The sequence below is a fragment of the Pseudorasbora parva genome, chromosome 9 (genome assembly GCF_024679245.1).
Source record: "Pseudorasbora parva isolate DD20220531a chromosome 9, ASM2467924v1, whole genome shotgun sequence".
Classification (NCBI taxonomy): domain Eukaryota; kingdom Metazoa; phylum Chordata; class Actinopteri; order Cypriniformes; family Gobionidae; genus Pseudorasbora; species Pseudorasbora parva.
This window is the reverse complement of record NC_090180.1, coordinates 2439847-2728204: the sequence shown is the minus strand read 5'-3', so window position 1 is coordinate 2728204 and position 288358 is coordinate 2439847. Positions and strand designations below refer to the sequence as shown.

General features: G+C 39.1%; 1 protein-coding gene across 2 annotated transcripts; it reads right to left on the bottom strand.

The window, feature by feature from the left end:
- Positions 1-62407: 62407 nt before the first annotated feature.
- Positions 62408-279802, bottom strand: brinp2 (bone morphogenetic protein/retinoic acid inducible neural-specific 2). Of its 2 annotated transcripts, none has more exons than XM_067453480.1 (8): positions 279178-279802; positions 214735-215055; positions 182698-182888; positions 179840-180021; positions 159962-160067; positions 148458-148694; positions 90245-90467; positions 62408-64877 (listed from the first exon to the last, which is right to left on the bottom strand). In XM_067453480.1, the coding sequence occupies exons 2-8, from the start codon at positions 215004-215006 to the stop codon at positions 63758-63760; spliced, it is 2331 nt and encodes a 776-aa protein (XP_067309581.1). In that variant the 5' UTR covers positions 215007-215055; positions 279178-279802; the 3' UTR covers positions 62408-63757. The 2 variants fall into 2 exon arrangements, with proteins under 2 accessions (XP_067309581.1, XP_067309583.1); XM_067453482.1 differs by having other exon boundaries at positions 279184-279802.
- Between the last annotated feature and the right edge of the window lie 8556 nt (positions 279803-288358).

The window sequence follows — 288358 nt, the reverse complement described above, 5'->3', positions numbered from 1 at the left end:
GACTTTCTTTATCAGCTGGTCCTGTTATGAATGAGACTTTGCAACCCGAGCTCTCTATTTTCCTTTTTTTTTTCATGCTCGAGGGAAAGATTAATTTAACCAGAGAGAGTGGCTAATGGATTTCAGATAGGAAATTATGCTTGAATCTGTATACACTGCGATTCTTATATTTACTGTACTGCATGGCTGACTTCAGCTTCTGAAATTGGCTGCCTCCAAGCAAGAGAAAATGACAAACAGAAAGAGTAAAAGAGAGAAATGTGGCAGCTGAGTTCTATGGTCCATGTCTGTTCTCTCTCTCTTGCCAAATATAACACCCGCGAATCCTGTAAATAATGACAAGCACCCACAAACAAAGTACACTGTAAAAAAATATTCAAAAATAAGTTACCTGGTTGCATTACAATTTTGAGTTCATTGAAATTAAAAATTTGAGTTTTTGAGAATTGACAACATTTATTAAAATATTATTAAAACACTGTATTTTTTTGTTGGTTTAAAGGTGCACTATGCAACTTTCCGTCCACTGGAGGGCGCCTATTCAAAACAAATGTGTAGTTTGATGACGCCAGGTGTGAGTGCAGTATTTTGGGACATGTGGTCTTCACCTCACAGCCGGCGGAAAATAGGACTCGGGCAGAAATCATGTTGATGGATGCGGTTATTAACGTTACTGTAGTGTAAAGCAGATCAGGACCGAGTGTTGAGGAGCTGAGCACGGCCGCTGGAGCGATTGTTACACAAACACACGGCTCACAAACACCGGGACTTTTATTATGACGGGACGGGACACAGTCACCGGGCGCCTGCACTGATCCGCTTTTTCCGGTCAGGTAAAGCAGCTCTCTTTATCATATTAGATACATTTAAGTGTGTTTACATTTAAGAAAAGCGCTTCTGCAGAATAAAACCGAGGGTAGCGCAGATATGACGCGATTGACAGGCGACTCTCTCAAACGCTATGCTGACACGTCCCGGTCCTCAGTTAAAATAGCAATTTTCTCACAATTTACAAATAGTTGGAAACATTTGGGATATTGTAGGTACTCAACTGAACAAAATATATAACACCGGCCTAGTGGTTTTTGGATATTTTACTGCAAAAATACTACACAGTGCACCTTTAACTTAAAAAAGTAAGTTACCTGGTTGCCTTAATTTTGAGTTTATTGAAATTAAAAATTTGAGTTTAATAAATATGAAGGAAATTGGTTTAATAAATATAAACTCAAAATAGTGTATCTGAACCACATAAAAAGTGTGATAAATCATGCAATTTGCCATGTTTCACTGCGTCATCACAAATAAAACACACACTTACCCAATATGCTTACAAAATCTTTTAATAATATTTGAATAAAAGCTGTCGATTCTCAAAAATGTTTATTTTATTAACTAAATTTTTTAATTTCAATGAACTAAAAATTTTAAGGCGATCAGGTAACTTTTTTTTTAATAACGGTGAAGATTTTGTAAGCATATTGGGTAATTGTGTGTGTTTTATTTCTAATGACGCAGTGAAACATGCCAAATTGTGCTTTTTCATGTTTTATCAAAAAAAAAAGTTATGTGGTTCAGATACAATAATGTTTTGAGTTTCTATTTATTAAACCAATTTCCTTCATTGTATCAACTAAATGTTTTTATTTCATTCAACTCAATTTTAAGGCAACCAGGTTACTTACTTTTTTAAGATAAACCAACAAAAAATGAGTGTTTTAATAATATTTTAGGAAATGTTGTCATTCTCAAAAACGTACATTTTTTATTTCAATGAACTCAAAATTTTAAGGCAACAGGTAACTTACTTTTTTAAAGTTAAACCAACTATATTGTTTTCCAGTGTATAGGCTAAAGTCAATGGAAAAACCGATGCTCTGGGAGTTTTCTTGGCTCTGGTGTGTGTTTACATGTGTTGTGCATCCTGTGGAAGCGCAGCGTCTTCATATGTCCCATCTGTCCCCAAACGGCCACCAGACCTCAGCAAGCTGTGCTCTCTGCTGGGTTTGCTCTGTGCCGTCTGCCCTGCAGTGACCTGTCTGTAGTTATCTCTCTATCCTCTTTATATACCCAATTAGAAACCAGGTTTATAAGTGTGAAAAGTGACAACATGTTCATCATATACATGTCACTGTAGCTGAAGTGGCGATGAGCCGTAACGGGGCTAAATCGAATACGCTGTGGCTCAGAGGAATAAGAGTGACAGGCCAAGAGTTTGATTTTTGATTTTAAAATAGACATCAAAACTGCATGTGGCTGCACTTTACTTTGATTTTGCTATAGAAAGCATTCAGATAAGCATTCACTTCTTTATTCCTGTTTATCTTTAGTTTAGATCTTAAAAAAAAAATCTCGATTTCTCTTGATTCATTTTTTAATTTATACTTTTATTCAGCAATGATGCAATACATTGATCAAAAGTGACAGTAAAGAATTTTACATGCTTACACTGAAAGTTTATCTCATTATATTATATTATATTATTTTATATTATATTATATTATATTATATTATATTATATTATATTATATTATATTAATTATATTATATTATATTATATTATATTATATTATATTTATAATAATTGTGGTGTATGTGGTTGCAATTTATTTTATGATTTTGCTAGAATAGAGAGCATTCAGATAAGCATTCACTTAGTTTTTTTCTTTATTCCAGTTTATCTTATTCTTTAATTTTAGTTTAGCTTTTTTTCTCAACTTCTTTTTTGATTTATATACCATTCAAAATTTTGGGTCTGTTAGATTTAGGTTTTGTAAGAAATTAACAAGTTTATTCAGAAACGATGCAATACATTAATCAAAAGTGACAGTAAAGATTTTTACATGTTTTTTTTTTACTTTCAGTTCATCCAAGAAAAACCTGCATAATGCATTCCACTGAAATATAAACCAGAGCTATTTTTCAACGTCGTAATAATCATAAATGTTTATTGAGCACCAAATCAGTATATTAGAATGATTTATGGAGGATCTTGTGACAAGATGGAGTAATAATGGCTACTGAAAATAGAAATATATAAATAATTGTTCGCCTTCACCTAGCGATGTGCAGACCGATCGGCGGCTGACTTGAAGCACTGCATGCCGGTTAGAAATGTTGTCCGACTTGAGGCAGTGCCGATGGCACGTGACTGTGACGTATGTACCGCGAGAGCGATTCGAGAGCAGCCGGCTGATCGAGCTCTGATGACGACACAGCTGATCCATGGTTGGCCGATTCACGGCATGACAGCGATCACGTGTGTTTTGTTTTTATTCTAAAACCTTATGCTAATGCTCACAAATCATTTATTTATAACAGTAAAACCTCTTTTCATGTAGTCGCGATGTTATATTGTCATGTTTATCAAACTAAAACTGATAAAAACCGTTGACAACACTTCATTGATAGTGTGGTTTATATGTTGAACTTTTTTCTTGTCCAAACAGACGCTTTATTAAGCAGTACCTCAGATATTGAATGCAAATGTCATTGAAACATCTGTGTGTGTGAGAAATATTGCATTCATGGGCGTCGGAACCATTGTGTGTGTGTGGGACAAGACCCACTCACTTTTTAAGACCAATGATATTGGACCCACTCACTTTTATCGTCTGTTTACCTTGGCTACCCCTTAACCGAGAAACTTATTAAGAAACGTATTATTAAACACATGTTAAACGCTTTATCTCCCCTGTTCTATTATATTCCGATCTGAAATGTGATGGGGAAAGGGAGTAGAGCGAGTGTGGCAAAAGGCGGATTCGAACCTCTGATCGTCAAAACTTGATGCCATGCGTCTCTAACCCTAGACTATAGACGCAGTAAATCATTCAGTGATGTCTGTAATTTTGTCTGGCCCAATCAATCGTTTAGTAAACAGCACTTTTTCTATCTGGACATGGAGCATAAAAAACATGCAACTTGTTCATTATCATTATCTGTATGATTTCTATGGCAGTTAATATTATAATAATATTGTCTTTTTATTAGACTATTGGCATTGACTGGTTTGAGGTCTTTTTTGGTATAGGAAAGGGATGGCCTCAAACGCACCATAATGCAGGAAATCACATCTATGAAATATTTTTTTTATGGGGGAGAACCCCCAGACCCCTTGCAAAACAATTTCCCCACTTATCATATTTTGCCTTAGCCGCTACTGACCCACCCACTTTTTGTTTGCTTCCGACGCCCATGATTGCATTTATTTAACTTCAGCTGTGATAAAGTTTGCAAACACAGCGCAAGCGACACCACGGGAAGCAGAAAGTGTCCGACTTCACGTCTCCGTTTGCAGCTCCTCCCCGCCTGCACGCGGCAACTCTCGCCGATCGCATCCATCCAGCCGCAGCCGATGTCGAACACACCTATTGTAATGGTTTTGGGTTTTGTCATGTGATTCCCATGCCCTCATGATATCTTGTGTCGTATTCTGTCATTGGTACATTGTTTGATCATTGTTCACTGGTGTGTTTTGTCCAGTCATTCGTCCTTGTGTATTTAAACCCTCATTTTGTCTGTTATTAATGTTGTAACCTGGTGTTGGCGAGTTTCATGTTTAGCCAAGTCCTTGTTTTATGTTTTATATTTTTGAATAAACTGCACTTGGCTTTGCAAGCTTGCCTCCAGTGGACCTTATCGTTACAAATATTTAATTGGTCTGGAAGTCATGAAACAACTTTTTTTTTCTGGAAATGTTACTTTTTATTTTAGTTTATTTCCTTTTAGTTTTCAAAAATAATAGCACTAACTGCAGCTCAACAAACATGAAGATAAATCGCATAATTTCAGATTTTAACCCATAATCGCACACCTCAGGTCTTAAGCGACCCCAAACATCCTTCACTACCCTCTTCCTCATCTATTTTTTTAAAGTTAGACTTCAACTTTCTTAGTTCCTCAATCAATCAAGAAAAACAATTATAAAAGAATGGCAGTTTTCCTATTCGTTTTTATAAAATGTGTGTAATAGTGCAACAGTAATTGTGAAGTAAGTGTGATCCAGTGTTATTCTAGCCCAGAAATCTAGACGCACCCTAACGGCAGCAAATCTAATCTGCCCGCGAGTGTCGTCTAGCAACTCTCAATTCCCTTCTGAGCTGTAAACGCCAAACTCTTGCCGGGCCAATCACATCACATGTATAGAGTCGGTGGGCGGGGCCATAATGACGATGGCTGAGTTGCGTTTGCGTGCTTCTAGTAAACACAGAAACTGGTGAACGACGGCGGTCTTTCGAATCAGCTTTGACCGCGACTCTGGAAGACTTGAGTTAAGCTTTTCTCTGAGAAAAGAACAAAGAACGGCACTGAAGTCATTCTTAAGAAGGGAAGATGTGTTCGGAGTTTAGCCGACCGGATATGTCAGCTCCGCTTCACCTTCGTTGCTCTGGTTGGTGTAGCGCTATCCAATCGCGTGCAGAGGGAGTTTGAAAGACAGCCGTTTATCCGCCCCTCAGATTGAGCTGCCAATGGTGAGTTTCCAGACCAAACATCTTGATGTGGGCTAGCATTATTCCTCAAGGTGGCGATGTCTTATACTCACTGATGAAGTGACGTTTCACTCATAGTCACAGCAGGCAGAAAACAAAAGAATAGGAAGAATCATCAGCAATCATCATTTGAGATGGCTCAGTGATCAAATATTTCTAAACGCTGTAAAATATTCCTGTCACTGATGGTGAATCTGATGAAGATGTCAGTGGTGCTGAAGATGATTATTTTGAGAATAAGTTTGAGATGGCGAATATGATCCAGATGCGAAATGCACTCTCGACAGGTAGCAATCCATCCGTGTTAGATAGAGATCCGGGTCACTAAAGACCCGAATATGTAATAATGATTAGTGGAACAATCATTCATTTAAGGGTTAAAAGAGCTGACAGAGTAATCCCACATCTTTAGGGTTTAGAAAATCCTAAAGCGCTATAGATTCATCAACTCAAGTGCAATTGTTGGCAAAAATGATTCATAGTGTTAGTTATCTGTGTGTGTATGTGTATGTGTGTGTGCTGGTTAGGTTAGGGGTTAGGGTGGGATGTAGCTACCCGTGAGTGTGTGAGAGTGTGTGTGTGTGTGCGTGTGTGTGTGTGTGTGTGTGTGTGTGTGTGTGTGTGGGCATGTTTTTGTGACATATGAGGACACAAATGTGTATAATGCCATGGGTATGACACAGGTATTACAGGAGAGGGTGAAATATTAGGACATTACCCATTTTTTTAATGCTTATAAATCATACAGTAGTTGTAGAGTAGTAGAGTAGAGTAGTTGTTTTTTAAAAGTAAAAGAACATAATGTTTCCTGTGATGGGTAGATTTATGGGTAGGAGCGGTGTGCGTGTGTGTGTGTGTGTGTGTGTGTGTGTGTGTGTGTGTGTGTGTGTGTGTGTGTGTGTGTGTGTGTGAGTGAGGTCATCAACACAGAGCAGTATTTAAGTACATCTGACATTGCAGTGCACATTAAGTGTAACAGAATGGCCTGCTTCCTCTGCTGGAGTAATTTAGTTTAATTCATTGCTTGAGGGGCTCTCTTACCCTCTTATTGACACACACTGTTTGTTCGCTGTGCTGAGCATGAGCATATGTTCTGAGTGGACACCAGAGAAAATGGATGGAGGACTGGCACAACCGCACGCCACATCTCCTCAAACTTATTAACGTAATGGCTAACCGTTCGTCTTTTTGAATACTCTTTCATTTAGCTCTGAAATGACCTTGAAGCATCTCCAAGCATACGAGAGCCTGATGCAATGAATGAAATAGGCTGTGTTGCAGAAACAGATTTCATTATCTTTCCAGCATTATGGAAATCGGAGTAAATAGCTGCCGGTGAGAAGGGTTGATGTTTTTTTAAATACTGTATATTTGTTGGTTTTTGAGGAAAAGACAAATTTAGTCACACGGCAAAAAACCTTGACCCTCAGGGCGATGAGGTTAAATCTGATTACGATCCTAAAATGTTAGTGTTATTAAAGGAAGGCATTCATGAGTTAAGGAGTTATTAAAAAATGATTGTAAAATAATGTATTATTAATTTATCTAATAAAGATGTCAAGGTGAAAAATAGAAAAATGTGTGCAATGTAATGGTGGATGATTTTCTCCAAACAGCCATGAATTCAATTAAACGCTTACATTTCATGATCTGTGAATTTTAGGGTGCGTTCACACTTGTCATGTTTGGTTCGATTAAAATGAACCCTGGTGTGATTTGCTTGGTTAGTGCGGTTCATTTGAACATATGTGAACGCTGCCATCCGAACCCTGGTGCGCACCAAACAAGCGGACCGAGACTGCTAAAAAGACGGGTCTCGGTCCGCTTCCAAAACGAACTCTGGTGCGGTTCGATTGATATATGAACGCAACACGGACCAAAGACATGTAAACGGACCAAAAACCGGACGTAATGTCACAAGATGAGACGCATAATGCAGCTCATTTGATGACGCGGAAAGATCGTTGTATCCAAAATGAGTAACTTTAACGTTAGAGGGCAAACGTAGAGCAACGAGGAAGAGCCTCATCAATATGTGGTCTGACGAGCATGTCTCGAAAATTAAAAGCAAACCTGGTTCTTCTCATCAAAGGACCTGTTGCCCATTTGATGGAACTGGAACGGCCGTCTCTTTACAACGGAGGAAATCCTGCTGCTGTTATGAATGTTTTGAACATTTTATGAGCTCTTCATGAGTTCTCAGCTGGTAAATAATGTCATATGTACACGCATAAAATGATGGCGTTTAATCAGCACACAGCGTTGTTTTGACTGTTCGGTAAGCGAGATACGTCATATAAGCCGACCAATGAGGTGGTGACCGTCTCCCTGTGCCTTTGGTTCAGTAACTTTAGGTTCGCTGTTATAAATGCCAGTGTGAACGCTTAGCGGACCAGGACCATATGTTTTGTTTTTTGGTCCGGACCAAATGAACCAAACTAACCGAACTACAAGTGTGAACGCACCCTTAATCAAAGTTCGAGTAAAATATATATATTTTTTAAAAGTTCACAAAAAAGAAAAAGCTTTTATACAGCAGTTGAATAAATGTAAAGTTAAATAAAGTGACATTATCCTAAGTTACATTGACTCTTTTTGCCTCAGCCAAACCCAATAAAAGCTAAAACAGAAATATTATTGCGTCTCCGAGCAACACACAGTAGGTGGTGTTTTGTTCCTGTTACGGCTGTAGGATTCGGCAGAGATGAGGAGATCCAGGACCTCCAAACAAAACAGGCTTTATTTAAATCAGATCAGAACATCAAACACCATAATATAACGTGAGACCGGACAAAGACAGAGGCTGCGTCCCAATTCGCCTACTTATACTACGTCCTAAATGTATGTACTCTTTTTGTGAAGAAAAAGTACATACTTATGAGTGTGTAGCAGAAGAGTATGCAAGCTTCGGGACTACTTCGCCATCTTTAACGGTCGTTAAGTTACGTCCCATCGCTGTTTAAACCGCCCTGTCAGTCATCGTCACAGTTAAAATCCTCCACATTCAGTTTAATCTCCTGCCGTATCGGAGAGAAATGTAGCCGCTCGTTGATCTGCCATTTGTGTGTCTTTAATGCAGAGACTCTCCTCATGTGTTTGCAGTTTAAATATAATGATGCATTTAAAAGTTAATGGCCAAACGTGTCATTACAAAAGTTCACAATGCTGCTGCATATATAATAATGTGGACAACACTGAATAAATATATTTTTGTCCGGTTAAATACTGATAATTGATCACTCAAGCCCCTTTATCTGAACCTCTCTACTTAACTGTAAGACTCGCACATCCGCAATGTTTGTAGTTTTTTAACGCTTTTTACCCACGTTTGTAGTTCTAATCGAATCCTCGTCCAACTCGCAATGGGTTGTGGGTAATATCATGTGCATCGATCCGCACTTCGAATTCTGACCGGAAAAAGTAAACCATCCGGGTATCTTTGGCATACTCTTTTCAACATACTACGATTTGGGACATACTAATTCTATTTTCTAAAACTTTTTAGTATGGATAGTATGCGAATTGGGATGCAGGGTGAGTGAACAAGAGGATCTTAAATACACATGCTGCGTCCCAATTCGCCTACTTATACTACGTCCTAAAAGTATGTACTCTTTTTGTGAAGAAAAAGTATATACTTTTGAGTGTGTAGCAGAAAAGTATGCAAGCTTCGGGACATACTACTTCGCCATCTTTAACGGACTCAGTCGATTAGTTACGTGCATCCAGTCACCGTTTCACTGCCCTGTCAATCATCGTCAGATTCGTCACAATTCAAATCCTCCACATTCAGTTTAATCTCCTGTCGTATCGGAGAGAAATGTAGCCGCTCGTTGATCTGCCATTTGTGGGTCTTTAATGCAGAGACTCTCCTCAAGTATTTACAGTTTAAATATAATGATGCATTTAAAAGTTAATGGCCAAACGAGTCATTTCAAAAGTTCTCAATGCTGCTGCGGGTGAAATATAATGTGACAACACTGAATAAATATATTTTTGTCAGGTTAAATATTGATAGTTGGGCACACAAACCCCGTTATCTAAACTTCTCTACTTAACCGTCGAACTAGCACCTCCGTCATGTTTGTAGTTTTTTAACGCTTTTTATCCGCGTTTGTAGTTCTAATCGAATCCTCGTCCAACTCGCAATGGGTTGTGGGCAATATCAGCCGTTAGAGTGCCCATCGATCCATACTGTGAATTCGGACCGGAAATAGTAAACCATCCGGGAATCTTTGGAATACTCTTTTCAACATACTACGATTTGGGACATACTAATTCTATTTTCGAATACTATTTAGGATGGATAGTATGCGAATTGGGACGCAGGGACACACTCATGACCAGACTAAACGAGGGGGACAGGTGACAACGATGACAATTAACTAAACACAGACTAATGGGACTAAACTAACGAGGGTAACTATGACAATGGAAAAGTGGCGGGAAACAGAACAAAGGAACATGTGACCAATGAAAACAAGAAGCACAGGGAGAAAAAACACAACTAAGTCAGCATTTTTGAACGAAATGGCTGAATGAATACACTTGTAAACTGCACTGTAAATCAAAAAACAAATTATATTGTAAAGTCTCAATATGCAATTTATGTCCTAAATATTCCTAATACTAACAAGTTTTCTGCAAGTTTATGTTTATATGCGTATGGCAGTTTGCTCTCTAGGGTAAAATCATGCTAATTTGTCTTTGTCGATGAAGAAGAAAACACCCATTGTTCTTAATAATGCAACTGTGCATATTACCAGAAAAAAGCACACTCTGTTTGAGCTTGAATTATTAGTTAGTTTTCATTAGCAGTGTACTACAGAATACCAGTCACTAGGGACTAGCAGAGATATAAGCATCATTGCGACACAAGCAATTTACATTTTTGACTGGACTATAGGGTGAATTCATGTACTGTCATAAATGAGACAATGTTCCCAATTGTTGACAAATTATTTTTGCGATCTATTCAAGCAACAAAATATGCATTTAAGTGTTGAAAATGTGTTCGTTTTTTTTCTTTCTTGAAACATTGTTTTGTTGTCCCACTTTATCAAATACGATTGAGAATGTGGGACAGCATGCTTTGGGTAATCTGGGACAGTCTTTAAATGGGAGACTATACATTTAGGGGCTTTATAAATCTAATGACAAGGGCAGAGATCTTATTACAGCTTAGGGGTAGACCACTGATATACATTAAAATTAACGGTAATATAATCCTAATATATGGCATATGAGAAATGGGTCTTAATGGAGGGGAGGTGCAAGGAGTGTTTGTTCAACAAGTAGCCTCATTTTTAATAGAAAGGAGAAATTAATAACTTGTTAATCAAATTGTAGCTTGCTGTTTCTTTAATTTGTTGATTTAAACAAAACAAGTATACAATTTAAATAGAGTTTTAAATGAATTAACACAGTTGATCGTTAATCCTGTATAGACATTTTTAATGAAAAAATACAAAAATACAACTAGCCTATATGTTTATGAATTAATGAAGATTATATGAATATCAAAATGCTTTTAAGAATGTGTGGTATTGTGTTTGGCCTACATAAAGTATGGTAAATAAAGAGGTTTTTTTAGGCCCAATACACATGTCCCAGATTACAAAGTGACCTGTCCGTCCACATGAGGAGAGTCTCTGCATTAAAGACACACACACACGGCAGATCAACGAGCGACTATATTTCTCTCCGATACGGCAGGAGATTAAACTGAATGTGGAGGATTTTAACTCTGACGATGATTGACAGGGCGGTTTAAACAGCGATGGGACATAACTTAACGACCGTTAAAGATGGCGAAGTAGTCCCGAAGCTTGCATACTCTTCTGCTACACACTCATAAGTATGTAATTTTCTTCACAAAAAGAGTACATACGTTTAGGACGTAGTATAAGTAGGCGAATTGGGACGCAGCCTCTGTCTTTGTCCGGTCTCACGTTATATTATGGTGTTTGATGTTCTGTTCTGATTTAAATAAAGCCTGTTCCCTTTCGGGGAACTCGAGCTGCGTCGAAACGCTGTGAGAACGCCTCTGCGTTAATGCGTCGTGAAGCGCCTGTAGAACCATTCCATCGGAAAAAAGATCGATCGTCGCCGACGTGATGACGTCGCCGACGTGATGACGTCATCAACCGGAGACTATAAAAGGTCCGCGATCACAAACAGGAACCAGCTTCTGTGCCTTCAGTAAGCGATCTGTGTGAACCTGTCTGTCTATTTGGTGTTTTTGTCTGTCTATTATCAGAGATTTTCCACCCTTTTGTTAAATATTTCATATATTAACAGAAAAAAGAGAAAATAAAATAGATAGAAATGGCGAGTGAAAGCAGCAATTTCAGAAAGTGTGTTCCTCCCTGCCCACGCTACATCACGGGCGGGGACACACATCTTCTCTGTGTTGCATGCTTGGGAGCGCAGCATGCCCAGGCAGCCCTCGAGGGGGCTGCTTGCGAGCACTGTGAGCGTATGCCACTGAGAACGCTGCGCTCCCGCCGGGCACTCTTCGAGGAGGGTGCCTCGGCTCGTGTTCCCCGCGGCTCTGGTCCCGCTGCTGCCGAGGCAGAGCGGTGGCTTCAGTCGTGGGGTTCACACATGGACTTTACAGAGGGGTTTGAGACGGGCCCAGCCTTATCTCAGCCCTCACCTGTATCGTCCAGTGTCTCGTCTCGGGGTTTGGAAGCCCGCTCTGCGGTCTCTTCCTCCCTGGGCGGGGCACGGGTGCTCCAACTATCCAGCTCTGAGGAGGTGGACGTTGAGAGCATCGCGACTGAAGACTCGCCACTTCAGTCAACCGCTAGTGAGTTGAGGTTCTCACGAGAGCTGTGGCCAGGTTAAATATAAAAATAAGAAATGACTGGCTGGCTGAAATATCTGAATCCCATCGAAATCAGAGAGAACGAAATTAGATGAGCGATTCCTGCCCTCTCGTGCAAAGCATCAACGTCCTGCCATTCTTCCCTGACCTGCACACCGAGGTGTCTAGGTCATGGAGGAAACAAGCGGTATCATATAGAGTGTTCAGCCCACTTACATCTGCATATAGTAATATATTTGGGCTGAGACACTATGGTTATGGGGCGATGCCGAAGATCGAAGAGACGCTTGCGAGCTATCTCTCGCCTTCAGCTGCATCGTCCCTGGCATTTCCCCTCCGAAGGAAATCGGTGCTTACCTCAGCACACGGTACCCGTCTTCCTTCGGTGCCCACAGGGGGCCGCGCTGCTAACCCCGCCGCAATGTCAGGGCGCAGAGGGTCTCCGCGGGCCACCTGAGGGTGGTCCGCCCCCTCCTCGGAGGGCATGCGAGCAGTCAGGTCAGGTGTTCCCTGCCGGTTCGCCGTTTCAGGGCACTGCACTCGCTGCTCAAATTACACCAGAGGCCAGCCTCGAGAGGCTGGTTCCCTTAGTTTCCCCTCCGTGGGAAGACGGTGCTTACCTCAGCATACGGTACCCGTCTTCCTTCGGTACCCTCAAGGGGCCGCGCTGCCAACCCCGCCGCAATGTCGGGGCGCAGAGGGTCTCCGCGGGCCACCTGAGGGTGGTCCGCCCCCTCCTCGGAGGGCAGGGGAAACAAAAGGACGCTGAGGGTAGTCCCCTCCGAAGGGAAACGGTGTTTACCTCTGCCTACGGTACCCGTTGTCCTGCAGCGCCCTCTGGGGGCCGCGCTGCCAACCCCGCCGCAAGGCCGGGGCGCAGACGGTCCCCGCGGGCCACTCGAGGGTGGTCCGCTCCCCCTTCGGGGGGCTCCCGAGCAGTCAAGTCAGTCGTTCCCTGCCGGTCCGCCGCTTCAGGGCACTGTGCTTGTTGCTCAAAATACACCAGAGGCCAGCCTCGAGAGGCTGGTTCCCTTAGTAGATTTTCTAGACGAGTGGAAACGTCTATCAAATATATCTCAGTGGGTCCTGCAGATAATAGAAAAGGGGTACGCCATTCAGTTCAGAAGTCGGCCACCTCCTTTCTGCGGTGTCCTACCTACAGAGGTGGGCCCGGAGCAGGCTCTGGTAATGGCACAGGAAGTAGAGACACTCCTGCAAAAAGGGGCTATAGAGAGGGTTCCCCCTCCCAGCAGGGAGTCTGGCTTTTACAGCCGTTACTTCATCGTGCCGAAGAAGGATGGGGGCTTACGCCCGATATTAGATCTGCGGCTATTGAATCGCTCGGTGGCCAAGCTCAAATTCAAGATGCTTACACTCAGACAGATTGTAGCGCAGGTCAAATCGGAGGATTGGTTTGTCACCATAGACCTCAAAGATGCGTATTTTCATGTCTCCATCCTTCCACATCACAGGAAGTTCCTGAGGTTTGCCTTCGGGGGAGAGGCATACCAATATCGTGTACTTCCCTTCGGTCTAGCACTGTCACCCCGCACGTTCACCAAGTGTGTGGATGCAGCTCTGGCGCCGCTGCGTCTACAGGGCATCCGCATACTGAACTATATCGACGACTGGCTGATTCTAGCGAATACAGAGCAGATGGCGGTTCAGCATCGAGATGCTGTTCTCGCCCATATGTCGAAGCTGGGGTTGAGGCTGAACGCCAAGAAGAGTGTGCTTTCTCCGGCTCAGAGAACCACTTTTCTAGGTGTGAACTGGGACTCGGTAATTATGCGGGCGCAATTATCGCCAACACGCATAGCATCGATCCTGGCAGCCGCCAAAGAACAGAAGCTAGGCCGAGCCGTCACTGTGAAACGGTTCCAGAAACTGTTAGGTCTCATGGCAGCAGCGTCCAACGTGATACCTTTTGGCCTACTGTACATGAGGCCACTGCAGTGGTGGCTCAAAACAAAAGGGTTCTCCCCGAGGGGAAATCCGCTCCGCACGATCAAAGTCACGCGGCGATGCCTACGTGCTCTGGTCATGTGGAAAAACCCGGGGTTTTTATCTCAGGGTCCCGTGTTGGGGGCTCATGTTCGTCGCGTAACGCTAACGACAGATGCCTCTCTCACGGGCTGGGGGGGCGACCATGAGTGGTCGCTCATCCCAGGGTCTATGGCAGGAACATCAGCGGCACTGGCACGTAAATCGGCTAGAGATGCTCGCAGTGTTTCTTGCATTGAAACAGTTCCTGCCCGACCTCAAGGGGCCACCATGTGCAGACAACACATCGGTGGTCGTCGATATAAATCACCAGGGGGGTCTGAGGTCCCGTCCGTTGGACAATTGGCACATCGGATCCTCCTGTGGGCCCAAGGGAAATTGCTGTCAGTCAGAGCAGTATATATCCCGGGGGTCCTGAATCAGGAAGCAGACAGCCTGTCGAGGCAGGGGCCGAGGCCCGGGGAATGGAGACTCCACCCAGAAGTGGTGGAGCTCCTATGGAAGGTATATGGGAGCTATTTGCTTCGGCGGAGAGTTCTCACTGCCCGCAGTGGTTTCTCTGACCCATCCAGCCCCGCTGGGGTTGGATGCCATGGTACAGGGGTGGCCGAGGCTACCTCTGTACGCCTTCCCCCCGATTGTCTTGCTTCCAGGAGTTCTGGACAGGGTACGCCGGGACGGGGCCCAGGTACTCCTAGTGGTTCCGTACTGGCCGACCCGAGTATGGTTTTCGGACCTGATATCTTTCCTGGAAGGCTCTCCGATGGAGATTCCGACCAGGAGGGATCTTCTCTCTCAGGCGGGCGGGAGATTCCTGCACCCACGCCCAGAGATGTGGAAACTGTGGGCCTGGCCTCTGAGGGGGCTAGGCTCATAGAGGAAGGTCTCTCGGCCGAGGTCGTAGAGACCATCCTTCACTCCAGAGCTCCGTCCACGAGGAAACTGTACGCTCTGAAAGGGAAACTTTTCTCAGCATGGTGCAGAGAACGCCAGTGGGACCCAGTTAACTGCCCGGTTGGTACAGTGCTGGAGTTTCTGCAGGCAAGGTTCTCGGCAGGGTTGACCCCCTCCACAATAGAGGCGTACGTGGCGGCCTTGGGTGCCGTCCACGTCCCTTTGGGTGGAGTGTCTTGGGAAGACACCCTCTGATTACACGTTTCCTCCGTGGCACTTTAAGGTTGAGGCCTGTTATGCACTCGAGGGTCCCAGCATGGGACTTAGCCTGTGTTTTCGGGGCTTGTCAAAAAGAAAGAAAACCTTTTGGCTATTTCATCTCTCAAAAGAATAAGAGATATTCAGTCCCTGTCTGTAGGGCCCTCATGTCTAGAGTTTGCGCCGGGGATTTCTCATCCCAGGCCGGGTTATGTCCCCAAGGTTCCTACGAGCCCACGGGGCCCCATTACTCTTCAAGCATTCTGTCCTCCTCCTTTCACGACGTCAGACCAGGAAGATTAATCTGCTGTGCCCTGTTAGAGCACTAGATACTATGTCCACAGAGCTGCTCTGTGGAGGAAAACTGATCAGCTGTTTGTCTATTTCGGGCCCCCTAAGAAGGGGCCCCAGTATCTAAGCAGAGGATGAGCAAGTGAGTGGTCGAGGCCATCTCACTTGCTTATGAGGCGGCCGGGCAGCAGTTTCCACTGGCTGTCCGGACGCATTCAACCAGGGGTATGGCTGCTTCTTAAGCACTTTTGTCGGGGGCTTCCCTCCACGATATTTGTAAACGCGGCCGGATGGTCGTCTCCTTTAACTTTCGTCAGGTTCTATGAACTAGACCTGGCATCTACAGTTGGGGCACAGGTACTCTCGTAACCGTGTGCGCTTCGGCTTCACACATACGAGACACTTGGTCCTATGGCGATGTGGGTATAAGCGTTCTCACAGCGTTTCGACGCAGCTCGAGTTCCCCGAAAGGGAACGTCTCAGGTTACGTATGTAACCCTAGTTCCCTGAGGGAACGAGACGCTGCGTCGCTCTGCCATACTCCCGGCGTGTCTGTGATCACTTACTTCAGGCTTTATCAGAAGCTAGTTCCTGTTTGTGATCGCGGACCTTTTATAGTCTCCGGTTGATGACGTCATCACGTCGGCGACGTCATCACGTCGGCGACGATCGATCTTTTTTCCGATGGAATGGTTCTACAGGCGCTTCACGACGCATTAACGCAGAGGCGTTCTCACAGCGTTTCGACGCAGCGTCTCGTTCCCTCAGGGAACTAGGGTTACATACGTAACCTGAGACGTTTTGTTTGGAGGTCCTGGATCTCCTCATCTCTGCCGAATCCTACAGCCGTAACAGGAACGAAACACCACCTACTGTGTGTTGCTGGAAATATTTCTGTTTTAGCTTTTATTTGTTTTGGCTGAGGCAAAAAGAGGCAATGTAACTTAGGATAATGTCCCTTAATTTAACTTTACATTTATTCAACTGCTGTATAAAGCTTTTTCTTTTTTGTGAACTTTAAAAAAAAAATATATATATATATATTTTACTCGAACTTTGATTAAGGGTGCGTTCACACTTGTAGTTCGGTTAGTTTAGTTCATTTGGTCCGGACCAAAAAACAAAACATATAGTCCTGGTCCGCTAAGCGTTCACACTGGCATTATTAACAGCGAACCTAAAGTTACCGAACCAAAGGCACAGGGAGACGCTCTCAACCTGATTGGTCGGCTTATATGACGTATCTCGCTTACCGAACAGTCAAAACAACGCTGTGTGCGGATTAAACGGCATCAATGTATGCGTGTACATGTGGCATTATTTACCAGCTGAGAACTCATGAAGAGCTCATAAAATGTTCAAAACATTCAAAACAGCAGCAGGATTTCCTCCGTTGTGCAGAAAAGAGACGGCCGTTCCAGTTCCATCAAATGGGCAACAGGTCCTTTGATGAGAAGAACCAGGTTTGCTTTTTGTGCTTTTTTCTATAATTTTCGAGACATGCTCGTCAGACCACATATCGATGAGGCACTTTACCTCCTCGTTGCTCTACGTTTGCCCTCTAATGTTAACGTTACTCATTTTGGATACACCGATCTTTCCGCGTCATCAAATCAGCTGACTATAACGGTGCGTTCACATTTCACACTAAGAGAAATCAACGATCTAGTTTTAAACATTTCTTTTTGGGAGAGCTTATGTCTTTTAGCTATTAAATCTATTAGTATTTTCCCATTTTTAAATGATCTTAACTGTAGCGCTTTGAGATTTGTTCCAAATGTAAAGTGCAATAGAAATAAAATGTGTTATTATTACTAAGAGAAATCAATGATCTAAATTAAATCACAACTAAAATGATGATCAGCTGTTAAGATACAAACGTTAAAAAAATTGAACAAAGTAACATAGAATTGGAGTCAGATCAAAAGTATTAATGGAGTCAGGTTAAAAATTCGATATGAATAAATTAAGTGCTTTTAAAAGATATGCTGATAAGTCTTACACGCAGAAGTCCTTCGACCAGGCCGTTAGATCCGTCTCTGGGCTAAAGGATGGACCTTACAGTATGTTTTAAATTCGAGACTATAGGCAAATCAGAGCCACTTCCTCTAGTAGGCTACAACAGACGGATGCAATAAAACATCAGGAGAGTGAACATGCCATGCTTTTTATGTGCAATCAGTTCCTTAAGTATTTTGTCACATGTCTTATTCCTCCCTGCGAGGAGAACCGTGTGCATACAGACTACACACACAGCATCCTGTTCACTGTTTGCTTGTCGATGCTGGTTAAATCAGACAGGGTGTTTTGGCTTGACCTTGGGTGTTTTATTCTCTACATCATCTGTGAATGCTCATTTCTTTCCTTCCCGCCGAAGGCTGCTTACTATTAACACCTCAAAGCAAGGGTTGCCAAGCTTGCCACATTCATTTGATGTATGGATGAGAAAGAGAGAGAGAGAACTGCGAGGCAATTTGATTTAAAGAGTCTTTTACTTTGACCAGACACAAAAAGGGCTTATGTTCTTGAAAAGGCCTGACAAAGCCCATAGTACTGTGAGATAATAAGGCGGATCAAGTCTGAAGATGTAAAGCACTGCAAAGTCATGCAATGAAATTAATCAAGCTGGAAATGTACGATACAATCTTAATTATAATTGCAGTGAAATTAGCTAAATCAATGGTTTGAATTGGATAATGTAAATAGATTGCCGGGCTTGTGCTTCCATGGTATGATTATTAGATATACACGATATTGCCAAAAGTTTTGGGACGTCTGCCTTTACATGCACATGGACTTTACTGCCATCCCATTCTTAATCCGTAGTGTTTAATATAGAGTCAGCCGTCCCTTTGCAGCTCTAACAGCTTCAGCTCTTCTGGGAAGGCTTTCCTCAAGGTTTAGGAGTGTGTTTATGGGGATTTTTGCCCATTCTTCTAGAAGCTCATTTGTGAGGTCAGGCACTGATGTTGGACGAGAAGGCCTGGCTCTCAGTCTCCGCTCTAATTCATCCCAAAGCTGCTCTATCGGGTTGAGCTCAGGACTCTGGGCAGGCCAGTCACATTCCTCCACACCAAACTCCTCATCCATGTCTTTATGGACCAACGCTTTGTGCACTGGAGCGCAGTCATGCTGGGACAGGAAGGGGCCGTCCACAAACTGATCCCACAAAGTTGGGAGCATGCTGAATCATTAATAGTTCCTTTCACTGGAACTTAGGGGCCAAGCCCAACCCCTGAAAAACATCCTAACCCCCTAATCCCCCCTCCACCAAACTTTACACTTGGCACAATGCAGTCGGGCAAGTCCCGTTCTCCTGGCAACCGCTAAACCCAGACTCTTCCATGTGATTGTCAGACTGAAGCGTGATTGGTCGCTCAGAGAACACGTCCCACTGCTCTCAAGAGTCCAGTTGCGGCTGCTTTACTCCACTCCACCCCACGCTTTGCAATGCTCTTGGTGATGTAAGGCTTGGATGAGCTGCTCGGCCATGGAAACCCATTCCATGAAGCTCTCTACGCTGTTCTTGAACTCATCTGAAGGCCACAGGAGTCTGGAGGTCTGGAGCTGTTGACTCTGCAGAAAGTTGGTGACATATTAAATCATATTTGCCTTGTCTGAAAAAGGCAAATACCAAATATATATATGTATATTTTTTTGAAAAAGAGGTCTGACCGGACCTTTGGTCATCAATGCACACAAATATTTATGGTCAGTTTCAGCTGTATTAAAGAATAATGAGATTTAAGCAGTACCATTAATAAAACTGTATTACTGGGTAACGAAAGCTTTGGTGGAAATCTGTTAGGGTTTCAGTCCTATTAAATTACATTCCAGAAAAAGGAATCTTTGCTCTAAACATGGAACAGTAGTTGGAGTGGAAATCCAATTATTTAGCTGATGTTCAATTTTAATATGTTATGGTCAATTATACAACTAATTAGAAAGCTAATCAGAACAGGCATTCTACACGTTCCAACTGCTTTATCATTCTGACTGACTTTCAATTGAATGGCCACGTTCATTTCTGCTCTGATTTTTCAATATTGAGAGATTAAATCTTGCAGCTGAAATTGTAGCTGTGTGAATTTGATGTAATTGCATTCAGTCCTGAATCCATACAATTTAGTACAAAGTTAGTACAATATTCATAATCCTATGAAATATGATATTTGGTTATATAGTCACACACTAGAAAGCTATTTAGAATGCTAAATAGAATTTAAAAGTTTGAGTAGCTTTATATATATATATATATATATATATATATATATATATATATATATATATATATATATATATATATATATATATATATATATATATATATATATATATATATATTAATAAATAAATCAATACTTTGGCATTTATAAGTGCCATTTGTATTGATACAAAACATATTTTAAATAACTGGTGTTCTTTTATCAATCTATTTATCAAAGAATTCTTAAAAACTGTATCACAACTGATATTAATAAATGTCTCTTGAGCAGCAAAATAATAATTTCATATTAAAATAATTTCTGAAGGATCATGTGACACTGAAAAAAAAGTAACTTTGCCATCACGTTAATGAATTACATTTAAAAATAGAGAACAGTTATTTTAAATTGTAATATTTCACATTTTTGCTGTTTTAAACGTTTTATTGAATAAATGCAGCCCTGGTGAACCAACATTAAATGCGTATAAGATGAATTGTATTTATCATGTGATTTTATAATGAGTTTTTACGTGCATATGATACGCATTGTCAACATATTGGGTAGGTTTAGTGGTGTGGGGTTTGTGCATATTACACGTTATAAAGTGATTTTCATATGCATGTGGAAACTGTGTAACATATGCACGTAAAAACTCATTTTGGTGTATAAATCGCATGATAAATACATTTCATGCTATAGATATACATTTTCAAGAGATCAGGTTTGGTGAGCATGAGCGAATAAGAGATAGCATATAAATCTACCAACCCCAAACCTTTGAACAGTATTCACAATTTGCTCAATGCAACTATACAAAATGCTTTAAATTTAGCTTGATTTACAAAAAGTTTACATGCACCAGTGTTTACGGATCTCTCTCTCTCTCTCTCTCTCTCTCTCTCTCTCTCTCTCTCTCTCTCTCTCTCTCTCTCTCTCTCTCTCTCTCTCTCTCTCTCTCTCTCTCTCTCTCTCTCTCTCTCTGAAGATAGAGCAGTATAATTGATTAGTGTACTCAGGCATATTTCTGTCCCATTTATGATTCTGTCATTGAGCTGAAATCACTGCAGGCTTAAACAGGTCCAACTGTACTGTGGTGCACTACGGGTGCTGCCACACTCTTTTGAAGAAAATGAAAAACTAATGTAGATGAGCATGAAAGAGAGAAGGAGGGTGATTTCCATGACCTTCCATGATACATGATGGTGACTAGGGAGGAATGGAGTGTGGAGCATGTGGTGTGTTAATGGAATATACTCAAATTCACAGGCAAATCTGTCATGCTTAGCCATGTCTTTAGCAATCTATTGTTATTCCGATAGGATTGGACAGTTCTGCACATAATCTACTGACGACGTGCAAATTAAAGAACACATACGCAGCCGGATCATTTCCATAATGACCAACACAATCAAAGTGCAGAGCAAATTAGCATCTGGTTTAAGACATGCTTTTTGGGGTGGTAAATAATGGCGTAAACACCAGTAAATTGAGGAGTAAACCTCAGTAAATCACCTTGCATGATTCATTTAAATACTCTCCTTACATAAATTTTCCGTCTTGCATATGCAATAAGATCAGCCGCCAAAATAACTGTCCATGCCTTTTCAGCACTAATTTATCACTGCGTGTCTTTAGTAAATCCTAGCAGTATTTTTTATGCCAAAAGAAGGTTTGAGTTGGCACAAGCTGTTCATAAATCGAGCCCTAGGTGCTTTCGAATACACTAAGTAATAGAAAATGCATCCATTATTCCCACTAGATCACTTTGCATGCACGCTTTTCTTCTTCCTAAATATTGATTCAGACTTGCTTATATGTGACTGTCTAATGAGAAAAATTCTGACTTCTGTAGAGTACGGTTCATTGGCATGTCGACTCATCTCTTGATTGTTATAAAAATGCAGAAAGCCCTTTCAATAGCTTTAGAAATAGAAACGTTGTCATTTATTCACCCTTGTGTTGTTTCAAACCCATGATTTTCTTTCTTCTGTGGTTTTGAAGAATATTCGAGCCACTCTCTGTGTTTGAATTAAAGTGCATCGGGACAGGGGGTGTCGAGCTACAAAAATAACGAAAAACACTGAAACTTTGCAGACTTAAGCACTTCCTATAAACTGCTTTCCAAATCATCTGAAGTCAATAACTGTGTGAAGAACAGAATGCATCTGACATCTGACATTTCCACACGCCAAGAGTGAATGGTGACAGAAAAATGTTTTTTTTTGGGATGATATATATGCTATAACATTTTCCCTTTTTACTCCATGGAAGAAAGTCATAAAGGTTTTAAAAGACATAGGGTGAGTAAATGACAGAAGTATAATTTTTTATATAAAGCTTTTCTTTTGAAGAACCTGCAATGAAACTTCAAGAACTGTTTTAATGTCCAAACAAGACCAACAGCCTGACACAGTAAGGCATTGCAAATGATGTTTCACTTTATTACTTTATAACTCTTAGCAGTAAACAAAGAGTCATATCGAACACAAGTTCAGTAGTACCGCAGGGCTCACTGCTAGGACCGCTGATTTTCACCCTGTACATGTTAACAATGGGGGATATCATTAGGAAGCATGGAGTTAGTTTGCACTGTTATGCTTATGATACTCAGCTATGTATTCCTTTGCTGCGTGATGAAACATACCAATTCATGTAAAATGTATACTAGTAATGTTTTTTGACTAAATTCTGAAAAAAACTGAGGTTTTAATTATTTGTCAAAAATGTCATATTCTATTCATCAAGGCCTCAACCATGTCAACATTGGGGGAAACCATTTATTTTTATTTTTATTTTTATAAAGCATAAAGAAACAGAACAGTGAACACAATTCTGTGTCTAATTCTAATGGGGAAATAATCCTAATGGGACTATTTTCAAACAGTATTTGCATTCATTTGTGTCAAATATATTGATTTAGTGATTATTCGCATTAGTAAATAAATACATATATCTTTGGTTGATATTTGAGTTCACCAGTGGTCTGGTTTAATACTTTTGAAAACTGCATCAAAGGTTCTGGGTTCGAATCCGCCCTCATCGTTTTTTTTTTCTGCATTGAAATCAAAGTTGTTTAATGTTTGTATATTAAGAGCAGGGACATGTTTATCAGAATCAGAATCAGAAAGAGCTTTATTGCCAAGTGTGCTTTAACACACACAAGGAATTTTTTTTGGTGCTGAAGCTTCCAGTGCACATAAACAATACAATACAACACGGTAATAAAAAATTCTAAGAATAAAAATATGAAGAAAAATATGAACAGTATAAGGTCACGGTTACATTTAGTCGGAAGACATAGATTATGAGCATTTACAGTATTTGGGTGGTAAGAATAAATCTAAATAATATAAGTAATCACCTGAGTTTAGGAGATATTGCACTAAAAAGTAGGAATAATTTATGTGCATTTTGTTTTGTGATTTCACCGGAAAACGTAAAAAAATAAAATAATATAAACATATGCAATGTCAGATGCAAAGATGTTAATTAATGCATTCATGAGCTCAAGGCTAGATTATTGTAATGCTCTACTGGGTGGTTGCCCTGCTCGCTTAATAAACAAACTCCAGCTGGTCTAAAATGAAGCAGCTCGAGTTAGGACTAGGAAGTAGTGAAGTTAATAAACGTAATTTTGGGAGGAGTACGCCCATCTAATCTTTCAGTTATAAAACCAGCAGCTTACCTCTTCCCCTTTTTAGTTCCTGAAGCATCCCTCCTCCTCCCCTGCTCCTCCTTTTGTACAATTTTGTACAGCACACTGGTGGTGGTTGAGGAGAGATCCCTGACACGAGTGTAAAGCGCTTTGGGTGTACAGTAGTACATATGAAAGCGCTATATAAATGATTCCTTCATTCATTCTTTTATTCATTCAATTTTGCCTGTTATAGGGGGGCAATCGGAGCTCGTTGAATATCCTCTCCGAGCCCCTCGCAGAGAGCAAGCCAAATCTATTTACCACTTTCACTAAGATTATATGGGCACAGAAACTCATGAATGATCATATTAGCCGGTTCTGTCCACACTGCTTTGGCTCCCTATTCAACATTGCAAAAATCATAATGATTCAAAATCCTGCTGATTACTTAAGCCGGATTTGGCTGTCTGAGACAAATTTTGCAAATCCTAAAAGATTCTTCTGATCCTAGGATAAAATCTGAAGTCATTGATCGTTAGTTTGACATGTTCACCGGCAGCCGATTAACGGCCGCTGCACGAACTAACGAAATTCTGTCAGCGTCAGAATCTTTGGCGCACAATCGTGCAGTGTGACTTCTCCTATGACGGACGTCAAATTATCTTCGTTTTTCAAGACAAACTATGACCAAAAGGAACGCTAGAGATTTCTTTATAGCCACCCTTTCAATCCCGTGTGTAATGCAGCTCACTGTCACCGAACGCCATTGATTTATGTGTTGTTTTATGTATTTTTGCGCAAGATGAGAAAGGGGGAGAATTGATTGTTTAATAGTCTTTAATATTCAGTTATTTAGAAATTTTATAAGAACAATTTAAATGATATTGTGGAGAAGAGTGAGCTTTAGCTTAAGCTGTGGACAAATACAACTAATGCCATAATGGCTTTGCTGAAGGAGCTTTTAATGCTTAGCATTTAAGATGTTAATGTGTGCTGTTGTTAGCTAAAAGTTTGTCAACTACACTGTAAAAAAAATCAGGTCTCCAATTGAACATTTTCAAGTGACTGATCACATTAACATTTTTCAGTTGCCCGAATTAAATTTCTGTGAATTAAAATGCATCAATTCACAGAATTTCAATTCGGCAGACTGAAAATTTTAGATGGTATCTGTCACTAGAAAATGTTCAATTGGAGCCATTATTATTTATTTTTTATAATGTAGCTATTAATATTTAAATATATGGAATTTAAGTGGATGAATAAATAAATGAAACTGAATGCCTGATTTATGTCAGGTTGCCATAAAAATGTGTCACTTAAAATGTATTCATTCCATGATGTTTAAGCTACACAAACAAATTATGTTTGTTTAACACAATTGATTCAAGTGGGACTAATGTGCACAATTAAATCATGTAAATCCAACACACTGTTTTTTCAGTGTATTTACCTATAGCATACCCTTCAGTGAATATACTTGTCTAAGAAAGTGCTTAATAAACTATAGGCTAAATATCAGTGACACTATGTTTACATTCTTCACCGACACAGACGGAAGTGAAACGACTATCAGTCAGAGCTCAGATTTAGGATGCAAAGAGACCGGGAGACTGAGAGAAAAAGAAAGAGTAATGGAAATGAGAGAGTGATGAAATGAGAAGAGAGCAGGTATGACAGATAATCTACTGCCCACCAACATGGTTTTAAAAACTATTTCTTTTTTTATCCTTCAATCATCTTAAAATGCACATACAGTGCCTTGCGAAAATATCCGGCCCCCTTGAACTTTGCGAGCTTTTGCCACATTTCAGGCTCCAAACCTAATGATATGAAACTGTAATTTTTTTGTAAAGAATCAACAACAAGTGGGACACAATCATGAAGTGGAACGAAATTTATTGGATATTTCAAACTTTTTTAACAAATCAAAAACTGAAAAATTGGTCGTGCAAAATTATTCAGCTCCCTTAAGTTAATAGTTTGTAGCGCCACCTTTTGCTGCGATTACAGCTGTAAGTCGCTTGGGGTGTGTCTCTATCAGTTTTGCACATCAAGAGACTGATTCATTCCTCCTTGCAGAACAGCTCGAGCTCATTGGGTTTGGTGAGGTTGGATGGAGAGCGTTTGTGAACAGCAGTTTTCAGTTCTTTCCACAGATCCTTGATTGGATTCAGGTCTGGACTTTGACTTGGCCATTCTAACACATGGATATGTTTATTTTTGAACCATTCCATTGTAGATTTTGGTTTATGTTTTGGATCGTTGTCTTGTTGGAGGACAAATCTCCGTCCCAGTCTGAGGTCTTTTGCAGACTCCATCAGGTGTTCTTCCAGAATGGTCCTGTATTTGGCTCAATCCATCTTCCCATCAATTTTAACCATCTTCCCTGTCCCTGCTGAAGAAAAGCAGCCCCACACCACGATGCTGCCGCCACCATGTTTGACAGTGGGGATGGTGTGTGTTCAGGGTGATGAGCTGTGTTGCTTTTACACCAAACATAACGTTTTGCATTGTTGCCAAAAAGTTCAATTTTGGTTTCATCTGACCAGAGGACCTTCTTCCACATGTTTGGTGTGTCTCCCAGGTGGCTTGTGGCAAACTTTAAACAACAATTTTTATGGATATCTTTAAGAAATGGCTTTCTTCTTGCCACTCTTCCAGAAAGGCCAGATGTGTGCAGTATACGACTGATTGTTGTGCTATGGACAGAGTCTCCCACCTCAGCTGTAGATGTCTGCAGGTCCTCCAGGGGGATAATGGGCCTCTTGGCTGATCTCTGATCAGTCTTCTCCTCGTATGAGCTGAAAGTTTAGAGGGACGGCCAGGTCTTGGTAGATTTGCAGTGGTCTGATACTCCTTCCATTTCAATAGTATCGCTTGCACAGCGCTCCTTGGGATGTTTAATGCTTGGGAAATCTTTTTGTATCCAAATCCGGCTTTAAACTTCTCCACAACAGTATCTCGGACCTGCCTGGTGTGTTCCTTGTTCTTCATGATGCTCTCTGCGCTTTAAACGGACCTCTGAGACCATCACAGTGTGGGTGCATTTATACGGAGACTTGATTACACACAGGCGGATTCTCTTCATCATCATTAGTCATTTAGGTCAACATCATTCAGAGACCCCTGAAAAAAAAGTGTGTTGGATTTACATTATTTAATTGTGAACATCGGTCCCACATGCTAAACAAACATAATTTAATCATGTAACTTCAACATTGTGGAATTAATACATTTTAAGTGACTCAATTAAGTCGTCACAAAGTTAATTTTATATGGCTCCCTGTCATGATTCAGACATTCAATATCATATATTCGTTCGTTCGTTCATTCATTCACTTCAGTTTCATATATTTTAATGTTACACATATACACAGATAGTTGACAAACATATAGCTAGCAAATAACAGACTTCCACATCTTAAGTGCTAAGCATTAAAAGCTTTTTCAGCTAGGCAGTTCTTGCTATTAGTCCACAGCTTAAGCAAAAGCTCCGCTCTTCTCCACAATGGTAACCCACTGTAATTTGAATTGTTCTAATAATTCCAACCCTAATTGAATATTAAACTCTATTAAACACAATCAAGTCTCCCCCTTTCTCATCTTGCTCAAAAATACATTAAAAAACACTTTTACATATAAAAAACAACATTACTCTTTCTTGATTTAGCCACATGCAAAGCATGCTGGGAACTAACAAGCCCCGCCCAGTTTCAGTTAATGCAACACAAATCATTCATGTTCAATTTAATTTGACTTATATTTAAGTGGATTGAACACAATTAAATTAAGTTAGGACAAAATGTATAGCAATTGTGTTGCTTTAGCTCATTTTATCAAAGCAATTTGAACAAGCATTACATTTTTTTCCCCAGTTGAAATAGCTAAAATTTGGAACCTCGCTGGTTGTAAACCCCCCCCCCCCCCCCCCCCAAAAAAAACAACAACAAAAAAAACAAAAACAAAACAAAACCTGTCTACCTATTGTTTTATTTCTGTTGTAGTTGTGTCTTCAGCCATTTTTTTTTAATTTTTGGACTTCCCATTTGAATATAAATTGTGAAAAACAAGCTTGTGTTCCATATTGTAGTGCTCAGCAGTTTTATCATAGTATCGTCATCATATCAGTGTAGACACATTGTGATACTTAGTGTATACTATCGATACTCAATATGTTGCCCACATGAATCAGTTTTCCACGTTGCAAGTACACAATTTGAGGTTGCCAAACTTCAACCACTGGATACATGCATAGATTAATTATTTTCAATAAGATCAATAGCATGCATTGATTATAATAAAATAAATATTGTGCATTTTGTATATTTACTTTAAAAGTGGAAATTCCTTCAAAATAATGATAATAAGTCATCACATTATTATGGAGGACCAAATTACTCAAAATTAAATAATTAAAGAATTCAATAAAACAGCAATTTAAATGTACCAGTTTATTCTGAAATAATTAAATAATTAATTAAATAATTAATTTAATTAATAATTTAATAATTTAATTAATTATATATGAATTAATTAAATAAATAAATGTATCTATTTATTATTTTGTAAAATGAAATGAAACACATGTATTGTTTAATATACTTCACAATGACCTCTTCCACACACACTATGTTTAAAAAATCTATTTTTTCATTATTAAATGTGCTTTTTCAAAAATCCATTTTTCATAATAATATGCTGCATTAACGAATGACGCCTATTGGACGAATCATGCATTTCCAAAGCACGATTTTCCCAAAGATTTTTTTTTCTTCATAATAATAGAGGACATTTCACAAATGCCAATCAACAGGCAGTAGGCGGGGCTTGGCGCTGATTGGATAATCCTTTCAGATTGATTACTTTTCTCTGTCTGGGTCTGGCAAGAGGAAATTGGGGAATTGATTGGAAATTAATCAAAAACATTGCCTTAAACACAGCCCCAGTTCTCATAGTTTTTCAGGTTTTTTAGAAAATTCAATAAATCAAAATACATTTTCAGTCACAAATAAGAAAAAATAAGCACTTGGTGTCCCGTGATGTCACCACACACAGATCGATCTGTCATGTCTGTCGACTCTTTAATTTCACCAATCAGCGCCAAGCACCGCCCACTGCCTGTTGATTGGCATTTGTGAAAAAATAGGCGTCATTCGTAGGCAGCATATTATAAAAAACAACTTTTTGAAAAAGCACATTTAATAATGAAAAATGAGTTTTAAACATAACAATACTCTGTGTGGAAGAGGTAATTGTGGAATATATTAAACAATAAATGTTGTGTTTTAATTTAATTTTACAAAATAAATGTAATTATTTATTGAATTATTTCATTTTGAGTAATCTGGTCCTCCATAATTTGCACTGCCATGTGATGCTGTGAAGGATCATTGTTGACACATTATTTTAAAACCTGCTCAGAGGAATAAGTGTTTGTTCAAACGTCAGACCAAGCACTGCCTTTGCTTGAGAGACACATTTTCCTTTGTTTAGTGACCAAAAGATCAAAAGATGTACAAACCAGGTTAGCTGGCATGGCTCATCTGGAAATGTGTTTGTTATGAATGAGTTCCTTTGTTCTGAATCAGGGAATGCTCTGTTCTGTTGCCATTTCTGACGTACTCCTTCAAATGCAAATGTGGTGTGTGTGCTGAAGAGCTGGTAATAGCGCAGCTGCATGAGTGGAGTTTGGGGCTGTTGTGTTGAGCGTGGATGGCGGCAGGTAACGGGATGTCAACCAATGCCTCAGTTGCTGAAAACTTCTGTTTGCTGCCTTGTCATAAGTCCCCAGGTTAATCAATAATTCACAGATTGACTTGTTCTGTGGCTGCCTGCCTTTCTCTCCTTTTTTTTTTTTTTTTGCCTCGTTCTCAGCTCCGCCAAATCAGTCATGGTGTGTTCATTTTGTTCTATCCAATTTCTCAATAAGAGGAAAACCCTGGATTGTGTTATTCATGAGGCATTATGTTTGTACCTATCTACATACAGATTGAATAATAGCCCATCTAAAGTTAGAGCTAACTGCCATTGAAGACATGACGGCGTGGTTTAGGGTGCTGTAAGGCAATCTGTTGAACACATCAACTTCCAGTCAGCCCCAAAGACAAGAGGCTTATTTGTAGTTTTACTACCTGTTGTTGACTATTGGCCTGACAATTTTTAGAAAGGAAAAGATTGAAAGTTGGTAATTGCAGTGATTTCCCATAATATGGAATTGATTCTTAAACATAAAATCATGTTCAACCCCCCCATCCATCTGTTTAATGCGAAACGATTCATTCGGTACTTCGATAAGTGGTTTAGCTTCAGGACCAAGATTTTACAGATGACATCTAATGGCGACCCAACACATTACTGAAAGCAATAACTTTGCTGTTCGGTTAGTGAGCCACATCTTGATTCCTTAACGACCATTACCAATTAATTCTGTAAACAATTTCTCAGACGGATTTAATCTGGCACTCTTGAGTTTGTGAGTGGATGGAAAGATTCATTAAAGGAACCATTTCTGTTACTTGTGAATTGGACTAAACTGAGTGTGTGTACATGCATGTTCTTAAGCCGATTATACCTAATAAACCAACAATGAACGCGGTCATGTAAACTCAGTGACCTGTTTTCTTTTACATTTACATTTATGCATTTAGCAGACGCTTTTATCCAAAGCGACTTACAACTCAGGAGTACAGGAAGCGATCCGTCAAGAAGAGGCAAAGAAAACGCAAAATGTGCCCTAAATACCAAGATTTGTGCACTACTCAGAGTAGCAAAAACCAGAAAAGGGAAGAAGAAAAGAGAAATAGAGGAGGAAGAGGTTTTCTTTTTCTTTTTCTCACAGAATTTCAATTCGGCAAACTGAAAAATTTAGATGTGTTTAATTTTTCAGTTGGAGCCATAATGTTTTTTTTTGTACAGTGTACCATGGAAAAAAAACCAAACACACACGATCTCCTTTCGATAAAATTAGTAAATATGGTTAGGTTAATTAGGTTAAAATCAGTCACGCAAACGTGTCGCGTTGAGTGTGTGAGTGGTGCTTCTGCGCAATAGACAAAGGACTTCTTTACTCATTTTGACTGTTTTTATGATGTTGAAAACTGTTTTCCCTTCATACGCCTCAACTGTGCTTTCAAACAAGCTGGAGTAGGTGAAATATAAGTGTGGGGAGGTAACCATAGCAACAGCTCCTTTATTTTTTCGTCTGTATCAGATACCTTGACAAAGCGTACTGTCATTATTGCACAGCATTATAGATTTACACTCAGAATATCAGACAAAACATTCACATTTTTAAAAGCTGAGCCTCTTGAAAATCATGAATTCACATACGCTCTATTGCATAGAATCCGCTTCATTATCTCAAAGCAAAAAAAAGAGGCCTTAATACACATAAGCGGAGTCCAAGTAATGTAACTTACAGAGCCTATAGTGTTGTGATCCCAGGCTTACATTAAAGAGAAGAATGCTCAGGAGGCAAGGGAGAGAGGAAATGGTGGCTAGATATCGTTCTCCTCACACTTCTGCCCTTTTCATCCTTTTAACTGCATCATTTCTCCACATGGGACTTGTCAATTTCCTCCAAGAATTATAATTGCTTTCCTTGCGGTTGTTCTGCAGCCTCATGGTATGTTATCACGGGCCGGAGCAGTAACGATGAGCGAGATTACTTTATTGATCTCCACGTCTTTGACAATTTTACCCCTCAGAATGCACAGTTAGCGGACTTCATGAGCCCTGCATGCACTCTAAAAAATTCTGGGTAAAAAACAACCCAATGTTGGGTCAAATATGGACCCAGCAATTAACTTTTAACCCAGCGATTGGGTTGTCTTAAGCAAATATTTAACCCAACCAACCCAATCACTGGGTTAAAACAACCCAATAGTCCATATTTGACCCAACATTGGGTTAAAACAACCCAACATTTTTAGGTTACCTTCCCATATCCGTTTTTCTAAACGTGATGCTCTTCTGTATTCAGAAAGAGAACTGAAAAAAAATCCTTCATGCAACCTCGACAAAGTAGGACACTTCCATAACTTATGGAAAAGTTTATGATGCTGAATATTACCCTTGGAATTTCACACCAAGCAAAGTATTGTGCATCTGAAAATACTAATATCAATTTTTAATGTTGATTTCATAACACCGTGTCTCAGAAAGATGTAGAATTCATGACTAAACATCTGCATCTCTAAGCTAAACAGATTGTGTACTTGTCAATCTTATATGCATTATTTTCTTTTGCTTGTAACGTGTCCTTAAAAGCCAAGTGTTTATAGATTAACTGTCGCTTTTCTTATGTAACTCTTAGGCTGCCCTCATTGCTGTCGGCTTATGTTTCCTCACAAATTGGAGTTTTACAAGAATCAACATTTTGAAACTAAAAGATGGCAGCACTTATTATTTCACATAGCTGACCACACACAATATGTGGATGTCATATCGATATTTTGTATAATTGGACTTAAAAAATAAATAAAAAAGCAGCAAAGATCTGGAATAAATGAGTCTACTTTCTGACTTGAGACAGTCGAGCTCTCATCATTTACGAGTTATACTGCTTGAAAAAAAAAAAACTGAGTAAACAGTTTCTGTACTTCAAATATAATCCATAGAAAAGATGGCTGTGGATGTGTTATCCTCCCTTTTTTTACATTCTCCTGAGCTCTGTTACCTCGACAACCAGGTCTCTGTAAAGCTTTGAGAGATTGCAGCATGATCCAATTAAGGTACATGTCCTCACACGCTGCACTGCAAACCATCTCTTGGGTCAATGATAATTACCCCGGGGGCGCTGCAACTCCAATAACCTTTTTCAGTCTTTACCAGGCAGACAGCAGCTTCCCCTTAGTAACTTCCTGTCAGCATGTGCTCTGGTGATCACCAGTACAAGGTGTTCTACTGGAAATGTTTATTGATGGAAACCCTGATGCACTAGCCTGGATGCCAGCCGAACTTAGCCACACCCACAACATTTTTAGGTTGGGCGGTTCGGTCTAGCCTCGATCCATAGAGAAGTTATTATCCCTGAACAAAAACTGACCAATGAAATCATCAGGGCGGGCTTTAGACGATGACGGACAGATGATCAACAGTAACGTAATCATCACGTCATCAAATGGGCTTGGATTATATTTGTTTGAATCCTAAACGGAGAGCTTGTTTGTATCTGCATCACCTTCACTATTTCTCTCAAAAATGATGGTCATGTTGGATAAGTACTCTGGGTATCATTCAATTATTAAATTTTTTTTACAACACCGGCTAAGATCGTTTATTTATCAACCCCCATCTATCCGTCATAAAAGTGCATCCATCTGTCATTAAAGTGCATCTATTCATCATTAAAGTGCATCCATTCATCATAAAAGTGCATCCATCCGTCATAAAAGTGCATCCATCCATCATAAAAGTGCATCCATCCATCATAAAAGTGCATCAATCCATCATAAAAGTGCATCAATCCATCATAAAAGTGCATCTGTCCGTCATAAAAGTGCATCAATCCGTCATAAAAGTGCATCTATCCATCATAAAAGTGCATCCATCCGTCATAAAAGTGCATCCGTCCGTCATAAAAGTGCATCTGTCCGTCATAAAAGTGCATCTATCCATCATAAAATTGCATCTATCCGTCATAAAAGTGCATCTATCCATCATAAAAGAGCATCTATCCATCATAAAAGTGCATCCATCCGTCATAAAAGTGCATCTGTCCGTCATAAAAGTGCATCTGTCCGTCATAAAAGTGCATCTGTCCGTCATAAAAGTGCATCTGTCCATCATAAAAGAGCATCTATCCATCATAAAAGTGCATCCGTCCGTCATAAAAGTGCATCTATCCATCATAAAAGTGCATCCATCCGTCATAAAAGTGCATCCGTCCGTCATAAAAGTGCATCCGTCCGTCATAAAAGTGCATCTATCCATCATAAAAGTGCATCTATCCGTCATAAAAGTGCATCTATCCATCATAAAAGTGCATCTGTCCGTCATAAAAGTGCATCTGCCTGTCATAAAAGTGCATCTGTCCATCATAAAAGTGCATCCGTCCATCATAAAAGTGCATCTATCCATCATAAAAGTGCATCCATCCGTCATAAAAGTGCATCCGTCCGTCATAAAAGTGCATCTGTCCATCATAAAAGTGCATCTATCCATCATAAAAGTGCATCTGTCCATCATAAAAGTGCATCCGTCCGTCATAAAAGTGCCTCTGTCCGTCATAAAAGTGCATCTGTCCATCATAAAAGTGCATCCGTCCGTCATAAAAGTGCATCTGTCCATCATAAAAGTGCATCTATCCGTCATAAAAGTGCATCTATCCATCATAAAAGTGCATCTATCCGTCATAAAAGTGCATCTATCCATCATAAAAGTGCATCTGTCCGTCATAAAAGTGCATCTGTCCGTCATAAAAGTGCATCTGTCCGTCATAAAAGTGCATCTATCCATCATAAAAGAGCATCTATCCATCATAAAAGTGCATCCGTCCATCATAAAAGTGCATCCGTCCGTCATAAAAGTGCATCCATCCATCATAAAAGTGCATCTGTCCGTCATAAAAGTGCATCTGTCCGTCATAAAAGTGCATCTATCCATCATAAAAGTGCATCTGTCCGTCATAAAAGTGCATCTGTCCGTCATAAAAGTGCATCTGTCCGTCATAAAAGTGCATCTGTCCGTCATAAAAGTGCATCTATCCATCATAAAAGTGCATCTGTCCGTCATAAAAGTGCATCTATCCGTTTTGAACTGTGAGAGGCAATACACTTTCTCTGTGTGAGTTGAATATGGACGGCGGTGTGGTGGAAATGGACATGATTGCTTGCTCTAACTCAAAATGCTCATGCAAACAATCGATAATTTTTTGTATTTTTTGTTTAGTTTTCATTTGGAGTTATTTTGTTCATGTTTACATGGCCGGTCCTTCAGCATTTCATTTTCATTTAACCCTTAGCTCTCTGCTGTATTTATTAACATGATTCTTAAGTGTTTTAGCTTTCAAATTATAATTTGTGAAAAAAAAGTAAAAAAGTAAATAAAAGTAAAAACACACCCTATATCTGTGATGCAAAGCTGGATATTAAGCACCACTCTAGTCTTCAGTGTCACATGCCTATTCTATATTTTACATTTTAATAATATTTTAACATGATAGTTCAGCTACCAAATTACCAATAGTAAATAACTAATCAATTAATATAAAGCACAGGTAATTCTTTGTGAAAGGTATAGCCTACCATAACCCCCCCCCCCCACACACACACACAAACACAGTATGTATACATACATTCACGACCCTCAATATCTCAATATCTATCTGTCTATCTGTCCGTCCGTCCGTCCGTCCGTCCGTCCGTCCGTCCGTCCGTCCGTCCGTCCGTCCGGGGAACTAAAGTGTCACTGTAGAAAATGGTGAAAGTGCAACTAAAAGAAACAGAAAAGGAGACAGTGTGCCATTACACGCTCTCGTGGCATTTTGAGCTGTGCTGCAGTCTTTCAGAGTCTCGAACCTTTACTCAGAAACAGCTGTAATGTTTTTTTCAATGCATCTAATGGTGTGTTTGTTATTTATTTTATTTTTACCATTGTGTAGGTTTCAGTGCGGATGGGATCAGGCCTGTGTCAGTGTTTGTGTGAGAGGTGAGGCTGTGTGGGAAGAGGTTGGTAGAACTAACTGTACTTGAATTGTAATGGCTTACAGCTCCCACATAATTACATTCTTCATCTGTAAAGACCCTAAAAGGCTTTATTGTCTTTCTGGCTGAGTCATGACCTTCCATTTGTGTTAATTTAAGCTATTTGTGTCTAGGAGAACAAATAGGAAGGTTAATTCAAAGGCAATTTTTAATAATGTATTATAAACAGCCTGCTCTACATAAGACTAATTAAGAAACACTGTCAATTTAATGCCCTCAAAGAATCCTTTTGCAATTTCATTTTCATCTTTTGAGTGCCATATTAGGATGATATGCACACCGTGCATCATATTCAGAATATGAAGTTTAATATTTCTGTTAAAGCTGCTGTCCATAACTTTTTGGGGTTATAAATTATACAAAATATATTTTTGAGCAAACCAGCCAGTGTTCAAAACTCTCTGCTTGATTTACGTAGCTCGATTTACAATAGTAAGCTTGTAATAATGTTTTTAATTCTAGTGGTACTGCTGGATTTAAGCGAGAAATTCAAGCATATGTTTGTGTCATTGTGTCACATCTGTACACATGAAGGAGTCCCGGTTTGCAGGTTATATTGCTCCATTTCCAATTCATCCGTTGTAAAATGCAAAAGTCTTCGGACTTCGGAGAGGCTACGGAAAGAAGAGACTTCAACCAGGGCCAATGCGAAAACAAGGATAAAAGTGCTTTTAAAGGTGGCGTAAACTCAGTGTTTTAAATTGGTATTTCAGCTTTCTTCCTGCTGGACAGGAAAGACATTTCAGTGGTTGAATTAGGCTATGTAACAGTAGCACACTTTTTGCATAATTTATTCCGTTACAAAGTTTTCTTAGTTGTACCTTTCTCGTTTTGCTATGTGTGTTATGGTAATTATTTTGTGCTAGCTTTGAGAGGAAGCAGATCACCTCTAACATTACTCCACATTGCACAGAAATGGAAACTGAACTACTGGTAGTTAGCCTGGATGCCAGCCGAACTTAGCCCCGCCCACAAATTTTTTAGGTCAGGCGGTTCGGTCTGGGCTCGATCCATAGAGGAGTAATTATCTCTGAACAGAAACTGAAACAGTAACGTAATCATCACGTCATCAAAGGGGCTTGGATTATATTTGTTCAAATCCTAAACGGAGAGCTTGTTCGTATCTGCATCACCTTCACTATTTCTCTCAGAAATGATGATCATGTTGGGTAAGTACTCTGTGTATCATTAAATTCTTTTATTTTTTTACAACACCAGCAACGATCGTTTATTCCAGCACGCGTGCAGACAGAGTTGTTTTTACAACAAAATTTTGTTATTTTGGCAAGGTATATCACATAATAGTCTCTTCAACCCGCAGACATAGAAAACAACCGGCGGAAAAACACGCGGACTTGGCAGCACAGTGCAGTTGAGTTCTGTTGACATTTAAAAATGCGTCGCTCCGTTGCTCTGATTGGTTGTTGGTCTGTCCAATTGAGGTCTTTCCTGGTTGGGTTGAAACGCCCCATAATCACAGCCCAATGGAGCAGTTTCAGACTCATATTCTGACTAGAATTTAGTAAGACCACGTCAGGCTAACTGGTAGCCCTAATGGACTTATGTAGTCACGCATTAACATTAACATTTTGAAAAAGTATAATTTGTGCGTTTTGACGTGATATGATAAACGATCGTTAGATTTAATCATCGCGATTTATTGTGATGCTTTTTCCCCCTTAGTTGGTCAGAACAAAAGTAGATGTTAGCTGCTTATGTGTTCACATGGCATTATTATATCGGTCATACTTTCAAACAATAGAGTTTTTGTTTCTAAATGACAGTATAAACATGGCAGCTGCACATTCTCCTCTAAACATTTGATTCCTCCGCGCTGTGCCGACCGAGGCACAATTCACGTAAAATCGAGTTGGTCAAACTCAATTTTATAAAATACAGTTTGTTATATTTTTTATATTATAACATTACTTTTTTAAACGTGTCATACTTTCATCATCATACACTATGTTTACAATGAAAATTTAAGAATAGGGTGATGTGACGCTTAACATTAGATGACTGAGTGCCCAACCCGATCACACATAAATGCGTATAAATAGTACAATGTCGTGGAATGTATACGCCAAAACTCATTTTGGCGTGCATATGATACGCTGTTTTTCACGTGCATATGAGACGCACTTTATGGCGTATATATGACACGCTCTTGGGTAGGTTTAGGGTGGTGGGGTGGGGTGGGGGGTTCGTATGTATAATACGCCATAAAATGCGTCTCATATGCACGCGAAAAACCGCGTGCCATAGACACGCCAAAATGAGTTTTGGCGTATACATTCCACGACATTGCACACTCGTACTATTTATACGCATTTTTGTGAGAATACCCTGGAGTGCCCACAGCCTCAGCACAGGCGCCACTCTTCAGCAAAATGGTAACCACAGAATTCAAAAACATTACAGAAACTCCTAAATGTCCAACATAACTGAACATTAAACACCAACATTAACTAACCACATCTTTCCCTTTACAGAAAACCATAAATTAACACTTTAATCCCTAAATTTACTCTCATAATTTAGTCCTTTGCAAAGCATGCTGGGAACTACAGATCCACTGCCATGTTAGTTATGTCAACACAAATATTTTATGTAGTTTTAACACAAAATAATTAGGTAAACTTCAGTTTTAAATATATTAGTTTGACTGAACACAATTAAATTACATTTTATTTATAATTAGATATGTTTAAGTAAAGTGAACATCATTTAAATGTTTTGTATCTATGAAGGGCCTGAACCATTTTTTTGAGTACATCAGTGGAAAGCTTATTTATTCAGCTTTCAGTTGATGCATACATCTCAATTGCCAAAAATGGACCCTTATGACTGGTTTTGTGGTCCAGGGTCACAAACAGGGTTTGATTATAAAGAAAGCTCTTAATAACAGACACAATGATTTTGGGCACAACAAGAAATATGATTTCCCATATCTCCGCAAAAATGTGAATGATTTGTTTGTTAAATACTTCACCTAGTGCTGTTTGCTTTGCCCTGTATATAATGTAACAGCCAAAGAAGTTGATTTGGCAGCAATACTGCATCTCTCTCTTGACAAATCTGGTACATCTCTCCATTCTCAGATATCCACCTCTCTGACCTCCCACACTGGCACCGCGCTTTACTTCCCTTCCATCTTTAATCTGATCTCCGGGGATTTCAGATTTCACACCGGCACACACCTGCCAGAAAATCCATGGCATCTCTTTTCTTTCACTTCTCTCCGTGTCTTAAACTGATATAGAGGCTAAAAAGAAAGAGAGCAGATATGATGGTGAAGCAGTCAAAGAGACTGGAGGCAGAAACCTGCTCTCACGTTAATTCATGACCGTATACAGCCTAGACCTGCATAAAACATTGAAAATTACGTTTTTTGAACTTATTCTAACTACAATTTTTGGTTTGTTTTGTAAGGTCGGTAACACTTTAGTATAGTGAACACATATCCACTATTAACTATGACTTTCGCCTCAATAAACTCCTAATTTACTGCTTATTAATAGTTAGTAAGGTAGTTTTTGTGGCGTTTAAGTTTAGGTATTGGGTCGGATTAAGGGATGTAGTATAAGGTCATGCAGAATAAGGCATTAATATGTGCTTTATAAGTGCTAATAAACAGACAATATCCTAGTAATATGCATGACAATAAGCAACTAGTTAATAACTGAACCTTAAAATAAAGTGTTACCGTAAGGTTTTATCCAGTTGGTAATCTCTCTTGTGAAAAAACAACAACATCCTCCATATTGCATGGTATACTGTATATATATATATATATATATATATATATATGTCGGTCCGTCCGTCCGTCCGTTTCTATTTATCAATCTATCATTCTATTTATCAATCTATCGTTCTATTTATCATTCCATCCATCCATCCATCTATCGTTCTATTTATCAATCTATCGTTCTATTTATCAACCTATCTATCAATCCATCCCTCCATCCATCCATCTATCTATCGTTCTATTTATCAATCTATCATTCTATTTATCAATCTATCGTTCTATTTATCAATCCATCCATCCATCCATCCATCCATCTGTCGTTCTATTTATCAATCTATCTATCAATCCATCCCTCCATCCATCCATCTACCTATCGTTCTATTTATCAATCTATCTATCAATCCATCCATCCATCCATCCATCCATCCATCTATCTATCGTTCTATTTATCAATCTATCTATCAATCCATCCATCCATCCATCCATCCATCCATCCATCCATCCATCCATCCATTGTTCTATCTATCCATCCATCCATCCATCCATCCATCCATCCATCCATCCATCCATCCATCCATCCATCCATCCATCCATCTATCATTCGATTTATCAATCTATCTATCCATCCTTCCATCCATCCATCCATCTATCTATCGTTCGATTTATCAATCTATCTATCAATCCATCCATCCATCCATCCATCCATCTATCTATCGTTCGATTTATCAATCTATCTATCAATCCATCCATCCATCCATCCATCCATCCATCCATCTATCTATCGTTCGATTTATCCATCCATCCATCCATCCATCCATCCATCCATCCATCCATCCATCCATCCATCCATCCATCCATCCATCCATCCATCCATCCATCCATCCATCCATCCATCCATCCATCCATATAATTTTTTGTGTGTGGCAATTTTATGTCTTGCTCATAAGTATAATGTGTTATATATTTGGGCATTTTTCAGATCGAAATGAAAATATTTTTAAAATTCATAGTCTGAAACAGTGTTCACTGTCAAAATCTTCACTCAATGCTGCTCTATGGGAACGTCGTTTAAACACGTCATCAATGAAATTGACCTGGAGGTCATCTATATCCTCGGTCGGTGACATCATCGGCACACCTGCTACACGAGGCTATAGAAGAGCTCCGGCTGAAGCCATCAGCTCTTTTTGTTTTCAGACCGACAACTTCTCTGAAAAATCTCTCTCTCTAAACCTTTCAGACTTGACTTGAGATCTTTGTTAGGAGCTAGTTTTCAATTCTCTCTTTCTCTGTTAAAAAACATCAATGAAAAGATTTAAAGTAAAAAAAAATCTATTAGTTGAAAATGAGTCTGCTGGGTAAATGCAGTGTGTTCTCCATGTTCTCTTACAAATGTCATAAGTCTAATTAACCTCAGGACTATTTCAACTAAAGTGCAAAATTAGTTATTTCAATTTAGCAGGCGCTCAGTATAACCAATTTAGTATACTAAGAGTTTAATTGTAGGTTATTTATATTAAGTACATATGTAAATGTATTTATTGTACACTTAGCATAAAATAAATGTATTGCAAACACATTTTTGGTATATTTAGTATATTTCACCAGGGAATGTGGCCACTAATATTGGTGCTGCTTTGTCATTTCAATCTGTGAAGTTCATAAATTCAGTGCACAGTGTTGATGCCGTCGTACTCTTTTAGTGCTTTCAGTGTGTGATGAATCTAATTGCTATTCAGGAGTCCAGTCTGATTTCATTTCTTGGGCACAGTGATGTTTGTTCCAGGATCAGAGGTCTACTTTAAAACAAGATTTACAAGCGTGTTATTAAATGATTGATCATATACATGCCCAAGGCTTTGCCACCGTGACTCCTGCTCATTTAGCAGCAACAGGTGCACATTAATTAATAATCTCACTAAATACTTGTGACTTCAGGCATATTAATTCACTTAGTTCATCGGGGCACGTTCAATTTTTCCCCCGCTTAAATGCCAGGGCTAGGTAAGAGATAGTTAGCCCAGGACTTTGGGAGAGTAAATGTATTTTATTTGCAGCTCTGGAGGCATTGTGTAGAGTTTTAACTGAGGAGAAGAGCATGGAAAACACAAAACGACAGGCCGGAAACAACACCATCCACTATAATCAAACCAACACTTGAACAAATGCCAGGAAGTGATTCTTGGTATTGAGTGCAAAAATATTGAACATTACTCAGTGGCTTTCTGCAGTTTGGCCAGTGTTTATGCTCTCAAAGACACTCACTGCGTCTGTCTTCATCTTGAGCTGCTCCTCGTCTTCTCTGAGGACCGTTGTGGGATTTGTAGCTCAGGAAACTCACACCCACAAACCAAATGTCATAAAGCAAACGTCCACAAGCTTTTAAAACACATCACACTGCCAAAAAAAATATAATAAAAAAAAAATGCTTTTCTTACTCAGTATTTTTGTCTTGTTTCTAGTCCAAACATCTAACAGTTCTTAAAACAAGAAGTATTTACTAGACAAGCGAAAGTAATAGTCTTGTTTTGGGAAAAATACCTCCAAATTAAGAGAGTTTTTGCTTAAAATAAGCTAAATAATCTGCCTGTGTGGTGAGTTATACGATCATGTATAACGTTAGTTAATTTATCAATGGAGCCTGCGATCTATGGTGTGTGCTTAAATACATTTCTTTAGCTGACCACTATAGGGGTCAGTTTGTTTATTGTAAAACCACCCAAACATAAACCAAGGGGACGTTCACACAAAGCGTGCTTCATACAGTGTATGGACATTACTTGGACACAGTCACCTCTGACAACAAATTACTCTAAATTGTAATGTAGAATCGTTCATCCTCTGTAAAACTTGTAAAAGTACTTTACAAATAAAAGGGAATTGAATAAATGTGATAAATCAATTGGGAAAGTAAAACATAGATCACCATATTATTCAAGCTTAACAATCCTCTCAGAAAGCTCCTAATTTCCACGAGTCTTGGCTTAAGAGCAATTCAGGACCGATCTGAGAGCAACTCTAGAGTCTATTATAAACCTTCGCTTTGAAATTACAGGTGTAATATATCCTGTTTTACCTGTTTATTTATTAATTTTTTGTTACCACGCTGTTAATGTTCTAGACCCAAATCATCACTGATGCACTCACTGTCAGGAAAAAAGGTACGTTGCTGTCACTGGGGCGGTACCCTAAGGTACAAAACCCAAAAGGTCCTAATATGCACCTTAAATGTACTACTATGCACTCTTTAAGTAAGGGATAATGTCCACCCAGCCGGTTGTTATCGCAGAATAAACCCGGACAGAGTGATCAGGACCCCGACACGAAGCGGAGGTATATCCCGCTTATTACACGTCTACTAGTCTCAAATAAATTTTACACAAAATATTGTCTTGAGATTAAATATTTTATTAGCTCTTCTGCAAAGCTTCCTGCAAAGATAAACAGTTCCAACCTGCTTTAAGCCTTTATCTATTGCTGCTAAATGTTGAAAATGAATGCTGAAAGGGTTAGTTCAGCCAAAAATGAAACCAAGCCTCTGATTTACTCACCCTCAAGTCATTATAGGTGTTTATGACATTCTTCTGTCAGACAAATACAATCAGAGTTATATTTAAAAAGTCCAGGCTAACGTTAATCCCAGCAGTAGCTGTAGTTGTGTCTGAAGTCCATTAAATGCAGCTGTCCGTCAAATAACGTGCTCCACACGACTCCGATGGGTTAATAGAGCCTTCTAATTCCAATCGATGCGTTTGTGTAAGAAAAATATCCATATTAAAAACTTTATAAAGGAAACCCGCCCTGAAGTCTTCCATTGTAGCCCACGGCTGTTTAAGCCACAAGATGGCGCCAGCGTTAAGCACAGAAGTAGAACCGGTCAAGATAACTTGTAGTACCCGGATGAGCGGGTGTTATCTGGAAATAACATACCGCTGGAATGCGCGATTGACCAATCAGAATCAAGTATTTCACAGAGCTGTGTAATAAGTACTGATATGTACATTTTAAGGTACTAGTATGTACCATTTAGGGCTAAGTAAGGTACAAATATATACCTTTTCACTTTTGTGAAAAGGAGAAGCGCGTCGGTCAGAGAAGGAGCTCGAATCGCAAGTAAGTCTATCTGAAATACTCTGTATTTGCTGTATTGCTTGGTGTATTAATTACTTGAAGGAAGATACATTTCGTTTCTGCACTTATTCTTTTTATTCATAACTTTGTTCCGGGAGCTACTCACAAATTGCACTTTAACCAGGGCAGTTTGAAGCGCGCTGTACGCAATCACCAGCCGTTATTAAATAATAATTGTTGGCTTTTAGCACAGGTAGTGGGTGATAGTTTGGTTTCGATTTGAGTCGTTGGCAGACCGTTGCGTTGATTAATCTTTGGGATAATTATAAGGGCGGACTGTATATTTAAAGCCGAGCAAGTTAGCCGAGCAAGTTTTGTACCTTAGGGTACCGCCCCGGTGACAGCACTGCACCTTTTTTTCTGAGAGTGTTGTTACATTACTTCCATTTTTGGTGCTATGTGTCTGAGATGTTAGCGTGTCTCTAATAAGATCGGTCACAAACATAATCCCTGCACAATCTAATGTTTTCTTATTAATTTATAATTATGAATTAATGTGTGCAACACATTTCATCCATTTTCTCCTCTGCTAAAGAAACTCTTTTGGACCTTAAGACCGCTTTTAACGGTTACGATGCTTTATGAATTACTTTCTTTACTAGAATTTATTTTAGTTTTTATGAGGAAATGCCCACCTTTCTAAGAATTTCCAGAGCATTTTGTCACTTGGAGCGACTCTTTGTATTAAGATTTTTCATGAATATGATTTTTCGGGCCTTGTGGTTTATCTTAGACTGCTGTCAAATTAAAATGGAAAACAAATCGAGACTTTTTTTTCATCCTGAGAAACATATCCCAGTAATATGTTTACAACACTACAATACGTTTCTTCTAGAGTTTTAGAAAACATCTCTACAACTTTGCTCAATTTTGACAACATGCAAAAGTCTTCAATCAGAATCGCTATTTAAACATAATTAATCTAAAATCTAAATATCTGAGTTGTAGCGATGGATATATTCATAGCTACTTTTATAGATTTTTTTAAACATTTATAATATGTTTTATTATATAATGTATATCTCTAGTCTCCTATAAAAAGGTTGTCCTTATAATAGGGATAACTTTTTCAAAGTTTTGTAGGAACATCTGATAAAAAAGAGGGATTAAACAAAACAAAGTTTCTGATGTTTCATACTTTGTGCAGTTGCCAGGTTGCCGAGTTTAGAAAAGCCTATTAGTTTACCAATAGAAGGGTTTGGTGTCTGCCTGTTTTCCAAACAATAAATGATCTAATAGATAATTGTCACTTTTTTGACAACAGTATATTTTATACCTCAGTTATCTTTTTTTATTTATTATTCATTGTGAGATTTTTAAACATTTATTAGCTCTTAAATGGGACCACATAAAGTAAAACATAAGTTTTCAGAAAAAATAACACAAACAAGTCTTTGATCCATTTCTTAAGCTCGGAGGAACAACCTAAGAACTTGAAGTTTTGATATGAGTGATTTGATTTTTTTGCACTGCTTTATTGGAGGAATCTAGCAGAGTGAATACGGTTGATCTTGTGGGGAAACTCTGTCAGTGTGTGTAGAAGTTCTTGTGTTGTGATCTGATCAGAGCGGCTGAAGTTGTTTTAATGGTGGCAGTGCCGCATTGCTGATTATTTTGGAAACTAGACACATGCCTAGAGAAAACTACCAACTTGTCAAAACTGTCTGAAGGTTATATTTTACGTGAGAAATGAGAAATGCTGATGGTATAATGACAGTTATCTCCGGTGCAATGTGAAGGAGAAATCACAATTATGCAATACACTTTCCACAATACTGTAAATGATTCCAGTGAACCAACAGCTCTCACTGACGGCTCTCGCACTGCTAGATGAGAGACTGTGCTGTGACTCTCTAGAAAGACTAACGTTTTGACTGTCGCCATTTATATCTTATTGAAAAGCCGTCCGTTCTAAAGGTTCAATCTGAATGATAGTTAGTGACCATTCATTTTAGCACATTCAATTTATCTTTCGATCATCTTTCAGCCCTGACCCACCAAGGCATGGACTCCACTAGACCCCTGAAAGTTTGCTGTGGTATCTGCCACCAAGATGTTAGCAACAGATCCTTTAAGTCCTGTAAGTTGCCTCCATGTATCGGACATGTTTGTTCAGCTCATCCCACAGATGCTCGATTGGATTGAGATCTGGGGAATCTGGAGGCCGAGTCGACGCCTCAAACTGGTCGTTGTGCTCCTCAAACCATTCCTGAAGCGTTTGTGCTTTGTGTCAGGAGCATTATCCTGCTGGAAGAGCCACAGCCACCAGAATACCGTTTCCATGAAAGGCTGAACATGGTCTCAGCAATGCTTAGGTAGGTGGAGCGTGTCAAAGTAACATCCGCATGGATGGAGGACCCAAGGTTTCCCAGCAGAACATTGGCCAAAGCATCACACTGCCTCCGCCGGCTCGCCTTCTTCCCATAGTGCATCCTGGGGCCATGTGTTCCCCAGGTAAGCCACACACACACACACACCCGGCCATCCACGTGATGTAGAAGAACACGTGATTCCTCAGACCAGGCCACCTTCTTCCATTGCTCTGTGGTCCAGTTCTGATGCTCACGTGCCACTGTTAACTTCTGGAGCCTTCGCTCCCCACGTGCATCGTTGAGCCTTGGCTGCCCATGATCCTGTGGCCGGTTCTCCACTGTTCCTTCCTTGGAGCACTTTTGATAGATACTGACCACTGCAGACCGGGAACAGCCCACAAGAGCTGCAGTTTTGGAGATGCTCTGACCCAGTCCTCTAGCCGTCACAATTTGGCCCTTGTCAAACTCACTCACATCCTTACGCTTGCCCATTTTTCCTGTAATCAGTGTTATTCAGTGTTATTCACTTTACCCGTCATACACTCTAAAAAATTCTGAGTAAAAAACAACCCAATGTTGGGTCACATATGGACTAAACCAGCTGTTGGGTTGTTTAAACCAAGCGATTGGGTTGCCTTAAGCAAATATTTAACCCAATTGGAGGATTAAAACAACCCAATTGCTGGTTTAGTCCACAAACAACCCAGCACTTTTTAAAGTGTAATGTTATGCCTGATCTATTATGCCTTATTGTTGTATATAGTAAAGATTATGTAGTACACTTTGCGTGTGACTTGACGAAAAGAGAAAAATTGTTGAACTTAAGTGTTATTTTATGTGTTTTGGGGCAAAATTAGATAAGGGGGAGACTTTATATTGTTTAACAGTGTTAAATGTTTAATTCTGTTGGAATAATTAGAACAATTTAAATTATACTGGGTTACCGGTGGAGAAGAGCGGAGCGATTGCTTAGGCTGTGGACTGAGACATCTCGTGGCATTAAAGAGCATTTCATACATAACACTGGATATGATCATTATGTGCTATTGCTGAATAACAGAAGGAAAGTTAGTGCAGTCTTATTAATCAGTCAAGTGACCACAAAAATATACAAAAACAACATAAACTTGTGATTGGACTAAAGAGGCAGGGTCTGAAGCCCCTCCTGTGCACACCACTGTTGTTAGGAAGCCGTATTAAAATCATTTTGAGACTGCTCAATTGAGTTACTTAAAAATTACTTCATTCCATGATGTTGAAGTTATGTGAACAAGTTTGTTTAACTTAATTGAATCATGTGGAACCGATGTACATGATTAAATCCAACACACCTTTTTTTTCAGTGTGTGACACTGAAGACTGGGGTAATGGCTAAAATGAATTGCTGATTTCTCAAATTCAGCTTTGCGGTCACAGGAATAAATTACATTTTAAAACATACTAAAATAGAAAAGAGATATAAGTAGCAGTTAGGATATATTTAACAATATCACTGTTTTTACTATTTGGTTGAATAAATGCTGTTGGTGAGCAAGAGACTTTTATATTCCCATTTTTCATGAACCCAGTATCTCCTCCTACATTGCTCCACTTGGATCATTGGTTATCTTCCATATGTGCTTGTGCCATTCTCATCTCCGCTGCAGATCATGCATCACACACACACGATCACGTATAACAGCACACACATGCCACCTCATCGCCTGGATTTGCATTCTGCGTGACACGATCCACTCGTTTCTGTTCGTCTTCCTCCTCTGGGATTTTGACAGTAGTGAAGTGGATCGGTTGCCGACTGCTCATTTTGGGTGTCCTTGGTTTCCTCCTGACAGTCTGGATTAGAGGAACCCTCTCATGTCAGCTCTGGAGGGAGAGACAGTCTTTGGACATCTTCAGGGACGCTTCATTCTGGGACAGACACACAGACCACCCTGCCCTTGACACGGACGTTTCTCTTCAGGCATGCATGAGGCTCACTGACAAAAGCAGGATTTGCTTTCAAACACTGCTGCTCATGTCCTTTATTTCCCTGCTTCTGGATCTTTCCTTATCATATGCTTCCTGGCATTATTCCAATCTCAGCTGGCCACTTAGTATAATGATCATATACTGTGTGTTAATAGGCCAGAGGAGAACTGGCACCCCGACTGAGTCTGGTTTCTCTAAGGTTTAATTTTTCTCCATCATGCCCTGATGGAGTTTCGGTTCCTTCGATCGCCTTTGGCTTGGCTTGCTCAGTTGGGGACACTAAAATTATGATCAAAGTTATTCAACTAAAAATACAAATAAAATTAATTAATTAGGTCTTATATAATTATATAAACAATAATACTGATCTACCAACATTGTTCGCTCTATAATAAATTAAAATAAGCTGATAACATCACTGTTTTCTCCAGAACGACTGTACAGCCAAATCTAATTTTGTTGCAATATTGTCCTGTTTGACACTGTGAAGCTGCTTTGACACAATCATGATTGTAAAAGCGCTATATAAATAAAGTTGATTGATTGATTGTTTGAGTTGGCCTTTTAGATAGGATGAGACCTTAGTTTGTTTGCTCTGGATGCAAAATTAGAAAGTTCAGGTGAAAGGTTAGACTTTATTTTTTATTTTTTATTTTTTTGCTATTTGTGCACTTTTATTTAATAACAATAATGATATACCTATTGTACTTTTTTTTTAACAATTTCAAATGCTGCAGTTTGAGGTTGAAAAAGGTCTGCAAAGTTACAAAGCACAAGGGGTTGTTCTCTATGTCAGTAAACACTGTTTGAGTTTATTCCGCAAACATGCACATCACAACATTCCTCTTGTAACTCTTTCCCTGCCAGTGTTTTTGCAAAAAGTTGCAAGCCAGTGGCAGCATTTTTGATCATTTTCGCAAAAGTTTCATGGCCCCCAGACTATTATGTTGTATGCATGAACATGCAATACATCAAAAAAGAGAAAAGTACAGACCCTCTGCTTTAAAAAATAAAATAATAATTCTAGCTTCATGCTTTCTGTTTTTATCAACACTCAAATGTGGGCAAGTTTATAAAAAAGCAACATGTCTACATCTAGATCAAAACAGATGGAGTAGATCGAGTCCCCCTAAGCTTCATAGTCCTATCGCGCTTGCTGGGTCGACATTTCACTCAGTGACATTGATCAGTTTTGATTTATATGCTGTTTAATGTTGATCGTTGTGCATTTTATATGCATCTGCTTTATATGCTGTCGCTTGTTTCTGCTTCTTTACCTGTGTTTTGATCAGGAGATTTAGTATTCTTTCAGAAGATGTGTAATGGCATACCCTGTTTAACAGTAATATTTCGCTAAAATCAATCAATTTAATGGCTACATGTGAATTTAGGCATTACAACTTTATAATGTACAGTATTGACATTTATATTGAAATATTAACTGGAGTGAGTGTTAGGTGATGGCAAATGTGAAAAAATAGAAATTAGGAATAAGAGCATGCACAATTTTATATATATTTATTATATTATATATTTTTATATATATTTATATACTTCAATTATCATTTGAGACTAGGGGTGTAAGAAAATATCGATACACGTGAATATCGCGATATTATGTTTGCTGATACTGTATCGATTCTCGCTGTATTGATATTTATATATTTATTTATTTATTTACATCCAAGATTCGTGGCTTTGTGTTCGGTTTAAACCACAGACTGTATAACACCCAACCGCTAGATGGCAGTGTTAGCTCAGAACGTATAACGGACGCGGAGCCGGAGAAGCGCAAGGTGAAAGTGCGTCACTAGTGTTTAGATTAGCAAACCCAGCTCTCAAGACGATAGCATTATTCCGCTCCTGCAGTATACAGAGCTGAAGTGTGGACTCATGTTGGCTTCAGCTATAAAGAAGCCACTAAGGAAATCGACAAGAATCATTTTGTTTGCAAAATAGGCCAAGTTATAATCTAATACTCGGGAAACACATTGAAACAGAGAGCTCGCTTAACATCCTGACGTCACCCGCGCTGCTGAGAAGTGTTTCGATAGAATGTCCTGCACGCTTTCCTCTCAGTAACAAAATAAACACACACCAAAACTGACAGCGGTGGCAGGAGAACGAAAGATAATAGCGATGTGGATATGATGACCAGCTCTGCAGTTCAGTACTTGAAATAGCACTTTATACAATAGACTGCTTTATAGAAAACAGCTTTAGGCCCCGATCACACAGAACGCGTTTTTCAGGTTCGAAAACGCGAGGCGCACAGTGCGCTTTAATGTTTCTAGGCAACCCCCGAATCACCTGTCAGTCAAATCAATGTAACGGTCAACACAACGGAAGGCCCGCCGCTTCATTCATTCGATTGGACAACAGAAAATAAGCGCGATGATGTTGCACGCTTTTCTGCTCAGAGTTGACTTTTTTTCAACTTCATGCGCTCGGAGCGCTCCTTCAAAAACGCGAGGCGCCCAGGGCGCATAAGCAGCGCGCATAACGCTCTCTGCCAAACGAAATCCATTCAAAAAAGGCGCCTCTCGCTGCAAAAACGCGTTCTGTGTGATCGGGGCTGCTGTGTTAAATATAAAACAAACAGTCATTCAGTCATGAAATGGACTGCACTTTCTGTTGTTAAATAGCCACTGCTATACTGTGAACCTTTAAAACATTTACACAAAGAATCCTGCAGTAACTTTACATTTCCCTCAACTTAGATTTTACATTGCATATGATTAGTGTTATAAATTATACTGTATTAATTAAATAAAATACTTTGTCTCGTGTTTTAGGCTTATGGTTGTGTTCTTTATTCTTTTAGATTATAAAAAACAAAAACACACAAAAACAAAATATCGCAATATATTGCCTCTCTTACAATATCGCAATATATTGCAATATATCGTATCGTAACCCCTGTATCGTGATACGTATTGTATCGCCAGAGTCTTGGCAATACACAGCCCTATTTGAGACCACATCACATTGATATTTCATTCAGAGATATTGGTTAAAAAAAATGATATATATCATGTATAGAATGAAATGACTCTAATCAATGTGGTACAGATATATTGTGCATATGAAACCTGTATCAGAAATTACATTTTTGGTAAGAGTAATATAACAATTTCTTTGGGAGCAACAGTGTGCTGACTTTCTGTATGTCGATAATTGTTAAATTGGTAACATTATTAGCATGCATATTACTTGTAAAGCACATATTATTGTTATTCTTCATGACCATATTCTACATCCCTTAAGCCAGGGTATTCTCACAAAAATGCGTATAAATAGTACGAGTGTGCAATGTCGTGGAATGTATACGCCAAAACTCATTTTGGCGTGTCTATGGCACGCTGTTTTTCGCGTGCATATGATACGCATTTTATGGCATATTATACATACGAACCCCCCACCCCACCACCCTAAACCTACCCAAGCGCGTGTCATATATACGCCATAAAGTGCGTATCATATGCACGCCAAAATGAGTTTTGGCGTATACATTCCACGACATTGCACACTCGTACTATTTATATGCATTTATGTGTGATCGGGTTGCTTAAGCCTACCCAGTGCCTAAACTTAAACCCTAAAAAAACTATTGTACTAACTATCAAAAAACGATTCGTTTTTTGAAGTAAAACTCGTAGTTAAAAGTGAATGTGTTTCTCATACTAAAGTGGTACCGGTAAACCTATACCATGAATATATAAGACTTCTCTGTGTATTTATTTTATTTATTGATGATTACAATTTCAAACTTCCCAATGTAGGGAGAAATTGTATATGTGAACCTGGAGCACAAAACCTTTCATAAGTTGCACAGGTATATTTGTGGTAATAACCAACAATACATTGTATAGACAAAGATAATATAAAAAAAAAAAAAAAAATGGCACCCTCAGATTGCAGATGTTCAAATAGTTGTATCTCGGCCAAATATTGTCCTATCATAAACAATCCGTAAGAAAATTGACCCTTATGACTGGTTTTGTGGCACAGATTCACACTATATTTAAAATATAGAAACAGAGTGCATCAAATTTTACTTTCAGTTCACCGTGATATTTATATTTTAAGGGCCAACATAAATTTTGCCATTGGCTGTTGTCAAGTTCAATTGCTTTCTGTTGGTTATGCACAATAATAACACAATCAAACTGTTGTATAGTTATCGTACATTGTAAAGTGTAGCATTTGTGATGCACATCAGCAAATCCAGCTCTTCTCTTTCCTAGCCCATCATTAAACATTGTATTGGATGTGTGAAAGACAACATATTTCAAGGCCAGACACACACGAGAGTTTCCCCCAATGCTTCTTTCACTGCTTTTCTGCACAGCTTCAAATGAGCCAGTGTCATTAAGGAGTTACTCGCTCTCTTTGTCAGCTCCACATTGCCTGGAGCGCAAAAGAAGAAGATCAAGAAAGACTGTTGAAAAAAAGTCCCTTTATTTCATTATTTTTGGTCGGGGATGCTTAGTTCTTGTACTTTCGACTGGCCTTAGGATTACATTAGACAGTTGTCTCCTAGTAGATCTTGCATAACTTTTATTATCAATGTAAAAGGAGACGAAGACAAGAACCTCAATTATAATACCAGGACAGCTTATCTCATTAAAGGGAGAGTTCATCCCAAAAAAATGAAGATAATTCTGTCTTCATTGGGTGTAACGGTACACAAAACTGATGGTTATTATACCTCAAAGTTTCTTAAAGATAATGCTGTAACTATATAGGGAGCCCTCACTCACACATTACTATAATATTAAAGGTTAACAACATAACCAAAACTATTATAGCCTAAATTCAGCTGCTATTTATATTAACACATTGTGTGCAAACATGTAAACTTCACATAAGGCAGTTTTTGCATTAACTTCTAAATCTAATCATATATATATATATATATATATATATTACTCCAATTCGTTGTTGAAATATAATCACTTATACTGGCTGTAATTTTCTAATATAAAATATTATTTCTAATATAAATATAAGGCTAATATAGTGAATATATAGGCTAATATTATGAATAAATTGGCTAATATAATGAATATATAGGCTAATATAGTGAATATATAGGCTAATATAATGAATATATAGGCTAATATAATGAATATATAGGCTAATATAGTGAATATATAGGCTAATATAGTGAATATATAGGCTAATATAGTGAATATATAGGCTAATATAGTGAATATATAGGCTAATATAGTGAATATATAGGCTAATATAGAGAATATATAGGCTAATATAGTGAATATATAGGCTAATATAGTGAATATATAGGCTAATATAGTGAATATATAGGCTAATATAGTGAATATATAGGCTAATATAATGAATATATAGGCTAATGTAGTGAATATATAGGCTAATATAATGAATATATAGGCTAATATAGTGAATATATAGGCTAATATAATGAATATATAGGCTAATATAGAGAATATATAGGCTAATATAGTGAATATATAGGCTAATATAGTGAATATATAGGCTAATATAGTGAATATATAGGCTAATATAGTGAATATATAGGCTAATATAATGAATATATAGGCTAATATAATGAATATATAGGCTAATATAGTGAATATATAGGCTAATATAGTGAATATATAGGCTAATATAATGAATATATAGGCTAATATAATGAATATATAGGCTAATATAGTGAATATATAGGCTAATATAATGAATATATAGGCTAATATAATGAATATATAGGCTCACATAGTGAATATATAGGCTAATGTAGTGAATAAATAGGCTAATATAGAGAATATATAGGCTAATATAGTGAATATATAGGCTAATATCGTGAATATATAGGCTAATATAATGAATATATAGGCTAATATAGTGAATATATAGGCTAATATAGAGAATATATAGGCTAATATAGTGAATATATAGGCTAATATAGTGAATATATAGGCTAATATAGTGAATATATAGGCTAATATAGTGAATATATAGGCTAATATAGTGAATATATAGGCTAATATAATGAATATATAGGCTAATGTAGTGAATATATAGGCTAATATAATGAATATATAGGCTAATATAGTGAATATATAGGCTAATATAATGAATATATAGGCTAATATAGAGAATATATAGGCTAATATAGTGAATATATAGGCTAATATAGTGAATATATAGGCTAATATAGTGAATATATAGGCTAATATAGTGAATATATAGGCTAATATAATGAATATATAGGCTAATATAATGAATATATAGGCTAATATAGTGAATATATAGGCTAATATAGTGAATATATAGGCTAATATAATGAATATATAGGCTAATATAATGAATATATAGGCTAATATAGTGAATATATAGGCTAATATAATGAATATATAGGCTAATATAATGAATATATAGGCTCACATAGTGAATATATAGGCTAATGTAGTGAATAAATAGGCTAATATAGTGAATATATAGGCTAATATAGTGAATATATAGGCTAATATCGTGAATATATAGGCTAATATAATGAATATATAGGCTAATATAGTGAATATATAGGCTAATATAGTGAATATATAGGCTAATATAGTGAATATATAGGCTAATATAGTGAATATATAGGCTAATATAGTGAATATATAGGCTAATATAGTGAATATATAGGCTAATATAGTGAATATATAGGCTAATATAGTGAATATATAGGCCAGGGCTATTCAAATCTTACCCTGGAGGGCCAATGCGGTGCAGAGTTTAGCTCCAACCCTAATCAAACACACCTGAACATGCTAATCAATGTCTTCAGGATCATTAGAAAATCACAGGTGGGTGTGTTTGATCAGGGTTGGAGCGAAACTCTGCACCGCATTGGCCCTCCAGGGTAAGATTTGAATAGCCCTGATATAGGCTAATATAGTGAATATATAGGCTAATATAGTGAATATATAGGCTAATATAGTGAATATATAGGCTAATGTAGTGAATATATAGGCTAATGTAGTGAATATATAGGCTAATATAGTGAATATATAGGCTAATATAGTGAATATATAGGCTAATATAGTGAATATATAGGCTAATATAGTGAATATATAGGCTAATATAGGTCATATATTCAGTGAAAGAGTTGATTCCTCTAGTGAACTCACAGCTGTGGAAACTGAAGGACTTCTGAGGTAAATGTGATGCTACAGGTCATTGTTCTCAAGCTGTTTTATTGACGTCTGTCCGCCGTTGAAACACTGATTGAGCGATTACACCACATATGATGCGTTTCAGTGAGTTGTGACGTATCCTCAACACACCTTCAGATGTTCATTCATGTTTATTCTCTGACTATGACGAGATGATCGCGCTCACTCACATATACAGTGATCAGTCACGCCACATTAAAGAACAGCAATGGTTTGGTACAAATACGTTTTACAACCCTATCATGTCGTTCCAAACCACTTTATTCTGTGGATAAAAAAAAAAGCCATACATTTTATGTTAAAACCAGATTTTAAGTTAAAAACAGATAAGGACAAATCTATTAGAACATTGTGATATTTCAGTGCCAGTAAAAGAGATTTTCTTCAAAATGACTCATTGATCTGGACTTTTACCCTCGGTGTCAGGTTTCTCCTCCTACTTTAAACCTCCCGTTGGACTGAGCAGCAAGTCACATCTTTATTCCTCAAGTGGGAAACGGATTTCAGCATTACAACCCACAGAGCGGTTTCTTTTGAAAAATAATTGCTATTCATTAAAGTGTCCTGTCAGATTCTCTTCTACCCGTCCTCTTTTCGTCTCCCTCACAGGATGTCCTTCAGGACTCCAGTTGCTGTCATTCTGTCAACCCCCGACCATCTTATCGATTCACACATCTCTGCAGAAGCTGAGGAAGCTGGCGTGCCAATTCCTCCTGTTCCTCTACCAGAGTCGACCTTTTCATTTCTTTAAATCCTCCGTTTTAGAGGGAACAAATAAACTAGGCAGGTGTATCCACCCTCAATGCCCATGGAAACCTGTCTTGTTAACTTTCTTCCTGTTCTCTGTTGTGCTAAACCGGTTTGTGGTGTGTCTTTATCTGCCTTTGAATCCTCAAACGTACACTGGAGGAGAATCGGGAAGAATTTATTTGCTCTGCGGTGTGGTGTGTTGAAGTCAGATTATATTTTGAACTCCCTGACTTGCTTATCTTCTTGGTTCCTCACAGGATTTCTGTTTGAGCAGGGACATATGGAGTCAGTATGAAGAAGTGACTGAGTTCAAAATGTACTCTCTCATAAACATACAGCCATACACAGCAGTTTTCGCCCCTTACATTTCATTTTCAGTTTGTAGTCCTAAAACCTGAAAGAGAATCATCATTGCTCCTGAGGATTAGCATTGGGAATATCTCAGAGTTCAATAGGATACTAAACAAATAATGTTAACTCAGCAGGGTTGTGCAAAATTCAGAACTGAAGAACTGGCTCCCTTTCAATTCATAACTTTGATTTCATGAGTGCAATTTGGTTTAAATCCGGAAGTTAAATTAAATGACCAAATTACATCGAATTTACTGAATTACATTTAGAAGAAATTTAACAAATAACAGCATTCTCGAAAATGAAATGTCAAAATTCAACCTCCAAACGTTTTATGAACATTCAAAGTTTGTCTTGGAAAAACCTTTTCAGGTCAATTATTTTTATTTTATAAAATTTTGAATTTTATGCTAAATATTTCCTTAAAGGTGCCATGTGTAAAAATATCCAAAAAATGACCTACACACATCAAAAGAATGAGCAGAAATAAGGGCGATGATGCCATTAATAAAATGTCAAGTTATAGTGCTGCAGAGATATTAACCTTAATTAGCAGTAGCATTACTAGCCCCGGCCCGACAGGAGTCGTAATACCAGTCTCGGCCATGGGAGGCGGTATGGGGGCAACATAACCACCAGCCGACCTGCGATACACGAATAACTCGCACGGCTTGTGGGCGTACTTGAACCTGATGTCAATCGTGTGGAAAGTACAGCCCACTACTTAATTTCAGTTCAGGGAAGAGAGAGGACGGATGGCCGAAACCCTTGGCCCCCTAAATGTATCTGATATGATAAAAATAGCTGCTTTACCTGACCAGAAAAAGCGGAAGTGTCCTGTCCCGTCATAATAAAAGTCCCGGTACTCGCGAGCCGTTTAGAATAGGTGCCCTCCAGTGGACGAAAAGTTGCATAGTGCACCTTTAAAATCAAATCGGAATAGCAATGCTGTTTCCTGTTTGCTATAGTGTAACATCAACCCAAGCTCATTGAAAAGCATTACTGTGATGATATTTATATTATGCTGCTTTGTGCATGTTTCATGGGACTTTCAAAAGTGAAATGTACAGTGAGTGGCGGTAAAGGCACGGTCAGTTTTATCCAAAATGAATGAATGTGAAAAGGCTTTATAAAATCATTTTACTGTACATATTGCTGCGGTTTGGAAAATAAATGTTGAGTGAGTGGTGCTAAAAGCAAATCTGTGCTAAAAGGTTAATGTGCTATCCATCCGATCACATATCACATTTAAAAAATAAGCTTTTTGACTTTCTCAGTTTGTGTAAATCCACTTAAGGTTCAGAGTATTTATTCCCCCCCACATTCATTTCACACGTATAGTTCACTTATGTGTTTTGATTCATTAATACAGTGTATACTTTTTTCTTGATTTACCCTGAAAGAATGGAAGTGAAATGTGACAGCATGCCCCATAGGTGAGGTAACATGACCGTATGACATAATTTTATCTTATGTAATAAAAAATATATATAAGATAAACTAAAACGGTAACACTTTATTATGGGGAACACATTCACTATTAACTATGACTTTTGCCTCAATAAACTCCTAATTTACTGCTTATTAATAGTTAGTAAGGTAGTTTTTGTAGCGGTTAAGTTTAGGTATTGGGTCGGATTAAGGGATGTAGAATAAGGTCATGCAGAATAAGGCATTAATATGTGCTTTATAAGTGCTAATAAACAGACAATATCCTAGTAATATGCATGATAATAAGCAACTAGTGAATAGTTAATAACTGAACCTTAAAATAAAGTGTTACTGAAATGTTTAAACCATGTGTGTTACAACTAACCCTGCTTTAGGTTTTGCCCCATCCACACCTGCTCCTCGCTGTCCTGTAGAAAATGTCCTCCAACTTGCCTCAACTCATCTGCCTAGAAGTTGTAAGATCTATCTTCAGGTGTGTTTAATTGGGGTTGGAGCTGAACTGTGCAGGATCAGGATTGGACACCCCTGGCATACACTGATCCCCACTCTAACAAAAGCAAGCATAATAAATACATTTATAAAACAATGCATTTGCTGAAGTAACCATGCCCCTGTAGCTTGTCTTTATAAGTCTGTGAGCTCTTTTGTATTTCACGGGACTCGTACCCGATCACTCTGCATCGATGCGCAATGTAGTACCAGGCGAGTTAACAAGCAAGTTTATTATGCCAGTCAAGCCATATTATGGAGCTATTTATGTGATGCCAACATGAATTAGTTTACAAATCATCCGTCATGGTAAAAGATTTCATAACTATTGTGAAAGGAATGATTGTAATGCCCCTGTAATCATAATTTGTCTGACAATGAATTCAAGTTATTGGTGTTTTACTGCCACTAGTAGTCTGCAGTGGAATAGTGTATAGGTACACTATATTCCCTAAAGGTTTGGGACACCTGCCTTTACATGCACATGAACTTTAATGATATCCCATTTGTAGTCTCTAGGGTTTAATGTGCAGTGGATATGAATTTTTGCCCATTCTTCTAGAAGCTCATCTGTGAGGTCAGGCACTGATGTTGGACGAGAAGGCCTGGCTCTCAGTCTCCACTCTAATTCATCCCAAAGCTGTTCTATCGGGTTGAGCTCAGGACTCTGTGCAGGCCAGTCAAGTTCCTCCACACCAAACTCGCTCATCTGTGTCTTTATGGGCCGATGCTTTGTGCACTGGAGCGCAGTCATGTTGGGACAGGAGGGCCGTCCCCAAACTGTTCCACAAAATTGGGAGCATGAATTTGTCCAAAATGTCTTGGTGAAGCATTAAGAGTTCCTTTCACTGGAACTAAGGGCCAAGCCCAACCCCTGAAAAACAACCCCACACCATAATCCACCCCTCCACAAACATTACATTTGGCACAATGCAGTCAGGCAAGTCCCGTTCTCCTGGCAATAGCTAATCCCAGACTCGTCATGGGATTGTCAGACTGAAGCGTGATTGGTCGCTCCAGAGAACACGTCTCACTGCTCTAGAGTCCAGTGGCGGCTGCTTTACTCCACTGCATCCCACGCTTTGCATTGCTCTTGGTGATGTAGGCTTGGATGAGCTGCTCGGCCATGGAAACCCATTCCATAAGCTCTCTACGCTGTTCTAGAGCTCATCTGAAGGCCACAGAAGTCTGGAGGTCTGGAGCTGTTGACTCTGCAGTAAGTTGATGATTCTGCGCACTGTGACCCTCAGCATGCGCTGGACCCTCTCTGGGATTTTACGTGGCCTATCATTTCGTGGCTGAGTTGCTGTTGTTCCAATCGCTTCCACTTTGTTATAATCCCACTAACAGTTGAAGGTGGAATATTTAGTAGTGAGGAAATGTCAGAATGGACTTATTGCACAGGTGTCAGGCCTATCACGGCCCCACGCTTGAGTTTCACTGAGCTCCTGAGAGCGACCCATTCTTTCACTAATGTGTGTAGAAGCGTCTGCAGGCCTAGAGCTTGATTTATACACCTGTGGCCATGAAGTGATCGAACACCTGAACTCAGGGATTTGAGGAGTGTGCCAATACTTTTTTTTCTTCTTTTTTTTTGTAACAAAAATGTAATGGAAGTATTTTTCTCCAGAGAGCCTGAATGCTGCATAATAGAGCGCATCCAATAAATTAAATCGGAATAAGGGACAACCCTCTGAACACAGACTTTACTTTAAATAAACTGCTATTCTAAAAACTATTAAAACTTTACTTTATCTCTATAAAAGTAAATGATGAGTTTGATTGGAAAAACAATGCACTCTGCAGGCTAAATTTGATATTTTAATGTTGTCTGTATAACAGATAATAGAGTAAGCTCTCATGGTAGAAAATAGATGGCACTTACCCAGTAAAGAATTATTAGAGACTCCATGATGGGGAAAAGAATGCTTCTTCCTTTTATTAATTCATATAAGAACATTTACATCTTGTTAAAACAGAGAGAGAGAGAGAGAGAGAGAGAGAGAGAGAGAGAGAGAGAGAGAGAGGAGAGAGAGAGAGAGAGAGAGAGAGAGAGAGAGAGAGAGAGAGAGAGAGAGAGAGAGAGAGAGAGAGAGAGAGAGAGAGAGAGAGAGAGAGAGAGAGAGAGAGAGAGAGAGAGAGAGAGAGAGAGAGAGAGAGAGAGAGAGATAGTTTTAAGAGTATATAGGTTATGTTTCATTTCACGGCCACATCACCCATATCTGACTCTGTACAGAATCACCTCTGCAATATTTCATGCTGGCACCCTCACGCTCGTAACTGAGCTATATTGTCTCTCATAGAAATGGATGCAGTAAAAACTATTTACATTCAGCACTTTGGTTCTGGACATTGTTACCACTCAAAAAAAAAGAAGAAAAAGAAAGAAAAGAAATGTCCCATATGTCCTACTATGGCAATGCATGGAGGCTGAAGGCAGGACCTTGGGCTGACCCCTCTGAGATTAAATCTTATTGAACATTACTCATAAATCGCTGGATGTACAAGCATAATGATTTCGCCACCACTGTTTATGAAATGGTAGAGATATAATTTCAGTCACTTGATGTTTACAGCATGGTAAAGCTGTCTGGGATGCTGTACAGATACATTTGTGTCTGACTACCTGCAGCACAGAAGTGGATTCGCATGACAACATTTTGTTTCAGAGCATGCTCAGTAAATTACTACAGGCTGAAAGTAATTAATGCAATGATTTCACTACAAATAATTTTTTTTTACCCCTTTCGTGCAGCATTAATGTGCACATTAGAAGATTTCCCCCCCGAAGAATGCTAATGAAGGCTGGTTTTCAAACGTTTTACTGAAAAACCTCACATTTTATTTATAAGTCACTGAAACGGCGTGCAGAGAAAGCCTGAAAGTAGGTCACGTTTTACATGTTTCTAGAAAAGCAGAATCTTGTGTATCTGAGAAGCAAAATCAGAATTAAACCCTTGGTGAATTTCCGAAGAAGAAGAAATGAAATAAACAAGGCTGCTTGTAAGTGTTACAGTAAAGAATCTGAGAGCTGTCTGGCCTGTTTTGAAGGTAAAGCTTCAAAAGAAGAGCATTGAGTGCAAGCTCACATCAAATGTGCTACAGAAAAACTTAAACACTGAAAACTGGAATCCAAAAGATGCCTGGATTAGACAAACAAGTACGTTCAATTTGAAACAAGAGTGTATTACAATACACACATTCAGTCGATGGTCGGAGCCGTGGTAAATAATTTTCATCTCATGCCTTTGCACAGAAAAATCTAATAGCTTTCTCAGTCAACTGTGCACATAAACAAGAATGAGACCACGATGGCTGGAGCTATTTTAATCAGAAATATATTAGATTGGAGGATAAAAAAACAAACAAACTCCAATCTCTAAACTCCAAGTACAAAATAGTGAGATATTAACCCAAGATTTATATCTCACATATCCATGAGATAAAAAGATGACACTATTTAATAACTTTTTATATCATAATTTTTTAAGCAATGCTTCAAATATGACTTTTTAACACTGATAATTGTACATATTAACTTTACATATACGCTACAGTTCAGAAGTTTGGGGTCATTTTTTTTTCTTTATTCAGCAAGTATGCTTTAATTTAATTGTGACAATAAAGACATTTACAATATTACAAAGTATTTCAGATAAATGCTGTTGACTCCTGAAAAAAAAATCATGGTTTCCACAAAATATTATTCAACATTGATAATAATAAGAAATGTTTCTTGCGCACCATATTAAAATGATCTCTGAAGGAACGTTTGACACTGAAGAGTAATGAAGCTGAAAATGTCATCACAGGAATAAATTACATTTTAAAATAGAAAACCATTATTTTTGAAATATTTTCTGTATTTTTGATCAAATAAATGCAGCCTTTTCCAACCCCACACTTTTGAACAGTAGTGTACGGTGTATATATATGTTTAGTTTATGACTTCATAAAAGTTATTATAAAGCGTTTCTCTAAAAACATTGTAAATTCAGACAGTTTAGACATAATAAATCAGGAAATATTCAGATTGTTTATGCCTTCTCAAGAGGGAGGCCATGTCAGTTCCCATAGGGCTGTTGTGATTGATTAGACGCCCTTCACTGTCTTGACAATTTGTTGAAGGGTGAAAACCGATTCCTCTCTTAGACATTAAGATAAGCAACTTATATTTACAGACTCAGTGATTTCCATCTTCTGAATTTAGCAAGAATTTTTCCCCCTTTTGCAGTTGAGTCGCATATATATTGAGACAGACTATGTGAAGGTCCTACATGACAACAGCATAAATTGCACTTTTTTTATTCGGTGTCTTTTACCTCACACTGTAAAAGTTGCTCCTCGTATATTGAGCGATCCATCTTATCTTGACAGAAAACTGATCGTTTTTTATGTTGATGCATACACGCAATTTTCACAGATATTTCCACACATTCCAGTTTTATACAAAATGCAGTAATAAATGCTCTGTGTTGTCAAAGGCTGTAATTCTGCGGCTGTTTGTGTTGACAACCCAAGCAACTTAATCAAGAACACTTAAGCAGTACATGTACGGTTATTAAATGCTGAGTGGAAATAATTGCCTCCAGATGTAGAGATACTAAAATGAATTAATGTCGTTTCAGCATATGTCTAATAGAAAAGCAGGTCGTAGAAAACAAAGCTATTGAATCAGCCAGATGATGTAAAGGTAACTCTGTATTTGCACATAGATGACACGTAATGCACTCCTCATATAATACGTCAATTAAAAATGGACATTTACAGATTAGAGGTCACTGAAATCAGAATTAAGCATATAGAGGAAAAAAGAAAGAGAAGAGCTTTTTTTCTGAAAGAGAGAGACACAAGTGTGCTTTGATATTAGAACAGAGACTTCATAAGGCAATTGTTTTGTGTTAAAGTGTGTTTTTTTAAGTTTTTTTTTTTTTTTTTGGTCTTTGCACTTTCAAAAAGTACAAATATGGGTGTTTATCAGTATATCTCCAATAATTAATGTGAAGCTTTTCACGTTTTGAATGAAATGAGCAGTATTTACTAAGCAGCCAACATTTTCCCCTCCCCTCAAAAAAATATTGTAAGCGTGTATCATAACCAAAAGGTTAAAAGAGATTCCAATAAACATTTAAAAAAAACCTGTAAAGAAATTTCACCATTGGGTTTTCTATCATGTTTACCTTTTGGTTTAGCAACATCTCTGCACTGAAAAATAAAAAAAAATCAGGTCTCCAATTGAAGATTTTCTAGTGACTGATCGCATCTAAATTTTCCATTTGGCCAAATTGAGTTTCTGTGAATTGATGCAATTTAATTCTAAGAAATTAAATTAGGCCACATTTTTTTTTATTTTTAGATGTAATCAATCGCTGGAAAATGTTCAATTGGAGACCTGCATTTTTTTTTTTTTTTACAGGGTGAATACAAATAAATTTATATCCAACATTCTGGCAATTCAGTCCCACATTAAATACAGATATACAGATCTCACAATACAGGATTTGCAACTCCAGATAAAATAGAAAAGCATAAATTTGAATCTTTGCTGATTGTTATAACCGTTGGACCACTGTGCTCCGATACTTTACACCGGAATAGACTTCGTATTGTCGATTCTTCTCCATCTCAAGAGATGACATCCGCAAAACTAGAGCACACTGAAACCATAGGTATGCATTCTGACTCGAAATCTTCTTTTTCATGGATCATGTAGGCAGTCCACTTAAGAAAACTCCCCATTGTCTCAAAAGGAGCCTTACTCAAAGACACTATGTAGGTTTGACTGTAGGCTAGATCCAACAAGGTTTTCCCAGCGAGGGAATATTCTGCCAACTTCCACACGGTAAGCTCCCGTATCAGCTACAATCAAAAAATCTGCTTCTTACAATTTCCGCCCAAAGGAAGAGGGTTCAAAGACAATCTTATCCACAAAACATTTACACATTACATTTCTTTTCCCGTTCTCTCTCTCTCACTCTCTCATCACATTTACAAATACATTCTCACTGGCAGGCCGAAATGGGCTCATTTGAGCTAGCTGCACAGCTGGCTGAGTTCTGGCTCGGTGGAGTTGGGGAGCTTGGCGTTAAAACTTTGGAGCGCTTCCCGAATTCGCACCACCTCGCTGGATGAAAGCTTGAGCCTGTGCCTCAGCAGGCAGGAGAAGAGGTCCAACGGCTGGGCTCCGGGCGGAGAAAGCCGGTTTATGCGGTCTCTCATCTCCAAAAGCATCAGGAACGCCGAATCTTGGGATCCCTGCGTGTACGGATAGTCCAACTGCAGGATCAGGTCTTTGATTCCTTCCGGATCAAAGTGCATGCTGTAGCCAAAGACCTTCAAACTGTTGATTTTCATGTAGCCCAAGTTGGCCGAGTGATCATCCAGGTCAAGCGGCTCGTAAAATAGAGTCTCGTTAACGGTGGGATCGTCAGTAATGACGCGACTGCGCAGGTAAATGTGGACTGTTTCGAAAAAGGACTTCCACTTGCTCCCAAGAGGGATGGTCCAGTTATAGCACTGGAGCGATGCATCCAATTTAGTTCTTTCCCAATCTGGGAACTCCTGCTGATTTACAGGCATAAACCAACTTTCAGAGTGGCTTCCCCCGAAAGGGTTGACATAGATAGCAGGCACGGGTTCCAGCGTGCTGTTCTTGGTGGAACAGATCTGGAAAGAGATCCCCATCAGCATATGGATGAGGTTGGACTTGTTCTTGTTGCTCTTGAGGGTGAGCAGCATACGCTTCCTCCAGGCTGGGTTAAACCAGCTGCCTAGACGCACGTCGTTGCTTATATAGATGGCATGGACCTCCATGCGGCTATCAAGCCTTTGGAGGAGATAACGCAGCTCTGCGTCCGGCATATCAAAGTCAAAGTTGATGTAATGATCCAGAGAGTTGGCGATGTTGGGCCGGCATAAGCCCAAATGGAGGATGCTGCCGGGGAGGCATGAGCCACAGCGGGTGATGTTATCCGGGGCGCAGGACGAGCATAGGGTTCCCTCATCCACTTTACATGGCACGGTGCCCTGGCAGACCGCGCGGGGCTCTGAGGCGCAGATGCATCCCTGCACTTCCTCGGAGAATGTGCCGTGCATGCCATGCTCGCTGCAGTACAACAGAGACTGGGCTTTGGTGAGCCAAAAACCCAGAGTCCTGCAACAGAGAATGTGTATGATTAGTTCCTGAAAGAATTACAGGGCTTTACATTGCAAAAAAAAAAAAAAAAACGCTCTTCTTACTCAGTAATTCAGTCTTGTTTCTAGTCTAAATATTTAACTCTTAAAATTAGAGGTGTGCCCGACTAAGGATTTAAACATTCGAATCAGAATTTTCGAATCTCTCTATGATCGACCGATAGTCGAATCATCTGTGTGTGTGTAAACCATAGACCGTGAAAAATAAACGGTATAAACGGGTTGGGAAGGGCAGGACACTAGTCAGCAGGAGGCTAAGACTATTTTTATTTTACTTTACACACGGCACACAGCCACCACTTTTAATAAAGGAATCAAAACTAGGCTACACTACACATTCACAAATGAACCGTTCTCTCAACCGTTCTCTTAAAACACAGAACATCACACAAATATCCACAACTTTCCCGAACTCTGACCTTTCCCATGATCGCTATGGCAACGTAGAACACGCCGGTAACGAACTTCCGGTTTACATTAGTCTGTACTGTTATCAGCTAAACGTTGGTTGTATTATGAGGATTCAGGAGTAGACTATTACAACAACGCTTCTGGCAAAATGATCACATGTCCCAGATGGTCGCATGGATCTGACTATCTTACAAGAACTTACTAATATCTGTAGCACTAAGCGGTTCATCTGAGTTATGCGGCGCAGACATTTTGCCACTGTGTGGTAGGCTTGGCTGTTCTTATGAACCACGCGAGAGTTACCTTCCGTCCATGCGGGACTGGTGTGAGCAACATAACTGTTGTGTGCGCTAAACTGGAACTGAGATACCGTCAACCGGAAGTATCGAGTGTCATGGCGACGCTCACTAACACTTGCAGGAAAGTTGTGGATATAAAAGAACATTTTGATAAATAAACCTAAAAAAAAAAAACCTGCCTAGAGAGGAAAAGAACACTTTGAGTGCGTTTATATGCACGTTCTTAGGCCGATTGTGCCTAAAGGGGGTCGCACACCGGACTGAAGCTCAGCGCCGTGTCTCAGGATCTCACACCAGGCAGACGTGAACATTATAAATTATACACGCGAGCTCAATTTTGAATCAACTTCTGACAGAAGAGCTGTACGATGAGTGTATCTTGTAGCACAGGGTGATATCAGTAAGTACATTCACGATTTGAGGGAAATATATGTTTAATCGCCGCGGACAGGTGTCGAATGCCGCCATCGATGTACATGTGTTCGAATTTTAAAAGCAGCGACACGTCTTTATAACACTAATATTGAGCACCCCCATATTGGCAAAATGATATGATCCTCGTTTCATAACACCCGCGAAAATTCAACCATGAGGTCAGTGCTCGAATCCGTTCATTCATGTCGATGCATCGAATCTTCGACTATTAGGGATCACCCCTACTTAAAATCAAGATGCATTTACTAGATAAGTAAGATATAAGATATTTGAAAAATCTAAATGAAGTGAGTTTTTGCTTTAAACAGGCAAAATGATCTGCCAATGGGGTGAGAAAAATAATCTTGTTTCTGATTGAAATGCTCGCTGCAGTATAACAGAGACTGGGCTTTGTTGAGCCGGAAACCCAGAGTCCTGCGAGAGAGAATGTGATAATTACAGACATCAGTCGTTCCTGAAAGAATGACAGGGTTTACACTGCTGAAAAATGCTCCTTACTTAGTAATTCTGTCTTGTTTCTGGTCTATATATCTAACAACTCTTAAAATCAAGATGCAATATCCTGATTAGCTTAATCACTCTGTCTCCTCTCCACCAATCAGCTGGTGTGTGGTGGGCGTTCTGGCGCAATATGGCTGCCGTCGCATCATCCAGGTGGATGAAGCACATTGGTGGTGGCTGCCCAGATAGCAAAATTGCTCTGGCCCAGATCCGGCCCACACTTTACACTTTCATCTGGCCCACTACCCGCGTGGAATGATGGCACTTGGGCGGTCCGCTCCCGTTTGCCAGATTTAGGCCGCAATCAAGCCATAGCAACGCCGCATGTCAGCCATGAACAAAACGCATGAAGCAGAACTGGCCCACATCTGGCCCAGATAGCAAAATTGCTCTGGCCCAGATCCGGCCCACACTTTACACTTTCATCTGGCCCACTACCCGCGTGGAATGATGGCACTTGGGCGGTCCGCTCCCGTTTGCCAGATTTAGGCCGCAATCAAGCCATAGCAACGCCGCATGTCAGCCATGAACAAAACACATGAAGCAGAACTGGCCCACATCTGGCCCGATAGCAAAATTGCTCTGGCCCAGATCCGGCCCACACTTTACACTTTCATCTGGCCCACTACCCGCGTGGAATGATGGCACTTGGGCGGTCCGCTCCCGTTTGTCAGATTTAGGCCGCAATCAAGCCATAGCAACGCCGCATGTCAGCCATGAACAAAACGCATGAAGCAGAACTGGCCCACATCTGGCCCAGATAGCAAAATTGCTCTGGCCCAGATCCGGCCCGCACTTTACACTTTCATCTGGCCCACTACCCGCGTGGAATGATGGCACTTGGGCGGTCCGCTCCCGTTTGTCAGATTTAGGCCACAATCAAGCCATAACAACGCCGCATGTCAGCCATGAACAAAACGCATGAAGCAGAACTGGCCCACATCTGGCCCAGATAGCAAAATTGCTCTGGCCCAGATCCGGCCCACACTTTACACTTTCATCTGGCCCACTACCCGCGTGGAATGATGGCACTTGGGCGGTCCGCTCCCATTTGCCAGATTTAGGCCGCAATCAAGCCATAGCAATGCCGCATGTCAGCCATGAACAAAACGCATGAAGCAGAACTGGCCCACATCTGGCCCAGATAGCAAAATTGCTCTGGCCCAGATCCGGCCCATACTTGACACTTTCATCTGGCCCACTACCCGCGTGGAATGATGGCACTTGGGCGGTCCACTCCCGTTTGTCAGATTTAGGCCACAATTAAGCCATAGCAACGCCGCATGTCAGCCATGAACAAAACGCATGAAGCAGAACTGGCCCACATCTGGCCCAGATAGCAAAATTGCTCTGGCCCAGATCCGGCCCACACTTGACACTTTCATCTGGCCCACTACCCGCGTGGAATGATGGCACTTGGGCGGTCCACTCCCGTTTGTCAGATTTAGGCCACAATCAAGCCATAGCAACGCCGCATGTCAGCCATGAACAAAACGCATGAAGCAGAACTGGCCCACATCTGGGCAACAGTTCATTTGAATTCTGGCCCAGATCCGGCCCAGATTTAATACCTTGCTTTGGCCCACATACCACGTGGAATGATGGCACTTGGGTGGTCCACTCCTGTTTGCCAGATCTAGGCCACAATCAAGCCATAGCAACGCCACATGTCAGCCATGAACAAAACGCATGAAGCAGAAATGGCCCACATCTGGGCAACAGTTTATTTTAATTCTGGCCCAGATCCGGCCCAGATGTAATACCTTGCTTTGGCCCACATACTGTGTGAAATGATGGCACTTGGGCGGTCCGCTCCTGTTTGCCAGATTTGGGCCACAATCAAGCCATAGCAATGCCACATATCAGCTATGAACAAAACGCATGAAGCAGAACTGGCCCACAACAGTTGCCCAGATGTGGGCCAGTTCTGCTTCATGTGTAGGTATTAGATCCGGCCCAGATCTAATACCTTGCTCTGGCCCACATACCACATGGAATAATAGCACTTGGGCGGTCCGCTCTTGTTTGCCAGATTTGGGCCACAATCAAGCCATAGCAATGCCACATGTCAACCATGAACAAAACACATGAAGCAGAAATGGCCCACATCTGGCTAACAGTTAAATTTAATTCTGGCCCAAGTCTGGCCCATATCTAATACCTTGCTCTGGCCCACATACCGTGTGAAATGATGGCACTTGAGTGGTCCACTTTTGTTTCCCAGATTTGGGCCACAATCAAGCAATAGCAATGCCACATGTCAGCCATGAACAAAACACATGAAGCAAAAATGGCCCACATATGGCTCACAGTTAAATTTAATTCTGGCCCAGGTCAGGCCCAGATCTAATACCTTGCTTTGGCCGATATAAACCAGAACTGACCCTAATGTGGGCCACAGTTGGTCTTTTACACAATCCTCATGTGGCCCACATGCTGTTTGCCAAATGTGGTCCACAATCAGGCCATTGCACAATTCAAGTTACCTTTCTTTGTTAATGCTTTATAAAGTTTCAAAGCAGATTTACAGGAATAAACATGAAAATAATTATTTAATTATTCAAACAGAGTTAAATTCTGCAGTAAAGCAGCCCTAAAAAGAAAATAGTGTCACAGCTGAAGTCAGGTCAGTGTTGATTCAGTTCTGTTCAATAACTGTGTAAGGTTCATCAATTATGAAATCAGTTCAATTTGCTATAAAGCAGCTTTGCAGAAAACATGATCCAGCGCAGTTCAGTTCTCCTCCAATAGCATCAGTGCAATTAAATCAATATTATTAGACATTAGACATACCATAGACATTTTGTAATTCTTGCTGCCAATGATACAAAAAAATTGTGCTTAGAAACAGTCTCTCTGACAGCGTGCACATGTCGTCAAATGAGGTGTCTTTCACTGCTTACTGCACTTTAGCAGTTTAAAATCCCTTGTTTTTTAACCATAATGCTTAAAAATGCAGGCAGATGATAAGATTTCATTACCACACAAGCAGAACAGCAACGTAACTACGAAAGAGATGATGGTCCAAAATCAGTAGCAGTTGATACATTTCTACCAGTTAATCATATCTACCAGTACACCCCTATTGTAGAATATTAAGCGTCCCAAACTAAGCAAGCCTAAGGCGACAGTGGCAAGGAACCCAAAATCCATCAGGTGACAGAAATGGAGAAGAAAAAACCCTTGGTAGAAACCAGGCTGAGTTGGGGGACCAGTTGTCTCTGGCCAACGAACATGGTGTGAATATGATTCAGGCTGCATTACAAGTCAGACTAGGGATTGCAATAATTCAGAATATTTCATCTAGATCCACCAGCTTGAAGATCAGGATACAACATGCCGACATGGAGTTGAAGCTGGCCTTAGGGGTCTGTGCAGAGGACAGAGGATCTGTGTTGATGGCTGTTAGCAAGTTCCTCACAGGGGATCCGTCTCTAGGAGTTGTCTAGTTGACATGTTATCTGTTGACATTTAGGGCTGCGTTGATGTCTAGGTGCAGGTCCACCATCTGATCTGGAATTGGAGCAGATCCAGCTGACAATGGTAACCTCGGGATAAGAATGAAAGATTGTTAGGAAAGAATACACCAAATAAAACCATTACTGTACCTTATTGCTGCCATATTTATATAAAAATGTGTATGTCACTTTTATGTATATAGATTATAACATCCTAAACACTAAAATTAGGGTTTTATTGACATGATTTATTATTTTGTGCAAAAAATACTGAAAATTTGGCTTCCCAAACGTTGATTTTAATCGTGTCTGGATTTACTTTCAGTGCAGAAACAACTGCTGATCCTTGTATCATTTGGTTAATTTCTACAATTCAGAAAGATCAAACAGATCTTAATATTAATCTGCACCAGCGACAATCAGGTCAGTTTTGGGAAAGATCTTGGGACATGTGGTCTTCACCTCACAGCCGGTAAGAAAAAAATCGGGATAGGACTCAGAAATCATGTTCATGGAAGTGATTATTAACGTTTAGGGGTGTAACGATACACTCGTGTCACGATTAAATATGTATCTCGATACTGAACTCCCGACACGATATGTATCCCGATACGATATGTATCCCGATAAGCTGAAATAAAGTTTTTATTTTTATTTTGTACTTTTTTATTGTTATTATATTATTATTTGTGTATTATTATCAGGACCCACAAATATTCCCCCATTGCATTATTATTAATTATATTTAACATTATGTTTTGTCATTGTATGATTCTATGTAATGAGATTATTAATGTAATAGTGTCACTGAAACTCAAAGTAAATTAAAAAACAAAAATCCCTCATGAATTACTCGCACTTTCAATGCAGGCAGCATTGCTCATGCTCGCTATGTCCTGCTGTTCCTGCTATTAATGCAGTATAAGAATGAACCATCAAAACTGCTTTGAATAATCATACTACTAAAACTAAATGTGATCTGGTGATTTAAATTATGTTTGCGCTTTCACTAAGGATTGCCGCTTTAAATGGTGTTTGCACTTTGACTTTGGAGGAGTGCCACTTTAAATAATGTTTGCGCTCTCACTTTGAAGAGGGTCATTCCAGCAGTGTATGCATTTCAGATGATCAATGCAATCAATCACAGTTCTAATCGCAAGAAAGTGTGTCAAAATGGCCGCTCTCAAACTGTAAATGTTTAGCTCATCCAAGAATTTTACCTCACTCTCATGTTGTTTTCGCACGTCACGCAATCATTTGAACGTCTGTGTTTACTACAGAATGTTCACTGTGTTAAAGCTACACTGTGTAACTTTTTTAGTTTATTCTTAGCTAAAAACACTTAGTTCTTTCAAAAATATGTGCTAATTAATGTATGTAATGTGATGTAATGCACTTCTTTCAAGTAATAAAGTATTCTCGTAAGTTTATAATATACCATTGAAAATACATACGGGTGAGGGGTTCGAATGCCGGTCGTCATGTTGCCCCTCCATCTTGAAAGTACATTAGCCAAAGAGGGACATACCCATAAATTCAAGCTTCGCCTTTCGCGTTTTAACACTCGATGGCACTCATGGACGAGGTTGAACTGGATGCCATGTTAATCTTGGACTAAATTGGCCACTGTAGGAGTTAAAACAAAATCGGAATTGAGAGGAACAGAAACTAATAATCACTGGTTGGTCAAATACCTTTTCACCACTAGATGGGGGAAATTATCACACAGTGTAGCTTTAAATATTTTCACCACATAAAGCCATTGTGTCTATTCAGAAGACTTGAAGATTTCAGAAGATTTGGATTAGACCACTTGATTACTTTATTTTTTGCATCGTTTAAGTTTGAGAGTAATGGACTTTAAAATGGGTTTCATAAAGAATATCTTCATTTGTGTTTGGAAGTTAAACGAAAAACAACATTATGGTGAGAATTATGACAGAATTTACATTTGAGGTACATTTGTAAATTTGTGTCTGGGTAAATTGTACCTTATAAATAGGCTTACTACAGCAAGTTGAGTCTTGGATAAAACAACTATATTGCAAATCATATCGTTTCCATCAACGATACATATAGTCACATTTTATTAATGCGATATAACAATTTATCATTACATCCCTATTAACGTTGCTGCAGTGTGAAGCAGAGCAGTAGCGAGTGTTGTGGAGCTAAACAAGGCTGCTGGAGTGATTGTTAATGAGATGAACAACACAAGCCTCACGAGCAGCGCGAAAAACTTTGATTATGCCATAGTCGCCGGCACTATTTCTGCTTTTCTGGTAATGAGTATGAGGTAACGCAGCTCTGTTTATCATATAACACATTTGAGTGAGTTTTAAATTATGTTATGACGTTACTCTGTGCGTTCACTCAGCGGCTGCTGTGACACTTGTTAACACTACAGTCGGAGTAAAGCGCATCAGCAGAATAAAACCAGAAACCGAGGGTTAAGAGATATGATGACATCGTTAGGCGACGCCCTCACACGTCCCGGTTCCTTGGTTAAAATAGCAATCTTCTCACGATTTACAAATAGTTGGAAACATTTGGGATATTGAAGGTTCTCAACTGAACAAAATATGTAGTATTGGCCTAGTGGTTTTGGGATATCTTACTGCAAATGTTACATAATGCTATTTTACAAATCTAGACGCACCCTAGCGGCAGCAAATCTAATTTGCCATGAGTTTAGTCTAGCAACTCTAAATACACTTCTGAGCTGTAAAAACCAAACTCTGGTCAGGCCAAACACATTGGCCCTCATTTATCAATCTTGCGTAGAAACTGGTGTATATGTTGGCGTAAGATTATGCTTACACTCCTCTCATCGCCTGATTTATGAAGCTGTGCGCACCTCTGCAATCCAGGTGTACGCAATACCTGCCCTTGATAAATGCGGCGGCTGAAAACGATCGTCATTAGAATAACACGCCCCTATATATTCAAGTCTCCGCCTCCCCCACGCCCTCATTTTACGCCATGGACAAACAGAAGACGGCAAAGAAGCGAAACTTCTCCGACGTGGAGATCGGGCGCGTCTCAATCATCTCACTAGTCAGGGCACTGATTAGGACATAAGTCAATGGGCTGACTCCCTGATCAGTGCTCTGACTACTGAACTAGTGAGATGATTGAGACGCGCCCATCGAGACCATCACCAGGGAAGTGGGAAAAAACCGAAATTGTTTTATTTGGGAGTTTAAAGAGTGGAATTAAAGGCACCTACAAAAACAAAATATGGACACAAATAACGAGTACTGTTATAGTGTGGAGGTTGAGAAGCGCACTCCAGCAGTTTAAAGCTGTTTGGATGATAAATTACCATCACTGCATTATTTTACAACACATTTTGAAAAAATTAGCATTTAATTTCGTATCACGGCAGATGTATTGGGGTGTACAATAGTGATGATGATGTGATGTGGAGTAAGATTCATTCACATTAATAATTACATGACGATTTGTAAGATTATTCTTATTATTATGATTATTATTCTTAATGACGCTTGTTATTCAGAAGAAGAGTGTCGTTTTTATTGATTTTATTATTAATTAAAAGAAGAAGGTCATTTTTATTATTTTGTCAGTCTGAATTATTTTAGTCCCAGTCCGTGCGCAGCTGCTGGGCCAGGCGCGGGCCTGAAACGTCAGATAAAGCGCACAGGCTCGCGACTGGAGGAATACATATGCCTACAAATCAAACGCTTTGGTACAGTCACACAAATTAACCATTGACGTTCATGTTACACAAAAATAAACACTGAATGTTGTTGTTGTGGTTTTTAACAGTGGGTCATATAGCATATCTTGCCAGTGCGTTTTGTGGTGTTAGGAATTGCTTTTCTGCGCATTTTCACGCTAACTCAAACGTGCGTACACCACCTCCTGAGCTGGCGTAGGATTTGAGCGTGCCGTACGCCAACGTCCATATTGATAAATCTCAAAGTCACCTTGGGTTTGGGTGTACGCAAGGTGTACGCTGGAAATTTGGTGTACGCACTTTTGATAAATGAGGGCCATTGTGTGTAGAGCCAGTGGGCGGGGCTTAACATAATGACAGCAGAGAAGGTTCCGAGAAGGTTGGTTGTAGCGCTATCCTATCGCGTGCAGAGGTAGTTTGAAAGACAACCGTTTATCCCGCCCCTCGGACTGAGCCCTGTCAATGGTGAGTTCCCAGAGCTAACTTCCTGATGTGGCTCTGGCTTGTCAGGCTAACTTAATGCAGTTTTAAGTGAACATTTGGGGAGCAGTTGGGGAAATGATGTCTAACATTATATTAGATCTGTGAATTAGGTCTTTATATTTATGTTAATGAAACAATAAAAGAAAAAAGGTAATCACTCACTGTTCTTAACTGAACTACATTTGTAGCTTTAATAATGATCAATTAATTTGTAACAAACACACTAAAGACTAAACATTGATTTTTATTTTATTTGATTATTTGTTTTTCTTCCCTAAAAAGTTTAGATAAGTAAAACACTACAATATCTATACAGCTCTGGGAGAAAAAAAAATTAAGAGACCACTGCAATTTTTTTCTTAAATCAGCATCTCTACAAGTATGGAAGCCTACAAGTATATTCTGGCTTTACTGGCATAGGGATACAGTGAGCGTTGGGTTGCTTCCATCCTTAAAATTTTAAAGACGGCGGTTCATAAGAACAAGGTCAAGCAGCAGACATTGGGGACAACAAAGTTACAGACTGGCAGAGGGCGAAAATAACTCTACACTGACTGGAATGACCACCAACTCATTCGAATGTCACTCAACAACCATAGGATGACCTACAAAAAGAATGGCAAAAGGCAGCTGGGGTGAAGTTCACGGCGAGGACAGTTCGAAACAGGCTCCCAGTGGACAGGGCTGAAGTTGTGGAAAGCTAGAAAAAAGCCCTTCATCAATGAGAAGCAAAGAAGAGCCAGGCTGAGGTTTGCAAGAGACCATAAGGATTGGACTGTATAGGACTGGAGTATGGTCATCTTCTCTGATGAGTCCAATTTTCAGCTTTGTCCAACACATGGTCTTCTGATGGTTAGACGGAGGCCTGGAGAGGCCTACAAGCCACAGTGTCTCACACCCACTGTGAAACTTGGTGGAGGATCGGTGATGATCTGGGAGTGCTTCAGCAATGCTTGAATTGGGCAGACTTGTCTTTGTGAAGGACGCATGAATTAAACCACGTACAAGGTTGTCCTACAGTCTAAAAAATGCTGGGTTAATAACAACCCAAGTTGGGTTGAAAATGGATAAACCCACACATTGAGTTGTTTGAAAAGGTCCATTCACTGGGTTCAAACAACCCAATTTCTGGGTTTGTCCATTTTCAACCCAACTTGGGTTGTTATTAACCCAGCGTGTTTAGAGTGTAGAAGAAAACATGCTTCCTTCTGCTCTGACAATGTTCCCCAACTCTGAGGACTAGTTTTTTTGCAGTGGTCTCTTAATTTTTTTCAGAGCTGTATATATATATATATATATATATATATATATATATATATATATATATATATATATATTAGGGATGCCACAATACTCAATATAATATTGAACCGTTAGGTACGCATTCATGGTTCAATATGGGCTGGTGAATTGTGTTTTTTTTCGGTTTTGCATTTAATTATTTATTTCCATTTCCCCCCGTTTGAAATATTCCCATAGACAGTAAAAGAAATGGACAGAGCTATCCCATTGACTTCAACGGCGGAAAAATGAGGCCAATCAGAGGCACTCACTTCCTGATGGCTGAGCGAACTGCGCCGGCTCAGACGGAGCTTGAGGACGTAGATGTGACGTGAGCCTCCTGTCTGACAGCTGTAGGTCTTCTAGTAGTTGTGGAAAGTGAAAGCTGAATCACATTGTTTAAATATTTTCTCCCATTGCTTTTGGTTCACTATGGGCTTCTCCCCATTCTTCTCCCTTGACTTTATCAGACTTTATGTCTCCACGTCCCCCCGACGGCCTCATAGACAGTAAAGATTGCCTGCGAGTGTCTCCTCAGGTCTATACGGTAATTTCTCAACTGTGCGACAGAGTCGCGTTGGTTATGACGCAATAGTTAGCCTATTTTTACAAAAACAGCTTCTGCGGGGCGATAGTGTGAGATACAAGGTAATGGAGCCTTTTATACATTGTCGAGTTTCTTTAGAAATAAACAATGGACAAATTGAGTCTTTAAACGCCTCTGATGTAAAGTTATTCACTGTCAAAGACGCAAAAATGAATGGGAGTCAATGGGATGCTAACAGCCGGTGATGGCTTGGTTAGCAATGGTCTGATCAAGTCAAGGGAGAAGAATGGGGAGAAGCCCATAGTGAGCCAAAAGCAACGGGAGAAAATGTTTAAACACCCTATGGGTGGAACGCTTTCCGAGCGTTAGATTACCCCCTTGAATATTCCTCTTTATTTATTCTGCTCTTTTTTTAATGGTTTGCCTGAGTCTATGCGCTGATTTGAGCAAATATCCAATCATATGCACTAAAGTTAAGGGTGTTTACCCGCATTTACGTTTATACTCTACATTTATTCATTCAATTTCATACTTAAATGCTACTGTACATCTCTGAGCTGCCACTGTAAATCTTTATATATATTTATTTTATTTAATACAATACACTGGGAATGTGTATACATTTTTTTTATGTAAAGTTTTAAGTTTAAGTAAGGGTTTTCAAGTCTTTTAAGTAAAATAAAGAAAGAGTATTGCAATAAAAACCATTTTCTCCTTTACTCTCCTTTATTACCTTTTTCTGTTCCTGTCACCTAAGAATAGAAGAGCAAAAAAAAAACCCGAACCGAACCGGAAAACCGTGGTTAAAAACCAAAGTAAGGTTATGTATTGAACCATGGACTAACTGTATTGTTGCATCCCTAAAATATATATATATATTAGGGCCGGGACTTTAACGCGTTAATTAAGATTAATTAATTACGTGACTTTAACGCGTTAATTAATTACGCAAAAAAATTAAAAATTTAACCGCATTTATTTTTGCACCGCGGAACGTTTTTCAATGAATCAGTTTCGACGGACCGATTATACTGGAACACCAACTAGCGCTCCGGAGTCAAGACAACAACAAACCATGGGTGCGTCTCAATCAGCTCCCTAGTTCAGTAGTCAGGGCACTGATCAGGGAGTCAGCCCATTGACTTATGTCTTGATCAGTGCCCTGACTAGTGAACTAGGGAGCTGATTGAGACGCAGGGCATGAGTGAACATGAACGAAGAAGCTGATGAGACCGCTTTGCTCGGCCCCGTGGATGGGAAATTTTGTTTTAAAAAACGAAAGAATGGAAGCGTCGTCAAGAGCAGGGTTGTGTGCAAGCTATACAACAAGGAATTTGCATATCACCGCAGTACATCGAGCCTCAAATATCACAAAAATGCTTTTGCTACACTTAATGGCAAACATTGCGCTGGTCTGCTGGACTGAAATAAATAAACAATATTTTGTTGATTAAGCTTATGTATTCAGTCATTATTCAATGGTATACTAAAAATACATGTGAAAAATTACTTCTCATTGTTCTCAGGTAAAATATTTATATGCGATTAAAATGCGATTAATTTAGATTAATTAATTACAAAGCCTCTAATTTTTAATCGAGTCCCGGCCCTAATATATATATATACAGTTTCTATTACTGTTTTTTATTGCATATTTCTTCAAATTTTTATTAACAAAGATGAAATAGATGAGATAGACCTAACAAGTGAAGTGAAGTGTACGTAGTCCCGGATTTACTCCAAATGATTACAAACAATTAGTAAAATAGACCGTGTAAATTACTTGCGTGTCCATTTTCGTTACTCCTTTTCTCTTCTCCCTCTGTCTCACTTGCAATTTGAAGCCATCTGTTGAAGTGGGATTCTACAGCTTACTCGCTTGCTCTGTGATCCGGTTGTTTCTGTAATACAAGTAATACAACTAGTTAGTGCAGTTTAATGTCAAATTTATACATAGATGAATTTCTTTATACATAGAATTTATACATAGATGAAATTATACATTATAATTATAACATTATAATTGGGAAAATACGTTGACCATACAGAACTGACTGCAGGTTGGTATACAGTGAGTGAAAGTGAAATCATGCTGGTCTATGCTTTTTTTTCAGCAGAAGACAATGTGATTTTCAGTTCGAAGGACTTCTTTGTAACGTTAGTGATGGGAAGATCAGATCATTTTACTGACTTGGATCTTTAAATCATTTAGCAATCACCTCAAGTAGCGCAAACTTTGATAACAACTTCATATTTAAAATAAATAATAAAATAATGATAATAAAAACTATACATATTGCAGGCAAAATAACAAATTATGAGAAACAGATGATTCATTTAGGTTATTCTGGTAACGTTAACGTTAGGCCTTGTTCATACGTTACTTTTGTCGCATAGACTAACGTTAGTACAGCAATGAAACAGACAGATATTAATATTTTATCACCATTTATTTAGCAGTTAGTAATTATCAAAAATCACGTGACAAATGTATGAAAGAGAGGTGAACTAACGATAATCAACTTGAATTGCTAACGTTATGTCACTTACAAAATCCTTCAGGCAATGGCAAAAGTTTTGAATTGACAAATTAACTAATGTTTGATAGCTAACAATTGTAGCTTTCATTAGCTAACGTTTTAATATCACATAACATGCAGTAAGTTACTCCAACTGAATATAACGAAGCAATATTTTTTTTATTAAATCTTACCTTAACTTTCTTTGCCGTTTTCCACCGTCAAATCTCCAAACAATTATCCTCCTCTGCAGCTCCGTCTTTTGGGCGCCTTTTCCGCGGCTATTTTTTAAATTTAAAGGGCCGGAAATAGGAACTCGAACCAGTTGATTTTAAATATATATATATATATTATTATTATTATTGTTTTGTATATATATATCAAAAATCTATTTTTATATATATATATATATATATATATATATATATATATATATATATATATATATATATATTCTAGCAAGGGATAAAAAATGTTTTTTGTAATGAAAGCATAACAAAAAAAAGGGTTGAAAAAAGTTGGCTTCAAAATAACAATAAAATGTTCTCATAGCAGGTTTTGCTAATTTGTCATTCATTTAGTCTACTCTTAAATGCATATCTCAATTAATATACTGACAGGTTATAGGACAGGACATATATGATACAGATAATATTAAATATTTAAGTCAATATTTAGCAAAAATGAAAGACAAATTGAGTATTTTATTTAAATAATTTAGAATGCAGGGTCACTTGAAGCGGTTTATAAGATGACACTGCCTTACAGTTCCATACATTTACAGGTGAATGTGATTTCAACAAGACTGTTTCTGGATATTTATAACATTGTTAATCCTGCATTCCAATCAACAAATCATATTTCAGTGACAAGCTTAAAGTTTATGTCAAGTTTATGTTTAAATGCAGGGTTTGGTGCTAGTTATTTACCTATCATTTCCCTCTTTGGTAGGGTTAGGTTAGGGTTAGGGGGTTAGGAATTGTGTTCCAGGATAAATATATACATATGTTGACCCAGGAATATGTCCTACTTAAAATCATGACAAAGATTTTCACATACAGCAACTCAAAATGTATCTCAGCCAAATATTCAAGTCAGGACCATTAAAAACAGTTCACAAATTTGACCTGTTGCAAACAATTCATAATCAGACACACACACGCACGCACGCACACACACACACACACACACACACACACACACACACACACACACACACACACACACACACACACACACACACACACACACACACACACACACACACATATTTTCAACCTACTGTAGCTGTCTGTGTGTATACACAGTATACACACAAACATGATTTTTATTCTGTAAAAACTGTATATTGTATCACCCTACACTAAACCTACCCCTAAAACTTCTACCCTTCACAGAGAAATCTAAACTTTTTTTTTTAAATTTCAAAAAGCATAATTTTTAATTTAGTTTTCTTCATAGAGACCAAAAACATCCCCACATGGACAAGGATTTCAAATATTGCCATTTTTGTGTCCCCATAACATAGGGTTTACCTAGACCACACACACACACACACATTGTTTTTTGTGTGAATTGTGGGGACTTTCCATAAGCGTAATGGATTTTACACTGTACATTCTATCCCCCTACACTGCCCCTACCACTAATCACAGGAAACATGCTGCAGTTTTACATTTTCAAAAAACATAGTATGTTTATGAATCCGTTTACATTGTGGGGACCGCTGGCTGGTGATCTCAGGTTTATATGACATTGTTTGGTCCCTACAATATAATATAAACAAGTACACACACACACACACACACACACACACACACACACACACACACACACACACACACACACACACACACACACACACACATTGCCCCTAAACCTACCCATCACAGGAAACATTCTGCATTTTTATTTTCTCAACAAAAAAAAACTCATCCTGTATGATTTATAAGCATTTTGAAAAATGGGGTCATGGGTAATGTCCTCATATTTCACCCTCTCCCACATGTGTCATACCCATGTCATAGTACACATTTAATCAGTGTCCTGATATTTAACAAAAACATGCCCACACACACACACACACACACACAGACACACACACAAAATTAAAGTTATGTACTTTTTTATCACAAGGCAGGCCAATCCACAACTGATATAGTCTTTTTGTCCAGATTAAACTGTACAATTAAGAGTTGCATCCTATCAAACATAGCCCAATTTCGTTACAAAGTATTATGCCATATTTTCAAATGTGGGCGTTTTTAGCTATACATCTAAATTAACTGTAATTATATTTATGGCATATTTTCCATGTCAGCTAGCCTAGAAATCTAGACACACCCTAGCGGCAGCAAATCTAATCTGCCACGAGTGTCGTCTAGCAACTCTCAATACCCTTCTGAGCTGTAAACGCCAAACTCTGGTCAGGCCAATCACATCGTGTATAGAGTTGGTGGGCGGGGCTTAAAATAATGACGCCAGAGTTGCGCTTGCGTGCTTCTAGTAAACAGAGAAGCTGGTGAACGGCGGTCTTTCGAATCAGCTTTGACCGCGACTCTGGAAGACTTGGAGTTAAGCTTTTCTCTGAGAAAAGAACAAAGAACAGCACTGAAGTCATTCTTAAGAAGGGAAGATGTGTTCTGAGTTTAGCCGACCGGATACGGTGAATGTTTAATCTATAAACAAGCTCTGCTTCACCTTCGTTGCTCTGGTTGGTTGTAGCGCTATCCTATCGCGTGCAGAGGGAGTTTGACAGACAGCCGTTTATCCGCCCCTCTGATTGAGCTGTCAATGATGAGTTTCCAGACCAAACATCTTGATGTGGGTCTGGCTTGTCAGGCTACATGTCAACTGTACTGTATATTTGGCAAACATGGCTGTAAATGTTATTAACTATTAACAGGCTTACACCCTGGTTAGCCAGTGCTGACTTTGCTGTACATTTACCAAATGTGGCCCAAATTTGGTGTAATGTATTCGGGCCATATTTGCTATGCCATGTCTGGGCCACTTTAGGTTCACATTCAGATTTGCCAGTGATTACTGTCCCTCACCTTTGCCAAAACTGCCCCAGTTATGTTTTAACATAATTGGGCCTCATTTGCTGCACTATTTATGGGCCAGTTTAGGTTTACAGCCTGGTTAGCCAGTGCTGACTTTGCCATATATTTGCCAAATGTGGCCTAAATTTGGTGTAATGTATTCTGGCCATATTTGCTAGGCCATGTCTGGGCCACTTTAGGGTCACAATCAGATTTACTGTCCCTATTGGCCAAAACTGGCCCAGATATTTTTTAATAAAACTGGGCCACATTTGCTGCATAATATGTGGGCCAGTTTAGGCTCACGCTCTGGTTAGCCAGTGCTGACTTTGGCGTACTTTTGCCAAATGTGGCCCAAAGTTGGTGTATTATGTGCAGGCCATATTTGCTATGCCATGTATGGGCCACTTTAGGTTCATATTCAGATTCACGAGGGATTACTGTCCCTCATCTTTGCCAAAACTGGCCTGGATATGTTTTTAAGAAAACTGGACCATATTTGCTGCATTATATGTGGGCCAGTTTAGGTTCAAACCCTGGTTAGCCAGTGCTGACTTTGCTGTACTTTTGCCAAATGTGGCCCAAATTTGGTGTAATGTATTCGGCCCATATTTGCTATGCCATGTGTGGCCCACTTTAGGTTCATATTCAGATTTGCAAGTGATTTCTGTCCCTCACCTTTGCCAAAACTGGCCCAGATATGTTTTAACATAATTGGGCCACATTTGCAGCACTTAATGTGGGCCAGTTTAGGTTCAAGCCCTGGTTAGCCAGTGTTGACTTTGCCATATATTTTCCAAATGTGGCCCAAATTTGGTGTAATGTATTCGGGCCATATTTGCTATGCCATGTCTGGGCCACTTTAGGTTCAAATTCAGATTCACCAGTAATTACTGTCCCTCACCTTTGCCAAAACTGGCCCAGATATGTTTTAACATAATTGGGCAACATTTGCAGCACTTAATGTGGGCCAGTTTAGGTTTACACCCTGGTTAGCCAGTGTTGACTTTGCCATATATTTTCCAAATCTGGCCCAAATTTGGTGTAATGTATTCGGCCCATATTTGCTATGCCATGTGTGGGCCACCATAGGTTCACATTCAAATTTGTTAGTGATTACTGTCCCTCATCTTCTCCAAAACTGGCCCAGATATGTTTTTAAGAAAACTGGGCCACATTTGCTGCATTATATGTGGGCCAGTTTAGGCTCACATCCTGGTTAGCCAGTGCTGACTTTTCTGTACTTTTGCCAAATGTGGCCCAAATTTGGTGTAATGTATTCGGGCCATATTTGCTATGCCATGTGTGGCCCGCTTTAGGTTCATATTCAGATTTGCGAGTGATTTCTATCCCTCACCTTTGCCAAAACTGGCCCAGATATGTTTTAACATAATTGGGCCACATTTGCAGCACTTAATGTGGGCCAGTTTAGGTTCAAGCCCTGGTTGGCCAGTGTTGACTTTGCCATATATTTTCCAAATGTGGCCCAAATTTGGTGTTATGTATTCGGGCCATATTTGCTATGCCATGTCTGGGCCACCATAGGTTCAAATTCAGATTCACCATTAATTACTGTCCCTCACCTTTGCCAAAACTGGCCCAGATATGTTTTAACATAATTGGGCCACATTTGCAGCACTTAATGTGGGCCAGTTTAGGTTCAAGCCCTGGTTGGCCAGTGTTGACTTTGCCATATATTTTCCAAATCTGGCCCAAATTTGGTGTAATGTATTCGGCCCATATTTGCTATGCCATGTCAGGGCCACCATAGGTTCACATTCAGATTTGTTAGTGATTACTGTCCCTCACCTTCTCCAAAACTGGCCCAGATATGTTTATAAGAAAACTGGGCCACATTTGCTGCATTATATGTGGGCCAGTTTAGGCTCACATCCTGGTTAGCCAGTGCTGATATTGCTGTACTTTTGCCAAATGTGGCCCAAATTTGGTGTAATGTAGTCAGGCCATATTTGCAATGCCATGTGTGGCCCACTTTAGGTTCATATTCAGATTTGCGAGTGATTTCTATCCCTCACCTTTGCCAAAACTGGCCCAGATATTTTTTTTAAGAAAACTGGGCCACATTTGCTGCATTATATGTGGGCCAGTTTAGGCTCACATCCTGGTTAGCCAGTGCTGACTTTGTTGTACTTTTGCCAAATGTGGCCCAAATTTGGTGTAATGTATTCTGGCCATATTTGCTATGCCATGTGTGGCCCACTTTAGGTTCATATTCAGATTTGCGAGTGATTTCTATCCCTCACCTTTGCCAAAACTGGCCCAGATATATTTTTAAGAAAACTGGGCCACATTTGCTGCATTATATGTGGGCCAGTTTAGGCTCACATCCTGGTTAGCCAGTGCTGACTTTGCTGTACTTTTGCCAAATGTGGCCCAAATTTGGTGTAATGTATTCTGGCCATATTTGCTATGCCATGTGTGGCCCACTTTAGGTTCATATTCAGATTTGCGAGGGATTTCTATCCCTCACCTTTACCAAAACTGGCCCAGATATGTTTTAACATAATTGGGCCACATTTGCAGCACTTAATGTGGGCCAGTTTAGGCTCACATCCTGGTTTGCCAGTGCTGACTTTGCTGTACTTTTGCCAAATGTGGCCCAAATTTGGTGTAATGTATTCGGCCCATATTTGCTATGCCATGTGTGGCCCACTTTAGGTTCATATTCAGATTTGCAAGTGATTACTATCCCTCACCTTTGCCAAAACTGGCCCAGATATGTTTTAACATAATTGGGCCACATTTGCAGCACTTAATGTGGGCCAGTTTAGGTTCAAGCCCTGGTTGGCCAGTGTTGACTTTGCCATATATTTTCCAAATGTGGCCCAAATTGGGTGTAATGTATTCGGGCCATATTTGCTATGCCATGTCTGGGCCACTTTAGGTTCAAATTCAGATTCACCAGTAATTACTGTCCCTCACCTTTGCCAAAATTGGCCCAGATATGTTTTAACATAATTGGGCCACATTTGCAGCACTTAATGTGGGCCAGTTTAGGTTTACACCCTGGTTAGCCAGTGTTGACTTTGCCATATATTTTCCAAATCTGGCCCAAATTTGGTGTAATGTATTCGGCCCATATTTGCTATGCCATGTCTGGGCCACCATAGGTTCACATTCAGATTTGTTAGTGATTACTGTCCCTCACCTTCTCCAAAACTGGCCCAGATATGTTTATAAGAAAACTGGGCCACATTTGCTGCATTATATGTGGGCCAGTTTAGGCTCACATCCTGGTTAGCCAGTGCTGACTTTGCTGTACTTTTGCCAAATGTGGCCCAAATTTGGTGTAATGTATTCGGCCCATATTTGCTATGCCATGTGTGGCCCACTTTAGGTTCATATTCAGATTTGCGAGTGATTTCTATCCCTCACCTTTGCCAAAACTGGCCCAGATATTTTTTAAGAAAACTGGTCCACATTTGTTGCATTATATGTGGGCCAGTTTAGGTTCACACCCTGGTTGGCCAGTGCTGACTTTGCCATAAATTTGCCAAATGTGGCCCAAATTTGGTGTAATGTGTTCGAGCCATATTTGCTATGCCATATGTGGCCCACTTTAGGTTCACATTCAGATTTGAAAGTGATTACTATCCCTCACCTTTGCCAAAACTGGCCCAGATAGGTTTTACCATAATCGGGCCTCATCTGCTGCACTCAATGTGGGCCAGTTTAGGTGTACACCCTGGTTAGCCACTGCTGGCTTTGCCATATATTTGCCAAATGTGGCCCAAATTTGATGTAATGTATTCGGGCCATATTTGCTATACCATGTGTGGGCCACCTTAGGTTCACATTCAGATTTGTTCATGATTACTGTCCCTCACCTTTGCCAAAACTGGCCCAGATATGTTTTAACATAATTGGGCCTCATTTGCTGCACTTAATGTGGGCCAGTTTAGGTTCACTCCCTGGTTACCCAGTGCTGACTTTGCCATATATTTTCCAAATGTGGCCCAAATTTGCTGTGATGTATTCGGCCCATATTTGCTCTGCCATGTGTGGGCCACAATAGGTTCACATTCAGATTCGTCAGTGATCAATGTCCCTCATCTTTGCCAAAACTGGGCCAGGTGTTTTTTACTTAATTGGGCCGCATTTGCTGCATTATATGTGGGCCAGTTTAGGTTTACACCCTGGTTAGCCAGTGCTGACTTTGCCATACATTTGCCAAATGTGGCCCAAATTTTGTATAATGTATCCAGGCCATATTTGCAAATTCCATGTGTGGCCCACTTTAGGTTCATATTCAGATTCGCCAGTGATTACTGTCCCTCACCTTTGCCAAAAATGGCCCAGATATGTTTTAACATAATTGGGCCTTATTTGCTGCACTATGTGTGGGCCAGTTTAGGCTCACACCCTGGTTAGCCAGTGCTGACTTTGCCATATATTTGCCAAATGTGGCCCAAATTTGATGTAAAGTATTCGGGCCTTATTTTCTTTGCCAAGTGTGGGCCACTTTAGGTTCACATTCAGATTTGCCAGTGATTACTGTCCCTCATATGTGCCAAAACTGGCCCAGATATGTTATAACATAACTGGGCCACATTTGCTGCAACATATGCGGGCCATATTTGGTTTACACCCAGATTAGTCATTGTCGGTTTTGCCAGATTTTTCCCATAGGTGGCCCACATTTGGTTTGTGATATTTGGGCCATATTCATTAATTATCATATGGGCCACTTTAGGCTCATATTCAGATTACACATTGCCATGAGTGCCGCATCTTTGCCTAAAAAGGCCCACATGTGATTTAAAATATTTGGGCCATATTTGCCATTTTACTTGTGGGCCACATCAGGCTCACATACATTTTATCCGGGCCATAAGAAGGCCTGCAGTGCCGCATCATTGCCTGAAGTGGCCCACATCCGCTTGCTATCTGGGTGAGGAGATCCCCCCTTCTACATGGAAAGCGCTTTGGGTGTCTAGAAAAGCGATATATAAATGTAATGAATTATTATTATTATTATTTACTATATAAGTAAAATGACACAAGATATTTGTTCTTGTTTTGTTGAAAATAAAATCATGAAGTTTTGGATTAAAACAGGCAAAATGATCTGCCAATGGGGTGAGAAAAATAATCTTGTTTCTGATTGAAATTGTGTTTCTTGTTTCGTCCCAAACAGAAATGATTTTTTATTCTTATTAAAGATTATTTTTCTCACCCCGTTTGCAGATAATTTTGCTTGTTTTAAGCAAAAACTTGATATTTTTTCCACCAGAAGACAAGAAAAAATATCGTATGTCATTTTACTCATCTAGTAAATGCATCTTGACTTAAGAATATTTGATATTTGGACTGAAAACAAGAAAAAAAATACTAACTAGGAAGAGCATTTTTTGCAGTGTATTATATGAAGATGAAATCGCTTTCGTCGACTTGAAAAATTGTTTAGCTAACGTTACAACTTGACATCAGCCTTATTTTCTTTGCGGTAAATGAGGCATTCATTTCCTCTTTCTGATTGATACGAATATTAATCGAGTGCTGATGGCATGTTCTTTGACAAATGGTAGTCGTTCTTAACCAGTGGAGGAAGTGAGTCTTAAAAGCCTTCGGGGATGTGTGTGAGGAGATTCTGCATTCTTTTCAGTCTCTTTTATCCAATTTAGCAAGAGACAAGTCACTTAAATAAATGCTCCAACTCCATGGGCTCTCCATTATCTTCCCACTCACTTCGCAACTGTTGACGCATATTTAATGCCACGCATGCATAAATAAAATGTCTCGCATCCCATGGCCTTTCTGTTGGCTGCCTCCCTGTGGGATTTCATTTCATCCTGCCTTCCTTTTGTCCTGGACTCATGAGTTTATTAATAATCTCATGAATCCACTAATGTAACGTATTCTTCTTGTTCATGAGAGCATTTGATATCAAGATGTAATTCAGGCAGTAAATAAACCACTGAGCAGTGCTCAAATATGTTGACTCAGAGAAATGCAAAAACCAAATTGTGTCTTGTTTCAAAGAAAAATAACCGTGTTTCTGTTTGGGACAAAAACAAGAAAAAAAGATTTCAATCAGAAACAAGTTTATTTTTCTCACCACATTGGCAGATAGTTTAGCTTGTTTTAAGCACTCACAATAAAATTATTTTATTTTCAAGAAAACAAGAAAAAAATATATTGTGCCATTATACTTAATACACATTAATTCAATATTGTTGAGATATTTTGACTGGAAAGACACAAATACTAAATAAAAAAATAAAACCTTTTTTTGCAGTGTGAATATTGGTTCAATAATAAAGTCCTGGTGGTGTCGTATGTGAATCTTCAATTTTAAAGTCTGAAGAAAATCTTCAGAAATCTCTGAAATCAGTCATATTCCTATGTTTTTTAAATTTTTTAATTCATTTAAAAAAAAATAATAAAAAAAGAACGGATATAAACTGAATATCTCATAAAACACATTTAATTTACTTATTTTACAAATGAATTCCTTATTGTGTTCATTTCAATTCAGATCTCATACTTGGCCAGACATGCACTGTAAAGAGTATTTCTACCTATAAATTCAGATTTAGTTGTAGTAACTTAATTCAGCCAGGGTTATGGAACATAAAACAAGGGGATTCTGTTTTTACTCAATTGACTTACATTGACCTAATATACAATTTCCAAAAGTCGTGACTAGTGTGAGCTACAGGACATCTGCTCTGAAGGACAGAAGAAGAAAAGGTTTGCGTTTGCCTGACCAATTTAGCTTCAATTGACATTATAATACACCCCCCCCCCCTCTCTCTCTCTCTCTCTCTCATATATATATAATATATTACTCTTGTACAGTTTAATTAAATAAAATTGAAAATAAAATACATAATTTAATTAAAATCAGCCAAAGAAACATAATTTAATCCAATTTTGGGGCAGTTGTGGCCTAATGGTTAGAGAGTCAGACTTGTAACCCAAAGGTTATGGGTTCGAGTCAAGGTTTGTCAGGAATTGTCGGTGGGAGAAGTGAATAATTGGCGCTCTCCTCCACCCTCAATACCACGACCGCTGGTCTGAGCTCAGTTCATGGCGTCTATTCGCTAACTGAACGAAATTATGTTTATTTATGAGGCTACTGTAAAATAATCAAAACGATATCGATGCCTGCCTCCACAGAGCCAGGTCTTACGTCACTGTATACGGCTCATCTTTTTCAGCAACGCTAGCGAGGCAGCGGGACACACACACACACACACACACACACACACACACACACACACACACACACACACACTGCAGGAATGTTTTGAGTTGCATCTGCGCTGCGCGGACCGATCCGTGTATGATATCAAAAGCATAAGGAGTCGTTTGTTCTCGCTGTACTTTGATGGCATACGGCGATCGACTGCACAGCGCCGATGCCTCTCGAACAAGCCTTCCATCTTACAATGGCGAATGTTGCGCTACTATTGATGCACATGGCTTTTTGATTCTACAACAGCATCAAAACACAGCAAATCCAACTCATTAGTGTAGCTCCCCATTATTGTAAAAATGACAGTCTCAAGTTTGTGTTCTTCTTGTTGGTCAGAGTTACCCCGCTCCCAGCCGCTGACGCAAGCGGTTCTTACTTCTAGCCCAGCAATGTTTCGGTGCTACTTAAGAACCACTTTTTCTGGTTCGGAGCTGGTGCTTTAGGCGTGGAAACACAAATAACATTTGAAACTAGGCTCTGGCTCCACACCAGCGCTGCCTCGGTGGAAAAGGGGTAAATGACCAACAAATAAGAATGACATTACAGAGGCTCACATTCAACATTTATAAGAATATCAAGCAATTATTTTGTACAGCAATCTATGGTAATAAAACATTTGTTTATGAAACTAATGAGCAAGATAAATGATAAAAATAAAAATAAAAAACTCTTATTTTATGTTCCACATAAACAAGAAAGAAAGACATAGAAGTTTGAAATGGCACATGGGTGAGTAAATGATGACAGAAGCTTCAGTTTCCGGATGAGCTTTCTAAAACCGTCGTGCGTCTCACGGGTATATCTGTGGCAATGGCCAACAATACATCGTAAGGATCAAAATTATTCATTTTTCATGGCAAAAATCTATAGGATATTAAGATCCACTTCTACGAAGATACTTTGTAAATTTCCTTCCATAAATATATATATAAAAAAGTATTATTAGTAGTAATATGCATTGCTAAGGACTTCATTTGGACAACTTTAAAGGAGATTTTCTCAAATATTTCAATTTTTTTTGCACCCTCAGATTCCAGATTTTCAAATATTGTAATATCATCCTATCCTAACAAACCAACCCAACCCAATCTCATGGCAATATGTACATATTTTACAAGGTGCCTAATTCGTACAAATTAGTACGTCCTCACTCATATGATTTTTTGCCGAATCGTACGTATTTGACGAATTTGTATGAATGATCTATACCTCAAACCCCGCACCTAAACACTGGAGTTTAGACAAAATGTATACATTTGTACAAAATGGTCGCGAGATAGCGTTGAACAAACCATACATCAATGGAAAGCTTATTTCCTCAGCTTTCACATGATGTATGAAATGAATTAACCTTATGACTAGTTTTGTGGTCCAGGGTCACATATGCTTTACAACAACAACAAAAGTTAATATGGCCTTGTACCTTTCTCTAGGCAGGCTGATCTTTGGCTGTGTAGGACAGCGCTTGCTGAGAGCGAAGAGTTTGCGCACGATCTTGATGGCTTTTCCCAGCACCACTTTAGTGCTCGCCTCCAGCAGACCATAACGCCTCTGCAGGACCACATCTGATGTCCAAAACTTTAAGACGGCAGATGTGTTTAAAAAATGATCTGTTGGCAATTTCTTGAGAAAGGCCTTGAACTCATCTGAAAAACAGAAGGAGAGCGAGATATGTTATTATGGTTATTATTACTATGAAACCTTGGCTAAGGTGAATAAACCATATTGAGCTGTTATGAGCTTCAAATCTAGAGAGATAAGGGAACACAAGATGGCTCATAATACGAATGCATGAGTTATCGAGCGACTCATTGTCGGTGTTGTAAGGAAAAAACAGACAAAAACATTAATCACTTGACTCACATATCAGCAAACTCTATAGCAGCACCATAAAGTGAGGTTTTATTAAAGCTTTTGACAATCTGCTGATTGATACTTGAAATAAGGATGAGCTAATATGTCTTCAGCACAGTTTAGTTGAAAAACTCATACTTCTTAACAGCATTACCCAACACCTTCCATTGCAAAATGTGGTACAAGCTGTAAACATTGAAACATTAAGGGAACCATCAAATCCGAGTTATCGAGAAATGTATTTGAGCCACTTAAAAAGACATCAGCATCCCTCAAAAACGGAGCGAAATGAAGACATTTTAGCAGCTCTGAGGAGTTTTCCATTGTAAATGCATGCAGAAAGAGCTCCATCGGTGTCACAGGGCATTACAATGCAATGATCCCGTGAGCACTGAACCCACACACACACACACACACACACACACACACACACACACACACACACACACACACACACACACACACACACACACGCTAAAGACTAAATCACAGAGATAACATTAGCATTGGCTTAGACTGTCAGTTAAGCTCAGTTTAAGCTCAGATTCCCCTTTTCTTCTTCTCGTCCTCTGTCATTTTGCTTATGCATGAGTGTCTGTTTGGCTCTGATGGCAGAAGAAAAGCCTGCAGTGACCAGTGTCACAACATAATAGTATTACAATTATCTGACAGTGGATAATCAGGTTGTTTGCTAATGTGATGTTGGTTATATAAGACTGATAATGCATCTTGAATTTCTAGCATGAAAGAATTTCCTCTGAATAGTTTTTGTATTCATACATCTGAACAGATGCTTTATGAATTGGATCTGCATTGCACTTGCTTTCATTATGTAATAACAAAAGCAAGCATTTAATATGTACATGTATATTCTAAATATAAGCCAACGGGGGCTGAGATCAGGATCAACCCAATAAAACCATAGAGGTCCGTTCTTTACCTGATCCTAATATAGCATCACTTTCCAGCACACCGGCATAAAATGTAGCCATACATGCAGCAGTGCTTTTATGAGATCTCTCTCTCTCTCTCTCTCTCTCTCTCTCTCTCTCTCTCTCTCTCTCTCTCTCTCTCTCTCTCTCTCTCTCTCTCTCTCTCTCTCTCTCTCTCTCTCTCTCTCTCTCTCTCTCTCTCTCTCTCTCTCTCTCGATTCTGCTGGAGATCTCATTATTCACAGCAGCACATTTACAATTTGAACTTTTCTTCCCTTTTCTGCCATATTCTGGCATTTATGACTTTATGTTCAGATTTATGGACTATTTAGCTCTTCCTAAAAATGTCAGATGGAATGATGAGGATATTTTCCTCAAAACACATTCTCATTTTGTACATTAGTGCTTCAAATTTCTATGAACAAGGAGAGATGGGATCTTACAGCACTTTACTGGACTCATGCTCATTATATAGTGGAGAGGAAAAAATAAAAAATAGAGACAATGTAGACTTTCACTGAAATACACTGGTACATGTGACCCTTCTCAAATGTGTCTGCATAGAGTTAGATTCCTTTAATGGAAATGGTGAGTTCATGGACGTCTTAGGATCATGGACGAGAAAAGGTTGACTCTTTGTCTTGGTTATTTCTCACATTGTATCCACTTAGTGTGGACTTTGTAACCACACAGAAGACTGAAGGAAAAGGTGTCAATGCTGTCTGCTGGGGTCAGTTGCATAAACTTAGTCATACTTTTTTCCCTTTTTTTCTATAAGACTGCAACTTTAGTTGTTATTATGAAGTCAGTAACACACAAAACATTAGATTGGTCGTATTTGATACAGAAAAGTAAGAAATGACCCCTTACTAACAGCTAGTTGGTCAAAGACCCTCAAGTCATCCTAGTCGTATATGACTTTCTTCTTTCTGATTAAAACAATCAGAGCTATATCAAAAAATGTCCTGGCTAATCCAGACTTTATAATGGGAGCCCAGAATTTGAAGCACATAAAAATGCATCTATCCATCATAAAAGTGCATCGTTCTGTCATAAAAGTGCATCTATCCATCATAAAAGAGCATTGTTCCGTCATAAAAGTGCATCTATCCATCATAAAAGTGCATATATCCATCATAAAAGTGCATCTATCCATCATAAAAGTGCATATATCCATCATAAAAGTGCATCTATTCATCATAAAAGTGCATCTATCCATCATAAAAGTGCATATATCCATCATAAAAGTGCATCTATCCATCATAAAAGTGCATCTATCCATCATAAAAGTGCATCTATCCATCATAAAAGTGCATATATCCATCATAAAAGTGCATCTGTCCATCATAAAAGTGCATCTATCCATCATAAAAGTGCATCTATCCATCATAAAAGTGCATATATCCATCATAAAAGTGCATCTATCCATCATAAAAGTGCATCTATCCATCATAAAAGTGCATCCATCCATCATAAAAGTGCATCGTTCTGTCATAAAAGTGCATCTATCTATCATAAAAGTGTATCGTTCCGTCATAAAAGTGCATCCATCCATCATAAAAGTGCATCGTTCTGTCATAAAAGTGCATCTATCTATCATAAAAGTGTATCGTTCCGTCATAAAAGTGCATCGTTCTGTCATAAAAGTGCATCGTTCTGTCATAAAAGTGCATCTATCTATCATAACAGTGTATCGTTCCGTCATAAAAGTGCATCTATCCATCATAAAAGTGCATCGTTCTGTCATAAAAGTGCATCTATCTATCATAACAGTGTATCGTTCCGTCATAAAAGTGCATCTATCCATCATTAAAGTGCATATATCCATCATAAAAGTGCATCTATCATCATAAAAGTGCATCGTTCCGTCATAAAAGTGCATCTATGCATAAAATATCTATATCCTGAAAATAACTCAGAATGAATGACATCAGACGTAAGCGTTTTAAACAGCGAGCGGTGCTACACTATCTTCGTAAGTTGAATACGGAGAAATTTGGAAATAATATTTCCAAATTGTGATTTTATGTCATCATAAATCACTACGGCACACCTACAATGTTTGTTTATTAAGTGCAAAAAGTTAGAAAAAGTGCTTCAAAAGAGGACCCTATAGCTGTCACACACTGAAGTTGACAAGACAATCAAACTACACAAAAAAAAAAAAAAAAAAAATGCTGGGTTGTTTTAACCCAATGTCAGGTCAACTATGGATGAACCCATACATGAATAAAAAATGTATTAAAAAAATGTAACGTAACTGCTGGGTTTGTCCATATTATATTAAGCATTGGGTTCAAAAGTCCAATTATCTGATAAATCTTAAAATGTGTTTGTCAAAACAACATTTATAAAAATAAATACAAATAAATAAATGTATATGTCACCTTAGACTCTAAAAATGCTGGGTTAAAAACAACCCAAGTTGGGTTGAAAATGGACAAACCCAGAAATTGGGTTGTTTGAACCCATTGAATGGACCCAATTTTTGGGTTATTTCATTTTCAACCCAACTTGGGTTGTTTTTAACCCAGCATTTTTTTAGAGTGTACCTTTCGGCTACATTTCTGCTGCTTTAATGTTTAATGGCACATTTCAGTGTGACAACTTGCCCCATTTGGCAAAGGGTGAAATGAACTGCATTGCAATAGTAAATTACTAATGTTCAACAGTTTTTTTGTAGCCAAGATTTTCCGGTATTTGACATAAACTGTGTGCGAGTTTTTTGTGCTTCTTTATTTTAGTGCCTCTCGAATGTGCTCTTTTGAGCATGAAGCTGCAGAGATCTGCCTTGTGTTGTGCGTTAGACAGCTGTCTAACCGAGCACCGCATCCCTGCAGGTACGGCCTGCGTTTGTAATTATAAGCAAACCATCAGTGCGTTGCAAACTATTCTCAAGTAGATGCACTGAGAAACTTTTGATATCAGGCAAAGCAGATGCAGGCGATATTGTTGAAATTACCTATTATAAAACGGCCTTATACGTCGGTTTTTTTCATCAGATGCAAATAGGGCTCACAAATGCGTTACAGCTGTAATGAACTGTTTTGCATCTAAATAGAAAGAAACACAATTATCAGCCCCAACTCCACAGAAGTTGCATTTAGTGCAAAGAAACACACAAGTCGCGTTGAATTTCTTCTACTAGTTCTCAGTCTTTTGAAATAGCTGTTTAAAAATAAATGAAACCGTTAAGTCAGGACAGAGAAGACAGATCAAGGATGTACCTTCTGCCCTTCTGCTTATTATTTCGTGTATTTTTCCCCTTCCTCAACGTAAAAGCAGGACACCTGTATAATATATTTAAATGAACATTTTCTGCTCTTCACGGGAGGAAGCGGTCTGGTTATCTGCACCGGACACCCTGCACAACACACAGTGCCGCATGGCCTCTATACGTCTTTAATATCTGCAGATATATATATTATATCCCAGAGGACAGGGCATAATTCACAGATTGATCAAAGCACAGGGAACGGCGGGGTGGCTGAATGAAGGCTCATCTGAAGGGTCCTGATTAGACATTTCTCGCAGCGTTAGAACGAAATTAAAGATATTCGCTCTGTTAATCAGTCAACCGGGCACATTTTTCCCCATGAACATTAATGCAGAATTGAGTTTTCCTTGTAATTTCGGAAGAAGACATTTGTGGCATGAACAACAGACTGGTTAAAAAGGAACCGAGATGGAGAGATACGCTGGCAATGAGACGATGACAGATTGTCACGGACTCACCGATTGACAAGCACATGCGTATGTGTTGTTACATTTCTAGGCATCAGCCCAAGCCTTTGAATCATCCTTCTTTACTGACAAACCAAAGTTGGGTTTGTACAATGATCAGGCATAACATTATGATCCTAATATTGTGTTGGTCCTCCTTTTGCTGCCAAAACAGTCCCGTCTGGGCATGGACTCCACTAGACCCCTGAAGGTGTGCTGTGGTATCTGGCACCAATATGTTAGCAGCAGATCCTTTAAGTCCAGTAAGTTGCGAGGTGGGGCCTCCATGGATCGGACTAGTGTATACAGCACATCTCCATGAAAGGCTGAACATGGTCTCAGCAATGCTTAGGTAGGTGGAGCGTGTCAAAGTAACATCCACATGGATGGAGGACCCAAGGTTTCCCAGCAGAACATTGGCCAAAGCATCACACTGCCTCCGCCGGCTCGCCTTCTTCCCATAGTGCATCCTGGGGCCATGTGTTCCCCAGGTAAGCCACACACACACACACACACACCCGGCCATCCACGTGATTCCTCAGACCAGGCCACATTCTTCCATTGCTCCGTGGTCCAGTTCTGATGCTCACGGGCCACTGTTGGTGCTTTCGGCGGGGTCAGGGGTCAAAGGTCACCCTGACTGGTCCATACGCCTCAAACTGAGCTGCTCTGTGTATTCTGACAGCTTTCTATCAGAACCAGCATTAACTTCTGGAGCAGTTTGAGCTCCAGTAGCTCGTCTGTTTGATCGGACCACACGGGCCAGCCTTCGCTCCCCACGTGCATCAATGAGCCTTGGCCGCCCAAGACTAGGGATGGGTACCGAAAACCGGTATTAAATGAGCCCCGGTCCTAAATTATGAAAGACCACAGTATCGATAAGCTCTGATGCTATCGGTTCTGCTGTCAGTACTGGAGCAATGACGAAAATACACCCTTTATATTTGCTTAATAGACATTATATTGCAAATTATATATTGCCAGCCGTTTCTGTAAGCAAGAATATTAAACCATGAGTTCTTTTTTTTTTCTAGTCTGATTGATGATGGCCAACAAAAGTTTAGTTGTTTTTACCCAGCGATTGGGTTGTCTTAGGCAAATATTTAACCCAACCACAGGATTAAAACAACCCAATTGCTGAGTTAGTCCATATTTGACCCAACATTGGGTTTAAACAACCCAGCATTTTTTAGAGTGTGGTTACACCTCAGGCCTGCGATATTAATCAAATTGTATTTAAAAAAATTGATTGCCAGGAATTATAAATAGATATGAGATAAACTATGTATATTATTAGACCTGCATTCAGTCTTAAAGGGGCAGCGTCTAATAAACTGTGACGATTGTGCCATTTAATGAGAATCAAACAACAAAAGGCAAAGAGAAAGATACTCGATAAATAGATATTTTACATTTTAAGATTATAAAGCAATGTTACACTCTAAAAAATGCTGGGTTGTTTTAACCCAATGTTGGGTCAAATATGGACTAACCCAGCAATTGGGTTGTTTTAACCCTGCGGTTGGGTTAAATATTTGCTTAAGACAACCCATTTGCTGGGTTAAAACAACCCAATTGCTGGGTTAGTCCATATTTAACCCAACATTGGGTTGTTTTTTACCCAGAATTTTTTAGAGTGTAATTATGTTCTTATTTTACTATTTTAAGAAGATTAAATATGTGTGCAACACACACTTCCTGTTTAGAGCACTAGTGTTACAATCCCCCCTTCTACTCTAGGGGCAGCAAAAGAGGGTAACTGCAGTCTCCAGGTCTCAGGGCAGATACAAAATATTTAATGACACCAGTTTCAAAATGACAAGATTTATTAATGAAACAGTGGGAATTAACGGTGCTTCGGGGGTGGGGAGGGGCAAAATAACAAACAAAACATTCTTTCTTATGGTCTTTTCACCCGATTGTGACAGCCTCAGTTTCTGTGTTATAGGTCACCTGTGTTCCACTTCTCTTGTCTTTATTCCATATGAAGATGATAGTGATGATGAGGAAGCAGCAGGAGACAAAGGCCATTGAATAACCTACTAGCTTAAAAAAAAAAACAAAAAAAACAAAAAAAAAAAAAAAACTGAATAATTCAATTAATTAAAACCAAAAAAACATCTACAACATGCTATAAGCTATAGTTATAATACATGAATTTCACATGTGTCCACATGTGGAAAACTACACATAACAATAGTTAAAGCTGTATTTGTGACGTGTTAACGTGATCCACATGTTTAAAAGCCATTACAACAATGGTAACGTGCCATATGTGCCATTTGTGCTACATTTCGTAGCAATATATGGTAACATGTTTTCCATGCAATGTTAGTTAGTAGAATGTCTAAAGTGAAAGTAAATACTAAAAGACTATTGTTTTGAAGCAATCTAAGTTTTAAAAGTTCATAACCTACTTGACATTTATTTTAATGACATATAAACAATTTGTGTGTGTGTATGTGTATATACATATACAGTATACACACACTGCAAATATAAATGTTTCACACGTGATTACATGGGAACTTCACGTGTAAATGTTCCAAAAGCACTTCCCAATCGAAAATTAGCGATTTTATAGGTCCTGAGTTACAGATTTCCTATTATTTCAGTAGAAATATTTTTATGTCTATTGAACGATCTGTTTTGCATTTATTCTTCACTGACAAATCATAGAAGTTGTGTAGAGTGAGGTGAAAATACTTGGTATTTACCTTTGATTTAATAATCATCTGTTTTGTGTCGTTATATTCAATCTCATTTTTGCCAGATTTTGGTTCAGGTTTGCACCAGCTCACACAATTGGGATGGATTTTTGTATCGCAGGTGTAGTTTCCGTTCCAAGTTGTCCCTCCACATGCAACATAATCCCCATCAATGAGAAATATACACAACCACACTACAGATGGAATAAAGCGAATCGTCCAATGAAGAATTTTTTCAGGCAGAGTTTTTTCTCTGTTGTCCTGTCCTGCAGCTGCTGCAGATGTTTCATCACTTTCCTTCTCTTCTAGAAATCTTGAAAATAGCATCATCATCGCCCCAGCAAATAAAGCAGGGACAATGCAGATGAGGGATACTATAGCTCGGTTCATCCAAACACTGCACGGGCACGCAAATTTCACACCCATAAACACCTGAAAACCCACTATCAAAAAGCTCAATGGAGCAGCACTCTTAAAAATAAATTTGGTTTTTTGTTTAATAACTTGAAGACATTTTCTGAGGTTTGAACACAGCACAATAAGTATCTTTGATGATCCTTTTGGTTGCTGCTGTTCTGCTCTATTAAATGTGATCTGGTCCACAGGATCCCCTGGAATGAACATAATATAATATGCATTATTTTGAGCACAGAATAACAAAACTGATATTACATTCTGAACAGTATAACCAATGCTTTTGCTGAATATTCCATCATTAAAATAATTATTCTGTTTTAGTAACAACACTTTCTCAGTCTTCATTGAACACTGAACGTTAAAATTAACACCAGTGAACATGAGAGCCATATCTAACTCATTATTGTATAAGTATTCATTGTACATTGTACATTTTTATACATGCTGAAATGTAAAAAATGAACAGCTGTATATATTTTAGATCCCTCAACCCTACATTTAAACCTAAACACTAAAATTGTAACATGCAGATTAATGACAAGAATTTGTGTGCACATAATATAATTAGGTCTATAGATATTTCTGAGCTGCTACTCATTTCTAACCCTAATCATGTGGCTCTAAACATTCATGAACAAAATTATTCCACCCCTAAAAGTCAAATTTTGCAGAATCGTTTATTCTTAATAACCTTCAATAAATGCTGCATGTAAGTGCTCAGAGATTTTTGTCACCTTTTGGTCAGACCTAAAAGGTTCATTTCTCAATAGGAAATGACTGAGGTGCCCTTCAGCAAAACATCAAACCCCCAATGATTCCCCGAACAATTCAGTGAATGGTATGTGTGTGTAACAGCACAAGCTAATTCAGTTTTATTTTAGCCCAAACTGTCTGCAGGGTCCTAGAGCACACAAGGCCTGAGTTACACAATTTCAAAAATGAAAAAATAAATAAAAATAATAATAATCAAAAAGCGCCTACTTTTTGGGGGGGTTATTACAGGTTAGACAAAACATTGCTAAAAGTCATAAACCTGTATGTATATGTTGTCTAGGACCAACCCTGCACAAATTAAAAATAAATAAATGAATGAAAGAATAAGTAAATAAACAAACAAACAAACAAACAAACAAATAAATAAATAAATATACTCATATGTAAATTAATAAAAACATAAATAGATAAATACATTTGATAAACTTGATAAAAATAAATGATTCATTTTTAATCAAATACAATTTTGTATTATCTTGTACAAAATTTTGTATTATCTTGTCTCCTATTACCTGCTTGGTCCTCCATAGTTTTATGTAACTTTAAAGGGTTTCCTGTAAAATGACACCAACATTTTGAACCTAGACCACTGTATGTGTGTATGGGAGGCTTTTCAATTTGGGTCGGACAAATCCAGGCGGAATTCCCAAAAAATGGTCCTGGAGTGTAAGAGGTTAATGGTTTGACAATAAAAATCATAATTTTAAATAATAAAAATATATTGTAAAAACAAAAATATTTAAAAAGTAAAGATTCTGAAAGCATTGAAGGAGACACCATAATAATTTCTTATACATTTACAATAGGGCCTTGTTTATAAAGCATTTCACCTGAACAAAGCTCGTTGATGGGTGCGCTCTTGCTCTTGCTCTGATTGATGTATTATACATTTACAATTTACAATTTATTGTGTGTTTAGCCCAAAGCATACATAAATACATAGAAGCCTTTTACCCCAGAGTGCCTTTATCCACATTGTACTCTCTTTTAATTGTATAAAATCCACCTTTACTTAAAATGTATAGCTTACATTAATTGATGGGATTCACCCAATGGATACTATAACTTAAACCAAGACTCTTTAGTGCCTTACCTTAACACAAACAGATCTCAGTCTTTCCTTTGTTTTGAGATTATTCCCAGCCAGGAGCTTTCTGTCGCAGCAGAGAAACTCACCCACCTCAACAATCACACAAGTTTATATACTGTAGGATAAAGCATGGTAAAAGTTAGCATACGTCACTGTTAATGTTTCGTTTTTTTCTCTGTTGCTAAGAAGATATAATTTTATAAAGGCTATAGTCAGCACATCTATTGCCTAAGTTCTTTTTCAAGTATAATAGCTAAATATAATGCAAACATATAGGTTGTGTAGTTTTCATTTCCCTTATCACATCCTGTTTATCAGAACCTCATTTCCATTTTCCCAAATGCACATTATGTTCTCTTTTCTCCACTGTATCATGTTTCATTTATCAATTATATAGTAACTGCTTATAATAAATCCATCATACAGGGAGTGCAGAATTATTAGGCAAGTTGTATTTTTGAGGATTAATTTTATTATTGAACAACAACCATGTTCTCAATGAACACAAACTCATTAAAATCAAAGCTGAATATTTAGCTTTAGTTTTTAGTTTTAGCTATTTTAGGGGGATATCTGTGTGTGCAGGTGACTATTACTGTGCATAATTATTAGGCAACTTAACAAAAAACAAATTTATACCCATTTCAATGATTTATTTTTACCAGTGAAACCAATATAACATCTCAACATTCACAAATATACATTTCTGACATTCAAAATCCAAACAAAAACAAATCAGTGACCAATATAGCCACCTTTCTTTGCAAGGACACTCAAAAGCCTGCCATCCATGGATTCTGTCAGAGTTTTGATCTGTTCACCATCAACATTGCGTGCAGCAGCAACCACAGCCTCCCAGACACTGTTCAGAGAGGTGTACTGTTTTCCCTCCTTGTAAATCGCACATTTGATGATGGACCACAGGTTCTCAATGGGGTTCAGATCAGGTGAACAAGGAGGCCATATCATTAGATTTTCTTCTTTTATACCCTTTCTTGCCAGCCACGCTGTGGAGTACTTGGACGCGTGTGATGGAGCATTGTCCTGCATGAAAATCATGTTTTTCTTGAAGGATGCAGACTTCTTCCTGTACCACTGCTTGAAGAAGGTGTCTTCCAGAAACTGGCAGTAGGACTGGGAGTTGAGCTTGACTCCATTCTCAACCCGAAAAGGCCCCACAAGCTCATCTTTGATGATACCAGCCCAAACCAGTACTCCACCTCCACCTTGCTGGCGTCTGAGTCGGACTGGAGCTCTCTGCCCTTTACCAATCCAGCCACCGGCCCATCCATCTGGCCCATCAAGACTCACTCATATTTCATCAGTCCATAAAACCTTAGAAAAATCAGTCTTGAGATATTTCTTGGCCCAGTCTTGACGTTTCAGCTTGTGTGTCTTGTTCAGTGGTGGTCGACTTTCTGCCTTTCTTACCTTGGCCATGTCTCTGAGTATTGCACACCTTGTGCTTTTGGGCACTCCAGTGATGTTGCAGCTCTGAAATATGGCCAAACTGGTGGCAAGTGGCATCTTGGCAGCTGCAAGCTTGACTTTTCTCGTTCACGGGCAGTTATTTTGCGCCTTGGTTTTTCCACACGCTTCTTGCGACCCTGTTGACTATTTTGAATGAAACGCTTGATTGTTCGATGATCGCGCTTCAGAAGCTTGGCTATTTTAAGACTGCTGCATCCCTCTGCAATATATCTCACTATTTTTGTCTTTTCTGAGCCTGTCAAGTCCTTCTTTTGACCCATTTTCCCAAAGGAAAGGAAGTTGCCTAATAATTATGCACACCTGATATAGGGTGTTGATGTCATTAGACCACACCCCTTCTCATTACAGAGATGCACATCACCTAATATGCTTAATTGGTAGTAGGCTTTCCAACCTATACAGCTTGGAGTAAGACAACATGCATAACGAGGATGATGTGGTCAAAATACTCATTTTCCTAATAATTCTGCACTCCCTGTATTTATATGATGCTGGACTCTCTGCAGGAGAAGTTCTCTGCATAGTTAGCCCCCTCCACAATAAAAAAAAAACTATTTATCAAAACTTAAACAGTGTCATAACTGTACGCGATGCCATAAGATTCCAGCAAAAAGCAGCTTGTTTGTCCACACCGGGCGTGACGCAACTACAAGATGCAACAAATCAATCAAAATCCCCAGCCAATCAGAACAGCGTGTGGGGGTGGACTCTAGCGGCAAGAGCACCAGAGATTAATCTTGACAGCACTCGCAAGGAAATGAATAACTACATATAAATATTATACAATTTAAACTACTAAAAATACATACTGAGTAACTAAAACAATCGTTGTCATAGAATTTACTTGTTTGTCCATGGTTTGAACGTTCTTGTTTCAATGCGTTTCATTTCAATATCTGAGGTGAATTATCCATTGCTGCTTTTAGTATGACAAAACTGGGAGCGCTAAATGATATTCAAAGTCACATTACACACTTATAACATTAAATAAAGCACATAAACACTACCTGAGATTAACATTGTCATGTTTTGTGTTGTTGTTCCAGCCGCGACGTCACACAAAAATAGAAACCATTTCTAAAATAGATTCATTGCGTGTCGGCATCGTGGCTGGTTAGGACAAAACTCTAATTAGCATGGAAAATATGCCTTTTAATGCTTGCCGCGGTGTTGCGTCACGTGTAGTTAGGACATGGTGTTAGACCAGGTTGCCAGCATGGGACTTGCTGACATGGCCAATGTATTTCAGGGCCTTTTTATGGCTCCTTTTGAGCTGATTGAAGAAGTTTCTCTCTCTTAAAGCTGTCTTTTTACTAGCTATATCGTCTCTAAAATGGATAGGAGTCATTCAAGCATTCAGTGGCAACCTCGTGCTTGGAATTTGCATCCGGTATGGTTAAGGCTTTCCTTCACCCTAGGCCGGGCTATATTTCTAAGGTTCCTAGTAATACTGTAAGACCAGTTATACTGCAGGCCTTTGTCCTCCTCCTTTTTGGTCATCAGACCAGGAAAGACTCAATCTGCTCTGCCCAGTTCGGGCTCTAGATGCTTATGTCCACAAAGCTGCCCTGTGGAGAAAGTTGGAACAATTGTTCACGAGTTCACACTTACAAATAAGTCAGATAGAATAAATGGTATGCGTATATGGCGTGCGGTCCAAGGAGAGTACTCTCCCCGCATCTCTGGTTAGGAAAGTATCCAGGTGAGTGTGAGGAAGACGGGGTGGTGGAGGGATGCTGAAAAACTGGCAAGAAACATTGGTGAGTTGACTGGGTTTTATGTGATCCTCCACTTGAGCAATTGGTAGACATGTTGATTACTGATTGCTGACAGCTGGTTGGAATGACATCATGATTGGATAGATCATTTGAACGTTCTCCTCCCGAACTTAGTTTTTATTGAAACATCATTTTGTGTGCTTTGGGTGACCCTTAAGGTGGTGCCCTGCATCTAAGCGGAGAATGAGCAAATGGGTGGTCGAGGCAATCTCACTTGCTTATGAGGCGGTCATCCTTCTCCTTTGAATTTATGAATTTATAAAAATGACCCGTTAAAAAGTGCATGAACCATTGATTCTCAATTCTGTGTCCTTCTGTGGATGATTCACATCCCATTTTCACAGATTCTGCAAGCGGTTCAGAAAATTATTTGTAGAATTTTTATTCACAGCGATGACGCAGTGTCTCAATCCCTATTCAGCGAACAAAAGTTACATATGTAACCGAGATGTTTTCATTTCCCTTCTCACATCCTCTTTATCAGAACCTCAAAACCTCAGAATATCCTTTCCACTTAAAATACTCAGAGGTACATAGCATTCTCTTACTCCACTGTATCATAAGTTAACACACACACACACACACACACACACACACACACACACACACACACACACACACACACACACACACACACACACACACACACACACACACACACACACACACACACACACACACACACACACACACACACACACACACATATGTTGGTCTATGTGGTTTACAGGGACTCTCCATAGGCGTAATGGTTTTTATACTGTACAAACCGTATTTTCTTTCCCCTTACACTGCCCCTGCCCCTAAACCTACCCATCACAGGAAACATTCTGCATTTTTACTTTCTCAAAAAAACTCCTTCTGTGTGATTTATAAGATGTTTTCCTCATGGGGACCTAAAAATGTCCCCACAAGGACAGGGATTTCGGATATTTCCATCTTTGTGGGGACATTTTGTCCCCATAATGTAGGGATTACCATTTCTCCAGAGCGACTGAACAGCCGAATCATGGCATATTGGCATGTGGCTGTCTTCAGGCCAGGACTATTTTAAAACGTAAAGTTTGGGGCAGATCAGACATTGTGTGCTTGAGTTACAACATCATCTTGTGTCATGGCAAAACATCCGACTTTGCCAGGCCACCACAGACACCACAGCGAAAACTAAAATCTTCACAATTTAACGTCGAAAAGGGCTTTAGATAGGCAGAGTTGATTAAAGTACAACGTCTGGAAATGGCAAAATGTGCAACAATTTTGCAAAGAGAATTCAAAATATCTCAATTCCTGTTGGTTTGTCAGATTTTGTGTATTCATCTGAGTATTAATGGGCACAAACCCACAGTAAGGTATGACAAACAATATTAACACTTTAGTTTAGGCTCCAATTCTCACTAGTAGCTTATTAGCATCCATATTTTTTATTCCATATTAGTTTATTAGCCTTATTCTGCAGGACCATATTGCACATCTCTTAATCATACCCAGGAATGTAGGCAGGGTTTAATAATCACTGAGATCCCATGGGTCTAAAATGTGAATTTACTTTTTTACGGTGTTAAAGAGTTGATTCTCATGCTAAACATGGCCACAGTTTCAAAAAACGAGTTGCACATATGACGGAGTAATTGCGCACATCAATCAGAGCAAGAGCAAGAGCGCACACATAAATGAGCTTTGTTCGGGTGACAAATGCTTCATAAACATGGCCCAGTTCAATGCTGGATTTGCAGATCTTTTGAAACTGAATCAAAAGTTATCCAGTGATAATGGTGGAGAGAGCAGGACACAACCTAACGCTTGGAAGTGAAATGTGACAACATGCCCCATAGGTGAGGTTCATTGTAACAGCAAATGAGAGCTAAAATATTATCTGATAAAGAATATCCAAAACAAAATATTTTGTCAATAAAATACAATTATTAACTTTTTGAAATAAAATAATGGCATTTTTTTATCATTAAAGATGCATACATTTTTGATTTTGAAAACAAGCACATCGCTAATACAGCTATACAGTTAAAAACAGAATAATAATGAATAATTTCTGAACATTGTCTCTCAGTCATTATTCACCCTTTTCTCATGGTTTCTCAATAGAATTAATAAAGTATAGAATTTTGGCGCTATTTTTTTTCTCTCTCTATTTTGATATGACAACTAGTAAATACACAAAGTTTCGTCATCCTGGCATGTGTGGAAAGTGTTAAACCATGTGTATTACAACTAATCCCGCATTACACTGTAAAAAATTATATGTTCAATAAGTTATGACAACATATGTTTTTACATTGTTTTAACTCATTAAAAAAAGTTAAGAAATGTTAAACTTGTTTTTATTAGTTATCCAAGATGTAACTCATTTTTTAAAGTCAGTTTAACATAATTTAAGTTCAGTCAGGACCACTTTGAGAATGAAATTTATTGACAATCTTTGATTTGGCGAAAGGCTTAGGCTCAGAGATGCTCGAGCTGCCATACTAGGCAGCTCAAGATACATCCTTGAGGCAGAATCCCCCAGCCTTCATAATAACCAAAGTTTCTTAGCATACATTACAGAAAATATAAATGGTAACAAGAGTTCTACACAGAATCCCATACTCGATAATGAAGATACTAGGAGGTGGAGGTGGGTGTAAATGTCTGTGCGACAGACTGAGGAACATGAGTTTGAATGAGCTTAAATACTATAAGTGATTAGAGTAGGTGGAGTAACAAATCAGCTGAGCGTCAGCTGATAACGTTTAGCGATCAGTGTTCTGCCTGAACTACGCTTGAATTCCATTCGTTCACTCAAGCTCCATTTGAAATAACTTAAACATACAAGTCGATTGTACTGCAAAAGTTCAAAATTAGCCTTTTTTTTACAATGTAGGCTGTGCCCCGCGCTCCCCTAATGTATAGTGTGTGTGTGTGTGTATGTGTGTGTGTGTGTGTGTGTGTGTGTGTGTGTGTGTGTGTGTGTGTGTGTGTGTGTGTGTGCTGTGATTCTTTTGCTCCTCCCACTGCACGCCTCCACGAGCTCGGCTGTTTTCAGAAAGAATCGGTTCAGTGTTTCTGTCTTTTATAAATATGATAAACTAAAGACTCTTGTGAGATATGAAGGATCAACACGACTCAACAGATACTCAAGATTAACATGAGACTGGCAGAAACTGTGTGTTATGAACCCTTTAAACTGCAACCCTTCTCATGTATGTACCATTGATGTGGCTTGTATGTTCATTGTTCTAAAAATATGTATTGTGTTTATTTTTAAATCAGTATGTCTTCATAATGTTTCAGGAGCTCAGGTTTTCACAGGGGCAGTTATATTGGTTTAATTTTGCACTTTCACTGTAACTAAAATGTAAAATTAGATGTCATATAGTCAGACTACAACTGACTAAAATGTATGATTATGACATTTACTTTGAAAGATGAAAACTATGACTAAAACTATGAAGAAACAACACTGTATATGTATAAAGACGTGCCATTGTGGGTGTATTCAATATATTTAAAAAAAAAACCTAGGATTTATTTTTTTTTATGCAACAAAGAAAAAGACGAGGAATGTGACATCTTTGTTTAAATCTTAAACAAGAAATGCAAGGCCAGGAGTGTGATTATAATGCGTAGATGGCAACCTGTTGAAAGAGTCTGTATAGCTTTTAGAATAAGAATGAACCGTCGCAGGAGCTTGTCTCTGATAAAATACTGTTTCCTCCACTCCTGCTGTCATCAGAGCTGCAAAGCAGTCGCTGAAATATGCTCTTCACTCCCTCTCTCGCTGTGGCTGAAACCCTGAGCCATAAATACAGAACCTTTAGCCTGTTTGTCTTGATGCTGTGCGCTGCGATCGCTGCTTATGGTACTCTGGTGGGTGCTTTCAGCAAGGCCAAGCTGTGTTGTTGAGGTCTCAGCCTCCAAAATCTCATAACGGAGATCAATCCTAAGTAAGACAGTCATTTTTGCCTATCACAGTCTGGAGAGGAGCATAAAACACTTGAAATGCTCGCTCGTATGTTGTAAAATATTGGCAGCGGGCATTGTGGCGCGACATAACGTAAATTTATAATTACGTCCACAGTCGCAAAATACACTCAAGAGAGAAAAAACTGTAGAAAAACACGTTGGTTTCACAGCAAAGTACTCAATTCCAGTAAACATATAAGCCAACACGGTCTCACTCCCAACTCGTCACATAGACTACATACTCGCTTATAATATCATATGGCTTAACCACTTGGTCCCGAGCTCACCAGTCATCTGTTAAGTCTATATAACTGGGCCTTGAAAATCTTGGACAAGAAGAGAATTAGGCATCATCATTGTCAAATTCTTGGCAAATATAAGATTTTAAGTTTTACTCATTTTATCTTCTTGCATTTTGTTAATTTGGTTTTCAAATGCCTGAATAATGCAGCTCCTTTACTCCTTTGCACAATAATAATAAGACAGCAAAGTGTTACAAGACCCATCACCCGATCAGTGTCAAATGCCAACACTACCATTTTAAACTAATAATAATAATAATAATAAAATCAATTTAAAAATCAAAAATTAAAAAATACATTTCTTTAATAATGTTAGTTAATGCTTTTTAAATCCCCACTATACGGACAAGTGTTGTAAATTATCTTCAGCTAAAAACACTATGATGCATACATCAGATGAACGTTCAAGTTTATCTATGTTTTTTGTATCTGTCCCTATCCAAATAAACTTAAATATATGGACGCTTGGTCAGGAGCACTCTGTGCCACATCTTAACTCACAGAATACCCCTTTAGCATAATTTTACGATGAGCAGGGTGCTTTATTCATTTCAATGAGAAACCTTTAGCGTCATACACAGACTCGTTGGGCATATCATCATAATGAAATTACACTCACCTGAAGGATTATTAGGAACACCTGTTCAATTTCTCATGAATGCAATTATCTAATCAGCCAATCACATGGCAGTTGCTTCAATGCATTTAGGGGTGTGGTCCTGGTCAAGACAATCTCCCGAACTCCAAACTGAATGTCAGAATGGGAAAGAAAGGTGATTTAAGCAGTTTTGAGCGTGGCATGGTTGTTGGTGCCAGACGGGCCGGTCTGAGTATTTCACAATCTGCTCAGTTACTGGGATTTTCACACACAACCATTTCTAGGGTTTACAAAGAATGGTGTGAAAAGGGAAGAACATCCAGTAGTCCTGTGGGAGAACGCACAACCTAGAGGCGGATGGGCTACAACAGCAGAAGACCCCACCGGGGACCACCCATCTCCACTACAAATAGGAAAAAGAGGTGACAATTTGCACAAGCTCACCAAAATTGGACAGTTGAAGACTGTTGCCTGGTCTGATGAGTCTCGATTTCTGTTGAGACATTCAGATGGTAGAGTCAGAATTTGGTGTAAACAGAATTAGAACATGGATCCATCATGCCTTGTTACCACTGTGCAGGCTGGTGGTGGTGGTGTAATGGTGTGGGGGATGTTTTCTTGGCACACTTTAGGCCCCTTAGTGCCAATCGGGCATCATTTAAATGCCACGGCCTACCTGAGCATTGTTTCTGACCATGTCCATCCATTTATGACCACCATGCACCCATCCTCTGATGGCTACTTCCAGCAGGATAATGCACCATGTCACAAAGCTTGAATCATTTCAGATTGGTTTCTTGGAATGGCCCCCAGATCTCAACCCAATAGAGCATCTTTGGGATGTGGTGGAATGGGAGCTTTGTGCCCTGGATGTGCATCCCACAAATCTCCATCAACTGCAAGATGCTCTCCTATCAATATCGGCCAACATTTCTAAAGAATGCTTTCAGCAGCTTGTTGAATCAATGCCATGTAGAATTAAGGCAGTTCTGAAGGCGAAAGGCGGTCAAACACAGTATCAGTATGGTGTTCCTAATAATCCTTTAGGTGAGTGTATATATTGGGTTATGATTTTGCCATTATGAGATATTGGAGTTTATTTTTATTTACATTTATTTTTATTTATGCTAGTTAGACATGTTTTAACATGTAACCCATCCATCCCTAAACCTACCAATTTGTATATGATATAAAACACAGAATATAACAGGCAGATGTGACTGCAGGCACAATTTATTCAAACAGTACAAATTATCCAAGTGTTCAGAGTTAAAACGATTGATTTGTGCAAAGAAAACCCCCAAAAACGCTCAGCGTCTCCATCCGCCGAAGATCATGCACACATCAAATTTTCAAAATTGCTGCGTTACGTCAGATTTCGTTGTGAAATTCCATTGGCTCTCGTATGTCTCGTGACCAATTCCGTCATGCTATCGTGTGTATCATTTTGAAAGAGTTCGTTCTCAGAGAGGCAGGATCATCATTTCAGCGATTAAAACATTGAGATCAACTCTGTGCTTTACATAAAGATATCGTATGACTTGGAATGCAACATGATATTACTTTTATACTGTTTTGGTCAGTTTTTGGAATAAATAACTCGCCTTCTTCCCATAGTGCATCCTGGGGCCATGTGTTCCCCAGGTAAGCCACACACACACACCCGGCCATCCACGTGATGTAAAATAAATCTTCTTCCATTGCACTGTGGTCCAGTTCTGATGCTTATGTGCCACTGTTAACTTCTGGAGCAGTTTGAGCTCCAGTAGCACGTCTGTTTGATCAGACCACACGGGCCAGCCTTCGCTCCCCACGTGCATCAATGAGCCTTGGCCGCCCATGACCCTGTGGCCGGTTCTCCACTGGTCCTTCCTTGGAGCACTTTTGATAGATACTGACCACTGCAGACCGGGAACAGCCCACAAGAGCTGCAGTTTTGGAGATGCTCTGACCCAGTCGTCTAGCCGTCACAATCTGGCCCTTGTCAAACTCGCTCAAATCCTTATGCTTGCCCATTTCTTCTGCTTCTAACACAACAACTTTAAGGACAAACTGTTCACTTTCTGCCTAATATATCCACAGGTGCCGTGATGAAGAGATCGGTGTATATTACAATGTAATTTATTCCTGTGATGGTAAAGCTGAATGTTCAGTATCATAACTCCAGTCACATGATCATAACAATTTGGCCCTTGACTGTACTTTATTGCCTGTTATGTTTTTTATATTGTTGAGAAGTGGGTAGGTTTAGGGTAGGAGTTGGGTTAGTTTCTCCAAAATATAAACATAGCTTACAAATATTCGTAAAATCAGGTCTACTTTTACAAATACAAAGAATTAAACTTGTCAAGCAATTTAAATGAACAGAGCACCCTGCTTGTTAAAAAAAATGACACTAAAGGGATACCCCGTGAGTTAAAATGTGACGCAGAGGGGGTCCTGACTAAGCGTCAGATATTTGATGAGTAGGGAGTGAGACTGTGTTGCATAAGCATGTCCTTTAATAGAGTCCATTTTAAAAGATTTATCTGCCATGCTATGAAAAGTGAGAGATTTCTAAAAGCAAGCATAACCATATTGCAGCCGTGGTATTCTTGGTTTAAGTAAAATGATTGTTTTAATCACCCCATGCTTCTAAGTTAGTAGAAATAATAGTGCTGCTTGTTTTTCTTAAAAGGCCATTACCATGTAGCATATCCGTCCATCATGTCATTATGAGTTTGAGGTGCACTGAGTCTGAACTTAAATAGGGCAGCAGGATGAATGAAGCCCTTAAAAACCTAAAGCAGGCATCGATGTGTGGCTGCAGCATATGCATCAACACCGAATGAAACGCTCACATCATGAGAGAGAGAGAGAGAGAGAGAGAGAGAGAGAGAGAGAGAGAGAGAGAGAGAGAGAGAGAGAGAGAGAGAGAGAGAGATTACAATGTGTGACTTCCTCGAAATATAAATGCTTGTGAGTTTGGAAACTAAAGTTAAGTGGCATTTTTTTCTCCTAGTCTGGAGGATACGTTTGCATGATTCGGTTTAGTTGCAAACTATTGAGGCTCAGCAGGACTCTGGCTGTACTTGGCATCCTCTACCAATTTAGTTACATGAAATAACATTATTTGGAGCTCTCCTACAGCACGGCAGGGAGACAAGTAAATAATCCCATTCCATTTTCTCAATTTTTACACAAATTGTAGTGTTATCTGCATTCATAAATCTCAACCATTGAACCCAGCAATTCTAACACGAGAAAAATCCACCACATATTATATATACACCAATCAGGTATAACATTATGACCTTATATTGTGTTGGTCCCCCTGATCTGTCGAGGCATGGTCTCCACTAGACCCCTGAAGGTATGCTGTGGTTTCTGGCACCAAGATGTTAGCAGCAGATCCTTTAAGTCCTTTAAGTTGTGAGGTGGAGCCTCCATGGATCGGACTTGTTTGTTCAGCACATCCCACAGATGCTCGATTGGATTGAGATCTGGGGAATTTGGAGGCCGAGTCGACGCCTCAAACTGGTTGTTGTGCTCCTCAAACCATTCCTGAAGCATTTGTGCTTTGTGTCAGGAGCATTATCCTGCTGGAAGAGCCACAGCCACCAGAATAACGTTTCCATGAAAGGCTGAACATGGTCTCAGCAATGCTTAGGTAGGTGCAGCGTGTCAAAGTAACATCCACATGGATGGAGGACCCAAGGTTTCCCAGCAGAACATTGGCCAAAGCATCACACTGCCTCCGCCGGCTCGCCTTCTTCCCATAGTGCATCCTGGGGCCATGTGTTCCCCAGGTAAGCCACACACACACACCCGGCCATCCACGTGATGTAAAAGAAATCTTCTTCCGTTGCTCCGTGGTCCAGGTCTGATGCTCACGTGCCACTGTTAACTTCTGGAGAAGTTTGAGCTCCAGTAGCTCGTCTGTTTGATCGGACCACACGGGCCAGCCTTCGCTCCCCACGTGCATCAATGAGCCTTGGCCGCCCATGACCCTGTGGCCGGTTCTCCACTGGTCCTTCCTTGGAGCACTTTTGATAGATACTGACCACTGCAGACCGGGAACAGCCCACAAGAGCTGCAGTTTTGGAGATGCTCTGACCCAGTCGTCTAGCCGTCACAATCTGGCCCTCGTCAAACTCGCTCAAATCCTTACGCTTGCCCATTTCTTCTGCTTCTAACACATCAACTTTGAGGACAAAATGTTCACTTGCTTAATTTTGTCTAGTTTATTTTGATGTTTAACCTTAAGGAGTGTACTTCCTGCTTCGCTACTGTTCGGACGCTCTTGCTTACTGCTCCGCGCTTTGCTCTATCGCTTCTATATTTTATCTCATAATTTTAACTTCAGCAAATCAACACAGCGCTCAAACAACAAAGCTTGACTTCAACGATAAAACTAGAAACTCTGTTGACTGGATTACTACAAAAAAGTGGAACATTTCATCTGACCAGCCTCTCGCTGCCATCAGCTTACATTCCGGAAGGGAAAACACAGCTGCCTACTATCGAAAGGATAAGAAAATGCCTCCTCTAGCTAAGGAATCTTCTTGCTGCACAAACTGCCACAGACTTTTACAAAGGATTGCAGTTCTTGAAACAAAGTTATTTGCGGAACCACCGAACCGGACGAATCACACAGCAGAGCTTCATCACGAACGCCCTCTGCACACAGCCGGTGAGTCCCATAAATTTAGTGCTACTCAACAGATAGAGAAACAAGAAACTGATCGACACACTAATCGATGGCACAAACAGGGGGCAAGACCCAAACGCACTCGAGACATCAGATTGTCACGAGCTTCATATATTGCTGCCGTTGCATGCTCTACCCCAGACACAAGGATTGCAAACTCTAGTTTCCGACCACCATCGATACATCTCGAAAACAGATTTGAAGTATTAATGAATGTGGGTGAGGAATCCCCAAACGTGATGAATATGAACGAACACAGATTGCATCAGCCCGCAGCTAACACTAATGCTAACAGGCACTCAAGGTCGAGCAGACAGCGGCCCTCAGCTCAGAGCACAGCCGAGCCAAGGACTCTGATAGTGGGTGACTCTACAGTCAGAAACATTAGCAGCAGAGATACAACTACATGCTGCCTTCCACAAGCAACCATTTCTGATGTAAACAGGGAAATTGAGAACATTTTGATGAAACATAAGACTGCAAATCAACTAATCATTCATGTGGGGAAGAACGATATTCAGAGAGAGCAGTCAGAACTCATGAAGTCGGACTTCAATGAACTTTTTGAAACACTTAGAAAACTGAAAGTTCAGCCGTTCATCAGTGGACCACTGCCAGCACGAGGAACAAATAGATTCTCACGGTTGCTTGGGCTTAATACATGGCTGCAAAAAACCTGTAACATGAATGGAGTGAATTTCATTGATAACTTCAATCTCTTCTGGAGTCAGAGACAACTGTTTACATCAAATGGCCACCACCCAAACAAACTTGGTGCAAGAGTGCTAAAGGACAATATTTATTTTTCCCTTCATCATCCTTCAGCTGTGTGTTTTAACCCACTCAACCTGATACAGAGTATGGATGACCACAGGAATTCATTTCAGCTCCTGAATGGACACTCGGCTGACACATCCCACAAGGACAATGAGAACTCCACACAGCCACAACAATTGCTCATGGACACACTCCCAGCTGAGCCCTGCCCACAGAGCTCACCACAGACTGACTGTGAAGGATTAGAACTGCTCCAAGATTCAGCACCCAAAGATGACTTTCTTGAAAATGGACAGCAAAGCCAGGACAACATACTTCAACTTCCGATAACACCAGAGCAACAGCCCCTCTCACCAGACATGTCATTCCTCTCTCCAGCATCCCCGCATCTGGGCTTCTCAGAGAAAATGGAGGAACTGATTTTTGTTGGAACTAGACTATCACACTCGATTGCTGCGAGCCCCCAGATATCAACCAAAAAGCGTCGAGCCCCACAACCACCAAAGCCTGTGGGCCCAGCTCCCCCTCCTCCTGTGAGATTTCTTCGGTCACAACGTCAGGGCCCACACCCGCCTCCATCTGTTGTAGGTGAACCAAAAACAACTGATTCCAGCTCTCAGTGATGTGTTTTGGGTCCCCGCTATGATAACAGTACCTTTATCAAATGTTTACAAAACAAGTGGGAACCCAGTGTGCCTGCCTCTTTCTCTATCTCTGTTCTGTTACGTGAAAGAAAGTCTAAGGCCTTGTCAGGCCGTTTAACAAACCAATATAATCTGCTGCCTGTTACCTGTCAAACTAAGACTAATGTGGGTGAAAAAATTAATACTGTTAAGTTAGCACTTTTAAACATCTGTTCACTTAAGAACAAATCATTCCTAGTCAGCGACTTAATAACCACAAACAATCTAGATTTTTTGCTTCTAAATGAAACGTGGTTAGAAGAAAACTGTAGTGCAACAGTCCTCAATGAAGCAGCCCCTCCTAACTTTACTTTTATGAGTGTTTGCAGAGCTGTTAGGAGAGGTGGGGGTGTTGCTGCTCTTTTTAAAGATGTCTTTCAATGTAAGCAAGTATCATTTGGTGACTATTTGTCTCTAGAATATCTGGGTATTGTGTTAAAAGGTTCTCCGCGCATCCTGCTTATCATTGTTTACAGGCCTCCAAAGTACTCTCCAGCCTTTATTGAGGAATTTACAGAACTGTTATCAATAATTTCCTCAGAGTTTGACTGTTTTGCTATTGCTGGGGATTTTAACATTCACATAGATAATATTGAATCCAGTACAACAAAAGAGCTCATGACTGTTCTTAACACTTTTGATTTGACACAGCATGTAAATGGACCCACACACAATCGTGGACACACCCTAGATTTACTTATCAGTAAGGGTCTAAACATTTCATCGATTGTTATTAAGGATGTGGCACTGTCTGATCATTTCTGTATTTTCTTTGACATATCAATCACTCCTGCCATTGAAGCTAGATCTGTCTCTGTCAAAAAGAGATGCTTAAATGAGAACACTAATGTGCTGTTTATGAAGGCTTTATCTCTAAAACCAAGCATATCTGCAGACTCTGTTGATTTTCTCCTTGACTCCCTTAACTCAAAAGTTAAGAGTGTAATTGATGATATTGCCCCTCTGAAAGTCAGGAAAAAGAGTGGCAAACAAAAGGCACCATGGAGAAACTCAACAGCAGTTCAAATAATGAAAAGACAATGCAGAAAATCTGAACGAAAGTGGCGGAAGACAAAACTTGTAGTCCATTATAACATCTATAAAGACAGCCTTCATGCTTTCAATGTTGAACTAGGCAAAGCTAGGCAGACCTTCTTCTCAAATATTATAAACAAACACATAAACAACACGCGCACTCTTTTTGCTACTGTAGACAGACTAACAAACCCCCCGAGTCACATTCCCAGAGAAATGCTCTCAGACAGCAAATGCAGTGAGTTTGCTTCCTTCTTCTCGGAGAAAATCAAAAATATCAGAAACGCGATCAGCACATCCTCTAGTTGCTCTGGGGTCAGTCAGATCAGACCAAACCCTCGGAAAATTACTATGTCTGATTTCAAAACAATTGACGGTAAAATTTTAGAAGACACAGTACAGCATCTTAAAACATCAAACTGTGCCCTAGACACACTCCCCACTTCTTTTTTCAAAAGTGTGTTTAACTGTTTGGAAGCAGATCTCCTAGAAGTGGTGAACTCCTCACTTCTCTACGGGACTTTTCCAACCGCCCTTAAAACTGCAATAGTTAAGCCTCTTCTGAAAAAGAGAAATCTAGATAACTCAATACTGAGCAACTACAGACCAATCTCAAATCTCCCCTTCATAGGCAAAATCATCGAAAAAGTTGTTTTAAATCAACTAAACAAATTCTTAAACTCAAACGGATTCTTTGACAATTTTCAATCTGGTTTCCGACCGCATCACAGCACAGAGACAGCGCTTGTAAAGATTATAAATGATATTCGCTTGAATACTGATACAGGCAAAACATCAATTCTGGTTCTACTCGATCTCAGTGCTGCATTCGACACTGTTGACCACACCATACTTCTAGACAGGCTGGAAAACTGGGTCGGGCTTTCTGGGATGGTCCTCAGATGGTTCAGATCATACTTAGAAGGGAGAGGTTATTATGTGAGTATAGGAGACCATAAGTCTGAGTGGACGTCCATGACATGCGGAGTCCCACAAGGGTCAATTCTAGCACCTCTCCTGTTTAACCTGTATATGCTGCCACTGAGCCAAATAATGAAAAAGAACAATATTGCTTACCACAGCTATGCTGACGACACCCAGCTCTACTTAGCACTATCACCTAATGACTACAGCCCCATTGACTCGCTGTGCAAATGCATTGATGAAGTTAACGACTGGATGTGCCAAAACTATCTTCAGTTAAACAAAGACAAAACCGAAATCATTACATTTGGAAACAAAGATGAAATTCTCAAGGTGAACGCGTATCTTGAGGCTAAAGGTCTGATAACAAAAAATCAAGTCAGGAATCTTGGTGTGATTTTGGAGTCAGACCTGAGTTTCAGTAGTCATGTCAAAGCAATAACTAAATCAGCATACTATCATCTGAAAAATATTGCAAGGATTAGATGCTTTGTCTCCAGGCAAGACTTAGAGAAACTGGTTCACGCTTTCATCACCAGTAGGGTGGACTATTGTAATGGACTTCTCACTGGCCTTCCCAAAAAGACCATTAGACAGCTGCAGCTCATACAGAACGCTGCTGCCAGGATTCTGAGCAGAACCAGAAAATATGACCATATCACACCAGTCCTCAGGTCTTTACACTGGCTTCCAGTTACATCTAGGATCGATTTTAAAGTACTATTACTTGTTTATAAATCACTCAATGAGCTAGGACCTCAATACATCGCAGATATGCTGATTAAATACAAACCCAACAGATCACTCAGATCAGCAGGATCAAGTCAGTTAGAAATACCAAGAGTTCACTCAAAGCAAGGAGAGTCTGCCTTTAGCTATTATGCCAGCCGTAGTTGGAACCGGCTTCCTGAACAGATCAGATGTGCTCCAACAGTAGCCACATTCAAATCCAGACTCAAAACACATCTTTTTAGCTGTGCATTTACTGAATGAGCTCTGAGCACTGTACGTCCGACTGATTGCACCTTATCTATGCATCATTTTTTAAATAATCTTTTCTGGTAAGAGACAAACTTAAAATTTGTGTTTAAAACTGTTTTAAATGGGGATTTTAATTTTGGAAAACGTGGGTTTGTGAAGTTTGGTTAAACTTTTGAGACAAATGTACAACCATAGTGAGAGCCTGACTCTGTGATCATTGTGATATTCTGAGAAAACTGAGGTTGTGGAACGCAATCAAGAAGTTTGGGATTAAGAATTTCGGGAGTAAATTCTAGTGGTTAAGAAATTTCTATGAGGGTTGAGACTATTCTAGTAGGGGAGGACTGATATTTGAAGATTAAACTTGGAATGAGTTTTTGAGAAATCAAGTCCGAGGAAGATACTAGGGGGTTAAGATATCCAAAAGAAATTGAAATCACATAGAGGGCGTTTGGAAAAGCGTCCGACCCTTCTGTCCTGGGTGAAGGATTAGATCTGTGAGAAGACGTTCTACAGATTAATAGCGTGCACGCGAAGGATCACACAGACAGACTGTCAATATGGGGAAATCACAAAGCAAGCTAGCGACTTATGATACGCCGGTATTCAAACAAATGAGAAAATTGTATGGCCAGAAATGTATGGGGGACATGAAACAATTAGTAAAGTATCATGAATTTCCAGTTAAACTTTTGAGACAAATGTACAACCATAGTGAGAGCCTGACTCTGTGATCATTGTGATATTCTGAGAAAACTGAGGTTGTGGAACGCAATCAAGAAGTTTGGGATTAAGAATTTCGGGAGTAAATTCTAGTGGTTAAGAAATTTCTATGAGGGTTGAGACTATTCTAGTAGGGGAGGACTGATATTTGAAGATTAAACTTGGAATGAGTTTTTGAGAAATCAAGTCCGAGGAAGATACTAGGGGGTTAAGATATCCAAAAGAAATTGAAATCACATAGAGGGCGTTTGGAAAAGCGTCCGACCCTTCTGTCCTGGGTGAAGGATTAGATCTGTGAGAAGACGTTCTACAGATTAATAGCGTGCACGCGAAGGATCACACAGACAGATAACTGTTTTAGTTTACCTGTTCTTTTTATCATCATTTTATTACTTTTAATTCTCTTTACATTGTATTCTTTTTCTTATGCATTTTTTAGCCCTATTTTAATTCCTTTCTATGTAAAGCACTTTGAATTGCCATTGTGTATGAAATGTGCTATATAAATAAACTTGCCTTGCCTTGCCTTGCCTAAGGTTTATTGACAGAAAATCAAGGTTTTATATATAAAAAAATCAATATATATATATTTTTTTTTCATTTCCCAAAATTTAGACTATTGTGAGATTGAGAATCAAAAAAAATTTAAAGTTAAGAACCTCCTTTCACTCAATTTGTTGAAAATAAATAAATAAATATGCAAAAATTTAGAAATGATTTGATTCTGTTAATTATTCCTGTTTGTAATTTTGTTTAAGAGGTTATTGCCAAATACTCATGCTCAAAAATGAAAAGCACTAATATAAATATATTTGTTTTCTCTCTCTTTTTGTCGGCTGTATGTGAGTAAAGCAGATCTCATTCATTCATTCACTCATAGAAAGTTATTCACTCCATCTCCCCTCTCAATACACCTCTGAATTTCATTATAGAATATTATTCTCGGCTTCCTCGCAAGGTCACTAGGATTAAAAAATACAACAACAAAAGCATTAGGTGGTCTGCAACTTATTTGAAGAAACTGTTTGAGGTTTCACTCATGCAGAGAGATGAATTAAAGTGAGAAGAGCAGCAATTTTCAAATAACTTATCACCTGAGGAAAATTATTCAAAGTCAGTGCCATATTGAACGAGATAACGTCACACATATATTCAATCTACCGTAATGAAATGTCATCTAATGGCCTTCAGATGGAAAGCATATACTATGGTATTGTGTGTTATTTTCTCCATGCATTGAGATTTTTACAGCTTTTTTGTTACCAATAGCTAAGGAAACATTTCAGTTTTATTATGCGTTTGTGTCAGACTGACACGTTTTTGAGGCTCAGGTCTGAATGTGAGTCTGCATGGCACTGAAGCTCAGTCTCCAGCCCACATTAGTGCTCTGACAGCAGGGGTGGCATCCCATGTTGAGAGGTCAGTTCAGTGATCCCTGATGCTTTCCAGGAACTCAACTCTGATGGATCTACTCACTCGGCACCTTTATACAAGAAAATACTAGCTTTCAGAGTTCGTCTAGAGTTTTTCTGACAAATAATTGCAGAGGAGTAGCCTGACATTGTCATACTCAGATCCTAGTCAGAATATAAGTCTGATTCTGGTCCATTGGACTGTGATTATGGGGCGTGTTTCAACCGAACTAGGAAAGACCTTAATTGGATAGAGCTACAACCAATCAGAGCAACGGAGCGACGCATATTTGTCAACAGAACTTGACTTCACACACGCTGGAAGAAGTAGAAAAAGATGAGTGTAAGCGATCTTTGCCGATGTTGTAAAAATAATTTACCAATACACAGATTACTTACAAACACGATCATAATTTCTGAGAGAAATAGTAAAGGTGAATGCATATATGAATAAGTTCTCTGTTTAGGATTAGAATTAATTCAACCCACGTTTTCTTTGGTCACCTGAATGCTGATCATCTGTCAATCATCGTATAAAGCCCGCCCTGATAATCTGATTGGTCTGAACAGCTCCTGTTTGAGATTAGTTACTGAACTCTGATGGATCTACTCACTCGGCCGGCATCTTTATACAAGAAAATCCTTGCTTTCAATGTTCGTCTAGAGTTTTTCTGACAAATAATTGCAGAGAAGTAGCCTGACGTTGTCATACTCAGATTCTGGTCAGAATATGAGTCTAATTGTGGTCCATTAAGGCTGTAATTATGGGATGTGTTTCAACCGAACTAGGAAAGACCTCAATTGGACCAATCAGAGCAATGGAGCGACGCATATGTAACAGAGGCCAGCTAGTAGTCGCTGTGCCAGTAAACCTCACTCCTCTGATCTCAAGAGACGCTCTAGTGACTGATGCTAGGGGTCGCAGCCTTTAGCCTCCTTGTTAGAGCGTCCGACTCTCATGCCGGCGGACCGGGGTTGGAGTCCCGGTCCAAACAAAAGGGGTTACACATAGTTGTCAACAGAACTCGACTGCACGCACGCTGGAAGAAGCAGACGAAGATACGTGTAAACAATCTTTGCCAGTGTTATAATAATAAAAAACACAGAGTACTTATCAACATGATCATAATTTCTGAGAGAAATAGTGAAGGTGAATGCAACAACAAGTTCTCCGTTTAGGATTAGAACAAATTCAACCCAAGCGTCTTGACGTCACGGTTGATCATCTTTGTATAAAGCCCAACCTGACACTTTGATTGGTCCAAACCGGAGCAAAGTTGCTCCACAACGGATCAAGTCCAGACCAAATTTCCCGAACTCAAATGTTGTAGGCGGCTTGCATCCAGGCTAGAGAAGTGACGTGAAAATATGTGTGCAATGTCGTGGAATGTATACGCCAAAACTCATTTTGATTCGCACTTTATGGCGTATTAAGTGGACGAACTACCCACCACACCACCCTAATCCTACCCAAGAGCATCATATACACGCCATAAAGTGTGTATCATATGAAAGACTGTGTAGCATATGCAAGCCAAAATGAGTTTTGGCATATACATTCCACGACATTGCACACTTGTATTATTTATATGCATTTACATGTGATTGGGTTGGTTTACTATGCATATTATATATTTACATGCTGTAAGCATGTGTAATTTTTCATGCATGATCTTCAGTTTTGATGGTAGATGCACACTAAGAATATGCAATCAGTCCAGATGGCTCTATGAATTGAACAGGTGTGGTTAAACGTTGCTTCCTTTACATTCGCAAAACAATGAACTGAAGCACATAAACACAGCTTCATTAAACCCTGTATCTCTGAGAATTATTCTCAGAAAAGAAGAAAAGGAAAATATTTCATTGCATGTGTATTTTTAGCGCCCCTGAGGTTACAATGTTCTTGCAAGTCTTTGAGTCAAAGACACAACTTATTTGCTCTGCTTTGTTGCACTGCTATTGCAGCTGAATGAATGCTGTCAAACCGTTTCTTCCACTTACTGAAACAATTAAGATCAAAAGAAAAAAGAAACAGAAAATAAATCATTCTGGCATGATGACCTCCAGATGAAAAGCAACATGAAATAATGCATCTATCATAAGAGGAGGTACGATTGCTAACAAATAATGCATACTCTCTAAAACTCAATTCAGTGGCTTAGTAAATATCACAGTCATAATTAACTTAATAACATCTCTGAATACCATTTACTTGATGGGTTGAGTTGAACTTACCAAAAAAAAAAAAAAAAAAATTGTGCAGTTATTTAAAAAAAAAAAAAAAAAAAAAAAAAACAATATACATATATATATATATATATATATATATATATATATATATATATATATATATATATATAATAATAAAATATATATATATATATATATATATACTTAAAGCTACACTGTGTAACTTTTTTAGTTTATTCTTAGCTAAAAACACTTAGTTCTTTCAAAAATATACGTGCTCATTAATGTATATTTACTTCTTTCAAGTAATAAAGTATCCTCGTAAGGTTATAATATGCCATTGAAATTACATACGGGTGAGGGGTTTGAATGCCGGTCGCCATGTTGCCCCTCCATCTTGAAAGTACAGCAGCCAAAGAGGGAATCAGGGAACCGTAAATTCAAGCTTCGCCTTTTGCTTTTTAAGTAAGGGATAATGTCCACCCAGCCGGTTGTTATCGCAGAATAAACCCCGAGGTATATTCTGCTTATTACACGGCTACTAGTCTCAAATAAATAATTTTTAGACACAAAATATTGTCTTGAGATTAAATATTTTATTAGCTCTTCCGCAAAGCTTCCGCAAAGAAAAAGAGTTCCAATCTGCTTTAAGCCTTTATCTATTGCTGCTAAATGTTGAGAATGAATGCTGAAAGGGTTAGTTCAGCCAAAAAATGAAACCAAGCCTCTGATTTACTCACCCTCAAGTCATTATAGGTGTTTATGACATTCTTCTGTCAGACAAATACAATCAGAGTTATATTTAAAAAGTCCAGGCTAACGTTAATCCCAGCAGCAGTTGTAGTTGTGTTTGAAGTCCATAAAAAATGCAGCTGTCCATCAAATAACATGCTCCACACGACTTTGTGTAAGAAAAATATCTATATTGTTACGAACCCCACTGAGAAGAATGCTCGTGAAAGGGGGTAAGCAACACAAAAGGACACGCGAAACAGAAAGTGCCATTGAAAATCATTTATTAATGACCATACGGCGCTCACGTGTCGAGTACTGAATGGTTTAGAAACAATATCCACTCAAACATAAACAAACAGACAAAACACTAACAAATATAATTAAAGGAAAACAAGACAAACGTCACAGCTGGTCAGCTACCACGATGTCAGAGTATACACAAAGCCCATGGGAACACAGGCTGTCCCCAACGATGTTTCATCGGGTGACGGGGTTCGGTCAGGCAGCCAGAATCACACAACAGCACGCACTCAGGTCTTCTCCCATCTCCTCTTTTTCTCCCCTCATATATCCGACTCCAAACCTCGTTAACAAACGAGCGACAGGTGTACAGGGGCGGAGTTCACCCTCAGAAGAAAATCAAACCACAATCAATAAACATACTGATAATAATATATAAAATATATTATCTAATGATTATTCATAATATTACTAATAAAGAATAATGATAATAGTAAATAATGATAAATAATGAAGAAGAATAAATGGGACCATAACACTTCCCCACCTAAAAACAGAACCAGGTCTCAATAAACTGGTTCTGACCAAAAGTTTAACCCCGTGACAAAGCATCGGCCACAATATTCTCAGATCCCTTCTTATGACGAATCTCTAGATTATACGGTTGTACCATTAACGCCCATCTCATCAAGCGTTGGTTGTGATTGTACATCTTACTCAAGAAAACCAACGGATTATGGTCCGTATAAACCATAACAGGAAATCTGCTGGCCCCCACGTAAACATCAAAATGTTGTAATGCCAGTAAAAGTGCTAAAGTTTCCTTCTCTATAGTTGAGTAATTTAGCTGATGACGATTGAATTTAACAGAAAAGTAGGATACTGGGTGAGCTATTCCATCAGCACCCTCTTGTAAGAGAACAGCTCCCGCTCCGACGGCGCTGGCGTCCACCTCCAGCTGGAACGTACCGGACACATCTGGAGCCGAAAGAACAGGGGCACTGCAAAGCAAAGACTTAGCAGACAAAAATGCCTGGTGACACTCATCAGTCCAGCTAAAAGCAACTTTAGGACTACACAATCTAGTCAATGGAGCCACAACACTCGAGAAATTTCTGCAAAAACACCGGTAGTATCCTACCATTCCAAGGAATCTGCGCAGCTCTCGCCTCGTAGTCGGAACCGGATACTCAAGAACCGCGACCACCTTACCATCCAGGGGTCGTACCTGCCCATTTCCGACCTGCTTCCCCAAATAGGTAACAGAAGCCTTAGCAAATTCACATTTTTTCAGGTTTAACGTGAGAGATGCAGCAGAAAGACGGCGAAACACATCATACAAACTCGATAGATGGTCAGCCCAGGTGGACGAATAGACGACTACGTCATCTAAATAGACATTACAATTAGGAACTTCGCCCAAAACCATGGACATCAAACGCTGAAACGTTGCAGGTGCGTTTCGCAGGCCAAAGGCCATACGCGTATATTGAAGAAAAGAATCAGGGGTGGCAAACGCAGAGATCTCGGAAGCACGCTTAGTTAAAGGCACCTGCCAATAGCCTTTGAGAAGGTCTAACTTTGTAATATATCTCGCCGTCCCAATGTTATCGATGCAATCATCGATACGCGGCAACGGAAAGGCATCAGGCATCGTGACCGCATTTACCTTCCTGAAATCAGTGCAGAAACGGAACGACCCGTCAGATTTTGGCACCAACACACAGGGTGAGCTCCAAGGGCTACTACTCGGTACCGCAAAACCATTCTGTAACAGATAAGTCACTTCACATTTCATTTCTTCTCTTTTACTTACTGGGCAACGATATGCATGTTGCTTAATGGGTAATGCGTTACCAACAATAATATCATGCGCAATAACAGAAGTACCCGGGGGGACATCATTGAACAACTCTACAAAACTATCCAACAATTCCGTTATGTCCTTCTGCTGTTCAACAGACAAGTACGATAATTGAGAAGGAAGGGTGGATAAAACTTCAGAGTTCTTCAAACAACCACCTCCTAAGACCTCCATGGATACCTCCAATCCATCATCCCCGTCATCCGTAGGCAAAGTACCAGTAAGCAACGACACGCTCTCCTTTGACTCGGTCGATAACTCCCCGGAGGAAACAATTCCCTCAGAAACATCACTGATTTCTTCCTGAACCTCAGCACGGGACAAATACGGCTTTAACATATTTACATGACATAGACGAGTTTTCCGCCTCCGTTCAGGAGTATGAATTACATAATTCGTCTCATTCACTTTGCTTTTAATCACGTAGGGACCTGAAAATCGCGCAGTGAACGTAGACCCCGGAATAGGAATTAATATCAAAACCTTCTCCCCGGGTAGAAACTCTCTCACCACTGCCTTCCGATCAAAACAGCGCTTCATTTTCGTCTGTGCATGAGCAAGAGCTCTTTTCGCCGCGGTACAAGCATTTCGTAAACGTTCCCGAGTACGAGAAACAAGATCAATCACACTCACCTTCTCAGAAGGACTCATGCAGAGAAGTTCCTCCTTCAACATTTTTAAAGGCCCACGAACTTCGTGTCCAAACACTAATTCTGAAGGGCTAAATCCCAACGAATCCTGTCGTGCCTCACGCACCGCAAATAAAACGAAAGGAACTCCCTCCTCCCACTCGCTCCCAGTCTCGATGCAGTATTTACGCAGACTCACTTTCAGCGTCTGATGCCAGCGTTCCAAAGCCCCTTGAGACTCAGGATGGTAGGCACTTGACACTACGTGAGACACTCCTAAAGCTTTTAACACATTACGAAAAATGCGAGATAAAAAATTTGACCCCTGGTCCGTTTGCACGACTCTTGGTAACCCAAAAGTCGTGAAAAACTTCGTAAGCACTTTTGTCACTGACTTAGCAGTGATACTCCTTAAAGGAATCGCTTCTGGAAATCGAGTAGCCACGCACATAATCGTCAATAAATATCTACAACCAGACTTAGCGCGGGGAAGAGGACCCACACAATCTACCAACACACGTTCAAACGGCTCTCCCACAGCGGGTATAGGGCAGAGAGGAGCAGGGGGCACCACCTGATTAGGCTTCCCCCCCACCTGACAAATATGGCACGTTTTACAATGTTTAGAGACATCACTCTTTAACCCCGGCCAAAAAAAATGACGAAGCACTCTGATATAGGTCTTGTTAATTCCAAGGTGTCCTGACCAAGGATGGTCGTGAGCTAAACTTAACACCGACTGTCGGAATTTCATGGGAACTACAACTTGATGCACCACACTCCAATTATCCCCGTGCTCATCACTCGGCACATTACGCCATTCCCGCATTAACACGGAGTCGTTCCAATAGAAATGTGAATTACGCAGCGGCAAGAACCCCTCCGCAGCACTAGCACGGCATTTCTGTAAGGTCGGATCCTTTCCCTGCTCCTCAATCAAGGCTTCGCGTGTAATAGCAGCATCAGCAACCACCTCCAAACCAACGGGTGAACTCGTCGCTTTAACCCCATCAAAAGACTCTGGAAATACATTGTTCCCAAAAATGTCTGAAAAAACAGAATCACTGAGGTTAGTATTCTCCAAAACGTCACGTTTAACTTGTGCTCGGGTCATAACCGCACTAACTGAAAATACATCTGGGAAAGTCTCAGCAAGTACATCAGACTGCATATCTCGACATGGAACCTCAGTTACTTTAGCGAACGGCATGACCTTACCACCGGCAATATCATTTCCCATTATAAAATCAATACCCTTCACAGGTAACGAGGGCCGAACTGCAACTTCAAAACATCCAGACGCTAATTCAGAAGTAACCCATATTCGATGAAGAGGAACGGTTACAAACCCCATTTCAATGCCCTGCACAATCGTGCCTGTTTCACATTTAGAAAACGCAGAAAAATCCAAAGTGTTTGAGAGAATAAAGGACTGAGACCCCCCAGTGTCACGCAAAATTCGTACTGGTCTTCGGCTTTCGACCCCATCACTCAAAGACACACATCCCTCAAACACGAAAGGCTGAAAACAAGGATCAAGAATAGAATTAGGGGACGATACGGTTTTCACCAAAACAGAACCTCGAGGTTGAACTGGCAAAACATCTCGCCTCTCATCTCGTCTCTCTTGTTTCCGCTTTAAACTATGACAGTCAGCCATCACATGTCCCATTTTTCGACAATATCTGCACTCTATCCCAGACTTCGGACTAGTAGGAACCCATTTACTTCTCGCCTCAACAACAGTCTCGTTTAGGACTGCACCTACAGCGTCATTTGAACGTTTACAAAACAAAGGTTTATGCATCAAGGCATATTCATCTGCTAACACAGCAGCTTGCTGCACCGTACTAACTTTCTGTTCATTTAAATACAGAGCAGTGCGCTCTGGAATGCAGTTCTTGAATTCCTCAATCAACATAAGCTCCCGCAAAGAATTATAATCCGCCACCTTACATGCCTTAACCCAACGATCAAACAAAATTCCTTTTTCACGAGCAAACTCGACATAAGTTTGGGACACTAATTTCTTCGTAGTACGAAAACGCTGTCGATAATGCTCGGGAACCAGCTCATACGCCCTCAAAATCGCCGCTTTCACCGCCTCATACCGGACACCTTCCTCTAATGAAAGAGAAGCGCACACTTCTTGTGCCTTACCCATTAATTTACACTGTAACATTAAGGCCCAAACTTCAGTTGGCCACCTTAAAGCACTCGCAATTCGTTCAAATGCTTGAAAATAAGCTTCAACTTCTTTCTCACGGAAAGGTGGGACCAGGGCAATATGTTTAGCCACGTCAAAATGTACGGCCGGCAGTACTACAGACTCGGTTGCATTTCCTGCTGAAACAGGGCCACCAGAAACAGTACTCGAATCTGATGGACCTGCCCCAACTTCAGAGCTATCACCCAAATTTACAGGTGTTTTAGAAATCGTTGGATTAGGTAGTTCTTGAGCAGCCTGCAATTCTACCTGCCGCAGACGCACTCTTGTATCAGCATCAATTCGGTACATTTCAAGCTGACGTTTTAAATCATCCTGTCTCGCCTGGGCTCGATCTTGAGTCTCTAATTGTAGACGAGCTAAACGAACTTTCAAGCGCAAATCTGAACGAACGTCAGGTGATGCTTCAGGTGAAAGAGAAATGGGTTCAAATTTAGGCAGAGAAAAGGGTGGACCTACCTCACCGCCCACAGTCACTGGAGTTACCTGGACACCGACCGGCACTCGTACAGCCGGACTTCCCGCTACACTTATCACTGGACCAGCTGCTTCCCTAGGAACAGCCTCCATCGCAGAGAAAAAACCCCTATCAATCAAAGCAGAAACAATACAAGCCTTTATGTCCGCTTTACGCTGTGTTCTTGAAACAGAAACCTCATAGTGCTGAGCGATCAGAACCAAATCATTTTTTTGACATGTCTCTAACCCCTCAACACTAGGGTGATCTATAAATTTGTTTAAGTCAAAAGCTGCCATATGGAAGCAAAAAAAACAACAGTGGAAACAAAGGAAAATCCACACACTCCGGACCTACCTACCTACCCAGAAATCTAACTCAGTCCTAACTAGTCTTCGGAGGGTACCGATTAAGAGATTACTCTCTCCCCCGGAATACCTCCAAACACAACAAACTAAAATAATAAAGAAAACAATAAACAGCAAGTCGTAGCCAGAACTGGCGCTAAGCACAGTCCTGTTGACTCACTCTAAATAACCGGAGTATGTGTAGGACAATCCTTCAATCCGGACCAAACAAATCAATTTAATTACCTACAACTAAACTCTCGAGACACAATTACTCATAATTAAACGATCCCGGACGAGCCCCCATTTATGTTACGAACCCCACTGAGAAGAATGCTCGTGAAAGGGGGTAAGCAACACAAAAGGACACGCGAAACAGAAAGTGCCATTGAAAATCATTTATTAATGACCATACGGCGCTCACGTGTCGAGTACTGAATGGTTTAGAAACAATATCCACTCAAACATAAACAAACAGACAAAACACTAACAAATATAATTAAAGGAAAACAAGACAAACGTCACAGCTGGTCAGCTACCACGATGTCAGAGTATACACAAAGCCCATGGGAACACAGGCTGTCCCCAACGATGTTTCATCGGGTGACGGGGTTCGGTCAGGCAGCCAGAATCACACAACAGCACGCACTCAGGTCTTCTCCCATCTCCTCTTTTTCTCCCCTCATATATCCGACTCCAAACCTCGTTAACAAACGAGCGACAGGTGTACAGGGGCGGAGTTCACCCTCAGAAGAAAATCAAACCACAATCAATAAACATACTGATAATAATATATAAAATATATTATCTAATGATTATTCATAATATTACTAATAAAGAATAATGATAATAGTAAATAATGATAAATAATGAAGAAGAATAAATGGGACCATAACAATATTTAAAACTTTATAAAGGAAACCTGCCTTGAAGTCTTCCATTGTAACCCACAGCGGTTTAAGCCACAAGATGGCGCCAGCGTTAAGCACAGAAGTAGTACCGGTCAAGATAACTCGCAGTACCCGGATGAGCGGGTGTTATCTGGAAATAACATACCGCTGTTTTGGCCACAATCCTACACACACTTCCTTTCTGGACGTTGCTCTGTCACGTTGAGTCGCTTCTCCCTCATTTATACCAGTCAATGATAATCCAGAGAAAGGGATGTGTGTCTATTAAACTCATCATCATGTTCATCATCATAGTGTGAATATAACTTCCAATTAGTCTGTCTTGCTTTTCTCCCTTTGTGAGATCTGAGTACGCAAACGACCTTGATTTCCCAGCTTTGCTAGAAAGATTTCCACACCTGTGAATGCTAATATCAGTGTTTTTTTTATTGATCAAAGCAAATATATAATTCAACAGAGCTGGGGAATACCTCATGAGCTCTTTTTATGCTGATGTACCAGCAATTACATGTAATATTTCAAGGCCAGTAAAGAGCTTATGGCAAACCATAAATTATAAATCACAGCCGGGGGGAAGTGAGGACACGGTTCAGGCCTTCTTCCTGGAGGAAGCATTTGTCGCCTTTAGCAACTTAAATTGTGTTTGTTGGCCTGTCATTTTCATTCTTTTCAGATGGAAAGAATATGCCATGCTATTGTGTGTGTCATTTTCTCCACTTTAAGGACGCCTTGAGATTAAAGTACCCCTACTATTCTATTTTAAAGTGTCCTAATTTTGTTTTTGGAGTTCTCCGACAACAGCTTTACTTGCATCAAAGGTCAAAAAACATAATTTCCTCATAATATACTTGCACATCACCACAATGTTCAATGATTCTCAATCGACTCGACGAATGAATGCTCTGCTCTGATTGGTCAGATGGCCCAGTCCTTTGGGATTGGTCTATTCACAAAAACTATTTTCGTCGCATTGTAAAATGATTGTCCAGCCGCTGTAGTGAGATGGGCTGTGTGTCGATGTGTTTAGGGCCTTTATGGGTCTTGTGAGTGGGAATGTACTGAATGCCAATGGAGGCCTATCTGAAGCCTTTCTCAGCTTTACACTAAAATATCTTCATTTGTGTTCTGAAGATGAACGAAGGTCTGACGGGTGTCCAACAACATGAGGGCGAGTAATTAATGAAATAATTTTCATTTTTGGGTGAACTAACCCTTTAAAATGTATTTATTCCATGATGTTGAAGTTATGTGAACAAATTGTTTGTTTAACGCAATTGATTCATGTGGGACCGATGTACTTAAATCATGTAAATGCAACACATTTTTTTCAGTGTATTCACAGGGGTTTCATAAAAAAAAAGTGTCGACTCTTACTTCTGATAGACAATAACTTTATATACGGTTCACTTTCAGATTTAAAACTACATAATACATGCTTTTCAAAAATCCATAATAGGGGCACTTTTAAGGCTTTTACAGCTTTTTTGTTACCAATAGCTAAGGAAACATTTCAGTTTTATTATGCGTTTGTGTCAGACTGACACGTTTTTGAGGCTCAGGTCTGAATGTGAGTCTGCATGGCACTGAAGCTCAGTCTCCAGCCCACATTAGTGCTCTGACAGCAGGGGTGGCATCCCATGTTGAGAGGTCAGTTCAGTCCTCAATCCACTCTTTGCCTTTTTCTTTAAAGTCTTCGGTGAATTGCAAGCCTGTTTAGTAGGCATTATAACTCCCTGCATGTGTTTCGTAGACCCTGTTATGTTTATTTACGTTCTTTTTTTGCATGTATTATGTATGGAACTCTTAGTTTAGTCACATTAAAGACTCTCTGACATGCAACTGAGCCCTAATCTTCGCCGTTCCTCAAGTCATTGCGCCAAGGTGACACCAAACTGTCATGCTGCAATGATATCCTATCCCGTTTTTCAGGGTTGACATTCATATTTTGCAGGGTTGACATTCATATTTTGCAACCTTCTTTAAAAAAGTAGAAAAACATCCTTTATGCGAGAGTTTGTGAGCATTGGCTTGTCAATGAAAGCCTGCCTGGCTGTCCATAGATTGCATGCTTTACACAAAGACTATGATCGTATCATGAGTGTGTTGGAAATAGCAGGCAACTTCTGTTTACTTTCCAGATTTATTATATTTCAGAGTGACTCACAATCACCCCACTGGTTTGGCTGCTGTCACAATTGTTGGATATTGGAAAGGCCAATATCTGACACATACAATTACAATTTTATTGAGTCCAAAGATATTGCCTATAGAGGATCACAAGGTGTGCTGAAGGATACAAAAAAAATCTCTAATATCTGCCGCTAGCCAATCTTATACTGATTTTATATATATATATATATATATATATATATATATATATATATATATATATATATATATATATATATATATATATATATATATATATATATATATATATATATATATATATATATATATGGTAACACTTTATTTTAAGGGTCCAGAATAATATATATGGTAATATATATGGTATATATATGGTAACACTTTATTTTAAGGGTCCAGAATAATGCACTAGTTAAGCATTAATTAATGGTTAACTTGTTCACAATTAAGCATTAGTTAAGCACAAACACACGTAATTAATGATTAATTTAACATTAATTATGCATTAGTTAAACTAGTAATTCATTATTTGTTTGTTCACAATTATGCACTAGTTAAGCATGGACACAATAGTAATTAATGATTAACTTAACATAATAGAAAGGGCATATTAGCCATTATTTACAACTTAATAAGCCATATATTATTTTTTTGTGGTAATGTAATTATATTTCTGTGCCATTCTGTTGAGTTAACTGAACAATAAGATAGTAGTTATGTTTAATTAATTACTGCTGATTTTGCCATTATAAATGGCTAAAAAAGTGTAATAAAGCAAATTTGACCCCTTATTCTAAAGTGAACGTTTTATCCTCATCAATTATGGCACTTATTGAGTGATATTTAAGTTTACTAACCAGAATAAGCCACTAATTAAGCCTAACTACAATTAATACTGTCCATTTGCAGTAGAATGCAGTCCATTTAATACAGTACTAATAAAGGCATATATATATATATATATATATATATATATATATATATATATATATATATATATATATATATATATATATATATATATATATAGTAATAAGCATCCCTGGCATACACTACAAATTTTAAACGGTTGTCAAATATGGGGGAAATTGAAAATCAGGCAGATGCTGACCCCATGTTACTTTCCAATAATGGGAAAGTTAATTTTCTTACAATGGTACAAACATTGACATTACATTGACCAATGCCAGAGTAATGACATAAATGGACTGTAAATATATGCAAACATTGATCGTGAAGCTTCCCATCCAAAACAAGAAAGAGAGAACAAAAGAAGAGAGGACACGATAAGTAGCTGTTGACTGAGTATCTCTGACATGAAAGAAAAGCTTATACCTCTCACCCACCATTAACCGCTCAATCTTTTCCTATTACTGCTGGAGTGCCTTTTGATTTTGATGTATTTATATAACATGCATCAAGGCCTATCCTCCAGTGATGAATGCAGATATCGATTGTGCCTCTCCGATGACTGCCTCAACCAATTTCATGGCAATTAGAACAATTAATCTGGACATGGCTAATTCTTACAACTCAGATGATTGTTGTTCACTGTGCGGAATTGAAATGCTTTCAAAACATCCTGTTGAACCATGACAATGGTACTGAGATTTAAAGGTCCCGTTCTTCGAGTGTTTTCGAAGCTTTGATTATGTATACAGTGTGCAATATAACATGAGTTCATGTTTCATGTGTAAAAAAACACAGTATTTTTCACACTATTTACTTATCTGTACAGCGCTGTTTCCTCTGTCCTATAAACGGCCTGATGATTTCCTTGTTCTATGAAGTCCCTCCTTCAGAAACACGTAACGAGTTCTGATTGGGCAGCGCTTCCCGTGTTGTGATTGGACAGCAGCTTAGCCCACTTTGCACAGAAAGGTCCTGCCTCTTACCATAACGGGGCGATGCAAGCGCTCAACGCGCGCTCTTCTCCACGTGGGAGAGCAACGAGTCCACGCCCCCTATTTTGCGTGTTCTTGTGGGCGGAGCTTTAGTCAACAAACGGTTCTAGTGACGTCATCACAGCAGGAAGTGCAGCGGTGTAGTCCAAACCGGCCGCTCGCTGTAGGCTTTGAAAGGGAACTTCTGTTAAATAAAATATCTCGCTTGGCATTGAACTTTGAGCTTTATAATTTTACAGGTATTATTTATGCTCTAACAGCAACATTACACACTAACTAAAGTTTGAAAGATGGGATCGCGAAGAACGGGACCTTTAATATGTGGAGGTATCACAGATGCCATATGTACTATTATGATAACCTAGAGCTGCTACAATATTATAATTTTCACACCAGTGAGGTATCCTTGCTCAAACTGGCTGTAGTGGAAATACTGGTTGGCTGTTAGATGGCGTGATGTTCTAACTTCTAGCATATAGTTGGTTTTCACTGTGCAGTAGCAAAGGTTGTATATATAGCAAGTGTAACACACAATAAGGCAGAATAATTCCTGCTTTCAAACTAATAAATGAGCGAGTTGGTAAATTACATCATGGTACACTATATTGGCTACAATACTATAAAAGTTTTGTATTTAGGAATTTCCATAAGATTCAAAAAGTATCTGGCTTTCAATGTGCTTGTTTTGGAAATGTATTATACGTGCCCCTGGAGCTCTTCAGCAGTCGTGCGTCTCACGGGTATATCTGTGGCGATAGCCAACAATACACTGTAAGGGTCAAAATTATAAATTTTTCAGGCTGAAAATCATTAGGATATAAAGATCATGTTCCATGAAGATATTTTGTAAATGTCCTACCCTAAATATATCAAAAAAGTATTATTAGTAGTAATATGCATGGCTAAGGACTTCATTTGGACAACTTTAAAGGCGATTTTTTTTTACACCCTCAGATTCCAGATGTTCAAAGTTGAAGCCAAATATGTAAAGGATAATCCACGGCTAGCCATGCATTAAAGGATTTTAATGCACGGCGTAGAGGCGAAGAACCGCCCGACGCGAAGCGGAGCATAGGTTGTGCATTAAAATAATTTAATGCATGGCTAGCCGTGGATTATCCCGCTTATACCATGGTTATTTGCCAAGTTAAAAACAAGTTAAAGCTGTAACTGATGTTTTTTTAAGAAAAGGGTTAAAAAGATGAGGGTTGTTTTCTTACGTCTCGTTCGTTCCAGCACACCGTCGCTTTGAATAAAGTAGAGCCATCGAAATGTTTTTATATGAACAAATTACCACATTTATTTAAATTCATTATTAAAAGAGAGAGACAGAGAACTAAAAGAGAGAGAGAGACAGAGAGAGAGAGAGAGAGAGAGATAGATGCATTCGCAATCTCTTCTTTATGTCAGTCTGAAGATCCCCTCGTTGCTTAAGCATATCGAACATAACCTAATGATTATTTAATGGATTTATTAAAATTATTTATGAATGACAGCCAACACTGCAGTGACAAGGCAATCTTTATTTGAACGAATCATCATTATGTAGCCTAGTGTGAAGCTTTCAGATGATGTACAATAAAAAATTACGCTTATGAGTGGTTTTGTTGTCCAGGGTCACAAATATCAAACTCTTCATAAAGGCGACTATAATCATTGCATTTAAAATTATTATTTTTAGTTATTAGAGTTTTATTTTTAATTCATGTAAAAAATGTTATGATATTCAATTTGCTGAGCAATTGATTAAGGAATTTAATTTACCCAATATAAAATGTGCAATTTGTACAGTATACCTCATAACACTATACTGTGGCAATCCTAATATTATTGCTGATATTAACTTGAAATCGAACAGCAAACAAAAAAAGTTTATACACAATTAAATTACAATGAAATGACCTCATCAAATATATATATGATTTTGCAATACGTTGTTACTTTTCTGGATATTGGACATAATATCCCATCAACATGGAATTATCCTTATATCAGTATTAAGATATTGGTGAACATAAAGTTTATGGATTTTATAAGCAGAATAGTAACATAATATTGTATTTCCTTAAAGATAAGATACATTTTAGGATAAATCAATCTATGACACCAGTCCTGCTCAAAATCTCTGTATCAGTGCCGTGGACTGTTTCGAAATTGTGTTGCGAATAGTGCACAGAATAGTAATGTCTTTTTAGCGGTGTGTGTGTGTGTGTGTGTGTGTGGTCGTTCCAAATGACATTATTTAGAGGTGCTCAGAGGGTGATCTCAGCGAGAAATGTGACCTGAATTGAAGCCCTTCTAACCCAACTCGAATTACCCCATGTGGATTTGATCCTTTCCCCTTTACTCGAGCCCATAGATCAGGCCTCGTACAAGATGAACAGCCATTGTCTCTCACATTTGTCAGCAGAAGGAGAGCTGGAAAGTGCTCAGGATACCTACAGGTCTAAGTGGCAGCAGTCAGAAAGTGACACCTAATGCCGTCGCTGATGACAATGACAGTATTTTTTCTCCGAGTCGAAAACTCATTTTGCACACACCGCACCGCACAAATCTATCCTCATTTTGCCTGGGCCACCTGCCAGATTTAATGACAGCTGCTTATCAAGGCAGAAAATATATGCAGTTGTGCAGAACAAGGTTTCCCAGCAGTCAGTGGGAGTGTCGTTATGCGATAAAGCTTCATCATGGTAGTCTTTATGTCAGTCTAAATGTAAGTAGGTTTGTTTACTGTAATATTTAAAGTGTAAAGTGCAGCTCATTTCATTATTGTAATGGAGTATATTTTTTTCTTGACATCTTGACTGTATGATTTCTTTGTTGAATTTGTCATATTCTTTCTCACCCTTTTATAACCTTGAGAATGTTTTGGTTTTCTTTTATATGTATTAACTCAATATTAAACTATGGTAACATTACTATGTTAGCTAACACCTTTTTCTTATCTAACATTTATGATAAATCCTATGAATCTCATCTAAAGTCTATTACAGACAGATTGGCAAGGTTGCACAATCAAAGTTCTCAAGTGTTGATGGACTGGCTTTGACTGTTCCAATATGGCGGATGGCTATAGCTGCCCATAGAAACAGATGCTAATGAGGCATCTATGTATGTTTGTACATCTATGGGTGTAATACTTCATGTTTACAAATGGCAAAAACTATGATGCTAAGTTTACAAAGCCATTAAAATAATCATTACCATTGGCATGAAATTAAATTTCAGTCTATTTTATAAATGCATGCTGTTGATCTTATTATTATTATTTTAATAATAATTAAATCTCATGATTTTCAACCAAAATCTGGTAAAATCTAATCTTTTAACTTAACATTAACTTAAACCCTGAGCCTTTCTTACAAGCAACTGCAAGTTCACATTAAGATCAGGTTTAACCCTACTAACTATTAAGGCTTCCCAATTAATCGCAATAAACCCAAAATTACGCTTAAACTAATTTGGCATAGTGCAATTATGAAATCGCGAAGGCTGTGATTATTCTTTGTGCGCAGCTTGTCAGTGAAGCACAGCTCTGTGATCAGTAAAAGCTACTTCATCTGAAAGCACTGCAAGTTTGAGTCACTTTTAATGTGTATTTCAAAAAGCAACGCATCAAACATATTTCTGAACATGAGAAGCATTTATGAACTTCTTTTCCAACAAAAGACAGCATTTAATAACATGTTTTTATCTCCAAACTCTCTTCATGACGGCAGCTGAGCATCCTTTATTATCATCAAAATACCCGTGAAGAACTCAGATAAACCATATATTGTCGTAGTCATGCATTTATTATTCATGTTTAATCAATCGAAGCTTTTCAGTTCTCTGTTTATTAAGCTACAGTGACAGTATGAGGGCATTAGGGATTTCCTGGAATTACTTGTTATATCGTATACTGTTTACTTAGTGTTATCGTATACTCATCATGTCATTGGGCATATTTGACTTTCAGATGGAGCAGCAATTACTACTGATCTCAGAGCTGTGCTTCACTGACACCAAATCTCAATAGATGTACAAAGTTGAAGCCAAATATGTAAAGGATAATCCACGGCTAGCCATGCATTAAAGGATTTTAATGCACGGCGTAGAGGCGAAGAACCGCCCGACGCGAAGCGGAGCATAGGTTGTGCATTAAAATCATTTAATGCATGGCTAGCCGTGGATTATCCCGCTTATACCATGGTTATTTGCCAAGTTAAAAACAAGTTAAAGCTGTAACTGATGCATTTTAAGAGATGGGTCAATCGACCAACCAATCAATCAATTACAGTTTTTTTCAATCCCTGACAAGCGCTTAGCTATACTTCAGATGATTTTTCTAAACTCTTAACTCAGACTCACACCTACAAAACACAGTTGGCCAAATGGATCATTTTCTTCTCAAAAGCACATTTTGTTAAATATATACTAACTCTTCATTTCAAAATACAACACATCTTTCTCTGCACACACTAACTTTACCGAAACACTGGAAATCTGACTCAAAATGAAATTTTATTATTCTGTCAAAGAATAACACTTCTTTTCACTTCACAAGGTACATGCAGTCAATCAAAGTATACCAGGTTTCAAAATACTGGCTTCTGTTAACATTGCAAAAATTGCATAGACTTTTATGTTTCAGTTTTACCAGTATTTGCATGAAAAACATGCAGTCCACATTTTTACACTACATTTCTTGGTTGGGAACTGTATGTCCACATGTACAGTAATGTTCAAATTCAAAAGCATTACAGAAAAAAACCTCTTTACTATTTACTACAGGAGGTAAAGTGGAAACACGTATGATAGAACAGAAAAAGTTTTACAGACATTCACTGTATCCAATCACTATGATCTTCAGGATTAGGCCACATGTTTTCATCAACATCACATCTGATTTTATCCAAGGGTTTTATGCACCTGGGATAAAACTGCTTGGTATGTCCACCCTTAGATCCTGCATCTCTCACTGGGCCTGCTCTTCTCCTCTGCCCTTTGCTCTTACTCTTCCTTGTCCAGACATTACAGTGTTTGTCTTTTTCTGTTTCTTTTTCCAAAAACATTACTCCTCAAAGTCCTCCTGTTACTGTATAAGTGTCAATGTAATATATAAAAAACCCTGTCACTGAGTCTAAGCCAGACTGGAATCAGCTGTGTGTCAGTTATTCAATTGTTTGTTTATTACCAGCTGATATATTGTTTTTTAACTGATATCTTTGGAGAAGCAGGGGTTTTTATACTGTATCTAAGGTTTGGAATATTGTTTTTGCTATTGTGGGATGTTGTGTGTTAAGTTAACATTCATAAATGCTACAAAAATAATCCATAATTTTGTTTGGAGGTAGCTTGTCTGCTAAGAAAATGTAAGAATTGTGGAAATGTGTTCACTCACTGCATATTGTGTGAAAACGACATGAAATGTGTGAATGGTATGGCCACAAAAGACTGATGCTGTGCTAATTGTGTTCAGAGTTTTGAAAATGTGACAACTGATTGGACAAACACGTGTTAGCGACTGAAAAAGACTGTAATCCAGGGAAAAAATGGAGGGAAAGTGAAGCCCTCATTGTTTTGTTTTTTTTATAGTATCAGGATATACAGTAGATTATTTGTTAAAAAGAGAAGAGAAAACGGTTCTTTGTGCAACTTTAAAAGGTTCTGCTATGGCACTAGGTTGTCAATTGTGTGTGTATGAGTGTGCGGGTGCTGTGTAAGAAAGTGTGTGAGTGGGTGTTGTTGCCAATGTGATATGGAGCTGTCCTACACGAACAGAAACTGACCGCACACCCACAAAGGCCTTTGGAAACATCTACAGCGTCCAACATTAGACCTTACTCAAGCTGATGTCCCTAAGTCGGGACGTTTCTGTCAGTCTGGGTCCCGAGGGAAGACACGAGGTCAGGAGAGCTCCGGACAGGAGCTTCAAACAATGCATTTCTTTGTCCATCCTCTTCCCTCGCCCAACAGCAACTTCCTGACAGCAACTTTCTGAAGTTTCTAGAAAGTCTTTGCAAAAGTTTCTGGACTTTTCTGAAATGCACAAGAGTGACTTTTCCTTTAATGCCACTGGTCGAGTGTATGTACTATAAGGGAGGACGTGTGTGTGTGTGTGTGTGTGTGTGTGTGTGTGTGTGTGTGTGTGTGTGTGTGTGTGTGTGTGTGTGTGTGTGTGTGTGTGTGTGTGAGAGAGAGAGAGAGAAAGAGAGAATGTGAGTGAGACAAATGCTGATATGTTATTTGTGCAGCCTTGAGCAGTGGAACGAATCCACAGTGAATGTATAATCACAGGGATTGAAGAATTCTCAGCGGTAGGAATATTACAAGACAAGCGTTACGTTATCATTCAAAAGATTATTATTATTCTTCATTTATTTTTTTACCTGCAAAAATGAGCGTCAAAAAATGAGATATGCATAGTAAACAGAAGATCAAATTATAAATAACATTTTACCAAAAGGCTATTAATGCAGCTATTTGCATGATTTTTGCAAGTCAAATGAAACTGCTTTTATTTACATGCATTCATTTTAAGGTAAAAATCCTGAAACACTGAAATGACATTTTGATGATAAAAAATAATCAACCTGCTATTCCGCTTTAGAAAACAAATGTCTTGACATCTCAAACATCCCATTAGAATATGAACTGTTAATGGCAACAGAAAAACATAAGTGAAGGACATGCTATGCATAATTCATTTACTAAATCCACAGCAATTATTCCCCCGAGCAACATGCAAATATTAAATAAGAAACTGGTATTTTCGGCATTTGCGAATATGCGATAAGTCGACCTACGCTGAGTTGTTTATGGGCATCTTTAGCGAAAGTGAAGCACTTGTGGGATTTGCTGGGGAGCAGTATCATGTTTATGACAGTAGTACAGTTTTGTATAATCCCTTCTTAGACTAACCAGAGCTGTTGCTGGGCGAATCCATTCGTTCTGCTAGCTGATTTAACCCAAAGTGAATGGACTCGTAAAATCTTGCACATGCTGGAGAACTCAGGATACGGCGTCCTTTAATCTTAAAAACAGCATCCCTACACATGTTAATCTACCTCTGGTTTACTCAGTTCATGAAGTAATGGGAAGCACGGTGGAGCCGTTTACAACCTGCATTAAGTTAATCAAATGTCAAATGGGAAATGTGTTTATTAAGTGTGCTACATTTGACATGTAATACATACAGTAAATCATATTTTAGCTCTTAGCTCTTTAGCTTTAGACTTATATTCGTGGAAATTGTGGAATGAAATATACATGAAGCCTTTTTAAATGTCGAGTGAGAAATCTTTTTGAGACAGAAGGATATATCAGAATATGTGTGCTGAGTGTAATCCTCTTTACACAACCTCTGGTTGTTAAGTGGGCGCCATTTATTGAACCAAAAAAAAATCAATTCACTGAAAAAAGACCTTCATTTGTTGTTTATTGCTATCTGTCACATTCAGACTCCAAAAGTGCCTTATCTAAGTACATATGCTGGGAGCTTTAACAACTAATTGAGCCCATAAATGGACAAAACCCCAGTGAAAATGTTCATTGGCAGACTCTGATGAGGATAAACATGTTGCCAGGTTGATTGTTGGTGGTACCATGTATCAAATAACATCATGTAACTTCGAGCCAGTTTTTAATTAACATAATGAAACAGTTCAGCTAATCAAGCTGTGAATTAAAGGATGAGGAACACAGTAGTTTAACACTGCCAGACCCTTTGACTTTTAAATACTGAATTTACTGTTGTAAACATGATCAATCACACAACTTTTAACCTTTTGCTCTAACTAAAAACGCGTAGTAGCCTATACTATTGACATAATACTGATCTTTTTTGAAGGTAGGCATTTTAATTAAGATTCAAAACCAATTTAAGTCATAAAGAAAAATTTGAAATTCTCTCAGAAATAAATACCACAGCAGGGAAGAAGAACTACCGCAGCGTCGGTTTCATGCCGACTTTAAAGGGATAGTTCACCCAAAAATAAAACCTGTCATCATTTACTCACCCTAAAGTTGTTCCAAACCTTCATTTCTTTCTTCTGCTCAACACAAGAGAAGATATTTTGAATAATACATAATACACAAACAGTTGACGGACTGACTTCCATACCATGAAAAAATACTCCAACTGTTTGGTTACAGACATTCTTCAAAATATCTTCTTTTGTTTTCAGCAGAAGAATGAAAAGATGCTTTGGAACTTGAGCGTGAGTCAATGATGAGAGATTTCATTTTTGGATGAACTTCCTCCTCTATCAATAAAACAACATTAATGAGCATTCCCTCTCTAAATGCTCATCAGGTCAGCCTAATGTAATGTAATATAGCAAGAATTATGATTGTTTCTCTAAAGTATGTAACGTAAACATGACAGTCCATCAATGTTTATCGAAATAATGCATTTCATTATGGATCACAAGCCCTTCAGGGATACTTGACGTGACAGATTAACCAAAGCATGCGTGATTAAATGTTGTGTATGTGCTTATTTATTATGTTCATTAAGTCTGTTTTGATTTTGCATGCTTTGATGTATATGCCTGACACAAATTAATATACAGCTGCTGCTGGGATATTTTTACCATTAAACAGTGCGCTACTATTGAAGCGGGAGTGTTATAGTATTTAGTTTGCAGTAGATGTAAATAAATGTAAACGAACAGAACTCGGGGATCATCTGCACACACAGGGATGAGCTACAATCATTTTGTGGTTTAGAAAGCCATCCTTTAAGAGATATCGCCTAAGAAAAGGTCAACGCATGGTGCTTTCGTACAAGTTGAACTAAGTGCACTGAGGCGCAGATTGTGAGGGAAGATCATTTCACATCCCCAAGTATCTCTGTTTGTATTGGTGTGTGTGGGCGGGATTATGTATATCTGTCCTTTTTTAAGATGCAGTGTAGGAGGCTGGAAGACCAAAGGAGATTTTCTTCTTTCTTTTGTTCTTCAATTTTTATGTTTATTTTTTATTATTATGGTTTGAGGGTTTGTTATTGTGTGTATTGAAACTCATACAGTTTAAGTGTCACTTAGAGGTCTAAATACTAGGGCTGTAGTCAAGTCCACAACAAATCCAAGACCAGTTCAAGACCAAAAGAGTCCAAAGAGGTTTGAGTCCAAGTCAAGACTGAGTCCAAAGAAGTTTGAGTCCAAGTCAAGACCGAGTCCAAAGAGGTTTGAGTCCAAGTCAAGACCGAGTCCAAAGAGGTTTGAGTCCAAGTCAAGACCGAGTCCAAAGAGGTTTGAGTCCAAGTCAAGACCGAGTCCAAAGAAGTTTGAGTCCAAGTCAAGACCGAGTCCAAAGAGGTTTGAGTCCAAGTCAAGACCGAGTCCAAAGAGGTTTGAGTCCAAGTCAAGACCGAGTCCAAAGAGGTTTGAGTCCAAGTCAACACCGAGTCCAAAGAGGTTTGAGTCCAAGTCAAGACCGAGTCCAAAGAGGTTTGAGTCCAAATCAAGAACGAGTCCAAAGAGGTTTGAGTCCAAATCAAGAACGAGTCCAAAGAGGTTTGAGTCCAAATCAAGAATGAGTCCAAAGAGGTTTGAGTCCAAATCGTTCAAGTCCAAAGAGGTTAGAGTCCAAGTCAAGAACGAGTCCAAAGAGGTTTGAGTCCAAGTCAACACCGAGTCCAAAGAGGTTTGAGTCCAAATCAAGAACGAGTCCAAAGAGGTTAGAGTCCAAATCAAGAACGAGTCCAAAGAGGTTTGAGTCCAAATCAAGAACGAGTCCAAAGAGGTTTGAGTCCAAATCAAGAACGAGTCCAAAGAGGTTTGAGTCCAAATCAAGAACGAGTCCAAAGAGGTTTGAGTCCAAATCAAGAACGAGTCCAAAGAGGTTTGAGTCCAAATCGTTCAAGTCTAAAGAGGTTAGAGTCCAAGTCAAGAACGAGTCCAAAGAGGTTTGAGTCCAAGTCAACACCGAGTCCAAAGAGGTTTGAGTCCAAGTCAAGACCGAGTCCAAAGAAGTTTGAGTCCAAGTCAAGACCGAGTCCAAAGAGGTTTGAGTCCAAGTCAAGACCGAGTCCAAAGAGGTTTGAGTCCAAGTCAAGACCGAGTCCAAAGAGGTTTGAGTCCAAGTCAACACCGAGTCCAAAGAGGTTTGAGTCCAAGTCAAGACCGAGTCCAAAGAGGTTTGAGTCCAAATCAAGAACGAGTCCAAAGAGGTTTGAGTCCAAATCAAGAACGAGTCCAAAGAGGTTTGAGTCCAAATCAAGAATGAGTCCAAAGAGGTTTGAGTCCAAATCGTTCAAGTCCAAAGAGGTTAGAGTCCAAGTCAAGAACGAGTCCAAAGAGGTTTGAGTCCAAGTCAACACCGAGTCCAAAGAGGTTTGAGTCCAAATCAAGAACGAGTCCAAAGAGGTTAGAGTCCAAATCAAGAACGAGTCCAAAGAGGTTTGAGTCCAAATCAAGAACGAGTCCAAAGAGGTTTGAGTCCAAATCAAGAACGAGTCCAAAGAGGTTTGAGTCCAAATCGTTCAAGTCTAAAGAGGTTAGAGTCCAAGTCAAGAACGAGTCCAAAGAGGTTTGAGTCCAAGTCAATACCGAGTCCAAAGAGGTTTGAGTCCAAATCAAGAACGAGTCCAAAGAGGTTTGAGTCCAAGTCAAGAACGAGTCCAAAGAGGTTTGAGTCCAAATCAAGATCGAGTCCAAAGAGGTTTGAGTCCAAATCAAGAACGAGTCCAAAGATGTTTGAGTCCAAGTCAAGACCGAGTCCAAAGAGGTTTGAGTCCAAATCAAGAACGAGTCCAAAGAGGTTTGAGTCCAAATCAAGAACGAGTCCAAAGAGGTTTGAGTCCAAATCAACACCGAGTCCAAAGAGGTTTGAGTCCAAGTCAAGATCGAGTCCAAAGAGGTTTGAGTCCAAATAATTTTTGTGATGCGAGAGACAGCATATCTTCTGTTCTAAGATAATCATTTTGCATTATATTTGTGATGATCCAAAAGCATGTGCAGAGTAACACTGGATCAAATTAGGCATTTTATTTTCTTTAGGTATAGCAATAGAAAGAAAAACGCCTTTTTGGAGCCACTATGCAAACTTGATATCATGATGACTGACTTAAGTTAAACTGTCATATGCTCTTGTTTTGGTGCAGTTTTCCCTGCCAATATTTTTAATATTCTTTATCAGGATCCTGCATGACAAATCAGTTTTCCATTCTAAATCTGAAGCAATGTTCTTTCTCGCTCCTGTCTGGCCACCTTATAAGAGCGGCTGGATAAATAAAACCCTTACGCTGTAGCTATGCTATGGTCAAAGAGCTCTTTTCCCAAGCCCAGCACTTCACCAGCTGAAAGGAGATATGCGTTCCTATGAGAGCAGCTCCACAGTTAAAGGGATTTGAGCTGCTTTCATTAATGCTCCATCACTGAGCAGGAGAAGCTTTTAGAGCCAGCTAAGGTTTATCTCTCTGATTGAATCATTCTTTGAATGTGGAAACACTCAGCTAGGAGAAAAACCTGAGGTGCCATCTTTCCATGTTTTTCTGACTTCGGCTTCTGTACCTTGGGTTTGCTCTCCTTCTTTCTCTCTCACACACACACACACACACACACACACACACACACACACACACACACACACACAATACCAGCATTATTCAAACCGAAGATGTCATCAGTCCGGTCTCGCAACCAGAGCAATAAAACAGACAAACCCTCCCTTTTGTTAGTTTAGGTTTCTACTCCAAGGTGCAAATAAATCATAGTCGGTGAACTTTAAAGAACTCTGAATTAAACCCAAATGTGGGTGCCATTTATCAAAGGAGTCCACAGTTCATTATTGACTTGCGGGCCCTTGCAGGGCTTTCAGAAACAACTTGACCAATAACACCGGTCTTTCAATAATACACCACATAGTGACTCTGAAAACTAAAAAGTACCTGCATGCTAAATATTAGATTGAGTTATTTTAATAACGAATATAACACAGGGACACGTTTAAAGCCAACATTTCTAAATTATATATAGAAATTCAGTCTTGCTCAAAAGTATATTTTTATTTAGTACTGTCCTGAATAAGATATTTTACATGAAAGATGTTTACATATAGACAAAAATAGCAGAATTTATAACAAGCTGCAGCTGCTGCTCTTCACCCGTTGACTGCTTGTCTGATATTCAATTAAGTAACAGTGACTTTTTAATATATTTGTTCTTTAGGGGTTGTTGTTATTTCTTGAACTTAACATTTAGCAGATGCTCTCTTAATCCAAACCCGCGTACAGTACACTAATTGCAGAGACAATCCCCTAGGTGCACCTTTAGGTTAAGTGCTTTGCCTTTGGACACAATGGTAACAGAGCAGGATTGTTTTCTCATTAACTCTCCCATTTCTTTGGACACCTGGGATTGTACCTCCAGCCCTTGTGTTTGAAGCACAGATCCTTCACCATTACGCCACTTCTACTGCATTACCCCGTGCATTATCAATGTAAGTGTAATTAAAAGATGCTTTGCTGGAGCTGTGCACTCAAAAAAATAAAATAAAAATAACCTGTTGAATGAACATAATTAAATAAAGGCAAACATTTCCACACAATTGAATTAAGCTTTTCCAACAAAATCGAATTGGTTTGAAATAATTTGTTGCAATCTTTTTGTATGAACTTAAATCATTTAGTTAAAACTACAAAAATCATGTCATTCCAACTAGATAAAGTAGGATAAAAAGGGGTAGACTTGATGACCATATTTAGTCTATGGGAACTGTGTCACATTCATTTATTGTCTTTATTTCTATAAAAACTATTAATCAACAACACTTGATCATTTGCTAATTGTAACACGCAAGTAATGACCAAGTAAAGCACTTCTCATCACTGGCATTAGCACAGTCACAGCTAATTGAGAACAGCACAAGCTCTACACTTCACCATAATGCTAACCTCAAAATATCAACACAACATTTAAATGTAAAATATAACATCAAACGTTAACAGGTCATTCCCTTCATTAAAAAAAAAAACACATCAAACAGCACTTAAGTTCAACATTTACTCTCCTGATCCATCCCTGCAAAGCATGCTGGGAACTAGAAATACACTGCCCAGTTCAGTCAGCGCAACATAAATGATTTGTGTAATCCCAACACAAATGGTTAAGGTTAACTTAACATTTTTTAAACTTTAGTTCAATTGGCCTCATTCATGAAACACGAGCAGAACAAATTTGTGTGTAAATCGTTCGTAAAGTAAATTTTCGGATTCACGAAAATGTTCGTATTTTCAAAATGTTAGTTGGTACGAAAGAAATGTACACCTGCTCCCAACCACGAGTAAATGGTGTGTAAAACATTTAACGATCTGTAATCTTCAAGAGTTGATTTGCCCCGTCTTTTTTGTTTTGTTTTGTTTGTACTGTTTAACGTTGGGCAATAGGCAGCGCTCGTCACTGTTCTTTTTTACCAGGCCGTCCAATCACAGTGGAGGAGGGGCGGGACAAACTACACCGACCAATCATCCCACTTGTACACCAGTCGAACGACAATAATAGAGAAGTTAATACTGTTTTTTTTTTGTTTACTGCATTTTTAAATTCAGTAATATTCTTCAAAATGAGATACTAGTATTACAATACTGCCATGGATATTCTGTATTATAGCTACCAAAGTATATCAGCTGGAAAAACACTGCCCTTGCAAAGCGCTTTCAAGCGCCACCAGCTGGCCGTTTTCAGAAGAGCAGCAGGTGTTTAGCTGGCTAAAACATGCTTTGGTGGACACACGGTAATTTAATATGTATCGCTAGTCATATGACCAATTAGTCTTCAACATTTATGCAAAATCCTGGAGCCAAACCTGAGAAAGAAGTCCAGAAGAGTCCACAGCGCTCCTGGTCACGTCATTTGCAGTTGTAACTCATGGGCGGGGAATATGCTAATTGTGAATAAGCGTGCACGCGCATCCTATTTACGCATGTTTGGAATTCACTAGCATACACACGTTTAACTAACGAATCCGTGGTGTACGAAGGGTTTGTGAATCTGGAGCAGAGTTTTCGTAAATGTCCATTTTACGTGCAAATTACTCAGAATTTGCTCATATATTTATGAAAGTTTCATGAATGAGGCCCAGTTAAAGGTGCACTATGCAGCTTTCCGTCCACTGGAGGGCGCCTATTCTAAACAAATGCCTAGTTTGATGACGCAACGTGTGAGTGCAGTATTTTGGGACTTGTGGTCTTCACCTCACAGCCGGTGGAAAATAGGACTCGGGCAGAAATCACGTTCATGCATGCGGTTATTAACGTTACTGTAGTGAAAAGCAGATCAGGACCGAGTGTTGAGGAGCTGAGCACGGCCGCTGGAGCGATTGTTAAACAAACACACGGCTCATGAACACCGGGACTTTTATTATGACGGGACGGGACACATTCGCCGGCCGCCTGCACTGATCCGCCCTTCCGGTTATGATTATGAGGTAATGCAGCTCTGTTTATCATATTAGATACATTTAAGTGTGTTTAAAATGATGCTATGACGTTACTCCGTGCGTTCACTTGTTCACACTGCTAAGAGTAAAGCGCTCCTGCCAAATAAAAGCCGAAACCGAGGGTAGCGCAGATATGACGCGATTAACAGGCGTCTCCCTCAGACGCTATGCTGAAACGTCCCGGTCCTCAGTTAAAATAGCAATTTTCTCACAATTTACAAATAGTTGGAAACTTCTGGGATATTGTAGGTACTCAACTGAACAAAATCTATAACACCGGCCTAGTGTTTTTTGGATATTTTACTGCAAAAATACTACATAGTGCACCTTTAACGTAATAAAATAGAGTAAAATGGCAATTAAGTAAAAAAAAACTAAATATTTATGTTGTTTCAGCTTAAATAAACTGAGCAAACAGCTAGAATCATGTTTTTTTGTGTGTGTGGTGCAGACTTTTTTCAGGTCTGATGTGCTTTTCGTAGTATATATGTGCAACTCTATCTATTTACACTGACTGCAGTGAACTCAAACACGGAAAGAGCTGCTGAGGGAATATGACAGCATATCAATCATTTGTCAAGGTTGAGATATACCAATAAGATATACCTGTCTTTTAAAACCTGAGAAGTTCCACTCTCCCATAATCCAGTGAAGTCGTGAAGTGTGTGTGGAAAGGTGTTGCAACCCATGACCATCAGCTTAACCTACCTGACTCCATGAAGTCGTTGTTGAGGTTGACCCAGGACTCTTTGCTCTTACGCAGACTCTCCTCCATAGCTTTAATGTCGGCAAAAGGGCAGTTACAATCAGGAAACTTTGCGGAGCAGCGACACCAGCAGTCATTGTTACGGCATAGCAGCTCGCCCTCTGAGTTACACGCCACGTAACTGAGCGCCGCCTCCACAAAACGATTCCGCAGAAACTCAGGAAGCACATCTTGCAGACCTGTGCGTGTGGGAAAAGAGAGAAATATCTGTTTACTGTCATTTTAGACAACTGAGCTGAACTGAAATTTGATTCCAAGACCAAATAAGATATTTTGTAAGCTACACAACACTGTTTTTTTGGCTGCTAGGTTGGTAAACAAGTTCAGAATGATGTTTGGCTTTGTTATAGTCTTGCACATTTGGCCAACATCTCAAATCACCACACACACACACACACACACACACACACACACACACACACACACACACACACACACACACACACACACGCACACGCACGCACACACACACACACACACACACACACACACACACACACACACACACACACACACACACACACACACAAATCAATCCCTGAGTTATATGACACCCCTATGAACCCACCCATCATCTGTCCTCTGGCTATCCGCTCATCTCTCCTCACCCCATTTGTCTTTCTGCCCACTTAACTCTTTAAGTAATATGTCTTCTTTTAACATATTCCCATATTTATACACTCTAAAAAATGCTGGGTTGTTTTAACCCAATGTTGGGTCAAATATGGACTAACCCAGCAATTGGGTTGTTTTAACCCAGCGATTGGTTTGTTTTAACCCTGCGGTTGGGTTAAATATTTGCTTATGACAACCCGATCGCTGGGTTAAAACAACCCAATCGCTGGGTTAAAACAACCCAATTGCTGGGTTAAAACAACCCAATTGCTGGGTTAGTCCATATTTGACCCAACATTGCGTTGTTTTTTACTCAGAATTTTGTAGAGTGTAACAATGCAATCCAGAAGCATGAGGTGGATCTCTGAAATGACAAGGCATTGAATAGTAAATGTGTATATTCCACTTCCAATCAATATTTTTCACTTTTCACTTTACCATATACCATCAACAAATAACTATATACATTATACACTGTCAGGCATAACATTATGACCGATGAAGTGAATAACACTGATGATCTCTTCATCACGGCTCCTGTTAGTGGGTGGGATATATTAGGCAGAAAGTGAACAGTTTGTCCTTAAAGTTGATGTGATAGAAGCAGGAAAAATGGGAAAGCGTAAGGATTTGAGCGAGTTTTGCCAAATTGTGACGGCTAGAGGACTGGGTCAGAGCATCTCCAAAACTGCAGCTCTTGTGGGCTGTTCCCGGTCTGCAGTGGTCAGTATCTATCAAAAGTGCTCCAAGGAAGGACCAGTGGAGAACCGGCCACAGGGTCATGGGCGGCCAAGGCTCATTGATGCACGTGGGGAGCGAAGGCTGGCCCGTGGGGTCCGATCAAACAGACTTAAGCTCAAGTTGTGTATGGGGCGGCATATCTAACAGTGGCACGTGAGCATCAGAACTGGACCACGGAGCAATGGAAGAAGGTGGCCTGGTCTGAGGAATCACGTGTTCTTTTACATCACGTGGATGGCCGGGTGTGTGTGTGTGGCTTACCTGGGGAACACATGGCCCCAGGATGCACTATGGGAAGAAGGCGAGCCGGCGGAGGCAGTGTGATGCTTTGGCCAATGTTCTGCTGGGAAACCTTGGGTCCTCCATCCATGTGGATGTTACTTTGACACGCTCCACCTACCTAAGCATTGCTGAGACCATGTTCAGCCTTTCATGGAAACGGTATTCTGGTAGCTGTGGCTCTTCCAGCAGGATAATGCTCCTGACACAAAGCACAAATGCTTCAGGAATGGTTTGAGGAGCACAACAACCAGTTTGAGGCGTCGACTCGGCCTCCAAATTCCCCAGATCTCAATCCAATCGAGCATCTGTGGGATGAGCTGAACAAACAAGTCCGATCCATGGAGGCAATTTACAGGACTTAAAGGATCTGCTGCTAACAGAATGGCGTCAGATACTACAGCACACCTTCAGGGGTCTAGTGGAGACCATGCCTCGACGGGTCAAAAGGGACCAACACAATATTAGGCCATAATATTATGTATGATCGGTGTATATAACAGCAAAGTATCCTCAGTCTCATATTTTTACATTGCTTCAAAATGAGTTTTTAGACATTACTCAACAGATCCACTGCATGTGTCATGAGGGTCACAGGTCCACAAAGGGGCAACTTTAATTCAAGCGATCTGAGTGGTCGGAAATTACAGACTAACTCACAGATCATCATTTCAAAGTTCTGGTTGCAGCGTAATTTTAAGTGCATTTTAATTAAAACATGAGTTTAATTATTAAACCAGATGTCCAGACTGGTTGTGAACATGATTATCACTTTCACTCACTCATAAAAATGACTTGTTGAATTTACTTAAAAATTATGTGGTAAGTGTTTGCACACAACTATATTGAGCAATTTTTGCAAATAACAATTTAGTTATAAGAACAAAAAAAATCAAGTATTCCTTTGAGTAAATACAAACCATTTGAATTTGTCACTGTTACATTTTATTTATATTTGCTCTTTACTTAATGATGTTATGTTACATTTATAAAAGTTCATTATGTAAGTTGAACACTATTATCAATTTAATTTGCCTTTAAAAAATGTAAATAACAACAAGCTTATTTTTTAAAAATAAAATGCAAAATTAACTAATTGAACAAACTAAATATATTTAATTGAGAGCAGGAATTCATCCAATGAATTTGCCCACAGCCTACACACAGACACACACACACACACACACACACACACACACACACACACACACACACACACACACACACACACACACACACACACACACACACACACACACACACACACACACGTTGGTTTTTGTGAATTGTGGGGAGGGTAATGGTTTTTATAGGCGTAATGGTTTTTATACTGTACAAACCGTATTTTTTATCCCCTTACACTGCCCCTTCCCCCAAAACCTACCCATCACACACACACTGCCCCTAAATCTACCCATCATACTTTCTCATAAAAACTCCTCCTGTGTGATTTATAAGCCTTTTGAAAAGTGGGGCCATGGGTAATGTCCTCATATGTCACCCTTTTCTGTAATTCCTGTGTCATACCCATGGCATTATACACATTTTTGTCCTGATATGTCACAAAAACAAACACACACACACACACACACACACACACACACACACACACACACACACACACACACACACACACACACACACACACACACACACACACACACACATTCTTCTGCATAATGCTAACCACAAAATTACAGAAACTCCTCAATCTCCAACATAACTGAACATTAAACACTAACATAAACTAATAACATCTTTCCCTTTACTGAAAAACACATTAAATATCACTTTAATCCAGACATTTAATCTCCTAGCGCAGTCTCTTGCAAAGCATGCTGGGAACTACAGATCCACTGCCCAGTTAGTTATGGCAGCACAAATATTTAATGTAGTTGTAACACAAATGATTTAAGTAAACTTCAGTTATAGGCTGATTGAACACATTTCAACACAACTTAATTTAATGATGTAAAGTAAACATAATTTAAATGTGTCTTATCTATGAAGTGCCTGAATCGAATATCTTAAATAATCTTTTTAAAACTTCTGCCTTCTCAGTTAAAATACAGCCCCAACGAAGGCAAATCTGTCAGTGTATTGTTTTACAGCCTTGATTTGCCTCAGCAATAACGGACAAGCTGAGTTGGGGAGCCGAGCGCATGTAAAGTGGGTCAGAGAGACAGGCAGCCTGACTGCTAACAGCGTCAGTGATGGGAGTCCTATTTGGGACGGAGAGGTCTGCTGTGTCAGCGCAGTAATGGGGTAATGGGATGAATAAAGACCAACAATCACCGTGGCAAGGTCATTGGGCTGTAAACCTCTGTCATGAACTGCAGACAGGGAATCAATGCGGCTATTGCCGAATTCTCCTGCCCGATTAGATATTTTGATAGCAGGCAATGGAAGAATTGACATTTGCCCAGGAAACTAATTATTGATTTTTTGAGCGATTTGGGACAAGCGGGAACACGATGGTACAATTGTAAACAGGGTCTGAGATTAATTGTTTGCCACACTTGCCAATGGCAGGCGCATTGAGGAAATTGCAGAATGCTATTTTTTCTTCTTTTTAAAGTAATTATATTATAATTATCTTATATGTGACCCTGGAGCTCTTCAGCAGTCCTGCGTCTCGCGGGTATTTCTGTGGCGATAGCCAACAATACACTGTATGAGACAAAATTATCCATATTTCTTTATGCCAGAAATCATTAGTATATTAAGATCATGTTCCATGAAGATATTTTGTACATTTCCTACCGTTAATATATCAAAAATGTATAATTATATGCATTGCTAAGGACTTCATTTGGACAACTTTAAAGGAGTTTTTCTTGATATTTAGATTTTTTTCCCCCTAACAAACCATACATCAATGGAAAGCTTATTTATTCAGCTTTCATACGATATACATTTCAACTTGTTTTCATCTCAAAATTATCCTTAGGAGTTATGACATGGTTTTGTGGTCCAAGGTCACATATAATGTAATATGTTCAATACCCACTACTATTACTGATACAGTAAAAACATGTACATTACAATTTATTATTTACGAGTACATTATTACAATTTTAAAATAACAGTTATCCATTTAAATTAATGGTAATTCCTTGGTATAGTGAACACATATTCACTATTAACTCTGACTTTTGCCTCAATAAACTCATAATTTACTGCTTATTAATAGTTAGTAAGGTAGTTTTTGTAGCGTTTAAGTTTAGGTATTGGGTCGGATTAAGGGATGTAGAATAAGCTCATGCAGGATAAGGCATTAATATGTGCTTTATAAGTGCTAATAAACAGACAATATCCTAGTAATATGCATGATAACTACAGTTTAGTTATTAACTATTAACTAGTTGCTTATTAGCATTAAAAAATAAAGTGTTACCAAATTTATTTTTAAAATGTAATTTATTCCTGTGATTTTTCAGCATCATTAATCCAGTCTTCAGATGATCCTTTAGAAATTATTCTAATATGCTGATTTAGTGCCCCCCAATAAGTAAGTAAATAAAAATAAAAAATAAATAAACAAACAAACAAACAAATTAAAAATAAATAAGTAAATAAATAAATAAATAAATAAATAAATAAATAAATAAATAAATAAATAAATAAATAAATAAATAAATATTATAATAAATATTTTGTATTATTATAAAACAGTTATAAAAGCATTTTGGTGCCACTTAATACTTTTGTAGAAACCCTAATGGTTTTTTTATTATATATACTTTTTTTTTTTAGGATTCCTCTGATGAATAGAAAGTTCAAAAGAAACAGAATTTATTTGAAATAATATATTTTTTGGGGGGTTGTTTGTAACAATGTAAACGTCTTTACTGTCACTTTTGAACAATTTAATGCATCTTTGCTGAATAAAGGCATTAATTTCTGTTCCTTAAAAAAAGAAGAGCACCCAGTTAGTTAATTCTGATCATTAATAACATGTCGAGAAATCAATGAAGATATGTTGGAGAGCAGAACTCCCCTCTTCATTTTGATAGATTTGATCTCCAGAGGCCTTCTCATCAATACTCACCTATGAATTACTTATGAAATCATTCAGTGCTGCATATATTACTCCACCAGCTTTTCTACCACGCACATAAAAAAGATTCAGATTTCACAGCCCAGCTGTGGGTGCTGAACACCTGCTAATTATATTATGTGAGAAAATGCTCTTCACAGCTTTACAGGTCTGACATCCTTCAAGAAAGAATCAATGCATTTTGGCTTCATTTTCAGCCTTTTTAAGTTCCTAGTGTGAATATTTATGATGTGTTCCTCAGTATTTATCCGTCAGATTGTGGAAAAACAAGAGACATAATTAGATGCAGTCTTCGTCTTGAGCTTTGGCTTCTGCTGGGTTCAGAGCCAACAGTGTGGGGAGCTTTACAAAAGAGACTGACTTGGATGGCTTTCCTACCGGAGACAGCTAAATAGCTGCTCTTGTGCCCCCTCCTCCAGAGTCTCAGCCTTTTTAAAAAGAACGAGAGGAACGCCAATTTCCCCAGTGGATTATTTCAGTCATCTATGGAAATGACAGCTTGATGTCCTAATTTGAAGGGGTCTAGGGGTCTGCTCTCTGAAAAGACGGCGCTTTGATTGAAAATATCCTGGGAAGCCCTCCCCAAAAAAGTAAATGAAAGAATGCAGAAAGTGACGCACACGAATAAAAGCTCTTCTCTCTGCAAATGAACATTGGGGGACCGATTTCTTTTATTATTTTTTTAAAGCATAAAGAAACAGAACAGTTAACTAAATAATAGTTGGACTAATCCTTTTGGTACTATTTGCAAATAATATTTGCATTAATTTGCATCAAATCAACTGTTAGTCTCGAGATTCGAACATTAGAAGATTTGTATTCCTTAGTGGTCTGGTGGTATAATTGTTGTAAACCGTGTCAAAGGTTAACGGTTTATTACAATCGTATTTAATGAATAACTTAATGTATATTAAGGGCATATTAGCCATTATTTACAAATTAATAATCATTTGTAACAAACAAAAATCGCATTAACGACCTTTAATGAGGATAAAACTTTCGGTAACACTTTATATTAAGGTTCAGTTATTAACTAGTTGCGAATTATCATGCATATTACTAGGATATTGTCTGTTTATTAGCACTTATAAAGCACGTATTAATGCCTTATTCTGCATGACCTTATTCTACATCCCTTAATCCGACCCAATACCTAAACTTAAATGCTACAAAAACTACCTTACTAACTATTAATAAGCAGTAAATTAGGAGTTTATTGAGGCGAAAGTCAGAGTTAATAGTGAATATGTGTTCCTCATACTCAAGTGTTACCAAACTTTCACTTTAGACCAGGGGTCAAATTGTATATTAGTCCTTTTTTCATTGCAGTTTAGCCTTAATTATTGTCTTATTCTGGTCAATAAACTTAAATATCACTCAATAAGTGCCATAATTAATGAGGATAAAACTTCTACTTTAGAATAGGGGGTAACATTGTCTTTATTACACTATTTTAGCCATTTATAACTGCAAAACCAACTTAATTACCAGATTATTGTTCAGTTAACCTAACAGAATGGCACAGAAATATAATTACAACACTACATAAAATCTAAAATTAAGTTTTACTGTACAATTATTGAATCATTAACTACTAGGTTAGTTTGTTTCTTTATAGCATAAATGTATATCTTTCAAATGTTTAATAATTTGTAAATAATGGCTAATATGCCCTTAAAATGTAAAGTTAATCATTAATTTGCTAGTGTGTTCATGCCTAACTTATAGCCTTAATTTTGAACAAGTTAATCATTAATTAATGCTTAATGAATGCATTATTCTGGACCCTTAAAGGGTAACTAAACCCTAAACCAACTTTTTTTAGTTAATGATCTGTAAGACTGGGGCTTTATTAATGCTGTTTATTGATTCGAGTAAATGTTTTGACATTTGGGTATAAAGTGTTTTAAACTCATAATATATGGTGTAAAAATGTCTTAGTGCTGCCCTCTTAAGGTTGAGCGGTGGCTACTGCAGTCGAATTTTCCTATTGGACGTTGTGGTGCTTCGTGACGTAGGATGGCAGTTCCAACGGCTCACTACCACGCCTCTGGCACGAGCTCACCACGCCCTAAGAAATGTTTTCCCGTGATCACATGAGAACGGCTTCAGTCCAGTATGAGCGCTCGTGTTACATGAAGTAGAAACATTATGAATGAAACTTTCTGGTCACTTGCTTTCAACATCCTAATGAAGAAAATACAGATAAATAATGCAGTTGTAAGTACATGTTAAGCTTTTCTTGTGATATTTTGCCGTACTCATACTTCAGACGCTTCCACGCTTCCAGACAAACCCTGATTTGTCCATTTCTAAATCATTTCTGAATTAGGGTGGACTTGTTACGGCCCTGCTCTCCAGCAGACTCCACCCCTCCATTTCCTTTCCTGAATACTCAGCAATAGATAAGCTTTGGAGCCGAACCCTATGGCTAACTCATTAAAGTAGTTACACGAATTTGGGCAGCAGGGAACTTGCTTCAGGAGATGGCAGTATTAAGTGGGTTGACAATTTAAATGTCAATGTCAAGAAGGCAGTGGGAATTGGCGCAGGCCACGTGTATAATTAGAAACGGCTAGCGGCTTACTTAAAACCTTCCATTTTGCTCCTCTCAGTCTGTTATTTCTTTCTTTCTCTTTCTTTCTGCCGCACAGACCACCTCTGACTTTCGGTGACACTGCCGTCACCAGAGTTTGAGTCGAATTACAGCGAGTGTAAATGCCTGTCTTCTGATGTCCCTTCACTTGCTTCTAAAGCATGGAAACCGTAGTATTAACAGGTGATGTGATCCCTGAAACAGGTCTGCCGTAGCCAGACTTTTGACTTGTTAGAAAGTTTGGACTGGCATCTTAGGGCCAGATTTACTGACAGCTTGCCCAATGCAAACACTCTTTTGGGGTTAAAAACCACAGTCAGGATTTAAAGGATGGGTGAAATGCTGTTTCATGCATACTGAGCGTTTTCCACTGTTAAAGACTTGGATTCTCATCCTAAACATAGACAAAGTTTTAAAAACTAATGTTGGACGTTTGATGGAGTATTTCTGTGTCAAAAATACTCCTTCCGGTTTCTCACAAGTTTCGGAGAGTTTTTTTAGAGTATGGCTCGGCTTGACGTTAATAGAGCGGAAGGTCCTTGTATGGGCCGTACGGGCTCTTCTCCCGGTAGGGTGCGCGCGCGCGTGACTAGAGCGAGAGAGGAAATGCACGCCCATACACACTCTCAGGTGCAGATCCAGTCGACCGTGAACACTTCTGCCGCGCCGCGCTCCACTTTATTCCTATGGGTGACGTCGAGCGACTTCAACGCTTCAGCACAGCATTCTGGGAAGGCAGCGCTGCATTTGAACCGATTTGAACGCAGAAATGACGGGAAGCTTCACAACATCGCTTCAGTCGCGTCTCAAAGTGGATCTCCACGGTCACCGCTGTCACAGGATTTCACCAAATCATACCAAAGAAGTGTGTTTTTGACGGAGCGGTCCCAGCGATAAAGGTTCGGTCCTGCTTTGGAAGCAGCCGGTGAGTAAATCAACTTCAAATGTCTCTGCTATTGGCTATCGTCGCATGAGTAAACATCAGTAAACGTCACGATCGCGTGCTTCGTCATTCAAATGCGCTAACGTTACTCCATTGTTGTTCTCTGTATAACGTTACACTAGTCTGACGTGCAAAACCGTTTTGCTTGCTACTGCTAAGGTTTAGTCTCATACAATAGTCCATAAACCGAATCATGTCCTCATAAACTGCGAGTAAAGACACACAAATGTTGACAGGCCACTAAATACAGTCCATACCACAGAGACGGACGTCCTGCTGCTGCTGTTTCTCCTGTTCAATTTATTTCAGCCTCCGGATCTGATTCTGGATCATATCTGTATTAGCTGAGATAGATGGGTTTCTCCACGCTTGAGGACGTCACCGCTTTGCGCGCTCGTCATTCTTTAGCTCCGCCCACTCGATACACCTCCAGGCACTCGTTTTTTTTTTCCGGAAAGACTCGGTACAGCCTATATTTCTTTTATAAATATAATAAAACTAAAGACTTTTCGGAGATATGAAGGATGCAATACTACTCTATAGGTACTCAAGATTGACATGAGATTGACTGAAACTGAGTGTTTCACCCCCCCTTTAATAAAGACTGGCAGTGATAAATTAGCACTGAAAAAGCATGGACACGGTTATTTTTTGCGGCTGATCTTATTGCATATGCATTTGTAGGAGTTTCCTTTCAGACGCAAAATGTATGTGAGGAGAGTAAATGAATTACAGAAGATGATTTACTGGTGTTTGCACCATTATTTAACCCCCAAAAAGCACGTCTTAAACCAGACGCTAATGGGTAAACTGTGCTGGTCATTATAAGAATGATCCGGCTGTGTTCATTAATGTGTGTGTCGTCAGTAGATCACACGCTGAACTCGCCGCTTTTATGGAATTACGCTGTCCTGCTAATTTGCCCTGTTTAGTAAGTCTGGCCTTAAATGTGCCAGTTAGAGTTAGCTTTTTATGTATCGTTTAAGGGTGGGTTATGTAAAATAGATTATAAATAATTAAATGTGACATGGCTGTTTGTGTATGTTGTACATCCATGGACTTTAAAGGGATAGTTCACTCAAAAATCACTCATATCTCTGTCATCATTTACTCACCCTCAAGTTGTTCCAAACCTGTATGAATTTATTTGCTGAACAAAAAGGAAGATGTTTGGAAGAATGTTTGTTGCCAGGCAGATCTCGGCCCCAAATGACTACATTAGGAGAAAAAGTACCACAGTAGTCAATGGGGTAAAGGTCTGCTTGGGTACAAACATTCTTCCAAATATCTTCCTTTGTGTTCAAATACATTTACACAACTTTGGAACAACATGAGGGTGAGTAAATTTCATTTTGACAGCTTTCCTTTTGGGTGAGCTATCCCTTTGAGATGGGAATTTCAGCCTAAAATGGATTTGTACTGATTATTTCACCAACATATCTTATAAGAGAAGTGTTTGTGGATATGAGGATTTACTGCTCCTGGTAAACAAAACTCTGCAATTATAGTGCTCACATCTTCCTCAAAAGCAAAAAAATAAATAATAAATAAATAAATAATACATTTCATTTAATCAGTTATTTCAATTCTGAATCAGGATCTAGGGCCATTAATCATGAATTCATTTGTAAGTTTGTCTACCGTGATTTTCTTAATTGCATTGGCAGTTAAAAAAACATTTAAGACCTCTATATCTTCAAATATATCTACACACACACACACACACACACACACACACACGCACGCACGCACGCACGCACGCACGCACGCACGCACGCACGCACACACACACACACACACACACACACACACACACACACACACACACACACACACACACACACACACACACACACACACACACACACACACACACACACACACACACACAGCCCCTAAACCTAACAGGACATAACAGGAAACATTCTGCAGTTTTACTTTCTAAAAAAAAAAACTCCTGTGTGATTTATAAGCCTTTTGAAATGTGGGGACATGGGTAATGTCCTCATATTTCACCCTCTCCTGTAATACTTGTGTCATACCCATGGCATTATACACATTTGTGTCCTCATGTCACAAAAACATGCCCACACACACACACACACAAAACAAAGCATCTTCTTGCTACACATCACCTGCTACACAATTGATACAAGTAAGAGCAGACGTGGCTGAGATGTTGTTCTCTAAAGGAGCACAGCAGCTGTCTTACCTTTCAGATGGATTTTATTTTCTGGGCTGTGCACTAAGACGGAGCTGACGGAATCCAGGCTGTCGTAGTTACTGCATCCAAGAGGCCCCGTTCGGGTCTCCGTTACCTAGGAAACAAGCAGATATTTTAATGCCTTATTATCGTGGAAATCATGCACCTGTTTGTTCCTCTTCAGAAGCCATAGAGTGCTGAGCATATGCAGTTGTCTAAAACAAACCAACACGCCTGTGCAATAAGCCAAAGTCAATATCTAAATGTCACCAAAGCCCATTTCAGCATGTCACCGCTCTCCAAAAATGCTCGCTTTGCAAAGCGCCATAGAAATAGTAAATTGACTCTAGTGTTAGGTCCCAATGCATTATTAATTTCAAATCTAGAAAGCAGTGAGCCATGTGCAGTGGCATAATTCTGTTAACAGATCCCAGTGTTAAATATAAGGAGACTTTTATGATTCTAAAATAAGGTGTCTGACCTGCCATTTCAGCTCGGACTTTTTATACTGAGGTTCACCAGCCATACCAGGACTTTATACTGAGGTTTACCAGCCAAACCAGGACTTTATACTGAGGTTTACCAGCCATACCAGGACTTTATACTGAGGTTTACCAGCCATACCAGGACTTTATACTGAGGTTTACCAGCCATACCAGGACTTTATACTGAGGTTTACCAGCCATACCAGGACTTTATACTGAGGTTTACCAGCCATACCGGGACTTTATACTGAGGTTTACCAGCCATACCAGGACTTTATACTGAGGTTTATCAGCCATACCAGGACTTTATACTGAGGTTTACCAGCCATACCAGGACTTTATACTGAGGTTTACCAGCCATACCGGGACTTTATACTGAGGTTTACCAGCCAAACCAGGACTTTATACTGAGGTTTACCAGCCATACCGGGACTTTATACTGAGGTTTACCAGCCATACCGGGACTTTATACTGAGGTTTACCAGCCATACCAGGACTTTATACTGAGGTTTACCAGCCATACCAGGACTTTATACTGAGGTTTACCAGCCATACCAGGACTTTATACTGAGGTTTACCAGCCATACCGGGACTTTATACTGAGGTTTACCAGCCATACCAGGACTTTATACTGAGGTTTACCAGCCATACCAGGACTTTATACTGAGGTTTACCAGCCATACCGGGACTTTATACTGAGGTTTACCAGCCATACCAGGACTTTATACTGAGGTTTATCAGCCATACCAGGACTTTATACTGAGGTTTACCAGCCATACCGGGACTTTATACTGAGGTTTACCAGCCATACCGGGACTTTATACTGAGGTTTACCAGCCATACCGGGACTTTATACTGAGGTTTACCAGCCATACCAGGACTTTATACTGAGGTTTACCAGCCATACCAGGACTTTATAATGAGGTTTACCAGCCATACCGGGACTTTATACTGAGGTTTACCAGCCATACCAGGACTTTATACTGAGGTTTACCAGCCATACCAGGACTTTATACTGAGGTTTATCAGCCATACCGGGACTTTATACTGAGGTTTATCAGCCATACCAGGACTTTATACTGAGGTTTACCAGCCATACCAGGACTTTATACTGAGGTTTATCAGCCATACCAGGACTTTATACTGAGGTTTACCAGCCATACCAGGACTTTATACTGAGGTTTACCAGCCATACCGGGACTTTATACTGAGGTTTACCAGCCAAACCAGGACTTTATACTGAGGTTTACCAGCCATACCGGGACTTTATACTGAGGTTTACCAGCCATACCGGGACTTTATACTGAGGTTTACCAGCCATACCAGGACTTTATACTGAGGTTTACCAGCCATACCAGGACTTTATACTGAGGTTTACCAGCCATACCAGGACTTTATACTGAGGTTTACCAGCCATACCGGGACTTTATACTGAGGTTTACCAGCCATACCAGGACTTTATACTGAGGTTTATCAGCCATACCAGGACTTTATACTGAGGTTTACCAGCCATACCGGGACTTTATACTGAGGTTTACCAGCCATACCGGGACTTTATACTGAGGTTTACCAGCCATACCGGGACTTTATACTGAGGTTTACCAGCCATACCGGGACTTTATACTGAGGTTTACCAGCCATACCAGGACTTTATACTGAGGTTTACCAGCCATACCAGGACTTTATACTGAGGTTTACCAGCCATACCAGGACTTTATACTGAGGTTTACCAGCCATACCGGGACTTTATACTGAGGTTTACCAGCCATACCGGGACTTTATACTGAGGTTTATCAGCCATACCAGGACTTTATACTGAGGTTTACCAGCCATACCAGGACTTTATACTGAGGTTTACCAGCCATACCAGGACTTTATACTGAGGTTTACCAGCCATACCAGGACTTTATACTGAGGTTTACCAGCCATACCAGGACTTTATACTGAGGTTTACCAGCCATACCGGGACTTTATACTGAGGTTTACCAGCCATACCAGGACTTTATACTGAGGTTTACCAGCCAAACCAGGACTTTATACTGAGGTTTACCAGCCAAACCAGGACTTTATACTGAGGTTTACCAGCCATACCAGGACTTTATACTGAGGTTTACCAGCCATACCGGGACTTTATACTGAGGTTTACCAGCCATACCGGGACTTTATACTGAGGTTTACCAGCCATACCGGGACTTTATACTGAGGTTTACCAGCCATACCGGGACTTTATACTGAGGTTTACCAGCCATACCGGGACTTTATACTGAGGTTTACCAGCCATACCGGGACTTTATACTGAGGTTTACCAGCCATACCAGGACTTTATACTGAGGTTTACCAGCCATACCAGGACTTTATACTGAGGTTTACCAGCCATACCAGGACTTTATACTGAGGTTTACCAGCCATACCAGGACTTTATACTGAGGTTTACCAGCCATACCAGGACTTTATACTGAGGTTTACCAGCCATACCAGGACTTTATACTGAGGTTTACCAGCCATACCGGGACTTTATACTGAGGTTTACCAGCCATACCAGGACTTTATACTGAGGTTTACCAGCCATACCGGGACTTTATACTGAGGTTTACCAGCCATACCAGGACTTTATAATGAGGTTTACCAGCCATACCAGGACTTTATAATGAGGTTTACCAGCCATACCAGGACTTTTTTTGTTTTGTTTTTTGAGTGCTGTCATGATGATCAATAATGAATTAGTAAATGAAATAAAGCACTATAAAATACACTATGATAAATACACCCAGGGCGGTCCTTGAGATCTTCTCAGTAGTAAATTTACAACAATTGTTTTTGAATAGTATAAAGTGCAAGATCACCAATATTTGACAAATATTATTTGATACTTATAAAGAACAGTGGAAATTAGAGATACTACGGAAGCCTAAATTAAGAAGTTATGTACAGTTTAAGGAACATTTCTTTACTGAATCTTATGTCAAATATAATTTGAAAAGAAGACGGAGGTCTCTGTGCTCAGCGTAGAGCTGGTGTGCTGCCCCTAGAGGTGGAATGGGGTGCTTTAAGGGACTCCCAGAGGAGGACAGGTTATGTTCTGTATGTGATTTATGTGTGGTGGAGGATGAATTTCATTTTATGTTTTATTGCCCACTGTATAATAATTTAAGATTTGGTTTGTATAATTTGATGCAACAGAAAAACCCAGATTTGTTTTGCTTGCCCGAAGGTGAAATTATGTTTTGGTTATTTGAAAATGAAATTTTTTGTATGGCAACCTTTGTTGAGAAGGCATGGACATTACGACAAAAGACTTCGTACCCTGACAGGAGGTAATTTAGTTGTGATTATGTCAGGACGTTGGGGCTTATTATATAGTTTTTTATTGTATGTATATAATTTTGATGGTCATCTTTCCAAATGATTGGATAGTGTCATATAAGTCCAGGTGGGCTGGGCACCATGAGTGCATGACACTTAAATAAAAAAAATATTCATTCATTCACAATATTCATATTCATACACTAAGCATTATAGCATCATCAATTAACAAATCAATGACTATCGTTCAAAACAAAAACAGTGTAGCCTATATATATATATATATACCAATATGTATTCAGACACCTTCAACATTTACTCACATTATCGCAGATTATTCGCTATAGTTTAGAAAACGGTAATAACAAATATGACAAGAACTCAATAGTTAATCTGAATAAACTCATCTTGATAATGTCGGATAACTTTGATAGAAAGGGATGTAATGGATTACATTCAATCAATCAGCTGTTAGATTTAAGATAACACCAGTTTAGCTCCAAGTGAAGGAATCATTTTGGGCCCAAATCTTTATCAATATATTACTGATAGTCACTGAATTTTTGGGTATAATATGTCACAGGGTAACACTTTAGTGTGGGGAACACATATTCACTATTAACTCTGACTTTTGCCTCAATAAACTCCTAATTTACTGCTTATTAATAGTTAGTAAGGTAGTTTTTGTAGCGTTTAAGTTTAGGTATTGGGTCGGATTAAGGGATGTAGAATAAGGTCATGCAGAATAAGGCATTAATATGTGCTTTATAAGTGCTAATAAACAGACAATATCCTAGTAATATGCATGATAATGAGGAACTAGTTAATAGTTAATAACTGAACCTTAAAATAAAGTGTTACCTGTCATGCTATTTTTTGCTCTCCTCACTTACAGAAATGAATATACAATATGTATAAATGAATATGTATGCCTTGATTTGTTTTTCCCCACTGGTGGCACACGACTGACTGTGATAATTGTTTGATTTAGTAAATGAGTCTGACGGGTAATTTCAACTCCATAATCACTTCAACACCATCTACTTTGCTTTTGTTTCAGTCAATTCGCTCAAAAGAAACTGTTTAAAACCTGACAGCTCACAAAAGCAGTAAATGTTGAGTATTGTCACAACATATTTATGGTTTCAAACATGTAAAACTGGCTGCTGTTACCTTGTTGAATTACAATTTGATGCTCTTCTTAAATTTTAGCAAAGCTAATAAATGAAGTGTGAAACATTGAAGCTCATGAAAATGATTGTGAGTGTGACAGGATATGGTATCATAACCTTATACTGAAAGGGATCTTTAATATTTGTATGTGTATACAGACACTATAGACTATGACTAGATGTCTTTTGTAAATAAAATATAAGCCAGCTTCATTTGTCTCTGTAAAATGCTCTGAAATATCTTGCAAATGTTTCACCAGCACAAACAGCTTTCTTCTATCAAATTTTGCCCCACTACTTTTGGAAGCTCATGGTGCCGCCTCTGCTTTGACAGCCGTTGTCATAAAAATTGTGATTTTACACATCATTGTCAGGTCTCTGTATCAAAATCAAATTCTGTGGCTAATACAACATTAATCCAACAGAAAATCCAATGGATTTGTGACCATGGCCTCAAAACGACAATCATTAGTTTGGATATTTCAGTTTGTTTGTATGTTCGTTCGTTGGATGGATGGAAAAAAAAGAACAATGGATGGATGGAACGTTGGATAGATAGCCTAGATGGATGGATGGATGGATGGATGGATGGATGGATGGATGGATGGATAGATAGATAGATAGATAGATAGATAGATAGATAGATAGATAGATAGATAGATAGATAGATAGATAGATAGATAGATAGATAGATAGATAGATAGATAGATCTGAAGTAACTCACCTTACACATATGGATGGATGGATGGATGGATGGATGGATGGATGGATGGATGGATGGATGGATAGATGGATGGATGGATGGACAGGGAGATAGATGGATGGACAGGGAGATAGATAGATAGATAGATAGATAGATAGATAGATAGATAGATAGATAGATAGATAGATAGATAGATAGATAGATAGATAGATGGATGGATGGATGGATGGATGGATGGATGGATGGATGGATGGATGGAGGGATGGATGGATGGATGGATGGATGGATAGATCTGATGTGTTTCTGAAGTAACTCACCTATCATTGATTAATGACGGCACATTTTTTCACATTAACTCTGTCACTAATTATTATCACATTAATTTTAACAAATGAATCTTCAAAACATATTTAAATGCAGTAATCTAACACTAGACACGTGTAAATGAGGTGGAGTGTGTATGAAGACGATGACAGTTTTAGTGAGAGCATAAACATTCATCATGTGCGCGTACAGATGCACGCTTTATCATTTATTTATGAACTTCTGTCTCTTTTGTGAAGTGTGCCCTCCTCCGCACTCGTCCCACATCTCATTAGATCACTTGTCATTTATGATTGCTTACTGCAGCTCAATGCTCTGATCCCCATAGGACTACAGGCTGTTTACCTCACACGTAATACCAGACGCTAATCCGCGTGACTGTCTTCACTAACCCGGCACTCTTTATGAGGAAAGGGCAGGTGTGGCCCAATGGTCAGAAAGTCAGACTCGTAACCTGAAGGTTGCAAGTTTGATTCTCAATAACGACAGCAGGAAATGACTGAGGTGTCTTTGCAGGGCCGTGCACAGACATTTTGAGTGGCAGTGGCCCAAACCAAAAAAGGGGCACTATAAGGGGATTGAGTATCATCTTAATATAGAGAATGAATAACAAACCTTTCACAATCATACTGTAAATACAATTGTTAGGTGCTAGAGCTAATTAAATTTATGTTCTTCTAATTATTCTTACAAAAAGTTGATTCTGGGCTACTTTGATCACTTTTCTATTTAATTTCTTTATTGGAGATTTAAGTAGCAAATGAGAATCACAAAAATTATTGAATATATTTTGAGACAAAGGTCTTGTTTATGATTTATGTAAATCATACGCAACAGTTTTTTAATAACAGAATATGTAAACTATGGTATTTGGGGTAAAAAGGCATATTTAACATGATAATAAACAGCTGACTTCCATTTGTTGACATGACATGGGTAAGATTCAGCTGGTAAATTTCTTAAGTTGGGTGTCCAATCTTAGAGGTAACATCATATTTATAATAAAAATATGATAATAATCATATAATACAAATATATTTGGTTTGTTACAACGATAAAACTTGATTAAATTACAATGGGATTTCATTCATTCAGTGTTTTCAGATTATATACATATTTGTCATTCTGAGTATATACATATGATATGACAAACATGGACATGTAGTATACTTCCTTTTATATTAATTTAGAAAAGATAAGAAATGAATGGTTGTTTGTCAAATGGTAGACATTTGAACTTGGAAATAAATGTAAAAGACTTTACAACAGTGTTAAATTAGATTTTCCGTGTATATTTCCACCATGTATATTTCCTTGTCCGCTGTAGAGTAATGCAGGGAGTCTTGTGAGAGGTTGTTAAGCCAGCCTATCAGAATTTAGCAGTCTCATCCCTGATTTGGCTGGAAATGAATTATGTCATATTATAACGTTGAGTTGTGTTGCTATGCTAAGTGAGCCGTGGAGCAGTCAATGCGGGTATCCGAGCGCAAGCAAACGAGACGTTGCACATGTGAAATATAACGTCAGCGCACATCCAAATAAGCTTATTTTAAATGCAAAATTGATTTTCGTTAACTCAAAATACTTTCTCATTTGCTAAATGAACATTTCTCCACAAAACTCAGTTCACGCGCGCGCGAAATGCCCTTTTGCGCGCTCAAAATATGATCTTGCGCACGCAGAATTGTGTCAGAATAGTAACCCCATACAAGAGGGGCACTTTAGCCGATGAGGGCATAGGGGCAGTGGCTCTAGCCACCGGGCCACCCCCCTGTGCACGGCCCTGTGTCTTTGAGCAAAGCACCAAACCCCAAATTGCTCTGTGTGTGTGTGTGTGTGTGTGTGTGTGTGTGTGTGTGTGTGTGTGTGTGTGTGTGTGTGTGTGTGTGTGTGATGGGTAGGTTTAGGGGTAGGGGCAGTGCAGGGGGATAATACAGTTTAAAATATAATATAATAAATATAAATACGGTTTGTACGCCTATGGAATGCCCCCACAACTCACAAAGACAAACGTGTGTGTGTGTGTGGGTGGGTGGGTGGGCATGTTTGTTTTTGTCAGAGGCAGACAGAGTACACAGCTTCATTACTTGAGTAAAAGTACAGTTACCCCTTGCAAAATTATTATTATCATTATTTTTGCCGTTTTGGAGATGCTCTTACTCAGTCGTCTAGCCATTACAATCTTGGGTAACACTTTGTAATAACTCATGCTATGAAGCATATATAAGCATTAGTAAATAGTTCATCATTTATAAAGCATTAATAGACATTAATAGGCAGTTTATAAATACAACTATAAATGCTTTATTTTTGATTTATAATTATATCTATGTGTTCAATAATTGTATTTTCATACTAAATAAATTTAGCTTTTCTAAATTAAGTATTAAATTATTTACAAACCCGTTATTTAGGAGTCAGTGTTTTATATGATATTTTAGAAAGTGTAAGTAAAGGGTTAATAAACTATTTAAATGTACATTTGTACCTCTTACTATTTAGACATATAATAAAAATTACTCAGTGTGTTAATACATGCTTTATTAACATGTGTTCCTACTGTAGTAGGAACAAAGGGTTAGTTTATTAACCCTTTACTTACACTTTCTAAATGATCATATGAACCACAGACGACAACTAAATAACTGCTCTGTAAATAATGTAATACTTAATTTAGGAATGATGAATTGATCATTTATAAAGTAGGAAAATACAATTATTAAACACATTATAGATATAATTATAAATCAAGAACAAAGCATTTATATCTGTATTTATAAGCTGCCTATTAATGTCTATTAATGCTTTATAAATGATGAATTATATACTATAATAATACTATTAATAATAATATAATAATAATAATAATAATAATAATAATAATAATAATAATAATATATAATACTATATACTAATGCAAACTCGCTCAAATCCTTACGCTTGGCCATTTTTCCTGCTTCTAACACATCAACTTTGAGGACAAAATGTTCACTTGCTGCCTAATTTATCCCACCCACTAATAATGTTATGCCTGATTGGTGTGTGTGTGTATATATATATATATATATATATATATATATATATATATATATATATATATATATATATATATATATATATATATATATATATATATATATATTAGGGGTGTAACGGTACGCGTATTCGTATTGAACCGTTCGGTACGAGGCTTTCGGTTCGGTACGCGGTACGCATTATGTACCGAACGGTTCTTGGACTAATTAATTAAATTTGGAAAATAAAAAAGTGTGTGAAATATAATAATATGCGTTCAACAAGGTAGCCCAATAACCAAAACGACGTAACAGCCAATGCCCCTGACACCGCCGAAGTGAAAGAAAAAAAAAACACCAAATATGTTTTAGGCTGCTCAGTCAGGTGCTCGCTTACTCAGTAGGCTACGCGCTGAATGCTCGTGGCAAAATGGCAATTGTGTTTAACAAACCAGAAATAGAAGATCCTCCAATAACCAACAGGTCTGGTGTTTGGGTGAACTTTGGATTCTTTGTTAGCTATGATGGTGTTGGCAAGAGTGATGGATTAAAAAAAACAACGGTATGTCGCATTTGCTGATGGTACAGCGGCGGGAATAATTAATGTCATGTCAATCATCTCATTTACGCCGACAACAAGACGATAAAAAGGAGAAACAGCCACAAACTATCCCCGCAGCATTTAGACAGACATTCCAACGTATTCAAATGGCAAAAGACGCGGCGAGTGGTCCATTTATAGCCGCGGATATGAGACCTGACGCCCGTTTCACACATACTCCGTCTGCATCGCGTGTGCGGTGCGTATTTTTTTCCGTACCCATGTTAACGGATCACAGCTTTCACACAGATGCTGTCCGTCAGTCCGTTCCAGGAGCGTTGCGTCTGCAGCAGTGCACGGATCGTTTTCGTACCGAGTCTATTTTTTGCTGCGCTGCGTTGCTGCATTAAAGTGGTAGAACATTGTTCGCATTAAAATAAACATGTACTGACGCGAAAATCTAGTAATTTCACCACAGATGCATATAATTTAAAATATACTCTTGTTTCAAAGTCAACACATGGCTTTTTTTTTCTCATGTAAAGCAACAAAATGACACCTTACCTGGCATTTAAGTAAAAAAAAAAAAGTGCCATAACGGAGAGCACTCGTACTTTCTTGAAGGTGAAAAGCAAAGTTCTTTTTGACCTGCAGGATTTCTTTTAAAAGTGTGTAAAAACGAAAGAAAAGACGAGAGTCGGCTGTTTTTGAATAGGCTATTGTAAGTTTCTAATTTAAAATGTTTGTGATTTAAGGCTATAAACTATGTTTAAATGTTTTGCCACTTGTATGAGCTAAATCTAAATATGAATAAATGAATTTAATAAAATGTTGTTTAAATGTAGTAGGCTACGTAACCTGACTTCTATTAAAGAGTAAACAAAGAGAATTGGAATTCTGACGAGGCATGTTCAGTAAAAACTTTTGGATTTTAAATAAAAAATGATGAATCAATGCTGTGTTTGTGGTATGCAACAGCGGATCAGTTGCGGACTGCAAACGCAGCATATGTGAAAGCAGGGTGTGGGGCTCCTGCAACGCAACACGCACCGCACACGCTAATGTAAAGAGCTAATGTCTTATTCCTGTAACTACATAGAAGATGGGTAAAGTATAGCTCCATCATTGTTCAATGTAAAAAAAAAAATCATACTTTGTTAGTTTTAATAAAAAAATAATAAAAAAAGGTAATTTATCTGCCATTTTCTTCTTTTTGCTGTAGGCCTATCTAAAACATACCGAACCGTACCGAACCGAACCGTGACACCAGTGTATCGTATCGAACCGAACCGTGAATTTTGTGAACCGTTACACCCCTAATATATATATATATATATATATATATATATATATATATATATATAGTTGTAGTCTGTGGTTCATATGATCATTTAGAAAGTGTAAGTAAAGGGTTAATAAACTAACCCTTTGTTCCTACTACAGTAGGAACACATGTTAATAAAGCATTTATTAAAACACTGAGTAACTATTATTATATGTCTAAATATATTATGCTGTACGAAAGTAGGTCACTGTGTATAAACAAATAGGATGAATAAACCAATACAGCCAGCTATTCCATCTTAAGCCTAACAAAATCTCTTGTTTACTTGTCATCCTGCTGTTTTTCCTCTCCAAAAGTTTTATCAGCAGCACTTAATATTGACATCTATTTAAGGAATGATATCATACCTGACAAAACAACCGGATAACACTGAAATCCCCCATTTTCCACCCTGCCTCCTCAGAGAGTGTCATGTGTTGTTGTTGATCTTATATTTACCGGAGCTGTGTTTCCGCAGCTTCCTCGGCATGCTTTTCTTAAGGGCATAACAAAGGAAATGATTTCCTGGGGTACAGTACTCTCCTCTCCATTTCTCTAACATCTCACATCATCCACGGGTCCTGAAAACTCCCACGGAGTGCAGCCTATTCTTTGTCAATTGAAATGCTGGAGGAATGCATATCAAGTTGACTCATTTGTCAAAAATGCCTCTGCCTCTGCCGTGCAAGGCAAAGTTGGCTAAAGACTGCAGATGCGCTCTGAAAGCAGTTTAGGAGTTCATGACATGTGACGGGAGTTTAAGTGCAGATTCTGAGCTTCATTGAATTTGACAGCTGATGTTGATTATACGGCGCTGTCAGGTCGCTTGACCAGTGCCAACTATCTAGAGGCGGCTCTTGACATAAATGGTGCAGGGTTCTGAGCTCCCTCCTTTATATACTGGTGCTCATTTACATTCTGCTCCTAAAGGGTTAGTTCACCCAAAAATGAACATTATTTCATTAATTACTCGCCCTCATGTCATTGGACAGCCGTCAGACCTTCGTTCATCTTCAGAACACAAATGAAGATATTTTAGTGTAAAGCTGAGAAAGGCTTCAGATAGGCCTCCATTGGCATTCAGTCCATTCCCACTCACAAGACCCATAAAGGCCCTAAACACATCGACACACAGCCCATCTCACTACAGCGGCTGGACTATCATTTTACAATGCGACGAAAATAGTTATTGTGCGTTCCGTCAGCTTTGTGAGCGAAATTGTATTGGCTTTTTAATGTCTCGTGACCGATTGCTTCATGCTAAAGAGTCGGTGTATCTTTTGAATGAGATTTGTGTGTGTGTGTGTGTGTGTGTGTGAGCCTGTTTATGTGGTTTATGAGGACACAAATTTGTATAACTACATGGGTATTACACTGGTATTACTCTATAAATGTGGTTTATGAGGACATATCAAATGTCCTCATAATTCAAACGGCCTTAAAAACATACTAAATGATGTTTTTTTGAGAAAGTAAAAATGCAGAATGTTTCCTGTGATGGGTAGGTTTAGGGGCAGGGGCAGTGTAAGGGGATAGAAAATACGGTTTGTGCAGTATAAAAACCATTACGCCTATGGAGAGTCCCTGTAAACCACATAGACCAACATGTGTGTGTGTGTGTGTGTGTGTGTGTGTGTGTGTGTGTGTGTGTGTGTGTTCACGAAGCGGCAGGATCCTCATTTTAGCGATAAAAACATTAACATCCACTCTTTTCTCCACATAAAGATTTCGTATGGCTTCAGAAGACTTGGAATGCAATATGAGTTAATACTTTTATACTGTTTTGGTCAGTTTTTGCAATAAATACCAGTGACTGTACTTTTATTTGGCTGTTGTGTGTTTTATATTGTTGAGAAGTGGGTAGGTTTAGGGTAGGAGAGGGGCTATTAGCTCTAAAATATAAAAGTAGCTTTGTAATATTCATAAAGTCATGTCTACTTTTACAAATGCAAAAAATTAAATGTGTGACCAAGCGGCAACCTCCCGCGATCTCTCTTGAAGCCAATATGGAAGTAATGTAAACTGCAGTTCATCGACTGGCCACTAGAGCGGCTCCAGAATGAGCAGAATCTCATTGAGCCCCATGTTGAAATTCCCAACTTTACAGCAGAAAAAAACATGTTTACAGCCTAGGACAAATTGTGGTTTTGGCCTATACGGCTAATTTTGATCTTCATGATGACTGTGAGGGGGGTGATTTTTTTTGTAACTCATTCATTTACGTTATATAAAGCCTTAAAGTTCTGTATAATTAAGGGCGTGGTTAATTTGAGTGACAGGCGGTTTAGCCATTTATCCGCCGTCTATAGTCATTGCGTCACCTAAGCTCCGCCCACGTCCCGCCTCTTTGCCCATTTTCTGTCATCCGGGAGTGACACGCGATGACTCGCTCACAAGATGGCGGCGCTCAGCTCGACCCTACTTTACACTTCAGAACGGCTTATCGAAATCCTATGGGTGACGTCACAGACACTACGGCCATATTTTTTTACAGTCTATGTGTGTGACGCATTGGGCAAACAGCTGAAATCAATGGAGTACCTGTGCGTCGAAAAAATTTGCTAAAGGGCATTAAAAAGTAACACTGAAGGGTTCAGACCAAGCGTTAATACCGATGAGTTGGGAGTGAGAGTGTGTTGGAATAGTGCAGGAAACACTGTCAGAGTATTTTAAAATGATGCAAGAAAGGTTAACAGAAGCAAGCGTGATTGTACGTTTTGCATTGATTCTGGTGCCTTTCATTTTCACTCCAGTACCCTTTGGACAAGTGAGACGTCCTTCCGTGTTTAAAGAAGTGTCACCTTTAATGACATGTACCTAGTCTTTTAACATTGGTCTTTACAATTATATGCTTCTCATGTACTCGGCCATATAGCTTTGGCGGTAACTCTGAGATCCGTGTCCTACACAGAGGTGACTGTTAATAGTATGTCATTATGACAAATGGTTATATTACAGAGAGAGGCGAGAGTCAAGTTGTAGATCTGGACCTAATGGAAAACTTTATGAAGTCACACGTAAATGTGCTGATATTGAATCTCCAAAGCGGTGTAAGTTTATCCGTTGAGAATTGTGTTGATCCGTGAAGACCAGCTAATCTCGGGATTGTTTGTTCCTGTAAAATCTGATCATCGCTAAACCTGGCTTTGGATCTGAGGCTATTTTTGGTCTTAAGTGGTATCTGATTACACCCAGGCAAAGTGATGTCCCCCAGAAGCTGCTTCCTGGTGTGCTTTTGCACTTTGTTTCTGAGCGGAGGGTGTAATTGATCATCCTTTATGGCATTATTGATGAGCCCGCTATAACCCACTTCTGCTGTGGTGCCCAATTCATCAGGCTGATTTGCACACAGGGTGCAGGAAGAAAGCCGTCAAAGGTGGGCCCTATAGCCCCGTAACGTCTCATTAGCTTCCCCAGACAAAAACCCCTTTGCAGGACGGACTGCTTCCTAAAGCGATGCTAGAAGGCTCTCTAAAAACAATCCACAGCAAAACAATTTCACAGATATGATTTGATGAGGTCTGTCTGTCACAAAGTGCCCTTTACTGTTGCCGATGCACTTCTCTCATGCACAGGCAGAATATTTTATAATATTTTTACAAAATGGTACATCCATGCTAATTTGAATAACGCGATGCATTTTGCAATCCCGACCACAGAGCTTCCCATCTCGTGCACATTTGCTGCAAATACATGCAGATGAGCGTGTAGGTCCGTGGTCATATTGAAATGAAATTGTACGTGCTGAATTGAACTTCTCCGCCGATGTTGTGTAGGGAAAGCTCAGGCTAATGAAAAGCATGTTGAAGAGAAAGTCATTATCTTCCCACAGAGTCATCGTTTCTGTTACTATTTCTTCTTGCTTTCATTTCAGACACTTTTATTTTTTTTTATGCTGAAACTCTTCACAGGATTGAATGCGCTGTGTAGAAAGGTTGGCTTTGACAGTGTTTGAAAATGGCGTATTTCATTTTAGTGTTGTGGTACTTCTTGTAGTCTCGGTCTAGATCAGAATTTCCACTAGCCAAGTTTGATTTTGATTTTTTTCAGTAAAAATAAGAGAAATTATGAGTGCCACTGAATGCATTTGATCATTTTATTAACATTGTTGGCATGAAAAACACATATAAAGAGGTAAATTAGAGTACTCAAGTAAATTACAGGGCTCAACATTAAGCCTTTTCATGTGTTTGTCCTTCGGACAAGTGAATGACAGACTCACTTTTCAGGGTAAAAATGTGCTTGTCCGGATTGTGTGTGTGTGTGTGTGTGTGTGTGTGTGTGTGTGGGCATGTTTTTGTGACATATGAGGACACAAATGTGTATAATGCCTTGGGTATGACACAGGTATTACAGGAGAGGGTGAAATATGAGGACATTACCCATGTCCCCACTTTTCAAAAAAAAGCCTTTTAAATCAAACAGGAGGAGTTTTTTTTAGAAAGTAAAAATGCAGAATGTTTCCTGTCATGGGTAGTTTTAGGGGCTGTGTGTGTGTGTGTGTGTGTGTGTGTGTGTGTGTGTGTGTGTGTGTGTGTGTGTGTGTGTGTGTGTGTGTGTGTGTGTGTGTGTGTGTGTGTGTGTGTTTGCGTGTGCGTGTGCGTGTGCGTGTGCGTGTGTCCGTGCATGCTTTCGTGCGTGCGTGTGTGGTAAATATGATTTATTCTGAAGCAATATTCTCACCAGTGTTCAATCAGCTTTAACATATTTTAAATCTGCATATTTGTTATATTTGTACCTTTTATGAAGGTATTTTTCCATAATCTTATTAAATATAGGCTATGCTTTAGCTTTCATTTGATTTTTTTTTTTTCATTTAATCTAGAAATTAAATTAGAATAAGGCACTATGGGGCTGTTACCAATCAAATAAAATTTATAAAACAACAACAACAACAACAACAACAACTGCATTGAATAATGTTTTACAATTGTTTTAAATATGTTTAAAAATACAAATAAGAAATGTTGGAAAGATGAAACTAAACCTCCAGTAGGTGGCAGCAGGCGATCGTCTTAATGAGTGAGTCATTGAGTCTTTAAACGATTCATTCAAACGGATGATTCATTCAATATTAATTCAGTATTAATTTAGAACCCTGAATAGTTCACTTCAAAATGAAAATGCCCTGCTATTTCACTCACCCCTCTCTCATCCAAGATGTTCATGTCTTTTTTTTTTTTTGTCGAAAAGAAATGAAGTTTTTTATAGAAAATATTCCAGGATTTTCCTCTTCATAATAGACTTCAATGGGAACCAACGATAAAGATAATTTACTCGTCCCCATCTCATCCAATATGTTCATGTCTTTCTTTCTTCAGTGGAAAAGAAATGAAGATTTTTGAGGAAAACATTCCAGGACTTTCTCTTCATAATGGCCTTCAATGGGAACCAACGGCTGAAGGTCCAAATCAATGAGGAAGAGCTTCAGAGACTCTGATGATCCCAGAGGAATAGAGTCTGATCCAGACAAACCATCAGACATTTACAACACAAATAAACATTTATACACTTTAACCTCAGATGCTCGACTTCGGCGTATGACATCATCACGTGGGAAAGGTCACATGACACAGGAGGAAGTGGCCCAGTGATAAAATGAACGTGCAAAGACTAAATCAAACACTCTTTACACAAATAAAGGTAAAACATTGATGACGGACGATTTTACAGTTGGAGGAGAACATGAGATGGAGTTTTTTTTGGCAGTGGGTCGGCACTTCCACCTGTGTCATGTGACCGTTCCGATGCGATGATGTCATCCCGATGATGTAGCTTTCCTGTAGCTCAACCAGTAGAGCATGGCGCTAGCAACGCCAAAGTCATGGGTTCGATTCCCAGAGAAAGCAAGAACTGACAAAAATGTAAAACGTCCTTAAAATGCAATGTAAGTCGCTTTGGATAAAAGCGTCTGCCAAATGCATAAATGAAAATGTAAAAATGTCCTACACCGTGAAGAAGAACAACACCGAAGTCGAGTGTTTGAGGTTAAAGTGTATAAATGTTTATTTGTGTTGTAAATGTCTGATGGTTAGTCTGGATCAGACTCTACTCCTCTGGGATCATCAGAGTCTCTGAAGCTCTTCCTCATTGATTTGGACCTTCAGCCGTTGGTTCCCATTGAAGGCCATTATGAGGAGGAAAATCCTGGAATGTTTTCCTCAAAAAACTTCATTTATTTTCAACTGAAGAAAGAACGACATGAACATATTAGATGAAATGGGGACGAGTAAATTATCAGGGCATTTTCATTTTGAATTGGGTCAGGTTTCAGGGATTGTAATATCACCAAAATTAATACAAAATATTCTCTTGCAAAAAAGTACTTGTATGAGATCTGGATTTTTATATTATAACGTGCTATAATTAAGCAATATCACAAAATCAGGAGAGCTGTTTTCATAAATTTGAGCATGACTGCAAACATGATATTGTAATTTTCTCTCAACATTATTTATGCATTTGTAATTTACCAATTCAGATGCATCTTCTGTACCACCACTGCAGTGCAAAGATGAATGCCATTGTTGATAATTTCATTTGATTAGTAACAGCTCTATGGATCTTTATGAATTTAAGGAGTGTTGTTCTGGTCTTGGTCTCGGATTAGGTGGTCTTTACTACAGCACTACTTCATTTTGACAGCGTTAGTGTGACTTACAAAACACGATCAGGAATATTGCATGATCAGCTTTTGCGACGTTGGCAAGTGTGCTTTGGATCAATTGAAGTGAAAATATGTTTATGTAATTAGTAAGTCGAATACTAAGCAAAAACATATTAACACAAACAAAGTTTGTCATAATTTCTTCCCTGCTTACTCTCTAAAGCAGTCTTGAGTACTTAAAAAAGGTGCTATATAAATACAAAAATATATTATGATCTTTTAGCAAGTGACAGCATCTCCAACCCCAATATAAATCTATATTTTCATGCAAGCAGGTGCTTATCTTGATTAAAAAGTCAATGATTTTTGTCTCAGTTCAGTAGCATAATGTCATGCAGATCTTCCTCTGAAGGAATCGTGATGTTGCAGTCACCAGTATTTCTACACCCACTCAGCAGCTGGGAGTTAGACCAAGGGCCACTTGACACATCATGGAAATTTCGTCGCTGCAAATGCAAGAACCTTAATTGCTAAAGAGTTACCATGGCAACAAACATACATTTCAAACCAGAGCTGGACAGTTACTAAGCTCATTTATTCGAGTACTGTACTTAAGTACACTTTTTGAGTATCTGTACTTTACTGGAGTATTATTTTTTCTGGAAACTTATGACTTTACCTTCACTACATTTGAAAGACAAATATCATACTTTTTACTCCACTACATTTCTATCAAGGTCGAAAGTCGTTTCTGTAGCAGCTCTGAAAGTCGGTGGATGATTTTTTCCTTCTTTAAAAGGTTTTGTTTTTGTTGCAGACAGTCTATCAGGAATCACTCTTATACAGCTTTTTTTGAGCACTGATCAGTTCATAGCAAAATGGAAGACGGTTCTTAGGCACAAGTGTGGCATAACCATCCTTTGAAAGTATGTTTCAGTAAAAAAAATCAAGGTTAGTTTAGTTGGCATATATTTGATGCATGTCTTATAAAATATAAAAAATATAAACGTCTGGGAAGAGAAGAGTAAAGCTGGGAGAATATCAGATGTGTATCAGTGTATTGGATCCGTGCATTCGGCCTTAAAGTGACAGCAGCTTTGTAACTTTTCTACAAGTATGTAAATGAGTTTAAGTTAGTCGTATGCTAGTATGTCAGATGGAGCATCACTGACTGGCTTAAACCATGATGGCATAATGTGCATTTATACAACTATAATACAATAATGCATTGGCATAAAAAAGGAAATTTACTTTTGATACTTAAGTACTTTTGAAAACAAATACTTCTGTACTTTTACTCCAGTAAAAATCAGTTTTTACAACTTTCACTTGTAACGGAGTAATATTTGACTAGTAGTACTTTTACTTTTACTCAAGTAATAAAGTTGTGTACTTTGTCCACCTCACCCATACAAATGACATTGATCATCAATAAGCAGCATGCAAAACTGAAAATGTTTTGCGTTCAAAGATTTATAGATCAATAGAAACTGTCTATCTTTCCTGTAGCTCAACCAGTAGAGCATGGCGCTAGCAACACTAAGGTCATGGGTTCGATTCCCAGGGAAAGCAATAATTGACAATAATATAAAAAAATGTGTATCTTGAATGCAATGTAAGTCGCTTTGGATAAAAGCGTCTGCCAAATACATACATGTAAATGTCTTGCATAGTCAGAGCTTCAGCACAAGACTGGACTCTTTTACTTTCATTGGTCCAGAAGGATGTTTTGTTTGACTGACATGTAACGCAATCAATTACAGTTTGTTTTGTTCGTGTCATGTTTAGGGGCGTCGATGGATGGGTTATCAATGTCTCTGCGATAACAGGCCGACGTGCATCTATAAATGATTCATTCAAGAATGCTGTGCCGGTTTACTGCAACAAGGGAGCCGCAATCTTCACATACTTTTGAAAAACCAGCGTTTAGTTGATCCTGTAAGCGCTTATTGTCACTGTTTTAAAACGACGGCGTTCTTCTTCCACGAGGGGTTTGGCGTCACGGCATTTTTTTCTAGTCAGATCTTTAAAGGTCTTGTGGACATCCTGTAGAATTCAACCAATCAGATGATGACTTCAAAACTCCTTATTAAAGGAGGTAAAATTACTCCTTCCTTATTACTTATTAAAAAAAGTGTAAATTTGGTAAATCTGTACCCAATTGGCCCCTGATAATTATTGCTAATTATAATTTCATCGTCGCTGCACTGTCGTCATCGTGAAAGGCCCTGATACGTTTCTGACGTGAAACGTGAAACGTTTCTGATTGGTGCCGCGATTTCAATGGATTGAAAATGGGTTTGAATGGGCTCTTTGCCAGACTACTTGCAGAGCAAATCTAAAATGGCCGGAAGTTGTCTGGGTTTTCCCAGGCAAGGATGGATTAAAAAGAAAGAAGCTGAGTCGTCTGTTACCTTGATGGCAGATGTAGCGATCTGCAGGTGGTGAAGTCTTCGCAGGGTGCTTTCTCTGTCTGTAAAATAAGACGCCGCCAACTGGTGCAAGACTTCTAAGGAGACCACAGAGCTGTTCCCGCTGCCCTCTGACTTTTTGCTCAGCTTCTGTTTGTCCAAGAAGATCGTGAGTGATTCCTCCCCTTAAGAAAGATACAGAAACCAAACCATGAGACCAAATATAAAAGTCTTCACTTTCCAAAGACAATGTTCAGCAAAGCAACAGTGAGTTCTGCTCTGAGCCTGACTGTACCATCATGTGTCTTTCGTACAGCTGTTTAACATGAACTGTGGATGAGTTTTTCAAGGCTTCATTAAATATGAATCACAGAAGTTAAGGCAGAGAAGCAATATGATTTGAAGGCAGGAAAAGGGCACTCACGAAATGGGGTTTATCCCAAAGGGAGGTTGTTATAGCCGTTTCTTCTGAAGATCAATTTTTTTTTTTTTTTTTTTTTTTTACACATAAAAGTTATTTTTGATCTGTGGCTAAGCCTGAAATCCAGATAAATATTCTTGGGCTGAGGAGCATCTCCTGTACCTGTATGTGTTTGAGCTTGAGTGGCGTTATTAGTTTCAGTCTGATTAGTATGCACGCAATCGCACCGTCCCCCATTTCCGTCGCTTTGAGTCGTTAATTACCAGCGTTCACTCTAGCTTTACCACTTCATTTGTCTCCCCTGTCGCTGAAGTTCTGCAGCTTCACTGCGTACATACGCCAATAAGTAACATCATAATTAGTGTCGGTAACGTGCAACATTTTGCAAGAGATGCATTGAAAGGTTTGAACCCACGACTGGGACATGCTGCCCTACTTATTATTTGGGTGCCAGAGGGAGAAGAGAAAATGAATGTCTGATAATAGCTAAACTTATGCCAAGGATGTAAGAAACTGTATGAATAGTAAATATATGCCTTTTATTTTTAAAGTATTTTTTTAAATGCCGGAAACTTTTCTTAAAGCCAATTGCCAACTCAAAACCTTCTTTTGCCGTTAAAAAAAAATACTCTCAGGATTTTCTAAAGACACACTGTGATAAATTAGTGCTGAAAAGGTGTGGACGGGTTATTTTTGCATTATTGCATTTGTAGGAGTTTCCCTTTCATACGCAAAACTTATGGGAGGAGAGTATTTAAGTTAATCACGCAAGGTGATTTACCGAGGGTTACGCTTGTCAGTTTGCGACATTATTTACCACCCAAAAAAACACATCTTAAGCCAGACGTTAGTTTGCGATGCTCTTTGTAGATTGCGTTGGTTTCCTCGGGATCTTAATCTGGGGAATTTTGGGAAACTATTCCAATATTTTGGGAAACTATTCCAATTTGAAAATTTAGCAGGAATTTATGGGAATAAATTGGAATATATATATATAACCTGCACTTCCGTTATCCACGTATTTATTTTTATAGTCTCCAGTTTACTTTATCTCACTTATTTTATTCCACATCTCTTATTTCTTTTACTTGATTTATTCATAATTCTACATATGTATATATATATCACCTTATCCTATTCCTATTTTATAATTTATTGTGCTTTTTTTGTTAATTGTTATTTGCTGTCAATGGACCTGTTTACATTTCACTGCCGGTTGTATTCTGTATAACTGTGTATGTGACAAATAAAACTCTTGAACTTGAACTTGAACTTGAACATATAAAATGTATACATAAATCAAAAATATAAAGGGCGCTTTTTTAACGATCTGGGATAAATGGCGGGATAAATGGCTCTTGATCTAAAATGGGTTGGTCTGAAGTAGCTTCATTATTCATAGGTGTGGTTTGGGCGTAACGTGAATAAACCAATCAGAGCGTCATCCAACATTCCCTTTAAAAGCAGCTGCGCAAGTTCCATTATGGATCGCTATTATTATGGCGTATTTACCAGACGCACGCCAGGAGCGGTTCACAGCCGAGGAGACTGATGTTCTTAAAGAGCAGTGAAAGACAGAGGAGTTGTGTTGTATGGGGATGGGAGAAACACACCCAAAATAGCGTCGGTTAAACAGTTTTTTCAGTTTTTCATTCGATTTTTTCCCTGGTTCTTGACGGACAAACCAATTTGTCAGATGTCCTTATATACAGATATGTCTGGCCACTATTGGGCAAACAGGTCTGATCCTTCATTACTACAATTAGCCTGAATAATTTGTAAGCTAGATTTATGCCTATTTTTTCACATCTTCGTGGCACACCACAATGATTTCCGTCATCTCATGTGTTAATATTTTTTTAGTGTAACAATTTATGATTTGCAAAAATAACTGTTGCATCTGTGTAGATTACATGAGCAAAGTGTCTGCGCGTTGTGCTATACATTATGGTCAAGCATGCACCCTTAAAATAGCAGAATGAACAACGCGCAACGCGCCGCTGACTTTAGACTAGGTGTTTTCTGGTCAGTGGCGCAACTGTTTAATGGAACAGCAAAATAGCTCCAGGGATTGTTTGCGCCGGAACACGCCTCCTTTTTTGCGCTGAACCGCCCAGGGAGCGCAAGTTCATTCTCTAGTTTAGCGACGTGCTTCTGTGGAGGGAAAAGCGCGCTTTGCACGGGGGCAAAATAGGAATGACACATGCGTCGGTGTACAAAGTCAATTGTGCTGGGTGCAAGATAGGGCCCAAAGTTTTTTTGGTCATAAGTAGATGTTATTTATTTTTTTCCTTGCAAATTAATATATTTTTCAGTAACTTACTTCTAATAAAGTAAATATGTACAAATAAAAATGTTGAAGGTGTTTGAATAAATTTGAGTATACTGTATACCAAAATCCCTTCAGATTTAACATATCTCACGTGTAATGTTGGCTTACCTCCCAATGTGGCTGATACCAAGAAATGAGTGCCATATTTCTTGATCAGATTTTCATGGATCTGCTGAAGGCTCGGTCTTCTCCCCAGAAGCCTGAGGTTGCGTAAAAACTCGGGTGCCAAAGGCAGAGGGGCTTTGAAGAAGTCTCTCTTCTCTGTCACCAAGCTGTTGACTTTCCAGTGACTAAACTCCCTGCAAGATACAACAAACACAGTTAAGCGCTTTAATGCACTTGGTAATTTTGTAGCCCATTTTTTCATCGGTCACTAGTAAATGTGTGTGTGCAAGAGAAAATGCTGATATGAGCAGAAAATAAAGCATGCATAAATATTGCACGGTGCTGAATATTGATGCGCCTCATCATAATGCGGGGCAAACATGAATCAGGTCCATAAACACAATAGAGAACATGACAGCTTTTGTAACTCTGGCATCATGTCTGCACATACATCTTCCGTATGTGCATTTTCTATAACCAATAACAATCCCAGGCACTGTTTTTCTGGGGCTATGTCCATAGAACAAAGCTTGCAGTTTCCGTGAAGATGCTACCCAAAGGAATGGTCTTTTGGGCTTAATGCGGTTCGTGAAAATCTCTAAGAGTTAATTAACGAAAGCAGTGGCTGTCCAAGCATAAGCTAATGATGATAGATGATCTTAATTAAAGGCCTTTAGCACCAGCTGATAGCACCTGGAACTCTGCTGGGGAGTGGGACACAATCACCCAAAACGCTCCGCTTTTTAATACTGTCTTACTAGTGGGCCATCGCACCCGGGTATCATTTCATAGGCTCGCTGTAATTTAACTTCTTACGTGCATTGTTTCTATTGTATCTGTCAGACAATTATAAGCAGTAACTTTAAAGCTTCAGGCGCAACCAGCTGAAAAGACTAAAGTCACTATGAAATCAAAAAAGGCTTTATTCCCCTTTTTTTTAAATGCATGATTGCAGTATTTATTATAAATAATTTATTCATGCTTGTTTAAATTCATGTGCCTTTGTAATCTTTAATCAAATAATCCCGTCCCTCTTGCAAAGACGTCTTTTCTCTGATGGCGTGTTTTCACAGCAATACCAAACCACAACGATCCAATCAATAAACAAACTCCCACTCTACATTTGTGCTTGTTCAAGAAGCCATTTCACTTGGATATACACTGATCAGGCATAACTTAATGACCTACTATTATGTTGATTCCCTTTTTGTTGCTAAATGGACTTGTTTGTTCTTTCCATAGTGCATCATGGTGCCATGTGTTCCCCAGGTAAGCGAGGCACACGCCATCCACGTGATGTAAAAGAACACGAGATTCCTCAGACCAGGCCACCTGCTTTCGGCGGGGTCAGGGGTCAGCATGGGCACCCTGACTGGTCAGCGGCTGTGCCGCCCCATACGCAACAAACTGAGCTGCTCTGTGTATTCTGACAGCTTTCTATCAGATCCAGCATTAACTTCTGGAGCAGTTTGAGCTCCAGTAGCTCGTCTGTTTGATCGGACCACACGGGCCAGCCTTCGCTCCCCACGTGCATCAATGAGCCTTGGCCGTCCATGACCCTGTGGCCGGTTCTCCACTGGTCCTTCCTTGGAGCACTTTTGATAGATACTGACCACTGCAGACCGGGAACAGCCCACAAGAGCTGCAGTTTTGGAGATGCTCTGATCCAGTCGTATAGCCGTCACAATCTGGCCCTTGTCAAACTCACTCAAATCCTTACACTGTAAAACAACAGCAGTTGGGTTGAAAATGGACAAACCCAGCAATTGAGTTGTGTTAGTCAAACATTTAATCCAACCACTGGGTTAAAACAACACATTCACAGTGTTAAATCAATCCAATTGCTTGGTTTGTCCATTTTTAACCCAACTTGGGTTGTTTTTAACCCAGCATTTTTTTTTAACCATTTTTCTGCTTCTAAGACATCAACTATGATGTTAACTTGCTGCCTAATATATCCCACCCACTAAAGGAGCCGTGATAGAGATAATCAGTGTTATTCACTTCACCTGTCATAATGTTATGCCTGATTGGTGTATGTTCACTCAGATATACATCAGAATAGGGACTATTGCAATTTCCGTTTAATGTCGACTTTTATTTTCAGCCTCCATCTGTACCGCACACGAAAGAGAGAACTGCTGATCTGCAACACTCGCTGTGGTGGATTAAAACTGGGTCTTCTGGCCCGTTTGTATGAGCCTGCCAATCAAGCCGAGGGCGGCAGGTGCGCTCTATGAAAATAGGTCTTCACCTCTCAAACTTTTCACTCATTAAAACAGACACACGCCTTTATCGGATGCATATAATGAATGCTCTGTCCTCTGCTCAACGTAAGACTGAATAGCAAAGTCATTGTTACTGCTTTAGAATTCCTCGATGGTGGTTAGTGCTATGCAGAGATTGGTGAATGAAGGAGGGGAAGACTGAATAGCAATTAGAGTCTCTTTCATTTCCCCTGTGAACCTGTGCTGGCGGTGCATTCTGCAGCCGTGATTGTGCTCAGCACAATAATAGTTGCCTTACAACACTTCTTCACTAATTTGAGACAGTTAAACATTTCCTCCAAAGGAACCTTAAGACATTTTCTAGAGCAAAAAATATAATGCTTGTCAAGGAAGCATTAGTGTGCTGTTTTAGAGTCTTAGAATATTTTTGTAGTAAATTGAGCAATGCTTAATGGGATAAAGTATTGAGTTGTGCACAGATGTTTTTGGTTTCAAAGTCAAGTAGCAGAGGCTCTGATTTTACACTGAAATTAGCATAACTCTTGATTACTCTCCAGGAGTCGCAGTGCTAAATTAGAGTGCTTTAATTAGATGTTTCTAGTTTGGTGCCTTTAGGTCCTCTAATAATACATTATAGAAAATACAAATTCCTGTAACTCCAGATGTTGAAATATCAAAGAAGGCCTTATTTAGACATACTCACAAATATCATGATAACATTTTAAAGGTTATTTCAATTGCTGCGTTATGTTTTTGGAAAAGGCAGGTTAACCCTTTATAGTGTTTGGGTCTGTTTCTTTTTATCAAAAGAAAAATGATACGATTAATTATTTTTTCAAACTGAGACTCATTGGCCTTGGCTCATTTTCTGTGAGGAATATATATCAGAAGACATTTTCAATGACCACACACTGTACACCCCTCTACACATTTATATTACACACAGGATGTTCGGGTCCACTGGACCTGGGGATCATAAAGTGTGGAAATTGTAGGTTCTGTGTACCTTTACTCTGTCCTCCTCCTGTCAGGGCCTGCTGTTAGTGTGTGTGTGTGTGTGTGTGTGTGTGTGTGTGTGTGTGTGTGTGTGTGTGTGAGCCTGTTTATGTGGTTTATGAGGACACAAATTTGTATAACTACATGGGCATTACACTGGTATTACACTATAAATGTGGTTTATGAGGACATATCAAATGTCCTCATAATTCAAATGGCCTTAAAAACATACTAAATTATGTTTTTTTGAGAAAGTAAAAATGCAGAATGTTTCCTGTGATGGGTAGGTTTAGGGGCAGGGGCAGTGTAAGGGGATAGAAAATACGGTTTGTGCAGTATAAAAACCATTACGCCTATGGAGAGTCCCTGTAAACCACATAGACCAACATGTGTGTGTGTGTGTGTGTGTGTGTGTGTGTGTGTGTGTGTGTGTGTGTGTGTGTGTGTGTGTGTGTGTGTGTGTGTGTGTGTGTGTGTGTGTGTGTGTGTGTGTGTTCATGTATATCGTTTATGAGGACACAAATGTGTATAATGACATGGGTATTACAAGTTTTCTCTGATTGGTGGGTTTATGGGTAGGGTTAGTGTAGGGGGATAGATGATACAGTTTGTACATTAGAAAAAACATTATGCCTATGGAAAGTAACCATATACCACATATCCGCGCGCGCGTTATGGGTGTGTGTGTGTGTGTGTGTGTGTGTGTGTGTGTGTGCGTGCGCGTGCGCGTGCGCGTGTGCGTGCATGAGTGTGTGCCTGCGTGCATGTGAGAGAGAGGTTGTGTGTTAGTGTGAGAGAGTGCTAGCCTGACAAGCCAGACCCACATCAAGATGTTTGGTCTGGAAACTCACCATTGTCAGCTCAATCTGAGGGGCGGATAAACGGCTGTCTGTCAAACTCCCTCTGCACGCGATAGGATAGCGCTACACCAACCAGAGCAACGAAGATGAAGCGGAGCTTGTTGATAGATTAAACATTCGCCGTATCCGGTCGGCTAAACTCAGAACACATCTTCCCTTCTTAAGAATGACTTCAGTGCCGTTCTTTGTTCTTTTCTCAGAGAAAAGCTTAACTCCAAGTCTTCCAGAGTCGCGGTCAAAGCTGATTCGACAGACCGCCGTTTGCCAGTTCCTGTGTTTACTAGAAACACAAGCACAACTCGGCCGTCATCATTATGGCCCCGCCCACCGACTCTATACACGACGTGATTGGCCCGGCAAGAGTTAGGCGAATACAGCTCAGAAGGGTATTGAGAGTTGCTAGACGACACTCGCGGGCAGATTAGATTTGCTGCCGCTAGGGTGCGTCTAGATCTCTAGGCTAAGAGAGTGCAAGAGTGAGTTTTGTTTCTACCCCTGCCGTTCCCACACGAGGCTGCAATTCTTAAATGTGATCTAACAAAGGTAAAGAGAGAATATTAACCATATATGCTGTTCATATTGCTTGTAATTGGGATGAAGTAAACATCTGTTGAGTATTTTAACATAACATTTTTGATTGAGTTAAATTAAAAACCCAAAAATGCAGCGGGTCCACCAGACCCACGAACACTCGCTGAGTAACAATAATATGAACACCACACAAGGGTTAAAGGGGGAGTAGGAAAAGGAATGATTCTAACTTGATGGTGGCAGATTTGAATTAATTTGTATGACTTGAGTCGTATATAAACTTGTGTTTGTACTTTTTGTCACCATCTGACAAAGGTGCCGTAGAGCACTTTTAAAGATATTGTGCAAAGTGGTTATTGTGTCGTAATTATAGGGGAACCACTTTTGGTGGTATATAGCACAATATCTTTAAAGGTGCTCAACAGCACCATTGTCAAATTATGCAATGTAGAACCATAACAGGTGCTATATCACATTTTATTTCTTCTTTAAGAAATGGTGCTAAACAACACCAACATTGTTTTTTTGGCTTGTAAAGAACCTTTAAAAAGGCTTAAAAGGTTCTTTGTACAGCAGTCGGGCAATATAACACATTAACCACCACAAAGAACCGCTGAAGAACCAAGATTTGGTGCTATACAGCACTTAAAGTGGTTCCCCATATGATTACGATCCAAAGAACCACTTTTCGTGCTATACAGCACCATTTATTTTTAAAGTGATCAGCCTAAACACCAGTGGCATAAGCAGATCCTATGAACATATACAAATTAGATTAACTGATTAAGGAGATTTCAAAGAATCGATTCGTTCACGTATCAGACTTTTCTTAAGAACATGCCAGTAAGAGATCAAGATTTTCAGTGAATAAAGACTTCACTTTCAGTCTGTTTCTTACACAAAGCTATCTAATGACTGAAGACGACTCATATATTTATGATAGTTTTATGGTGTCTTTGAAATATTGGAGATGCCAGTGCTCATTAACTTTTATTATATGAAAAGAGTTGCCAGGATATTCCCTTAAAGATTCTTATTTTGTGCTCCATAAAGAAAGAAAGTCATACTATTTAGAACAACACGGGGGAGTAAACAGTGACAGGATTTGATGGATTACACTTTTATAGCTTTTTAAAAGTTTTTTTATTGTTTGTTTGTTTTTTGCAGCAAACCCATTGAGTGTTTCCCTTTAAGAAGAGTGCACTACTTTATCTGCAGTGGACATTCCCTGGACATCATGTTCACTCTAATGGCCTTCACACTTCTCCTCAGTATGAAATCAGATCAGAACTGACATGAATTAGACTGGAGTGACAGACTATCAGGCTCTGAGCTTCTGAGAAATATTTGTTCCCAGTGCATCTTGGACTTTTGTCTATCTAAAATAAAACAGGAACTCCTTGTCAAGTAAAGTACTATAAGTATGATATATTGCCTCCCTTCTCTCCACCAGACCCTTTTTATAAAATGTCCAATTTTTCACTCTTGTCTCCTCAGAAAGTTGCTTTGCAGATTTACACAGATTTAGTCTTTGCTTGTTTTTTTCCTTACACTGTTAAAAATGTTTTGTCGGGTAACCTAAAATGTGACCCTGGACCACAAAACCAATCATAAATGAAACTGAGATACATCATTTGAAAGCTGAATAAATAAGCTTCCCATTGCTTTATGTTTTGTTAGGAAAATATTTGGCCGAGAATACAACTATTTGAAAATCTGGAATCAGAAAAAAATCTAAATATTGAGAAAATCTCCTGTAAAGTTGTCCAAATGAAGTCCTTAGCAATGCATATTACTACTAATAATACATTTTGGATATATTTATGGTAGGAAATTTACTAAATATCTTCATAGAACATGATCTTAATATCCTAATGATTTTTGGCATAAAAGAAAAATTGAACATTTTGATCCAAACAATGTATTATTGGCTATCGCCACAGATATACCCGTGAGATGCACGACTGGTTCTATGGTCCCGGGTCACACATGTGCTTCATGTGGTAACATCTAAATTAACCAGGGCCTCGTTCCCAAAAACGTTGTTATCGCTAAGTAGTTCTTAAAGGGTCATGAAACCCCCCTGCTGCAGCGGTGTTTTTTCACACCTTCGATTTGAAAAAGCTTGTTAAAAGGGGAGTGGTCGACTGTGAAAAGGTGGGATGGTATTGTGTGGAAAGAGGGAATGTTTGCATAAATAGGGGAGTGTCTGTCAGTAGGTGCATTAAGATTAGCGATACCAATAGCAGCAGTTACAGCGGTTCTGAGACATGTTCTTGGTTCACGTTGGCATAGTTTACCACAGAGAGATTAAATGAGGGATGAGTACAGCGAATGAGAGAGCTATGAGTGGCGTGCAGCAGAGATCGCAAATCATTCAGCTCTTCAAAGTTCAAACCAGCATAATTCAGTGAGAAATGAAAATAAATGTTATTCTGCATGACGAAATATTTTGCAAACGTGATAAAACTATATTTGTACAAATATGCACGCTGTTTGGCAAGATGAACAACGCGCCGACGTGATAAGAGAACGTGAACCACCCAACATGCGATGCGATAGAGATGTGTAATTCTAGATTGGGGTAAAAGCGAAGGGGTTTGAGGCTTCATAGTCTCGACCGCGCATCTGAAGCAGAGCGACGCGCGCTGGGTTGCCGTGACGATCCGCGCTGTCTATCACTCGGCAGCTAAATCTATATTTGTCCAAATATGCACACTGTTTCACTAAGAGCCCGAACACATGCGGTTTAGTGCATGGCTGTGACCACAAATAAAACGGAGAGGATGTGGCTTTTGTTCATTAGCCTACAGATTACAGATTGGTTATTTTGCACTCCTGACATAGATAGTCAACGCTTGCAGGTTCGGCGTGCGATTCCTCCGGTGAATTTTACTTTACCGAGCCTTTGTAGCAAAGGCTTCCACAGACGGCGCTGGTTACAGCTCGCTCGGCGCCCTTTACGTTATTTCGTATCAGCACAACGCCTAGCTTTCCTCCATGACTTTTCCGCACGCTGCTTCCAAAACTTCCCCACCATATCTCTACAATAATGATGGAAGACGAGCCTGACAGAAGTGACTGTCTCATGCATATTAACTAAATTATCTTGTATGCATACTACAGCGCAGGGATTGGACTGAATGAGCTTTATGTCATGAATATATATCGAGAATCGGTCGGAGCGGTCGACGTCAGCATGTGCCCAGCAGCCCATACTTGGGCCGAAAAGGCCGTGCCGACGTCAGCATTTGTGACGTTGCTCCGACTAAGCTTTTCAAACCGGAAGACAGAAATCGCTCTGAAAAATGCAAAAATAACTATTTTCACATATTCATACCTTTAATCAGTACCCTTAGTGTTTTCAATGATGTGCAGCCTATACATATCTTTTTACATCTCAAAAAAAGTGTTTTGGGGTTTCATGACCCTTTAACCTATTCCTTAACCTCTCTCTTAACCCTATGGCACGATTCCTGAAACGTTCGTACGCCAAGTATATCTTATGTAAGACACACTTTCGTAAGGTTGGTCTGGACCATTCGTAGCGCTCTCTTAAAGTTGTTTGAGCTCAAGACGCTAGTCGCCGCCACGGTGCAGCAGTCTTTAGAAATCAGCGCAGAACAGTACAAAATAAAAACAATGATTTTATGTTATGGACATTTTAAGACTTATAATAATATATGTTTCACTGTAAAACAGCCCATCTTAATAAAAGAAGTAATTTAACATAACTTAAACATCACAATAATTTGGAGTGACTAACCTAACTCAAAAATGAATTGATGAAATAATAACTTTCATATTATTAGATTTTTTTTTTTTTAAATGTATTTGGCTTTAATTCATTGCCTTCACACTCCGTATTACCACATGGGAATAGTATTACTAATACATTTAATTTTGTTTTGATTTTATGTGGGTCTTAAATATAATTGTGTTTTTATTTTATTATTTTGTCTTAATTTCATAGTGTTTCTAACAAACACTTTCTTTTAAAACTGTGTACATTGATGTTTTAACATTGATATGTTATTCAGCATCCCACTAAATAAATAGTTTAAGTTGTGTCAAACATGTGTGTTTATATTGTGTTAATGCCACTTAAATGGTTTAAGGCAATCGGTTTCCTCAAATGAATTGAGTAGTCACAACAAAGTTTGAAGTTGTAACAACTAATACATACTATTTTACTTTAGTGGAAATAAACTGAGTAAATTAAACTTAAGTGGTAACATTTATGTAAAGAAGAGGGATTTAAGTTAGTCTTACTTAAAACAGATAAACTAGATTAACACATTTTTAATAAGTTTGGAGAGATGCAACATTTGAGTCAAAAATACTTAATAGATTTAAGTTATACTAACTTAATTGAATTAGTACTAATAACTTTATTTACCTAAGTTATTTTAACAAGAAGTTACTGAGTTACTTGGACACAAATCAAATATTTGTTTATGCTTAAATTGTTTGAGTTAATAAACTTAAACGATTTAAGGCAATCGGTTTCCTCAAATGGTTTAAGTTGAACTAACTCATCAGGTTTTACAGTGTTGCAATGGATACAGGCCTATTTATGAAGTTGACTTTATTTGGTATCAGAACTAATATGGTGGTAATTAGGCTATTTTGTAATGTCATTAAAGCGTTTAAATTGGAAATCACTTTAGATAATTAACATCTGGCAAACAGTTTGGCTCTAAATGGCTAAGATCTATAAATGGGTAAGCATGGTGTCCAGTAAGCAACCAACTATGGCAGTGACACAACATATCCTTCTATAAAAACAAAGACGACGCCGGCCACGGAGACATTTAGTCCATGTCAATGTCTTTATTCGACAAAACTTAAGCCCTTTTGACATTTTGCCTGACATATTAAAAACATTTTGCCTCCCAAGTGTGTTGTCCATTTCATTTATTTGAACTCAAAATCAACGCAAAATAACACACAATGTGTTAAAATGACACATGATGTGTTAAGTAGTTTAACACAATACATTGTGTTACAGTTAACTCATCATTTGTTAGAGTGTACCATTAATATAAAACTGTATAAGTTCATTTTTAGAAGTCTTTAAACCCATGTCAACAACGGGATAAGGAGGGTGGATGATTAGCAAGGGATACCCGTCTACCCTTAACAACATATCGGGTGACAATTTTATAGCTTTAATATTCTATATATTACGGATAACTTAAACTATGTTGAAATAAATGTAACTGTAATAATTTGAGGAATGTTTCATTTGCATAGAACGTGTGGTCTTTCTTAAAGCCGTAATGCACCTTCGCGTGAAGTGGAAAATTGATCGATTCAGCCCCTTCACTTGGGACAGTCATTCTTAGAGGCAGCGTGTTAAGAAGCTTCCTAAGAGACACTTCGGGGAACATACTTAGGAACATAAACAACTTTGGTAAGATATATATTTTCGAGTCTTCTTAGCAGGCTAAGAGTGAGCGTTATCGGGAAACCGGGACCAGTTTTATTAAAATCTAAAATATTATCTAATAAGACTTATTCAATCTGACTACACTAGATTATACGAGTAAAAACCTTTAGGTCAGGTAGAAATAACTCCTTAAGCAAACAACAGCCAGTTTTCAGGTTTTCAGTGTTCTGGAGCCATTTTGAAGATAATAATAATTATAGCTCATAGACTTCTGTTTAAGCACAGTATACATCCAATGTGGTAAATGACAGAAGTAAACACAAGTATGTCCAAAGCTTGTCCCAATGATGTGTTCTGAAAAACCTGAAATGAAACGATGCCACGCTTTCAGCAGATGGCTATTGAATCACTCTAAACAGTTTGTTCACCTATTCAGCCAAAAGCTTAAAATGTCACAATCTGTCTAAACGTCCCATTCTGTCTTTGCTCTCCTTTTTATTTTCTTTTTAAACCCTCTATTTAATGCAAACCTTCAAAGGCTTCTGTTTAGTGAACTAAAACATTGGCACTTGCTGCTTTTTTTTTTTTTTTTTTTGAGGGCATAATCTAGAAAATAAGCTTAGGAACCCCTCCCACCAGCGGCTGCATTGTATTTGTGAAAGCAGCTTTAACTATAGATTTTTAAAGAAGGATTAGTTGCCAAAGTTAAGCAAATAAGAAATGACAAAGTCGTGCTTTCAGCAAAAACCAGAACTACACAATGCAAAAGCAAAATGAAACCGCTCAGCAAAAACTTTGCCCTGGCAAACATCAATATAGAGAGTGAAATTTGACTCAGAAGCTCAGACAATGTTTATCAAATGCTTCTGAAATATTCTTTGGTGAGTGATTGAAGTGGTAAATTGCATCAAGTCAACAGAACACAAAAGTGATTCTTTTCAAGCAGCTGTTTCGCCCGTTCTCCATTATAATTCCTTGCGAGCGTCTGCGAGGCTGCCATCCATTTGGCTTATTAATTCTATTTTGTGGACCAGTGTCACCTGCGTGATTCATCTCTTGTGTGTTCCCTATGAAAACATCTCATTTCATCTCACTTTCTTAGGGCTTACACACGTCCTTTGTGTTTGAGTTCGTTCGCAGACTCGTTGCCTTTGGAAACCAGCAGCTACCAGGTGACTGAATCCCAGCGGAGCGGCTCTATGGTCTACAGATAATAGCACGAATGGGAGCTAATACATCATCCCCAGGTTCCACATGGGAAGGGTAGTGCGTCATTGCTTTTCTACAGTCATAAATATGTGATAAAATAAAGCTTTACAATCTTAAAAAAATAAAGGTTCTTAAAGGACCTGTTCTTCGCGATCCCATCTTTCAAACTTTAGTTAGTGTGTAATGTTGCTGTTAGAGCATAAATAATACCTGTAAAATTATAAAGCTCAAAGTTCAATGCCAAGCGAGATATTTTATTTAACAGAAGTTCCCTTTCAAAGCCGACAGCGAGCGGCCGGTTTGGACTACACCGCTGCACTTCCTGCTGTGATGACGTCACTAGAACCGTTTTTTGACTAAAGCTCCGCCCACAAGAACATGCAAAATAGGGGGCGTGGTCTTGTTGCTCTCTCACGTGGAGAAGAGCGCATTGAGCGTGTGCATCGCCCCGTTATGGTAAGAGGCGGGACCTTTCCGGGCAAAGTGCGCTAAGCTGCTGTCCAATCACAACACGGGAAGCGCTGCCCAATCAGAACTCGTTACGTGTTTCTGAAGGAGGGACTTCATAGAACAAGGAAATCATCAGGCCGTTTATAGGACAGAGGAAACAGCGCTGTACAGATAAGTAGGGGGGAGAGCAGGGGCCAAAGTACCATTTTTCAGAAAAACGTAATTTTAAAAGAAAACATTTTAGACAGAGATATACATTTGCTATGGTCAATAGCTCACAAGTGTGGTCTATCAATAGCAGGTGGTATATTGTACAAATGCAGAACAACTACAGTATAATTTCACTTTAAACATAAGATACTCTTGTCTTTATTAAATATACCTGACTATGAGCTTGTTAATATGTAACTGCAAACATATTTTGTAGCTATTATCTTTGCAAAAAAACTATTAAATTACATTTTCATTTAAAATTTTAAGTTTAATCAAATGTTTCAAATATAACCTGACAATACAAACTTGTAGGTTTAGAATATTTTTTTTTGTGCAATGTCAATCTATTTGATATTTTTTTTCTTCAACAATATGAACAATATAAAAATTTAATTAGCATAATATGCATTATTTATATAGTCAGGAAAGGAAGTCCTGACATTTAAGCACGATTTACTTTCATACTGAAAAACTCTAAAAAGACAAACCTTCAGGATGTGTAACAGCAATAAATAATCTGAAGAGTGATCATTACTGTGACACATGAAACGAGAAACACAACTTGTAATTAGAAAAAAAAGTACAGCTTCAGTAATTTACTTTCCGTATTCGAAACTATATTTTGGACCGAACCGCAGGAAACGATGACGAAATCACATGATTTTTGGCAGATCCATCAAAGGTTGCGTGCTGAACGTGCTGTCATAGCTTGGAATGCAGATGTAGTCAGGGCTCTGAGAAAATCGCTTTGTTACTTTGGTCCCGTGTTACTTTCGCCCCGGTTCTCCCCTAAATTGTGTGAAAAATACTGTTTTTTTACACGCGAAACATGAACTCATGTTATATTACACACTGCAAACACAATCAAGGCTTCGAAAACACGCGAAAAACGGGACCTTTAAATGGTTCTTTGGCAGGGTGTGTGGTTTCATGAAGAACCTTTAATATCCAAAGAACCTTTCCATTGCACAAAAGGTTATTTGTAGTGCAGAAAGGTTTGTTAGACTATAAAATGGAACAATGGTTCTTTAAAGAACCTTTCACAAAATGGTTCTTTGGGGAACACTGTAAAAAAGGAAAACGGAAAATGTACTGGTAATTTTCTGCCACTACATTATCCATTAATTTTACAGACATTTCCGTTAACCCTTAAAACACAAACTAATGCAATGTGTAATTAAAAATACAGGTAAAAACAAAACAATACAGAAAATACCTTCATATTTATACAGTACACAGGCATCACTGGGAAACCCATTTTTGGTTCTTCCTGGCATCTTTATTTTTAAGGGTGTAGTAGTATTCCTTGGTCCAAATCTTTTAAAGGTAAACATTTTACACATAAATTAATAGTCCTGAAAATTATAAATAAATAAAGCATGAGACATTTTTAATAAATACAAATTAAAATAAATTATTTAAAATCGCAGTTATCCCATATTGCACGATTTTGCACGTGGAATAAATTATGTAACGAACAGGTTGAGTATTTTTTAGTGCACTGGGTATGATGAACTTAAAATCGGGATTAATGTTCACTGTACAAATGTAATATTGTGCATTAGTCAGTCATTTCACTCATAACCCATTAAGTCATGTAAATTAAAAAAACAAATCTACTTGAACCTGTCACATGCCTGTCCTGTTTTGTGTGCACATGTGGGTTTTGTCATGTCTACTGTCAACCCCGCCCTTCTTGTTATCTGATTATTGGTTAATTTGCCCCACCTGTTCCCTCTTGATTTCTTCCCCTTATAAGCTCCTTGTGTTTGTCAGTCTGTGTTGGATCCTTGTGTAATGTCTGCGTCTTCCGTCCTCACCGTGATTCTGTTGGTTTGTTTAAGTTTGTATTTATATTATTCTATTATGTGTTTTTCCCCCTTGTGGGTTGTTGTTTTGAGTTTATGTTTTATTTTATAATAAATGATCATTTTCTGCACTTGAGTCCTCGCACCATTTTCCTGTTTCCCTTGTCTGTGACGTGACAGAAGGATCCAACCATACTATGAGGACTCAGCAGAGAAGTTCTCCCTCGGTGCCAGTTCCGGGGGTCCTGAGTCCGGGAATCCCGAGTCCAGACATGGCCTGGAGGGCCGTAATGGGAGGGTTTGTGGTGGCAGTCCTGCATGCTTGGGAAAAGCACAGGGTGTCATCCACCACTCCGGTGGTCCCAGTTCCAGTGGATCGTGCGCCGGTGGTCCCTGTGCCGGTGGATCATGTTCCGGTGGTCCCTGTGCCGGTGGATCGTGCTCCGGTGGTCCCTGTGCCGGTGGATCGTGCTCCGGTGGTCCCTGTGCCGGTGGATCGTGTTCCGGTGGTCCCTGTGCCGGTGGATCGTGTTCCGGTGGTCCCTGTGCCGGTGGATCGTGTTCCGGTGGTCCCTGTGCCGGTGGATCGTGTTCCGGTGGTCCCTGTGCCGGTGGATCGTGTTCCGGTGGTCCCTGTGCCGGTGGATCGTGTTCCGGTGGTCCCTGTGCCGGTGGATCGTGTTCCGGTGGTCCCTGTGCCGGTGGATCGTGTTCCGGTGGTCCCTGTGCCGGTGGATCGTGTTCCGGTGGTCCCTGTGCCGGTGGACTCCGTTCCGGTGGTCCCGAGTCCGGAAACGGCCTGGAGGGCTGTGATGGGATGCTTTGTGGTGGCAGTCCTGCATGCGTGGAAGGAGCACAGGGCTTTATCCGAAGCCCCGGAGGCAGTTCCGGTGGTCCCAGTTCCGGTGGATCGTGTGCCGGTGGTCTCAGTTCCGGTGGATCGTATTCCGGTGGTCCCAGTGCCGGTGGACACTGCTGGACTGGAGAAGTTTCCCCAACGCCCTCCGTGCGCCGCTGAGGCGTCCTGCTCTCCGTGCGCCGCTGAGGCGTCCTGCTCTCCGTGCGCCGCTGAGGCGTCCTGCTCTCCGTGCGCCGCTGAGGCGTCCTGCTCTCCGTGCGCCGCTGAGGCGTCCTGCTCTCCGTGCGCCGCTGAGGCGTCCTGCTCTCCGTGCGCCGCTGAGGCGTCCTGCTCTCCGTGCGCCGCTGAGGCGTCCTGCTCTCCGTGCGCCGCTGAGGCGTCCTGCTCTCCGTGCGCCGCTGAGGCGTCCTGCTCTCCGTGCGCCGCTGAGGCGTCCTGCTCTCCGTGCGCCGCTGAGGCGTCCTGCTCTCCGTGCGCCGCTGAGGCGTCCTGCTCTCCGTGCGCCGCTGAGGCGTCCTGCTCTCCGTGCGACTCTGAGGCGTCCTGCTCTCACCGCGCCGCTGAGGCGTCCTGCTCTCACCGCACCTCCCTGGCGCTCCCTGCACTGACCGCACCACCCAGGAGTCCTGCTCTCACCGTGCCTCCCTGGCACCCTGCTCTACCCATGCCGCCCTGGCCGCCTGAACTCTGCGGGCCGCCCCGGCCACCTGAACTCGGTGGGCCTCCCGACTTCGGCGGGCCGCCCTGGTCATTCGAACTTTGTGTGCCACCATGGCCTCCTGAACTTTTTGTTTTCCTTGTCCCTCCCTTGTTTGCCCCTCCCTGGTCTGTTCCTTCCTTGTCTGTTTCCCCTGTCCCTCCCGTCCCACCCTGGTCTGTCCCGCCCTGGTCTGTCCCTCCCGTGCCCCCCTGGTCTGTCCCTCCCGTGCCCCCCTGGTCAGTCCCTCCCGTGCCCCCCTGGTCAGTCCCTCCCGTCCCGCCCTGGTCAGTCCCTCCCGTCCCGCCCTGGTCAGTCCCTCCCGTCCCGCCCTGGTCAGTCCCTCCCGTCCCGCCCTGGTCAGTCCCTCCCGTCCCGCCCTGGTCAGCCCCTCCCGTCCCGCCCTGGTCTGTTTCTCCCATCCCTGTCCCTAGTGGAGCGTCTGGTAGCCGCTCCTTAAGGAGGGGGTAATGTCACATGCCTGTCCTGTTTTGTGTGCACATGTGGGTTTTGTCATGTCTACTGTCAACCCCGCCCTTCTTGTTATCTGATTATTGGTTAATTTGCCCCACCTGTTCCCTCTTGATTTCTTCCCCTTATAAGCTCCTTGTGTTTGTCAGTCTGTGTTGGATCCTTGTGTAATGTCTGCGTCTTCCGTCCTCACCGTGATTCTGTTGGTTTGTTTAAGTTTGTATTTATATTATTCTATTATGTGTTTTTCCCCCTTGTGGGTTGTTGTTTTGAGTTTGTTTTATTTTATAATAAATGATCATTTTCTGCACTTGAGTCCTCGCACCATTTTCCTGTTTCCCTTGTCTGTGACGTGACAGAACCTAGATGAATAAATGCTGTATTGTTACTTCATGATACATAATGCATGAAATTATGTTAATGAGCTGAACATAACTGTCAAATATTATCATAAATGAATCATACTAATGCAAACGGGTAGTGTGGCATTCTGACTTCTGTAACTGAAAACTCTTACATTTCTGTGGTTATGAATTCAAAACATATAATCCAGAGCAACATAAGAACACAATTACAGCAAATTTGGGATAAGACGTCAGGCAATTCAAATGTAAGTTATGTACGTTAACTCTTGTAAAGAGGAACGTTAATTATGGGTCACTGAGAACAAAAATGATGCTTAAAATAGTTTATAGGCTCTAGTTTTCAAGATATGCTATTGGGTCAATATGCAGATAATAAACTAAGGGAAGGGTTTTAATTTAAACCAAAAACGATACGAATCATGCTGGTTCCAGAATCAAATCATGCTTTAATTAAGAGTCATCACTTTTAGCATTAATTTGAATAAAATTTTAAAAATATTTTGCTATGAATATTTTTCTATTCATCTATTTTCTTTTTATATTGCTTTAATGCATTACTATTTTAACATATCATATTTCTGTCCCATGCAGAGTGAATTCAGCACTTAAATGTAGATATTACAACCAAAACGTTGCTGTATTAAAACACTCGACTTGTGATATAAAGTAAGTTTGGAGTAAAAACATGGTTCTAATCTCATAAATTGTTGTGTATAGATGGTGTTGTAAATTAACATGCTAGCTAGCCCTAATATGCACCTGCCACTGAGCAAATACATTACTTTTATGAATAATTATGATTAGTAAAAGTCACTGAAATATTTCTATTTTCCAGAAGGGCATTTGATGTTTAGAAGGTTAAATGATAAGTTTGATCAAAGAAATGAGGTTTGAACAGATCAGTTTGAATAGTGAGGCATTAGTAATTACAATGAAGACAAAATAATAATAATAATTAAAGCCATAACCAGGCCAGAGAGGTGTGGATGTGTGCTGGGAGACTGAATGATGCAGTTTGGACCTCAATACAATAGAGACAGTACACTGAATGGATGCTTAGCCACTTAAACTCCGAGGACCTGTACAGGGTCGGGAATGACATCGTCATATACTTTCAACTATAAATGTCTGTGGAGAAGCTCGGACCCCATGTGTGGCTCCATTTGAAAGCGTAGAGTGTCTACTTTCTGGGATATGCATCACTTTGACATTTGTTTTAGACAAAGTAATGTATTTACACTAAATTACTCTGGTGTAATTTCTGCCTGGATTTGGCCGACCCAAATTGAAAAGCCTCCCATACACACATACAGTGGTCTAGGTTCAAAATGGAGTGTCATTTTACAGGAAACCTTTTAAAGTTACATAAAACACTGCTAAAAGTCATAAACATGTAAGTATATGTTGTCTAAGCTGTAATACCACTCCCACAAAAAAATAATAATAAAAAATAAAATAAAAAATTGGCACTTTTTGATTTTTTTTATATCAATTAATTTTTGAAAGTCTGTAACTCAGGCCCTGTGTGCTCTAGGACCCTGCAGACACTTTAGGCTGCTTCCAGCATGTATAATTAGTTTAATGACACTGGGATATTGCGTTTATATCACTGTATATGGTTCATTCCTTCAGACCCATTTGAATAAATCATGCACACAACATGACACAGACAAATTTATTTTTTCCACTATTTTCTGGAATTTAATGGAAGCAGCCCAAACTGTCTGCAGACTCCCCACCCCCCGATACGAGAGATTTATGTATTTTATTTCTGGAAAAAATCCTCCGATGATGCGTCATCTGAGAATGTTTTGGCCAGAGGCTAAAGACTACAGCCAGTAGAAGGGTCCAAGTAGTCTTTAGTGTCCAAGTCAAGTCTTTTTCAATTATTAGCAATATATTTCCCAGCTAGTTGTTTTTCGAACAACGTATTTAGAACCGCTTGCAGGGTTGGTGTTCTTAGAAAAGTTCTGTGGTATTCGCTACTGCTGCAGCACATCATTTTTGAAAGAATGAATAGTAAAAGCTGGTGTTTCGTGCTGTCATAATAAATAGAGAACGTAATCAGGAATACTGTGCCAAAAGACTTGCACTTTTTTGAAAAGTCTCCGTCTTCAAGTCCCTGTCCGGTCCAAGTCAAGTCTCAGGTCAGTTGTTTGCGAGTCAAAGTCAAGCCGCAATACTTTTTTTTTGCGACTTACGTGAGACTCGAGTTTCCATCTCTGGCAGGAGATATTTCCACAGGTTTTCAAACCTCACAAGGGGGATGGGATCTTACTCAAGCTTCTAAAGGCATGACCTGAAAACAGCTCAGCTCTTCGCTCTCGTGATGAATGTAATCTGACTCCTGCTGCGTTTGTGTCGTGACTCTCGCTTGGCTCACTCACATTATATTGAACAGACACGTTTTTAATTCTAGTGTCTGTTCTCTAACTGAACTAAGGCCCCATTTACACTGCATGGTTCAAGTGACCCAATTCCGATGATTCCCTCTCATGTGACACAGATCAGAAATGACATGTGAACGTGTAAGCAGGGAAAAAAACGCATGAATTCCGATATCCTCAGATCGGATTCAGGCCTCACTCATATGAGGTCAAATCAGATATTCCCCAGGAAATGACAGTTGTATGTCATCGAAAAAGGGACGGAGGCGAATGACGTCAACTCAGGTGGACACGAACTGCCATCAAGGGCCAGTGTTGCCAAGTCCATTTTTTTATACTTTTGGGCGGGTTTTGTCGTGAAAACCTGACAACCCTGTCAAGAGCGCTCCTCTTTTTCTCCGCCTTACGAGAGAAATGTTTTGCTGACCTTTAAAGATGTGTGGAACAGTGCAGACAGCAAAGCATTGTATAATCATTTCGTATGCGTCCTTTGCATATCGTGCCGTTTAACTTCATTTTCCGGTTAAGAACGTCTTGGGCTGTTTCGCCAGTATACAGTGTAAATGCAAATATCGGATACGGGTCGCTTTTAAAAGATTATGTAAGCAGGTCATCAAAAAAATATAGTCACCCAATCGGAATTGTGCATCAAGACCTGCAGTGTAAATGATTTGATCTTTTAGCATAAGCCAGCGGAGCAAGTGCATTCTGGGAGATGTTGTCTTTCATCCCCATGAGACAAAAATACATTTTCTGCCTTTTCTCAGTCTAGAAGGCACGCAATTTAAAAATAATTTCACATTTCTACTACATAAATGACCCAGTTTAAATACACATTCATCTTCCCAGCGCTGAAGTACCCCTTTAAACACTTCTGATTGGCCATGGCGTTCAAGAGATCAACAACTATGACTGTGATTAGCTACATTGCTTTAATGGTCATGTTTGAATTCAGCACATCAAATACACATAATAAACTGCACAGTTTATCTCTGAAGCAGCAACTTCTTAAACAAATTGTAGACCAGTGTTATATATTTATTTTCATTGAGCTCACAGAGGTTTTCATATTCAATCAATTCTGAATGTAAATGTCAGCTGAACAAAGACAACTAATGCAAGCGCACATCTCTTTCCACTCACAATGGAAAAAAATCCCCATCGGAGCTGGCAGTATGACTAAAGACCATAGAATTCACTCTGCCGGGGATCCTTTGGTGCATTGTTAACCCCCAGAGGGGAGCTGTGCCCAAGGAAGCAGTAAAAGGTACAGTGTCTGCTGGTGTTCTCCTCTTGATGTGCAACCTAGTTTCTCTTCTTGGAAATCCTGATCTGTTATCATATCAAAGGGTCAATGCAGTGACCAGCTGAAGTCCTATCTTTTTTTAGAGTGAGTTCAGTGATTCTGTTTACACAATGCATGTGAACTGTGAGGCACATACAGAAGACTCGCCTACACCCAAACACCCACACACACTCTTTGGCTTGCAGGACGGCCTTTCAAACAGCATTGGCAGAGGCTTGTCTCCCCCTCACTGAGTCCATCACAGATCTGTGGGCCTTTTTCTGCCCAGCTGCTGTAGGCATGCTGGTTTCTGAATTCGGCAAGCGGAGAGAGTTGGACAGAGTCGGCTGCGAGCCGGCGGGGGGCAAAGAAAGCCGGCAGAAAGGCCAAACTCCCCTAGCAGAGCTGAGGTCAACCACAGTAATGCACCAAACACACCTTTCCTTCCCTCTGTGCGTGTGTCTTTGACATAGTCTGGAATGAATGTGTAGCGATCGATATTTAAAATGCACTGTACTGAATGAATGATGTTAGCGGCATGCCGTGCGCATGTAATTAAAACTGGTCAACAGCTGAAAAATCACCACCTTGGTTGCGACTGATGTGTTGCACTTTCAGAAAAATAATGATGCTTTCAATGGCAAGGTCACAGGTTTGATTCCCCGGGGACCCGATAAAAGACGACCACATGGCGTAGTGTAGTGCAGGGGGAAAGTGTGTGTAGAAAAATGGTGAAATTATAATTACTAGCAATAAATGAAAGGTGCAGTGTGTAGTATTTATGATGATCTATTGGCAGAAATGCAATATAATATACATTTGCAGTACAGGCCAAAAGTTTGGACACATTACTATTTGTAATGTTTTTGAAATAAGTTTCTTCTGCTCATCAAGCCTGCATTTATTTGATCAAAAATACAGAAAAAAATGTAATATGGTGATATATTATTACAATTACACTTGATACTTTAAATGCTGATTTATTTCTGTGATGAGAGCTGAATGTTCAGGATGGTTCCTCCAGTCTTCAGTGATCATGATCCTTCAGAAATCATTCTCATTATGAGTGTTGGAAACAGTTCTGCTGCTTCATATTTTTTCATAACCTGTGATACTTTTTTATAATACTTTGATGAATAAAAAGAAAAGAAAAAAGAAGCAGATATTTTAAAAATAGAAATCTTTTGCAACAGCAATATACACTACAGGTCAGTCATTTGGGGTCAGACTTTTTTTCTTTCTTTTTTGGAATAAATCAATAATTTTATTCAGCAAGGATGTGTTAAATTGATAAAAAATTGATAGTAAAGGAGATTTATATTATTTGAAAATATGTTTTTATTTTGAATAAATGCAGTTCTTTTGAATCTTTTATTCATCAGATATATTAGTCAGCAGAACTGTCTCCAACACTCGTAATGAATCCTCATCTGAGAATGATTTCTGAAGGATCCTGATCACTGAAGACTGGAGGAACCATCCTGAACATTCAGCTCTGATCACAGAAATAAATCATCATTTAAAGTATAATACATTGAAAACCAAATATTTCATATTGTAATAATATATCACAATATATAACAAAAAAAACTGTATTTTTGATCAAATAAATGCAGGCTTGATGAGCAGAAGAAACTTCTTTCAAAAACATTACAAATAGTAATGTGTCCAAACTATTGGCCTGTACTGTACATATACATAACTATGTTTTCAGTGGTGTAAAAAGACTTTACATAATGAACCATTATGTTTTATTACCTTATAATGAACCGTTTCTATCGACACACCTCGAGTCACTTTACAGTGAAATCAACATTTTGCGCCGCCGTGTTTCTACGGTGGCCCTAAAGGGACAAACTTCTCTACAGAGCGCTAGTCACTCTCTGCTCTCTCCGACGACAACAATTTTTGTCCTGTGTCAGCCACCGTAGCTTCCCTATGTGCTTTGAAAGGGATGAGAGGGGTGATTGCAATTCACAACCTCACCACTAGATGCTGCTGAAACTTACACACTGCACCTTTAAAATAAATCATTTAATAAAGACAAATATTTATTGACAGCCATAATTGTACACTACTGATCAGTTTGGGTTGGTAAGATAAAAATAAACAAATATATATATATATATATATATATATATATATATATATATATATATATATATATATATATATATATATATATATATATATACTATATTATATATATATATATATATATATATATATATATATAAATTTTTTATATATATATATATATATATATATATATATATATATATATATATATATATTTTTTTTTTTTTTTTTTTTTTTTTGAAAGAAGTCTTATATTTGCCAAGGCTGCATTTATTTGATTCAAAATACAGCAAAACAGTGATATTGTGAAATATTATTACAAAAAAAAACATGTTCTATTTGAATTGGGGAGACTGGGTATGGTTGTAACACTTTTTGCTTCATCATCTGTAATCTTTGAGCTGGAGTGGATACAATTGTACACAAAGCACCCACTGTCGTTTGTGTACGACAAAAGGCACCAATTCAAACCTCTGCAAGATTATTACAGCCCTTGTAAGATGATGATACATGTTGTGCCTTTGTAACAATCTCCCCCACTTAAGGGTAGATAACAAACTGTAACAATTAGACAAAAGAAGAAAAACAGTGGCAACACCAGGCAATATGCTTTAAAAACCAAAAGAACAATGTCTAACCCCGGCTCAAATCCACTTACTGTTTGACTCAGGAGTGTGTGCATGTGTGTGTGTGTGTGTGTGTGTGTGTGTGTGTGTGTGTGTGTGTGTGTGTGTGTGTGTGTGTGTGTGTGTGTGTGTGTGTGTGTGTGTGTGTGTGTGTGTGTGTGTGTGTGTGTGTGTGTGTGTGTGTGTGTGAATTACTCTACATGTTATCTTTTCTTAATGAACACTTGACTCCAGTGTCCCTGTGTAAAGAACATAACACTCTAACATAAAACACTATTAATGTGTATGTGAGTTTGTGTCAGCATCAGAATCCCAATTCATGTTTTCTCCTGACGTCACACCCTTATAGGAACGGCCATCTGGAGGGCAAAACAAGGCTTTCTTCCATTGACCACCAGTCATTTTTACCAGGTTTGTGTAAGTACTAAATGTAGTAAGACTTCAGTACATGCCTTATAGATGAGGCATATACAGTATTTTGTACAGGCAAGCAGATGAACACAGAATATAAATACAAGGTTTGTCGTTAAGCGTTTTTCCCGTTGAAACCCATTATAAAAATGCATTGTGTTATGCATATTCTGGGCTCATCTGCTCACCTAATCTAGTATGCATCATTAAAAAGGTGTGCACTGAATTTATTATCACTGCTTTAATATATTAATGCACTTTAAGGATGGATCAGTTCACCCTCCGCCTGCTGCATGATCAGCCCTTTCTTCACATTATTAAATTGTTTTTGATTTCACAGTGTGTACATAAAATACTGTAAATGGAAGTACTGTACCCTTACTGTATAAAACATTCACAATAACTTACTGGCAGCAGTTAGCCAGTAAGTTACTGTAAATACAACTAAAATCACAGTATTTAATTGTTTTTGATTTCACAGTGTATACATAAAATATGATAAATGGAAGTACAGTACACTTACTGTAAAAAGTATTCACAGAAAACTTACTTGCTAATCGTTTCCAGTTAGTTACTGTAAATTTTACAGTACATTTTTACAGTGTACATATTTAATCTGTGTTTAAAACCAAGTGGTACTCGATTTAAAATAAAATCCAGATCAACAATTCCTTGATTAGCATTAAACTTTGCTTAATTATTGATGCACCCAAAGTGTTTTTATGTTTACATTTTTTTATGTTAAGCGTTTTACAAAGTTCCTGTTTTTAGTGATTGGAACACTTCAGCAGATGCTGTGCAGGGATCACAAGTGGCAAAAACTTGCATCTTGTTTATATATTTTAGTTCCCTTTATCGAGGGAACTCGCACTGCGTCATCGTAGATGACACATCGGGGAACGCCCTCGGCGTGACGCTGCTGAGTTCATATCAAAAAAGTCCAATCTTGATTGGTGTTGCGTAATGACGTAACGAGTGACGGCATACCCGGAGGTATAAAGGGACGCCGGCACAAGCAAACGCAGCTTCCTGCTTTCAGCGGTCGCGCTCTGTGTTCTGTCTGTCTATTTGGTGTTGTTTGTCCCGTAGGGCTTATTATATCATTAGATATGGCGAGCGAGCAGTTCAGACGGTGTGTGCCTCCCTGTCCGCGCTTTATTTCGGGCACGGACACACACCAGCTCTGTGTGCAGTGTCTCGGCATGCAGCACGCCCGGGCCGCTCTCGAGGGAGCGGCTTGCGGCGAATGTGATAAGCTGCCGCTGAGAGTACTGCGCTCGCGGCTGGCGGTCTTTGACGAGGCCGGTCAGCCTCGCGAGCCTCGCGGTTCTGGGCCCGCTGTTGCCGAGGCAGAGCGGCGCCGCAGGTCGTGGGGCTCGCAGCTGGATCTGTCAGCGGGATTAGGGAATGTTGAGGCATCTCTCTCTTCCTCTGACGATTCAGAGGATCTTCCGCCACGTGTGGAAGCCCGCGCTGCGGCTTCTTCCCGCGAGGCGGAGGATCAGGTGCTCATGCTGTCCGATTCTGAGGGATCGTTGACAATGAGCACCGAAGCAGGCGCAGTGGGGCAGTCGCCACCCCACTCGCAGGCTATGGAGGAGCTCGTGGAGGTCTTGACTCGCGCTGTGGCCAAGCTGAGCTTAGATTGGCCACAAGAGGAAGTGCACGTCCAGCCGCCAAGCAAGCTGGATGAGCACTTCTTCAAGCGTCGAGCCCAGCCTCCACGCTGGGGTCTGCCGTTTTTCCCCGACCTGCACAGTGAGCTGTGCAGGGCGTGGGAGAAACCCTTCTCAGCACGTTTGACTACGCCCCCTGCACTTCACTTCGCTAACGTGCTGGGAGCGTCTAAGAAGGGATATGTTGCGCTGCCGAGGGTAGAAGAGGCGCTCGCGGGCCACCTCTCTCCCGAGACAGCAGCTTCATTGAAGACCCCGGCATTGCCCTCGAAACCATGCCGAGAGACTTCGAAGCTGGTGGCGAGGGCATATAGTGCGGCTGGTCGCGCTGGTGGGTGCCTGCACACTCTTGCGGTTCTGCAGGCCTACCAAGCGGACTTGCTGAAGGAGCTCGATGAGGGCGAGGGTCCCTCTCCGGAGGATGTGACTGAGCTGAGGAAGGCAGCGGATTTGTCTCTTCGTGTCACCAAACAAGCGGCCCGTGATATCGGCCGCTCCATGGCGGGTTTGGTGTGCGCGGAGAGGCATCTCTGGCTGAACCTGTCGGGGATCAGGGAGAGAGACAGACACTTTCTCCTTGATTCCCCGGTTTCGCCTTCTGGCCTTTTCGGCGGCGCTGTGAGCACCGTCGTCGAGAGGTTTCAGGAGGTGAAAAAGCAGGCGGCCGCTCTCAGCCAGTTCATCCCTCGCCGCTGGGGCTCCTCCAGCAAGGCTGCCTCGAGCGGGCAGTCTCGGCCAGCAGAGGGCTCCTCGCACCGTGAGGTGCAGAAGCAGAGCGTCGCTTCTCGTGCCCCTCCTGAGGGAGCTTGGCAGAAGAAGCGACGCTCTCGCGGGAAGTCTTCGAAGCCGAAGACCGACCTGAGGGAGGTTATTCAGGCCAAGAAGGCTTCCAAGCGGTCCTAGCTGCGGCAGGACCGCTGAGAGCTGTCCCCCACGGGGCGGAGCGACCGAGGTCGTTCTCCCCCCGAGGCTCTCGGGAAATCGATGTTGTGCTCTCGCAGTCAAAAGGGCTCCGGACCACGTCGTTTCCCCATGTTCGCGCGCGGCTCTGGCCAGCACATATAAAATCTGCGGCAGAGCAGCGACTGCGTTCACACACCGAAAATCTGCCTCGATTAGTCCCTGCCGGTTATCCGCTTCAGGGGGTCGAGGCAGAGGTTCGGTTGATACCCCAGACCAGCCTCGAGAGGCTGGTCCCCTTATCAGAGTATCTCGGCGCATGGTCATGCCTTCCGAATATCTCTGTGTGGGCCCTGCGCACTGTAGAACGGGGATACAGACTGCAGTTCAGAGTTCCCCCCCCCGAAATTTGGGGGGATAGTCTGGACAGTGGTCGGTCCCGAGCAGGTGGGGGTAATGGGGCAGGAAGTACGCTCTCTGCTGGAAAAAGGGGCGATAGAAAGGGTCCCCCCACCAGAAAGGGAGGTCGGGTTCTACAGCCGGTACTTCATAGTCCCCAAGAAGGATGGGGGGTTGCGTCCAATATTAGATCTCAGGCTTCTGAATCGGTCTCTGAGGAGACACAGGTTCAGGATGCTAACCATTCCTGTTATCGTGAGTCAGATCCAGTTCGAGGACTGGTTCGTCACGATAGATCTAAAGGACGCTTACTTCCATATTTCCATCCTTCCCAGTCACAGGAAGTTCCTGAGGTTCGCTTTCGGGGGCGAAGCGTTCCAATATCGGGTCCTTCCCTTTGGCCTAGCCTTGTCACCTCGCACCTTCACGAAGTGCATGGATGCAGCCCTGGCTCCGCTAAGACTCCAGGGCATCCGGGTACTGAATTATATCGACGACTGGTTGATCATGGCCAGGTCGTACGATATGGCAGTTCAGCATCGAGATGCTGTTCTAGCACACATGAGGTGTTTGGGGTTGAGACTCAACGCGAAAAAGAGCACGTTGACGCCCTCCCAGAGAATTACGTTCCTGGGAATAGTGTGGGACTCGGTAACGATGCGGGCACACATGTCACCCGCACGTATCGAGACCATACGGGCGGAGGTCTCAAGTATAAGGTTGGGCCACAGCATCACTGTCAAACAGTTCCAGAGACTGGTGGGTCTCATGGCAGCAGCGTCCAGTGTGATTCCACTCGGCCTGCTCCACATGAGACCGCTACAGTGGTGGCTGAGAACCAAGGGGTTTTCTCCGAAGGGGAATCCCTTTCGTATGATCAGGGTAACGCGCAAATGCATTCGTTCCCTGGTTATATGGAAGAAACCTTGGTTTCTGTCCCTGGGGCTAGTATTGGGAGCATCGTGTTGCCGGAAAACCGTTTCAACAGATGCATCCCTTACTGGTTGGGGCGCGGTCATGGAAGGCCGAGGGGCGAGAGGTCCTTGGACAGCCCAGCATGCTTCATGGCACATCAACTGCCTAGAGATGCTGGCTGTCTGGAAAGCTCTGAGGAGTTTTCTCGAGGACCTTCGCGGCCACCATGTCCTGATACGATCCGACAACACTGCCGTGGTATCGTATCTAAATCATCAGGGGGGTCTGAGATCGCGCCCTCTGTACAGACTGGCGCATCAAGTCCTCCTGTGGTCCCACGGGAAACTGTCTTCTCTCAGGGCAGTTTATATCCCGGGGGACCAGAACCAGGGAGCAGACATCCTGTCGAGGCAGGGGCTGAGGCCCGGGGAGTGGCGTCTCCATCCAGAGGTGGTGGAGGCCATATGCGAGAGGTTCGGCCGAATGGAAGTGGATTTGTTTGCGTCTCGAGAGACGACCCACTGTCCACTTTGGTTCTCCCTCAGGCATCCGGCTCCGTTGGGCCTGGATGCCATGTCACAGGCGTGGCCGAGGCTGCGTCTGTACGCATTTCCCCCGATTGCTCTGCTCCCGGGAGTTCTGGAGCGGGTTCGCCGGGAAGGCATTCGCCTGCTTCTGATAGCACCCCGGTGGCCGACCAGGGTATGGTTCTCCGACATTATGGACCTGCTAGACGACCTTCCATGGCAGATTCCTCTGAGGAGGGATCTGTTGACTCAGGCGGGGGGCTCGATATTTCACCCCCAGCCAGAGTTATGGAACCTGTGGGCTTGGCCCCTGAGGGGGCAGAGCTCATAGAGGAAGGGCTGTCAGCAGGTGTCGTGGAGACTATACTCAGCTCCAGGGCTCCTTCCACCAGGAAGCTGTACAACTTGAAGTGGAGAGTGTTCTCCATATGGTGTAGAGACCGTGAAGTAGACCCAGTGAACTGCGCTGTGGCTTCAGTACTGGAGTTTCTGCAAGATCGGTTTTCCGCCGGGCTTACCCCGTCCACACTTAAGGTGTATGTGGCAGCGATAGGAGCTTTCCACGCACCATTAGGTGAAGGACCTCTGGGGAGGCACCATCTGGTTGTACGGTTCCTCCGAGGAGCGCGGAGGATGAGACCTGTGGCTCGTTCTAGGATCCCTGCGTGGGATCTGGCAGTGGTTCTCGAAGGGTTGGTTGAGGCCCCCTTCGAACCGCTGGAGTTGGCTGAGGCCAAGAACCTCACGCTTAAGGTAGCTTTTCTCTTAGCCATCACCTCTCTGAGGAGGGTGGGGGACCTTCAGGCATTGGCAGTAACACCCAATTGCTTGGAGTTTGCCCCAGGCAACGTGAAAGCTATCTTGCGGCCGACCCCGGGATACGTCCCCAAGGTACCGTCTAATGCGGTACGGTCGGTGGTTCTCCAGGCTTTTCATCCCCCGCCTCATGTGACGGCAGATGAGGGCAGGCTTCACCTCCTCTGCCCGGTGCGGGCATTGAGGATTTATTTGGAGAGGTCTGCCCAGTGGAGGAAGTCAGACCAGTTGTTAGTGTGCTTTGGTCCACCTAGGAAGGGGCTGCCTGCAGCGAAACAGACAATTAGTAACTGGATTGTCCAGGCAATAGCAACGGCCTATCAGGTGCGCAACTTGCCTTCACCTATAGCCGTGAGGGCTCATTCTACCAGGGGCATGGCCTCCTCGGTAGCCCTCCTTTCCGGAGCTTCTCTGCAAGAGATTTGCGAGGCGGCTGGGTGGGCCACACCGCATACCTTCGTGAGGTATTATAGTCTGCACCTCCCGGCGACGCCAGGCGCTAGGGTGCTCGCCCCCTGATTATGCACTCCGGTTCATGTCATGGGGTGCAAGATAGGCGAGGACTAGTGGGTACTCGTTCCCCGATGTGTCATCTACGATGACGCAGTGCGAGTTCCCTCGATAAAGGGAACGTCTCGGGTTATGAATATAACCCATGTTCCCTGAGAGGGAACGAGACACTGCGTCTCGTAGCCCCGCCTATCTACAGAGCGGCCCGCTTCATAGCAGTAAGCTGCGTTTGCTTGTGCCGGCGTCCCTTTATACCTCCGGGTATGCCGTCACTCGTTACGTCATTACGCAACACCAATCAAGATTGGACTTTTTTGATATGAACTCAGCAGCGTCACGCCGAGGGCGTTCCCCGATGTGTCATCTACGATGACGCAGTGTCTCGTTCCCTCTCAGGGAACATGGGTTATATTCATAACCCGAGACGTTTTTAAGATGGAAAACTGACAGGCTGCGCTGCAGTTCTGTGGCTGTTTTGCGCTCCAGGGGTCCAGGACAGTCACAAGACTGAAATCTATGAATGGTCACAAAGGAATGATGTTAACTCTAGACTGCATTCGGCACATTTTACCCACACGTCCTTTGGCTTTGAGTAGCCAAATTCCTCCACACAGACTGCCTGAGGTTCATGGGATCTGAGAGGAAGTGAGTAAAAAGTGAAATGATCATATGACTCCTAGCTTATCCCTGATTGTGAAATTGGTGGTTATAACATTATAACACTCCCCATATTACAACCATACCCAATCTCCCCTATATTTTGATTTGTAATTTATTTCTGTGATAGATAAGCTGATTTTTTGTCACTTTACCATATGGGTGCACTTATTAAGGCACGTGACTATTAACTAATTGATTAAGTAATATGGGTTTTGAATTAATTTTGAATTAGTTAATAGTCATGTGCCCCAACAAGTAAAGTCATAACATAATGACACCTTTATAAATCATTAGCTGATGATTAATTAAAGCAGACACTGGAAGCTGAAATGCATGGCTTTGACCCCTTGTGGTAATTAACACATTAATTTACATTATTAGTTAATATAATACGTTATTAAGGAATTAATACATTGACACATTTAACTAATAACAATTTAATGATTACTTAATCTGTTAATCATGATGAATCTTCATTAGCTGCTGATGCACTAATCATTAATAAAGGGGTTAGTTCACCATTAGTAATACATTAACTCATGATTATCTGTGCATTAATTAAGCATGAATTAATGCCTATTAGTGCACCCATAAAGTGTTACTGAATTATTTATTTTTTAGCAGCCTTTACTCCAGTCTTCAGTGTCACATGATCCTTCAGAAATTTCTAATATGTGTATTTGATGTGTAATAAATATTTCATAATTCTTGGATGAACATACAGGTCAAAAGAACAGCATTTATTAGTACTATTTTTAAAAAAAAATATTTTAAATATTTCTATTCTCATTTTTGAGCAATTTAATGCATCCTTGCTGAAGCAAAAGAAAAAGAAAAAAGAAAATGAAAATGTAGACCTATTGACCAAAACATACAATTGTACACCTTTATATTATGTTTATTTTTTACAGTATAAATATAGTAAATATATAGTTTTTTTTATTTTAGGAGAGGCCATCATCATTAATGAGTAGGTCAGTGTAGATGTAAAATGAACAGTGTGTTGGTTTTCGTGACTGCATGTGCTATAGCCCTTCTCTATCATCTGACTACTCTGTCCTCTCAACAATGATATCATGAGCTGCATCAGATCGAAGCCTCATCCCAACTGTTTTTTTAATTTATTTATTTTTCTGCTATGATGTTGTCAAGACTTCTCACTGTGCTTTTTTGACCCAGACTGACGGAAGTTCTGTGTCCATGCACACTATTGTGCAGAAAACTCCACTGATTGCCGTAGCATTCAAACACCTATCAGTCACAAGTTTTCCTAGTTTTATAACGTTTTCACCAACCACAAAGTGTGTCGTCAACACCATTTAACATGTTTTACCATAATCAACTTCTGCAGAAAATCTGCCTTTAAAATCTTTGTTTAAAGGGTTAGTTCAGCCAGAAATGAAATGTCTGTCATTAACTCCTCTCCCTAATGTCGTTCCACACCCGTAAGACCTCCATTCATCTTCACACACAGTTTAAGATATTTTAGATTTAGTCCGAGAGCGTATGCACACTATACTGTCCAGTTCCAGAAAGGGAATAAAAACATCATCAAAGTAGTCCATATGAGACATCAGTGGGTTAATTAGAGTCTCTTGAAGCATCCAAAATACATTTGGGTCCAAAAATAACAAAAACTACGACTTTATTCAGCATTGGCTTCTCTTCTGGGTTTGGTTTCAATCCTCAAATAAAGATTCAAACGGTCATGAAATATGACCTGTGGTAACTTGAGCAGATCTGGCAACCCAAAACGCTACTGACTTCGTGATTGGTCGATAGGTGGAGGGCGGAGCTTCAGGCCAAAACACATGACATCATCAACATCAGTTGAGGGCTGCAACAACAACTTTAAAATGACAATATCCTGGCCACACTACTGTCAGTGATAGAAGTGTTTGAAATTAACATGATTTCTTAATGTCTAGAGACCTATAAGGGCCATTTTATGGTTAATTGAAATACATTTCTTACACACAGTTCTTTTAAGTAAGGAATAATTGACGATTGGCCATTGAATTATTAGAAAAATAATGCACACTAAACATGGTGATGTGGTCGTGAAGAGTTGTGGCCGTTACACTTCAGGTGTGAATTATTTTTATAATAATTCAATGGTCCGGAGTCAATTATTCCACTTATACTACGGTTACCCCCCCTCAAGACATCGATTCGGTGATATATTTAAAGGGATTTGTCCGGTTTTTGTACTTGAATCGCTATTCTGATTAGGACTATTTCTTCCGCATCTCATCCAATGACTCTTTTATTAGTTCCCAAATGTCATTTTAAAGCTGGTAACTTAACGGAGGCTTGAGCCGTTGAAAGCATTCTACTCTATTGCGGTTATTAATGAAGTTATTGGAGAGAGAGAGAGAGAGAGAGAGAGAGAGAGAGAGAGAGAGAGAGAGAGAGAGAGAGAGAGAGAGAGAGAGAGAGAGAGAGAGAGAGAGAGAGAGAGAGAGAGAGAGAGTTAGGCTGCCTCTTTACGTCTCTAAACAGCGTTGTTATTTGCTCGCTAGTGAAAAAATGTCATGTGTAGCCTTTAAGTTGGTTTATGTTTTTATGCTAAGCCTATAATTTCTGTTATTACAGTTAACTTTGCGAAGTGATCTGGAACTGTAATGCGGTCAAGAGAGCGGTCTTGAACAACATTCGCTGTGCATTTCCCAGAAAATAATTGCACACCTCAGAATGTTCATCAGCCAATCAAATTCAAGCATGAAAGGCCCCATAGAATAACTATTAGTATATCCATCACAGCACAAACCTGTAGATTTTATAGCGTGTGGAGAAGCCTTGTTGGAAGCGTTCTTTAAACTCTGTGTATTCTGGACAGCGATGGAAGGGCCCTTTATCAGACAGGAGCCAGTCCAGCTGGCCGCTGCTCCGGCCGGAGATGGAAGAGAATGGTGAGGTCTTCGGGTCCAGACGCTCAGCCAGAGCCAGAATCCAGCTCAGCGGGCCCAAAGGAGCCCAATGCCACAGGAGCATCAAGAGGAACCATCTAACAGCCGCAGCTCTCTGCCAACACATCGCCATCCTGCCCCTGGGCACCTGGCACCAGCATTCTCCTGCCAATCCCTCTGACCTGAGCAGAACGGAAGAGAAGACCACGGTATCACTTTGATGATCAGCGTATATACATATACATATACATATCCATTACACAAATAATAACTGCAAGTAACACAACATGGCACTTTCAAGTATTAAAGGCATAGTTCACCCAAAAATTAGTATGTGAAGTTTATCTGCTGACCCCCAGTGCATCTGTATCCAACATGTAGGTGTGTTTGTTTCTTCAGCAGAACACAAATTTATATATATTTTTTTTAATTCCAACCATTGCAGTCTGCCAGTCATAATGCATGTGAATGGGTAACAATTCTATGAGAGTAAAAAAAAAACATGCTTAGACAATATGCACAAAAACCCTGCTGCTCCTGACGACACATTGATGTCTTAAGACACGAACCGATCGGTTTCTATGAGAAACACAACAGTATTTGTTTTTTTTGTTTTTTACCTCATATCAGACGAATCTCATCTAGTGTTATAACATCTGCTATAACCACGCCAGTTTGACCTGACTAGATGGAAGTTATAGCAGATGTTATAACACTAGATGAGATTCGTCTGGATATGAGGTACACAAAAATAATCTATAACTACTGTTGTGTTTCTCACAGAAACCGATCGGTTCGTGTCTTAAGACATCAATGTGTCGTCAGGAGCAGCAGGGTTTTTGTGCATATTGTCTAAGCATGTTTTTTTTTTTAACTCTTATTGAATTGTTACCCATTCACATGCATTATGACTGGCAGACTGCAACGGATGGAGTTAGAAATTAAATTTGTGTTCTCCTGAGGAAACAAACACACCTACATGTTGGATGGCCTGGGGGTCAGCAGATAAACATCACAGGCTCATTTTTAGGTGAACTATCCCTTTAAAATAGTATTTTCTTGAGAAAAAAAAATACTCCAGTGATCTTGATTTTATTTACAAACTTTTACAAAAATTTACAAATTTTTATAGTGTAGTGGGATATTTTATTTTCCATAAATCAGTATTTCATGTCTTCTGCTTTGTGTTTGACTTCTGATCTAGAGGTAATTTTATGATAATCGCTGTCTAACTGTACATATGCCATACAACTAGGGTTGGTTAACGTTCACATTTTAATGGGTACCTGAAATTCACCACCGGAACCCAACGGTACATTTTTTTCTGTACTTTGGAGATGTTTACCTCAATAACTGTACAGAAACTGTAAGTCATTTATAGAAGTGTTATTGACATTATGACAGAGCTGCCATCGCCTGTGATATTTGTTTGCTGTAATATTTATCTGATAATAGTAGACCACTAGCTACTTAATTCATTGAATTCATAAAAACAACCTCATATCCACATTTTATTTCTATGAAAAGACGTCCCACAAATTCTATGTTGTGTATTTTCTGGTAATCAAATTAAGACATAAAACATTTATTTAATTTATCTTTTAATTTATTTAAACAAACTTTTTGTCAAATAAAGTACTGCACACCTGAACTTTATAGTGTTCAAATTAAAACATGGAACACATTTTTTGATGTATTACTTTACAAAAAAAGTTTTGATAATGTATTATTATTAAATTAGTTTTAGTATTATTATTATATTGGGACATATCTAAATTCTACCATAGAGCAGTAATATATTTGTCAAGTTAAACCAAACGTTTATTTTGACGGGTTGCCGTGAAGAGTTTTGAGTTTCTGTGTGTTTATGGTATGACGGTAGTTTTCCTCAAATGAAACGGTAAAATGCTCATGAAGTGACTCTCAGGAGATGAAGTTCATCCGTTCATGTCGTCTGTGAGACGGCAAGCGCAATTCAGTGTGTGTGTGTGTGTGTGTGTGTGCGAGAGGGAGAGAGGTAAATTAAATTCCATTCATTCACACAAACAGGACATGCAGGTTCGTCTTTTTGCGGTTTAATATTCACAGACACTATATCACCAGATGCGTTCTCGGGTACAGAATTTTTTCACCATTTTATTTAATGTGAAACGGTACTTTGGTAGGTGCCCTTAAAAGTACAGAGTTCGATACCCAACCCTATATACAATTGACCCACAAATATTCCATTTTAAACTATTGTCTCCTCCGTGAAAAATGCAAGTTTGAAAATAATGTTTGACGTTTGACCAAGGGTCATTTATATCAATGAATTTGCATGGATTATGTAAAGTGCAGGTAGACATTGGCTTTGAGAGAGGCAATGCCTTCATGCATCCATGCATACGGTATAATATCAAACCATTAGTTCCATACAGGGGTTAGTTCCATTCCCTGGCATTCCTTTATAATCCTTCTTCAAAGCCGCGGAAATGAATTTTCTGAAGGACTGAATGCAGGTTTGGATTCCTAATGATGTATGAACTACCTTGGACATGTTCCTAACAGTAAAGGGCTGAATTGGTCATTTTATAAAAGGCAATTAGAGACGAGCAAATAGTATGAAACATAGAAAAGGTCTTGATGCAAGCAATAACCATATACTGTAATAAGTTCCATTTAGCCAGCATTCAGTTCCTTAAACTGGGAACGGCCGTCAGGTCACCCAGAGATGATTTCCTCATGTTTTTTCCTCCTATATTATTTTCGTATTTCCTCACTCAGTCGTGTTCTAATATACAAAATGTAATTATCCCTATTCCTTCTGCAAAATATATTTCTCCTACTCCTCAGCTTTTTTCTCCTCTCATCTCCTTTGTTTTACGACTATACAAACCTCTCATCGGCTCATCTTGATATCTAATTCTGTGCTATTGCATTTCCTCATTTGTTTTATGTCTTTCATCATTTTTGTTTTGTTTGTTCTTTCTTGCGATTAATCTCATTGCCTTTTTTCTGATTTAATTTTCTTCTTCATGGTTTTGTTATAAAGTGACCAACTCATGGTGCCGTTTCTGTAAGGGGAAAACACAGGTTATAGACAGTACGTTCGTATTTATTTATTTATTTATTTATTTATTTATTTATTTATTTATTTATTTATTTATTTATTTATTTATTTATTTATTTATTTATTTATTTATTTATTTATTTATTTTAGGGTGGTCAATAATTAGTAGTGGTATGATTCATTCAATTAATCACATATCTTGAATGGTTGGAGAATGCCTTATTACTGAATACATTTGTATTGTATTGTATTATATTTATTAATTATATTACATTAACATTAAGTTGATAATCCTTTGGACAGTGTATTAGAAGAGAGCAACAGAGTAAAATCTAATTTAGTCAAGATGTATAAGCCTACACTAAACTGTAAATGAACGGTTATAAAAATGGCAAATGCCAACCCAGGCAGGAAAATTTAAGAAACAACACATTTTTTAATAAATGAACAGTGCAAGCAATACCTGATGAACGGCGTTTGTACACAGAACGCATTCATCAATGCATGTATGTTTACCGCTCCCTGAGAGAGTTAAATGCCATGCTATTTGTCAAATTTAGAGTAACAATTTAAAATAGTCAAACTATGCTCTTTTATAATTCAATGCTTTGCTATTTTTTTAATGCAACTTCAAAAAAATGAAAATAAATACTCTTTGCACATAGTGACATATTGTGGGTAAAAACTGATGAAAGTGGTGAAAGTGCAGACTCAGAGGAAGACCGTGATGGTTTAGGGTGCCATTTGGGACAGGGCCAATATAAAGGGAGTGTTGACGATTAAGACCAGGTGCAGGAAATCCAGGGAGAGCGGGAAAGATGACGAGGAAGTGAGTTCAGGTGTGGGCCAGGGAGGGTCATGGGAAATGTAGTCCAGGACGGGCGTGACTTCCCTGACCGTTACATGCTACTATTGCCACAGCTAACAACAATTACATGCTTTTTGAGACATTTTAAGGAGCGACTGCAGATGGACGACGGTATGGTCAACCTTTCATTCTAAAACACAGTGACTGAGTCCTCTTTTGACATTTGCCTTTCAAATAAACCCAGGGTCTGAGTAGTGACACTTCAGACGGCTATTGCAATGCACAGTCTTATTGCTCTCTGTTCCCTCTGGAGCCTCTGCCTAATTATAAAATGCATAAAACATCGAAATGCCAGGAAGACAATGGAAGAAATACTGAATTTAGCTCTGACATTTTCATGCGCGTCTTGCATAATTTAGGTGTCTTTGTATTTACCCTTCCCGCTCGGAAGAGAAGCCAGCTACGGGTATCCAGAATTTAGCATAGGCTAATAGGGACACTGAGAACACAACACATGTCCACAACACTTGCATACAAGAGGATTCTGCGGAGCTAACTTGTTCTGAAATCAGCATTGCAAGGCCTGAGGTTTACCCGAAGGCTTTACAAACTCACGATCCAAATAGAGAGGCTTTAGATCTAATTGATCAAATAATGATTATGTAGTGGTTCTAAAACTAGCTCGAGGATATGCTGATACAGCAGCTCTTTGTGATTATGAGGGATAAACCAGCCCTGAGAAGAGTGAATTGCTCAAGGAGCATCTGTCTGTCTGAATTAACATGCTTTCATTTAGATGTTCGTAATTATGCACAGTGCAAACTCCTCCAGGAATGTTGTCTTTATATTATCACCTTCAGGCCTTCAAATGAACTTGTTTGTTCACTAGGCACGGTGGCTTGTGGTTTTCCAAAGTTACTAGCCAATCAGCATTTTTGGTGGCCACGAATGTGTTGTCGAGAAGTTTGTTGCTTTATGTAAAAGAAAAATCAAGTCTACATGAAATGTGTAACATGACAGGTCATCAAGAATGTCTCTTTAGTTCTGATAAGGTTGTGTGTAAAGCTCCTTAACTGAGACAGAAAAACACTAACAGTTGCTTGTCAGAATAAGATTTTGTGTAAATATAATTTATTCTCAAGTAATATTCTCATCAGTGTTCGATCAGCTATATTTAAATCTGGCATATTTTGTTTTTAAACCCATACAGTAGCCTATAGTAAAATACATATCCATATTTTCATGTGATCGGTTTATTTGGATCTTCTCCCTATCACTCTTAGAAGAAAAGGTTCTATCGGCGATACGTATTAGGAACCCCTAAAAGGTTCACTGCAAAAAATGCTTTTCTTACTTAGTATTTTTGTCGTGTTTCTAGTCCAAACATCCAAACAAATTCTTACAGTTTTTCTCAATTGTTTACACACAAATGCTGGTACTTGAGACACAATGAGCACAACATGTAACTCATTCACCCTGAACCAATTCTGCTAAACTACAAGCACAGTTCCTGCTTTACACTCAAATTGCAGCTCTAAAACACACTTTTTTTCAAAACACTACACACAATTCTCTGCTTTAGGCATAATTTTCATGCAGAAAATATCTTGTTTTCACAAGGAACACACTGCCATTCAGATCTGCACACTGACGGCAAACACCCGTCACACAGTTTTACAATCAGCAATCAGAGCTTTAGCATAAAAGGGCAACAGGGGGATGCAGCATAGGGATTTTAATTTATTTTTTTACTGTAACTGTATACAGTAAATTCTTCTGTTGTGTTGTATGTAGTGTATGTGCAGCTTTGTGTTGGTTGGGAATGGGATGTACACTGTGTACATTGTTTTTGCAGGAAAAATCAAATACAATTTTACGGTGTATTTGTGTGTTCTGAGTATGAAAACAATATTCTCAAATATATTTTACAACACACTTATGTTTGTACTGTCTGTAGTAAGTGTAACACTGAACCAAAAAAAGTCATTATGATGAATGGAGAAGTGTTTTCCATTGAGCGCATCAGTGTTCAGCTGGCTCTTAAGCCTAGTTCAGACTGCACGATTTTCAAACTCGTCGGGTCACTGCTCTATTCACACTGCATGACTATCTGGGGTATCATTCAGTCACTGCTGTGTTCACACTGCACGATGGTTTGACGACAGAGGAGTTCACACTGCATGACTGAACAAGAGGAAGAATCGCCGACAACTCTCTCTCTCTCCGGTGTGCAAACTACGTTTCCCAAACACACGTGCGATGCGACAAGTAAACAACGCGAGATCACACGTGCATCAGACCGGTGTTACGAGATTTTTGGTTTCTGAGATTTTCGGTTTCAGTGGGCGGAGCTTACATGAATATTCATGAGTTTCCCGCACATGCGCGTGAAACTGAGAATTTTAGCTTGCTCCTCCTTGTATCTCAGCAGATATAATCTATTGTTTCAAAAAAAGGTAAATCGTTTCAATGTCGCGCGAATTTATGCCTAAACTTCAATTGTTTATTGCGTTTACGAAATATTTATTAGTTAGCAAGTTTTGTGCAGTGGTAGTAGCTATACCTGAATAAAAGATTGCAGGCTTTAGGCAAACTTCAACTAGTCGTAGCATTTCGTTGTGATTTTCCTTTCTTTGTACCATGATGCTTTAAAACGGTATTTTAATAATTGTCATAATTTTTCATAAACCTGTATTTGTTTATGTGGACTAAAAAGTTAATCTATCCTGGTGTGATTTGTTCTTAAATTCTTGTTCATTTTTATTTATCAAATAACTTAAAACCACACACAAGAATGAATGTGTTGCTTTAATAGGTCTACAGAAGTACAATTTGAATTAAAAGTGTCATGAGAAAAGTCTGCCTGTTTTTCTTTAGGCTAATAATACTGTTCAAAGGTCTTTCTTTTTTTATGTTCACAAAGGCTGCATTTATCTGATTAATAAAATTAAAACATATTTTTACCAAATGTATTCTTTATATTTATTTTATTTTTTTATCTTGTAATGGCAGAGCTCCAGTCTTCAGTGTCACATGAGTCCTGACCCTTCAGAAATCATTCTAACATAGGGATTTTCTGCTCCAGAAACATGTATCACAGTTGAAAATGGTTGTGCTGCTTTTGCTGCTGTTTTCCGGATTCTTTATGAATAGGTAGTTTAGAAGAACATTTATTTGAAATAAAATAATTTGTAACATTTTGTCTTTACTGTCTTTTTGTTGTTGTTTACCAATAGAATCCATTCTTGCTGAATAAAAGTTAACATTTAAATCATAGTGATTCCAAACTTTTGCCTTGCAAATCTTAAGAGTGATTAAAAAAGTCAAGATGACAGAATGTCATAAATGTTTTAACATAGATTCAATAGTTTAAAGATGTTTCATTTTTCAAGATTTAAAGTCAAAAGTGTTTCTATGAAGCCCAATTAAGAACCTACATGTTTATGAAACACATCCGGTTTCACAGAAAAGTCTAGCTGTTTTAACTGAAAGCATATCTTTAAATATGTCAGTTCCATTGTTTTGTCTCAAGATGCACCCATTAATGTTTTTTTCTAAGGCATGTTTAATGTTAAATATTTTAAATATCCTCCTAATTTAACTAGGCCTAATTCTAGTTAATCTAAACCCTGTCTGTGAAACCAGGCCTTTATGACTTTATGACTGATAAATTAGTGTTTGTTGTGCATCAAAACAGATCAGCTATAAATGATCATCAATGTGTATCATCCAGGCAGTGCAACTGAAAGAAAGGTTCAATGAAATGGTCAAAGAAAGAGCAGATGACAGAGAGTAATATCAGTATAGGTTGCAAAATGTTTATTAGGCCACTGACATGGTTGTGGGTGTTATTTCAATCATTTGCAGAGGGATAACAGTTTTAAAGCTAACAGAAGTGTATAGCAATAAATAAAATGATAATCTGTTCATAAGCATATTATTTATCTGTTCTTCTATTGGAAATCGGATATGTGTTCTGGAATATTTGGTTTCACAGTGTAAGTGGAACCTTACACCGTGTCATAATTTTTATTTGTAAATTTATATTTGTTTGTAAAACAATTCATTTCAAACTTTAAAATGATTTTATTCATACATTTTTTAATTGGAAACATGAAAAAACAAAAACAAAAATCAGCAACATTTTTCAGCACTGTGACTAACCACACAGCAGACAGTTCACATTCAGAGAACATGAAGAATGTTCAATTGTTATGCTCATGAAAAGGGAAAGGTAACACATCATCAGTAGGCTATATGTTACAAAAATATAATGTCCACAGATACAATAAAACAGGTTTATTTCAGTTGTTACAGGCAGTTCATAATCTGATAAAAGACACCAGAGCACAAAGGAAAATAACAACGAAATGAAATTGCTAAATGTATTCGACTAGGCTGCTTGAAGTTTGCTTCTACCATTACACGTGAATTACTGCATTCATCAGGGACAATTGTAGCATAGGACAATTGCACAAAACGTGCGAATAATAATAATAAACTGTTCTGAAACGATAAATAGTTTAGCCATAATCTCGCGCCGAAATTATTTACCATTTTTGAGATAATCCATTAAACATGCTGAGTAACAAATGTGCGTGAACTAAAATTCTCAGTTTCACGTCCGGGAAACTCATGAATATTCATGTAGGCCCCGCCCACTGAAACCGAAAAGCTCAGAAACCGAAAATCTCGTAACACCGGAGTTCTCGCGCGAGACTTGGAATTGTTATTAAAAATGATAAACTGCACAAAGTTTGCTTCAAATTGTATGTGCGCTGATTTGTGGAGAAAAAGAAAAAAGATTATGGCGGAAGAAATTGTTGGAGAGACAGAGGGAGCCAGGATTGTGTTCTGCAAAGACAGTTTGAGGTAAATAAATAATTATTTAATGTGCTGCTGCTGTGGCTGGATGTGCAAATGTTTGGGCTTTGTTTCTGTTTGATAGAATTGTAAATATATCTATTAAAATACTGAAATTCTGCTTTATAACTCCTCCCTGAACGTCCTGCTGCCCTGTATCTCACTCTCCCATTGGCTTTCGGTGTAATTTTCAGTCAGAACGCTGTTCATACAGCAGGAGTTTGAATCGCCGACAGGTCCAGATATTTAGCATGCCAAATATCTCACCGGCGTCGGCGACTCGTCGGCGATTCTCTCTGATCACGTCTTTGATCATTCATACTGCGTGATTGTCACTCGCGTGCACGAGCACCGATTTGCCTGTGATCTCGGGCATTTGTCGGCGATTTCACAAAACCTGTCGGCGACTCAAAATCGGGGCAAAAATCGGGCAGTGTGAACTAGGCTTTATAAATGTCTATACTTACCTTATGATGGTTTGTGTGTCATTTGAAAACAAAACCCCATTTTGAGAAGAAATCGCATCGTTTTGAATGGAAAGTTCATTTTGCAGGAGAATTGAGGGGTTATGCCCATTGTGTGTGTGTGTGTGTGTGTGTGTGTGTGTGTGTGTGTGTGTGTGTGTGTGTGTGTGTTTTTGGATGTGTGTAGAGTTCTGAGAATATGAGGCATGCTTTCAGAAAATGTGTGTAAACAATTGAGGAAAAACTAAAACAATAAGTATTTACTAGACAAGCAAAAGTAATTGTTTTGTTTTGGGGGGAAAAAATAACTCAAAATGAAGAGAGCAAAATCTGCCAGTAAAATAATCTTAAACCAACAAAATTTTAACCCATTGGCAGATTATTTTGCTTATTTTTTAGCAAAAAAACTCTCTTCATTTTACATTTTTCCCCAAAACAAGACAATAATGTTTACTTGTCTAGTAAAAGTTTCTTAATGTAAGAATTTTTAGATATTTAGACTAGAAACAAAAAATTACTAAATAAGAAATGCATTTTTTTACAGTGACAAGAAAGAACCCCTTTGGCACTTAATAAGGGTTCTATATAGAGGTTCCAAATACATAGCACCGATAGAACCTTTTCTTCTAAGAGAACTGATCATATTTACACTCCTTTACACTCCATTTACACTCTGAACTTTACGATCCTCACTCACTGTCTCTCTTGTCTTACTACGTATACGTCTACAGACCACGGGAGCTAGAACTTTTAGCCATGCGGCTCCTCGCTCCTCGCCTGTGGAACTCTCTCACTCTCCATATCTGTAATATTGACAGTGTACATGCATTTAAATCTCGTCTTAAGACCTACCTTTTTACACAGGCTTTTTTAAATGTATTTGTGTTTTAAGCGTGCTGATTTATGTATTTATATTGTTATTGCTGGTTTACCTTAGCCTGGATGCCAGCCGAACTTAGCCACGCCCACAACATTTTTAGGTTGGGGGGTTCGGTCTGGACTCGATCCATAGAGGAGTAATTATCCCTGAACAGAAACTCACTAATGAAATCATCAGGGCGGGCTTTAGCTGATGACGGACAGATGATCAACAGTAACTGACCAATGAAATCATCAGGGCGGGCTTTAGCTGATGACGGACAGATGATCAACAGTAACTGACCAATGAAATCATCAGGGCGGGCTTTAGCCGATGACGGACAGATGATCAACAGTAACTGACCAATGAAATCATCAGGGCGAGCTTTAGCCGATGATGGACAGATGATCAACAGTAACTGACCAATGAAATCATCAGGGCGGGCTTTAGCCGATGACGGACAGATGATCAACAGTAACTGACCAATGAAATCATCAGGGCGAGCTTTAGCCGATGATGGACAGATGATCAACAGTAACTGACCAATGAGATCATCAGGGCGAGCTTTAGCCGATGACGGACAGATGATCAACAGTAACTGACCAATGAAATCATCAGGGCGGGCTTTAGCCGATGACGGACAGATGATCAACAGTAACTGACCAATGAAATCATCAGGGCGGGCTTTAGCTGATGACGGACAGATGATCAACAGTACCGTAATCATCACGTCATCAAAGGCGCTTGGATTATATTTGTTCGAATCCTAAACGGAGAGCTTGTTTGTATCTGCATCACCTTCACTATTTCTCTTAAAGATGATGGTCATGTTGGGTAAGTACTCTGTGTATCATTAAATTATTTTATTTTTTTACAAAACCGGCAAAGATCGTTTATTCCAGCGTGCGTGCAGACAGGGTTGCCAATTTTACACAAAACCCGCCAACTACTAGCCCTAACAAATGGAAAAATGGTGTTTGGGGGGTAAAATGTGTGTTATTTTGGCAAGGTTGCTGCTAAAATTTGCACTCATGGGTCTATATATCACATAATAGTCGCTTCTACAAGCGGACATAGAAAAAAACGCGGACTTGGCAAAACAGTGCAGTTGAGCTCTGTTGACATTTGACAATACTCGCTCCGCTGCTCTGATTGGTTGTAGGTCTGTCCAATCGAGGTCTTTCCTGGTTGGGTTGAAACGCCCCATAATCACAGCCCAATGGAGCATCAGACTCATATTCTGACTAGAATTAAGTAAGACTACGTGAGGCTAGGTTTACCTGTAAAGTGACCATGGGTGTTTTGAAAGGCGATGTTAAATAAAATTCATAATTATTATTGTAAATATTACAACTCTAAAAGGTGTGCATCATAACTGTCCCGTCAGTTTTATGAATGTATGTCATCCTCTTCAAATGCTATTGACTTCAAACTTTACAGACGGTCCCTAAATTCACGAATTTCAAATGTCAGGCCAACTTTACACCCATCACATCAGAGGTGCTGTGGTTCTGCTGTGATGTTTTTTGCTGCTGAAAGAGAAACAGTCGATCATTGAAGGATGAATGAATCTCTAAACACAGACACACACACACATCTCTGCTGTGTTTATGATGAGAGAGCAGATTTCACTGAGCAAGAGCCGCTCTGAGCAAAAGACGTCGCATTCATAAGCTCAGCAGAATCATGTGTGATTGGTTATAATGCGTTACGTGGTTTTAACAGATGCCTTTTGAGAAGACTACAATAAAATTCAACCTGCCAAAGTGGCTCGTGCGGGAGAGGCTGTTACACGCCACAGCTTAAATACACACGCATTTCATGCAAGTCCTGATCACGTTTGATCCACAAGAACCATAAATATGCACATGGATGTCTTTGACTGTTGTGTTTTTTTGGTTGTTGTCCCCATGCATGTTAAAATAGCTTAAAATGTCCGCTCCGTTTTGCTAGAACGCACTAATCTGTATTATGTCAATGCTTGATCAGGGTTAGGTGAAGCTTAATTATACAGCAGATTAGCCGACATGTCTTTTAGTCAGGTTGATTCTGAAAACATGGAGTTTTGCTCATCACTACTTTAATATTGTCTTAATAGGGCCGTTTATCACTCTTTGGCAGGTGGAGAGTCCAGCTGTATGGTATGAGTATATTATATATCTGCATAGAGAGCTCCATGAGATTTGCTATAGCTCTTCTGGAATATCATAATTGCTGTCATTTTGGCGGAGAATGTTCCTAACCATGTTTATAAAAGAGTCTGTGATTCATGCTGCGCACCTGCTAGTTTTTTGGTAACCTGCTATGCTTGTTCATCACACTTCATTATTTTGGAAGAATAACACACCTGCAGCTTCTGTTTTAATGTAATGTACTTTATGAACCCTCTCGGAAGCTCAGCTGAGGCTCATTTCTTTTATTTAGGAGAATAACGTGTGTAAAATGTGTTTAAAGTAGAACTAATGTGCCGATCTCATACTTAGGGTAGACTGAAATAGGAACCTCATTGTTTCCATCCCTGAGCTTGCTTTAACTTGACAAAGCCTCATTTGAAAGTTTTCAAAAAAGTTTAAAAGAGGTTGAAGATTTATTGGCTTTATATTTATTGTATTTATAGGCAGACAAAGAGAACAGTATCGCTCAGTGAAATCTGCTCTCTCATCATAAACACAGCAGAGGTGTGTGTGTGTGTGTGTGTGTGTGTGTGTAGAGATTCATTCATCTTTCAATGATCGACTGTTTCAGCAGCAAAAACATCACAGCAGAACCACAGCACATCTTGGGTGTAAAGTTGGCTTGACATTTGATATTTTGTGAATTTAGGGACCGTCTATAAAGTTACATTGATATACACCTAACGTCAATATCATTTGAAGAGGATGACTTACATTCATAAAACCGAATGTAAAGAGTCATCTAGGGGTCAGGTATGATGCACACCTTGCTTATTTTTGAACTATTGTGGAGTTAAGGGTAGGTATAATAAGCTTTAGCTTCAGCCTACACCTTTGGTCAATTAGATAGATAGATAGATAGATAGATAGATAGATAGATAGATAGATAGATAGATAGATAGATAGATAGATAGATAGATAGATAGATAGATAGATAGATAGATAGATAGATAGATAGATAGATAGATAGATAGATAGATAGAATTTTTTTTTTTTTTACGGTTATGTATGTGTGTGTGCATATACCCAAGTGTATGTCTGTACCTGTGTGACTCATGCTTTCCTGTGTAAAATGATTGCAACTGGAATTTAGCTTGTTGACCTAAAAATATATATTTATTTAAATCTATTATATATATATATATTTATGTAAATCTATTATATATCTATTTATGTAAATCTAGGCTTGCGTGCAGCTGGTAGGTCCAGATTAAATCATTCACAGCTGCACCAAACTGCTCTTGATTTAATAGCTCTCTACATGGAAGAGCTCTCAAATACTCAATATTTTCAAGTTACAATGTCTGAGCACAAGGAAGACCTGTTGCAGATTTAGTTTGGTTCTCATCCATTATTCAAAACGAAGCAGGGCCTGTTGTGCAGCTGTGGACTTTCACTGAGCCTGAGTGTGCAGATGAAGCATGTGCTCTGCTTTAGCCATACGGCTGCCTGTCCTATTAAACTCATGAGCATCACACTCCGCAATCCCACCACCTGCCTTAAGGCCCTTTCACACTGGACGCGATTTTGACGTGCGAATAATTCGCGCAATGGTTTTATTTTTTGACCAGCTGTTTGTGTAATGAGCACGGCGAGAAAAACACATTTATTTTTTCTGTTTCTATGTTTTATTTTTTACTCTACACTGTAAAAAAACATTTAGAAAAAAGTCACCTGGTTGCCTTAATTTTGAGTTCATTGAAATAAAATTTGAGTTAATACAATGCACATTTTTTGAGATACGACAACCTTTATTAAAATATTATTAAACGATTTTGTGAGAATATTGGGTAATTGTCTGTGTTTTATTTCTGATGACGGAGTGAAACATGCCAAATAGTGCTATTTTAATGATTTATCACATTGTTTATGTGGTTCAGATACAATAATATTTTGAGATTCTATTTATTAAACCAATTTCCTTCATTGTATCAACTTACATTTTTAATTTCAATAAACTCAACATTTTAAGGCAATCAGGTTACTTACTTTTTTAAGTTAAACCAACAAAAACATTTTTTTTTTTTTACAGCGTAGCGGCGACAAAAATGGCTTCAACCAATCACATACAAGGAAACAAAGGTGACGAAATGTCCAGTTGATGTCATGAGCTATTCAATTAACATTAACCTTTGCCAGGCATGCCATTTCTCATGAGATTACAACTGCACTGTTCAATTTTTTTTGTTGTTGTTGTTGGTTTAACTTAAAAAAGTAAGTCACCTGGTTGCCTAAAAATGTTGAGTTTATTGAAATAAAAAAATTTGAGTTGATACAATGAAGGAAATTTGTTTGCATCATCAAAAATAAAACACACACAATTACTCAATATGCTTACAAAATCTTTTAATAATATTTTAATAACTTTTTTCTAAATATTTTTGTACAGTGTGTAAGTACAGCTGCAGCATGACTTAACCTTTTATAAATTGTTGATTTTTTTCCTTTTCTAAACATTGTGTCCGGTTTCGGAAAGTGAACGTGTTGCCATCAGTAACGCTGCCTACGTCTGTGGCATTTAAATGTTTACATTGTGACTCAACTGGAAACATCTGCTTGGATCGATTGGTCCCTGAAGTGTGTGTTAGTCTCGTCGGATGTGCTGCTAACGCTGCCGTCTCGGGATGAGCTCCTCAAATTGTCCCACAGACTTTAGAAAGTAAGTGCAGAAGCGGCCATGATAAAGCCTTAGCTCCTGTACAAGATTAGCATCCTCCCCTTCAGACTCTGTTCTTTAAGACTGGGTGCACCCAAAACCTTCTTCTCGGTCCTTTAAATAAAATGAAAAGCTCGTCTTCACTGAATGATGAAGTGTCTGTGTTTTCTCAGCTGTCGCCGCGAAGGTCGCCTGAAACGTCGCAAATTCTTGTCGTGGCTGATGTGAATGGTTTTGACGCGAAAAATTCGTTTCGCTTTTCCATTCATTGGATGGAATTCCTGCTATCAATTAAATATTTTTAGTTTGTCCAATGAGTTAATTTTGCATTTTATTTAAAAAAAAATAAGCTTGTTGTTATTTAATTTTTAAAGGCAAATTAAATTGATAACAGAGTTCACCTTACATAATAAACTTTTATCAATTTAACATAACATCACAGTAAACGGCACATATAATATGTAACAGTGACAAATTCAAATGGTTTGTATTTACTCAAGAAATTGTGCCAGTTTTACTTAAAATAATAACTAAATTATTTGTATAAATTGCTCAATATAGTCGTGTGCAACCACTTACCACATATTTTTTAAGTAAACATGCCAGGATTTTCCTACCGCTGCTGCAAATGATTTTACTTCAGATGCTTTATTATACGAGAGGAAAATGCTCATTATACAACCATTGAAAAGCGTCAGGTTTGGTACGATTTTATAAATGGTCTCCTATGATTATCAATGCTGCATTATTTGATCCAAAAAATCCTGTCAGATTGAAATATTATAACTGATTTCTTATTGAATCTATTTAAAAATATAGTTGTTATTATTAATGATAAAATGTTTCACTGCTTAAAGGCTGAGTTTAACCCAAAATTAAAGCAATGTTTCATTAATTATATTAATTACTCACTCACTGATACAAATTATTCAGTGGTGAAGTAAATACTACAGAAAAAAAATACTGTCAATTCTAGACTGAAAAAAAAATCACGTCTCTAATTGAAGTTTTTTTAGTGACTGATCACATCTACATTTTTCATTTGACGAAATTTAATTAATGTGAATTAAATTGCATCAAGTCTGTCTGTCTGTCTGTCTGTCTGTCTGTCTGTCTGTCTGTCTGTCTGTCTGTCTGTCTATCTATCTATCTATCTATCTATCTATCTATCTATCTATCTATCTATCTATCTATCTATCTATCTATCTATCTATCTATCTATCTATCTATCTATCTGTCTATCTATCTATCTATCTATCTGTCTGTCTATCTGTCTATCTGTCTATCTGTCTATCTATCTATCTATCTATCTATCTATCTATCTATCTATCTATCTATCTATCTATCTATCTATCTATCTATCTATCTATCTATCTATCTATAAAAACAAAGTCAATTCTATAATAGATCACTCAATTCAAGCTTGTAGAAGCGTAAACATCCACGTTATATAATTAAGTAAAACTACCACTGGTGTTCCCATCATGCACTGGGCTTGAATAATTAAAAAGGTTGATTTTTCCGCTGTTTTCCAGCTGTATTTACTCTGATTTATAATTTATTTGTTGTTATGTTTAGTAACCTGACATTTTGCGACATTTGGAGTGAATTTTCTACTCAAAGTGATGCATTCATACTCAAAAAGTGAACTATTAGATGTTGATGTCTCTGTTTAGTGGCCACGTTATTTTATGTAGATATGGTGTGGACTCAATATCTATTGATATTTACATCGACGTTTCAAAGTAAAGCATACACTTTAAAAGCGTGGTTTAATTCGGTGTTAGATTGTTTGAGTAAAAAGCAAAGGAAACTTCAACTAGGTAGAACTTACTCGACAACCTTTTACAGGTCAAGTTAAACTTACTTAATTTCTTTAATTTGATTTAATATAGTTAAGAAGAGTTTACTTAATTCCATGCATGAATGGATTTTTTTTTTCTTTGTATTTTCCAAACCTGTAGGACATTCGTTTATCTTCATAACACAGACGAAGTCAGATCTGAAAATCTGAGAGTTGTGTTAAATAATGTTGCAAACCCCAGTAAATTGACGAGTGCAAACCTCAGTTAATAACCCTGCGTGATTCATTTAAATACTATCCTCATAAGTTTTGTTTGCATCTGAGAGGGAAACTCCTACAAATGCATATGCAATAAGATCAGGTTGCAAAAATAACCGTCCATGTCCTTTTACCTCTAATTTATCACTGCGCATCTTTAGTCGATCCTGACAGTAGTTTTTTAACACCAAAAGAAGGATTGCTGGAGCAAGCTGTTAGTAAATCTGGCCGTAAGTCTTCTGAAGTAGCCGTTGTATGGATGCTTTACTTCACCCATTCATTACCTATCATTCACCTGTGCTCATCACAGTCTGGTTTCACTCGCTCATTTATACTTTAAAGTTTTACTCTGGTAACCATAAGGACAGCAGTTTTTGACCAGAGGCCGTCTGACCCGTACTGCATTCCTGTTCATTCAAAAGATATAACAAAAGAGTGAGACCTTAGGGTGTTTAGCTCTTCCCACGATAAGAGCACACCTTTGAAACAAGAACGTCTCTATCTTGCAATTCTTGCATCACGGTTATTGCAGCCATCTTGTTTATTGCATTGGATCTGCCAGAATGTGAGTCTCATAGACAGAAAGCAACACACAAAAGAATAAGCGTGACACTTTTAATAAGGTCGTGCTCCGCAAACCTCCATGTGTGAATGTTTATGAACAATTTCAACCCGTGAAAATAATTTAACCGCATTTAATTCCACTGAAAAATATGCCCCAGGTGACCATTTTGTAAGATGGGAGATAAATAAATGAAAGGGTATAAATCCTAAAAAATGTTTAATTGAAACATGCAAGCGTGGAAAGTTAATCAGCGAAACAATTACGCTGGTGTGAAAGAGCATTAATGTGAAAGCAATTTCAACAATCAGCACAGAGGGGTCTTAAATATTTCACAGACAAGCCTTAATCTAGTCTCAGACTAAAATAAAGTACATGTTTGAGCCGTTTTAACTGACAGCAACTTACAATGATATATCTTAAAATATGTTTTGTCTCAAGATGCACGTTTATAAAAGCTACTTAACTGAACTAAGGCTTAATCTAAGCCTTGTCTGTGAAACCAGACCTTAGTGCATGTGTGTGTGATGGTCTAACTCATGCGCTAATATGTGTGTATTACATGCATGTCTGTGATTTTCAAATGCTGCGAGTTTCTTTTACAGCAGATGTTACAGCATTATGGCAAATTAATAAGTTGTACTGTCTGCAAAACGATAAGCATATGTTCTCCAAAGGCAACAGAGGGAACACATTCACACGAGGAGTCAAAGCAAACAGCTACAATCACTGGCATTTATTTCAGAATTAGGCACAATAACATATGGATAATTAAGACTCATCAATGCCTTATTCCGCATACCTGTGCTAGATTATTAAAAACAGTCATTTTTCTGCCTGAACCAGACTCGAGTTACACGATTTTATATTGTGCAAGATTTGCACACCCGTTGTTCAGTGATGTCTTAAAGGGATACTCCACCGCTTTATTCGTATTAAACTGTTATTCCCTTAACTAAAACGAGATGATACACCCCTCTCTCGTCTCAGTGTGTGCTCTTAATCTCTCTGACGTGCGGTGACGATCTGATAGCGTTTAGCTTAGCCCACTAAGCCCAGGTCATTCACTATGGAACCAAACAGAGATCAAGAAGCGACCAAACACCTCCACGTGTTCCCTATTTAAATACAGTTACACCAATAGCTGAACGATCAAGTATGGTGACATAAAATAAAACGTGACGCTTTTCTAAGCGGATTAAAAAGGAGATCTATAATATATGGCGGAATAGCACTTCTGAGAGTACTTTGACTCGGCACAGTAAAAAGTCCCGATTAAATAATCCTCCCTCACGTAGAGTCAAGAGGCATTTATTTGTCATTTGCATAGTTATAATAATAAATAATAATTCATTACATTTACATAGCGCTTTTCTAGACACCCAAAGCGCTTTACATATAGAAGGGGGGAATCTCCTCAACCACCACCAATGTGCAGCATCCACCTGGATAATGCGACGGCAGCCATTTTGCGCCAGAACGCTCACCACACACCAGCTGATTGGTGGAGAGGAGACCGAGTGATGAAGCCAATCAGGATATGGGGATTATTAGGAGGCCATGATGGACAGAGGCCAATGGGCAAATTTGGCCAGGATGCTGGGGTTACACCCCTACTCTTTATCGAAGGACATCCTGAGAGTCAGGACCTCGGTTTAACGTCTCATCCGAAGGACGGTGCTCATTGACAGTATAGTGTCCCCATCACTACACTGGGGTGTTAGGACCCACACAGACCACAGGGTGAGCGCCCCCTGCTGGCCTCACTAACACCTCTACCAGCAGCTCCTGGTTTTCCCATTTGGTCTCCCATCCAGGTACTGACCAGGCTCAGCCCTGCTTAGCTTCAGTGGGAAACCAGTCTTGGGCTGCTGGGTGATATGGCTGCTGGATATATAACACTGGGGAAAACTGGGCATTGAAATGCTTGTGACGAGGCTCAGACATACAGTGACAATAACAAGACATAAGACATAGTTTTCAATCACATATTTTTCAGTCTCGCCATCTCTCTCATATTTCCGTCAATAGGGGGAGACGTGAGGGAGGATTCAAATTTATATAAATAACATATATAAAGGGTGTACAAATAAGCTATACAATCAATAAATAAAGCTATAAAAAAATACTACATGTGAGCTTGAATGTTCAATTCTCATATCAACTGAACTAACTTCATAACTTTGACTTGCACTGACAAGATTTTTCTTAAAATTGTCCTCTTTTATAGACAGCTCTTTTCTTCACTGTAAAAAAGTTTACAGTTATTATGACAACATGTTTGACATTGTTTTAACTAATCAAAATAAGTTAAGAAATGTTAAAACTTAAATAAAATAAGTTATACAAGATGCAGCTAACTTTTTAAGTCAGTTGAAAGTTGAAATAACTTAAACATCCAAGTTGATTGTACTTAAAAATGTCAGGCTGTTTTTATTTTATTTATTTATTTATTTATTTATTTATTTATTTATTTATTTATTTATTTATTTATTTATTCATTTCATTTCATAGTGTTCATGCTGTGTAAATTTGTTTACATTCTTAATATTTTTCAATCACATAATATTCTGCAGAAGAGAGAAGTGAATCTTAGTTCCACTGATCAACAGCGTGGGATTGGCTGTTGACCGCTGATGTCACAGCGTGTGATTGGCTGTTGACTGCTGATGTCACAGTGTGTGATTGGCTGTTGACCGCTGATGTCACAGTGTGTGATTGGCTGTTGACTGCTGATGTCACAGCTTAACTCCGGATCAAAGCCTGAGTTGACAGAGAAAGCTGATGATCAGCATCATGGGACCAACAAAGGTTGGTTTGGTTTTGTCAACTCTAAACTAATCCTGTAACCCTGAGTTTGTTAAACTACCATCATGGTGCAGGCCCCCGGTGTAATCGCTTATACATCACACGTAAAAAACCCACCCACACACACACACACACCCGCACTTAAGATAATTACCCCAGCTGCTTATTAGATTAACACCGCTCCATAAAAACACATCTGCATATTGCTCTGATACTATTAGCTCTGTGTCTCATCCTTAAATTCATCCTGGCACACTTTCTGCCTGGTCCTCACAGAGTTTTCCGGAGTTTGTTGCCAGAGCCTGTGCAAACTCATTTGGTAATTGAGGGGAAAGTGTGTTCCCTGTGCAAACAGACCTCCCACACACCTATAAAACAATCTCGGTGCTAATGAGAGGATGAGCTTTAGAAAAACTGAACACACAGAGGACAACTCATCCTTCTGTACACACGCGACACATCCCAGCATTGTTGCCATGGTCACCTCATATGGGCAACCAATTACCACAAGTGCATGAATCAGGATACGCCACAGGTCCTCAAGCGTTTTCAGGAGCGACCACGAAAACATATGATCTAAGTCTTTTATCTCCACCTTATTAATATTTGCACCCAGGTTGGATGTTTCCTGAAAAACAGCGATAATAAACATCATCCTTGAAGAGAAACATATTTGTTTTTTTGTTAATTGAAAAGGCTGGCACGCAATTATGCCACAATGGTTCGGACTGCAAAACTCGTCTAATTTGAACGAAACCATGGCAACTGTGTCAATTAAAGTGGAAACGCATGAAAAACATGACACGCTCCAGACCAGTTTAAACAGAATCCGAAAGTCTGAGAAAACAGAAAATCTGAGATTTAAAATCTGATAAAAAAATGGAAATAAAGTTTGAGGAGCTGGTCTAAAAAAATATAATTTCTAAATTAACTGCTTTTAATTAAAACGCTGTATATTATTTAATATTGCTAATGCATATCATTATATATATATATATATATATATATATATATATATATATATATATATATAACAAATTTTATGGGTTACATCAGATATATCTTTGTAACAATTGCAGGTTACCACTGCAGCACAAAGGAACATTTAAACAAAAATGAATAAATAAAAATAAATACATATTCTTAACTATTTGTAAGCTTTTTCTGAGAACTGCTCTGTATAGAAGGGTTTTTTCAAGTCACAAATTTGCATTTAACGAATTTTAAAAAAGCCAAATAAAAGGGTTTCTTAGAATAGTGTTTGCAGCTTCTATGCAATGTGATGTCACCTTGCACAGGCCCCACCCACAACTGCTGAAGGACTCTTCCCTATTAGCATAGACCCCACCCACAACTGCTGAAGGACTCTGCCCTATTAGCATAGACCCCACCCACAACTGCTGAAGGACTCTGCCCTATTAGCATAGACCCCACCCACAACTGCTGAAGGACTCTGCCTTATTAGCATAGGCCACGCCCACAACTGCAGACGGACTCCGGCTTATTAGCATAGGCCACGCCCACAACTGCAGACGGACTCTGGCCTATTAGCATAGTGATATGGCTTTAAAACGCATGCAGATCCTAACTTTCATGATGATGGACAACTGCAATGTCAAATTAATGCAAAAAAGATGACAATCAAACCTGTACAGAGGTTTTTGTTAGTTTTGTCATCTGTGGCATGAGCTGTAAAGGCTCCACCCCCTTCTGGATTGGGGGTGGAGAGCAGCAGCTCATTTGCACTTAAAGATACATGCACAAAACATTTCTTTCCTTCCTTCCAAAAATGGCCATTTACAACATGGTATAATAAATGATCAATGGGGTGTTTTGAGCTGAAACTTCAGATATATTCTGGGGATGCCTGAGACTTATATTACATCTTGTAAAAAGGTGCATAATAGGTCCCTTTTAAGCAATGTTTATTTCCACATCCTCTAATCATAAATTCACAGTGGTGCCTCCGTGATGGAGCAATACTAAATTGTGTCCAGCCAACCATGTAATTGTAGCTGTTTATTAATTGTAACAAATGTAATTAGTATCTTAACACTCTCCAAACGATTCCTCTTTTTTTTCTGTTATGGGAACATGCAGGTTGGTTTATCACACCCAGATAACACAACCATAATTTAACCTAATGTGTTAGAAAGCTTTGCACATTTACATAACCACTGCTAAAAGAGTCTTTGTGTAGACAGTCAAAACATCAGTGTACTTGTTCTCTCAGTTCAAGCATAATGATCGTACTTTCAGCGTACTGTTATAAACTTGAATAGCTGAAATCAGCGCTTGTCTATTATGTAGAATACTGCTTTTTCTTTGAGTGGTCTCTATAGCATTTGAACTCTTGATACAGAAAGGGGAGGTAGAGAGAGGAAAGGATGAGAGGAAGGAGAGTGGATCGATGTGAAACGGTAATACAAACACACCCTCTGACCTTCAGCTATTCTGTTGACAGATACACAACGATATACACTACGCTTAAGTGTGTGAACACACTTTTTGTACAGCATTTCCCTTATGTATGTCATGCGTGTGCATGTGAATTATCTGTTATCTCGCTTGTGCTTGAGCCAGAGTACTTGGCCTGTGTGTAATGGACTCTGGCAGACACAGGGTGATTGTAAAGCTCCATATGCATGTGTGATAATGACTGAAGACAGATGCAGTGTGCAGAGACTGATCAGGGGCATCGGGGTCCCCAGATAATCAATAAATCTACCACAGAGCAGTAAGAGGTCCATTACCCTCCAGCAGCAGATAAAACCTCCCCTAAAGATTGTTCTGGAAAGGATTTGACCCGTGACCCTGTTTATTGGGCTTTCACTGATTGAATCAGAATCACTGAGGACTAAAAGCTCAAAGTGACTATACAAAACGATCGCTAACATGAATGTAAACTTGTGGTGTTTAGAAACCTGCCTAATATCAAAGTATACCACAGTGTAGTAAAACTATTAAGGATTTCCATTTAAATGCACACTGTGTATTTTCTTTTCGAAACATCAACAGTCCTTCTTCCAAAATGTGTTTATGTCTTACCCTGGTTCCAGGTAAGCCTGTTATAAGCAGTGGCGTAACTTTGTTTTAAAAAGTGGGTGGGACATAAATTGCGTATCGAATGCACGCGAGAAACTGCGTACTATATGCACGCCAAAGCTCATTTTGCCGTGTGAGGGGCGCTCTTACGTCAAAATGAGCTTTGGCGTGCATATGGTAGGCAGTTTTTCACGTGCATATGATACGCACTATATGGCAGGGGGTTGCAGAATTTTTTTTTTTATTAAGATGTCCGGAAATCAATTAAATAGTTCATTTATTGATATAGATCTCGTTTAATTATTGCATCTAAACACAATATAGCGTTGTGCAAAGAAATGTCACGTGAATAAAGGCAAATGGATTTGCACACTTTGCTTATAATCCCTGGTCTAGTCTGGTAAACTTGTCAGAAGTTCTCGTTCCTAATCTGCCCTCGTAGCCTATTTTTTTCTCTCATCAAAACCGAATATCATCAGTACATCAAGAGCAGGGACAGTTTGTGTGCATTTTGTTTCATGATCTGACTGGAACAAATAGAAAGTCTCTGCAACGGCGTTAAGCGTTAGATTAAAGCGCTCGTCTGTGTGAAGACTGCACGAGCCGCGAGAGAAATCTGCTCCACTGATAACAGCGGCAACGAGCACCTGATCGCCTCTTATTTAACAAACAAACAAAATGATACTCTTCTAGTTAACCAGAGATGTTTTGTTTGTATTAGTTAGGTTCATCCGTGAAGCAAGATGTTTTAAAAAAAAGTGGTGGGGACATGTCCCACCCGTCCCACCCGCAAATTACGCCTATGGTTATAAGTGTTAATATTTTAGACCTGACTGGATGTTCGCCGTGAAATTTTGTACATGCATCATGTCTGTAAATAGAGAAATGAGTGCGATAGTTGACATGAAGCAGCTAAATCTCAAACCTTATCTGTTTGTAAAAAATTACAAACAGAGGAGAGTCAAAAGATAACTCGACAAAGCTCGTAATAAAACAAGAATCAACATTGGTTTGGCTTTTGCAGACGGTGAGAAATCAGGGATTTGAAATGTTGTAAAAGTGACACGGAGATGGTGTTTTTATTATTCAGCAGGCAGGTTAGGTATTTTATTAAACAAATAAATTGATAAAAGTATGTAGCTCTCTAACAGAGTTCATTGTAAAACATTATCTATTGTGAAGGGTCATGTTGATCATCAGCACAATCACATAGAGCCCAAGCACTTCAAAATGCATGCAGGTTTGTTTTTTAACTGCTAGAGGGCGAAATGTTTTATAGTGTATCTTTAATCTAAAAGCTGCAGGATTTTTTTTTCTTTTCTTTTTTTTCTTCTTCAAATTTTTTTTAATTATAAGTGAAAATGCCTTATAGGAAATTGGTATCCAATTATGTTCAGCTCGGCTACTTGTACACGCATTAAAAGCACGCCATCCAGTCTGTGCTTAATTTAATTATACTTTATATAATTATATACTGTATATATTATGCTGTTTAACAATCAGTGGGATATTTTAGGAGATTATTGGTTCTAATTATGTCTCATCCTAACCCCACACGCAGTGTTGCTTTAGCTGTAAAACACATTTACAAGATAGTTAAGTAAAGCTTCTCTTTTAAAAAAGCAGTGACAAGCTACAAACAAAAATTAGATAACTACATTACATTTTAAAGGGGTCATATATTTTTAAGTACTGTTCAAATATTTGGTGGCAGCAAGATTTTTAAAAAGAAATGAGTACTTATATTCAGTGAAAATGTATTAAGTTGATCAAAAACTAACACTACAGACATTTATAATGTTACAGAGATTTCTATTTCGAATAAATGCAAATAACTACAACACTGATAATCATATTATCACATGGATACATTTCTAGAGCAGAAAATCAACATATGAGAATGATTTATGAATGATCATGTGATACTAAAGACGAGAAATGATGCTGAACATTTGGCTTTACCATCACAGGAAATGATTGCATTTAAAAATGTAGAAAATGTAAAAACATAAATTGTAATATTACTGTATCTACTGTATTTTCTAATACACATATATACATAAACATTATATATATATAAAAATGTCACACTGGTATATATATTCTGTATCAAATAAATAAATAACAGTTACTGTCACACTGGTGAAAAATGCTACTTTGTTACTGATACTACCTGACACTGCTTACATTGCACAGTTTTGGAAAAGTGGAATGTGATTGCATTTATGTAAATACTTTTTAGTAACATAATCAAATGAAATATAAATTCACTGTGCCGTTCTGATTTTTGGCAGTGATGCATTTGCTCGGGCCAGTGGGGTTTGATTCCAGCGTTTGCACTCAAACTTGTGCACCATCAATCATGCGTATTTGCATTTATTCATTTAGCAGACACTTTTATCCAAAGCGACTTGCAAATGAGAAATACAACAACAATTCATCCTAAGGAGACATTGACATTAGAAGTGCTGAAATACAAAGTTCCTACATTGCTCAGAGATGAAAGTGGGAAACGAGTGATGAATCAATCATATGGAGGAAATAACAGACGATACTCCCATGCCTATTCTGTTATCAAGTCTTATTGGCTAAGCGTTCCCTTTGCATGAATTAAGGTAACACCTGGGAAAGTATAAAATTATACTGATTTTACAAAGTATTATCAGCCTGGTCTCACTGTTAATACATATGTTTCATTAATACATAACATTTACAGGTACAAAACATACATTTGTGTATGTTTGGATAATGTACAATATAGACATAATGACATTTAAACTTAAAAATTATGTATTTACAGCTTAAAGACTTATAAAGTAAAAATGCCCTGTAATTTTATAGATACATTTTAAATCCATTAACCCTACCCCAAATTCATAGCTATTGTATAGAGAACATAAAAAATAATATATAATACGTTATTATTTATAAATAAACAGAATATACAGTAGTGCCACAGGCCACACTGAAGCAGTCATTTCTGCTAAAGGATTCCCCTCCAAGTATTGAGGGCAGAACTCAACAGAATTATTTGAAGGTTGACTTTTTTTGTATTAAAAGCACTTTTCTTTTATTGGTCGGATGATATATGCTAATTTTTTGAGATAGGAATTTTGGGTTTTCATGAGCTGTATGCCAAAATCATCAGTATTAAAACAATAAAAGACCTGCGATATTTCAGTTGGTGTGCAATGAATCTAAAATATACGAAAGTTTAATTTTTATCATTACATTATGGAAAATAATTAACTTTATCAGTCAATTTCAGTCTGCAGGCATCCATGTTCTTTGGTCATACATTTGGTCATATTTTGTAATCCTGCATCTGAGTCTAAATTGGGTTTTGGAAGTACATACAGAGATTTGCACACCTCTTTTAGTTTTAATATTCAGTTATATACCGTAAACTATTAACTTGGATTCATGAACAGAACATCTTTCCTGCTGTTAAAGCATCTGATCAAGTCGTCTCCTGATGTATGCGTTCTGAAGTTTGTGTCACCCTTTTATATTTTACTCTTGTTATGGTCCTTCAGGACATTAATCATGTCAAATGTGAGTTTACATGAGGAGCTTTAATAAGACCTGATGTTATTGTCCTAGCTTGAGTCTGTTGGCTGGCCTGAGGTAGTTGGCGCAGCTGCGCTACATGCCACCTTGCTTATCAGGAAATAAACCGCTAATGTAGGTAAGAGTCTGACTTTTATCAGCATAATATCAGTCCAGATTGCATTTTATTCTAGCTAATAAACCCTCCCAGTTTGACAGAAATGCACCATTTGACTGTCATGTACAGTGCCCAATTAGTTATTTTTTTTTGTATATATTTCATGTTTTGTCCATTCAAAAGTAATACATACTTATTTTGTGAGGCATAGCTCAGAAATTGATCTGAAGTTTACATTGTAGTAGAAAATGTCCAAGAATCGTTAAAGTTATGTATGTTTACCACAGACCTTACTTTACCTTAAAAAAACATAAAACCCCATAAGAAAATCTCAATGCAACCGGTGGCCAATTACTCTTCTGGGTTTTGACGTCATCCATGCACCACTCGATAAAGACACATTTATAGTGTTTAGTGTTAAAAATCATTTTCATTAATTAAAATAATACTGAACTAAAATCAAATTTGACAATATAAAAATAAAAGCTAAATCAAAATAGTAATACATATAACGCTAACTAAATAATACAAAATAACACTGATTATATTATAAATCATGTTATTTTCAAAATTATTTACGTATTTATGTATAAACTCTATTAGGTTCACACTTTTTGAATACTATTTAAAGGGGGGGGGGACACACTCAGTTTCAGTCAATCTCATGTCAATCTTGAGTACCTATAGAGTAGTATTGCATCCTTCATATCTCCGAAAAGTCTTTAGTTTTATTATATTTATAAAAGAAATATGGGCTGTACCGAGTCTTTCCGGAAAAAACGAGCACCTGGAGGCGTATCGTGTGGGCGGAGCTAAAGAATGACGAGCACACCCAAAGCGGTGACGTCCTCAAGCGTGGAGAAACCCATGGCTATCTCAGCTAATAGATATATGATCCAGAATCAGATCCGGAGGCTGAAATAAATTGAACAGGAGAAACAGCAGCAGCAGGACGGCCGTCTCTGTGGTATGGACTGTATTTAGTGGCCTGTCAACATTTGTGTGTGTTTACTCGCAGTTTATGAGGACATGATTCGGTTTATGGACTATTGTATGCGACTAAACCTTAGCAGTAGCAAGCAAAATGGTTTTGCACGTCAGACTAGTGTAACGTTATACAGAGAACAACAATGGAGTCCGTTAGCGCATTTGAATGACGAAGCACGCGATCGTGTCGTTTACTGATGTTTACTCACGCGACGATAGCCGACAGCACAGACATTTGAAGCAGTTTTACTCACCGGCTGCTTCCAAAGCAGGACCGAACCTTTATCGCTGGGACCGCTCCGTCAAAAACACACTTCTTTGGTATGATTTGGTGAAGTCCTGACAGCAGTGACCGTGGAGATCCACTTTGAGACGCGACTGAAGCGATGGTGTAAAGCTTCCCGTCATTTCTGCGTTCAAATCGGTTCAAATGCAGCGCTGCCTTCCCGGAATGCTGTGCTGAAGCGTTGAAGTCGCTCGACGTCACCCATAGGAATAAAGTGGAGCGCGGCACGACAGAAGTGTTCACGGACGACTGGATCTGCAGCTGAGAGTGTTTATGGGCGTGCATTTCCTCTCTCGCTCTAGTCACGCGCGCGCACCCTACCGGGAGAAGAGCCCGTACGGCCCATACAAGGACCTTCCGCTCTATTAACATCAAGTAGACCCATACTCTAAAAAAACTCTCCGAAACTTGTGAGAAACCGGAAGGAGTATTTTTGACACAGAAATACTCCATCAAACGTCCAACATTAGTTTTTGAAACTTTGTCTATGTTTAGGATGGGAATCCAAGTCTTTAACAGTGTAAAGCTCAGTATGCATGAAACAGCATTTCACCGCCCCTTCAACGTTTTTACTTTTTTAGATGTTTGATAATCTCAGTTCTAGTGTTTTCTCAGCTGGCGATCTCAGCCAATGCTTCCCCTCGCTGTGTCCATAGTCAAGGCAACTTTATTTATATAGCACATTTCATACACAATGGCAATACAAAGTGCTTTACATAAGCACTATTCGCACGGGATTAGTATGATCTAAGGACCTCTGTGATTTAGAAATTACTCCCACATCTGAGTTTTGTGGCCCATTCACACGGGATAAGCAAAGCCTGTGATTTTACTCAAATTTACTGACTCATCTCCCAGATATGATATCAAGACTTCATTATAGATATAGCTGTATGAAATCATAAACAGGCATCGATATCATTTTGATTATTTTATAGTAATAAATAAACAATTTCGTTCAGTTAGAGACCAGACGCCACAGCAGATTTCATTCATCACGAGTGAAAACCGACAATATACGGCGGAAGATTCAGTATCAAAATTTCAAAGTGCGCTTGTCATTGTACCATTCTGTTTTGTTTTTCATTAAGAATAGTATTGATGTTAATATTAAACACACCATTCAATCAGTTTACTCGCAAATTGATACTCATTCTAAAGTGAAAGTATAATCCGTGCGGGAATTCATAACGGTGTGCATTATGAATGCAGACTCCATTCTACATGAAAGATAAAGATAGAAATGCTCACAGAAAAAGAAAAAAAAAACCCTTGCAAAAATTATATACGATCCGCCTAATCCTGCCACAGAGATGTCAATTCACACGGGACTACTATTATCACAGGACCTCGGTATTCGGCGGTAGGTCATATGGTATAGTCATTTGCGTGGGAATTTTTACTTTACAAATTACAGACATGGCCGATTCGCACGGGATTGAGATCACAGACAGCCTCCACAATTATTACAAATCACCAGAGGTCCCAATAATACTTGTCCCGTGCGAATAGGGCTATAGAAATGAATGAAAATAGTGATAACATATGCATAAGAAAAAGAAAACAGTTGTGAAAGAGAACATAAAAAAATAAAAATAAAGATAAAATGTTGATAAATAGATCTGCCTGATTCTAAATTCGGGTACATCAATATGCATCCGAAGGTCAGTGGCTGGTCTGCGGTCGTCCCGGCGTGGACCAAGGAGTCGGTCTGCCAAGGCACAGCTCAGAGTAAATCACCGAATGTCATTCTGAGATCATTTGTTGGCACATCTGCTGCAGGGTGAAATACGTCTATCGAGCAAACTCTCATTGGCAATGCTGTGGGAATATGAAAGTTGGCTGAGTTTCGCACCGTCCGTATTACGTATTAAGTAAGTCGCCCTCAACCCTTTCCCGTGTCAGTTCTGCGGTGCGTTTCCATCAGAAGCAGCCTAAAGCCACTGTCATCATAAGTTCTCTCACCACAGATCTCATTTCTCACGCAACCGAGCACGGGGCGCACCGTGGGCTCAATGCGTAAGTCAAAAGTATGAAAGTCAGAGAAGATGATTGACAGGTTTAGATGGATCAGATAGATTAAACGGGTCAGTTTTGATCACTCTAAGCACAACATCCAATCTCCACTCATCCTTTCCGGTGAAATACCCATACACCCGTAGGGAAAAACTGGCAGTGGAAAGCTAATTCGTCTGGAGTTTGTGGCTACTACTGATATTTATGAGTGCTTGGAGATGGTGGACTTCCATCTCCCTCGCAGGCATGCTTGCGTTAAAAGTGAATGCGTCACGGAGAGGTTTATCAACAGTACTTTGCCTCTCAGATATCATCAGTTAATGTGTAAAGTGCATTAGGCTGTTAGAGTATGGGTGAACACATCTGCAAGGCTGGAAAGGCAGATTTATTCTACATTTGTTTTGTTTTTTCTAGTAGACCATGTGAATGCATTTGGCTAACTATCCTGGAACATAAAACAACAATTGTGCTGGCATTGAAAAATCGTTACGGTGACCATTGGGATAAAGTGGTTATTTGGCTTCTCCCTCTGTAATGGGTGGAGGGCGTAGCACTTTTGGCTTTCAGAGGGTTTATGGATAAATGTCTCTTCTGTTGCATGGGGGTCGTTTTATCAGGGTCAATGAACATTAATGACCGAAGGAGCTGTGAAGCATGCATCATGGAAATGCACTTTAGCGGCTAACACAGATTTCAATACGTGACAGATATTGGTGGCTGTAGATCAGAAAAGGGGAATGCGTTGTAGATCAAAAGAAATCCATTAATGTGGACATGTAGGCATGGTATGTGATGGGTTACAAATTAGGCCTTCAGGTTTCTCTCTTTTGGCCGCTAGAGTGCGCATTAAAATAATAGATGCTATACAAGTTAAGGGTAATCAATAGTACTTGTGGCATTGTTTTTGGGTTTAAGGCATTATGTTATAAAGTTGTAAAATTGGATCATAGAACTTTACACAGAAACCATTAGTAAGAAATTTGGGTAACACTTTACAATACGGCTGCACTAATAGGCATTAATTAATGCTTAATGCACAGATTATCATGAGTTAATGCACGACACATGAAGAACTAAACCATTTATTAATGATTACTGCATCAGCAACTAATGAAGATTTGACATGATTAATAGATTTAAATATATGATTTGTTATTAATTAAATGTGTCATCATGTATTAATTCTTTAATAACATAGTAACTAATAATGTAAATGAATGTGTTAATTACCACAAGGGGTCAAAGCCATGCATTTCAACTTCCAGTCGTCTGCTTTACTTAATCATTAGCTAATGATTTACATTCATAATTGCTGCTGATTGGGCTTAGCTTGTATCAAACCCAGAATATTCTCTTAAACAATTGAACATGAACGATCATAGAAATATACTGGGCTTTATGCACAACCTGTGTTGGTTAGTGTTTGCTGTTTTCTGAATCCATGCATGTCTAGGGTGCCTTCTAACTGATAATTCACAGGCCTGGAAACCTTTTAACTGGAATATTACGATGTTGGATCAATACTTGTGCATTGTTATAGTGCATCGGTCCAGAGGGACTCCAGCCAGTCCACAGGATCCACAAACAGCTCCTCATGCCAAGACCGTCCCATTGTGTCTGAAACCCTTAAAGGCTTTCATCAGCGCAAAACGGCCTTGAAGAGAGAGTTCACCCAAAAGAGGTTCATTTATTCATCCTCTAGTCATTTCAAACCAAACTGTCCTCAAAAAAGAAAAAGAAAAAACACTCTATAGGTCGTTTTTCAAGCACCTTATTACGACCGTTATTTACGTTTTACTCATGCGCCCTCTAGCTGGCGTAAAAATAATGACAGTGTTGCGTTACGTCTGACGTCATGAACAGTCGTTACCAATCAAAATGCGAGTTCGTTTACATGCAATGGGCCTCGTTCATGAAACACGAGCAGAACGAATTTGTGTAAATCGTTCGTAAAGCCACTCTGACGTAAATTTTCGGATTCACGAAAATGTTCGTATTTTCAAAATGTTAGTTGGTACAAAAGAAATGTACACCTGCTCCCTACCACGAGTAAATGGTGCGTAAAACATTTGAACGATCTGTGATCTAATTTAGGCAAACTGATGAGATTGTATTTTGATGCACTATGTAGGGCAGGCCTACCATAATAATACTTCAAGAGTTGATTTGCCCCGTCTTTTTTGTTTTGTTTTGTTTGTACTGTTTAACGTTGGGCAATAGTCATGGCTCGCCACTGTTCTTTTTTACCAGGCCGTCCAATCACAGTGGAGGAGGGGCGGGACAAAAACTACACCGACCAATCATCCCACTTGTACACCAACCAAACAACAATAATAGAGAAGTTAATACTGCTTTTTACTACATTTCTAAATTCAGTAATTTTCTTCAAAATGAGATAGTAACACATACTGCCATGGATATTCTGTATTATAGCTACCAAAGTATATCAGCTGGACAAACGCTGCCCTTGCAAAGCGCTTTCAAGCGCCACCAGCTGGCTGTTTTCAGAAGAGCAGCAGGTGTTTAGCAGGCTAAAACATGCTTTGGTGGACACACGATAATTTAATATTTATTGCTAGTCATATGACCAATTAGTCTTCAACATTTATGCAAAATCCTGGATCCAAACCTGAGAAAAAAGTCCAGAAGAGTCCACAGCGCTCCTGGTCACGTCATTTGCAGTTGTAACTCATGGGCGGGGAATATGCAAATTATGAATAAGCGTGCACGCGCATCCTATTTACGCATGTTTGGAATTCACTAGCATACACACGTTTAACTAACGAATCAGTGGTGTACGAAGGGTTTGTGAATCTGGAGCAGAGTTTTCGTAAATGTCCATTTTACGTGCAAATTACTCAGAATTTGCTCATATATTTATGAAAGTTTCATGAATGAGGCCCATTGTGTGGACTTTTTACCACCATTTGTGATATATATTTTTGGTAAATGGATTTTTTTTTACATTTACAACTACACCCACCCCATCCCTAAACCTACCCAGTGATTTATAGTCACACACACTTTATGAGCACGTGTTTCCTGGGATCGATCTCACGATCGTATGATCACATGTGGTTGTTGTTGTGTAGTGCAATGCTTTACCAACTGAGCTCTGCAAAACCTGAAATATTACGCAGATAAAAGGGAAAAATGCTAAAAATGAAAGTGTCCTGCTGTCAATAGAGGCACAACTTTAGTAAACGCTCCTGTGGGTCGCATTTCAAAGAAGTGACTTGTTTTAATGTTGTTTCAAACCCATATGCTGTTGTTTTTATTTTATTTATTAGAGCTCCCTATATTTATTTTGCAGATCTCCTACAATAGGCTTACATGGTTAAAATACTTACATTTTCTCACAATATACATTGCAGCATCACTTGATTTCTCAGTGTCTGAAATGGTTCAATAAATAATTCGGTCTCTCTAAAACCCCGTGTATTTCAACCCCGGTTGAAGTTTAACATTTCTTAACTTATTTTGATGATTTACAACAATGTAAAAACATATGTTGTCATAACTTATTGAACATCTAATTTTTTACAGTGCATTGATACGAACAATAATGATGGCATTGGTTTTACCGTATCAATTCAAGCTCTATTTCTTTGGAAACGACTACAAAGTGCATTTGCTTTTGTAGTGTAGAAAACAGCGACTTCTCAACACGTTGACCAATCCGAACCAATCTTTTCCGAAGACTAGAATTACTGACGACTTTATTTTCGGAGACTCAACATTGAAAGTTTGCATATATTTCACATTTACAAACAACTATATTACACATTAATGGTAATATCCCATGCATAATATATGAAACGCAGGGGTTTTCAATACAACATTAATTCATATTGACCATGTCAAGCTCCAAAAATACAGAAAAAAAGCACAACAGTACCATTAATGTAGTGCACATACTCCAAGTCTTCTGAATTCATGAGTATTCGTGTGATGAACAGACTGACATCTCTATTACGGAATCATAAGTCATAAGGGACTACTGCCTTTTTAGTTCATTTTTGAGCCTGACAGATGTGAGCGCTGCTGTTTTAAGGGAAAAAAAAAAATAGCTAATGTTCTCTTTGTGTTCATTCGCATTAAGAACTGCATGTGTATGAAGGTAATAACAGATTTTATTTAATAAATGTCTTTTGTAGTCGTGTTTAGAGGGTTGTCTTTTTAGGTTTTTTCTCCTCCAGTTTGCTGATCAAGTAACACTTAATTACACCCACCAATCGGTGTTATTTTCACTGCCTCCTCCCCAATGATTAGTTCTCTAGACAGGCGCTAGACTCATCAGAGCTTTGTTTCTACGCTCTCTGTTTGCTCGGCATGCAAAAAACAGCGAAGAGGTCCCTGCATGCGAAGGCGAAAGCGGCATGCAATGATGTTTGAGGGGGTGGAAGAGCACTCGGCTGAATGTGGACCATTTCCCAGCTCATACTGGCAGTTCTCACATCACTAGTCCTCAAAAGATAATGACATCCAGCCCATTTTGCATATTGGCTGCTGGCTTTCATGGCTTCATACATCATAAGCCACTTTACCCTCTGTCCCCATGGGCCACCATTGATAACAGCTTGAAAAATTAACTTAAAAAAAGAGAAACACATGAATGTCTGTACCATAAAGCAGCCAAATCCACAGTTTCTGACTATTTTGGATACGGACTGGAGGTGGATACTTTATAGATCATACTAAAGGTGGATTAATGGACTTAGATGGTTGTAAGATTCATACTTCATAATGTGTGTGTGGGGGGGGGTAGATAGATGGATAGATAGATAGTGTCTAGATGGATGGATGGTGTGTGTTTGGATGGATGGATGGATGGATAGTGTGTGTTTGGATGGATGGATGGATGGATGGATGGATAGCGTGTGTGGTTGGATGGATGGATAGTGTATGGATGGATGGATGGATAGTGTGTGTTTGCATGGATGGATGCATAGTGTGTGTTTGGATAGATGGATTGATGGATAGTGTGTGTTTGGATGGATGGTGTGTGTTTGGATGGATGGTGTGTGTTTGGATGGATGGTGTGTGTTTGGATGGATGGATGGATGGATGGATGGATGGATGGTGTGTGTTTGGATGGATGGTGTGTGTTTGGATGGATGGATGGATGGATGGTGTGTGTGTGTTTGGATGGATGGCGTGTGTTTGGATGGTGTGTGTTTGGATGGATGGATGGATGGATGGATGGATGGATGGATGGATGGAAGGTGTGTGTTTGGATGGATGGATGGATGGATGGATGGATGGATGGATGGATGGAAGGTGTGTGTTTGGATGGATGGATGGATGGATGGATGGATGGATAGCGTGTGTTTGGATGGATGGATGGATGGATGGATGGATGGATGGATGGAAGGTGTGTGTTTGGATGGATGGATGGATGGATGGATGGATAGTGTGTGTTTGGATGGATGGATGGATGGTGTGTGTTTGGATGGATGGATGGATGGATGGATGGATGGATGGATGGATGGATGGATAGCGTGTGTTTGGATGGATGGATGGATGGATGGATGGATAGCGTGTGTTTGGATGGATGGATGGATGGATGGATGGATGGATGGATGGATGGATGGATAGTGTGTGTTTGGATGGATGGATGGATGGTGTGTGTTTGGATGGATGGATGGATGGATGGATGGATGGATGGATGGATGGATGGATGGATAGCGTGTGTTTGGATGGATGGATGGATGGATGGATGGATAGCGTGTGTTTGGATGGATGGATGGATGGATGGATGGATGGATGGATGGATGGATAGTGTGTGTTTGGATGGATGGATGGATAGTGTGTGTTTGGATGGATGGGAAGGTAGGTGTGTGTGCGTGTGTGCGTGTGCGCGTGTGTGTGAATATAAATTAATCACATCCAAAAGCCTTCGGTTTTGATATGATATTTTTAATTTTTTTTTTAATGGTAACATATCATCAGGTGCATTAAAAAGTAATGAAATCTGTTTGTATATATATTTAATTCATATTTCAAGGCAGGAGAAGTCAGACAGAAAACAGTGTTTTGGTGTTCACTTGTCACTGCATTTGTGAAAATATAATTATATTCTCTTTGGGATTTCAAGACTGAATGCTTCACAAAGCTAATATGGATGAAATGTCAAGTTGCTAAGGGAAACAATCAAACTAGACATTCTGTTGTGAAAGGAAGAAAACATCGGAAAGAGTTTCCATCTGGAACAATCCAGAGCGGTGCGGTGCGGTGCCAAAGGCTCATGGTAGTTGATTTTGTCCCGTAGTTAAGGTGGGCATTTACCCTAATATAGGCGAGCCATTAGGGACCCATTTCAACCCTGCTGACACAGCCTAACCCACTGAAGTAGTTCCTGACTTGCAGTATGAAGTAGTGCTGCCATTACTGTATAATGCATTATGCCTGTAATGGTTTGTTGTGAGGATATAATGTGAGCTCTGCTATTTTTATTTGTGAAGTTTTCAAATGATTTGGGAATTCAGATTCAGATTGTATATGTGATAATTCTGATAAGACATAAACCAAGCATTAGTTCTGAATGCATTTTTTTTAAAAACCTGATCTGCAAATGTATTATACGTGCCCCTGGAGCTCTTCAGCAGTCGTGCGTCTCACGGGTATATCTGTGGCGATAGCCAACAATACACTGTATGGATCAAAATGATCTATTTTTCTTTTATGCCAAAAATCATTAGGATATTAGGATTACGATTAGGGCTGCACGTTTTCAAGTTTTTCTCTAACCGTTAACCGAGGCCCTTAGCGGTTAATACTCGGTTAACCATAGTGTGCGTCAGACTCAGGGTTATTATTTTTAGTTTATTAATTTGACGACCGCCATCTCCGTAGTGAACGCGCCTATAGAGAGAAATGCACATCATGGATTACCTAATCAGAGAGTAGCCTATTTCTTTTCGGCGAATGCGGGCGCCTGCATGATTAGGGCATGTAGTAAAATATGCAGCCGAGAATGATTCACACAGCGTTTGACTCGCGCGCCTGAGCCTCTCCCGGCAGAGAGTTCAAGCATCTGTGGACTCGTTCCTTCAGCTCTGGCCATCTTGCTTTCAGTCCGCGATTAGCTTTTTTTGTTTTCTTCATTACAGTTAAAGTAACGTCTGCTTTTTGCTAGTCCCTCACAAGTTTCTCACTTCAAACTTTCTTTCTTCTGATCCGTTCAGAGCTCCCGCTCTGCTTCTGCCCTAATGCGACTTATAGTCCAGTGTGACTTATGTTATTTTCCTCTTCATGACGCATATTTTGACTGATGCGACTCATACTCCGGAGCGACTTATAGCCTGAAAAATACGGTAAGCACTGCATTGCAATACTTACATTTTGCCCCGTCACTCTCAATTTTAAAGTGCTCTCGCTCTACTTTTCTTTGACCGCTTCATGTTAGAAAGCTGGTCATGACTTCTTCTTGTGGATATTACAAATGTCTGGGAGCGCTCTGGCGGTCTCTAGTGGTGCAAAAATATATTACAACTAAATTCAAAGCACGTCAAAGCAAAATGTTTCACTCGGTTACACAATTTCTAAGGACATCATTTGGACAACTTTAAAGTAGACCATAAATCAACGGAAAGCTTATTTATTCAGATTTTAGATGATGTGTAAATCTCAATTTATAAATGTTTACCGTTATGACTGTTTTTTTCGTGGTTCAGGGTCACATATTAGCATTTATTTTTTAGCAAGCAGGAGGAAATTAGTTTATTTCATGCTGTTTTATGTTGTTAAAAAACCATGAATTGGTAAATTATCTATAATATTGTAAAATGTGTTTATTCATTTGCATAATCCTAATCTTGTTTGTGTTGAGAGAACACTCAGAAAGTCTACTGACACCCTCTTTAGTGCATTCAGTTCACACTTGGTGGACCGACTGCCACACACACACACACACACACACACACACACACACACACACACACACACACACACACACACTTCATCGTCTCTGCCCAGTGTGCCATGGGGCCTTGTATAGTTCTGACAGACGGCATGCCAAAGCCTGAGCTAAGCCAAGGCTAGCAGATGCTAACTGGATGAGCACAACTGAACACAAGTCAAATCCAGACTCCCTATGAGTGTCTCTCTCCTATTTTTCTAAATATCCAAGTTACCATATCACAGTCATTATCCAACACATTCTCATGAAATGCGTATATATGCACGAATTGTATTTATCATGCGATTTATAATGTTTTAAGTACATATGGCAAAGCAAGACAAGTTTATTTGTATAGCACATTACTTACCCAATGGCAATTCAAAGTGCTTTACATAGAAATTAATTAGAATAGTAATAACATATAAATGAGAAAAAAGAATACCATCTGTAAGATTTAAAAATAAAAACAAGGATAATTAAAACAGTACACACACATTAATGAACACAGACACAGCCGGATCATTCCCATAATGACCAGCGCAATCTACCGTAGGCATCTGGTATAAGACGTGCTTTTTGACGTGCAAATGCAAACACCAGTAAACTGAAGAGGGCAAACCATAGTAAATCACATTGTGTGATTCATTTAAATACTCTCCGTACATAAATACTGCGTCTGAAAGGGAAACTCCTAAAAATTAATTTAATACGATCAGCCGCAAAAATAACTCTATGCATGCCTTTTCAGTGCTAATTTTGTAAATCCTGACGCCAGATGTTTTTTAACGATAAAAGAGGGTTTGTGCTCCCGCAAGCCCAATAAACATGCACTGTAACCCCGGATAAGTTGGCAAAACTCAATAAAATGTAAAAAAACTAAACTGGTTTTGTGGTCCAGGGTCACATATTTTTCTAAATTAGCATATATATATATATATATATATATATATATATATATATATATATATATATATATATATATATATATATATATATATATATATATATATAATATAATGCTAATTTAGAAAAATAAATAAATATATAACATGTATGTACACAATAAGTGCATTGTATCTAATATTTATTAAAATGTTAGTACACAGTAGTTAAGGCCACCTAATATAAAGCATCTCACGGACATCCTGTAGAATTCAACCAATCAGATGATGACTTCGAAACTCCTGAAGTGTTTCCAGAAAAGTGTGCAACGAGCGTGACGAGGCTGAGACTATAGCCCTACTGAAACCAATGCATATTATTGAGCATTAGTGTTTATAGCGTAGCCCTATGTCTTTTTAAAATCATGCACAGAAATGCAATGCACAAGGATGCAAATGTCTACACAGTCTTGTTTAGCAAATTGCTGCAGGAGACTTTGTGGCCGGCGAGTGAATTTATACCCGGTAAATGGTGGATTGAAGTTGGGGTCTTTAATTATGTGTGGCGGAAGAGCATGTTCAGCAGTCGGGGTGAGAGAATCGACTAAAGTGCACATGGGGAAGGGGAAGAATAATGCTGCTGACAGTGTGCCCTGGAGCAATGGAGAAGTCCATACCTCAATACTGGCCTTCTGCATCATTCTGCCCCACCTCGGCCTGTGTTCAACCTACTGACAGCTTTACACAACTGGGCTTATGGGACAACCAGCTATACGGACGCATACGAAGAGCAGGCAGGCTATTTTTATACACCATAAGGCTGGTTATAATGGGGGGTGTTGCTTTAAACCAGATAAACAGAAAATCTCAGTGGAGACTGCAAAGTGTTTGTGCAGCCGTGCTGTCTGTGGAGAGAAGGGGAAGAAATGATAGTTTTTCTCAAATGTCAAATAGAAAATAAAGATAACAACCTGCTAAGCAATTTCTGCACTATTTGATGCAACGGCTGGTATATATATATTTTTTTTTCCCTCAGTGATTTCCATTTCAGTCAGAATTGAGTACTAGAGGGCTTGCCCTGCTTGAGAGAGAGCGAGAGAGCGATAGACAGAAGCCCCTTTCACACTGCGATTCCGGCAAACACACGGATAATGCGACCCGGCATTTGTTCCCGGGCCGCTAGATTTGGTCCATTCTCACTGCCAGCGAAATACCGTAATATGTGCGCTTTCACACACAACCCGTAACGGTCCCGGGTCGAGTTGACACGTGACATCCGGATGTGACGTATAACAGCGAGCGATCTCCGCTTCAGCGCGGATAGTAAGGAGCTCCGTGGTCTCGACTTGTGTCCAGTTTGCGCTCATTTCTGCTTGTTTAATTTTAGTTTCTTTTGTATACGAACACTCTCTGCGTTTAAAACACCGACGAGCTCTTCTGGCACTGCAGGGTTGTATTACTGAAAAAACAAGCTCTAGGAGTCGCACGATAACTACGTACACGTTGCGGCATTAGTTTCGGCTTTTGTTCACACAGCGCTCGTCCCGGATCGAACTCCGCAATGTTACTAGAGCCCCGACCCGGGTCGAATTCGGTAATCAATTCCGGGACGTGGCAGAGAGAGCGCGAGAGAGAGAGCGAGAGATTTTGAGATTTTACAAATACTTTATTAAAACTGTTATAAAAAACAAACCTCAATCATATTAAATTAACACACACTGTTGGAAATTTAAAAAAAAATATTCTCTACAACAGAGCAGAGCACATCTTTATGACACCATATATTGGAAAATGTTCCTAAATCGTTCATCAAACTATAATAACTAAAATCTATTCTTAAACGAGCTTTCAACATTTTGTCAAATCCAAAAACAGCATCATCATCTGTAGAACCACCAACCTTATTTCGTCTACTCTTATTTACTGAATGAGCACTGAGCCACTGTATGTCCGACTGATTGCACCCTATCTTATCTCTTTATTCTTTTTATAATTGTTTTAGTTTACCTTTGTTCTTATCTCTGGTTATTGTTTATTTTATATGTTCTTTTGAGTTGAATATGACGAGTGAAAACTGGGTTTGATGGAAATAGTAAGTTTGACAATAAGGTTTGAGTATGTGTAAATCTGTGGAGGGTATGATGAGTGAGTAAGGGTTTTAACAAGAAGGTTCCTGAGTAAAAATCAGGGAAGGGTGATCAAAATAGATGTTATGAACGTGCTTGAGAAGGAAATGAATGAGAGGTGCTCTAATAAAGATGGTACATGTGTGTAGGCTGTAAACTGAAGAATGTTTATTTTTATATCAGACCATTATTGTGGATCTGACCATTTTATTTTATTTTATTTTATTTTATCTTATTTATTTATTTTTTATTTTATTTTATTTTTTTATTATTATTATTATTTTAATTACTATATCTTTACGACTGTTTTAACTATGCTTGTTTTTAATTCTTTATTAGTCCATATGGTATTCTTTTTTTTTCTCATGCATTTGTTACCACTATTTTAATTAATTTCTATGTAAAGCACTTTGAATTGCCATTGGGTATGAAATGTGCTATACAAATAAACTTGCCTTGCCTTGCCTTGCCTATACACAGCCATCTTTGCTCTTCCCAATATGAAGTTAGAGTTGACACTGCTCCCTCTTTTTTTGGGAATACAGGTGACACTTTATTTTAAGGTTCAGTTATTAACTATTAACTAGTTGATTATGATCATGCATATAACTAGGATATTGTCTGTTTATTAGCACTTATAAAGCACATATTAATGCCTTATTCTGCATGACCTTATTCTACATCCCTTAATCCGACCCAATACCTAAACTTAAATGCTACAAAAACTAACTTACTAACTATTAATAAGCAGTAAATTAGGAGTTTATTGAGGCAGAAGTCGGAGTTAATAGTGAATATGTGTTCCCCACACTAAAGTGTTACCGGAATACCTATAACCCAAAATAAACAAATGTTTGGAAAAAACTACACCAAACAATTTAAAAAGGTTTTCCAACATAGAGAACGAGAGAAACTGTCTCGCGAAGAGTACAAAAAGGCCAGTCATGATTAACATCAGTTTGAGAGAGAGAGAGAGAGAGAGAGAGAGAGAGAGAGAGAGAGAGAGAGAGAGAGAGAGAGAGAGAGAGCGAGCGAGAGAGAGAGGGAGAGATGAGAGCGGGCTCATAGGGATTGAATATTGCTTGCTCAGAGTCGGTTCTACAAGCTTCCCAGTTCTCTAACCTTTTGTCTCAACATCACAGGATCGTCTAGCATTCCTCCTGTGCTTTCTATCTCCGCATGCACGAGGTTTCCTGACGCCGTCAGCGCCGATGTGTCTGCCTTGACCCTCTTGACCTCTCCTCTCCTCTCATTAGCATACTTTGTTCATCGCAGTCGCTGTTTTGGCTTCTCTCCGTCATGCTCTCTTTCACACTCACACACAGAAATATTCCTAAAAAGCTACGTCATACGTATTCTTTGTACGATCTGAATGAAAATGTAGACTGTCTCTGACCTTTCTCTTTGCTTATCTCACATAATGTCATGACCTTTCCAAAGACTGTCTTTAAAATTTCATACTGCGTTGTCATTCAAGTCCACGGCATGCAGATACCGAGCAGTCTTTGGAATAAATGCACTATTAATGTAAGTATGGAGATGCTTTCCATTTAGAAAGCATTTAGAAGCTTATTCTCAGTGCATTCATGTGGCTATAAACTATAGCAGCTACAGCATTTTATTGAACTAATCTTTGCAATTATATTTTAAAAAACAAAAATGGTATCTATCCAATGTTTGTTCAACATGGCTACTTTAACACACTTCTGAGCATATATTGTTATATAACTACACTCTAAAAAATGCTGGGTTGTTTTAACCCAAGGTTGGGTCAAATATGGACTAACCCAGCAATTGGGTTGTTTTAACCCAGTGATTGGGTTGTTTTAATCCCATGGTTGGGTTAAATATAGTCTAAGACAACTCAACTGCTGGGTTAGTCCATATTTGACCCAACATTTGGGTTGTTTTTTACTCAGAATTTTTTTAGAGTGTATATAAAGCTTTAAAAAGTTTTCAATATTTATAATAATATTATTATATTTTTATTTTTTTGAGCAGCAAGTCATCATCATCATAATGAAATCGTAATACACCCCCAAAAAAATGCTGGGTTAAAAAACAATTCAAGTTGGGTTAAAAATGGACAAACCCAACAATTGGGTTATTTTAAGCAAACATGTAATCCAACCACTGGGTTAAAACAACCCAATTGCTGGGTTTGTCCATTTTCAACCAAACATTTTTTAAGAGTGTAGCTGCTGAAAATTCAGCCTTACACAACATGAATACATTGCACTTTAAAATATATTACATTTAAAAATTTTCTGGGATATAATATTTCACAATATTACAGTTTTTACAGTTTTTGATCAAATTAATACAGTGAATATTTTGTTCAATATATATAATATAAACAATATTTAATTTAATATATAAATATAAACAAAACATCTATAGGATATGTAATGAAAATAAAATATTTATCAGCTATTAAATGAATCAATTATAAATTAATATAAAATATTTATTTTATATTTGTTATGTCTAAATCACTGTATGAAACCTGATTTATAACTCTTTTTTTTTTTTTTACATGTTAAAATAATTGTAAAAAAAAAAAACAAATAAAATCTAGTTTATATTTTAGCTGCTTAGTCCAATTTGTTCATTTCAATTTTCATTGCTTTTAATGTATTTATTTTAATTATGTTTCATATTAGTACATTACCTTACCTTAAGGTACTACTATTAACCTTTTAGGGTTAAATAAAAAGGTACAAAGATGTCCTTTTAGCGGTACTGCCCCAGTGATCTCTTAAAATGGGGGAGACCGGGGTGGAGCGGGGTAACGCTGTAAGTTTGACAGATCAGAGAAGAGCTGTGGCAACATCATTAATATCACACAGTCCCATCTTCTCTTTAAACTCACAGGACAAACTAGATGTGATTGTGAGCAAATTTGTAGATTTTATTACTAAAAAAGGGATTTTCAGGTAAGAAAGATATTGTTTTTTTTTTTGCCTAATAATCACTGAATTAAAGGTACAATTATTTAACTTACATGACCTGAAGTAGCTATTTCTCTAGTTTAATTTGATGCTTTGTATTTATGCTAACTTCAAACCCACATGCTAGAACAGTTGGCTAAGTTATGGCTGTTAGGGGTGGGGATAGTTGTAACAGTTTATTAAAAAATGTGTCGTATACTGCTTTAATTATACTCACAAGTTTTTGTTGTGCACATTATTTGAATGTATGCATATCTTGATGTTTACATCCAGTTTTTTTGTTGTTGTTGTTTTTTACAATATATCAAAATTTACATAAAAATATGTGGATCACGGAAACATAGTGACTGAACCCTTATGTGACAGGAAAGCACACACACACACACACACACTCACACAAACATGCAGCAATGTAATGTTTTTTGGTCACGTTTTTTTCTTTGTTCTTCAATGATGTTTATGCAAAAATTGGACAGTGTGTGTTATTTCAATAAATGACCTCTGTGTTACATTGATCCCCAGCTACAACTGCAACAGAACTCATTGTATTTGACATTAACTCAGATAATCTGTGACTGTGTAGTACATGTGCAATTGAGTTATACATGAAGCAGACAAATGTGGCTACCATATCAAAATTTGAGATATCTAGCATTAACAACCACTGAGTTACTGAAGCGCAAACTAAAAGTGTTACAACCAGCCTGGTCTTCCCTACAATTAAAAATATATATATAATCTGACAGTGTAGGAGGTGCAAGAATGAGTTCATGCAAAACTTAATCATGTCTAAACTTTTAGCTGTCCATGTACTGTACTCACCTAAAGGATTATTAGGAGCACATACTAAAACTGTGTTTGACCGCCTTTCGCCTTCAGAACTACCTCAATTCTACTCTGGCATTGATTCAACAAGCTGCTGAAAGCATTCTTTAGAAATGTTGGCTCATATTGATAGGAGAGCATCTTGCAGTTGATGGAGATTTGTGGGATACACATCCAGGGCACGAAGCTCCCGTTCCACCACATCCCAAAGATGCTCTATTGGGTTGAGATCTGGGGACTGTGGCGGCCATTTTAGTACAGTCAACTCATTGTCATGTTAAAGAAACCAATTTGAAATGATTCAAGCTTTGTGACATGGTGCATTATCCTGCTGGAAGTAGCCATCAGAGGATGGGGACATGGTGGTCATAAAGGGATGGACATGGTCAGAAACAATGCTCAGGTAGGCCGTGGCATTTAAACGATGCCCGATTGGCACTAAAGGGCCTAAAGTGTGCCAAGAAAACATCCCCCACACCATTACACCACCACCACCAGCCTGCACAGTGGTAACAAGGCATGATGGATCCATGTTCTCATTCTGTTTACGCCAAATTCTGACTCTACCATCTGAATGTCTCAACAGAAATCGAGACTCATCAGACCAGGCAACATTTTTCCAGTCTTCAACTGTCCAATTTTGATGAGCTTGTGCAAATGGCCGCCTCTTTTTCCTATTTGTAGTGGAGATGAGTGGTACCCGGTGGGGTCTTCTGCTGTTGTAGCCCATCCGCCTCAAGTTTGTGTGTGTTGTGGCTTCACAAATGCTTTGCTGCATACCTCGGTTGTAACGAGTGGTAATTTCAGTCAAAGTTGCTCTTCTATCAGCTTGAATCAGTCGGCCCATTCTCCTCTGCATCTCCTCGAGCATCAACAAGGCATTTTCTCCCACAGGACTGCTGCATACTGGATGCTCTTCCCTTTTCACTCCATTCTTTGTAAACCCTAGAAATGGTTGTGTGTGAAAATCCCAGTAACTGAGCAGATTGTGAAATACTCAGACCGGCCCGTCTGGCACCAACAACCATGCCACGCTCAAAACTGCTTAAATCACCTTTCTTTCCCATTCTGACATTCAGTTTGGAGTTCAGGAGATTGTCTTGACCAGGACCACACCCCTAAATGCACTGAAGAACTGCCATGTGATTGGTTGATTGATTAGATAATTGCATTAATGAGAAATTGAACAGGTGTTCCTAATAATCCTTTAGGTGAGTGTATATAAGCCATAGATCTTTGCGTGGCTTTCTGAGCTCTCCCCCAAACCACGTCTATAAGAGAGTCAGCCGGCAGCCTTTTGCAAAGCTCCTGGACCGTGAAAGCCGAGTCGAGTCTGGACCATGCAGAGAGCCATGTGAATTCCAATAAGACGTATGGGAAGACAGTTGCAAGAGCCATTTAATCTTGCTCACATTCAGCTTAATCCCACTGAGGCTGATTTACGCCTGTAGGCATTGTGAGAGAGGAACTGTGAGTCATTTGCCCGAGCGCTGCAATGGCAGAATGGCGGAGACATGAAGACGGCGCACAGTTTTTGAACCTCAGAGATGAAATAAAACATGAAAAAAAATGGACATCTGCAAGATGAGTCAATTCTCACATAGGCCAGTGCTCTGTGACTGTCTGCATGAGATATCGGTAAAGACAGGTGTCTCGTATGTTAAAAATCAAATTGCTCAGACACTCAACAATATATTTTTTTTCTGTCTGTGAGGTTTATTTCTCTTGTGCCATCTCTCTGGTTATCATTGTCTTTAGCCCTATTCGGACGGTAATTGTTTCTCATTTGGATAATTTTTAAAATTTTGGAAAATTTAGAAAATAAATTTGCACGCTACCTCCGTGATAAACTCGTGTATTCGGATGGTGATTTATTCCCGGTGGAGGAGCGAGTTTAGTGATCTGCATCTGGGAACGCTGCTCACGTGCTTTGTCTGCTGTAAAAGTGTCATATGCTTGGAATAATAAGAATAAAATCATATTTAGTGTAATAATAGGAAATTATTCATGATTTAATTATTTAAATCTCCTGTATAAAATAAATAAAAATAAATTAAAACGTGGAAATGAGTGGAAATAAGTTAAAACAATACTGCAAATTGTATCTATATAACATTAATTGCTGCCGTAATGACGCCTCATTTCACATGTTTACGTGTTTTTCTTCTCTTTCTCTGTTGAGCGGTGATGAAAGATTATTCTTGTAAATAATTTCCAGCATTTCAGTAATAAAAGTTTAGGCTAGATCATTAAAATGCATACAATTTACAGCGAAGCGCAACGATACGGTGCCCTGCTGTGGTCAAAAAGGATATAAACAGTTAATTTTAAAGCGATCTCTTCTTGAAAACTCAGAGATGTGGATTCGGTCAGTATAAATCACCACACGACCTTGTGTTTGTCTAAAAACAGTCGGCCATTCGGCCGGGGATTTTTACGCGGATGGTTGGAGAAAAACACTAACAATCTGGATTCGGACAGCAATAAAATCCTTCCTGACAAGCCGCTGTAAATGATGAAAATACCTTATGACACCACGAGAAACTATTGCCGTTTTAATAGGGCTTAAGACATGCATATGGTAAGGAATCCACAACACTATTATTATAATTATTATTATTATTATTTTTTTGCAGTCAGTGGCATTTATTTGATTAAAATACAGTTAAAAAAAGTTACCAGAGTTAATACAATGAACATTTTTTTTTTTTTTTTGAGATTCAACAACCTTTATTAAAATATTATTAAAAGATTGTGTAAGCAAATTGGGTAATTGTGTGTGTTTTATTTGTGATGACGCAGTGAAACTTTGTGCAAATTTGTGCTATTTTCATGATTTATCAAATTTGTTATGTGTTTCAGATACAATAATATTTTGAGTTTCTATTTATTAAACAAATTTCCTTCATTGTATCAACTTACATTTTTAATTTCAATAAACTCAAAATTTTAAGACAACCAGGTTACTTACTTTTTTAAGTTAAACCAACAACAACAACAAAAAAAAATTACAGTTTAGTAAAATTACTTTTTTTTTCATACAAATATTTATTTCTGTGATAACAAAGCTGTATTTTCAGCATCATTCCTCCAGTCTTCAGTATCACATGATCCTTCAGAAATCATTCTCATTTGATGATTTGATGCTCGAGAAACATTTCCTTTTATCAGTGCTGGAAATGAAGAGGCTTTTAATGAAGAGACTCGGAAAGGATTGACATTTCAAACAGATTACATGAACACAGTACATTTTGATTTTAATTTGATTTACATTATTTAAAACCTGGCATTTTAGCATTTCTTTAGACATGCGTCTCATGTTTGTGTGATAAGTATTCACTAAGTTAGAGATCATTTTCTGAAGAGAATCAGATTCGACGTCATTGACAGAGCGATGCAGATTGTTTGTTTTCTTTATTTTGCAAAAAGCACATTTTGTTTTTATTGTGATTGTACACAAATAAAAGAGGAAACTTAAAAGATTATTATAATGTATAACTTGCCTGAATGAGAGAAATCAAGTTATTATATATGAGAGTTATTTAAGTCTCTTTGGCACTGCTAAGAAAAAAATTGCAGCAGGCAATTTGCATCGACCTCTAGGGGTTAATTCATATTTTTCAGGATTATTTTATCAAAACTAAGATTTAATTTTTTTTATTGTACGTTTAGAGGTCACTGGGGCAGTACCCCTAAAAGTACATATTTGTACTTTTTTTGTACATATGTAAAAAAAAATTACCCTTAAAATGTACCAATTAATACCTAAAAGTAGCAATAGTTACCCTAAGGTAGTACATTTTAGGGGTAAAACAAGGTACAAATATTCCTTTTTAAGAGAACTGCTCCAGTATATTATTCCCTTCGGTCCGCTAATGTGTTATTTCACCAACAGTTCGTGGCCTGTGTAGACTAGCTTGCTTGATTTACGCTCATTTACGCGTTATGTTAAGTGTGTCTTGCATGAGGTCTTTGTGTTGTCGTTGCCAACACACACACACACACACACACACACACACACACACTAAACTACTGCAATGGTACCTCAGCGTTTCAAAGCTTACACCGAACCCAAATATGTTCAGTCAATAACTGGATTTTGTGTTCAGTAAACATTTGTGATAATCTGTTGGCCAAATATTTAAATCTAAACCCATGAGGCAAGACAAACCTAAAAGCATATTCATATATCTTAAAATTTCCGGTTACATGAGCCTGAGCTCTTTTCAATACATTTTATGCAAAACAGAAATACAACAAATAGATCATCAGATCTCTGTCATATGGCCAATAAAGCGTTTTGCATAGTCGTGTTGACCCATGAAAACTCGAACAATGTCTCTTTCAAGGAAACATGATATACACTGCAAAAAAATGCATTTCTTATTTAGTATTTTTGTCTTGTTTCTAAGTCTAAATATCTAAAAATTCTTACATTAAGAAACAATTACTAGAAAAGTAAAAATGATCGTCTTATTTTAGGGGAAAATAACTCAAAATTAAGAGAGTTTTTGCAGGCAAAATAATGTGAAATAATGTTGTTTTAAGATTATGTTGCTTACCCCACTGAATTTAACAATTTTTAGATGTTTGGACTAGAAAAAGAACAAAAATACTAAGTAAGAAAAGCATTTTTTGCAGTGTAACCTTGCTATTGCATAATTGGATTTTAGGGTTATTGGAGCTGGAAAGACCTTGAATTTGAAGTTAACCAATGTGTGAAAAAAATTCTGATAGTGTAGGAGGTTTAAAAGAACAGCAATTGTTTAAAAAAATACATTTTCTAACTATTTAAAAGTCTTTGCCATGACTTTGGATCAGTTTAATGCATCCTAGCTCAGTATTTTAAAAAAGTATCATAGTGTATGTTGTCAGTATACAATTTTATTTTGACAAAAGACTCTTCTAGAAGGACGTATCACTTATCATTGGAAACTTCACTCATATTCAGGACGAGCTGGACTGGAATTGGATAGTGTTCAGATAAGGATCTTCATACAGATTTCAGATGTGGCCAAGTGTCAACAACAGTTACAGAATTAATGGATGGAGGGATGACACAGACGTCAGGACTGAAGGACATTTAATCAGCAGAGGATTTTAACACCTGTCTGCTGCTAATCTCGTTGGTTAGATGATAAGTGCTGAGGCTAAGAGGAAAATTCTGATGACCATCTCAAAAGAAAGTGAACTCCGACGCTCCCACTAATAATTACTGAGGGTCCGAGACAGCCATGAAGTTAAGGAAGAAGATGGAAAGAGGTTATCATGGAAGGAACGAATGTTATCTTTAATATTTTTTCTCAGCACAGTGACAAGAAACATCTTAGTTTTATTCAGTCCTTCAAAAGGTCATTGTCGAGTTGCACAGCAGTGCTAACTCAATCCGATGTCAATAAGGATTACCTTCATTGATTAAAGCACAGCATGCAGCGTCAGATTAAATGAAATATGCATGTAGAAAGGCTATGGGTTCAACAATGGCAGCATTTTGAGAATGACAGTGTGTGTGTGGGCATGTTTTTGTGACATATGAGGACACAAATGTGTATAATGCCATGGGTATGACACAGGTATTACAGGAGAGGGGGAAATATGAGGACATTACCCATGGCCCCACTTTACAAAAGGCTTATAAAGCTGTTTCCTGTGATGGGTAGGTTTAGGAGGTGTGTGTGTGTGTGTGTGTGTGTGTGTGTGTGTGTGTGTGTGTGTGTGTGTGTGTGTGTGTGTGTGTGTGTGTGTGTGTGTGTGTGTGTATTTGCGCATATAATATGTGTAAAGCAAGCAAAATTACTACTGCAATTGGCAGTCAGTGATGCACTTGTATGGTATTTAAAAGAGTATTTTTGACATTTTTAATAATTTCTTATCATTTTAGAAAAAGGTCAAACTAGTTTTGAGTAAAATGAGGATGAGTAGATAATGAGAGAATTTTCATTGTAAAGGGTTTCATTGTCTAACTAAATTAGCTTGCAGCATTTTAGTCATGCTAAAAGTATTATTTATTTAAATTTTGTATTTTGCTTAAAAATCATTTGGGCAGAACAATGGATGGTAGCCTAGAAATCTAGACGCACCCTAGCGGCAGCAAATCTAATCTGGCCGCGAGTGTCGTCTAGCAACTCTCAATACCCTTCTGAGCTGTATTCAGCCAAACTCTTGCCGAGCCAATCACATCGTGTATAGAGTCGGTGGGCGGGGCCATAATGTCGCCGGCCGAGTTGCGTTTGCGTGCTTCTAGTAAACACAGAAGCTGGCGAACGGCGGCGGTCTTTCGAATCAGCTTTGACCGCGACTCTGGAAGACTTGGAGTTAAGCTTTTCTCTGAGAAAAGAACAAAGAACGGCACTGAAGTCATTCTTAAAAAGGGAAGATGTGTTCTGAGTTTTGCCGACCGGATATGGCGAATGTTTAATCTGTCAGCGAGCTCCGCTTCACCTTCGTTGCTCTGGTTGGTTGTAGCGCTATCCAATCACGTGCAGAGGGAGTTAGAAAGACAGCCGTTTATCCGCCCCTCAGATTGAGCTGCCAATGGTGAGTTTCCAGACCAAACATCTTGATGTGGCTCTGACTTGTCAGGCTAAATGGATGGTTTATTTTAAAAAAAACTACACCAAAATAATATTGATCTTAATACCAGTGTGAAATAAAACCTGATATATATTATTTTTTATTTATTATAATCATGTTCATACATATTAATTAAAAGGTAATTCATCAACATTTTTTTTTAAAGAAGCCACTTGAGGCAACTATGAATATAAATGAGGCAAAGTAAAACGTGTCGTACCAAATATGCATAACGTGACATTTCATCTTCTCCTCTAACAGAAATTGAATACAATAGACTATAATGTAGCTGTCATGTCTACCCTTTTCAAATATAAAATCACAAAACAAAACGGGGAACTTAGCCAATGTGTCCAATCAACAACAAGGTAGCGAGTCTGTGTTGAGTGAACAGCAGATTAAAAGACAAAGGGCAGCAGAGGACAAAGCAGAGCGAGTTTCTAGAAGAATTTGTGAAATTGTGCAGTGAATAGCTCAAAGTAAACCAGTAATGAACTGTATATCAGTCACTAATGAGACTTTCCTTACTTTGTTGACTTATCTGAGGTGATCAATTTCTACTAATCTCCAAGCATCAATCTCCACTAACCGTTATATTTTAAAGCGCACATATTTACATAGCTCCAAGAATGTGTCATAACCAAGGTTGGCCATGAATCTAACATTGATCCCCATATTGCAGATTTGAGTGAACATAAATAGCACACTGGTACAATACTCGTCCTGGGAGAGACAGTGGTCAGGAGATGATCGATAGGTTATGTGCATCGCATTGCTGCTAGGAAAGGTCAGGGGGCCGTGAACGAAATGCCAGGAGAGTTCGCCATAACCGTAACCATCCATCTTGCCTCCTAGAGACCAGGGGATCGGGTACATGACAGGCTTGTGCTGTGTAAAACAATGGCTATTCTGTCTCTTCCACTCCGGAGTTACGCAGCAGTAATGATTGGTTGTGTATTTGCAGGGCTGCGGATGTCCTGGCATTCGTATTTGACAGTAAGGCCGGTGTGTGTCTAGTTGCCACCCATTAATTCTGAACTATGATTGGCCAAAGTTAAAGTGTAACCTTATGCTGGGGTCAGACGACCAACCTAGGGCTAATAGCATAAACGTAGCCATTATTGTAAGACTAAGACTGTGTCTTAAAGGGTTAGTTCACCCAAAAATGAAATTTATGGGTGAACCCTAGTGTTGTTCCACACCTGTAAGATCTCCGTTCATCTTCACACACAGTTTAAGATATTTTATATTTAGTCCGAGAGCGTATGCAAGTGTATGCACACAATACTGTCCATGTCCAGCCAGCAGCCATATCACTCTGTGGCCCAAGACTGAAGCTAAGCAGGGCTGAGCCTGGTCAGTACCTGGATTGGAGACTCCTGGGAAAACCAGGTAGCTGCTGGTAAAGGTGTTAGTGAGGCCAGCAGGGGGCGCTCATCCTGTGGTCTGTGTGGGTCCTAACGCCCCAGTATAATGATGGGGACACTATAATGTCAGGGCACCGTCCTTCGGTTGAGACGTTAAACCGAGGTCCTGGCTCTCTGTGGTCATTAAACATCCCATGGCACTTCTCGGAGAAGAGTAGGGGTGTAATCCCGGTGTCCTAGCCAAATTCCCTCAATTGGCCCTTACCAATCATGGCTTCCTAATAATCCCCATCCACTTTATTGGCTCTATCACCCTCTCTCCTCTCCACCTATCGCTGGTGTGTGGTGAGCGCACTATGGCGGTATTGTACTGTGGCTGCCGTCGCATCATCCAAGTGAATACTGCACACTGGTGTGTGTTTGAGGAGAGATCCCTGACATGAGTGTAAAGCGCTTTGGGTGTACAGTAGTACATATAAAAGCGCTATATAAATGCCTCATTCATTCATTCATTCATTCATTCATTCATTCATTCATTCATTCATTCATTCATTCATTCATTTATTGTATACACACTATACTGTCCATGTCCAGAAAGGGAATAAAAACATCATCAAAGTAGTCCATATGAGACATCAGTGGGTTAATTAGAGTCTCTTGAAGCATCCAAAATACATTTGGGTCCAAAAATAACAAAAACTACGACAGTCGTAGTTTTTGTTATTTTTGGACCAAAATGTATTTTGGAGATGAACGGAGGTCTTACGGGTGTGGAACTACATTAGGGACATAATTTCATTTTTGGGTGAACTCACCCTTTAAGCTCTAATTTGTCCAACTAGTCTTGTCTTACTTTTCTGATTCATATTGAATCGATCTACCATTTTATGTAACTGAATTAAAAAAGTTAGGACCGGTCCTAAAGAAAAAAAAATTAGATGACTTACTTTTAAGACTAGCCTAAGTGGTTTATCCAACCGGCCCCTGGTCTCATTGGCAAAACGTACCTGTGGCAATGTTTTTGCAAACCACAAAATACATACTAATAGGTACATATCACTGCAGTTTCCAACAGAAGTGAACACTAGAGGTTTTCTGGCTATCACCTTTTAAGATTAAACATTGGTCTGGGGAGTCTGCTGTGTATTTTTAACTGCACAAGCGGTGTGATCAACGGGCATAGTTGAAATGACTCTGAACGCAATTGGATAGTCCTTCAACCAATCAGATCACAAGAGGCGTGATCAACGGGCAACAAGCCTTTTTCCCTTCTTGATCCGTCATCGTATTAAACCCACCAGTAGCGCGCCAGGTGGATAAGCCAGTCTGTGATTGGTTCCTGCAAAAGTGTAACAGAAGCAGCACAAATAAATGTACAGGTTTCCAGACTGAGCTGCGAAATCAAATCGCCGGCGGTTTGCAAAAAACGTGTCGTGTGTGTTTTGTGGGTTGCAAAAACATGTATTAACGGGGGTCTGCTGTTACTATAGTTATGCACAATTTTTTGTTTATATGGATATTTAAGAAAATAAATGGTATATTCAGTTTAACAGCATTAGGTTCAAGAAGATCCTGAATCCTGAATTTAGCCCCGCCCACAGCATTTGAGGTCGGGAAGTTCGGTCTGGACTTGATCCGTTGTGAAGTAATTATGCCTGAATAGGAGCTGTTTAGGCCAATCAAAATGTCAGGGCGGGCTTTATACAATGATTGACAGATAACACAACATGATCATCCACGTCACCAAAGACGTTGGGCTTGAATTCATTCTAATCCTAAATGGAGAACTTGTTTGTATAAGCATTCACTTTTACTATTTCTCTCAAAAATTATGATTGAGTCGGGAAGTAGGCCTACTATGTTTATACTTAAATTATTTATACAACACCGGCATAGATCGTTTATCTTCTCGGTCTTTCTGAGCCATCGGACTTCAACACTAATATCTTCATCTGTGTGTGAAGATGAACGGAGGTCTGACGGGTGTCCAACGACATTAGGGTGAGGAATTAATGGCAGCTTTTTCATTTTTGCGTGAACTAACCCTTTAACTTTTGGCTTTGCTTCATCAAGTCAGCTGTCACTTTACTTTGTGCGAGGCCCTGTGCGGTCGCACACTTGGTACAGCCCTTGCAACAGTACTAAGAGTCATGGTCATTCGGGCATCTGGAGGCAAGAATTGTAGCCTAGAAATCTAGACGCACGCGAGTATCGTCTAACAACTCTCAATACACACATAAGCTGTAAAAATCAAACTCTGGTCAGGCCAATCACATCGTGTATAGAGTCGGTAGGCGGGGCTTAACATAATGACGGCGGAGTTGCGTTTGCGTGCTTCTAGTAAACACAGAAACTGGCGAACGGCGGCGCTCGTTCGAATCAGCTTTGACCGCGACTCTGGAAGACTTGAGTTAAGCTTTTCTCTGAGAAAAGAACAAAGAACGGCACTGAACTCATTCTTAAGAAGGGAAGATGTGTTCAGAGTTTAGCCGACTGGATACGGCGAAAGTTTAATCTATCAGCTCCGCTTCACCTTTGTTGCTCTGGTTGGTTGGTGTAGCGCTATCCAATCGCGTGCAGAGGGAGTTTGACAGACAGCCGTTTATCCGCCCCTCGGATTGAGCTGTCAATGGAGAGTTTCCAAACCAAACCCCTTGATGTGGGTCTGGCTTGTCAGGCTACAAGAATTGATAATTTGATCTTGAATAGTGTTTCATTGTGGATGACAACCACCGCTGTATCATGAGCACAGCAGCTCTTCTGAACACAGCTTTCTATTGGTCGACTGATATATCACCAAGGCTGATTAGGCATTTTTAATATATCAGCATCGATAAGGTTTTCTAATTGGCCAATGTGTTAGAAGCGGGACATTTATTTTGACAAAGTGCCACACTTTTATTCTGATATTTTTTGATCTGCTTGTTTGAAATGCAAGGGTAAAGAAAGAACTGGTTGGTGTTTGAGTAAGTACAGCGTTTTCTTTACTCAAGAAACACTTTCTTCATAAAGACTAAAGTGTTTTATATTTGAAGAGTGGAGAATATTCTTAGTCATTCCCATCTTGTTGAAGCAAATATTCTGTTTTAAATATCAAGTGTATTGCACTTCATCTTTTGTATCATGAGATTTTGAGATTTCAACAGCAAGAAAACTGAGCACCCATAAAGCTACAATACATGTTATATCCTCCAAGTTGATGAAAACATAATGCAATGCACTTCCAGTGACAGACAAAATATATCCGTGGCAAAACACTGGTGTAGTCTGAACCCGACTAAACCCCTCATATTTTTGGATGTTTTGAGTTTTAATATTATAGCAAATTCAGTATAATTAAACTGTATCAATACCATTCACAATACAGAGGCTAAGAGTAACTCTATCTTAATAAGAGTAAAAATATCTAATTTATTTATTAGTCTTTATGGTTCCATGTAAAATGGTAATTTCTCCTTGCTTTTAGGCCTTATGATCAGCCATATGATTTGTTTTTGTTTTGATTATGCTTTATAGGGGTCAAAGTCTGAGTCGCACACCAGCAGGAAATGTTTAATTGGAAACCTGATTATTATTTTTATTTTTTTACAGTGAGGGTTCTCGGGCGTCCTGGAAAACCCGAAAATGTATGACAAGTTCACTAGTCCTGAAAAACATGGACATTTAGAGAAAATGTAAAATGTCCTGGATTTTTTTTTTTTTTTTTTTTTTTTTGCTGAGTTGCAGAAAGTATGTGTTCGAGTTGTGACGTGTGAGGAGTGTTTTAATGAGGATGTTTAGTCTTGTGTTGCCTCTTGCAGAAGTTTTAGATAATGTTAATAACTGCTCAAATGTGTGCAGTGAATGCTAACCGGTAAGCAGCTATCTAATTCAGTAACTTGCTAACTAATCATTTTGATGTGATATAAGCTCAATAAGAGATTGATTGTGCAGTGTAGCCACTTCATTGATTGATTGAAATTCACAATTCTGTTATAAAGTCAAAAATGTGTGATTTCTGCGACAAATACAAAATTGCGAATTCTGACTTTCTATATAGACATGAACTCGCAATTGCGAATTATGAAGTCCAATTTTGTGGAAAAATATCCAAGTTTATATCTCACAATTCTGATTTATAACTCACAATTGCAAGAAAAAGTCACAATTATCTTTTTTTTTTTTTTTATTCTGTAGTGCAAACAAGTTTCCATAGTCATAATGTATGATTATAAGCTCATATTATGGCAATAAACTGTACGTATATTAAAGACTTAGAGAGCAATATATTACTTTAGGGCTTGATCTTTTATCTGTCTTTTATTCTCGGCCAGTGTTGCCACAGTTACTTTCAAAAAGTAATCTGATTAATCATTTAAAAAGTAACTTAGTTACTGTACAGATTACTTTATTTTAAAAGTAACTAAGTAAGATTAAAAGTTACTTTATTAGTTATATCCAGCATTTGCTGACAACACCCCTGCCGCCTCAACACAGAAATTATTTTTTAACAGTAATGTCAACAATCTCCTGACATTTTAAATTGAAATGAAAAACTATTTCCGGAAAAAATACTCTCTCCGAGATAAAAGAAGAAAGCAAAAATATATATTTAATTTTTCTACTAAGGAAAATGACTAAAATAGTAACTCATAGTGATTTGGATAAATTACTTTAATCTGATTACTGGTTTAGAAATAGTAACACGTTAGATTACCCGTTACTGGAAAAAAAGTAGTCTGATTAGAGTAACGCGTTTCTGGCATCACTGTTCTCAGCGTAGGAAAATTTAAAATGTCCTGGAAATTGATCGCTGAAAAAGAGTGGGAACCCTGAATTTGTAAGTCTTGCACATTCAGAGGAAATAGTTAACTTTTGTGTTGAAAAATTAAGCTGATCGGTTGCTTGATGAGACAAGCCTGTTATGAATAGTTTCCACATTACTCTCTACCACAGAGTTTCTATGAGGAAGAACAGCAAAGGCGGTGCGATAGCTGACCCCGCCGCCACATGTAATGTTGTCCAGCTTGACGTCTGTGAAGAACGGCCGGTCAAAGCAACCAATTAAAACTCGGAGAAGAGGTCCTGCTGCTAGGGCTGATTGGTGGAGACTCCTTCTGTGATCGTCTTCAGCGGGAGATCGGCGCTTCCTGGTTAGTCATTGCCTTTGATCTTTAAATCTTTGTCAAATAAATCATTTTCTCCTTGGCCCCTTGACCAGCTGGCGGGGAGCTTCCCATTTTGATGCCTCGTGTCATGGTGATATTCACTATTAAAGGGATAGTTCACCAAAAAATGAAAATGATTCATCAAAAAAAAAATTCATTTTTCCCAAAAATGAAAATGAGATGTTTATCTGCTGTTCCCCAGGGCATCCAACATGTCGGTGTGTTTGTTTCTTCAGTAAAACACAAATGAAGATTTTTAACTCAACCATTGCAGTCTGCCAGTCATAATGCATGTGAATGGGTAACAATTCAATGAGAGTTAAACAAAAAACATGCTTAGACAACATACACAAAAACCCTGCTGCTCCTGACGACACACTGATGTCTTAAGACACGAACCGATCGGTTTCTGTGAGAAACACTATTTATGTTATTTTTTTACCTCATATTAGACGAATCTCATCTAGCGTTCTCATCCGCTATTATTTCCGTCTGAGAAGGTCATATATATACGTGTAGGTGTGTGTGTGTGTGTGTGTGTGTGTGTGTGTGTGTGTGTGTGTGTGTGTGTGTGTGTGTGTGTGTGTGATCGCACCAGTTTGACCTTATCAGACAGAAGTTATAGCGGATGGGAACACTAGATGAGATTCGTCTGGATATGAGGTACAAAAATAACATAAATACTGTTCTGTTTCTCATAGAAACCGATCGGTTCATATCTTAAGACATCGTCAGGAGCAGCAGGGTTTTGTGTATGTTGTCTAAGCATGTTTTTTTTTTTTTTTCTTAACTCTCATACACTCTAAAAAATGCTGTGTTAAAAACAACCCAAGTTGGCTTGAAATAGGGGTGGGCGATATCTCGATATTTAAAATATATTGAGATATTTTTTAAACTCGATATGGATTTTGACATATCGTATATATCGATATATTGTTTATAATGCATGCTGATTCCGTCACTTTGCTTGTTAAGCCTTCTCTGTGCTGTGCTCGGCCCCCGCTCGCGCGCCTCCTGCCTCTTGCTTTTGTTCCCCCTCCCCTGGCGTGTTGTCTCAACGCGGCGGCGTCCGCAACCAGGTGAGGATTATTTATCAAGTTGACAAGCGCGCGCGTTATTCAATAATCAGTTAAGAGACCATGATTTTCCTTCTAACACAACTGCTTGCTAAAATTCAGAAAGAAATATTAATGTTCATAATAGTTCAAATCGCATGTTTCACCCACAGTCACAGGTGATTAACACGTGCGAGACGCATTCGCAATCATGTCAGTTTATGATTTGTTTCTAACTGATCGCATAGTTTTCGGTTAAAATGTCAAAATGATCGCATTATTTGAAAACATTTAGAAATGATTGCAATATCGTTATTTTTATTTTGTCATGGGATTATGATGAATAGGTCTATGCATGTTTTAACCAAGAGGGAAATACGAGACATCCCGGGTGTCCTATGAGATACAGTGCTCTTCTGTAAGTTGTACTGTAGCCATCATATTATAGCCTACCTTCTGACATTCATATTTCGTTCTGTAACGGAAAAAAGCCTACATGATCCGCATCAGTCACGCTTTGGTAAAGAGCGCAACATCTAGCCTACTGTTTGAATTCTGGTACAAATTTAACAGGAAGTGGTATTATGACAATCAGTTTATTAATATCTCAGTCATTCCCCCATCTTTCTGCAAAATGCTTACTGTTTAAGTGTAAAAAAGGGTTTTAATTCGTCTTTTGAAAGCATGAAATGAATGAAAAGATGGCTATTTTTATTTTATGTTACAGTTAAATTATTGTTATGTATGTTATCAGGGAGTTTTTTTTTTTATGTCACAAGCACTTTGTTCCTTCATGAACTGACTACCTCTTTGCACTTCAATAAAAAAAAAGAATTTGTGGTATTTGGCATATTTGTTTTTGCTGTAGTTTTCGGGGGTTATTGTTCCTGTAAAGATATCAAGATATATATCGTATATCGAGATATATTTTTTGCTCCATATCGCCCAGCCCTAGCTTGAAAATGGACAAACCCAGAAATTGTGTTGTTTGAATGGGTCCATTCAGTTGGTTCAAACAACCCAATTTCTGGTTTTGTCCATTTTCAACTCAACTTTTTTTTTTAACCCAGCATTTTTTAGAGTGAAGAATTGTTAACCGTTCACATCAGTATGACTGGCAGACTGCAACGGTTGAGTTAAAAATCTTCATTTGTGTTCTCCTGAAGAAACAAACACACCAACATGTTGGACGCACTGGGGGTCAGCAGATAAACATCACAGGCTCATTTTTGGGTGAACTATCCCTTTAATTAGGAATGTGGCTGTGCACAACACATAACCGGATATGCTGTGGATGTCTTAATACGTAGTACAGATCCAAACAGGAAAAATATTTTTGATAATGCAAACCTGACAAATTTAGATTATAAAGTCTTATAAATGAATGTTGTTCCTGCATCTGACTTTTCGTCATTTATTAATAATAATAATAGTAAAAATGTACAGCATAAATCAACTAATTAAAATGATTTAAATAACATACTGCAACTACTACTATGTGAATTTTGAGTTGATGTCAAAACCGTGAGTTATTCATCTAAAGGAGGCGAATCAGAATCCATATTATGAATGCAGCTCATCTTTTTATCTGTAAATATATGCTCTTTTATCATAGGGCCTTCGTTTGGTCTGGGCAGGGGAATTACCCAATTCATTTAAATTAAATGTCCCTTCCATTAAATGAGGAGACCTGGGATCCCCTTCGAAATTAGATTTGAAAACTACTGAAGCTTATCTAATGAGTGACTTAATGCACCATATGATAACCAACATGAAAGACTTAATATACTCATCCTGGACACTAATGAGGCCGTACTGAAGGCCTGACGCCAACTTTTAGCTATGGTGAACGCAGTAGAAAAGTTATAGATGGCACAATCTACGTATATGTCTGTCTGCCTCATCTTTGTTATGAATATATTATATTTTTATATTTAATTATTCATGCATTTTTATGGTTCTCTCATATCCTCTCATCTTGCTTAGGCATTATGTTAGATATTATAATTTTTATATCATGAATTTTTTCCCCTTTTTTGCATGAAAATAAGCTCGATGCCATCCCCATATTTTTACTCCCCGTTCTGCACCTCGAATGACATTCGCAATCTCTACTTGACACACGGTCACACACACGCAAGTACGTTCAGAGGAGCTCAGGCTTTAGCATTTATCAGGATGTTTCTTGGATATTTAGAAGTTTGCATGTAATTATGCATGCTAATGAGCCAAGCAAATCAGCTTTCGGAGTTGATCGCAACAAAAGTGATGAGCGAGATAACCAAACATCGGAATTCATTTTCATTATGTATGTGAATTTTTTTTTTTGTAAAGGCAGAATATTTCCCAAATGATTATCTGCTAATTGCAGAACAGCACACATAAATCTTTGCGTTCTCTATTTGCCCATCATTCGTGCGTGTGTGTGCGTGTGTGTGCGTGCGTGTGTGTGCGTGAGCGTGTGTGCGTGCGTGTGCGTGCGTGTGTGTGTGTGCGTGTGCGTGCGTGTGCGCGTGTGTATATGTGTGTGTGTGTGTGTGTGTGTGTGTGTGTGTGTGTGTGTGTGTGTGTGTGTGATGGGTAGGTTTAGGGGCAGTGTAAGGGGATAGAAAATACAGTTTGTACAGTATAAAAACCATTACACCTATGGAATGTCCCCATATGTCACAAAAACAAACGTGTGTGTGTGTGTGTGTGTGTGTGTGTGTGTGTGTGTGTGTGTGTGTGTGTGTGTGTGTGTGTGTGTGTGTGTGTGTGTGTGTGTGTGTGTGTGTGTGTGTGTGTGTGTGTGTGTGTGTGTGTGTGTGTGTGTGTGTGTGTGTGTTTAGTTCTCAAATACAGTAGTTGGATAAAATGAGTTGCTTGCACAAAAACTGTATTTGTTAAAAGCACAGGGAGTGTATTATAAACCTGGCATATACTGATAAATATCAAGTGGTTTTACAGATAAACTGTGAGATTTCATTTCAGTCTGCTGCAAACCTTATATAATAAAATGTACATTATATACACAATGTAGCTTTCAATCCAGCTCACACTTTGTGTAGTGTCTTTTTTTAGTGAGATAGCCTCAGACTGCTGTTATATTTCCATTTCAGTGAACATACGCAGTATTTTTTGAATCCTCTTTACATTAGTTTATCCTCTGAGATGGTGAATATTGCTTGGGCAGATCGATATTTCTTTTATATCTTCACAGAGCAAATGACTACACACACACACACACGCACACACACATCAGCATCCCCTCCGGGACTGGAAATGGAGTTTTGTGTTCTTCTTCCACTTTAACACTTCAAAAACCTCAGAGGGCTTCTTAGTAAGCAGGAGAGAGTGTTCACTGGGGAAACGTCATGGACTTGCATCCCAATAACTTAGGCCTGCATGTCGCAGATGCAGACATTTTCAGCATTTTCTGCTCACCTTACATGGATTAATTCTCCCTTGACAGTATCAGTAGAAACTGATCATCTTTGGATGTCAGATTGAATGGATAGACCTCTCAAATAACAAATCAATATTGTAGACTGACAATCGAGTGGTCATCTCTTCTTTTTGCAGTGGTTATGAATACCATTCTGTTGGTCTGATGTTGAAGCGTGCTTGCTAAGAGAACTGCTCCCTCTGTAGGCTAAGTTAAGAATCAAAAGTGCTGCATAAGTGCTACACACTCGTCTCCAAAGAGTTTATTTGATCTTAAATGGAGGTAGCCTATTGTTTTCTGAATGCTTGTTATGACGAAATAGTCAATGGCCGACTATCGTGTAGGTGTAAGTGCACAATACAAATCCACGATGGCTGGCACTGCTAAATAAATGTGGAGTGAAATGCTTTTCTTCCCACAGAAAGATGGCCTGGTGGGTTTGTTGTGTAGAAACACCAGGAATCAGCTTTTCCAAAATAATTTGTATTGAAACCTACTGTTAAGACGGAGGGAAAGAGATGGATAGGAAGAGAGAATCCTAGCTTAAATATTTCTGGCTGCAACAGATTAAAAAGCAAGCTGCTTTGTATTTTGACAGAAAGGGGCATTACATATTCTTGTACAACAGTGCAAATGTCAGCATGCATCTGCTCTGCCACTGTCAATGTGAGAAAAGAGGATTAATGTGCATACGTAAGACAATGCAGTCGTCTTTTACCCCGCATTCTGGTGCAAAAGACAGGACATGCACATGCCTAAGAAATCAAGGAGTTTGGTTTCTTGTGGCGTCCAGGCACACATCCAAGCCAAACCGTGAGTCACTGTAGCAGTGGGGCGGTTTTGTTTTAGCACTCCACTGCTGTTCGTGTTTTTTCTGTATTATGTTCAAAAGCTTCGAAGTGAGGAGAAAGTTTGGAAAGGGAGTTAAGGACTTTGTGTGTGTTTTGAGAGCGCCCCTCTGGGTTATTGTCGTTGTGCAAGGAGCTGGAAACTCTTGGGGCAAGCTCTAGATTTAGTTTGAGAAAGCATTGTGGGATGAAATCAAATCCAGTTTAATGAGACGGAGGCAAATATCATGTAAAAGGCTGCTACACCAGTGAAGACGGCTATATTTATTTGCATACACTCATTATCACTACACAAGTACAGTGTTGTTGAGGCACTACTCTCAAAAAATTAATAAATACATACAAAAGCTGTCACTGGGGCGGTACCTTTTCAAAGGTAGTGCATATTAAACCCTCAAAGGTGTACATATTAGTACCTAAATGGTAAAACCTTTTTGAAAGGTACAAAAGCTCTCACTGGTGTACACCATTGACAGCAAATTAGACCCTCAAAGGTACATATTGGTTCCAAAAACTGTACATATTAGTACCCAAATTGTACATATTAAAACCTTTTTGAAGGGTACTGTCCCAGTGACAGCTTTTGTACCTTTTTTTCTGCGATTGTGATTATACATGAATCAAACCAAAGTCAATCACAGTCAAACAGAACCGCAGTTTACATCGGAATTAGAGCAACCAACCGTATCATTTTTGGGGGATGCAAAATGAAGTTTCCTACGAGAATCTGACGTAGTTGGACACTGCAGATATCCATAATCAGATGTGCAGAGATACCCAACACATTTAAGCTGTAACATTTATGTCAGGAGATGATTCGACACAACGAGATGAGCTCAGTGAGGTGGATTAAACCAATATAGATTGAGTGTCCGGTGAACTGTGACAGATTACTCACCCAGACCTGTAAAGGGTGGTTTCACTCCGGTCCCACAGCGTTTGTATCCGATCGGCTTGTTGTGGATCTAGTGGAGGAATGCAGTTCCCACCGTATCTCCTCGGCGGGGATTTCACACGGGTTCACTACGCAGTCAAAAGGGTAATCCAGGCATTGGTGCTCCGAAGTGAGCGCGCTACCTAACTGCACTCTTTACAGATGCAATTAAAATGCTTAAAAGCCGCTGGTTGTTTTATCTCAAAGATTAAAAACAAGATGCACAAACTTTAGCATCAGTTCGTTAGAAAATGCAAAGTCCTAGCAATTCGATTTTTGTCCAAGCAGGATGGGTGCAATGTGTGATCTTCCGAAACAAGTAGGATCACATGAGATTACAATCAGACAGATAAATCCATATGAAGCTGATCTCTTCTTTACTCATTAGCATTATCCTGCTTCTTCCAAGTCTGGGAAACTGCACCTGCCACGGCTGATTTGTGACATCCACTGTCTCTCTCTCTGTGTTTTCAGTGTGTGTGTGTGTGTGTCAGAATGCTAAATCTAGACTTGAGCTGCTCGTGCTGTAGTCATCACTCACTGCCAAGCCCCAAAACGGTGAGCTTCGCGCAGAGGAAAGCGACTCCAAGTCTTTCAGGAAAGCATCTCTTTCTTTTCAACAAGCTCTGTCCAACTGAGACCAGAGACTCCGCCCACTTAGCTCTGATTGGCTGAGCAGGCAGCAGGCAGTGATGTGACAATGAAGAAGAGGAGAGCGAGAGAGAGAGAGAGGTGTGTGTGTGTGTGTGTGTGTGTGTGTGTGTGTGTGTGTGTGTGTGTGTGTGTGTTGGGGGGGGGGGGAACCAGGCTCAGTGAGCCCTGGAGGGACAGGGTGGCTAATGAAAGCGAAAATGCTTTTCTCCCAATGCTTTAGCCAAATTTGTCTGCTACAAATTTGTTGTGACTCCTGGCAAGCTGAATTCATACTGACAAAGTCTCCGCTTTCCTAAAGGAGCTGTATCTTGTTCTTCATACAATAAAGCCAAAAGTCAGTTCTTGTCAGCCTAGTGCCCTGTTAGTGCCAGATATCTTGGGAATATTGAAGGAAATGCTAAAACTTGTACATCTCACTCTGACATGGAAACAGTTTGAAGTCAGTCCAGATGAAAACAAAAGAAGGACATATTCAAAGCCACTTGAAGGCAAGCCTGCAACCTTAGCCAAAAAAGCCCAACGCCTGCTAACGCTGCAGTACAGAAGAAGACAAGGCTATTTTAATGGATGTCAATGGAGGACAGGCTCCACTACGCTGAATAAACTGCTTTTGTGAGGAAATCACTTATCATTTAATGAATCGACAGCCCATCGGCTAGTCTTCAACATGTTTAAAGGCCAAAGGCCCAAGGGCTCTATCATACACCCGGTGCAATGCGACGCCGGACACCATTCAAGTGTGTTCTGCTAGTTTTAGCCAGACGCAGTTCTCATGTTCACGTCCATCTCCTCGTTGTTTAAATATCAAAAGCATTGACACATCTGTTCCCCTGTGTGTGTGTGTTTGTGTGTGTGTGTGTGTGTGTGTGTGTGTGTGTGTGTGTGTGTGTGTGTGTGTGTCTTCCCCCATGGGCGTCTGGTCTAAACCAGGTGTGTTCAGGAGCATTGTTGGAGCGTTGCTATTGTGAGGAACTGAAAACCACTGACCATTGACCAACACACACCTGTGCTTAAGTCAATAGTGCAGTATTTCTGTGTTATTAAGAGTGTGTTAGTAATATGAGCTATTAAGTGGTGCACAACACGTGTACAAACACATTATTACACACACAAGGACATGCAGCAGCACACACACATTCTTTTAAATATTAAAAATAAAAGGATTCCTCTGTCTCTTCGCTCATGTTGCAGCACAACTGGCTTTTAAAGGGAAAGGGAGATGAGACTCTGATTGGTTTATTGCACGTTACGCCCAAAACACGACCATGACTCATTAAGAGACGAGGGACGACACTTTTGGACCATGAGCCAGGCGTGCTGACCGTTTTTCCCGCCGTTAAACTAGCAAAAGTGTATTCGGACACGCCCTAAGTGCATATGTGCTATTAGCTTCAGAATGCACTCAGATCCTCAAAATAGGACCCGTAACCCGGCCAAAAACTGAATTCTCCGTGTTTTTACTATTAGCAGCTAGGGGGCGCTATTACGCATCTCCTGAATGAGTCCTGAATCTCCTGATCAAAACACAGGCGAAGATGATGCAGAAACAAGCGATCATATGTAAGGAGACACATATGCAAAATAGCGTGATTACCAACATTAAACAGCATATAAATCAAAACTATAATGTCACTGAATGAGATGTGGACTCAGGACGAGCTCCAGGACTGAAGCTTTGATGGACTCGATCTCCTCCATCTGTGTTTGACCATCTCAGAATCTGATCTGGAGTCAGTCTTTCACAAAAATTTGACTTTCTCAGCTTTTTGTTTAAAATATTGCTTTTTTATGAAACTTACCTACAGAATGCATGAAGCTAGAATAAAAAAAGAAAGAAAAAAAGAAGAGGATCAGCTCTTTCTTTTGATATTTTGCATGCTCAGATATTCATAAAACAAAATATTCTATGGGCTATTACATTTTTGAGAAAATGGTCAAAAACCCTGGTGCTGGCTACAACTTTTTTTTTAAACACTGGTGGAGGAAGAGTTAAACATTACATTTGGATTGATCTATTTCACTAGACACTAAAAAAAAAATTGTTTTATAAAGGAAATCATGGACAGTTGCAAGTCAGGTATGATGATTAATGCCACGCCTCAATAATTTCTATGGTATCCGCAAATAATGATTGACTGTCGCACAACTCCGAATGAAATTAGGTGACGTCAAGGCTGTAATGTGATTGGTTATCAAGGCACATGTGATCCAAGCTAGCCATTGCTTTTTCCAATGTAGTATCTCCCAATAATAACATCTCTGACATACAGTATTACTACATTTCATAAAATATAATTTATCTTTTACAGTAACTGCTGAGGGGTTTTCCTAACGTATAACTTGGGAGTTGGAGATATAGAAATAAATATTGTTCTCAAAAAAAAAAAAAAAAGCATAGATATTCAGTGCTTAATGGATGTGATGGAGCAACTGATAAGTTTGACAGAATTTTAATTTTTCTCCAAAGAACAAATGTCATGAATTTAAATTAAAGCCTATTTGTGCCCAATTATTGAGATTGTGAGATATAAGGACATCTTTTTACATATAAATTGATACACAATGGTAAGACTTAGGTTTACTTTGTGTCACATATACATTTGCATTGAGACATATATAGTCTCTGTTGCGAAAACATAAGGTCATTATAACCCTGTCCCTTTGCAGTCATATTAATAAGTCACGCTTCACACTGTACACTACATAATTACCAGTCCAGTTTATTTTGACCAGTGCTTACATTATGTATGATTGACAACTATTCTTAACCATCCCAACTGAGTGAGCCTTTCCCTGCTTCCAACTGGAACATTTTCTGCATATCATTTGTCGTCTCTGCCTGGGCTTGATAAAAATAAGCTAGGTCTCTGTTTGTGCCGGAAGCACTGCATTTCTATTTGCTTTATAAATTTTGCCACTCTCAATCTAAAGAAAAGACAGTAAAGTAAAACAAAAGTATTGAAATAAGCTAAAGTAGTGTATTAAGAGGAAGATGGGTTCAGGCCCCAGGGTAAGATGTCTGTCTACCTAATTTTCCTCTTGACCATTGATCATTTTCAGCTTATTTGGCTACGCTCATCATCAACATTTGTAGATTAGATGTATTCCACAGAATAATAATAATTGTAAATGTATCATATACATGTATTTACATATTATATCTACTAGTACTATCATTAAGAAAAAGGTCAGTGTTAATTTTTTTATGTTTTTGAAAGAAGTCTTTTATTCTCGGTCTGCTCCTATATGATTAATAATGCAATAAAACAGTAATATTGTGAAATATCACTATTTAAAATGTAATTTATTCCTGTGGTGGCAAAGCTGAATTTCCAGCATCTTTACTCCAGTCTTCAGTGTCCCATGATCCTCAGAAATCATCCTCAAATGTGCCCCTCTTCAGCAGTCCTGCGTCTCTCGGGTATATCTGTGGCAATAGCCAACAATTGAATCAAAATGATCCATTTCTTTTATGCCAAAAATCATTAGGACATTAAGATCATGTTCCATGAAGATATTATGTACCGTACATATATAAAACATTGTTAGTAGTAATATGCATTGCTAAGGACTTTATTTGAACAGCTTTAAAGCAGATTTTCTAAATATTTCGATTTTTTTATTATTATTTTTACACCCTCAGATTCCAGCTATTGTATCTCAGCCAAATACTGTCCTATAAACCATACATCAGCTTATTTATTCAGCTTTCAGATGCTGTATACATGTCAATTAAAAAAAAACTTGAACCCTTATGACTGGTTTTGTGGTCCAGGGTCAGATATATGCTATGAAACTTATTATCAGTGTTGAAAACATTGTTGCGCTGCTTAATATATATTTTTATTTGTATGGAAACCATATTACATTTCTTTCAGGATTCATTGATGGATAGAAAGTTAAACAACATAGAATTCATGGTGACACTTTATTTTAAGGTTCAGTTATTAACTATTAACTAGTTGCTCATTATCATGCATATTACTAGGATATTGTCTGTTTATTAGTACTTATAAAGCACATATTAATGCCTTATTCTGCATGACCTTATTCTACATCCCTTAATCCGACCCAATACCTAAACTTAAACGCTACAAAAACTACCTTACTAACTATTAATAAGCAGTAAATTAGGAGTTTATTGAGGAAAAAGTCAGAGTTAATAGTGAATATGTGTTCCCCATACTAAAGTGTTACCGAATTCATATATATATATATATATATATATATATATATATATATATATATATATATATATATATATATATATATATATATATATATATATATATATATATAAATAATGTAAAAGTCTTTACTGTCACATCTTTAACACATTCTTACTGAATATTAGTATTAATATTTAATAATAATCTTGAGCATTTTCTGGCTTTTGTGTCTTTTTGGGTGGGGTTTGCACGTGTTTTCAGTGGGTTACAAATGTACAGAAAGATGGGGAGCACCCCATGCTCATAAATTTCCTATAAATAAATACACACTACTGTTCAAAAGTTTGGGATTGTCACAAAGGGTTGCACAAACATGAGGAAAATAATCTATTTGGAGCAGTGTCAATATATTTATTAAACAAAACTTAAAATACTCAGGAACAGAACAACTGTAATATCACAACGAGAACTGGCAAAGAACAAAACAAAACAACAAGGCTTAAAGGAAGAGTCAACACAACAATGTCTTTCTTCTGCTGAACACAAAAGAATATATTGTGAAGAATGGCAGTAACCAAGCAGTTTATGGGCCACGTTGAACTCTCTCTCTCTCTCTCTCTTATCTTCTCTCTCCTCACACACATACACACACACACACATGTTGGTCTATGTGGTTTACAGGGACTCTCCATAGGCGTAATGGTTTTTATACTGTACAAACCGTATTTTCTATCCCCTTACACTGCCCCTGCCCCTAAACCTACCCATCACACACACACACACACTGCCCCTAAACCTACCCATCACAGGAAACATTCTGCATTTTTACTTTCTCAAAAAAACATCATTTAGTATGTTTTTAAGGCAATTTGAATTATGAGGACATTTGGTATGTCCTCATAAACCACATTTATAGTGTAATACCAGTGTAATACCCATGTAGTTATACAAATTTGTGTCCTCATAAACCACATAAACAGGCTCACACACACACACACACACACACACACACACACACACACACACACACACACACACACACACACACACACACACACACACACACACACACACACACACACACACACACACACACACACACACACAGTGTTTTCATCATGCAGTTATAACTTTTAACTTTAATGTGCCATTTCTATTTTATTTCCACCTTGATGTAACTTAGTTATTTATATATATATATATATATATATATATCAAATAATTTAAGCAGTTTATTCAGATGTCACTAAATTAAGCACATTTTAAGATGACTTTACCAAGAAATACTAATAAAAATCTCCCAGAGGACAGTTAATTGTTTTATGATAATATAATCAGTATATGAAAAGAATTAAGCAGTTACACTGAAATGGCTTTTAATGTGTTTTTGTACAGTCAGTTATTGGCCACAGGCAGCATTAAACCATAACATTTTTGTGCATTGCCTGTGAATTTTCAATATTTTCTATATAAGGGTTTTTAAACTGTTAATAGCAAGGATCCCTAAAAAATCAAACAATCGAATCTAACTGAAATACTTAAACTGATATATTATTTTGTTAAATATAAAAGTTTAATATATAATTAATGTTTTTTTGTCAAAGAAAACATATTAACTCTTTTATAGTTATGTAAACATCCCTGAAACCATGGGCGTCGGAACCATTGTGTGTGTGTGGGACAAGACCCACCCACTTTTTAAGACCAATGATATTGGACCCACTCACTTTTATCGTCTCTAATTCAGCACGTCTGCTTACATTGACTATCCCATAACCGAGAAACTTATTATGAAACGTATTATTAAACACACGTTAAACGCTTTATTTCCCCTTTTCTAATATTTTCTATTTTTTTTTATTGAAAATAAATACTTTCCGATCTGATATGTGATGGGGAAAGGGAGTATAGAGCGAGTGTGGCAAAAGGCGAATTCGAACATATGCTCGCGATATGCGTCAAAACTTGATGCCATGCGTCTTACCCCTACTCTATAGCCACAGTAAATAATTTAGTGATTTCTGTAATTTTGTCTGGCTCAATCAATCGTTTAGTAAAAGCCACTTTTTCTGTCTGGACACGGAGCATAAAAAACATGCAACTTGTTCATTATCATTATCTGTGAAACTGTTGATGTCTATGGCAGTTAAATGAATATAATCTTTTTATTAGACTATTGGCATTGACTGGTTTGAGGTCTTTTTTGGTATAGGAAAGGGATATGCCCTCAAACGCACCATAATGCAGGAAATCACATCTATGAAATCATTTTTTTTCTGGGGGAGAACCCCCAGACCCCCCACAAAACAATTTCCCAACCTAACATATTTTATACTGACCCACCCACTTTTTTTTTGCTTCTGACGCCCATGCCTGAAAAAACAAACCACACACACACATCTATGTAAACTGCCGTGTGTTACTGAGGTTTTTGAGTTTGCACTTCTGAGGTCCAGTGTAACTCAAACTGTAAATGTCTGTTTTGTTACCGTGCTGTGCCTATCATCCATCTATGAAACATGTAAACCACATTCACCGGTTCTAGCACTATAGCGATACTAACTCTATAGCGGTTGAACAGAGCACTCTAATCATTTCTCATTTAAATAACAATCGAATGGATTGTATGTGCAAACTGGGCGCTGGTGTGATGCGACGTTATGCTAGGCTAGATTTGGATGCGGAGCTACGTGAAAAGTTACAAAAATGCACTGCAAATGCCAATGAATGGGGTCTCACACACTCGACGATCACTACCGCCCACTCCGCAATGATGCCGTTTTTGCTCTAATTTTGGCTTTTAGAGGGAACATCGCTTGAGGGTGAGTAAATAATAACAGAATTTTCACTTTTGGGTGAGCTACGCCTTTGAATACACAGAAGCAAATCAACCAAATGAACAACAGGTGTAACTGATAATCAAACAATGAATAACCAAGGTTAGACCCTTTCCACACGAACATGGGTATTTTTTAAAACCGCAGCTTTTTCTACACGGTTTAGCTGTTTGTCCACATGCAAACACTGTATGGAAACTTTTTTATAAAAATCCGGCCAGGATTTTTAGAAACTCCGGTTGCAGTGTTGTCGTGTAGATGGTGAAACCGGAGATTTCGGCTTGTGAAGTGCGCACCGTTCTCTCCTTTGTTTGATGTCAGATTGTGCGCCATTATCTCTCTTGTTTATATGAGTCCAGTCTATGAAATTATAGCTGTCGCAGCTTTTAAAAACTCTGCTACAGTGCTTATCACATGTATACAGATACATGCATGGTTATCTCATTGTATTGCAGAACAGAGGCGCCAGAATGCCATAATACTCAATAGTAAGGCAAGTGTGTGAAGCTATTACAGTCCACTTGGGTCCTGCCCCTGTGTATATACAGTTACATGTCTCTGAGTCCAAAGTAAAGGAACTCACCGAGTCCATGGCATCCCTCAGTGCATCGGTGGATGGGACTAGTGGAAATCAGGCAGCCAATCATAGCATGGTTTTGTGTTTTCAGGAAAAACTCTGGTTATAAAAAATACTGGAGTATGTGTGGACTAGGCCTTAGACTGCATGCCTCTTTATGCCTTTGCCTGATGTTTAAACAAACAGAAAATAATACAATGATTTCATTTATAGCTTTCTCAAATGCTAATTGTGTATTCTAAAACGGTGCTTTTAAAGCAGTCACAGGATAAGTCATAGAAGATTTGCTGGCTTTGATGGGCAGTTTCAGGCACCATCATCTGACAGTTTGAACAAAGCTCTAATTAAGAGATTGTTAACGTTACCGGGTCTTCAAAACAGCAGTCGCAATAATATTCTACAATGTTAACTCCTTTCTGTTTGAAGCGCAATGGTCTGTCTCGGCGTTCAGGGTTATATTATCACATTAATGGCACTGGCTTTTCATCAAATGTGATACCTGGAATAGAACTGGTCCGGTTTTCAGCGCTTCAATGTCACGGCAGTGAGGCAAAGACGATTAAGGTGTATAAATATGTAAATATGGGAGGACACCTCACCAGGAGTCAGGTAATGACATTTTCAGCCCTGGTTTGGTTTATTCCCCAGTTGTCCCAAATTAGAAACCTTAATGACGACCAATAGGCCACAGATGGTCAAACTCTAGGGTACACAAGTCACCTGATCTCCTTCTGCTACTTGCAGCATCACTTTTACGTGCCAACAATGCATTACCTTGCCAGCTGCCGCATGCTCAAGGGGGTAATCATTACCTTGAGTAGAAGGTCAATCCATGGCAGCGTTTGCCAGTGAGATCATGGCCCAGACTGGCAAACCGGACAACAAGAGTGATTCATCTTTGTGGGTGT

Excerpts from the sequence above, each read along its gene's own strand:
- brinp2 (XM_067453480.1), bottom strand. The coding sequence starts at position 215,006 with ATGGCGATGTGTTGGCAGAGAGCTGCGGCTGTTAGATGGTTCCTCTTG. Across the intron at positions 160,068-179,839 it reads TCGCTACATCTGCCATCAAG|GTAACGGAGACCCGAACGGG; the intron begins GTAACAGACGAC and ends CTTGTTTCCTAG. Across the intron at positions 90,468-148,457 it reads CAACGACTTCATGGAGTCAG|ATGAGTTCAAGGCCTTTCTC; the intron begins GTAGGTTAAGCT and ends TCTGTTTTTCAG.